Source organism: Tachypleus tridentatus, chromosome 12, assembly GCF_004210375.1.
Source record: "Tachypleus tridentatus isolate NWPU-2018 chromosome 12, ASM421037v1, whole genome shotgun sequence".
Taxonomy (NCBI): domain Eukaryota; kingdom Metazoa; phylum Arthropoda; class Merostomata; order Xiphosura; family Limulidae; genus Tachypleus; species Tachypleus tridentatus.
This window is the reverse complement of record NC_134836.1, coordinates 82,368,580-82,612,372: the sequence shown is the minus strand read 5'-3', so window position 1 is coordinate 82,612,372 and position 243,793 is coordinate 82,368,580. Positions and strand designations below refer to the sequence as shown.

Below are 243,793 nucleotides of genomic sequence, written 5' to 3'. Positions count from 1 at the left end.
AGTAGGGTTTCTGTAACGTATATCATCATGTCATTACTGGATTTTAAATGACAATAAAGTTAATAAGAAAGTCCAAGTTTCTGTTAATAGTGACAGCATGAACTCTAATTTTGGTATGTTGACTTTTAAGTTCAAAGGTCTTGGCTCGTCGAAAGTTCATCGTTTATTTTATGAAGCTTTACATTAAAAAATGATTACTTCTCGATGGCACGAACATTTTTCTCATTACTTGATTATTATTTATCATTAACTTTCCTTCTTTCCTCACCTTCTGCACTAGTGGGTTAGTGCTTACTCCATATAAGGTTGTTGGGTTTCAGTTGACAATTAAGCAAGTAATTAAAACCAACCATATTCTCGTGTGAATTTAAATATAGCTTTTTACACTATGTACAGAGTACAAAAGTCGTTTTTCTGTCAATCAGATTCCTGTAAAACTCATGAGTGACAGCATTTAATCCTAGTTACTCCTCCTTTACAGATCTCTTTAATACATTTGATTTTGGAATGAATGTAACCTTTCGCGTAGTCTCGGCTTTCTACGAAAACTTGCCAGTATATAACAAGAAAGCACTGATGTTTATCTCAGTCTTTTCGTCTCCTTGTATGTATTTATCTCATCCATCACAGCATTTCTTGCTCACACGTTTTTGTTTTCCAAGTGTGTATTAATACCTTTGAATTAATGAACCACCTAAAAAAGGTCTTTGATGATCATTACATTCTTCACTCTCAACATGTTTATTAAGAAAACTTGTTGAGTAACAATAGCTCTTTTCTTCATATTTTCAACACTTATTTCTTTATTAACTGAACAGTCTTTCTCCACAGAAGTCTGTCGATGTAATATTAAAACTTTCTTTACCACCTCCACAATCTTGTTCTTTGCCAGGCCCTTGTAAGGAAGTCGCAGCAGTCGCAGGAAATGCAAGTCTAAAAATCTTGAAGTCACCTGATTTTCTTTCAAAAAGCAAATGTGCAAATCCAGCTGTTTTAATTGCATATGATTATTTCAGTTTTCCTCTAACTACAGGACGTAGCTGTTTACAGTTACCAAAAGAAGAGGTGTAAAGTATGATGCGATTCCAAAAGTGGTAACATGTGCTGTCTTTCTTTGACCACAGTTTAATTTGGATATAGTGTCACTCTCAGGGATAACCTAGAGATACAAAAGGTAATTTATCCCTCAAAGCTCTTGAAAGGGTTATAGATTTCAACAGAGAGAACATTGTTAGCACTCACAAGACTTGTTGTAGAAGATGAAATTCTGAAAATCAGAAATCAGAATTTTAGATAATGAAGGATATTTGCATTATATTTGAAGGATAATTAGTTGTGTATGCATATTTTTGTTACAGTGTTTATATGGAAATTGTGTGAAAGACAATAAGCAACTTTAAACACAATCGTAAACTGTACTATACTGTGCAACTTCAGTGGAATAATTATAATAATCTAAATTTGGTTGCAATTACAAAAAGTGAATACAGTTTATTCTTTATTTTAAGTACGTTATACACAGGATGAGAAAAAGATGCACATGCTTTATACATGTTAAAGCACTTTATAAACATGGACGTAGAATTATTGCGTATTTATAACAGTCTTGTGCTGATTATAAATACGCAATAATTCTATGTCCATGTTTATAAAGTGCTTTATTGGTGTCATTGTTATTAAACAGAAATTAAACTGAAAACAAAGAGAAAGAAATACTTGTACGATTTCAACAGCGTTCAATCACGTTATGATCATATCCAATGTACTGCAATCTGCTAGATAAATATATAAACGTTTTCGCGTATATTTTTAGTATATACTACAGTAGGCAGCCCATTATTATTGCTACAGAACTTCAAATTTCAGTCCTGGATGTGCATAATTTAGAGATTTACTGATAATTTAACATCGATCGAGCTGTAGTGCAGAATTGCACTACATATTTTTTATCCCTTTAGTTTAAAATCAAAGTTCAAAACATTTTCCTTTTTCAATCAATATTTTAACTTTAACTTTTCCCAGGGTCAAATGTAAGATAAATATATTTTTTTTTACTAATTCTCTTGTAGAAATAATAACATTCTTTTTAGCTAGAATGCCGAGTTTTTCTTGTCAGCGAATCAGAACAGTAATTACTGGTAGACTTTTCTATGATCCTCATCACCTGTTTGCCAACTAATGTGACAGGTATGAATTTTATTTATGCATTAGAGACTCATGAGCTGGCCCGGCATGGCCAGGTGGGTTAAAGCATTCGACTCCTAATCTGAGGGTTGCGGGTTCGAATCCCCGTCGCATCAAACATGCTCGCCTTTTCAGCTGTGGGAGCGTTATAATGTTACGGTCAATCCCACTATTCGTCGGTGGTGGGTGGTGATAACTAGCTGCCTTCCCTCTATTATTACACTGCTAAATTAGGGATGGCTAGCGCAGATAGCCTTTAGGTAGCTTTACGCGAAATTCATAAGACAAACAAACAAAAACTAAAAAGTATTTTGAAGTAATATTTGGCAAACTGTTGGTTTTGCTCAATTTGAGAGTGATAAATTCAAATATTTTTATTACTTATCTAGCAAATGGCTCCTTTATCCTCAAAACTGAAAGAAAAAATACCGTCCATAAAACCACAAAATCAGTGGGAAATTTATGTCACAAGCATTTAATTACAATGTTTTGTCATTGTTACAGAGCTAAACATTTCTTTGAAGTAAAGAAGAGGAAATGCTCAAAAGTCACAGGACTCTAACTTCTTTTAGGCGGGATTAGAGTAATTAACTTTTCAGTAGCTAAACTGTTGTGTGCCACTAGTACTCAAGCGTTGGGTGCGCTTAAGCCCGATTCGAGTTTTCATTACTCATCATGCTGTGTGTCTGTCTGTCTCTGGTATTTGGGTATATATAATTATTATACCCAGGAGTGTCAGGTACACTGAGACCTCTTCCTCCTTCCATTACATTGTTGGAATTGACTGATTAATATGGAGTAATATCAACTTTAGACTGGTCCTTTTCAGGGCAATGCCCATTAATATTTTTCTTTTTTTGAGTCTATTTACGTAGGTAGCTGTTTTAATTCAGCACTGTTTTATTGATTATTATTATTTAAATTTGATTTTATCAGATGTACAAATTTAACGGGGAAAGGTGTTGTAAGCAATAGCACTCTGGATATTGATGTGTAATACTGTGAATTTATCCATGTTTAACAGAGTTCATGATGTATGTTAACATTTGTGGTAGGTATTTTTCGATGTTTTTTATTATTATTTTAATGATTATATTTGTTAGATTGTTTTCATTATTTGGATTAGTGTATTCTGTCAATATTTCAGAAAAGGTGGAAGCAATGGCATTGGTTAGTGTGTTTTCAATATTCGTAAGAGTGGTTTTGTGTATATCTTCATTTGTTTTACGTAAATCTAGATTACTTGTTGATGATTATTTCCTGTATGAATGATGTTTTCTTTACTACTGCAGCATGAGTTTGTTTGTGTTTTGTGGTGTTTAAGTAGTAGTTGGTTTTAATTGTTCTTGGATTTTGTTTGTTTGTGGCTTGTTCATGTTTGGATTTTTAAGTGTGCCTTAATAGATTTGCATTTTTGGCATCCTTTGTAATTTGCCGTGTGTTCTTCCCCACAATTACAGCATCTAGGTTTTGGGTTTAGTTTGGTACATTGAGATATGTGGTGATTTTCTCCACAGCCTACACAGCGCGCAGTCGCTTGGCATGCTGCTGCTACATATACAAACCTTTGGCATTGGTAACACTGTGTTACAACCACTGATGGTGTTTTGGTTTGTTCTACTGTGTATTTATGATACCACAATGTGATACCATTATTTATTAGCTGAGTTATTTCTTGAGTATTTTCCATAACTACTTTAATTAGATTAGTTGATTTGTTAGTTATATTAGAAATTATTCGTTCCACTGAAACGTGTTTTATGTTTAGTTCAGTTAATTCATCCTTAATATCTTCTATGTCAATAGAGTGATGCAACCCCCTGATTACAAAAGATTTGGGTGTTGGCCTAGCTCCAGGTAAGTGTATAATTATGTTTCCTGTTTTAAAAGCGTCTGAAGGCCATGCTTTCAGTAATCTATTAAAGTTAGCGGGTTCCTGTCCTTGAACGAGGACCCCGCCGCGAGATAGACGCTTAATGCTAGTAATGTTAATTTTAGGTTTACATCTGAATATTTCTCTTACTAGTTGTAGTTGGTTGTAGTTTCCTGGTATGCCTTGTATGATTATGGTGTTTTTTTAGTAATTTAGATACAATTTTTGTGTGTGTTTCTGTATTTGTTTTTGTTGTTTTTTTCTGACTTCTAGTCTTCACTAGTGTGAAGCCTTCGTCGTCAGAATTTGTTTCGTTTGGTTCCGAATTTGTGTTAGTTTCATTATCCAGAGTGGGTTTTTTAGCATTTACGTTACAAGTTGTTAGTTTTTCATTGTCTAACAATGCAACCTCAGCTTCATTGTCGACAGCAGTAGATTTTATATTTTCTTCAATTATTTTATATATTTTGTTCTTTTTTTTCCTATCTTTAATTTGAGTAACATCCACTGGGGAGACTATAGTTTTTTTTAGTTCTTTAGCCAGTTCTGTTAAATGTTTTAAATTAATAATTTCATTTACGGTGAGGCCACCTACATTAAATTTACTTTTTGTTGAACATTGACCTAAACCTTCAATTTCAGCTTTTCTTCTTCGGCATTTCGGCTGATATGGCTCGTAACTTCAAATGGTGAGTAGCTCAGATAGAATTACATGAAGTGATAGGTTCTCGACAAACTTGCTTTTAACTAATTTGCTAAGATCAAAAATACGTCTGCTTTCTTTCATTCGCGCCAACAAAATCCCCCTCATTATGCTCTCCACCAGTTTTTGGTGTTTTGAATTTCGCGCAAAATTACACTAGGGGAAGTTTAGTGTGACGGAGATTTCATCCCGCGACCGTCAGATCATGAGTTGAGTGACTTAACCACCTGGCCAAAATTCTATTAGACAAGATTAAAATGAATTAATCTACGAGACCGTGGGCGTGGTCAGGTGTGTCAAACAAAAGGATTTGACCTTTTGAATCCAAAATTGTAATTAAATATCAAATCAGTCGAGAGATGAAAGAGCTATGAAAGAAAAGTAGGAAAAAGACTTGGAAAAAAAAAAGATTGAGCCATTTTATGAGCTATAATGTCACAGCTAAAACAAGTATTAATGTTATGATGGCAACAAAAATTTAACTTTTTAACTGTGCTGCAACAATTAACTTGGCTATTGGCACAAGAAGATGAAAAAGTTTGAAAATGTATGTTACAATTTCAGATATATAATTTTAAAGACGTCAACAGTTAGACTTCACCAGTAAACAAACAGGAAGTCTTAACATGTATATTTTCCTTCCAATTTTTTAAAGCTTTGTTTGCAGTATAAACTTTTTGTTATAGCATTATGCTGCAATGGAGCCTGTAACATCTTTAAAATGATCTTGCAACAGAGTTGAAATTCACTGTAATTTTTGTGTAATTTATGATGGAGTCAGGAAAGATACACTATTTAGTAGCTTTTCACAAGACTTACAAAAGCTGAAAGAATGTGCCATGATGTGCTCCAAGTATAAAGACAACAAACACAGACGTGAGGCTGATATTTTCTTGCACACATTTACTGAGGATAGGCATTGTAGGCATAAAAGTTGCTATTCTCAGTTCATCCACAAAGAAAACATTACAAGCTTGGAAGACATCATAACACACAGAAGTACTTGTCTTGGAGAGGAATTCATACTTGTCAACAATCGGTATCAAGTGGAAGTCATGAAGTACTGCTCGACTTTGGAAAGTTCTCTGTAACTTCTTAACTAGTCTTTGTGTATATTTTATCAAATCGCTAAAACATAATCTGTGCACATGTTTGCAGGCTTTCCAATAAGCAAACAATCATGTCTGAATTAGAATATCACTATAAATTTTCTGTAGCTCTCTGACATTGTTTTGACTTTATAACTTCAAAAGTAAGGTATAATTTAACATGTTTGAATTTCAACTGGTTAGTTTCAAGAGTTCAAAGTAATGCTTCAGAAAATAACAAGGTTTAGTGTATGAAGAACTTAAAAAGCTTTGCTGAAAAAGGGAGCTGTGAAAAAGGTCACATTAGTGACCTCTAGGACAAGTATGTATATACTTCCAATGAAACACATTATCAGGTTTCTGTAGCATTTGAAAGCAGTTTTTTAACATTCATGGAGAGACTTAAAATGCATGTTGGTAAGCTGTATGAGTTTAATACATTCAAAGGAACAACAGAAGCAATGATATGCACCATAATGGTTCCAAAAAGACGGCTACCCTTTTGCACAAGAGTTCAAATGAAAACTATCTCGTCATATCTTCACACTAATGACTTCTTTCTTGCTGTGGTTGATACCTCCCTTAGACTAAGGGCTGACATATTGTACCATCCAGAAACAGAGTATCAAAATTTCTGACCTTGGAATACTGAGTGATGGAAAATGTGGATGGACTTGAAAAGCCAGCTAAAAAAACACCAAAACTCCTTTAACATTTTTGTTAAGTTTTGCGAAAGATATATGTAGTATATGGCATCAGAGGAGGAAGTAAATGAAAACCTAATCTTATTGGCCTTGGTTGTTCTGTTTATCATGTCACTAGATTCAAGAAAAATGTTCATCTATTTCATAAAGCAGGGCACATAATAAGCTATCGAAACATTTTGTAAGTAAATAAAGCTCTCTCAGAAAATGCTATGAACTCATTGGACATGAGAACTGGGTCAAGAATCGATTTTTACAATTTTTAAACTGATAACATCAACATCCTTGACTCAACTCACGTGGTCCTGAATCCCAGAAAACATTTAACCTTCTTCCTGACAAGTACTACAAAGAACCGAACAATTTTCTTCCAAAAACTAATTCTGCTCTCAAGTGTATACTAAATTTTGATGTTCTTGTTGATGTGGATAACTTTGGAGACTGTATTTAAAATTGCAACACAAGTGACGCACTGACAGATGTAAAAAGCTGATTTTTGTTTGCAATAGGAACAAAGCAGCAATAAAACTTAGCTTTACAAAATTTCATTAAACACCATGTTTGAACAATCTATCATTGGATATATGACCATAGTTCTTACTGCAACTCACGAACTGGAAACACTAAGTACTTTCATACAAAGATGTGACTTTTTAGCTGCAGAACTATGCAGTATTGATAACAGATAAGGCCCTCTATTTCACGTTGATGCATTTGAAATGGTTAAATATAGACTACCAAAGGTTCATGATTCTTTTTGTAGGTATGCATATAGCAATGAATGTCATCAAAGTCTTAAGGAAACGTATTCAGTCAATCGATATTCTGGAAGCATATGTTTAAAGCAGACTATTGACACAAAGAATAGCTAACTAGTAATTTGCAGAAAATATTATTCAAAAGTGACACACACACAAACTTAACTATGAAGGTATGTGAGAAATTATTTTCCACAAGTTCTTCAGTATCCAGTATTTAGAAGAAAAGATGTTAACCTGAAAGGCAGCATTGACTTGGTCATTGACAAGGATGCAGATGATGACCTGATATATATACATGACTGTTAAAATTTCTTGATCTTATGAAAAAGTTCAAATCTGGGAGACGATTGTTCGTTCAAACTTCTTGTTTTGGTGAAATACCTTGGAAATGGTCAAAGGTCTGCTGGATTTACCAGGGCCCAAAAGGATTGGAGGTTACATATGATTTCCCTTAAAAATATTGCCATTTTTTCTCAATACAACTATATATTTGTCAGAGATGTGCCAATTTCCGCTGAGGTCAAAGAAGAATTCCAACAAATTAGCTTTGTGATTGAAGATAGCCAAAAGCTATTCAATCAAGTAGATCCTGACCATGTTCATGAGTGGTTGGAAAAGTCAGAAGTGGTATTTTTTAAATTAACACATCTCATTCTGCTTTGTCAAGGTAGGCCCTCTCTTACAATCGTCAATCTAAACATGCAGAGGATACAGAGAACCTTTAAGGACTTATCCTAGATGATTTAATGCAAAGCAAAGAATCCAGTAAAAGTCGCATAAACTTAGACACATAATGTGAAGAAAAATTTTAAAAAGTGTTACAAAAGCTATTTTTTTTTCAGAGCTGATTCAAACTTTGCAGTTTTGTTCAACATTGCAAACAAAGAGTAAACATCTTCACATGTAACATCAGCAGAATGTGAAGAAAAGTAGACAAACTCAAGTTTTAACCTTTTTATAGCAAAGATTTAGCTCCACACTGTGTTCTGGTATAATCCTTTGTTCAACAGCAAATATCTTACATTTCTAGCATGTATGAACCTCAGATGTGGAAAAAACAAAACAAAGATAATTAAATCTGGTTGGACTCTTTTACAGTGACGTATTGTTGCATATGAAGCTAGGCAAACTGATGTCCTAAATGGAATCATGAAACGTGAATTGTCACCAGTCTCTGTTTCTTTAGCAGAATTAGATCCTCTTTCAGACCAGGATCAAAATAACAAAGATCAGTTATTCTAAGAGTTTCCCACATATGAAGGTGAGAAACTTATAATTTATGGTATATCTGTAGTCCATATCCTTGGAAAACCTCAAGGAGCAAAAACCTTTGGAAATATTTTCGTGCATTGGTATTTTAGGGAAAAAAAAGTCAAGTTGCATGACATTGTCTTGGACCATTATAAAAATTTCTCTACGAAATCTACTACTCAATGAAGGTAGAACAAAACCAAGACATTCACGTCAATCATTAGATCAGTTTAGTTTTCAGTGTTCCTATAACTCTTGACTGGGTTGTGTTTTAACTGTTATTGAAAACAAGATTGAATTGCTTGAGTTATTATCAGTGTAAATTTCAAAGCAAGCAACAAAAGCTAAAGTGCCTGCAACTGTATGTGCAATAGTATTTATTAAAAAAGTGAAGTCTTCTGCAGCCAGTCAGATTCTACCGTGACATTTATTCAAAGCTCCCAAGAAGAAGCAGATACACATATAATTTGGGATTCTATCAATTCAAGTACTTCTGTCATATTGTACACAAGTTCAAGACAAGCTATTTGTCCATTTTGAGAATTTTCAATGTGAGAGCTGCTGGTAAAAGCAGGTTCTCAGAATCTTCCCAAATTCATTCCAATTCATAAACTCGTCTCTGTTTTGTGACACTATGCACATTATACAGCCTTCTGCCATTTCGTGCTTTTAGTATGAATGTTTCCACATCTATTTTGGTAGGCCGTAGCAAGAAATAAATCAGCTTTGAGATGCTTTATTGGCCACACTGTACTCTTACATGGACATGACATGCGCCTTTTACATAAGAAAAGATAAAGAATGTTAAATTATGTTATTAAAAATTTGCAACCTGCTTTTGAAGCTGATGGCATTGACCAAATACAAATGGTCTAATTAACAAACGCTCGGTAATTAGACAAACTTTCTCTAACTTGTGATTTTCTCAAGTTTCATATCATGAGAGTACATCATGGTTGGGTAATTTAAAATGATAAATTACATCCGCTTTTGTTCTCTACACCTCAAAAAGTGCTAGGACTATTTTCAAAGAATGATAGAAGGTAAATCATAGGCGAAGCATCAAAATTTTATTAATCTTTATATTAATGCAACATAAACTCGGTGAAAGTGCTTGTGTTTAGCAAATAGTTGATAATTTGTGTGTACCTTTTTATTTTGATAACTGCAGACAGTCTTTCAGGTATTATGGCAACATATTTAATCAAAGTGTAATTTGGGATTTTACTTTCAATATCTCTGATACACTTACGTAATGTGTACTTGGAAGTAACTTTTGATTTATCAAGTTTTGATCTATAAAACCCTAGATCTGCTCAATTGGGTTAAGATTGGGAATATGTAAAGGCCATACATCATTTCAATTACTTCAATAGTTTCTTTCTTAGCTAAGTAATTTCAGCACAGGTTCAATGAATTACTTGGGGTAATTGTCTTTTTGTTAACAGAATCATATACAAGCCATCAGCTATACCATGACGAACCAGCATCTGATGGTACTCGTGCTAATCTATTATTCTATCTAATTTGCAAGTATTTCCTGTCGTCTCAGCAGAAAACAACACCCCGAAACCATCAAATCACCTCTATCATGGTAGATGTTATGTATTGAGACAAGTATCTTTCACCTTTCTTCCTCCGAATGTACAACCTACGTTTTGAACTAAATATTTCAGACTTGGACTCATTTGTCCATAATACGTTTTCTAATCATCAACAGTCCAGTTTTTGCACTTTTTAGTAGTTTTCAGTTCCTTGCCAGTATTTGGGGATCTAAGTAAAGATTTTCTAACTGCTAGACACGTTCCTATCATTTGGCACATGATCAGTAGCAGTGTTTCTTCTGTTTCAAAGACTGCATAAACGAAGATAATTAACATCCGTATCATTGGGCTTAGGTGTACTGCTTCTTCCTTTCTTATTTTCAAATTTACTTGTCACTTTCACGATTTAGGGTGTACTCGACAGTGTTTGAGGAGTATTTCAAGTCCGCAACAATTTGTCTGAAAGTCCAACCAACATCTTGTAAAGCTTTCACGCGAACCCTCTGCTCTACTGACAATTTGCTGTGCTTTTCGGGCCGTGACGTAACAGCAGAACTTAATATATAGTGTTAAATACTGATTTTAGAAAGGTTTATTTGTGGAGTGCTATTAAACTTATTTTTTCTAGCATATGCTAGTACTATATGCCAGCTTTTTGCTAGCTTCTTTCTATATAGTTAAGACACTGACAGTTATTTCAGACGCTAAATTTGATCATTATACTCGTTCAAGCTATTGGTACAAGTATATGGGAATTCTCATTCTGGTTCATTCAGTTGTCAACAGAGATTAGTGAAGCATTACCAAAATGTTGAAATTTACGTTCTGTAATGACATAGAAGAAGTTATCCCATAAAATTGAAAAAATGTCAGAATATTTTCAAAAACTTGAAAATACCCCAATGCATAAACGCTTGAAAGTAACTGCTCTAATACACCTACATTACGGAGATGCAACTTTTCATATACAATACAGTATTTGACGAACTAATCACATGCCAGTGCAAGACTAAATGTTCATCAATGCTATGGAAGAGTCGAAAGACAAATTTGGAGCGTTGTGGGGCATGCAAATGTGGAGGCAACTGCATGAACAAAAAATGATAGGGTATGTAATGGACGAGTGCGTGGAGGGGCGGCATTGTTGCTTCATCAGGATGTGCCCGCCCTGTCTTTCTACTCGATAAATCCTTGGAGGCCGTAGCCATCTGTGTTTCTTAGGTTGTACCATCACTGTTTCTTTGCTCTACCTGTCTCTTGGAGAGACATCTGATCAATCAGACCTCGATGCTCTCATTGAAAAACTATCATATCCCTATTAATCATAGGGAATTCTAAAGGACATAATCTTCTCTGAGGTGGCTCTGATATTGATGGGAGGAGTCGTTCTGAAGAGCATATGCTCTCGGATCACAATCTTTCTCTCTTCAATACTGGTTCATATACTTATTTTTATGCACCTACTCATTCTATTACTGTTACTGATCTCTCTATCTTCTCACTTCTCTCTATTCTGGCAGATGATTTGGATTAAGATTAATATTTCTGAGGAAATATTAACCCCCAGGGGCGTTCGAAGACTAAACAGTAAATCTTCACTTTTCTCTCACTTTTATTGAAGGGTTTCAGTAACCCAGGGGGGCTGTGATAATTTTCCTATCATTTTGAGGGAAACTGGCCGTGGTCGATACAACTCCACTGGCGTGCCTTGGATGCAGTGACTGACTGTATTGTCCAGGCAGCTGCTCAATCTATTACTAAAACCTCGAACGTTTTCCACAGAAAACTCGTCTGTGGTGGAGTCTTGCCTGCCAAAATAACAGAGAAAGCTCAAACATGGGCTTGGAACAACTTTTGTACGTGTCTCACACTTTAAAATTGCATCACCTTTCAGTGAGCCCGTGCACATGCTCAGAAGGTAAGACGTCAAAGCCACGAGAAATCTTGGATTAAGTTCACAATTAACATCTCTTCTATTACCACTTCCAAAATCATATGGGAAAAGATCTGGAAGACCAATGGGCAGTATACTTCCTTTCCCCTTTCAATCTTGCTCCCTGACGGCCAGGAAGTTGCTGATGCTCAGAGCATCTCTGATACTCTCGGCGAAAGCTTTTCTCGTGCATCTAGAACTTGTTTCTTCCCCCGCCTTCTTAGTCATCAAGACTTGGGCAGAGCAATTGCCTCTTTCTTTTCGAGCTGATCATCTCTATAACTGTAATCGCCCGTTTAGACTGGTAGAACTCAGCTTGTTCTTCATCAACTTGGCAGTTATCCACTACGAGATGCTGTGCCATCTCTATCCTGCCTCTTTTGCTATTATTCTTGTTGTTTTCAACCGGATCTGGTAGGAGAATGCTTTTCCTAATGCTTGGTGCCATTACTAAGCCTAAGAAAGATTCCAAGATTTCTTCAAACTATCGTCCAATTGCTTTGAGGAGTTCAGGAGCTGTCTTTGTAAGATCTTAGAGAGGAAGGCCAATGCTTGTCTTATTTGATTCCTCTAATCAAACAACCTCCTCTCACCCACCTAATGTGGGTTCTGATGACAATACCCCACTGTGGACATCCTCATTTGGCTTGAAACGTCGATCAGAGAAGTTCTCCTCAAACAACAAAGGCTCGTTTCTATGTTCTTGGACCTTGAGAAGGCTTGTGATACTACGTGGAAGAATGGAATTTTGCGAGATCTCCACTCATATGGGTTACGTGGTCACTTACCTACTTTTATACAGAAATTTCTAATGGACTGCCTATTCCAAATTTGACACTTTTCCGTTCTTTCCCGCTGGAGCTTGGAGTCTCACAGGGCTTTTTTGATTCTCACGTGTTTAAGTGTGAAGATTAACGTTTTCACTGCACAAATTTCTTATACTGTTGCAAATGGACTTTATGTCGACGACTTCCACACCTCGTGTCAGTCATCGAGCGTGAAGTTTACCGAGTAGTAGCTTGAGACTCCTTTCATTTGCTTAATGAAGTGGAACACAGTAAAAAGTTGTACATTTTTTTTCTCTAAAACCATATGCATGCAGTTTTACCGCCAAAGGTGTATTCACGTCAGCCCCGAGCTCTATCTCAGTGAGGTTATTCTTCTCGTGGTAAAGTTGTTCTTGGGAGTTATTTTTAACTGTAAGCTGACATTCATTCCATATATGAGGCAGCTAAGTGTTACGTGTACAAGGGCACTGAACACCCTCCGTGTCCGCTCTTCCATCTCTTCGGTTTGGTGTGTTTTGAATTTCGCGCAAAGCTAATCTTGGGAAATGGATCAATGCTCTATGTTAAAGATCTATTACGTCAGCATTTGATTTAAACTAGACTACGGGTCTCTGGCTTATAGTTCTGCCAGGAACTCAAACTTAAAAATGTTGGACACCGTTCACCATATGGGGCTTCGGCTTTGCATGTGGACCTTCCACACTTCCCCAGTTCAGAGTTTGTATGCTGAGTCTCACGAATATCCTCTAGACTTCCACCACTTGTAACTTTCTTTACTTTATGCTTCAAAACTGCGATACTTACCATATCATCCCACATGGAATTGTTTCTTCCTTCCTCAGTCCACTATGCATTTTCAGAATAAATGGTCTGCCATTGCTTCTCTTGGCCTTTGTATCCAGACCCATTTTGATGAAATGGGTCTGTCCTTGGATGGCACTGCTGTCTTCACTGGTTACCCCATTCCACCATGGCTTATTACCATCCCCAAATGTGACCTTTCTTTGAGACATCTGAGGAAAGCAGATACCCCCGATTGGAAGCATTATCTTCTATTTATCAAATATTTTTGAACCACATTTCTATCCCCATTTATATGGATGGCTCAAAATCAGGTGACTATGGGCTCTGCCATTGTTTGTTGTGGTTTTGTGGTTGCACATAAGGTTCCCTCTAGAGTTTCTATGTTTACTGCCTATTCACTTGGTTTCTTATACTATCACACGGACATACGCTGTCTAGACATATCTACTATTTCTTATCTCTAATTTCACGTGCCCAAATCCACATTAAAGTAGTTTGTGATTCTGGCTCACAGATTTTTTCAGGCCCCTTGAATAGTGTACAAGCACATTTTTAGTTATAATAAATTCTTATTAAGTTAATTACATAATATGATCTTATTATTCGAAGGAAATTAGAATACGATTTATCTGACTTTTAAGGGGAATATATTAAAATTAAAATATTATAATAATAATCATTTACTTCTACAACATAGCAAGTGAGAGTGAATTGGGTACATGAAATACAATGTGGTTATTGTACAATATTACTGAAACATTCCAAATCATTACCCAAAATCGTCTTTTCCTTGTTATGTGGGGAGCAAAATCTCTAATTACATCAGCACAGTCTATTAACCGAGAGCATTTAAGCGTTCATTTAAAATCGAAGTACGCAATTCACTTTTTACTCCAGCCATTTTATAATTTTTTTTTTCCCTGAACTGCAGTTCGTGACGGGTAAACACAAGTATATTCTTAATGACTCGTCAGAATTAGGGAAAATATATTCGAATTTGTTTTTTGTTTTTTCTGTTGCTTTGGCGTATTACTGGGCGAATGATGTTTCACTAAAAAAGTCGAAAACTGTGTCCTTTCATCGGGAAAAGAACTGTCTATATCTTGAGCCTATGTCTCCTAATTTATTCTAATTTATTAGCTGCAGATTAGGTAAGTCAATAAAACAGTTTATCAAGCAGTGCAAAGATATCTATGAAATATTTAATAAAATAAAGATATTTATACGTTACCTTTTAAAAACATAATGCTTACTTTTTATTGAAATTTTATAAACTTTTGTAATTTAAGGCTGTGTTATATACAAAGCATTTTTAGTAGTTTACATGAACAGATTGTAATCACAATCATGAGCTTGTTTCCTTCCCAGTAGCATAACCCTATGTCTACGGACTTACACCGCTAGAAACCGGGTTTCAATACCCGTGGTGAGCAGAGCCCAAATAGCCCATTATGTAGCTTTGGGCTTTAATACTAATCAAGCATTTAACCCTAGTTCGAGAACTAGGGTCAGGAGCAACCCAGTATTTGTATTCATTTTTAACCTACCAGTCGGAGAAATATTAGTTTCCCATTTTTACAAACTTATTCAGATATTGCAAGAGTTAACGAGACTTGCTACTTGAAAGATTTCTGTATGGTTACGATATTTCTCGAGTGGTTGTTGATTCTTTGTTATAGACAGTGCTTCAATGTTTCACTTCCGTCGATCCAATTTTGAGATACATTTTAATAACAAAACTTTCCTTACTCCTATGATGCTAGTAAAATTCCAATGTTTTCAAAGCTTTCATACCAGAGGCATGATTTTTCAAGCATTTTCAAGACCTGTAAATTTATTTGTCATATTTAAAAACTTTTTTCAAACATTCAGATTATCGTACAAATCCCTATCCAATTTTAATATTTTATAGATTTGTGAATATTTCATGGAAAATACGATAAAAAACGATATAACCTAATTTAACCTTACCTACTCATACTATGACAGGAATAGGAGACAGTTTGAATGTGGTGTTCGAAAACACAGTTAGACCTATAATTCCAATATAATTTATATGATATTTCTAGAGAGAACAGTATGATGATATTTTAACTTGATTAAGTTAAACTAACAATGCACTAGTAGAATTTCCTAGTACGTGAAATTAATAGATAATGATTTATATATTAACAAAAATATGCATATGGTGCAACTAGCGTTATACTTTGTTGTGATAGAAGAATTCTCATCAAGTAGATTGAGATATTTTAAATAAACAAAGTTACCTATTAATTTCTTAATGTTATTGTATAATAGAGGAAGGTAAAAGACATTACCCCAACAATAGAACCTCACTCCATAACTTACACAGTTGTAAATGGAAGAAAATCTTGGGAAAGGTGAGTCAGCTAGACATCATAGGATCAGAAAAGTCTTTACCTGCTTTCCTTCCTACTGAACCTAGGTGCTCTCTGGATGGCTTCTAGATGGTAGGTTAAGAAAATGACTGGGTCATAGTGTGGAATGCATGTTCCTGTTTACTGATAAAAACAGTAGTGGGCACCACAATCATAGGTAGCTGGCGAAGTGGAGAACCCGTGAAGTTAGGAGATTAGAAAATCCTCAAATAACTCGGACACCTATTTTGCGGGAGAAGATGAATGTGAGTATACATTAAGTCCGCAGACAAATAATTTGATTAGTATTTCATTTACAGTTGTAGTTAACAAGAAAATCCCCTTTTGACTCGCACTCTCAGCTGGACCTAGGCTTAATTAGAATTTGGTCAATCTCTATAGTTTAAAACACTTTCAGTATTAAAAGTTAAATTGCAGTCTTAGTTTCTCATTTCCAACTTTGACTTGTCCTTATCAGTTTTCCAGAGACTCGAAATTAGAATTATTGTTCCTGATTCTACTTTATAAGCTTGCTGGCTTTAAAATTTTTTGCATGCAGGCCAAATAGGATTTGGCCTTCTTTTTGCATTTTAAAGAGTAAAACCAAATAAATGAACAAATCAAAGAAAAAACAATGTTAACAGCAAAAGTTCGTTATGAACAAATAGCTTCTGCTTATTGTACTCCATCAGATTTTATTGTATTGCCTTTCAGTTTTCTTACCAACATGCCCAAGTGTCAAAGTTGTATTTTTTTTCAAAATAAGTCTTAAGCGTGCGCATGCCCCATGTGTTTGTTGAATAGTTGACTTCAATAATTAACAGCATGTTAGTAACTAGCTAGGAGCTTTCTAGTAGTGACTGAGTTTTAATCACCTTTCATATTTACATGTTCTATACTTTGTGAACTTACACTGGGATGCAGGTGCAGTTTTATGATAACGTAATATTTTTAGAATATCCAAGCGAGAGGTAAATATTATTCCGTTAAAAATTAGGAAATGGAAAACCTATGCATAGGGGAGAAATATATAACAAAGAATGAGAAAAAGAGTTTAAATGGTTATTAAAAAAGTAGTGAGGCAGGTTACTGTTATGTATGTAGTAACAGTTTAAAGACAATAAAAATAAATAATTTAGTTTTGGATTAAAAAGTACTTAAACGTGAAGAATTGGGATTCGATATTAAATCTGTAGACTCAATATTATTTTGAAGAATCAAATGTTAACTCATCGTTGTAAGAATTTGAAATACGGTGTATCTTTAGCATATCATTGTAACGTACGTTCAGCGGATTACCAGTTAGATATAACCAAAGAGTACAGCAAGAAAACTTTACTTGAAAACTTAACATTGGATCTACAAAATGCTGCACTTATACAAAATGTGATTTTTACAACATTATATGAATATTTAATTGACGAGTTAAGAAAAGATGAATTTTTGTTGTTGATAGATGAACCAACAGATGTATGTATCATCAATCTACTGTGTGTATGTGTTAATTTTTTTCCCTCCAAATATAGTATTATCAAAATAGAATTTTTGGAATTACTGCTAATTACATTAGCAACTGGTGAAAATCTTTTTCATGTAATATCAGGTTTTATGACACAAATCAACGTTGATTTGGTAAATTTCAAAGATTTCTCATCTGATGGGACAAACAATGTCTGAGATGCTCAAACTTACATTTCAATGGCAAGTGTTGCAAGGATTTCAAAACTACTCAGAAGATGAAGAGCTTGTTCAATAACAGTATGTATGAAGCAGGGACCACTGCAATAATGCAAATTCCAATGAACATAAAAGGTCATCAACTTCATATGTGCAACAAGATTACAACAATGACAGTTTTGATGACATGGTTGAATGCCTTTATAATAAATGGTGCTATAGTATTCAGTGATGACGATAAAACCTACTTGTAGAGAAAAATATATATGTAAAAACGGATGGTTTGGGTTGAGAAAATTTTTTATGTAGAGGAGCGAACAACGTTTCGACCTTCTTCGATCATTGTCAGGTTCACAAAGAAAGAAAGAGGTAACTGACTGATAGCTGACCACATGTTTGAAGGGGGTTGTGTAACTGAGTGTAGGAATGTAGGGGGCGTGCTTAGATGTTTGATTATATTTATTCATATAGGTATAAAGGTGTTCCTTCGTATTGGTTTATTTTGGTCTTGAGTTGTATAAGTAATGCTTCTTTCATTCTGCGTTTGTTTCATTATTTAGTATTTGGATGTTTTCTATGGTTATGTTGTGTTTATTTGATTTTAAGTGTTTGAAAACATGTGAAGGTGACTTTTTATGTTCTTTGAATCTGGTTTCCATTTTTATACTTGTTTCTCCAATATAGAAGTCGTGGCAGTTATCACATTGTATTTTATAAATAATGTTGGTGTGCTGTTTGTCAGTGTAGTTTTTACATAGTATAGACCTTAGTTTTGTGCCTGGTTTCGAAATAAATTTGGTATTAACTGGAATGTCATATTTTGTTACTAGTTTTTGCCAAATGTTGGTTATTTTTCTGCTGATGTAGAGAATATGTGGTATGCAGCAGTATATGGTTTCGTGATTTTTTAATTCGTGGAATATATTTACTTTTGTCAATTGATTTTGCTTATTGTCTTGGTGTGTACGTATAATGTTTTCTACTGTTTGTGGAGGAAACTTATTGATGTTGATGAAGTGTTGTTTTATTTTGTCTAATTCGTCGTTAATTTTATCTGGTGAGCAGAATTTTATGGCTGTGTTTATTTGATTTCTTAGTATGTTGAGTTTTTGTTTTGTTTCATGTGCTGAGTCCCAAGAAATGTATAGTTCAGTATGGGTCATTTTCCGGTGGATTTCTGTTTTAAATTGTGTACCAGTTCATGTAATTTTGAGGTGAAGAAATGATATTTGATTGTTTTCTTCCTGCTCACATGTGCAGTTTATGTTGGGATGTATGTTTGAAATAACAAATTCTGTTTTTCTCTCTTTTATGATTATGGTTGTGGTTATCATTCATTTATTATTTCCTTTTATTGTTTAGTTTATATATGAATTTTTAGTTGCATTAAAACACTAACTCACCTGTCACCTGTTTTTGCTGTTCAACTTTGCGAAACTGCCAGGAAATGGCTGCTCAATGGCCAAAGTCTGGGCTCTCTAAAGTTAAAAGAAAACGATTACAGTGAAGAAGATCCAGCACCTGTAGTATAGACTTATCAACACTGATTGAGACCTGGAAATAGTCCATGGTCACTTCTGAACTTTACAGCAACCAATCAAAAGATCATTGTGACAGTGGAAGCACTTCTGGTAAGGCTGTGAATTTTTTTAATGATTAGTTTCCTTTGTTGTAGTCTGTACACTCTTTAAGTAGTTTCACTACTCATTCTCCTCATTTAATTTTACTTTTTTGTTATTGTGAGTCTGTATCCTCATATTAAGTTATTTCACTGTTACAGGTTCTTTTATTAATATGATATATTCCTGAGTTATTGTTAAAGGATATTTTTGTGTAAAAAGAGTTATTTTAGTGTATCTTACTGTTAAAGGATGTTTATATAATTATGAGTTTTTGTTTTCTATGTTATGTTAAGGAAGGAAGCAAAACCAATATTCTTTTCGATCATGTTGAGAGTTAAATGCCACAAAAAAAACATGGCAGGTTTTTATTTTTCAAAGGAAAGATCTTGCACATTCCTAAACTGGAGTGCTTAGGAAAGCTATAATCCCCTTTTGCTCCATTTGCAAAATGGTAGAATGTTTGTAAGATCGTGGAATTAAAAGTAATTTCAGAGATAGTTTGTATTTACTGGTTTTCTGGTAGAGAGATCTGGCAGATGTAGTCTGTGAGGCAGAGGTAAGACCAAGGACGGTGACAATGGCATTGATGAGAAGCAGTAAGATGACAGTATTTCATAAAGCATATCTCAATGAATGACTTATAAGGAGGGTCACCTAGTAGCTGGGATCAGAAATTCCAAGAGTATTGGAAATTTGTTGTAGTAGGGAAATGTGAGAGTTAAAGAGAACTGGTTTTAGAATTATTTTAACTTTTAGTTTGAGAAAGAGAGGAAAAAAGTGTGATATGTAAGCATAACATGGGTTTTTATTTTATATAGAAAGAGAAATTTAGAAAAAAATTGTGACTGACTAATTTCAGTGCTATCCTGGCAACATGTGGTGCAGAAAGTCATTAACTTCATCTTATTTTGCTTGCTCTGTCTTTTGTTCTCTAGTAGATGACATTTCTTCTGTCTGCAGAGATGTTTCAGAATTATATATGGTATTTTGACTGAACAAGTTAGAAATAAGATATCACACACCATTGGGTGGCTAATTATGACATTAACTGATAGTAACAATTGACCAATGCCATCATGAAACAGAGGCCACAAGATCCTGCTGTTCACTGGAAAAAAAAAAAGACATTCTAGATTTTAGTGCACTTTCTTAGTTTAGAAATTTACTGGATGACTAATGAAAACATGCTACATTTAATGTCTGAGAAAGACAGCATGAAAATTAAGCACCTACCACTAATGGAAAAAATACTGTTCCCTTATTTGATTTGGTATTCAAAATATTTTAGTGATTTTCAATTTATAAGTACAATAAATTTTTTTATCATTTTATACACACTATTTTCTGTTCTCTCCATTCTGCTGTTAAAGAGAAACACTCAGTCATCCCCTTTCAAATGCTGTCAATAGTTATAGACAAATTTGTTGTTATTGTGAGTCTTTATTACCTTATACCTGTAGGAAATCAGTTACCTTAGAATATTATAGACAATACATTATCAAACTTGCAAGAGTAACAGCAGAAGATGTAAATAAAACAGTCTTGAAACAATCATCTTTAGAGTTAAATGTAGTAAAAATTATATATATTTTTATTTTAATTTTCATTTACAAGATGTAGGAACTAAAATAAAAGAAAATGCAGTTACAACACTTCTATGGCTAAGTGAAAATCAAAATATTAAAAACAAATCTGCTTGCAAAATAAACATGTTATCATGCTTGCTTCTCTTTCTGTTGAAGAAATTTCACTTCTTTTATAAAATACATGTTAGATCAATCCAGATAACTTAAATCTGTTCTGCATCATTTTTCAACAGATGTAAATATTTTTGTTGTTGTTTAAGTTGGCAAATTTCAGTCAGTGATAACTTATACTTAATTCACAACCTTGAAATGTTATATTCTAGTAGATAATTATTAAAAATATATAGCTTAAACAATTACTAGAATCACTCTTACATAAACTCTTGGTTATATTTTATTTACTAATTAAAGGATTTCACACTATAGATAAAGTTTATATTCATAACTTTCAACAAATGTTTCCTTGTAATAAAACATTATAAAGATGTACTTTTATGTACTTTAATGGAAACTCTAATACCAATTCAAGACCAACGTCTGACAAGAAGCAGACACATACATACCTTGCTTCTAGCACATTCACTTATGCATTTTAAACACATTAGATATTAGCAGTATCACATCAAACTTTTGGATCTAAATTAGATTAGCAAATAAAAAGACTTAAACTTTTACAAAGACAAAGCTGATGAAAGTAGAAACAGATTTCCAATTTTTCTTTTAGACAAACAGATATACTGTCTGCAGTCAAAGTAGATATCATATTGGTTGCAAAATATAAAACTTAAATAATATTAAGCAGTATGAATTTCACAGAAACTGACCAATAAAACAGTGAAATAAATATCTGTTAAAATTTGACTCTAGGAAATATCTCAAGTTATTTTTATCCATTCTCTAAAATACATTTTTTGAGCAATTTAAAAGACATGCATATCAGAAAACTCATCTATGGCCAAAGACTAATAAAATTGTTTGAAATGCTCCATAATTTGTATAAAAAGTTATCTAATATGTCTAAATATATTGAGATGTCACTGTAGCTGGAAAAGAAAAAAAAATTGTATAGCCATTATGCAAATAAGGCTAATCTATGTTTAGATAATGCACTGTACTGATAGTATACTCAGCGTACATAAATGCAAGTTAATCATTTAACAACAAAGTATATATGCTGTCTGCAGTCAAAGTAGATGATATCAGATAAAAGGTATAAAACTTACATAATAATGTAACAATTTTCAATAGTTAAATAGCTCATGCCAACAACTTAACTTTGATTACATGTACTTCAAGTAATACAACTCTGGCCTAATTCTAGTTCATCCCATTTTTTTAATAAGTAAAAACATCATACCATACCAATACATGTGACTGCAATATTTTCTACTAAACAGTATTAATAAATCATGATAAAAAGTTGATAAAACTGTCAAATATATTATTATTCACTAAATCATTATTTTCTTCACTAGTAACATGGTTTTAAGAAAAAACAGTACGTTTGATCTATACAGTTAACAAGCATCAGGAGTAATTCTTTGTTATATATTTTTCCTGTAAATAAATGAAAAGAATATGAACACTAATTTCTATATCATCACAGTGTCCAACAAAATTCATTATCTTTCATCCCTGTGAATGCTACTTTTCAAAGCAAAAAAATAATAATAACGTTACAGTATAAGATTCTTCACTGTATTTTGTAAGACATAACAAAATGTAATTATTATAAATATTTCTTCTTATGGTAAAACACTGTTTCAGCAATATAGCTAATCACTGTAAATGAAGTATTTTTTCTTCAACTGATATACATACAAATCTGTATAATGAAAAATAGTTTTCATAAACAAGAACAATGAATTAATTGTATAACTAATAAGAAAAAAATACTTCTATAAACTACCTGCAAAATACTGCAATTACCTGAGAAAACCTACTTCATCTGAGGCTCATAAATTAATTGCACTTTTTTAAAGTTTGCTGAAAAGTAATCACAAAAACAAATCTGAAGTCAACTAAAGTAAAATTAACATGGAATCAAAATATTTAGGATTAATATAAACTTGTAGCTTAATACAGAAAACAAGATGCATTGTCACTGCTATTAATTACTAGATATTTAAAAACAAATAGTTTCATCACTCAAATATTTGTTTTTCTAAAACATAGAAATGCATAAAACCCTCCATACAGAATTTTTTTTTTAAGTAATTAGCAAACATAAAATATTATTGGGAACAGAAATGAATGAAATGTTAAATACATTACACAGAGAAAAATAAACAGCTTAAAATAAACACTGATTTTATTAACATATTTCAAGCATTGTCTGTGTTTAATTTTATAAAAGAGTGAGTAATGGGTTGATATTAATACTATCATGAAACTTGTTAGAGGCATGAATGCAAGTGCAAAAGAGAATAAACTCATCTGTCACACCCAGGTTGTCTATGACAGATAAATGTTTATGATTTGCAATGATAATCAGTAGTCAATGAAAGTAATTCTAAATAAACACTTCAAATATGTCAAAAGCTGAACCAAACACAATTTTCAGAATTGGATTAGTGCCTTTCATGCATTGCACTTCAGCAAATTGTCTGTTTTCTCAACTTGAGCAGTGTATAACTTGTAGTAAATACCACGTTTGGTGAGAAGTTCATTATGTTTTCCTTTCTCAACTACTCTTCCATGGTGAATAACAAAGATTTGGTCAGCATTTTGAATTGTGGATAACCTGTGGGCAATAATGATACATGTTCTCCCTTCTCGAGCTTTGTCTAAAGCTTCTTGGACAATCTATAACATAGAAAAAAATAAGTGTTTATAATCTGAATTAAATAGGTTGAAGAGTAATTAAAGATCATATTACAAAGTATGTCACTAAAAGTATCTAAATCTATAATTGAGTTGTGTGTAATAATCATACATTATTTTCTAATGTATGTAATGGGAATTTAGTGATATTTTAAAAACCTGCTTGAATTTTCTAGAGCAAATTGTGGTTTAAGCTTTGAAGTAACATAGTCATGAACTCGCGAGGAAGCTAATTTAGGAAAATGTAGAGTGAATAGAAAAACTTTCTTACTTTAATATCACTTGCAACATTTCTATATAAGATAAACAAGATAATATAGTGAAAAGATTAACATGTTCAAAAATTTGTATACTGACATGAACACTCTATCATTATAAAAATCCTGTACATCACTTATATTTTAAACAATTCATTACCTGTTTTAAATACATGTGAAAATAAAAATCATAAATACTGACAATAACAAAAATCAGTCTCAAAAGAAAGATAGAACTTTCTTTTGTGATACACCTTAATTTAAAAAAATAAATTATACAAGAGTAAGAGAAGAAACAAAACATGTGTTACAAAGATATATTATTAGTATATTTACTGTTATTGTAAACAACAGTGCATATTGTCTACCTGTACTGTCTTTATTAAACATATTTAATGCTCACTTTTTCACTTTCAGTATCAAGAGCAGAAGTGGCTTCATCAAGCAACAACAGTTTTGGATTTCTTATAAGTGCTCTAGCAATTGCAATCCTCTGCTTTTGACCACCACTTAGCTGTGACCCTCTGTCCCCAATAGTTGTCTCATAACCCTGAAATGTAAGCAGTTTGATTTAGTATGCTAAATTTTATAAAAAGGTAAAACAAATTTTGTAATTGTTACAAAAATAATAAGTCACTATAAGTTAGAGAGAAAAATAACTTGTTTCAATTTTTACTGTAAACCTAAACAACAAAAAGCAGTGATGACTTCAAAACTTTTATGATTATGACTAAATTTTACTCTTCATATTTTCTAACAACAAAACTATTAAATAACCCAGTTATATAACATTTAATAAATATCATTACTACTGAAATACCAAAAATTTCCTTATGAAATTTCTACCTATTGAAGTTTCTTTTTATTTATAGTACAAATAAAACAGTTGAAAAATGTACGTGAGAAACAGACCCAGTGTACTTTTTAATCTGTCTTTAGTATATCAAAACAATACAAAAAGCAGAAGCAAAATCTTTGTTGTATGAAATTATTTTATCATATAAACAATAAAATGTTTTTTAAAACAACTTAGGTTTACATGGACGTTGAGGTTTAAGTGTATACAGAAGATGATGAGTAATGTCTGATTCTTATCAAATACAATACTTAGTATTTAATTATTAACTACTGTGAGAAAAATAATTTATATGTGATTTTAAGTGCTTAAAATTTGTTAACTTTCATTTTCAAAATTAAAAATGTACAAAATGTAGAATTAATTAAAATGTAAAATTATGTGTAAAATGAAGTCTTATGATAAACATTATAAACAATCTAATAACAAAAAATAATCTTTAATTACAGACATTTTGAAATTATTTAAAATTCCATCAACAGTGTTGAAACCTAATAGGTAACTCAACATTCTAACAACAAAAACAGAATACAACAAATATTAACTTGTTTTTGATACAACCACAAGTACAAAAAGAATACAGGTTTAAATGGTAGCAATGTAACAGAATGCAAGACAAAACAAGCAGCAAATACATGTTTAATAATGTGAAGAGAAAATATTATAAAGAAAGAAGAAAATGCAAGTGTAAACTGCTGTATCTTTAAATACAGGTCTAAGTCAAATGTCAAAGAAACAACACAAATAAACTGAAAGTGATGAGATGAATAACTTAATAACAAAAGGGAGGAGTTGATGTTATTTTGTGTTGAATGATCATTAAAAATTAAAAAGGCTTTCTTTAGTAAAGTGTTTGTAATCATTTGTTCCAGTTCTCACTCCATATATATGATGAGGCAATATGTGGCTTCTTGGTAAATTCTACTTTATTTTTTAAAAAACCGTTTGTGTGATAAAGAGTTAGAAATGAAGGAGACAAAAGAGATGTAGTCAAAAGAAATATTACATACTCTGTTCCAGAGCTAAGTTTGTTTTGAATTTTGCACAAAGCTACTCAAAGGCTATCTGCACTTAGAGCAAAGTTATCTTTGAAAGATCTAGTAAGAAGCTGTAGATGCTTGAGCCAGTAAGTGTTTTCTTATATTACACAGATGTGACATAGGATCCTTTATTAAGTCTTCTCATTTTCTCCCATCTAAAATATAAAGTTTAAACCCTAATACTGTGAGTTTAAGTATAAAATCTGAGTTCCCTTTGGCCTTCTAAGGAAGTGATCATGTTTGGTAATTTAATTTTTTAATTTGTTTTGTGACAAGTTTTGGAGTTGTTCTTTCACTCTAACAATTATATTACACCTTTTTAAGACTTTTCTTATTAATATCAACTTACCTGACCAGGGTATTTAGCTTCAAATGTTATCTAAGCAATACTATCATGACTATCAACTCAACTCCTTAGATTGTATTGTTTTGTATTAACTATTTTGCCAATCATCCATACAACTGATGCATGTTGAATTTTCATTTTCCTTTCTAAATATTTTGTTTAATTTCATCAGCTCATGTAACTTCACATTCATCCTTACCTTATCACTTCATAAGAAATTCTAGCTTTTGTGAAGACCTTGCCAACTGTTAGTCAGTAATCTAACACAAATTACTATAATATAAAATAAGCCCCCCCAAAAAGATAAACATCCTGTACAGTTCATTATACATAAATATAAGAACCACAGCTACAAAGGAATGAACAGTCTACAGGTAAATGTTGAAGATATAATATAAAAATACATTTTTTTATTGATATTGCCACATATTGTTGTTTCAAGAGGATAACAATTTTTTCTTGAATTTGTAATAAATTCCATTTTTGTTTCAATATACTTGATGATAAATTGCCTTCAGATATATCGCTGACTATACAGAATTTCTTTTTGGCATGCCATATACAGCTCTATGTACAAATCATTCAGAACAACCAATAATGTAACTACAAATGTACTTTCATTGAAGTTTTAGGTGAATCAAATAAATTAAAATTGTGCACTAAGTAACAATGAATCAAACTTAATGTTGTGTTGAACAGTAATTTCAAATTATGCACTAAATAATGCTGATTCAGACTTAATGCTATGTTGAACAGTCAAATCAAATAATATACTAAATACCAATGTAGCACATTAATTTTTTTACTTGTAATATTATTTCAGTATAATTATTAGCTTTCTCACTAACTTTCTTTAGAATTCAAAAGCAGAAGTACAGTTATGTTTTTACACCACAGTTTTATACAGCATTAAGTAATAAGTGCTACTCATGATATAATTCTTAGATAGATGATACCATGCCTTTTCACACAGTTATCTTCTCTGCATTTGCCTTAGAGATTTGGATGCTGCTCACCTTAAGGTACCCATGTAATCTCACATGATCTAATGTGAATTGAGCTTATGCATGATGACTTAATCATGCAACAAAGTTCACCACTAATAAGAAGGCAACACATCTTCATGTGCAACAGTTCCCCCAAGAATCTACACCTGAAGACATTATTTTTCTCTTCAGCAATGTATTGACCAGCCTTGTTTAAACATTTTAGCTTGTATTCAGTATAACAAGATTTGCATCATTAACAGCACTTTAATTTTCGTTTACTTTAGGTTTTGTTTCGAAAGCTTTAATTTTCATGGTGGTGAATTTTTATAGGGCAGTGATTTACATTTATTGCTATGTGTGTAACATTGTTCATTCTTAGGTCTTACTTCATCTTTGGCCCTTGGAGGCTTAAGGACTGTCAGGATCATGGTAGCCATTATTAAATGTGCCAAATCACAAAATGTTTAATAAACCTCCTATTTCCATCCTGTCAACCAAATTCCTTTTTTAAAATTTGGGAATGATCTATTGGATGATGTCCTCCACCTGGTTCACTTTAAATAATACTTTATCAATTATAAAATAATCTTTGAGTCTCTTTCTGGATTTTATTTTCTGGTTTGTTCCTTTTTCCATTCTTGATTGTGTTCTTTATTACTACTTTTGTTTCCCTTCTATTCATCAACTATTCTTATAGCTTGTCTTTTTTCCCTCTTTGTTATAAATCTTTACTGTTTTCTTTCTCTAGTAGTTCTTTTCTCATGTTTGTGCCTTTTCCTTTTGTTATTTTCCTGACCTTGGTATCTATCTGGATAGCTAAAGGTTTATGCTTCTTACCTTCTCTTTCACTTGTAGTTCCACATTTTTGCTCTTTCCATATTTTTCTTCCTACCCTTCTGTATTCCTTTTCCTAATTTTGCTTTTCTCTTATGCATTTCTTCTTGCATCTGGTGGATTCTATAGACATTTGTTCTATTCTCTATTTAGTCTGTTTCATTTCTTCTTTATCTCCCCATATTTTGTTAGGACTTGTTGAATCAGGTTGTTTTCATCTTTCCTGGCTCCTTTCTTCTCTTTGTCTACTTTTTTTTTTGTCTGGGATTTGTTGTGTTCCTTTTCTTTTGTGGGCTTGGACTGCTCTCATTAGGCTCCAGTCCTCAGTATTCCCTCAGGTTTTGTTTTCTTCCTTCTTGACCTTGCTCTTTGCTTCTATACTTTATCCAGAACACTTTCCTATTCTGGATTCCTAGCCTTCCTCTCTTTTTGTCTTCCATCTACTGGTAGTCTAGTTCATCACTCATCATTGATTATCACACTATAAAGGTTCTTTGGGTACCAATTTCTTCTCCTGTTGATCGTCTCACTCTCTGGTGACAGTTGATTACTTTCTTCACTCCTTTTCTTATTTCCTCATCAACTCCCTCTGACATCTTCTATGTTTGCAGCTGACCATTTTTGACATCTCTTAGACATTTTTCTTCTTCCTTGGATTCTTGTATGTGGTGAGGGGACTTCCTAGGGAAGGTTCTGTTCTTTCAGTTTACTTCCTCTGGGATCTAAACATCCACCCATGTGTTTGCCATACGGGGTGACCTGTGAAGGAGAGGACAGGATGCTAGTGGTTGAGGGGTCCAATCCTAACACACCACTTTGGCCTTAAATTCCTGTAGATGAGCACCCTTGTGGTGGCCCCTCTTGGGTCAATCGGCTAGTCCACTTGGGCTAGGGCCAACCAAGTACCAGTGTTGGATGTTCTAAACAAGCATTGTGGACATTGTATCTGATGCTGGTCTTTGGGTATAGGGTTGATAAAATCCTGGTGTTGCTGCAGTGTTCTTGTTTGGCATTCTAGTGCATCCCTTCATAGGGCTCCATGGTAGGTAAAGTCACTTAGCATCGAAATATTCTTTTTTTTTTTTATTATAGATCCTCTAAATAAAAGCTTAAATAAAATAGTGAAAAACAGTTCATAGGTTCTGAGCAGCAAACCTGTAACACGTGTACTTCATTTTCTTTCAGACAAACCTTTAGGGCAGATATTTCCCTTTTTTATTCAGAAGGGACTAGAGGGACTTGCTGGCTCTCCAAAGTCAGTAAAGAAGCTTTGCTCTGGTGACATATTGGTGGAAACATCCACATCTCAACATTGTAAACTCTTCTTGCATTCAAAAGCAATTGAGGATATACCTGTTGAGGTTATGCCTCAAGCTACTTTGAATTTGTCCCAAGGAGTAACTGCTGAGAGGGATTTGTAGAACATCCCTGAATCAGAGATTCTCACTGGTTTGTCCACCTGAGAAGTTTGTGTAGGGAGGGGTATCACCACTTGGAAAGATGGAATTATGATGCCGACCAAAGTCCTTATTCTGACATTTACATTGCCACGTCCAACTGCCACCATCAAGGCAGAGTATCTTAAGGTACAGCCACACATCCCAAACCCTCTCAGATGTTTCCAGTGTTAGCAGTTTGGTCACTCAAAGACATCATGTCCTGGTTTCTTGATGTGTGCTCGATGTGGTGGCAAGGACCATGATGCCTATGAGTGTGAGACAGACCCTCATTGTGTCAAATGCAATGGTTCTCACCCGTCCTACTTTCATTTTTGCCCTAAATAGTTGGAAGAAAAAAAAAGAGGTGCAGCATTTGAAAACAGTTCAAAACATTAATTACCCTGAGGCTTGAAAGTTGCTGTCCACCACTTCATCTCAGACTATGCTGCTGCACTTTGTTCCACTACTACAGTGGGAGTGCAGACAGATCTCTCTGTACTCCAAAAGAATCATTCTCAAACCAAATGAAAAGTATTTTTACCTCCATGGTTAAAAAAGTTGATGAATCAACTTTAACACCCATCTCTTTCCCTAACATACATTCCAGCAAATCCCAAGATCCACTTCCTTTGGTTCTGGGTATGGACCTTTCCTCAAATAGATCTTCTTCTCCCACTCCAAGATGCAAAACAATCATTCATTCACGTCCTCAGTCGATGGAATCCTCTTCTAACAGCAAAGACCTGCCCAATGACCCAGGGTAGGATCCATGGAGGTTGACAGACCTCCTTCAAATAAAGATAATAAAAAAAAAAGACATGGTCGTAAACAGAAGGGCACTCCACCCAATTTGCCTACACATAAATAAAAATGGCCACCTTGATACAATGGAACTGTCAAGGTTTATTTTCTAATCTGGATGACATCAAAGCACTGATTGTTTCCTACCTTCGTGTATGTCTTTCCTTACAGGAAACATTTCTGAAACCTGCTGATGCAGTCACCTTTCTGCAGTTTTCTTTGTGCAGAAATAATAGGCTGTGTGATGAACGAGTGCGTGGAGGGGTGACACTGTTGGTTGATTAGCATGTACTCACCCTGTCTTTGCCACTTTGCTATGTAAAATATTTTCTCAACCCAAACGAGACGTTTTTGCATATAAATTTCTCAACAAGTGGGTTTCTCGACATCACTGAATCTGTAGTCAGTTTATTACCTAGTTGTAAAACTCAGATTTAGGACAAGTTCAAAGTTCTATACTTTATAAGTGAAGAAAATACTGACAAAGCGATATAATTGTTAGATGTGTGTGGGCTCGTACAATTTTTCACTTATAAGTGTGCTGAAAAAATTTTAAAAGGTGAATTATTTAAATTAATCTTACATTTTTACTGGTTTCTACTTTATATGCCTATGTTCATAGAAATATCACATATAAGTAATATAAGTTAAATAATTCATTAGATATTAACAAACTATAAAAAAAAAGTTGTAATATTTGCAAAAAAAATCCACACTGTTGATAACTTACAGCTGGAAGAGACTTGATAAATTCATGAATGTTTGCTTTGCGAGCTGCACAGATTATTTCATCCATGGTGACTTCTCGGAAATTATCCCCATAACTAATGTTTTCTTTAATACTGTAACTAAAAAGGACAGGTTCTTGAGAAACGATACCAATGTGTGACCGCAATGATGCAACATTAAGTTCTTTGACATCTGTAGTATCCAACATCTGTGCATTGAGAATAAGAAATAGAATATCTTAGAAATTAATTAAACCTGCCTGAAACATTTAAAACAGTTAATTCTGTGACAGAAGTATTAAAAAACAATACATATTTACACTCAGAATCATATAATGAATATACTTTTAATAGTTTTACTTGAATGAAGGTAAGGAAATAAAGTCCTTATTGCACATGCTGTTACATACATACATACATATATAATTTTATTGTTAATGCTAATATTCCAAACATATTATTTTTAGAACAGCCTACCAAAGAACCTTGACAGCAATCATAGAATCTCTCTAACAGTTGTATACAAGTGCTTTTTCCACAACCACTCCTACCAACCAAGGCAACAGTTACTCCAGTTTCTACATGAAGGTTCAAGTTTTGGAGGACTTTGACCTCAGTTCGTGTTGGATAACTGAACTCTATGTTTCTGTACTCTACAGCTCCAGCAGCAGAAGGGGACTGTATAACAATAAGCATAATCAGATGTAAACTTTCAATATTAATATATCAGGCTGAACAAAACAAAGTATTTAATTTACATATAAAAGGAAGAAACTATTACACTCTAGAAAGACAACAAGAATTAAAAATTGAACTTGAAAATTACTGTTTTAAACTTAACTATAAAATTCAAGTAAGCCAGCCAAGAGTAGGTAAAACATCACAACCTAAGTTTTGTGTATCAGATGTAAACTTGTATGGAAATCAAAATTGGAGGATATATTATGAGTTTGTTATTTTGCTATAACTGCAAACCTAATTATATTGCATGTATAACAACTACTGAAGTAAAAACTAAGACACAGAATAAACATGAGGATGAATCAATATTTCACTTTCCTATTACAGAGAAGAAAGCTGTGATGCTTTACTCACATAAATGCAAGTAAAAGATAACTTTAATTTACAAAATACAGAATTAATTCACTAAACAGCTAAATCTTCATGATACATAAATTAATTTCTAGAAAAGTCTTAATTTGATTAACCCTACAATTCACTTTAGATGTTGAAGAAGAGGGTAATTTGACATTTCTGTATGTTTCTGTAAAAAGAGAATGTATCTTCTATTTTGATATACAGGAAGTCATTCACAGTTGCTGTTCCACCTCATGCACACTTGTGTAATTCATTATCATACTGGATTACCTCATTTTTGTCTTTTGTTCATAGAGCCATTAATGTCTCTTCATATAATGAGTTAATATTAGAACTGAATTTTTTAATGCATAGCAACTGACAGAGGTTATCAACTTAATATTACAGATAATGCCTATAAAAAACATAATACATTACAGATTTCTGAATGTATCAAGTTACATACAAAAAGTAGGACAAATAAGGAAAGAATATGTTTGCCGTGTGTTCCATCACTGTAAACAAAAATAGGTAATATTTTCATGAAAAATACAGGTTGTAAGTTAACCTTTACTCCTTAATTAAAATTAATTAACATTATTAACGGTGTAAAAGATAAAACTGAAGTAAAGGATAAATGTAGCATATATAAAATATCTTGTAGTTGTGGTTTCATTTATACTGGACAGAGAAGAATAAAGTTGAAATTTAAAATTAAAGAACATAAAAATGATACTGATAATTTAAAAACTAGTGACTTAAACTTGGCAGAACATGTGGTAAACACTTCACATATTATTATCTGGAACAATGCACAAATACTTCGCGAAGTAAAAATACAACATCAATTAAATATATTATAAGAATTAATTATAACATATAATTAAAAATAATATAATTAAAAATTGCTAAAAACAAAATGATTTTCAATAAAGGTTTAGGTCCTGATGCCACAGAAGTAACTTTATGGAAATAAATTTTATAAATGATGTCACTGTACAATATACAAATTCATTTAAATATATCGATTAAATTTTATGTCTTTCTCATCTCCTGATGACAGTGAGCATATTCTACCAAAACGTAGAATTTTTTTTATTTCCTTTACTTTTAAATAATAAATTATTATGCATATTAAAATGTTGGAATCATCAACTTATTATTTTATTATCTTTGTATTACTGTGCTTCTCCGTGTTGTCTGTGCATGCCAGTTCTAAGAGAAACAGTTCACTTCTCTGACAGAACCAAGGCTTGCTAAGTCTGACATTGTATTTCTCCCTGCTGTTTCATGCTGAATTATTCAACCCATTTAAACAGAGTTTAATTCTATTTATTTACTGACATTTATATTATTTCATTTACAACAGTCCTACTGCTACTCAATAGTCACTGATCACAAATTTTGCTTAAATAAGTTTTGTATTATTTTGACTTCAATACCATGTCTTGTCTTTCATTCCACCTGAAACAAATTGACATACTTATGATAGTGAATTCAAGAATCACTTATTTTTTTGGAAATCAAGTGATTATGAGCTACATTTATCCTTGAATTATCATATTATAAGAATTTAGAATGGTTAAAGGGATGCATAAGCCAGCTTAAACGCTGGAAGATAAAAATGTGCAAGTACATAAATGTGTCAAAAAATTGTGCATACCAAATAACTTAATTTCCTATAAATTGTCAATTATAATTTGAAAACTAACTTCATCAGGAAAATTATCAACCTTATTCATAAAGCACTGTATTTTTATTTGTATACAACCTCAACTAAGATAAATAATTAATAGCAATTTTAATGATTGTCATATGATAATAATATTTTTTAAAAAAAGGAAACATAAACATTCAGTCTCCTTTACTAAGTTATAGGAAATATCATTAAACAAAGAAAAAATATTAAAATAAATAGTTTATTTAAAATCTAATGAGGCCTGTATGAACAGAAAAAGTCACTTGTACTCTTCCTGTTTGATCAACTAGAAATATGTTTTGAGAGAGAAAGAGAATTTTTTTCTTTTCACTTTAGTTCTTTCTTTGTGATATAGAAGAAGGAAGTGCGTTCCTAGCTTTTACCTGGGAAAACAATTACAGCTGTTTACTTAAGATAATGTAGAATTATTCTTTATAGGGATCATGAACAAAAATCTCATTGAAGCTTGGGTTACTTTGATGCTAAGAGTTCATTTTTAGTATATGTGAAAAAACAACAACAATACACTGCCAATAAAGTCAACACAATTCAAAACAAGAATTTAAAAAAATGTATGGTATTTGCAGAAAGAAAAGGAGTCTTTATTACATACCAATTTTAAACCATTTTTGGAAAAAGAATCTATTTTAGTAGGAGTATCAAGTAGTCTAAAAATGCGGACAGCAGATAGTTTAGCTTTCTGATAGTCTGGTGCAAAGGCTACAGCTTGACCTACAATAGCTGTTCCAAGAATTACAGCTTCAAGCACCCTGTAAACACAACAACAGTATAAATATTTTCATTAGGATTAAAAGTGAGGATTTGAGGAAACAAACATACAGGGTGTGGATAAAAAAGTACCCCCTTGAGAGTATTAGTAATTTGATATGTATTTTATTAGATAACATTAAAATATGATACAGTTCTGTTGGCATATAGTGTGAAAAGAATTTAGTGTCTTGCTTGACCAGCATTGTAATTAACCCTCTCACTGTCACAACCTTCCAAACTTTAATTAAACTACCATCACTGCATATGAATAAACAAGAATTAAAACATAGTTACTAAATTAATATACAAGTTTCAGGTTTTTAATTCTATTACAAAATATTTAAAATATTCTCAATCCCCCATAGTATGAGAATTGTGACAGTTGCTCTCTAGGTTTTCTCTCTCACTTAATTCATTTAACAACCCTCCCTAAAGTAACAATTTTGAAGTAAATTACTAATTATAATGTAGATATTACTAAGAGAGTCAAAACAATTTTTATAGCTTACAATCTTATTCGTTTCTGGAGTCAGACTAGAAAACCACATCCATTTTCCACACCCACCTGTTACATGCTCTTGTTCACAAATTGACAATAGTTCTCTCTGACATAACCAATAGAAAGGTAACATTTTAATCAATTAAAAAACGTTACATTATGATTACATTATGTTGTTTTCAGTACATAATATTGTGTATTGCTTTTTCAGTTTGAAAGTTTCTCTTGCTGTGTTCAAATTGAGAAGCTTTGGATATTATTTTAAGGTTCTTCTTCCATTGTTAGAAAGCCACTTAAGTTGTGATAGTAATAGGGCACTGTTTGCTTTTTGTTTGTTTTCATTCTGTGCTCTTAGGTGTATTATTTAAGTAAATAAAGAATGATCAGTGCAGTAGTACCATCAGTATAAAAATAGGCTTAAATTTCATTGACAACTAACAGCAAAATAACAAGAGGTCAAAGCATTGTATTTCTTGTACATTCCCTTATTCATTAAGCATAAACATATGTGGCTTTAAATTTTTAGGATCAACAAATGTTACAATCTGCAGTCATTCTAGAAAGAAAAAGTGTAATTCAGATTTATTTCATATTTTATGGTAGTTAAAAGGTCAGTCAAATAGATCAAGTCTGTATAGAGTTAAAGAAGAAAAAATAACAGATAAAATATATAGTTTTACAGAAAAAAAAGTTTAATGTTTATCTAGAAGGTTTTATAGGTTATGCAAATGAAATTTGACAATTTTCAGATGAAAAGTATTTTTACTCTTAATATGAAAATAACTTTACACTCAGTCAAAATTCACAGACATGTCTTTATCAAAAATAATTTGAACATCTGATTTTTTGTGTACAAAAGAGTCCTAATGTTTACTGACAGCTTCCCTAATTTTGTGAAGATACATATACCATATTAACCATCAGATCAAGGTTCACATGTCACAACATTTTTAATTACCTTCAAAATTTAATAAAGCTACTTTATTATCATTGTATAGGAATAAACACGATTAACAGAACAAATCTTAATAAGTTTTAAGAATTGTGACATTCCTTCTCTAATTTATTTACCATCTGAATCAAAAGTAAAGTACAGAATTTGATGTAAATTAATTACTATAATATAGGCAAAGCATAATTTTTATAGCCTTCAATCTTATATAATTAAAGAAAGACAAACCAGAAAATCAGACCCACTTGCCATGCCCATCTGTCATATCCACTCTTTCACAAATTGACAACAGTTCTCACTGATGTTTTATAGCATATTATTTAAAACCCTTAGAAAGCCAATATTATAAACTATTGCATTATGTATTATATTATCTTTGTTTTTTGTACAGAGAATTGTCTATTTGTCTATCCAGTTTGAAATTTTTCTCAGTGTTCACATCAACATACTAAGCTGCATTTTTAAAGGTTCTTATTGCATTATTAGAAAGCCAGAAAAATTATGATAGTTATAAGATATTGTTTTCTTTGTGCTTTTTATTATTCATTGTTTTTAGGTGCATTGGTTAATTAAATAAAGATTGTTTGGTGTATTAGAACCATTAGTATACAAAAGAGGGCTTAAGTTTCTTTTCTAAGAGCAAAAAAAAACAAAACAAAAGGACTCAGGTAAGTACTATATTTCTTGTACATCTTTATTATTATAAAAGTAACTAAAATGTAAAAACTTTGTGAGACAGTAACTTCTATTTTTGTTGGTTGTTGTTGTGGTTATCTTTCAGTTGTTATTTCTTTCTATTGTTTAGTTTATCTAGGAATTTTTAGTTGCATTAAAAAGCTAACTCACCTTATAGTTAATCACTGTGACTCCATGTATTCATGACAAATGTTTAGTAAGCATACTTAATTAAAAAGACTTGTAACATTTACTGATAGCTCGTCAGACTTTGTGAAGGAACACAAAACATATCAAAGTTATAAAATGGAAATTCTGATGGTCACTTTGGCGCTACAAGATCAGTATAATCTTGTAGCAAGAGAGGCAGGCTCTCTCTGTAACTTCAATATAATCTGATACAAATGGAATTTGGGTGTCATAGTAACATGTAATGATAACTGGAAGTACAAATGGAGATTTGGTTTGTGTATTATTGTTCTGTAGTTGTGAGTACTTTTATATTTGTTTGTTTTAATGCTTCTACCCTTTTGAATAATTTACACAGTATCACATGAAACATAATTGTCAACTAAAGTTTTTCTTTTCATATGTTTTGAAACTATTGATGTGATATAAGTACAGTTACAGGTAGAGTATTTTAGAATATAATCATACCTATGCCAGAAAGCAAACATTTAAGTTTTACTTATGGTTTTAAAGTAGTATTTAGTTTTATATTTTCCACAAAAATAAGATGGAGAGCAATTCAATGAGTGACAATTAAATTCATAAACCTCTAGTATTTGACAACTTGAAGTTGTCCACGTAACAACTTTATCACTAGAAGGTTATTCACCAGTTAAAATCAAGTGGAATATTTTGCATACAAAAAATATCAGCCAGTCACAGAACTTCTCTCTCCAACATAGATAAGGCTTTCATTATGAATTTCACTATTAACACTCCTACAAAAAGACGTTTCTAGTCCTGATTTCTCCAAGCCCGTTCCCCTGGCTGTGGTTTCGCTAGATAGTAGATAGGGACAGTGGGAATCTCGTTAATCCATTCATTAATGGATTTAAATGGCAATTTCATTTAAATACAAAATTATTAGCCTAATATTAATAACCTTTCAAGTTGCTCTGGGGCCTATTAGGCCCCATATTTCGTAGGAGTGTTAAAGACAATACCCAACTAACATGTTCATTAAGCAGTTTATATTCAAAAACAAATGTATTCAGTTTGAGCTCAGTGTCTCATTTTTATTAGTATAGCTGATGACTTTTAAATGCACCTGGCCTTTAATTTAAGTTCAATGATCTTACTTTACAACATAATGAGTTATCAATTGGAGTAATTTAAATGTTTCAATCTTTTATAAAAAAAGACATTGCTAATTACAAGTTTGTAATTAGTAATCATATAAAAAATTACTAAAATATCTTACTTGAACAGATCCCCATACTCCAAACTTTGTTCGCTAATTAGAATACCTCCATAATACATGGCTGCTGCATATGCAAATGAAGGAAGACTCTGAGCGAATCCAAATGTCAATCCCCTCAGATGAGATCTTCTTCTGGATGACCTGTAAATTTTTTTTATACATTCAAATCCTTTTTGTGCATATACTTTTATAATTAATTAAAGATAACATTTTCTTCTAATACGTAATTCTCTTTTAAAGTCTAGAACACAGTCACACATCAATAAACACTAAAAACTTTTATTTGTCTTCAACAATTTTCTGTTGTATCTTTTTGTGGTTATGTTCAATGGGCATAGCTTAAACATGTCAATAATATGTAACAAAAAAAATATTATACATTACCTGTTAAAAATGAAACAGTGTAAAGTCACAACCAGTATAAAGACAAAAACGTTTTTTAAACAATGTTGAAACCAAAATGTACTACAAAATCAGATTTACAAATCACTTTATAAAAGTTTAAATATATTTTAATTAACTTCTCTAATAACTGGACCAGGGCAAAATAAATGATTAATCCTTATAACTGATTATCCATGAGCAGCAATTACAATGATTAATGTCTCATAAGCTAACTGATTAATCAAATATTGTCAAGAAAATAATCAGATAATCACAATTGATGTTTATGATTATTAACATTTTCAATTATTGAAACTAACCAATAACTGTAACATTGCCATTATATTTTTTTATTATTTTCAATTAAGATTTCTTCAGTTTAATCTATTAATGTCAAAACTCACAAAAATAATTAATCAAAATTAAGGTTTCAGATTATTACTATTTTTGATTACTCCAATTATCCAAATAATTGAAATATTGCCTTTATTGTAATTTGTTCTTAAGTACAAAACTACATTATGGGTTATATTTGTACTCTGTCCAATGTAATAGGCAACAAAACTAATTGTATAGCAAACTGTTTAGCCATTTCATGTGAGAAAAATGGTTTATATATCAGCCTTTTCATTAGAATAATCAATTAACTGACTTGAGTAATACTTTTATTGATTGTCAAGGCTAAAAACTTGTGGAGTTTTATTATAATTTTAGAAGCGAACATGAAAAGGTGGTTTACGAAAAATAAATGCTGTAATATAAAATGGTGAAGTAGAATCAAGCAAATTAATGAAGAAATGTCATACAAATACCCACTGAGTTAACCCTCTTTGCATTTAGAAGTGCACATGCCATGACCTTTTACAGCGTGCCATTAAACATGGTATTATGTATATATTTCAGACTTATCAAATATTCATTCTACCCCATACTGCTGATTTAGCAACAGTTCATTGTAGGAGAATAAATATCAGATACAGTATAATAGGGTATTGAAACATACTACTGATGTGCATTTTGGAGGTTAAAGAGATTACACAAGTGGAAAATTTAAAGCTTGCCATATTCTGTGTACATATACATAATAAACTCAGAATGATATTCAACATTCCTTCTCCAACAAAGGGTCAGTCTAATGGACTGAGTCTGTGAGCATTTGGTTAATGGCAAATACTGGAAACTTCAGACTCTACATACGAATCAAAGAATAATAACATTAAATCATATTCTGGAGTATTCGTTATTACTTCATATAATTTTGTCTATTTAAGTTAATAGTTTCTGCTTGGCACAGTAGTATAAGGGTCTCTGTCACTATGTCCACTTATAACTTGTTACAAAGTTATATAACACATGTAAGAGAACTAAACCCAGTTGAGTAGAGAATGTCATTCAGTAGTGATGTATATATGCATGCTGCTAATTCTGTCAATTTGCATACATACAGTACATTGAATATGCTTCACAAACTTCATATTACAAATGAAACAGAAGAAATATGTTAAAACACTTACTTACCAACCACATGTTAAAAGTACAAAAAGGAGAATCATGATAAATTGCTACAGAATTAACTTTTTGTTGTAAGCACAAACAAAAAAATGTCATACCAACAAAGACTACCATTTTGCTACTAATACAAAGAGAATAAACATGCTAAAGATGCCATAAACTACCCTCATATTAGAAGTACAAAGAAAAATATTTTAAACTGCCACAAACTAACAAACAGAAAAATATATATTAAACTACATAGACTAATAAACAAATAATTATGAAGAAATATAAACTCAATATGAAATATACAAATATGTGTATATTCTTTTCCTGTGTAAGCAATTGCTACTAAAATTATAACAGCAAATGCAAAGTAAGTCAAAACCAAAATGCAAATTGTAGTTTTATAAACTTCTTGACATTTTTTATATGCTCCAAATATTCCCTTCTGAAATTACAGAACCTGATATTAAATGAATATGTGCAATACAGCCTAATATACTATAACGTTGAAATTTTACTGTACTCAGTGACAATTACACCATGTATTAACTATGTGAACTTTGAGATACAATACATTTCTAGCTTGTGGAATCAATTACTTGGCTGGTGTTCATATCTAATAAACATGCATAATTTCTAGATTATGCAATATTAAGAAGTACAAATTTATTTAATGTATTAAGGAAGCGTGTGTAATGGAACTTTCACAAGGGACATCAATGTCTACAAACATTCTAATTGTTTGTTAACTCTTAAAATGCATATTTGTAATACTTAATTTCTATATGGATGAAAATCTTTGAATATTCCAAGATTTTCTTACTATTACAGTAAATACTTTAAATTCAAAAACTGACATAAAATACTGAATCATATTACAAAGTGTAAGAAAATACAGGTAAAGTTTAATAATGAAATGCACATAAAATAAAGGAAACTTACTTATGGGGACCAGTGAGCTCTTTTACATAATTAGAATAAAATGTATTTTCAGCATGGAGAGATGCCACTGTTCGAATATTTTCAATAGCTTCGATGGCAATCTGTACAAATACCAGAGACATTGTTATGTTCACATTTTTAACAAACTTCATGTTCAATATCTATAAAATACAAATAAACTGAGTGTAGATGTGACTTATTCTAATGAAGAAAAAATTACCAAAAATTATATTATGCTTCAAAATATACATTTAATGTCAATTCAAATATATGTAATAAATAATAGCAAGTGATGTGGTAAAACCAAAAATTCAGAATACAAGCAGCAAGCACTGCATGAAATTCATGTTTTAGTCATTATATTTACATAACTGTTTATAAATTCATAATTTTGGCCCAAAATATAGTTTGTCATTTTTATAAACCTATAACTACTTTTACAGTTTTACATCACCCTTAGTACAAACTTTTCTAAATTATTAACACTTTCCATACAGGAATACTTTTTCAACATGACTGACATTTTACCTGCAAAGTAACCAGCAGTTTTTATGCTGTAATTCTTAAAGTCTTGTGTACCTACACAAAACTTGATAAGCATTTAGTAAACATTACAAGTTTTTTTGAACACAAAAATAAGATTTATTAAGTAAATAATTTTTGCCAATGATTTGTCCATGAATATATGAAGTCAGAATGTTGACTACTCTGAGTGCAAGGTGATTTTCATATTAAGATTAAAAACACTTTTCTTCATCACAATATTTTTAAATTTTATTTTTGTAACCTCTGAAACTTTCTGTATAAATGTCAAATGTTTTTTTAAGTAAAACTTTATAGTTTTTCTGTTATTTTCTCTACCCTAGTTTATACAGACTTGGTTGACTTGACAGACCTTGTAACCATCATAAAAAGTATATCTAAATTACCAATTTTTCCTTTCTAGAATGACTGCAAATTGCAACACAAAACTACAATTGTTTATCCTCCATATTTTAAAGCTGATGACAGTATGCTTCTGCTGAACTGCTCTTTGACCTATGTATAACTAGTAATCATGCAATACAAACTGTAAATCACTTGGCAAACACTTGGGCCATATCACTGTACTGAATGACATAATTCACAATCTGCTCTCATGCATATCTTATCAAAATTTATTATTATTATTGTTTTTATCTTACATAAGCAAACCTTTTTAACTTAATAAGTGTCTATGTTTTTACATTTTATTATATAAATGATTTTTATTTACTTAAATAATGACCCTGAGACACAGAATAAAAGCATGTTCTATAATTATTGTAATTCATCTGGGCATAAGAGCCTTTAAAAATTTAGCTATATATGTCAATCAAAACACCATGAGAGAAACTGATTAAAAATGAAATTGACAATACATGGGAAATAGATCTGATTTTGTAGTCTATGATTCCATTAACAAATAATATTGTAAGCTAAAAAATATTATTCTTTGCTGTTGTAATATCTATATTATAGTGAGTAGTTTACATTGAATTTATTTATTTTAAGTAGCTTTAAGCCTGTAACAGTATACACCTGTTTATAATTACATTTTATTGTTTTATTGCCCTTTGAACCATGACTAATCACTCTTTGTACCATTATAGGTTGTAAATTATTCAAGGAATGTGGAGCTCATATTATACTATTAAAGTACATTACCCACTAGCTGCTCGTATGCATGTCTTATGAAAAAGTTTTATTATATTACCATTATTATTTATCTTATCTAATCTAATCTTAATTAACTGAAAGAGATCCCTGTTTTTACATTTTAGTTACTTTCATAATAATAAATAGATAAACATGAAGAACAAGAAATAAGGTACCTACCCAAGTTTTCTTTTTTTCTCAGTCTCAATTGTTATGACACTTAACAGTACTTTTTTTTATACTAATGGCAGTAATGCACTGAATAATTTTTACTTAACCCTTTCATTATGGGTTATGTGGAATGCACCTAGCTTGTAACCATGAAAGTATCCAATGAGAGCAATTATATTATGATTTTGATAATATATACATATGTTTACAAAATTTTGCAGGTATATTACAAGACTTTTACCCACAAACTATCAGGTTTTTGAATTAAGTATTAAGATATTTTAATACAAAATTTTATTGTAAAATGTTTTTTCAGAATGCTAATTCTCATTTTAAGATTAAAAAAAAATTATGCATCAGTAAATTTTCAAATTTTACATGTGAAATTTTTTATAACTCCAAGATAATTATCAAATGTTTTTTAAGAAAAAAAAATTATATTTTATCTGTTAGTTTCACTATCGAATCAGAATATTTGTACATGTTTGACAGCTTTGACAAATCTTGTAACCACAATAAAATATTAGAAGATAAATATAAATTATGCTTTTTTAATTTTTAGAATGACTACAGATTATAACTCAAAAATACAAATGTTTAATCTAAATAGCTTAAATGTCATGTTGATATGTGTTTATTCATTGAGTACACATGTACAAAAAAAAGTTCAAAGTGTGACATCACAATACTTCCTGTTCATGTCATGAATAATGTTCTCCTTGAGTTATTCCTAGCTACAGGTGGCAGCACGTATCTCAATATTCTTAACAATAACAGCACTTACAGTTGACTGGAACAGTTCTAGCAGGGCAGAAATTTGACGAACTGACTTATTCGAAACGTGGTATCCTCTGACAGTACCACGTTGAAAGTCACTGAGCTCTTCAGTACTACCCATTCTATTTCCAGTGCTTTTCTTTGAAGATTACATGGCTGTATGATTGATTTTATGCATCTGTTAGCAATGAGTGTGGCTGAAATAGCCAAACCCACTAATTAGAAGGGGTGTCCACATACTTTTGGCCATGTAGTATATCTTATCGTACTGAAAACATGGAAGGTTTTTTATTTTATATTCTAATTTCTACATATCAGTAATATGGGTTCTTAATTTGTTTGTTTGTTTTTTAATTTTGCGCAAAGCTACTCTAGGGCTATCTGCGCTAGCCATCCCTAATTTAGCAGTGTAAGACTAAAGGGAAGGCAGCTAGTCATCACCACCCACCGCCAACTCTTGGGCTACTCTTTTACCAACGAATAGTGGGATTGACCGTCACTTATAACACCACCACGGCTGAAAGGGCGAGCATGTTTGGTGCGACCGGGATTCAAACCTGCGACCCTCGGATTACGAGTTGAATGCCTTAACACGCTTGACCATGCCAGGCCAGGGTTCTTAATTTGTACTTTGACATCACAAACACCTAATTTGAACAGTACTGCATTCAACATTCCATATGACTCATAAAAATCGATGTTTAGGTGTGTTTCTTAAATATTTACTTTTAAATTAAGAAATTAAATGATATATATGATGAAAACTTAAAATATAGTCTACAGTTTCATACCAAACATAATGACATAAATTCATAAAATAGTAGTTCAATAAAATTTTGAATGCGAGTCAACAAATGTGATGACATGGTCTCGACCCATGACCCATCACCATAAGATTAATTAAATAATGCACAAAGAACATAGACTAATAGCATGCAAAAAAGCAGATAATTTCTCCTAACTCTCATAATTTTTCTGACTTTCTAACTGTTTAACAAGAGCTGTTACAAATTCATCTAAGCTAGTTGTGATATTTCCTGTGGGAACAAAGCTTGTACTAGTTGTGAGATGCACAATTCTCTGTTCAGAAAACAGTATTATATAATACGTTATTTGATATGTGAAGGAGAGATAATATAGAACTAAACATAAAAGAAAACTGCTAATAAATCTTCAAAGACAGGATATGACTTGTGGGTGTGATAGGAATGGTCTTATTTTCCATTTGATAGTTCTGTAACCAAACAAAATTGAAGGCTATAAAAGTTTGATTTGTCTGAACAATGACAATCTTATAGTGAGTGATTTACATTTAATTTCATACTTATTAGAGGGGTGACAGATAAAATAAAGAGGACATGCCTAAGGAAAATGTGTAACATATGTCACACTGGGAGAAATTCACAAATTTTTAAAATATTGTCTTATAAAATTAAGAACTTAAAACTTATAAACTATTAAAATATGAATTATTAGCTAAAATGTTATGCTATGCTAATTGGTATAAGATAAACAAAAAGGCAAATTAATAAAATTTTGAATGTAAATCACTAAAACCTTATATCATACACATTAAAAGATGCCTGTGACAATAAAGTTAAGCAACTGCTTGTGAATATAGAAACACTGCACTTTAATTGCATGGGCAACACTCTAGTGCATAACTAACCAAATGTTTATTGCAAGATGAGACCTTCTGTAAACAGTAAAAGAAAAAAATTGTCAAATCTCTGGGAGAGTTTACCACTGTATATCAATTTGTCAACAAAATTAGTGACAGGCGACTTATTCATAGTTAGTTATGAGTCCTATATAATGGGTTCAATGAGGAGTGTTGACAAAAGGTCAAAATAATAATGACATTAAAGAGTAACATTTAATTCAATACTTTTTTCAAAGTTATCCCTGATCTGCATGTTTCAGTAACCTCAAGAGAACAAAGAGTTCTTTTGCAGACCTTGTGACCTGGAATTTCTGATAAGTGTCAACCATGTGCTGCATACCAATGAGTGAAATAACAGCTAAAAACTGTAAAGAGAAGCTTTACTCATTTCAGTATTATAAACAATATTTATTCATAAAAGTAAAATATAGAGCTCAATTTGTCCCAAAATATTTTGTGAGTATATATTGCTGAATATATTGGAAGGTTATTTTAATTTTTTGTGCTACATTTTCATTTATAGTTTTCACTACTAAACAGGAAAGAGGATTTTATCCAGAAACCAATGTCCTGACCATAAATGAGAAGCAACAATTTTTAGTAAGAAGACTACATTGTTATATGTTACGAGAAAGTTAACTGTTACACCAAACTCTTAATAAAGTATACTGCACACATGTAAAAAAAGAATGATTCATAGAAAAAATTAAAAAATAAATATTAGATATTACAGGTCCATCTGTAACAAAAGGTATGTCCATAAAATATATTAAAAGACTGAACATTTACGCAGTATTATTACGAAAGATCATCAGTACATCCTTCAACACTACAATTTTGGAATTTACATCAACCCCAAAAACTTTTAATTGAAGAATTTTGTTCATAAATTTCCTAGCTAATTGTAAGTTGCTACATGCTAATGATATAGTAAGGAATATCTGTATAAAATAATGTATATAACAGCTATATCAGTATCTTAATTATAATCAAAAGAATCACAAGTAGGTATGTTAAGATCACTTTAGAAATAAAAAAAAGACCCCCTGTAAGTACACAGAAAACCATGATTATCACCATAACTTCAACCTACTCTACCAACATAAACTAAAATCAATATATTCACAAAACTGATGTTAATTTATAGAACAAACTAAAATAAATAAAGCTCTAATATACTTAAAAATAAAATAACTGACAAAAACTTGCTGAAAATAGGTTTTACTGAAAAGTACTTCATCAATGAGTGGAAAAAAATAATATTAGCTTACAGTACAATAAAAAAAAAACCAGTTTTTATTAACATTTTATAATTACATATAAGAGACAAATATTCTGACTTACAGAATAAACATTTTCTAGCTTCCAATCTGAATTAAGTCTATTCATAAATTGAAAGAAAACATCCTATAAACTTTACATAAATGTCGTAGTTGTACCTTGGTGGCTTCCTCTCCTGCAGACTTTTCACTCAGCAATTGGCCACTGATCATTCTGCTTTCAAAGTACGTAGCAAAGAGAACAAGAGGAACAAAACATAAGAGCACCAAGCCAAGTTTCCAATTATAATAGAAACTAATGGTTAAACCTGCTATTAGAGTAGATATAGCTTGTAAAATGTTAGACATGCGTGATCCTGTAGCCTTAAGGAGAAAGAAAGAAAAGAAAGAAATTTTTATAGCAATTAATAAAAAATTTTCATGCTGCTGTTTTAAGTCAAAACTGATATGACAAACATGTAATATTGTTCCACAAAAATTCTTTCCACAGTACATAATTTTTTTAATCAATTATAATGATAATTGTTTTAAATACTATAAATATAACTAATTTATTTCTCATAATTTCATGCCTTGTTACAGGCTCACAAAAAAATATTGGACTGGAAGGAACAACAAGACAAAAATAAAAAGAAAATCACTATTAATTCTTTAAAATCTCAACTGTCAGTCCAAAATGTATTATCACTGAACTTTTATATTAAAATTATAGAATGACAAATTACAAATGAATAGTACATTATGCAATGTACAATCTATTATGCATAACTAAGAGCAATTGATTAAACTTGTGTTAAAAGAAATACTTCATTTTTTTAAATTTCTAGTTGTGTTATTAAATCCTATATTTATAGAATGGATAAAAGTTATTTGGTAAAAACAAGATTTGGCAATGAAATAACAACTAAATCATTGATAAAATGGAATCTCCACACCTTAAAACTCTTCTATTTTTTTATATATAATAGAAAATTGACAAATACATGAACCATTATTTAAAAAGCCATCCTTTTAATATAACACAGGAAATGTTTAAAGGTGTTTTTATTCCGTAAATTTGTTTGCATGGCTGAAACCAAATTTATTAATTCTATTCTAGAAAACAAAATGGACTATAGATTGCTATAGAAACATTTCAAACAAAAAACAGGTGAGGAATCTCTTTTATACATAATGTACAAAAATATAATAATCTCTAGTAGGACTTTAAGATTTTGGTTCCTGTTACTTAAAAGTTTGGTCAAAAGAAATATAGATCATATAAACTTACTCCTTGCACACTGGCAGCATCTGATGACAACCTAGCACATAGTGCCCCTGTATTGTTCTTGGAGCTATCAAACCAACCAATATCCTGTGATGAAGTGTATCATTTCATTAAAATCAAAGAAAAAAGGGAATAAAAAGAATTGTTGTAAATAAATACACTGGATACTCCTGCCAATTTCCATCCAGACTTTTTCTTACTTAACAAATCAATTGCTATTAAAAATGGGAGCAAATATATTTTTATGCTACAATAAAGCCTTGAGCAGCTAACCTTTATTTGAACTTCTGGTTGCTAACTCATATAATATTTTCAAAAAAGACAAAAACATCCACAGTGTAGTAAAATTTTCAAAAATTTGAAAACACTCACTTGAACACCAGACTATGCAATAGCAAGAAATGATAATTTTGATTTAAAACTTGATACAAACATCAGTTTCCATTGGTCTTTTATTAAAGCTTTTGGATTCTTGGATGGTACTAGTTTGAAAAATTAATTATTATGTAAATTGGAATTTTCAACTTGCATGCCACCATATGTGCACATGTGGATTACATTATCAGATCACAGATCTCTAGTGTTTCACTACAATCATCTCTGAGTTTGAACTACTAACCAGAAAAAGAAGCCAGCTATCTCCACCTGCTTGCAACAAGACTTATGTCTGATTCTTTTAACTAAATAATAGGATTAAGGTCTACTTTCATAAAATGCCCAAAAGTAATAAAAGTGAGTTGTATGTTCAGCAGCATCATTTTTAAAGTAGATTCCTTTAATTCCTATTCTTACAAGTTAGTTACTAACATGCATTTATTTAAATAATTGTCCCCCGCTAGTACAGTGGTAAGTCTACGGATTTACAACGCTAAAATCAGGGGTTCGATTCCCCTCGGTGGACTCAGCAGATAGCCTGAGATGGCTTTGCTAAATGAAAACACACACACACACATTTAAATAATTTCATTTTTATTACAGTTAAATCCAGTATGTTTAATTAAATATTCATCTACATTTGAAAAAAATGCTGCCTAAAATAGGTAGATGAGTTGTGGTTAATAGATTAAAACATACATTAAAACCTTTATATTTCAGTTAGAAAATTTGTTTTTGATTTTAAACTGGCCATAAAGAAAGATGTATAATCTAATTATTATTATAAGGTTATTAGCTGATGGAAGTAAATAATTAGTATATATTAATTTTTTTTTTTAATTTGTATCTGATATTACAGTTACTTTATCTCTAACTTGGTTAAAAACAACTATATAACTTGTAATCTGTTTAACTCTAAGAGACCTAGGTGCATTTGTTTGATTTAAAAGAAAATGATACTGGATGAAATTGTTTGAAACTTCAAAAGAACTGTCTACAGGTTATGAAGCTTCCACAAGTAAAATTAAAATGCTTACCTTGTTGTAGATTTAATTACTGATTTTTATGTCTTCCTACAGAGTTTACATTCCATAAAACTGTAAAGTTTGTCTTTGTTTTGATTTGAAAACACCACACACAGTTTGTGTCTACAATCACTAGTATACAATAAAATAACTTTTCTACCATCTCAAAATTATAAGCAAGCCAAATTTTTGAATTGTTAACCAAAAGGTTCAATTTAATATATGTAATAAGTTTTAAACTTGTCTTTTATTCATTGAGATATATTTATTTTACATTCCTTTTCAGTGAGTTTCCTTGCCCATTCAAGCCATTACTTAGGCCAATAAAGCCTTACATACAGCAGCCTTTTCGGTGAAATAAAACTTGAAACATTAAAATGCAAGAGGAACTAACTAAGCCTACTTCATTTTGTTACTTGAAAAGCATCTATATTCCTATCATACATCAACACTGTTATTCAAAAGAAGTATAAAATGATAAAGCATGCTTTTTCAAGCTTTTAGAAAATAAATCAGGACTTGAATTGTGGAAAGTTGTCCACAGGCATTTATTTTTCTATCAACATATTACCAAGCTAAGCTTTTATCATTTTATTCCAAGCTCTACTGTAAGAGTTACATTGAGTTAAACAGAAAAGAACAGAAAAAGTGTTTGTTCTGTGATATGATCACTAGCCTATAACTTCTCAAAGCTGAGATATAGACAATTACATTGCACTATGACAAACAAGGTTGAGAAATAGTGAACAAAAAAAAGATGATAAAAATACTATTGTATTCTAGTTACAAGGTAAATAATAACACTATTATGTTCAAATCTGTTATGACTTACCTCCTAGTGGGCTACAAGTGTAGCATTATGTTTAGAAAAGAATTAGGAAACTCAGAAACACTAAGGATTTGTTTTCAAGCATGTTTAACTCACCCCAAGATCAAATATTCAATTTTTAAAAACCTTTATGGATAAAGTTAAATAAATGTGTTTTTCTACTTAAGTAATATTCAACTTAAATTTTTCTTTTAATGATTATTAGGTTATATTCTATAATGTTTTTTAATTCAGTGATGCAATTTTGCTCTAAAAGATGGTATGATTCCTTTCAGGTGAGATAGAATTAAATTTTTAAGGTTGTTCAATATTGAACTTGAATAATTCATCAACTACAAACACCAATTACCTGATATAATGTTCATTACTGTGCTTAGTTCCTCTACACATAAAAATCTATTGTTCACAACAGTTATGGTAATTTTATTTTAATTTATGAAAGCTCTAAAACCAAATTTAAAATAGTATAAAAATTATGAGTGAAATAGTTTCATCCATCAGTCTCAGTATAAGCTTGCTAACCTGATTAAAAAAAAGTAACAGCCATAAGTTATCTTAACAAAAATGAAAAATAGTTGTAATAGTACCTAATAAGGGAAACAGTACATTCATAGTAAATCAAATAAATTATGATGCTAAAACAGAAAATATCAATATTCTGAATAATACCACAACATTCAGTAAAATGGAAAGAAACCCAACAAGGACTTACTTCTTGAAACTTAAAGTTTAAAGAATAAGTTTATAATAAAGAAAGTTGTTCTGTTAGACCCATATCTCCTAATATATGCATATAATATAATTATGAAATAGCTGGTTTTTGGTCAGGTTACTTTAACAGCTTATGCATAATAAATATACCATTAGAGAAAATTCTATATTTTCTAATGAAGTGTACAATTTAAAACTTGATTAAGGCATTTACTCTGCAAGTTTTGCCACAGTGTCTCTGTACAATTCCTCTGGAAGAAACCCTGTAACTACTCATGATTATTTTATATCAATACGATAATATTTTCAAAGTATATTTTCTGTAAAATTTTGAAATCTTCCAAAGGTTATAATTTTTCTATACTGAAAATGTATTTCTAATAGGTACTTCTCAGCTCTCACATAAATAGCCATTCTCATTCAGAACTGTCCTCTACATGTAAAATATTTTTGCACATGCCCAAGTTTTGAAGCACCTACCCATCTGGAATTGACCGATTCCAATGCATCTTGCATGCAAATCACGATGTGACAACCCTCCACAAGTAAATTGCAACATACCCTCTTGATGCATATGACTCCATTTTTTCAATTCTATAAAAAATACTACTGCGAGTTTTGGCATGAAGTGGAAGCACAAATTTTCAATAGTGAGAAAGGATGGAAAGTTTTAGCAGAAATAAATACCTGTTGGAAACACATTTTCATTATAGGAAAATTATAACTTCTGATATTGTACACTACCTAAGCTCACACAGATGGAGAAAACAATGTAATGGAAAGAAATAATGAAGCATTCCTCAAAAGAAACTGAAGGACACTCACAAAGAGAAGATCTTTGGAGTCAAATATCATACATGGGAGACCATACCACTTCTGTACCAGGTATATCTTTTACAGATATGGGCAGAACTAGGAAACAGCATATCCAATAGGGAAAGAACTATGGTTTGTTTATAAATATAAATCCTGTACATGGTAAGTCAACTACATCCAGAACCCACACATTTGGGAATCAACATTCATGCAGGGGTAGTATGAGGATCATACTGTCAGTAAATCAGCTACAATCCAAAACTTGACAACTAAGAGTCAACATTCATGTGTGGGCAAGAAAAAGGATCATACCAAAGACAAGTAAGCTACAATCCAACACCCAGCCATCAGGTGGAGGTATGAAAAGGGATCATATCATCTTCACCTCAAATTGATGAGACTAGAGTACTGGCCATGGAATTATAATTGTTAAGTTATCACGGCCTTACAATATGGCTTTGACTAATTTAAATACACCTGAACAGGCACTACTCCCCATAGAGTGAGATCCATAAAGAAGAAGAGGGGAATGCTCCTGAAAAATAAAATGTATTGATACTAAATGGTAATTTACTCAGTCACAGTATTAGAAAAGAGTGAATAGTGGTGAATAAGGAAGAACACTGCTATCATTGGTGTAGAACATGAGACACAACTAAGCCTTATATTAACACTTTCAGCGAGATTGGCGACCGCAATCGACTTGAAGGCTTAGCGAGGCAGGTGATCTTCGTCAACAACATACCCTTGTGGCTAATTATCATAATCACACAGGCCTGTAGAACCACATGTATTCATTGTTTACTTGGGATTCCCAGCAGGTATATAAACTGAAGGTTCAGTGATTTCTTTGTTTTCTAGCCTGTGTAGATCATACTGTTCATTGTTTTAGAAGACACCTTCCTTGCATATTCTGTTGATACTTGCGACGTTGTTACAATGCCAAAAGGAAAAGCTTATACCACTAAAGAAGTAATCAATATTATTTTAACGATGAAGAGAGTGACAAAGAGTTTGAGCCAGATGATAATGAAAGCTTACTTCTAACGGCCGAGAGTGATAATGAAGACATTCATGGCCTGGAATCTGCCCCCACTTTAGATAAGCACATGGTGTAGTTAGGGTCATATAACGTATTGCATAAAATGACTGACCAAGGCTAGTTCTTGTTAATGGATGTATAATATATTGTGCAGACTGCAAGAGCAATGGTGAAAACCCGGCATCTCCAAGACTATTCAGAGAGAAGATTATTCAAAATTTGCTGGAGGGATATGTCAGCAAAGCCAAACAAAAAGGAAAATCCAGTACTGATAAAGGTCAGCACTTGGTGAAAAGACATAGTATTGGTCAATACGAGGACAAAAAACACGAACCTGATTGTACTGTTTGCAGCAATAGATACACAGCTGGATGAAAAAGAAAGCAGACTAATTATTTCTGCAAACAGTGCAATCTCCCCATGTGCTTTCTACCATGCCATGAGATATATCATAACCACAAAGACTATTGACGGGCTGCTGCACAAATTGTATACAATTTATAATAAATTATTGTGCTTTACATGGCACTTCTTCGTTGTGTATCAGGGTGTCTTCCTTTATTCCTGTTATTCTTATGTATTGAATTTAACATATTTTGTATTGGGTACAACCACTGAACATTTCAGGGACTTTTGTTGAGTTATTGCCGAGATATCATGCTTTTAGTACTGATACCGTAATTAGTTGAAGTATCAAAAATATATTCAGCACCATGCCACACATTAAAATTTTTTATTCAGCACCAAAAGAGTTAAACCTGAACAGGACTAGAAGTATCAACTAATCTAACAAAACTTATGTTATATTGGGTTGAGGAATAATTCGTGAGCATTTTTTCAAGTTAACAAAATATATTCATAAATGAAACGCTTTTGCAAAATATTTCATGTCATTTGGTAGATAATTTTTTGCTCTAATAGATGGTGTGTTTGATTTTCATATGTCTTTAATTTTTGCTTTCATTTTCAGCTCATTAAATGGAATGTCAAGTGGACAAAATCGAGCATTTTCGACACCATCTGCTTTTTGCATTTAATTTCTTGCAATTTTGTTTAAAACAATGCATACTATATACCTAGGTATTACATGAAATAAAGTATCATAATAAATGTTTTGGGTGTAATGTGTTCATGCATTGAAGTATTGTATAGTCTTGCATGTAATGCTTGAATGAAATTATTTAAAAATGCTCACGAATTATTCCTCAACCTAATAGAATTCAAATTACCATAGATAATAACATTAAAAATAAAATTATACAACAAACATAATAGTATAACGTTTTGTCTTTCAAAAGTCAGTGAAGCGTGTATGCCAAAATGTGAATCCCTAAACTTGAGGCAATGTCTGATTAAGGTCAGCTTACTGAACAATGAATCTCCCAATGAAGTAAAGCCTGAATATCTTCCAGTGAAGTACCACTACCTGAAGTCTGTGTAAATTTGTTGATAGAACATATAGCCTCTGAGGTGATAAAGTAGAATTTAAAATGTAAAATGAATAACCAAACACAACTGCATTGGCAAAAAGGAATAAGTTTTTGTAACGAAGTAATAAGTTTTGCAATTAGGTAAAAATATAAAATAATTCCACTTCAGAATAAATCAACAAGTTACAAACATCACTACTGTATAATAAAAAGGAAACTTGTGGATAGAAATTACTACAAAGATACAGAAAAAAATTAAAACACTTGAAAAAATCACAAATGAAATGTTACAATACAAGTTCTGCCAAATGAAAAGTAATAGTTTGGTAAAACTGAACACAGGAATTTGTAGGCACCAAGAGAGTATGTTGCACTCTATATGGTGGAGGGTTGTTACATAAAGATTTACTTGCAAGACACTCTGGAATCAATCAATTCCAGTTGCATGAGAGCTTAAAGGCTTGTGGTATGCACAAGAAACATTTGCAAACAGAGGGTAGCACTGAATGAAAATAGCTATTTACGTGATAGGACGTAATGCACCATATCGAGCTATTTACATGGTAGGAGGTAATGCACCATATAAAGCTATTTACGTGGTAGGAGGTAATGCACCATATGAAGCTATTTACGTGGTAGGAGGTAATGCACCATATCAGAAAAGAATCATATTTCCTATTTTATGAAAACTTCGTATGACCAAACTAAAAAAGTGGCAATGAGATCAAGGTTTCATCAACACTATACACATTTATTTTAGACTACTGGTGTTGAAAAGATTGTCCTTTGAATTTCAAGCCTATATGTTATTAAAGAAATTTTAGTGATATATTGCCATTTTCAATGATCCTCAAAATGTTAACTAGTTTTTGAAATGTACTAGTGCTAAACATATTAGTATAAAATTCATGGTAGAAACATCAATTTACTTTTCTTGATAATATACAATAATAATGACAAATTTGAGAGTGAGGTACATAATAAAAATACATTTACTTCTTTATACTAAGTTTTACAGTTTTATTCTAAATTTCTTTAAAATAAATTTGATTAAGATATTAATTTATCTTGATTATAACTTCAATAACATCCATGAACATCCACAGAGAGAATTTAAACACATTAAAGTATTTTTAAACAAAAATGGCTTTACTAATAACATTGTTAACAATATCATATGGAATTAGATGGATTAAGCCAATAAACCTCAAGAAAATGGAAAGTTCCTAAACAGTGTTTGTCAATAATATTGCTATTATATTTCAGCAAATATGTATTAAATGTGACAAATAAGGTTTTTTTTCTTATATGGCTTGTCCATGCCCATTTTAAAGATATCTTTAAACCTAAAGGTAGATTACAAATGTTTTTTCAGATTCAAAGGCAAATATTACCACTGAAAACATGTAATGTAGTATTTAAATGTTTTAAATGCAAAATGCTAGGAATACTAGATTTATCACGAGATGGCTTTCAATTTACATTCACAAAAGATATGTAAATTTAACAGATCAATATATGTAATAACACTTTCGGTGAATATGATATGGCAGTACACCACAACTAAATTAGGATTTCTGCAAAGGGAAGAAATGAGAACAGTTTTGAAATAACAACAGATTAAGCAAATTTTTCTAAAAGATCATTTATCTTTTTCTATTTTCAAATGACTATAGCTGTAATCTATAGATTGGTTCTGCTGACAAAAATGTAAATATTAAATACTTTCAAAGCCACCATATGTTACTAAAGTTCATGTCTTCAAGCACTTGAAAAATAAAATTACTGAAAAAGACAATTTCTTACCATTTTTAGCATAGCAGTAAAGCATAGCTTCCTGAGTCTGAGAGTCAGTGTTTCTCCAGCAATTCCAAACATAAAACACTATGTGAAGTATACTGTGTCAAAATACTTTTAACTGCATCATATAATACATAGGTTATTAAATATCAATAGTCCTCATATTATTCTTAAAAAAAGTCTTTTACTATATCTCTTTGAAGTACCATTCAAAACAGTAAAATGACTGACACTTTATTTCACTTTGAAGGTACATCATTCGAGTAAACTAATTATTCTGAATGTATGTGATACAGTTTAATCTACTTTTTTTATATTTCAAATTCTATTACATCAACAGAAAAACACTTAGAATATATGTGGTAAAGATAATCCATAGTATTAATATTTTAAAAATCTTCCGAAATTTCTTTTTCTAATCAATTTATTTTAAATACTGTTTGCAAATAAATATTTCTTTTAGATCCAATACTAAAAATTAATATTTTTTAATTTCCACACAAACAAACCTGGAGGAAAGAAGCTATTCCACTGGCTCCACCAATTACCAAGAAGAGAAGTGAATAAAAAGTAGATTCTTTTCTCACTTCATCCATGTTAGGATTCGAGAGTGTCTACAAACAGAGAACTATTAATTTTAAGGCTTTACTTAATAAATTCATATTCATGCATATTTATTCATTCTAAAGGAAGATCCAGTAGAAGAAAACATGCTCTTTACATTCAAATGTTATAACCCAAACATATTTATAAAGTGTAATTTAATCATTTATGTGTATATAAGTGTAATGACTGAAATAGTAATGAATTTCACCCTTTTATAACTAATGTAGGACCTCTCTTTATTCAGCTACATGCAAGTAACACTCTTCCAAACTTTCATGTATTTGTTGTAGATATTATATTCTCATTGACTGGACATTTAAAGGATGTAAACACACGGGTGAAGGTTACACACTGCAACTTTTGGTTTTCATCTTAAGCCTACCATTTATGCGTTTTTGTACAGGTTACTTGGAGAGAACCCTATTTAAAAGACAATACAGAAACTTACATATCTAACATGGCTTAAAAGCATGTACAAGTTGGTTCAAAATGTAACCTACAAATATTAAGAAGATAAGCAAACACTGCTGATTCAACCATTGCATATAATGTTAATTATGCAAAGATGCTAAACAAATTCTCTAAATATATAAATAAGTACTTAAAAACTTTTAAAATGTGTTTCACAATATTGCTAGTATTCTTCATACCTGAAGAATTTCTCCAAATATGATTGCAAAGATAGGAATTGACAACCCCATAAGAAGAGAAGAGATGCAGCCAGTGAGGATATATGGCCACTCTGGAGCTGTCATTTTCATTAATCTTATTTGTGAAGGATTAGTTTTTTCATTTTCCTCTATCTATTTGAAAAGTATCACATATTAATATCCTTGATGACGAGAAACCCACTTGAAATAAAAATGTATCTCAGAATAGCTGGTATGGGTATTAATACATTTACTAATAAGGCAGAGAACAAAGCTTCAACCTTCCTGGGCCATTTTTAGGTTAACAAAGATGACCCAGGATGGTCAAAATGCTGTTCTCTGTTTTATTTGTAAAAGTGTTAATACCCATACCAGCCATTCTGAGATACATATTACACACACACACACACACATATATATATATACACAACGTTTCACAATATAGTTGTAAAAAAAATATAGCACAAATTATAAATTAAACTTAAAAGTGCGTAATTACAAAATAGAGATGAAACACGTGAAACTATTAATTCATATTAAATTTAAAGTTTAGAAGTAGTCAAACAAAACTAGAAATATTTGTTTTAGTTTACTTATACAAGTTTAATTTATAATTTCATGTTATTTGGATTGGAAAAAGATAAAATATAAATAGGAAAACTTTTATAGACACTAAAATAGTAACAATGTTTAAATCTTTCCTGGTGTATGGTTACTATAACATTGAACTAATTTTCCCTGTTCAGTACTTTTTTTCCATGAATGCTAGTATGCTATATGAGCTGATAGACATTTTTTTTAAAAAAGGAATTTCATTAGTAAAAAAATATGAGGACTAATTATTATTAAAAGATACATATAACACATTGGTAACAATAATTTAACTTAAATTAATCCTATATACTTTTTGTACATGTAAGTTAATATTGAGCAAACACAAAGAGTGTGTGTTTTCTTATAGCAAAGCCACATTGGGCTCTCTGCTGAGCCCACTGAGAGGAATCGAACCCCTGATTTTAGCATTGTAAACCCGGAGACATACCACTGTACTAGCGGGGGCTACAAGTAAATTAATTTTGCACAAAAAAGATATATATTATTGATCAATTACACTCATTATGTTTTATGAATTACAAAGAGGTAATTACCTTAAATATTCAGTCATAGGTGTTCTTGTACTATGCTGCAAACCAACAAGTCTGTTGCATATGAGCCAGTTTAGTTGTCTTTAGTAATAAAATTAATTGTACGAATTTGGCCTTTGAAAAAATGTATAAACAAAGCATAGATGCAGTACTTCATGATATTGTTTTAGTATTAACAATAGCCTACTAAACACAGTCTAAAAGTCTGTGTTAAATTGACTTGAGCTGAAGGGTATTTATGTATGTGTTTGTATGCCTTTACATTTTGGTGATAAACATATAAGGAATAATATAATAGTTGAATAAAAGAGGTGGGACTTCTTTGAACTACACAGAAATGGAAGTTAATTTTTTTTTCTTTGCAAATCACACTAAATACAGATAAGATATGTTGAGCTAAAAATTATTGAAGCAGAATTAGAATTAATATTTTTACTTTGTTTTATATACAGGTACCCAATCAATACCTGAAAGGTGCTCAACATCTGTGACAGGGTTAAATACTATATCTTAGAAACATTAAATTTATTGTACTTTGCAAAACAGGTCTAGGTTGAAAATATATAAATTATGGAATTTACATCTGGAAGTTCTTGTATTTAACTTGGCAAAAAAGTATTGGTTGAATATAAACTATACAAAATATGTCAAATTTCAACAAATATACACTGTTCACAGAAAGCATATCTAAAATTCTGTTTTTATTGATTTTAGCTACCTGACATTGTTTCCTTTTATGTTTCACTGGATTCAGACTGTGATGTTTGGTGTTTTGCAGTTGTTTTCTCAAATGTGTTTTTTATTGGACCTCTGAGGATAGCTTTAAAATGAAAGCCCTCCTACTTGTATATTTTCAGTGCATTCCTTGTACAAAACAAAGGAACTGATGGCTGCCATGTTCAGAACATTGTGAAGTACAACTAACCACCTATGAGAATAATTTGGTTTGCAATATTCATCCCATACATTGTCTGGTTGTAGAAAAGCACAGTCTCTTGTTTTGTTTCTTAGTAGTATCAACACCAACTGACATCTGAAGAGAGCTGAGAATGAAAACAATCTTCCTTGGTTTGTACTTCTAAACAGTTAATGTAGCAATGAATATTTCCTGTAAAATTATTGTAAGTGTTATAAAAGTGTAGCACCAGTTTGTCCACCAGCTTTGATTTCATTCCTTCATATATGTCAATGAAATGCCTCTCCAAGATCAAAACCACACATTTAGCTCACAGTTTGAAGATGATGTTATAATCTGGATGAGCACCTCAAACCCAACAACAGCAACACATAATACACAACAACTACAAAATGAAATAGAAAGGTGTTGCAATAAATGGGAGATTAAAATTAATGTGCATAAAACACAAGTTATATTATTTACAAAAATCACATAAAATAAGGAAAATAATGCCACAGTTTTATCTTGAAAGGATTCTCTTACAGATAGTAGCATCAGAAAAATTCTTAGGGATCATATTGGACTCAAACTTAATTTGGATAAAAAATTAATAGCATAAAAGCAGAATTTGGAAAAAGCAAGTTACCTTTGGAGTCTGACTGGCAACAACAAAGCATAAAGTCAGAGAATGGTGATCACCACATGAAAAATGTCTGAACAAGGCTGACATAAGAGAGAAGGCAAGAGAGGAAGCAGAAGAGGTTGGCATTCATAAAGATACTAAAGAAGTAAAAAGGAAGGCTGATCCAACCAATGTGATACTAACAGAAGAACTTAACAGGACAAAGAGTGAATCAGTTCAAAAACCCAGATAGCAGAAGAATCAGAGGGAATGCATAAATATGAAGACCTGTAAATTCTGACTGAGAGCATCTTGTGCCTAAAGCCTGACGATGAGGTACAGGAGAACAGAAAAATGGGAGGTAGGCATTCCAGTGTATGGCAAAAGCATTGATCTGAACAGTCTCAATTGAGTTGAGCCCCCAAGGATGAGATTTGACACCATTTTCTGTACTTTATGTGAGTAGAGGATACCCCACTGATAAGGGTGGAATTTACTTTGTGTTCCAATAGAATGAGCTGGAGCCAGAGATCTGGAAACCCTAATGTAAAATACAGGAAACTGACTGGTAGAAGACCAAGAAAGGCAAGAGACCAGTCTTGAAAGAGTAAAGTGGAGACAGGCCACATTCATTCTAGATTCCATAGAACACCTGCAAAAATTGAATGTCTAAGAAAAGAAGCTTCACTGAGATCTCTAATGGCTGAAGAAGGAAGATGCACTCTCTAAAACAAGACATCTCTCTCCAAAACAACCCAGCAACAAATCAACCAAGACACTAAAGAGAGAGCAGAATCTGATAAATTTACCAAAGTAGAAGTCAATAAATGAATATGACCCTCTGAAAATGGAACAGAAAACCTGTGATAGACCTCAGACAACAGTTGCAAAAAGTATCAAAAAAGAAAAGAAAAGGAAAAACTGTTGTAATGTATAAAAAAATTCAGGAAAACTGAGTTAGGTTAAGACAAAAACTGGCATCAGGCCTAGCATTCCACACAAGCATAAGAGGATATAATTTATGAAAATCTAAATAAAGGTATTTTTCAAGCTAAGACATACTGATCTGATAAATGGAGAGGATAAAGCATGGCAGCATCTTCTCTCAATTGATCAGAAAATCTCTGAGCATGTACAACAATGTCTGGTGAAGGCAGAATAACCAAGTAATCAGCTGAATGACTTTCCCTCAATAAAAAAGGAGAAAAGTTGTAACCTACAAGAGAATATATTTAAGATATTAAAAGCTCAATATACTAATTGAAAAATGGTGAAGAAGGTGAGATGTCCATCTGATGCTTGTGATAGCTAACCTTCTGAGCAAAAGAAGGTGCTGGAAAAAATAGAGTACAAATTCTTACCAGACTGCTCTTGATCCCCACAAGCTCAGACTCTGAAAAAACAAGAAAGACACTTCAATCCTCACGTAAGACTCAACCTCTCTGCATATGGGGGATTTGAGGTACTTTACAGAGATGTGAATTTGTGATTTAACATCTGAAAACATATCAGAATTCTTTTTTATAATAAGGAAAATAGACAATAAACTAAAAACCCAAAGAGACAGATCTAAAAAATAGTTCAAAAAGTAGTTAACAGCTATACAACAATGAAGAGAAATCTGCAGCAAGCACATAAAACTGTCACTGTAATGTTCTGCTGTCTTGGAAAATGAATAGGAAGTAATAACAGGAAGCTTATGGAGACAAATGAAATTGGGAACATGAACGTAGGTGGAAAGAATTACAAGATTTAACTTACTTTGAGCAATATAGTTTAGTATAAAGGGTGGATAAAATGAGATAAGATTCATACCAATACTTAAATGGTCAGAGGTGAGAAACTTTCGTTGGGATTAAGCTATATGTGAAAGGAAGTAAGTGTATTTTAGAATTATATATATATTGTCATACATATACATAAATGTAAGATGAGATTCAATAAACACTCTTCATGTGGACGAGATAAAAAAAATTCTTGGTATCATGCAAGATCACAAAAGCTACCTGAAGAATTGAAAACTCATCCATTTAACAAGGAAAGTAAAAAATGTCTGCTTGCAATACATTTTTATGGAAAACTATATGATGGTGACACATCAGATTTAAGCTTATTCTGAAATTAAAAAAAAATTATATAGTGCAATCTCAACAGTACAGAATTCTATTCTATATACAATTACTAAACACACACATAAAACAACTTGCCTGCAGTGAAACATATAGAAATCATTCATAGCAAGAAATACTGTTTTCCTCATTATTATGAAATGATTGGACAAAATACATTAATCATTTTGTCTCATACCTTATGAACAGAGGCCAACAAACAAAGAAAAATGCAGAACTTGTAACTGCTTGAAAGGATACAGTTTCCAGCATGCTGGACTGCTACACACAACTTAAATGTAAATTTAATGCTTTAATACATTCATTGTACTGTGATGATAATAACTTGTCTAAGAACATTTTAGTTAGCTTAGAGCAGGCTGTATGTATAGATATCTAGGTTCCAGAAAAGCTAAACCTAATGTATCTTTTTGCAACACTTTTAACAATAGAAGACTTTCCATCTTTTAAAAGTAACTGCATATTCTAAAATACCACAACAGCAAATAATAAAAAGTATGCTATGTTTATTCTAAATCCTCTTAGAATTTTGTTTGCTTCGCTATATCATTTTTTGAAATAACAATAATATCAAAGATTTCCAGTTAGAGGCATGAAATTCAGAAAGAATTGTCAGACATAGAGCTGAGTTTAAAGTTTTTACAATTAGCAGCCATTGTGGTTCTGGTTTATTCAGTAGAGATTTACAACAATTTTGAAAGAATAAATAGAGTTAGAAGAATTATCATTAAAAAGTGATTAATGTCATCTAATCAGGCATATAAATAAAACAAAAGAAACCATAACTGATTAGTACTGTAACCATAGCTTAAATTAAACTAATGATATCATTCATGGAAAAAACACAATGATATATAAAAAATACCTTGACAAACATTATTTAAACTTTACTGCCTGCATGCACAAAACTATTAAATATAAGCAATACAACATAAAAAACGCAAATAAATGTATTAATTAAAAGCCACAAATACCTTACTGAAAATTAGCTCTCTATTCTTTCGTTTACTAAAAGTGTAAGCCATCACTCAATAAATGTTTGGTAAATAGTTCAACAAAAAATACAATATTCTATTTACATGTTATTTGTCATTTAAAAAAATTAAAATATGGATTTTTTTTCTTAGTTTGAATGTACTAAAGGATAAATCTAGAAATTTGTAATACATAATTCTTACACAATCAATCTGTGTACTGGCACTGTTAATACTCTGTTTAAAAGAAGCAGTGCGTGCAAAAGCTGTTGCTACTTCCTCTGAGGCAGCTGATGTAGAACTCAAGGCACTAAACTGTCTCTCTAGAAATTGTGGCTTTTCTAGTTTGCTGGTTTCATCAAAATCATCCATGTCCATTTGCTGAAAAACGTTATAATTTTCTTATTGAAATAATACTTACAAGCAGTAACCTGAAAGATTATATACTTCACAATTTATTCATACATTCCATATGAAATATCATAAGCTACCTTTAACTACTAACGACTAGTAACTTGACCTATACGATTCACTTTATATAATATACATGTTCTGGAGAGCAAAATTTGTGAAAAACACATTCTTTTAGTTAAGAAATATTTTAACATTTTTTTAAAAGATAATCTGGGTATTTTCTATTTGGTGAATGAATTGCTGACAAGGGCTACAGATTACTATACATTATCGTTTTGTTTATTTTAAAATGTGCAGCAATCCTCCACTGATCTTGTGTAAATCAAACAAATTGGTAATTAAATAATAAAAAATATGTTTTATTATCACAAATAAGAAAGAGAATAATTTTTCATATTTTAACTGTGGACTTGGTCCCAAAGATTGACCTCATAACCATTTTGTGCTTGTTATAGTTTTCATGCTATAACTTTTAATGCAGCTAGAGTATCTTCATGAAATTTTGCAGATTATTAGAAAATACTGCAAGGCTTTGTATGGAATAAATCAGGTTTTTATTAAGTTTTAAGATTTCTTTAAGTACTGATTTTCTTATATTCTTTTTTCTTTTTAAATGTTGACTATACAAAATGCAAAGTAATTTTCATTTTAAGATTAAAAATACTGTTATGGATAAGAAAATTATAATCTCAAGATAAATATCTAACATGTTTTAGGAAAAACTTTATATTTTATCTGTTATTTTCACTACTATATTTCTGCACAGATTTGTTTTTTTTGACCAAACTTGTAACCACCATAAAAAAATTAAGAAATAGATGTCAATTATGCTTCTTTCATTTCAGAATGGCTACACTCTGAGCATTCAACTGGTTACATAAACATAACTGGACAAAGTGCACAAGCAAGTATTTTAAAAAATAAAAAAGTGGGTGGGACCACCTTGGTTCATTTAATAAATATATTAATATCTAAGAAAACAGAAAAGATAGGAAGTTATTATCTTATATTCTAGCTTATAATTTTAGTAATTTGAATATCTAACTTGTAAGAAACTATACACTTTGCATTTGAACATCACAAACATTCAATCTGAAACAACATTACATTTAATATACCTCGCAATACATATAAATCGATACCTAAGATACTAAAATCTGAGTTACAATCTACAATTTGATAGTAAACTTACATACATTCATAAAATAGTAGTTAAAAAATTTTTGAATGCAAGACTTTGACCCATGACCACAAGTAGACCTGTATCAGTAAGATTAAAGCACATGATTGCAATTAGGAATAATTAAGTAGCCAGTAAGCCAATTTATTTATGTATGTTGTTAGAATAGATGAAATATATTTAGTAAAATGTTTAACTTGCACATTGTTATTGTATCCTACAATCTTTTTCTTCCTATTTAAGAATTTGGATAAGTAAAACTAATTACCAAGAATCTGAGGGGGGGGGCAGCAACTTCAAATAAATACACTGAAAATACCGGCATTTAAGTGCATGATGCTTACAGGAAATATCTCTATACAAATAGTTAATTTAGTTTTAAAGGCAAAACTTTTTTTTAAATATACTGCTGGCCAAAATCTTAAGGCCAATGAACATAAAGAAAAAATATGCATTTTGCATTGTTAGACTCAACCATTTATTTGAGTAGAGCTTCAGAAGATGAAAATAAGAAAAGGGAAAATAAAAATAAAAAACTTTTTTAGCATTTAATGGGGAAAATGTGAACATATTAAATGAAATTAGCCTAAATACTAGCTGGTCAAAAGTTTAAGACCATACTGAAACGAAGTATTAATCGGTAAACACATAACGAAATTTAGTCATTTGTGTTCAAGCATTAGTGTTGTTAACATCTCCCACTGACATTTCCTGTGTTACATTGGGTAAAAACATGGCAAAAGCTAAAAAGTTGACAGAGTTTTAACGTGGCAGAATTGTCGAGCTGCAAAAGCAAGGTCTCTCTCAATGTGCCATCACTGGTGAGATTAGGCATAGTAAAACAGCTGTTGCAAATGCATTAAAAGACCCTGAGAGATAAGGAACGAGAATTTCAAGTGGTCGGCTCAAGACAATTTCACCTGTGTTAAGCAGGAGGATTCGACGGGTTGTCCGGCAAGACACTAGCTGATCGTCAAACCAGATTAAGGCCCTTATGGACAAAAAATGCAGCTCAAAAACAATAAGACAGCATCTACGAGAGAAAAGCTTTAAACACCGTAAATGTCTTCAAAGGCCACGCCTCCTTCAACACCATGCAACAGCTCAGTTAAACTTTGCTGAGAAGCACCAAACATGGGACATAGAAAAATGGAAGATTTTGTTCTCTGATGAGAAAAAATTTAACCTGGATGGTCCAGATGGCTTCTAATGTTACTGGCACAATAAGGATATCCCACCAGAGACATTTTCTAGACACACAGTAGAGGACGTTCCATTGTGGTCTGGGGTGCTTTCTCCTTCCATGGAACAATGGAGCTTCAAGTTATACAGGGGCATCAAACAACAGCTGGCCACACTGGCATGTTGGAGAGAGCATCCTTATTGACTGAAGGCCCTCACTTGTGTGGAAATGACTGGATCTTTCAGCAGGACAACACTGCAATCCACAATGCCCACAAGACAAAGGACTTTTTCATGGCAAATAATGTGATTCTTTTGGACCATTCAGGGTGTTCGCCGAACTGAACCCCATTGAAAATGTCTGGGGGTGGATGGCAAGGGAAGTCTATAGAAGTGAACGTCAATTCCAAACAGTGCATGATCTTTGTGAAGCCATCTTCACCACTTGGAATAACATTCCAGCCAGCCTTCTGCAAACTCTCGACTACGCCAAAGCAAATGCTTGCAGTTATTCACAATGATGGCTGTGCAACTCACTACTGAGACCTCTTGTTGGCCATTTCCTACCCTGTATAGGACTTTTTTTTGTATGGTCTTAAACTTTTGATCAGCTAGTATTTAGGCTCATTTCATAGTGTTCACATTTTTGCTATTAATTGCTAAAAAAAAGTTTATTTTTATTTTCCCTTTTCTTATTTTCATCTTTCAAAGCTCTACTCAAATAAGTGGTTCAATGCAAAATGCATATTTTTTCTTTATGTTCATTGGCCTTAAGATTTTGGCCAGCAGTGTATATGTTGATCATATTATCCTACAATGTATTCCTCTGTACCACTTTAAGGATCCTGATTTTAATTAATTAGGCTATCAAAAATTATTTATTGAAAATCATGGACAATCATCACATATAATCATCAGGTGACAAGTTATGTTGAACAAATTGACTCAACCACACATTTTTATAAACCTTACCTGTGATATAACCAATTGATGATATAAACCTTTCTTTTGCATCAAATCATTGTGTGTTCCAACCTCATGTACAGTACCATTAGAGAGAACAATAATCTTATCTGCAGATCTAATTGTAGAAAGTCGATGAGCTACAATTACTGTGCTTCGTCCTTGTCTTGCCTTTAAAAAAAAATTATATTGTAAGTACTACATTCTACATAACTGGCTTGAATTGTGATTGAAAGACGAGGTAATCAGAATTGTATAAAAAATATATTTTTGAAAATAAAGGTATGAAATAAGACCAAAAAAAATATACTATTCATGCAGAATTAAAACATATTTTTCAATTATTAGATCACTCTAAAATAAGTTACTGATGTACAAGATTTATATCCAATGGTATACTTGTGAAAATTTATGATTCTAAAGTTTAAAAGAAACCAAATGACTAAATGATCAGAAAACATTATATTAGTTAATAAATTCAAGAAACATTTGATCACCTTTGTTTCATTTACTAATATAATTTATCTAGGCAAATACACCAAACTTAAATTTATCCAAAAGTAGCAACATAACAAAAGACAAGAGCTGTTAATTACTGAATATTAATGAGTTCTAAAATTGGAACTGATACTAACTACAAAACCTGACATTAGATTTTGAAGATCAGGTAATTAATAGATAATCATTTTTTATTGTAAATAAAATACTTGGTGACACAAAAGAACACTTACTATCATGATAACAATTATCACATATTTTTAATATCAAAATAAACAAGTGCAGTAATTCAAGGTTGATATCAGTAACTTATGGCAAAAACATGTCCAGAACTATAAAATATTTTAAGCCATAAAGCTTCAACACTGTAAGTCTAAGTCAGAATTATGGACAATTAACTGCATTGACAATTATGTTATTTATTTATCATTTACATATCATAATTTTATCAAGTACTGTCAAACTCAGACCTATATAAAGCTTTCCTTAAAACTTAATATAAATTAGCATACAGAAAACAAAATATATATTTATTAACTGCTTTAAGAATAGTGTGGGTGTTATTATACACAGAAATGTTATTGTAAGATAACAGTTAGTTGACTTGCTAGAGAAGTCAAATGTTTAAATGGGAGATTTCAAGTTTTTAAAATGATGGAAGAAGACAAAGTTCTTAAAAGATGTAAGAATATTAATTACTATATTTAATGATCAACCAGTTATAACAAGGAAAGCATCATATAATATTGGCTGTGGACCAACCAGAAAATGTAATTATGAAGTTATAAAATACAAAAAAGTTATAAAGTAATGATGTAAAAAAATATTGAAAGATTATAATCACATATAATAATATGAAGGAATCATAGAATATTAACTACCATGTCTAATGATGTGAGCAAATCTTTGAAGATCAGTAGTAGAAGTAATAGTAATAGTGCATGAAGGACATGCGTTGAATTGGTTGTTTTCATGCGGAGTTACAAATAATATTTATTTTAAATACTAAGAGTATGCAGTCATCAATTTTACTTAGGCTGCATTTCAAGAAAACTTGCATAAAAAAAAAAGGAAAAACAGATTTAGGATTCACATGAATAAAACATGTATTTTATTACTTTATTAAACTTTAAAAAGCATTCCTAATTACTCATTAATATGTAGCATTTATAATTTTGATATTTGAAAAGACTTATTTTCCATGATAACATTAATTTTATAATTAACTACTAAAAGCAAAGGACAACTTTAATTCATTACTATGTTGTTTTTTTTAAAACAGTGAACAGATTACTTACAACAGAACTGTAGGTGTTGCTACCTCTAGGTAATAACTATCTGGCTGGAGTTAACTAGTTGACTGACAAACTAGTTCTCTATAGCTAAGTTTGAGACAGCCTTTTTTTCAAGTTGAATTGCTCTACACATTACTCTTACTTATAGCTACTTCTTTCAAATTTTGGACAATTCACAATACAGCTAGAAAATTTCTAGAATGTATCCCACAAGATCCAATAATAGTTGCTGTGCATGGACAACAGCTCCATTGACTAGTTATTTATCTAACCAATTAACACCTTAACAAGTAATAACTAATGTTAGTTTACCTTTCATGCTGAATCTTACCACAACATCCATGTCTGTTTGGCTTTGCTGCATGATGTAAGGTAAGAATGATGATTATTTTTCAACTCAGCAGTATACTCTGATACACTATTTGCAATGTTAAGAAATCTGTCATAGTTGATTTAAAAGTAGTTTCCAGCTTACTGTTCATGAAAGTGTCTCTTTGTTTGTTTGTTTTCGAATTTTGCACAAAGCTATATGAGGGCTATCTGCACTAGCCATCTCTAATTTAGCAGTTTAAGACTAAAGGGAAGGCAGCTAACCTACCACCAACTCTTAGGTTACTCTTTTACCAATGAAAAGTGGGACTGACTGTAACATTATAAATCCCCCATGGCTGAAAGGGTAAGTATGTTTGGTGTGACAAGGATTCGAACCCATAACCCTCAGATTAAGAGTCAAGCACTATAACCACTTGAACATGCTTCAAATAATGACCAGAATAAACTATGCTAAATGTAAATGCTTCTTCAATTGTTCAATGTCCTCCTTAACCTTACTTCACTATGGTTAGGCATAAATGTACTCTCAATAAAATTAACAAGAAACAACCATGATATTGAAGAAAAATTGAAACTGTTTCATAAGTTAGTGACTATAACACTGTAATAAGATATATTGAAATACTTTGATCAAAAAATGCTACCTATTATCATTAACATACAAAATGAAGACATATTTATTACAGTTTCCTTTAGTGTTTTAAATCAAAGTATACATTGTTTGTACTTCAACACACAAAATTTCAGTAAATTCATGACAGTAGGAATTTGTACAGCTATTTATTTTTTAAGTTTATTATTAATCATTTAACTTTATACTTAAATATTCACATTAACCTTCCAGATATGGGTTTGGTAATTTTCACCATCCTGTAACTACCACGTCATTATGAAACTATACATATAACTCTGAATTTACTAAAACTACCTTCAAGAACTTTGGAAATTTTTAATAAGCATTTCAAAAATGATTATACAAAATTAGAATTTTATGTTAAAGATATGCTTGTAATTTTTTAAGTGTATATGAATACATGATAATATTCATGTTAAAAATAATAAAACTTCTTTAATCTTACACTTTTAGCATTTTGTATGTACAACCTCTAATCACATTACAGTGAGAACATAGTAGTAGATTTCTAAAGACTTGTGTGCATGCACACACACACACAAGCAACTCTGGAATCAGTCACTTCCACATACATAAACTTTTTTTTTTCTGAATTTTTGTTGTAACAAATATTAATATACTTTTCAAACATGCATTTTAAATCACATGTAATGTACATATTACTAAAACACAATGTTCAAATACAACTATAATTATTTTTCTAACTTAACAATGGAGGTGATTAAAAAATTTCAATAAGTGCTCCAAGCATTGATAGGCTTACTGGCATGCACCTGATCAAACCCTCTACTAGTCTAATGTTTCTTAGTGCTACATTCTTAGTGATCACTGCAAGGTTGAACTGAAATTAATCTACTTCTATAGGTTTTAAACAAGTATGTTTGTTTGTTTTGAATTTCGCACAAAGCTACTCAAGGGCTATCTGTGCTAGCCATCCCTAATTTAGCAGTGTAAGACTAGAGAAAAGGCAGCTAGTCATCACCACCCACTGCCACCTCTTGGAATACTTTTTTACCAACGAATAGTGGGATTGACTGTCACATGACTGAAAGGGCGAGCATGTTTGGCGCGACGGGGATGCAAATCCGGGACTCTCAGATATTACGAGTCGCACTCCTTAACACGCTTGGCCATGCCGGGCCTTTATACAAGTATGTCAAATAATTGTGAGTGATTTTGAAAATTGCCTTGAAAGTTAGACATAGATGGGTAAGATGGAAAAAAATTATTGATATTTCACTGACAATAGTAGTACATTTAGCCTTGGAAGTTAAACTTTTGCTACATTGAAAATGTATTTCTGATAGATTCTTAACTCTTGTCACACAATTCCTATAATCCCACACTGACCTGATACAGAAAACAGATAGTGCTCAAAGGTAGTCCATGAAATATGCAAGAAAATGGTATGCAAAACGTATCACGGAAGACTACACAAATTCCGACCCGATATCTATTTGCTCATGAAAATAAAGTATTATAATAAAGGTGAAATCACAGGAATGATCCCATATACTAAATGAAGAAACCCTAGGGTTTGGGTGCAGTGGACTATTAACAGAATTCCTACATATAAAAGTGGACCAGATCCCATGATTTTCTTTTACCATATTCAATGATTTTCATGATTTATCTATCCATTTATTAATGATTTTCCAGGATTTTTGTGTACCTAAAACATACATATACAGTAAAAACACCCAAAATAGACTCACTTTAACTAGTTTAGTAACACCAAACTGTGACTTTTCACAACAATTTTTAAAGGAGTTGTGAACAGTATTAAGTCCACAGCTTCCAATATTTGTTAGTCCACCCATGGAAAATTGGATAATTTTCGTCATTCTAATGATTAAAAAGGATTCCAATAACACAGGCAGCAGATCTTCAGCTCTACCATGATCATTGAAAGGAGAAGTAAAGTAACATGATACAACACAACATCAACAGAATCCCAGTATCTAACATGAATATCCATTTACTTCTTATTCAAGCTGCTGTTGTGAGATTCATCAAACATGAGTACAATTTTATTCACTTGTTTCAAGCATGTAGCTAAATAATTATAAAAATATGAACTAATCCAAAGCCTACAAGGTAAGCACACTTGTCTTCACCACATGTGTATTTTTGAGCTATATTGCTGTCAGGAAACATTTGTTTAAATGTTTCAGAAATGTTATTACAACTATTGTGGCTGAAGTTGAATGTCACACATTTTATAGACCAAATAATTATAATTCTAAGTACATCTGAAGATGAAATGTTCTCAGTTATGTTAGAATGTGCATGCTTTCTTGTATTGGTACTTGGTTTGTCTTGACTTAAGAATGAACTAATGTTTAGATTGCTGTTCATATGCATCATGTTGTTTTAATGTTTTTTCTCATCCATGTATGATTTAATGGCAGGTTCACCCATGTTCCCAAGGCTGAAAGTCTTTATACATATGGCATGCTGCAGCATATATATTTGTAAGCACTGGCTCAAGCTACATTCTACAGAGTTCATTCTCTTTCCAATTCTCCTGATATTTACACTTCCCTGGCATGATGTGAAAATAATTCAAAAACGGGATTAAAATGATTATCATATGATTCCAGGAGTTCCAGAACTGCAAAACATTCTTTCCATGTATTTTAGCTATTTTCATAGATTATGAATAGTGCATGTGGCAATACAAGTCTGACAAAATGGTGAATGCAACTATGAAACCAAACTGTCCTACATAAGCTATCACTGATTGGTCAGCATGAGGGAATCCCACACTTAGCAGATAATTGCCTCACTTTTATTCAGAAACTAGTTATATAAAAGTTTGATGAATTTTGATTGTGAAGGTGGGGAAAAAAGTAGATCTTCATCTTGGATGCAAAAACTGGAAGGAAATAACTTCTATTCCAAGGACCCACATCATCATGTGTACAACAACATAACCAACACTAATCCTCGCTTGTAACTGACATCAAGATGATAGTAGAAAGGCATATAACAACCCAGTAGTTCAATTCCAGTCCAGAACCAGGCAGCACTGTGAATGAATCATACAGTCCATGGTAAGAGGAATGTACATGGTCCATTCATAAGTGAGGACTTATGCAGCTGGTCCAGCTCCAACTAACACCAGTAACCCCCCAAAACCAACATTTATGAGACAGTAGGAAGGAGGGTGCCCAGATGGAGAATTGTATGAAATGCATTGCGGCAGAAATTATCCAATCCATCACCAAGCAGCATCTGAAATAGTATATCAGGTTACATTAAGCATATTCAAGAGGAAACCTTAATGATACATCACTCCAGCAGCTAGTAGCTGGTAAATGATAAGGACTCCTGTATTTTACTGGAAGAATTTTTTTTGGGGGGTAGGTGTGTTGGACAGTGCACATCACCTTCACCTCAAGTGGAGTAGAATGCAAGTATATAATTTTTCACACTGATCTTCAAAAGAAGCCTGCCAATACACCAAAGCACAAGGACCCACATTGAAGTGAAGATCATGAAGCAAGACTACTAAATTGAGTTAGAACAAGGAAGCACAACCAATAAATGCAATGATTTATGTTGATTGTTCTGGCTCTAATCCAAAACCACTCACTGGGAATCAACAACCAGATGATGGTAGGTTGAAGAATTTCAATTGGAGGGATAAATTACAATGTGACAGAATTACTTCAAAGCAGCAGCATCCTCCAGATAGAACCATACAAAAGATGGAATGCAATGTCAACCTCTAGATAGAACCACACAAAAACTATGGGTACAACATCAACCTTTGGGATCCACTACACATAAATGAAGTGGATATCTAGAGGATCAAATGCCAACTACACCAGCAGAACACTGCTGCCCTACTCTCCACTAAATGAAAGTTACTACATTCAGGTTAAGACAGGAATTTAAAAAAAAATATTGAGATGAACAAAGTACTGAGTAGGAAAGAGTCGAAGAAACTGAATCTGAAGGTAAGAGGTAGCTTGTGAAGAAGCTAGAAGCAGCCAGTCATTCATGTAATGGTGGAAACAATGACCCATGAAATGGAGAAGATCGCAAAAGCTCCGACCACCTGATAAAAATCATATAAAGCCAAATCTAGTCCAAATAGAAGAGCCCAGAACTGGTAGACATAGCTCTGATAGACAAAGCAAAGAAAATGCTGTGATGCTGAGGAAATACAAATGTAAAGATGAGCATCCAAGACATCTACCTTCATCATCCACAGAACAGGAGTGAAAACAAATCAAAGAGGTAGGTAAATTGAGGAAAATCTAGAAAATAGTTCAGAAAAGAAAGATCAATGATAGAGTGCCTCTCCCTGACCTTCTTGGGACAATGAACCAATGAAAATAGAACCCTGGCTGAAAAAGAACCACTCATTTCACAACACCCTTGTCAAAAAGGTTTAGAACTACCTTAGAAAGATGCTGTCTAAAAAGTATATCTCAAAAAGGGAGGGAGGATACAGGATAAGGAGAAAGGGGAGGAGGAGAAGAGTTACAAAGACCAAGCCATTCAGAGAGAATATACAGATCCTAAGAGTCTGCGGTGAAAGACTCCCATATGACAGCAAAACACAAAAGCCTAGCCCCTGCTGGATCTGTACAGACAACAAAATCAACAAAGCCAATGGGGGTGCTGAAGACATTGGTAAAGCAATCAATCTCAGAGATCCATGTAGCAGAATCCAGTAAAGGAGAGAAAGAAGGGAAACAAGACACAAGTAGAGGTTCAGTAAGAGGTTGAGGCAAACAGGAAGACAATGAGGAAAGAGAAGTGTGCAAACAAGCAATCTTGACTCTACAACAGAAAAGCCATGTTTGGAGAGAAGAGGTAGAAGAGAACAATCAAGCCAGAGTAGAAAAAGTCAGAGCATAAGTCTCCCTCAAAAACCCCTCAAAGGAATGATGAAGAGCCTGAGGCAAAAGGTGAAGTGAGGAAAATGAATGAAGGGGTGAGGATAAAGTGAGGAAGATACAGGATAATTGAGGCTAGGAAAATGTTACTGGAGGTATGGGGATCTTAACCCCACAAAGGCAGAGAGGCCTTAATCCAACTATTTTGAGTCCAAAAAGGAAATGCAGACTGAAAGTAAGGAAGGTAAAGCACGGGTTTCCATGTGACTAGAGTGTCAAGGCATACTGACCCCAGAATGTAATTAATCCACAAACCTATTGGCATGAGTCCCAATATCTGGTAAGGGAGGAAGAAGAAGTTATTGGCCTAAAGGTGTTTCATGCAGAAGGGGAGAAGCAGAAACAAAGGAAATGGGAGACAAAAATGAAACCTAAATAAACCTGGTTGATCAACTCTATTAAAGAAAAAGGAGGCTTGCATGCACCTGCAGAAGCTAAAAGTAATTGTGTGGAAGAGGACACAGAAGAAATGGGCTGTGAAACCATTGCCCTCTCATTCAAGTACACCCAAACAAAGTATGACAGGATAACCTTCAGGTGAATCAGAAGCCTGCATGAAGTTAGTCAACATTCATCAAACCAAAGTTGTAATGTCTGCTGCTAATAACTGCAGATCAGAACCCATTGAAAATGAAGTAAGTAGGAACAGCAGTAGTAATAGTTGCAATGTTAAACTCTAAATTCATGATAACTAAGAGTAGAAATTACAAAAAATGTACACCTTTTTAATTCTGAGAGACATGTAATATTAACATGTACACACAAAAATGTATAGAGCTATAGTGAACTAAACTTAAAAAAAGAATTTCAAAAAGTAATTGATCTAAATTTTGTAATATAAGGCTTGAACAGAAACATGTATTAACACTATGAGTGCCAATCGAGAAATGAAGTTGAGCTAAATTGCATAGAAGGAGTCATTTGTGCTGGGAGTTGTGTCACCCCACAATTGGTTAAGAGTTGTTGCATAGCTATTTGCATGCTATCATGCAGCTGTCTCACATGAAAACACATAAAGATAGGTAGGAGTTTCAAGGCTAAGGGCAAGCAAAAATATAGAGGGCACTACAAGTCAAGAAAAGCTATAATATGTCTAGATAAATCAAATAATGTAACTGATATAATACTGAAGTTACACAGACAAAAAAAAAGGTTATTTTAGAATGCAGATGCATCACATAACACAAAGAAATGAAGGTTGAGAATTTCTAATATTTTCTTTTCTAATTAAGAAGTCAAAGTTATAAAAATATTGTAAAAATATTAATTGTAATTTATACTCTGATGCTAACTTTATTGGTATATACTGAGAGCAAAATTTAATTAAATTTTGAATGCAACTCTGTGACACATCATTGCATGGCCAGACAAGCAAGTTTCAGATTTAGAGGGTCAAATACTAAAGACTGAAGCAAATACCTAATATAGCAATAAAACAGTAGTGCTTAGTTTTACATAGAAACTAATATGATGAATTTAAAAAAAGTTTAATATTATATTACCACAGTTCATGGGAATGTCACATTTTGGTTTTAGATTTTTAAATACTGTCATTATATTGTGTATAATACCAAAGGAAAAAAAGAAACAACAACACAAGAAACTTGAGATTTTAAATTCATTGTACTTTGAGGTGTTTAGTAATCTTACCCTGTCAAGAGCTGCTTGAACAATTGATTCACTTTCAGTATCTAAAGCTGAGGTAGCTTCATCCAACAGTAAAATTCTGGGGTTTCGAACCAGAGCTCTGGCTATAGCAATTCGTTGTTTCTGTCCTCCACTGATTTGGGTACCTCGTTCACCAACAAGGGTTTCATATTTCTGAAATAAACAGGTCCAAGTAGAGATGTTTAAAATTTGACTCTTGTAATACAAAATCACATTTTATCTTTGAAATTGATCATAACTGCTCTGAAAAAATAGATCTCATACATTCATTAAAATATAAAAATAAATTCTGCACAGTGCATGTAACCTTAAAGGTTTTGGGTCAAACAAAATTAATAAATAACTCACAATGAAAGAGCATGACTCCATTATTTTGTGTTTTAAGTATATTTACTCTAAATTATTTTGTAAAGTACATACTAATTGACCATCATAAACAACTACATTATAAATACTTGTATCAAACAACTTCAAAGGTGAGTTTTAAAATTTATTGCTCACATTAGGAATGCACATGCAAATACAATTATGAAAAGTACTAGCTCTAACTCTTCCACTAAGCAAAAGCAGAAGATCTTGTCATTATATGTTCATTGATGAAAATATAATAGGTTCAATCATGCAATAGACAGTTAATACTGATTTGCATGTTCATGATATTTACCACTACAGTGATTTTAACATATTCAAAAAACTGAGAATATTTTGGTAACTTTTTACGAATTATAACACCCCAGAATACTTCAAAGTTTTGACATATGAGTGAAAGATATACTAGTTTTAAAAATTCTGTAATTATGAATTATTTTCAGCAAACCCAAATTATTAGGAATTATGGGATATTCAACAAAACTATTCAATATACAAAATACAGACCTTCAAGCTAGATTTATGTTGTCAGATCATCTTCACAGCTTGATTCAGGATATATTGACACATGATAAATACTGATAAGTGACACATAAAAATAAAGTTTAGATAGAGTAAAAAATAAACTACAAAAAGAACAAAAGACATGAGCTAGCTGATGGCTCCATTAGTCATTAATATAGAAAACTTACAGTTAAAATTAACCTTTTTGTAATGGGTATTTTTTTAAATTACTTGAATTTCTGCATAACATTTATACATAAACATCCATGAGAAGCTAAACCACTATTACAACTATTACTTCTTTACAATTTCAGTCAAAAACATTTTTGTATCAAATTAAATTTATTTTGTGCAAATTTACTTTGATTGCAATATTTATACAAAAGCCTACTTTTTAAAAATATTTAACCACAATATCTTTAAAAAATTACAATAACTGCAAATTTTCTTTGTCTGCTTCTCTAAAATTACTGGTAGGAAAAAAATCTAAGAATATTAATCTATATTGAATTTCTGTCTATTTCAATACTTTTTGCAAAGAAGATCCTACTCACCTTACAGATAGCAATACTCTATACAGTACTCAGAAATTAGTAATACAGACTGTTCTTTGAATTCTTATAATATAATTTTAATATAATAAAATAAAAAAACAATAATATAATTTTATTTTGATTTCAATACTAAGACTGCATTTATCTCAACCAAGATTTTACGCAGAAATGTAATAGAAAAGTAAATAAACAAGTATCCTTGTAAAAATATACACAGACCTTTCTTTATATTAAAATATTTTTATTTGTGAGTTTTCAGCCCTCTTGCCAAAGCCTTCATTGGACACCAACATACTCATATTTATAGAGGTAATACAGATATCCAAGTGATGTACAATTCACAAACATGAGAAAATTAACATACTGTAGTCATATTAGAAAATCACAACCAACTTGACCAGCATCAAACAATATAAAAAATGTGGTAAAATTATGATGGTGTTGTCATGTTTACCAGAAATTTAAACACATTCAAACTGAAAGTGAGAAAAAATAAATAGTTATGCTTATTTTTACTTAAATAGCTGTTTTGTTTTACTCCTTATAATAATTAATAATCACATGGGATATAAGAAATCTACTGTTTACCTTGGGAAGTTTGTTTATAAAATCATAAGCATTTGCTGATTTTACAGCTCTTTCTATATCTTCTGTAGTTGACTGTGGAAAGCCATGACGAACATTTTCTGTTATTGTGTCAGCAAACAAGACAGGTTCCTGCCCAACAGCTCCAATGTGATTTCGTAGCCATCCAACATTTAAATCTCGCACATCTCTACCATCAACTTTAACCTATGGTATAAAAATATATGGTATGTTTTCAAATTTGGAACATGTTTAACAAACTTATAATCTATTTTGTATTTATTCTGAAAAATATAATGTGTTATAGGTGATGACAGCAGACTCAGAAAAGAGAACCATGATCAAAAACAGAGACCAGGAATTGGTGCCTCCAGACTAAGTGATATAAGTGACCGCAGTAGAGAGGTGGTAATGAGACAAGGCCTGAGAAACCAATGAAAGCTTGAAAAAGATGATATAGAGAAATACTCCTTAATTGACCAAAGCCAGATATCTTCCAGGAACTGAGGTAAGAACTTCAACCACCTAAATAGCAGTTTGGGAACAGATGTAAGCAGCATCACTGCCAGAGTCTGGACTCTGTTCAACCACCAAGCAAGGGATCTGAGAAAAAAGTTCTACTGATCAAAGAATGTTCGTCAAAGGGAATGCACAAGAATCCAACACATGGGAATAAGAGCTTCAAGGAAAGTCCACATTTTCAAAGAGAGAGAACAAATTGAGCCATAAGAAAGGTGAAAGATGTACAAACTGCTCACTCCAAACCTAAAGACAGAGGAGAAGACTGGGCCAAACTGAGGCTAGAGAGTAGAACTCCTCAAATGAATGATGTATTGATAAAGGGGTCAGAAAGAACTGCCACCCTGTCATAAGGAAAACAATCTGGTCTGCATCTTGTAAATGCAGAGGAGTGTGGACTCTGGACTGAGAATAGGAGAAAACAAGAAGGATCTAGTCAAATCAAAGAATAATGCAAGACCTACAGAGTGAAAACATTGGGTAAAAATTTGTATTCTTCAACAAAATATGTAAAGAGTTGCCTAGGCTCACAAATGTAGGAAAAGGGGTCAAAGTTAAAAAGAAAAAAGCTCAGCTCTATGAATGGAAAAAACAAACATGTCAATGAAATAACAAGACAAAGTTTTAAGTTCCACACTGAAAAAAATGAGAAAGGAACAGCACAGTTAAAAAAACGTGAAAAATTCAGATAGAGCAATAAAATAGATATTACTAGTGGTAATGATACGTAATGTACCAACTACCAAAACACATCCAAACAAACATCAAATGAGAAAAGTATCAAAATTTCTCTAGTCCACAAAGAAGTAAAAGTAAAAAATGTGTCAAAGGACAGAAACTACCATGAAAACACAAAAAAAGCAATATCTAAGGTATCAAACAGTGAAATTAACCTAGATAATAAGGACACAAAATTAAGTCCTACACAGACTAAAATCAGGAGAAGGTACATACTAAACACTGACAAAAATTTATACCAAGAGAACATAGAATTATTTATTGATATGGAAGGTACAAATTAACCAAACACCCTCAATTAACAAACTACTTATAAAAGAAGCAGACAAACATTTTCAGTTTACTCAGCCCACAAGGAATGTAATAAAAACAAACATGTAAACAAATAAAACTTGCTGAATAACACATAAATAATCAACATCTAACATATCATTTCAGAAAATAAATTGAGATGACAAACAACACATAAGGAAGTCTGACACTGATGCAATAGGGGATGAGAAGGCATGTAATTAATAACAATGTTAAAAAAACAAAAATAAATAGAACAATGAATGTTACGATACTTGTGGTAATGACAAGTAAGGTATAAACTATCAAAAATACCAAGTTAATAAATAGGGAGTGGACAAATCAATTAAATGTAACTAATTCACAAAATACATAATAATGACAAATGAGCAAACTTACAAATATACCTAGAAACCATCTTAATAAGTAAAAAATAATTCATCATACATAAAAAATAACATACTTAGGAAAATTTACCAAAATTACAAAGTAATAATCAGTATCTAATGTATAATTAATTTAAAGTAATGTTGATAAAAAGTACACCTAAATACCTAACTTAACAAAATCTGAGCATTGATAACATGAAATACATATGTCTCTCATGTGGAAAGTAGGGCAAATTCATGTAAGTGGTAGTAGAACCAGGCCTACAATGAGTACATCAATGTGGTGTGAAGTGTTCATGTTGAAAACTTACCACAGATCTCCTGGAAGAACTTGAAGCAAGATGAAGAAAGGAGGAGAAGAACAAGTCTTCCCCAACTAAAAAATGTGGTGCCTAGGTTCACAAATGTAAGAAAAGTAATCAAAGTTAAGTTCAGCCCTATGAATGGGAAAGAAACAAACATTAAAAATGTTTTCAGCCTGAAAAAGAAGAGACCAAAGTGGCAACACATGTGATCGTCTTCTGCCTCAGGAACAGTGTCATGTTGAAAAGAAGAAAATGCTGGCCAAATATAAGACTCTAACTCCCTATGAACGAAGGCACGTGCTTCCTCACAAAGTCCAACCTGTGTTGTGGAAAGTCACGCTACGTGTGTTGTTTCCTGTCACAATATTATCATTGTCTGACACAGGAAACCTTGAATTCATACTAAAACATGTATAATTTGGGAATGAGATAATTTTGAATGCACGTTCGTGGAAATAAATGAAACCAAACAAAAAAGAAGAAATTGTTAAATAAATGTTGTCAGAAATGGTAAGAAAGCCAAATCAAAAACTTTAGTCACACTTGGAAAAATTGAAACTAATCTAAACCATGTGATACCAATAAAAAAATAGGGAATTTAGCAGGAATAGCAGAGGGTGGTACAATAATAATGGTAAAGAGTAGTAACATAATATGTATATGATCAAAAATGGCACAAAACTGGTGGGCATGAAAACTAGTGTGCTATTTACCAAAAATTCTTTTAGCTATGCTTAGATAGCAGACAATAATCGAGATAGCTTTCGTGTGAAAAGAGGTAAATCTGTCTCAGAATAAATACAGAGCCAAACAGAAATTAACAAACAAAAATAGATTAATGTCACTTGACTAACATGTAGCTACTCAATGCTTTGTACACTATATAACTGGTGTGTTTAGTTAGCAACCCCTATATTACATATGATGTGAAGGAGTAAAAAATAATAATAAAAAATATATATATAATTAAATTTCATTACACATATTTGTAGATTAAATTCCTTAAAAGACATAAAGATTTATTTAAAGCAATATTTTGGACATATATGTTTTATTTAAAAGGGGTGCTTTGCCACTGATAAAATTTTATATGCTCTTAGTGGGTGTTATGTCTTTGTCTAGGTGTATATTTGTTCATTAATATGTATCATATATAATGAGATTTTAGTTACACAGGAACTATAAATGCTCACTATATTCTCAAAGAAATCTCCAGATGTAGCTTAACATTTCGTATTTTACAAACTAATGTGATCCATATGAGGTAGCTACTATACCAAGTAATCCTTTGCCCATCATTGAGCATAAAAACAAAAAAGACAGTAAACGAGATAAATAAAAAACCAAAAATTTAAAATCTGCAAATAGTGATCATACAAAAAAGTAAGAAAACAAGGCTGGGAATACTGTAGACATTATTTACTCAAACTACAAATCCCTAAATGTAATTCTAGACAACAGCATGGAGCCAAAATAGGGATTTGTATTTTTAGTAAACAGTCTACAGTACTTTACAATCCCTATTGGCAAGTTTTTATTCATCTTGTTTGTAGTAAAAATCACTACATGTTGTGATCATTTAACATTTTTTTCCAAATTTCTTGTAGGTATCATTGTTTAAATATAGAGCATTATATGGTTTGTTAACAACTAGCTAATTTAAAAAATTTGATTTGATCAAAGACAAAGTGCACAATCAACATGACCTATAATAAGTGGAAAATACATTATTGGAACACAGCAACTAAAGTATTAAGCATTATATTTCAAATCTCCCACATTAGTTACAGACAAATATTTAAAGGTAAGTTTCAAACAACATAGCATGACTGCTCAAGTTCAAATAGAGAAATGAATAATTTCACCAAATCTGTAAAATAAAATTCTATTTTATATTTACTGATTTTAATATGCGATTATTCATAAAGTGTCAAAAGTTTACATACCTGACCTTCTTTTGGATCATAAAATCGTTGTATAAGCTGAACAACGGTGCTTTTCCCACATCCACTGGCTCCAACTAGTGCAACAGTTTCACCTGATTTCACTTCAAAACTCAACCCTTGAAGAACCTTAAATAATGACAGTTAGCAACTGTTCAACAAGTACTATGCATTAAAGAAGGATATAGTTATTACAATGTAAAATTTCCACCTATATTTTACACTCCTTTAATATACAATGTAGAATTTGAATTTCAACAGATCCTAACTTCATACATTGGAGTCCAAAACTATATTTAGTGACTTTGTCTAAGTCATTTCTTTAGTATAAGTTTACATTGGTGTTTCATAAACAAATTTATTGACTTTTATTTGAGTAATATATGTATATATATATTCTTATAACATATTCAACTACATAAAAAAATGCTAAAAATCATCATCAACTGATTTACTTACAGGAACATCAGGTCTAGCTGGATATGAAAAATTAACATTACAAAATTCCACATTTCCCTCTAGAGTTGCAGGTTTTTCTCCAATGTCTGAACTACTATCGATAAGTGGAATCTATATAAACAGTTTCAATTAGAAAATTTACAAATAAAAATTTCTGTGAACTTTTACTTGCTTTATTTGCAAGGTTGCATCAGTATTCAGATAATGAACCAAATCCAATATATTAAGAATAAGCTTATTAATTAATGGTAGAACATATTAATGTTTTGAATGTTAATTAATGTACAATTTCTATATCTTTTGGATTTTCTAACATATTATTTAGCAATTGCCACACATTATCTTTCTTTCCACTTTTATTATAGTCAAGCAATTGCCATATAAAAGTAATGGTTTATTCTTATAGTACCTCCAAAATTGTCTTGAAAAAAATGTGAAAATCAGAAAAGAAATACTACTTACCATCTATATGCACAATACAAAATATAGCTAACTTATAACTCAAAGTTATTCAACAAAAATTCTAAGACACATGAATTTTGTTAAGCTCCAGTAGTAACCTAAGTATTCATAAAAGCAGAAAGTTTTTGTTCTTACTCTTTCTATGATCTCAAAGACCATACCAGCTGCTCCTCTGGCTATTGCAAAAGCTTCAAGGTATGGAGATGCCTGTCCCATGTTCATTGCTCCCATTAAAACATTAAAAAATACCTACAAGTAATTACACATATAGATCACTTTACACAGTCCAATTAATTTAATTGTTTCCAAATTATTAAATTTTTACCAGAGATTCTAAAATAGTCTCAACTTCAATATACATTATTTTTAAACATGATATCCAATTTACATGTGTTCATTAATAATTAATACAATCTATCTGATGTCACATTTCATTTATTTTGCATTCTTTTGAATATGTATATTTTATATCACATAGCTAGAGGAGGTGATTGACACAAGAAAGGTTAACTACCAATTACTATTTGCCCATCTTTTCAATACAACTGACAGCTAAGAATAAAACTCTCAAGACAGAAGGTGATGCACTCCATTGACTCTATGTGTAAAAAATCCTAGAAGGTTAGTGCTTAATGGTTGGAAGTAAGAGGGTTCTCAGGAAGTGAAAAGCCAACTGGTATGAGAGACAAAAGAACAAGGAATCATGAACTCAATGACTAGCTTGTTCCTGAAACTTGAATGGTCCACTGATCTATGGTTAATGTCTCCCATACTGACATGAAGCCCCTAAGATGATACCCCACAAGAATTGATCCCATAAAGTAGTCACTGATACTGAAATCCATGCACCACCCTGGAGAAGGATCCCTGCTGGTGAGGTAAAACTTTCATATGTGGAGGATGTGAAACAAAGTAATTTTTTTTAGGTTTTATATATACATTTGAATAATCAAAAGAATCATAAAATACTTCATCAAAACTTGCTCCAAATGTGACAGCAATATGTCTGTAGACTTTTACCATTCAAAACCGAGTTTCGATACACATGGTAAGCAGAGCACAGATAGCCCATTGTGTAGCTTTGTGCTTAATTCCAAACAAATTATTGATACCAAGAAGTTCATAATGATTTATCAAGTTTAATAATTAAACTTATATTTGTATTTAAAAAAGTACAAAATCTTGAGCAGGTAAAGAATTTAGCATGGACCCCAAAGCATTATTACCAACAAATACAAGCTAGGAAAAGTCCATAGAAAATTTCTCCATAGATAGTCCAAATTGTCCAAAACTACATCCTGTTATTGTATTTTTCAATTATAACATGCAGCAATATTCTGCATTTGTAACATACTTTTAATGTAAGAAGTTCTGTATTTCTAATGTAGTTTTAAACTATGCTACATAACAAATATTATGATTTTATAACATTGTATTTTTTAACTATATTATACAACTGCTTTATATTTCTTATGCTATTTTCAAATATGCCTTATAACAATTGTTATGATGTTATAATACCATATGTCTTAAGCCACCCTTTGTAAGAACTATTCTCCATTTTAATGTAATTTGCAAATATCTATAACAACTGTAACAAGTTAATAATACCATATGTTTAACCCTCTCAACAACCCTGTGCAAGTATCATGACTTTTTAAGAATTTTAATCAAAATTTAATTAAAACACTTCATTACCCTAGTATATTAACAAACATGACATAAAACATAGTTAATATATCAATTTTTTGCATTACACAAGTTCAAGTTCTTAATTTTGTAAGAGAATATTTAAAAACAATTTTCAATCTTACCCTTGTATGAGAACTGTGACATTTGCTCTCTAGTTATCATTTCTTCTCTAATTTATTTATAACCCCTCCAGAAAGTACAGAATTTAAGTTACTCATTATAATAGTTATTACTCAAGCAAAGTATAATTTTTATAGCCTTCAATCTTGTTTGTTTATGGAGTCATAAACCAGAAAAATCAGACCTGTCATCCCCTCTTTCACAAACTGACAACAGTTCTCTCTACCATTTAATACTATATTATTTATAACAAAATGTAATCCATTGTTTTAAAATATGAAATGACATATTTAATTAAGTGCAACATATAAAGAATTGTCTGTCTTGCTTTCAGTTCAGACTTTATTTTCATGGGAAACATGCCAATAAGCTTAGGTAAATTTTTAATGCTCTTTTCACATAATTATACAGCAAGCCAAATCATTATAATTATAGAATATTGTCTACTCTTTACATGTTACTATGCTGTGATCTAAAGTGCATTACTGAATTAAATAAAAAAGTATTTAATGTAATATTACTATTAGTATAAAAAGGTAAAATTAAGTCACATTGACAGCTAAGTATTATGTTTCTAGTTTTTCGTGTGTACAATTTATTTATAACTATAAAAAGTAACCAAATTTTAAAATTGAAAACTTGTTAGGTTATATTAGGTAAAATAAAGAAAATAATAATTTTTCACAAAGTTTACTCATGAATAACTCATATGTTATATTATTTGATAGAGTAACATGAGCTACACATTCACTAAGTGATCTACAGCCTGTGAGGCTCTGCTATTAGTTGAAACAGTTCAAAAGCCAATAAAACAATAAAATTTAACAGATTTACACTGTTACTAGCTTTAAGCTATTTAAAATGAACAATTGTAGTTTTCTGTTACAATCTGAAGTCATTGTAGGAAGAAAAAAGAGTAATTTACACTAATTTTGTACTTTTTTTTATGGTTGGTCAGTTTAATCAACCCTGTATAAATAACAGATAAAATACAGTTTTACTGAAGAAAAAAGTTTGAAATTTATTTAGGAGATTTTGGAGATTATCTAAATCTGACAATTTTCAGATGACGTAATTTTAATCTTAACATGAAAATATCTTTGCACTCAGAGCAGTCAACACTTTCCATATAATCATGGAGGAATTAGCAGTAAAAACAATTTGTAATAATCTCTGATGTTTTGTCTATAAAAAGCTTATAATACTTACTGAGAACTTGTAAAATTTCACAAAGATACACAAAACATATTAAGAGTTATAGTATGGAAAAATCCACAGGTCAGTATGAAGTCAAGATTTAGGTCAGTTAACACCGCCTGTAGTGAGAACTATACTACACAAAGTAACAACTCTTCTGTATTTCTAGTGTACATTTTAACTATGCTATAACTTTTCTGGGTTCCTAATGCTGTATTTATAAGATTGGTTACATTATATCATTTCTTTAAATCTCTAGCACCAGTACTTTTTCATATATTTCTACTACTTTTATATTCATAAAGTCATACATTTTCCTCTCACTTATGCCAAAAATGTAAGATTTACAATACTGTAAATGCATTTGTTTGGATTTTGTTTTAGTCCTCTGCTATTGTAACTTAAATCTTTCTTTGCTAAGCTATGCAAAATTCTTCTTAATCTTTTGAAATACTGTAAAGCTACATGTTCATGATTAATTTAATCACCTACTTTTGACCTGTTGTTAAAGTACATTGTGGTTTGAGGTTTCTTATGACTTAGAATAGTTTATGTATATGTTTTGTAAATCCATATATATAGTTAGTTAGTTCATTCTAACCTATTAATAAACATTCATGTTTAATATTGTATATTTCTAACAAATAAGACAGAGCTTAGACTGTTATTTCACGTTTTTATTTTATGTCCTTGGTTTTGAAACAGGAGTATTTTCTTTCTCTAATTTATTTTCTTCATCAGTGTAACATATACAATTTAATAAAACATGCTACTGAAAGTTTGTAAGATTTCTTACTTCTTGCATCTGTTGTATTTCAGTACATAAAGTTTATTATAAATAATGATGATACTCCCACTTAATAGCATACACATTAAATCATTTATAGTATCTACAAGTTGAACAGGTACATTGAGTTCTAGACCAAGATGAAAGAAGGTAAGACCTTGGAAATGTTTTATCTCTCTTTCTTTTATTCCTTCATCATTATGAGGCATGTTTTCAGTACAAACATACAATTTTGGATGAAAGTGCTCAGGCTTAAATTATTAAAGCATAAACTAGAATGTACTTACAATAATCAGAGTACTTGGGACATACTCATCGTTTCCAGCTTCATGAGACTCTATGATTAATCTGACACCATACCAGAATGCTAAAGCATAACTTGCATAGATACACAGCCACACCATAGAAGCTCCAATACTTGTTACCATGCATCTCTTTATTCCATTTTTTCGTGCTTGAACTAAATTTCTTTCATACCTATCAAATACAATTTCCTAAATGTAATACTGTTTCAGTACAGTTAGTATTCTATAAAATCTTTTATGATGTACAATCTAACAAAAATATGCATTTATGTTACATTAAATGGTGCAGTTCTGTTCCTTCCTTATCTATGTAAGTATAATTTGTTATATAGAGCTGTGTCAAGCTCTGCTGCTCAAATGCCCAAACCTTATAGCAAATTTCTTTAATACATATTTAGAAACATTTCCTCTTTAAAAAAATTTCAATTTTTTCTTTGTAATTTCACAAGTTTAAGCTACATTTCCCCCCCTCAAACTCAAAAGGGTTTTTAAACAGATAATTACTTAGTTTCACTGTTTGGATCTGATTTATTTACAAGATGGTTAAAGTCCAGTTTTCCTCTCAGTAGTGTATGTAGCCAAAACACATTATCTATTCAAACTTAAAGCAATTTTACAAATTCTTTTTCAGGTGGATGTATAATATCTTTTATAATGTAATGCATTTAAATCATTCAATTTCATCAGCTTGTCTAAGAAAACTAATATATAACTAGGTCAATCCTTTATGGACATCCAAAATATTACATAAAGCAGTACAAAATGCTTAGATTATGTTTAGAAAAATAAATAGAGTTCTTTTTCTTAAAATAATTTATTGATCTGAGATTATTGTGTTAGCCAGTTTTAGTTATGGATTTATTTTTTGTATGCTATATAAATATTTGTATTTTTATGCCTGATTATGAATTATGTAAAAGTACCATTTCTTTTTACATCTTAACCATTCCTAAATTTTTATGAATTTTGTTAGGTGTTTGATATTTTATTACTGTAAAAATGTTGATACTCTGTTTTTCCTGTAGTTATCTACTTTTGTCTCTTTCACTTTAGGTACATAATTTAGTGACACAAAATGTTATCTGACTTGAGAAACTCCTGAATGAAGTTTTAAATGTGTATGTGGAAGATAGCACAGTATATTGTGCTAAAGACCAAAGTTTATTTGATAAAACAATTACCCCCATCTTGAGTTACTGAAGAATACACATACCATTTTAATAGTTCAGTATCAATCAAAGACAAAACATTGATTACGTAGTTACAAAGTGTTAAACACATTTGTTAGATATTCAATCAAACACTGAAAAACATGCATGATATCTATAAAATATGTTTAGGAAATTTAGTAATATTTATTTAGCAATAAGTAGGATTCTAAGTTTATATTTCATACAGTTCTTTTATCATTAGTGCACTCTCTATTAAACCAACAATGAAAATGCTTTTTTCTTTATAACAATGCATTACAAGAACAGCTTCATTACTTAAGTTATTTAGACAAGTTACATTTATTTAAGCAGAAATTTCTTTTGGTATAAAATACTACATTAAAACACTTATCATACTTTCTTATTAATATATTCCAGAAAACAAGAAAGGATCCTTAGAAAAAGAAGCAAAAACAAGATACTGAAAACCCTTGAAATTCACTATTTTTCACCAAAAATTATAATTTTCTTTAAAACTGAGATAAAATATCACCATGATTTTAATCAATTTGTAGTGATAATATCTATTTATTTCTGTGCATTATAATTTTGTGAGAGGCCTTTCTGTCATTATAAATTAGTCCTAGATGAAACCCTGAAATATACAGGTGTTGTTTTTTTCATTTATTTATTTGTTAATTATTTCATTTGTAGCTTATTATTATTATATTCACATTTTTAAATGTTTTATAGCTGTAAATATATTATTATATTATAAACACAGCAGTATTTTCTATCTCTGGAGTAAATTTTAAATGCTAATTATGTTTCATTTTCAACTGATCATTCAGTAAACATTTTGTAATTTATATTATATGTAATTCTATAATGTGCCTTTCTCTGTTTCAGTTATTTGATATTCTTCAACATAACAACAGCCATTTTATTCATCCATTTTAAAACACAAAATTCCCAAATACATTTTAAATTATAACACCTAGCAATGCATCAAGTAATTGGATATGATATTGAATATTAACAAATTACTATTACTCACTAAAAAAAACGTTAAAACAGTTATATCATCACACCTGTCAATCTCTTTTTTTTCTCCTCCAAATGCAACTACAGTTCTTATTGATGATAATACTTCTTCAGCTACAGCACCGGCACTCCCATAAGCTGTTAACTCATTTGCTGATAGTGTGGCTTGGACCTGAGAGGGACAAAGTACAAAACATCAACAAATATTACTGTGAATATGTCACCTAAGATAAGCATATACACATATTTATAAGGTTACTGATAAAAACAGATAATTCAATATTGTGTGCAGCGGTGGAAGGACTTGTTTTTATATCAGGTTTGATGCACAGGTAGTCTACTGTAAAACTTGAAAAACTAAGAATCTATTAATACAAATAATTCATTTTCATCCTGTGCTTTTTTGAATTATTTTTCATCCTCAAAATTTTCTAGTATTCCCAGATTAATATTTTTCTTCCCTTTGTTTATTGCCATTTCCCAAATTTAATTCAAATAATTTTTTTAATTCTCAAATTTGTACTTCTCATATTTGTGTTTAAATATTTTCATGTTTCAATATTCGTTAACAGTTTTTTTTATGCAATTTCCAACACTTATAAATTATTAAAGCCTTATCTTTCACAAAAAATATTATAATTTTGATTTTTACATTTTTTTAAATTTATGTCTGAACTTATTGCAGAATCATCAAAATTTAACCAGTAGTTTGTTTGCAGACTCTTCCCAAATTTAATTAAATTCAAGATTTCCAAAGCAATAATATTGTTCATTTTTTAATACTGTGCATAGCTACACAAGGGCTAGCTGCACTCACCATCCCCAATTTAGCAGCCAACCCACTCCAAACTTTTCGGCTATTCTTTACCAATGGAGAGCAGGACTGACCATCACATTATAATGCCCCCATGGCTGAAAGGGTAGGCATGTTTGGTGGGGCAAGGATTCAAACATGCAAATCTCAGATTGCAAATCCAGTGCCCTAACCACCTGGCCATGCTGGGCCAGGGATAATATTAATTTTAACTTTTACATTCTTTTTTGTTTCTTACTTTTCCCCTCTAACTTTTCTTTTTTCAACAGAAAACAATTTGAGAGATTCTAACCTCTCCTCATACAATTACATAACATAATTAGTTACAGACAGTTATGTGTATCTCAAATATTTTAGTTGATTTGAACATCAGTTCATATCAGCCTGACATGTTGACTTTTAAACTGGTCACAATTGTTTTTTTATTTTAATGTTGAATAAATTTTAGTTGAATTCCAGATTAAATAAAGGTAGAGTTCACTTCATGCCATTAGACATTACTAATCAAGCCTATTGATATATTGTGAATAAGATTTTCAATGCTGTAAATATTTGAAGAATCACAGGGAAACGTCACAAGAGTTCACCCTACAAGGTGTTTCAAACACTTACACTGATCTTATAATCATCATATACTTTAAGTAGGTTCAGTTACATATAGTTACTAAACAAAGTTAAACATTTTATAAAATGGGCAGCTTTGTCAGCATGGTAGTGAAGTACAAGTGTAAAAGAATGAACTAAATTCTAAACACAATTTAATATTTATATAAATATACTTAGTTTACTCACTTTTGCCAGAACTCCACCAGATATTATGAGAATTGGCATTGCAGAAAGAATGACCAGTGTTAATTTCCAGCCATACACTAGTGCAACAACCAAACTGACTATAGTTGTTGACATGAAGAAGACACACATTCCTGTTTTTTCACCAATACCATCTTGAATTCTATTTAGATCTCTGGAAATACAATATTTAAAAGCTTATAAAACTATTAAACATACAAAAAACAAACTGTGGTTTCACTGCCTTTGGCTATTTAATTCTAGATACAGTTTGCAAAACTTTTTGTACAGAAGTGAAGTTATATGATAACTTGAAAGACATACATCTATTCTTATTTTACAAGACAGCATTTATAACTTTATACTTAAGTACCCGAGTCTAAACATTTTATCAATTTCATTTCTAATATGCACTGGTAAAATCAAAATCAACATATGATACAAGTCATTTTAAACAAAATTATGCAATCCTCTGCTATAATTAAAATATTAACTTGATACTACTGTTTTGTTGGTATATATACCAATACATGCTAATCAGCTTATCACATGTATGATTCAAAGCATTTTCTTTTTTAATTTAACTCCTGATCACTTCATACACATTAAAAATGAAGCACTGACAGAATTCAAAGCTATTAATCAAATCTATATTCGCAATAATTGTGCACCATGTCACTAAGAGCAGAGGATTGAAAATTTTTCTCAACAAATTTTTCCACTAAATAATCAATCTTCCAGCTGTTATGAAAAGAAAAAAAACTAAGGATATTCATTATCAAAAATCCAAATTTTGGAAGTGCTTTTAAAAGAACATACGTGTACAAATTATTCCTTTACATGTTTTTTATTGTGATGAAATCAATATTCAAAACTAAACCACAACTACTTGATAAACTCTTATAATGCTTAAAAATTCTGATGATCACAAAAATACACAAATTAATTCCTTTGTTCAAGGCCATTGTCTTTAAACACAGTGTATTTTATTTTGAAACCTGTGCTGAAAAAGAATGAAATATGAGCTCAAAATGACAACTTACAAACAATTCAAATAAGATATTTGGATTACAGTTAGCAGAGTTATAAAACTAAGTGTGATTGACAATTATAAAAAGTTATAGTTTTTATAAAAAAAAAAAAAGACCATCTCTTATATTGAATAATTTATATAAAGTGGTGTAGGATTGCTCATTTTTAAAACAAGAACATCTTTTGTGCATCAGCTAAATCAGGTTAGGCTTTTATGCTTAATTTCTGAAGGACATCGAAGACAAAAATGATCTTCTGAAATGGCACATTTCAGTGTTTTTTATATATATTGAACATGATTTTTGGTTAGCAGCAGCATACACCCTAATACTTTGATTAATTTCCCTGTTATTCTAAAATGTAGTTACACTCCCACACAAGTTACTTGTTCTTTTCATATCATTGAACCTAGATGTTTTAAAATCAAGAATTTTGTTAAAAACTTGTAAATGGAGCTCACAAAATATTAGTCATCAGAAAAGTCATGGCACTCTGTAGAGAAGTATAGTAATATGTTGGTGAAAAGTACAGATCATATTAAATCAACCTATACAAATGGCATTAAGATAAATATTAATACTTATGCCACAGTGCAACATATAAAAATATATGAAAATATAAAAGTATAAAACATATTTTTCTTATTAGTAAGATTACAAAGTTCACCATCTTCTATGATCACTATATGTTTTATTGGGTGTTATAATTACATGAAATATTTTTAACTGCTTGTTTCCTTGTCTTTGTGAGAAAAACTACTTTTGTGAGATGTTTGAGAAGTAATCATAACTGTCAATAAGTACAGTATGCTCATTAAATATTTATTACCCTTAATTTAAAGAGCTTTAACCATGGTTTCATTTTCCCTATAAAAATATTATACTTGAAAATTCTCCTATTTATTTTATTGTTTTACTAATTATATTAAAACCGAGAACACCTTTTACTTACGTAGTCACTCGACTGGCAAAATCACCAGTCTGATGAGTATCAAACCATGCTAAATCTTGATGAACAACAGCTTTCATGAAATAGTGACGGATGCGAAAAGCTTGGTTTTCAGCTGAAATAGCCAAACTAGTGACCATAACATAGTTTAGAAAAAGTACAATTACACCAATTAGAGCCATGCCTAGTCCAAACTTCCTGATATCAGAAAGAAACCCTTGCATAATAGCATCTTCCTCTGCCATATCACTATAAAATACAAAAAAATCTGATTACATATAAATAATATTGGAAAACCACATACAATGATCCAAATAAATAGTTACATTATTTTGAAGAATATATTACTCATTCTTATAATCAGTTTAATGCTTTGGTACTAATTAAGTACAAGTACTGCTCAATATTACATGGTTTATTATAATCTTTCTTTCATGGTTTTCTACAACAAAATAGGTAAAACTTTATTAAACCTGTTATTATTATTATTACACATATTTATACATAAGCACAGAAAGAAAATAATCCAAACATGTTAGATTTTGCAAAATGTAACAAACGTGAAAGAAAAGACACAATAGTTGTTCTTTTGTATTCTTTTAAAATATTTTATGTATATATGAGATAAAATAAAGTTACTAAAACAAATTTAAAGCCTTTTGAATGATTTAGAGCAGTGAACCATGAGAGACTCATTTATGGTCTGCTTTGGGTCTGGACAACTTTGATTGCTTAAGTTATAAATCAACTCCATATCTAGGCATTTATTATCGTGTTGTGTACAAAACACAAAGTGAGTCTTTATATGCAGAAGGTAAAAAAAAACCCTGATTTACAGAATGTTGCACCTTACTTATGAAAGTTCATCATTAAATAATGTCTCTCCTTTATGAAATTAATGAAAAACTTATGAGGCTAAACTCTTGTGCTAAACTTTAAAAGAATGTTATGTGTATAAAGCTTTTAGTTTTTGTCAAGCCAATAAAGAAGTGAATATTTAAAACTGTTAACTATTCCAGATTGAGATGCAAGTTAACAGGTGTAGTATTTGCAACTTCTTTGACTGAGTACTGAAGAAAAAATGCAAACACCTAATACTAGAAGCATTTCTTAAATTTTGTTGTAAGACAAGTCATGCTACAGTACACTGAAATGTGCCAAACTAAAAAGTATTATATTAGAAACAAAAAGACTTATATCACAAAAGATAAATATCTGTGCCCATGGACAGAAAAAAATATTTTAGAGGCTGTAGTATTTAAAAATACTTACAAAACTGATAAAAGTGTTGCATTTGATGAATTTTTGTTTATTTCATCACTTATTAGGTTTTGATTGTATAATACAAAAGTATCCAATAGGTCTCCTAAAAGCACAATAATAGCTGGCATTGAAGCACCTGATAGCAGTGGAGCCAAGCATCCAATAGCAATCAAAATTTTGTCTTTTCTTGAGGCATACTGAAACTAATAAAAAAGCAAATTAAAAATGTAGTAATGTTACAGTGGGATTAAAAAATTATTTTAAATTACCAATTGGGGTACTGTTATTTGATATTGGTTTCTATCATGATAATACTGATACTGCATATTTTTATATTTTCTTTCAGAATTTTTAAAAATATGATTTAATTCAAGTTTTGACTCACAAAATTACATAAAACCCATAATTCTAAATATAATTATCTATTGCTATTCCTTAATAACCATTTCAAAAAGCTCTTGAACAATGTTTGACATTTGTAATCTCAATGCTACATAACACTAACTCTGCTGTACAAGCAAAATGAACCCTTATGTTAAAAAGATATTTAATTTCTTTGCGTAGTGTTTTCACACATTAAACTTAGATACACCTTTACTACCAAATATAACACCAAAACCTGTTCTACAAGAATAAAATCCAGAAATTGCAGAAATCCTTCAAAGTTTATCAATAAACTTATTCCTTACATACAAATTAATTATTATCAACTCCACCATCAGGTGTCTTTACCAACATATTTGTGAATATTCAACAGACACATTTTCTAATACTTAATGTCATGACATTGTGTTAGCACACACACAAACATCATAATTCACCTATTTAAGAAGGAAAATTTTAAATTTTTACACATAACTGTCACTTGACTATTGCTAGGGGCAGATATTTTGTATATGACAATTTAAAATTTTCAAGGGTAATTTAATTACATTTTCTAACTAATATTCAAATAGAATGATTGAAATTATGAGTATATGCAAGTAACAATAAAATGCCATAAAGCATTCAAAAGGAAAAATGACACCACCTGTCACACCTTCAGGCTAAAACCTAATGAATGTTGCTCAAATTTTAAACAAGTATTAAATGATATATGAATGAGAATTCATTTTAAAAACAAAACACACATGAACTTATGAACTTAATACTTCCCTAAAAAAGTGTGTGTGTGTTTTCTTATAGCAAAGCCACATTGGGCAATTTGCTGAGCCCACTGAGGGATATTGAAATCTTGAATTCAGCATTGTAAATCCATAGACTTACTGCTGGACCAGCAGAGGCTCCCTTAAAGAAATGAGCCTGAACACTCATAACTAAGCCACCTGTCATTTTAATGCCTTTTTATACTTTTGTGATATTGAACATTATTTTTTCTCAATAGTCATTTACAATAACTTATTTGTTAAAAAAGCTAAACTTACAAGACTTAAGAATGAAACTGGTGGTGGTCCACTTTCTTTTTCTTTTGAGTCATTCCTTAAAAAAAAAAAAGGGTTTAAAAATTTCTTATTGTTTGTTTACTTTAATCAGAAAGATAAAATATTATGCATTCATTCTTAAACTTTCATTCATATATTTTATTGCATGAGGACTAAAACGAAATAATTACCTGTACAGCATACATATGTATGCAAAGTTTCTAAACTAACTAATATCCACAGTTTCAAAGCTAGACTTTGCAAAACACTATTTCATCACTACAATCATATCTCCAGGTATATTTAAAATGATAACTTTCTTCCTCCCTTCACGTTGAAACTACATTTAAATGTTTATGCCTACTTACACATCAGTTCAATCCAGAATATTAACAACAATATCAACTTTAGAAGCCTTAGAAACTATTCCATTATTCATATCATTGATTAACCATTTTATTAAATACCCATTTTAGATCAATTTAACAGGTTGGTAGATGATTACAGCAGTGAATGCAATAATTAAACTCATTCTAAAGATACCTGATCAAAGCTGAAATCCAGGAAGATGATTAAAGACACTGTAAAGTGCTATGAACTTTTTTTTCAATATTAGCAAACACTTATTTTCCCTTGATATATATGAAGAAACATGGTATAATGTTTTGTATTTTTAGGATATCCAACATATTTTCATTTTTTCCAGATTGTAGTAGTAATTGTGTAAGCACATATTTCACTTTAAGATAGCTGCAAACTTGTAGTTATAACATCATTTTTAGGCAGTTAGGATATTACTGCATCCAGAATCATCATCAGGTACTTAAAAGATTCAGGACTCAGTCCCATAGCCCCCCAGAACAATAATTAGGTATTTCAACATTTTTTTCAAACACAAAATACAATGATGTACAAATAATGTATTGAACTACTCTAGTAAGATTAAACAAGCTACAGAGTATTATTTAATTTCAGTCATATATAGCAATACATAGAAGACATTTTAGTACAATAAATAAATGATCTTATAGCACAAAAGTGGTTATTTGTGATATTAAAATATCTTATACACACCAATATGCACTACTGAAATTAAATAATAAGTTTTAAAACATTGACTGTGCCATCCATAGTGCAGCCTCATTAACCCTAACTCGCACTTTCAAACTAGTTTTATGATTGCCATTGCTATAAGACTGTTCCTAAAGGTATTTATAACCATATAAAATTACCAGACCTTTTAAAGGAGAATCAGAAATCATGAAAAAAGGTGGTTAGATTTCTCTCTTCCATTATTAATCACTTAATAAGGCTATTTGCAAAGAACAACAAACACCTAAAATAATTCAACAAAACCAAATGCCTTTAAATAAATCCCAAGAAACGTTAGTGTGTTTAAATATATTGCCTTCTCTTGAACAAACTTTTTATTCTATTCAGTGGAACTATTTCTATGAAAACAGAGAAACAACTAAAACACAGAAAAATATAACAAACTCAATCTCTACTACAACCAATACTAATCATTAATTCAATTTCTGAAATTTGTTCAACTACAGATGCAACAAATCATGCCACTTCCAAATGTCTCAAAATACACATTTTTGATATCAACAAATGACAACCTTCCCATGCTAACAAAGATATTGAAATGAAAATCTTAAAGGTGAAGAGAAAGATCAGAAACATTGTACAAAGAAATAGAAACCAATAAACCAAGCCCACCTTAAGTTCCAAAGAATAATTTAGCCATTAAAAATGTTAAAAAAGAGAATCAAAACATCATAAAAGAATCAGACAAATGTAACAATTTTGTAGTTATGAGCAAAAACATTTATAAACAAAAAATTTTTGATCACCTTAAAGGTAAAAATAATTTCAAAGAATTGAGATAAAAGCTATTGAGATTATATATGAGCTTACAAAAGCAAGTAACCTCCATAAGAAATTAATGAATGAAATGCATTCCAGAATTATATGGTTTACCAAAGGAAATTAATCTGGATATGCTACTAAGACCCATAGTCTCAGCATATGGCAGTGCTAATGAAGGCTGTCATGACTTATACATATAATTTTGGTGTCATTTCTAAATCATATTCTAGCTCACTTTAATACCACACAAGACTTGCTATCACAAATGAAAGATGTACCTCCCATACTGACCAACATTAGAATACTTTTGACTTTGGATGTCATAGCTCTGTGCATGGGTACAGAAACAGATTACGGCACCAATGCAGTTTGTGAATTCATGTGAAATCAATTAAACAATTTGGAGATGTATGGACTGAGAGTAAACATTGTTAGAGATATCTTGCACTTCATCCTTAACAATGGATATTTTCATTTTTACAATAAAATACAGGAAGAGAACAAAAAAAAACTGACCCCCTTGAAAATGTTGTTACTTTTTTATATATTTTGTTAGATAACAGAAAAATATGTAAAACTATATGCTTTTAGAACATATTTAGATGAGATATGTTCAAATATGACCTCAAATCTGAATTTTAACACTGGTTTCATAAATACCTGAAGTTTTAACGATTTTAGTTACATATTCTCATAAAAAGTTTACTTCACTTGCTGTAGTTTCTTAGATCATATTCCACTTAGCCTAGAAATGATCAAACAAGTTTCTCTTCAATAATCAAATGTAAAAATGAAACTCAAAATAACACAAACAAGTTTCAAAGTTAATATTTAGTTGGCATTCCCTTGACACTGACATTTACATGAAAACTTGTTTGATCATTTTGTAGGCTAATTGGAACAAGATCTAAGAAACTACAGAAGGTGTACAACACTTTAAAAAAAAAAAATGTAACTAAAATCATGAAAACTTCAGGTATTTGAAATTAGAATTTGAGATCATATTTGAATAATCTAACCAAGTGCATTCTGAAAACATATAATTTTACATATTTTTACTTTTATTTAATAAAAGATATAACAAATTAACAATATTTTAAGGAAGGGGGCACTTTTTTGGTCCATCCCTGTATATCTGCAACTAAGTGGTGTTTCAATGGGTAAGAGTAACTAGTATTTATACAGTAATATTTATGTACGTTTTTGAAACAATGGCACTTGACAAGATACCACCACCAGCCCTAATCTCTGGCTTAGATACATTGATGGGATCTCACCTCCATGATTACTGACTTTCACTTTAATACAAACAAACATTTGGTATTGCATTCCTATTCATAAATACATTTTTGCAAAAATGTGGTACTTTGTTTCAAAAATTTGGCCTTACTTTGATAAAGCATAAGATGCATACCTTGTGATAAATTATAACTATAAGACTTAAATGCAGTGATCAAAGCCACCAAAATTTCTCTAATTTTTATAAATATCCAAGAAGTTTTTTGTGGGACATTGCTATAAGTTTTTCTTTACATGAATTGAATTGTCATACTTTTTGTTGTGTTCAAACAATTTTTTTTTGTATGTATTTTATATTTTCCAATCATTTTTTGAAAATTTTTAGCCACTTGTTTTCAACTGAAAAATGTGTTTGACAATTATTTAATTGAAATAGAACCATTTCTTTTTAATGAGATGCTAATCTTATGCAACAAAGTGGCTAATTTTTTGCAACTATGTGTAATTTCTCCTCTTGAGAAATATAAGCTATAATTACCAAATTACCTATATAATTAGATTCTCACTTCGAAATAAACAAACCTAAAATTGCAAACAAACAAACTTTCAAGATGTCTTCAAAAAAAGCAATACAAAATAAATAAGATGGTACACTATATAAAACATAATTGGGTGAGACATTTTCTCGTGAGACTTTGTCCATATCCCACATAGATAATGTATCTGGATTATGCAACCACACAATCTTCCTTCTTTAATCCAATTTTTAGACTTTTTAAACTTGATAGGCCCAAACATCCAATTCACCTGGAATCATTTAAATGACATTAATTCAAAGATAAAAAATGACAATAAAATATAATCTACCTTGTTTAACAAACCAATTAGAAAACTTCTCTTTATTAACTTCAACTCCCATCATCCAAAATTTTCAAGAAAGGCACAATTATTGGAGAATTAAAACAGGATTGATTACAGCTATAGTGAAAAAACAATAATATCTTATGGGCAAGGAATATTCACATTCTTACACTGAATAGATTTTCAAGGACTATGATGCACAAAATCAGCATTGCACATCCAACATGAAAAACACAGGTAAGTATGAAGGTAAAAAAAAAATAATTCTAAAAACAATACAGAGAGATTATTTTTATAACATCTCTGATCAATGAAGCTATCTCCAAGAAAATAAAAACTACAATAACGAAACCTGAACTGCCAATTAAAGTTAAAGAATAGCCAGATCCAGTCCTAAAAAGCCAATCTCAGTATACTACCTGACAACACAATAAAGCTAACTTTCTTATAAAAATGTTTTTGCAATCTAAAGATAAGTTTCTTATCTACAATGTTGTTTACCAGCTTACAATTTAAACTCTGCTATCATATTTACTAAGGTGCAACCAGAAGAACCTTACATGAGGATAGGAGAATATACTGATGCTTTTTGTAAACAACAACATGAAAGAAGTGCAGTTGCAGATCATCTTTCAACTAAACTTTTACTAAACATTTTAATACCCATAACAGCTGTCTTGAGATACATTTTCACTTCAAGTGGGTTTTTTATCATCATGAAATTAGCTCTTTTAATTGCACAACTGGAGTCACAGATGAATATGGCCAAAAAATGGCACCTATAATTTTAATTATTTTAGTTTTTAATTCTATTATTTTGTTATTTATATCTGTAACAATAATATAGTTTTTGCTTATTATAGGTAACAGTTAGTTATTTTAACAATACGCTTTTCTACTTAATTCACCAAAAGCATGTTGTAGAAATACATGATATAGATCCCATTAGAAATTGTTAATTAAACCATTTGAAGCTTTGTACTGTCAGTTACAGTTTGTGTTTCAGTGGAATGATCCTGAAAAGAGCTGTCAAGTTAAACATTGGGTGTCTAGTTAAATAAAATAAACAAGTTGATGTTATAAGGTAATTTATATTTATGATAGCATTAAAGGTATACAGTATGTTAAGTAAATTTAGAAATGGAAAACAATCCTGTAAAAATACATAACTGGACATAATACTTTTAAATATTTTCATACATATAAATGATATAGCATAAAATGTTTGCTTATAAATCATTTGGAAAGTAGCCATTTATAATGTATATTTTGTGTTCTAACACTTGTGTTTGTTCCAGTGTCAACGTAGTGATAGTTAGTGCTGAAGTGTTCGTGTAGTTAAGGTGAGAAAAGTTGTGTTCTTCTTTGTTGCATCAATATTTTGTTACTAATGCTTGTTTTTATATATATTTGTCAAAGCCACAGTAATTTACTGTTTGTGTGTGTGAATTTATAGTTCCAGCAAATTGGATCATTGTTTGGTGTTTTTACATAGCTGTAATTTGTGATTTGGTTGTATTCAACACAATGAGGAAGCAATCTGTAGGCACCTGTTACATGTTCAAATCACTCACAGTGAAAACACTGCATAACTTGCAGAGCTGCTTTATTTGCTTCCTTAGTTTTGTAATATTTGGTAAGTTAAATAAAATATTCAAAATTTAAAAACCTGCAAATAGTTATCATTAAAAATACTGTAGACATTATTTACTCAAACTAAAAACTGCTATTTGGACTCCACTAAATGTAATTCTTGGTAAGAGTAAAGAGCTAAAATAGGGGTTTAAATGTTAAGTATATAATGTTTACAGTACCTCAAGCCTTGTTTCCTTACTTTTGTTTAAAATACCTATTTGCAGGTTTTTAAATTCCTAACTTTTAACTTACCTTGTTTGCTAATTTTTTTCTTATGCTGAGTGATGGGCAAAAGATTACATGATATGACAGCTAGCTTTCACACATTATAATGATAATGAATATAATCTGTAGCTAGTTTATATGGTTCATGATGATTTACCATAGCAATTGACTATTTGATTTCATTAATTTTTGAGATGTAAAATGTTAAGCTGCAGTTGGAGAGTGTCATTGAGATTTTTTCTAAGAATATAATAACATTTATAGTTTCCATATAAAATGCATAGTTACTGGAAAATATGTGCCTAGATTAGGACAACATTGACTAAGTGCATATAAAATTTTGCCCGTAAAAAGGCAATCTTTTCAAATAAAACATACATGTTAAAAACATTGGTTTGAATAAACTTTTGTTTCTTTTAAAGTAATTATTCTAGAAATGTGTGTAATATAATTTAATATTATGTGTAATAAATTTTGCTTTGCTTCTTCATTTCATACCTAATATAGGGGTTGGGTTCTTAAAATTACTGACTGTACAGTCTATAAAGCATTGAGAATCTACATGTTACAGATATGTAACATTAATCTATTACTGGCTGGTAATCAATATTTGTAAGGAAGCAGTATAATGTTAACTTCATTCACACTAGAATTATGATGTTTTTTTAGCTTATGTAAAATACAGAAGACACAAACTGATTTTTCAATACCATTACAATCTTCACAGTACCATATTTAGTACTCTACAGAAAGTTTGGGTGCAGTATACCTAATTGTTTTTGCTGTATGCTTTGATGCTTCAATGGCTTCAAAGAGGAACATTTGGTCAGTAGCAATGAAAAAATTAATAAAATTTCCTGTTCTTTACTTGATGACTAGAGAGGGAGGTATTCATACTGGGGAAACAAGCTTATACTTTAAAATAATTTGAATCCATGTAATAAGGTGAACTTCATATGATCATACATAAACATACTTGTTATAAAATTATATTATCGTACATTGTGAAACAGAAAGTACATGCTAACAGACAAAATTATAATACATAAAGCACACACAAAGTATGGTATTATACTAATTAAATATGAACAGCACTAATTAATAATTACATGATAACATTTTGATAAAGATGTTGATTTGTAGAAAAAAATAAAGACAGTATAGATGTAGTAGGATACACTATTTAATGCATTAAGGATATGCTTAATTTGGTGTTGAAAAATAGTTATTTTTGCTTTAATGAGATGTATTATCAACAGCTTTCTGGCATTGTTGTAGATAACCTTGTACATATTAGAAAAAAATGCCTTACAGTACTGGTATAAGGAAATACACAAGCCAGACTTATAACTAAAATATACTGATGACATCTTTGGAATTTAGAATGATTCTTTAAACAACTTACTATGTTTCTATGATTTTCTCAGTAACTTTAATCCTATTACAAAATTCACATTTAGGCATTCTAAAGAATCAAATATCTTGCTATTCCACAATATTCAGATTATCTTAAAAGATGACAAGCTTGTAAAAGAACTGTATAATAATCCTTGTGAGGAGCCGGTACTTTTACATTACTACCTGCAACACTCCCTACACGTTAAATGTGTTATGTGTGAGATTATTACCGGACAAATAAACCTTATCAATAAGATTTTTACAGCTAATCAAGGTTAGTCCAAAGCTATGTAAGAGTTTGTACACAAATTAATAATCAATTGATATTCAAAAACATTTATTAATAATACTTTACAAAGTTATGAATGCAAAATATACAATAAGAATATTTCCACATAAGAGACACACACACACACACAAATTTCAGGATGATTTTGTTGTATCATACATTGGTCCTAAGATTTCAGCTTGTATTGAATAGACATAAAGACAGGCAGGTGTTGACATCAAAGTTACAGAGATACCAGGTAGATCTTTCAACAATATGCTAGTAAGATCAGCCTTTAAATCTAAAACATGAAATAAACCTGCAGACAAATGTGCAGGTTGTAAATCAAGTTTAAAAGGAAACTGTAACCAGAAGAATGTAGTATGTTGTTTTACGTACATACTTTGTGATTCTGTATACACAGTTAAAACAGTGAGAATTATTAGAGATAAAATTAATAAACACCTTCAAGCTATACACACATTAGACAGTAAACCCAGTGCTATGGTTGATTATTCTGTTGAAAACACAGTATAAGTGATATTAATTGTTCCATAACAGCAAACATTCTTACTCACTGCCACATTTCTTTTTAAGATAGAAAATAGAAATAAGCACTGTTAATTTCTAAGAATAAGCCAAACCACAGTTAAACAACATTTACCATAGAATCTTTAACTATTGCTGTTCATATCTAATTAATATTGTAATATATTTTATGTGTACTTTAAATAACACAATTTTGTCTGTTTGCACACATAAAAATATGTTTATATATTCTCACATGAAGTCCACTTTATTACACAGATGTGAATTACTTTGAAATATTTCATATAAGCCTACATCAGTTAGTAAATATTCTGACTGTCCTAATTAAGACATAACAGCAAAATGTTGGCATAAATAAAACCAATTATTTTTTCTGAAGTAATAAGTCATTTCTTACTCATTTTTGTAACAATGAATATAACTCTTTAGTTTGCATTACAAACTTTAAGCTTTCTTGATAAAGTTTCATAGCATTTTGATCTAAACATGATCAATGATCTTTATTCCCCTTATGTTTCTTTACTTTTGCAACAATACTGTTATTAGTAGTTAACAATAAATCTTACAACCAAGTAGATGCTGTTGTGAATAGTGAAGGAGACTATTTCAATCCATAATATCCCAATCATTGTTTAAAATGAAAGTCTGTTAAAACTACTTATCAGTTTTTTATTAGGACCAACCATGGTCTCTTCCATTAAATCAGGTAGTCTTTTGTTATTTGAAAATTAAAATTACAGAACTGTTATTTACAATTTAAGGTACTTTAAAATCTTAATTTCCATATTTTTACTGCCTTTTAAAAATGTCTTCCTTTGAAACTCTTCACTGTAATTCATATACATTAAATTTCTTCACCTAGCTGCAACCTACAGTGTGGTCATCAGGATGCATGAAATTATTGTAAAGAGACTTTTAAAATAGATAACAGTTTATGCATTTTTTAATTTTATTTACTTAATTAGTCACTTTATTTTCGTACTAAATCTCTTTACTAAGTTGCATATGGCCAACAATGTTTACAAATAAGTTTTGAGCAAAAAGAAAAAAGAAGATTGAGAATCACTGCTCTTGTCTAGCATTTGTTTGTACTTTTAGCTCCAAAATACTGTTTCACTCATTACTTATATAGTGATCCACTCCATTCACTCTTTTAATTTAAAAAAGACCATTAATATTAACAATTTAAGAGAGGGTGAACAAGTTATTTTTAACTGTATCTGAATTTTATATTTCACAGAGGTCAGATAAAACATATGGCTGTTAAGTTTGGAAGGAAGATTGCTGGAACACAAAGTGCTCACTCCAGGCATGGAGAGGTAGTGATAAAAAAAAGTATCCTATGATTTGAGCCAATAAACAGCACATGGTTTCTACCTACAATTAATTCAAAGTTATGCATGTAATTTATTTTAATTTACATAATTTTGATGGGAATAAAAAGCCTGAATATTGTTGTTAAAAAAAAGATCTTGGTATTCTGGTTTATTGGTCTCATAAGCGATCCAAACAACAGTATAATATTGCTAAAGAAAAAGGAAACATCATTTTATGTTATATATAAACCAAAAAAAGGTTATAATATCACTGTATAGGTCACTTGTTATGTCTCATTTGAAGCACTTGTCTTGTTCAGTCTTGGGCTCCTAAACTAAAGAAAGGCATTTTGGAAATGGTTCAAAGGCACTAGAAAGAAAAGGTTGTCATATGAGAATACAATATGATTTCTATAACTGTTTTTTCTCACTGAAAAAAATAGTTAGAGGGGATTTAAATGTTAATAAAGGTGTTTATAGTATTGTTAGATAATTTTTTAGACTTAATGGTGAGAACAGTAAGACATGGGGATACAAACAAGTTTTGGCAGGGTAGATGTCATCTTAACAATTTTATTTTTGTAACACAGTGGTTGGCTTTTAGAATAGGTTGACTTCATGTGTGGTGAATACAGAAAATGTAAAGGAGTTTAAAGGAAACTCAATAAATGTTCAAATGATAAAGGCTAGCTTTGAGTTGATATATATAAATAGTTGAGTAGATGGACAGCCTTGATGGACCAACAAACTCCCTTTGTCCTTAAATTTTATGTTAAAACCTAAAATTTCAAGATATTTTCTACTTCAGAATTTCTCCAAAAATATGCGATATTCAATAATTTCTGGTATAAGCTACCATTCAAACTACCCGTGAACTCATATACTGTATTCCTGATCATGAAACATGATAGTGGTTCATAATAGGGATCACTAAGGAATTTCACAAAAATTATAATAAATATAGAGGCAAAAACCATTTTGAAAAGCAGACTTTTTCTTGAACAAACACTCAAGACCTTCTATCTCAATGCTTAAGAGTGCTAAAATATTGATAATAGAAAAATGTGATTTCCCAGTTGTTAAACATAATTCAAAATCCATCCATTTATTCTTATTCTTATTATTAATATTGTTATTGTTTCATACACCAACAGTAAAATGGCTATGAATATTTTATTCAAACCTAGGAAAACCTACTAAAAAAACTTGTACAAGTTATACAACTATTTTTATGTTGATTCTAGAAAGTCAAGATTACCACCCTCTAATATTTTCCAAGTTCTTTACTACCAAAATATGTTTTTTGAAACCATTTAAGTGCCATTATACTTGTTGGAAATACTCCATTCTATACTAATCAAAAAAGCTTCATTTTATTGGAGTAAACAACATGTATATTTATAATAATGTTTTCAGCCTTGTTATTATTGGTTATAGTTTTACAAGCCATTACAGAAAAAATGGTTATAACATTTTTTACTGAAACCTGAAAAACTGCAATAAATGCAGTATTTAAATGCAATGTAAGTAACCAATATTTAATGTTACATTATGCAATATTCAGCTATAAATTCATATATAACAATACACTGTGTGCTATAACTATGTAAAGAACTGTAGTGTTCAATGTTAATATAAGTATCAAGTAGCTACACATAAACCTACAAATTAACTTACGAGTTACAATTTATATATTGTATCTTATGCAATGCACTGTATAGGGAAATATAGCTATCTATATGAAACTACTAATACAGCTAGCTAACTTTGCAACTTAGCTATATAACAATGGAGCCAGAAACAAAAAAGATCCATAGCTGCACACATGCACTGTTTACAAACATGCACCCTAAATACACCAAATTATCTTATTTACCACTATCTTCTATAGCTTGTTCTGTCGATCTCCAGTAAAACATTTTCTGAAATAGTACTTGAAGGACTAACTACGACTGACTGTATGCATGTAAGTATGATAATTTGTTTTCAAAAAGTTGTATACATACAGAGTAAACTATACCACTGTCCAGAAAGTGGACATAAACAAATTACCAGACTACACTATTAAAAACCGAAAATTCAAAAACAAGTAATAGGAATCATAAGCCTAGGCATTGAGTGTGAAGTATTTGATGCAAGATGGTTCTTGATCAATATTCATATTGATATTGATAGTATATCCATGCAACTTCATACATATAACTAGGCATTCAGTGTGCAATGAAATAAAAATATGATTCATGACAGATTGACATATGCATACTGATAGTGTATTTGACACCTCTCGTATGTCCACTTTATCTATGATTACTATTACTTCTTTATAGAATTTAATCATGCTAATAACAAAGAAGCTATAAATGATACTACTGTTTGTGCTGGTTGTATCTGCTATTATGAATTGTTTCTCAAGGTTATGTATTACTGCTGTATAGAATATGAGCAGGTAATACATATAAGTGTTGCATTTTCTATGGTTAAGATCATAGTTTAGGTAGTTTGAATAATGCACAAAGATTTTAATTTAAGGAATAATATATACAAAAAAGCAGATGTCATTAATACTTGATGTAAATGTTAGAAATGTTTCAAACTTTTGTTCGGACATATTCAGAGTTTATTTTTTATTCATATATTTTATCATGTAATATTATTGATTAGAATTGATTTTTAACTGGTGTAGATGATAAAGCTGATATGTTTTTGATACACTATGTCAAGAAACTGCTGGCATTCTGCAAAATAAAAAAATTATAATCCATCTGTCCAAACACTTGTTAAAACTTACCAATGTTCTTATGTGGGGAGGTTATCATCATATTATACCAAACATTATTAAGCCCTTGGAATACTGCATTCAGTTTTCATATTCATAAAAGGCATTTTAAATAATATATTGGTTTACTTAAAAAATACAAAACTAACTATGAAAATAATTCCTGCTTTAAAACATTTAAACTATGAAAAGAAAAAGATTCAAAAACTTGAATTTATCTTTACTGTGGCTTAGAACAGATAGAAACAACTTGATTCAGACACTTAAAACCATTAGAGTCTTGTATAAACTATCCATAGCTAGATAGTTAAAAATGATAGAAGAATAAGATTAAAAAGAAAAATTCAGTATATTATAAGAAGTACTTAGAAGCTGAGTATACTGTAGTCAAGATAGGCAGGTTGTTAAGCAAAATATTTTCCTTGTTAAAATAGTTATTAACTCATGGAATAGTTTGTAAAAAGACATGGTATGTGGTAGTTTGAATTCTTTTTAAGCTTTAATCACCCACCAATGGAACCAAGTGCATTACGTCTCTTATACTCTTACACCTCCCTGTACATGCATTTTACAATCAAACTGTTATTATGATCCAAAAACTTCTAATCTGATGCTTTTATATTCATATTACATGTGTAACAAAATTCTGATAAAAAACATTCACTGATTTTTTTAAATGTAGCTTTAATAAAAAAGTGATTTTAAATGTGGAATATCAGATTTATATTTATGGAAAATATAAGGAGTATCAATAACAATATAAAGTAGAGTTTTTTATAATTAAATATTTAGTTATTTTGTTGCTGTGTTTCTAGTATAATTAGAACTTATATCCAAAATGGTCAAATAAACTTAAGACTAAGGAGCAGTTACTTTTTATACATACTTGTGGTTATTAAAGCCTATGTTTTACTTCATGAAGTTACAAGAAAATATATTGAAACATATTTGTAAACATTGAAATGAAAATTAGTCTTTAATAACCCTAGTATGTATAAAAAAGTCACTGCTTCAAATAAACACTGTTTATTTGAGTGTTTGAATATAATTTCTAATTATACTATAAACACAGCAACAAAATAATTAAGTATTTAATAATTCTTCAGTGATATGCCTTTGAAAGCAAGAATAATAGAGATATGATGTAGTATGTACAGACTGATAGATAGATAAATTTAAAACATTGGAAGGAGTTTAGAAATTTAAAATACTAGTTTACTAACTTGACGTTGCTTTTCTCTTCATTTTCACCAGACAAATCCACATCTTCAAACACATAGTTCGATACTTCTGGATGACCACTTGGGATATCACTTGAAACATCGAATTGTCTTTTTACCATGACTGATTACCTTGTTTAGCTTAAGGATAAATAAAAATTATTGTATACAAATCCTGCTATTAAATTCATACAATTTGACACTGAGAAACATAAACTGATATTTTCTACCACAGAACTACGAGTGTAAGAAAACTGAAAAGTACAAATAATTTAAAAAAGATCATGCAATTAACTGAGTTACTGCACTATAACTGTATATGTATTAATAGTCTTTTATTTTTAAATCCTTGAAATACGAATATTAGCTTGCAGGTGAAAAACGAAAAAGTTCTAACCAAAATCAATATAATATTAACAATTAATATTGAAAAACGACTCTTGGAATTTAAGTGATATATAAAACCAACATTAAAATATAATTGCACTCACAGTAAATTAACTTTTTTCCGTATGTATGCCAACTTTATTGTCATTATACAAGAGATTATATGTTCAGAATTATGAAAAAAGCTGCACAATGGGTTAGCTCTGCTCTGCCCACCACGGGTATCGAAACCCGGTTTCTAACTATGTGAGTTGGCAGACATGAAGCTGGGCCACGAGACAAGAAAGTTTAAACTAAAGTTGTCTTTTGGCTACTCCTTAAAGACTACTTTTTTATTTTTTTTTATGAAGTAACCTTGAACCATTCCTGAGTAATTTACTTTCCCTATATGAATGTTACCAAGAGTTCTGTTTGGTAGATTAAAAAACATAACGCTACAAGAATTAACAGGTTTATTTCCTGTTAGTAATTCCTCCGTATGTGCTGCACAAGCCTATTTCTATTTACTGGTGTTACATGCGCCCTCTGATTTCATAATGTATATATTCAACAACAATTTAAAAGAGTTTATTTATATTTCCTTCTTTCCATTCGATCACCGATATCATGTTTGTTTTGAATTTCGCGCAAAGCTACACGGGGGCTATCTGCGCTAGCCATCCCTAATTTAGTAAGACTAGAGTGAAGGCAGCTAGACATCACCACCCACTGCCAACTCTTGGGCTACTCTTTTACCAACGAATAATGGAATTGACCGTCACATTATAACGCACCCATGGCTGAAAGGCGACCATGTTTGGTGAGACGGGGATTCGAACCCGCGACCCTCAGATTACGGAGTCAAACGCCTTAACCCACCTGGCCATGCCGGGCCTCACTGAGGTTAATAAAATTCATTTGCACAGTTGTAAGAATTTAAACGAAAAACGTTTTCTCAAGTTTAAAGTTAAAGGATCGCTTATATGCCCAGATTACTAATCGAAATCAAACATCACAGCCACATTACTACATTATATTAGGAAATCACTTGCCAAAACAAAAACAAACCTCAATACAAGTTCTCTGTTATTGAGAAGACTGTTTGGTTTGTTCGTACTTGTGCTCTGGCCTCTTTGGGTATCGAAACCAGATTTTTAGCGTTATAACTCCTTACAATTGCCGCCCATATACTGGGGAAAGAGGCATTTTATTTTGCTTAAAATAAACATAAAAGTCGGAATACTTTACGTTATTAAAATACTTGTAACCTTCGCTATATTAATAAATAAAACTTTCAACTTTTAAAATCTTATACACAGCTACAAATTTCGTAATTATTAAAGTATCCAGTAGTACTCAATGCTAAATTGATGATATAATAACAATATAGCTGTGTCTATTTAAATCATACAGACGAGATTATGCAAAACCAAAATCAATAAAACGGTTTATAGTTCTTACCCAAAAAGACTACTAACTGAATGCCAGTGATAAAGTAACAGTTCAAACGGCTTTATATTATATTCTATAATGCAAGTCTTTACATGTTGAAAGGTATTGCATCAAAGAACCACAACTGATGTAACAAACACTTAGCACGCGCTTAGCTACACAAGGAGGCGCAATTCGCTTGAAATGAAGTAGGTTATGAGGGTTATATATTCTCTACATTGCAGCCTTATCAGAAATCAGGAAAAGTGCATATGTTTCTACCTTTACAGCCAGTAACGCCGCGGGCTTCGAACTGTTTGAGCTGTTTTGGTGAATGAACTATTATAATAACTAACAATGTGGAAATATTATTTTCCTGAACAATACATAAATATAACTGACAAACTAAAGTATTATGTCAGTAAATAGTGCCTAGAAAATAGAAAAAGCTGTGAGGTTAATACTTACCTTAATTATAAACAGTCTTATTCAATCATTTATAACTTACAAGAGTGTCTTATCAGCGATTTCAAGTATTTCACACATGAGATACGTCAAGGCCATTCTAATCACAAGTACAAGAAAGACAAAATTGTGAAATATACATATTCTGTGGTTTAAAATATAACACCAATAAAAGCATATCTTGTCTAAATGTCGTTACGAGGGTTTCTCTTTCTTACGTAAGTTACTAAATCATTAGAAACATTTTATGTTCCAACGCAGCGGAAGTCCTAACCTGTTGAATTAAGTAATAATAACAGAATTTAAAAAAAAAACCTATAATAGTTAAAAAAATTCTGAAATATATGGCTTGTGTAGTGGATTTACTGTTATACATTTATTTTAATATCAATGTTTATTTCAGTTTATTGCATGTGACGTATATTATTAAATGTATGTTGCAAAAGTCCCGACTGTTCCTAAAATTTGTACAAGATTATCGACCCTAAGAGTCAACAATGTACGATATGTGTTTGTTTTGTTTGTTTGTTTTTTGTTTTTGAATTTCGCACAAAGCTACTCGAGGGCTATCTGTGCTAGTCGTCCGTAAGACTAGAGCTAGTCATCACCACCCACCGTCAACTCTTGGGCTACTCTTTTACCAACGAATAGTGGGATTGACCGTAACATTTTAACGCCCTCACGGCTAAAAGGGCGAGCATGTTTGGCGCGACGGGGATGCGGACCCGCGATCGTCAGATTACGAGTCGCACGCCTTAACGCGCTTGGCCATGCCGGGCCATACGATGTATGTATGTAATAGTAGTGCAGGGTACCGAAAGTAGCTGATATCGATCTCCAGGGGTCGATAAGACATTTCCGGGGTCAAAAATCATTCGAGGGTCGGTTAATAATTGTTAATACAGAAGCATTATTGCACATTGCACGACTTATTAAATATCGTTGGTTAAATCGATTTAATATATTGTGCAGACGGAAAACAAGAGTCATACAATCAAGGATATAAAAATACCAGCTGTTAAGTAATTGTACAAAAATGCATGAGTTATTTACGAGTCAGGACAAGAGTGTCGTTCACTCTCAGTCCACCCAACTGACGGTTGTAATTGAACCAATCAGGAAGCTATGTGAGCTTGACGAATTCTTAAATATGTTTTAGATCCATTCTGGCTTACATTCCTGATGATTACCAATGATAGTTTTTCTTGTTTATTTTAATTATTTATTAGTGTTTACTGTATCCGGAAGTGGAGGTATGAGTTTGTTTTGTTTAAAAAAAGACATTAGGTATCGTAATTAATAAAACAGTACTTTTAAGGTTAAAAAAAAAATCAAAGTACTATACTTAAAATAAGTAAATGCAAATTTTGTGTTTCACATCTACGAAAATGTGTAACGTTGTGCCACAGGGTCACGTAATTTGATTGCAATAAAAAATAAATACAATCTCTATTACTTTATATATTTTATGCACTTTTGCTTATGCTTTAAATTAAAAAAAAAAATTGATCTGTGCTTCTTGTAGCCTGTTGATAAAGTTCATTTATTTAACTTTTGCCACGACCCCATTACGACCTCGGATTACGAGTCGAACGCCTTAACACGCTTGGCGATGCCGGGCCCAGCTGTTATGAAACAAAAAAGACTCTGGTCCTATTTTAAAATGCTTGCCTTTAAGTGCAAATACAGTTCAAAGATGTGCTGATGAAATGGCTGAGGATGTGGAAAAAACATTGGCATCTGAGCTTAAGCATTGGAAGTTTTCCATTCAACTCGATAATCAACTTTTGGTAGTTTAAACATTGTCATGGCTTATGTGAGGTATTTTAGTCAAATTCAAAAACAAATTATTGACGAGTTTTTGCTTGCAAGGTATCTTAAAGGTGATGCAAAAGGGGTGACGATTTTTTTAGTGTTTGAGGAATATTTAAACAAGCACAATATTCCAGTCAGCAATATAATTGCAGTTGCCACAAATGGCGCACCTTCAATGGTTGGTTGTTACAGATGATTTGCAACCTTTCTTAAGGAAAAGGTTCACGATTTGCATACTATTCCCTGTGTATTACATAGAACCACCTTGTGGCAAAAAATCTCAGTGATAAATTGCATGACATCGATAAATAAAATTAAAGCACATCCACTTAATTCGCGACTGTTTGCTAAGCTATGTGTGAAAAAGAAAAAAGATGAATTGGTAAACCAATTACTGTTGCATGCTGAAGTGAGGTGGCTGTTAAAAGGTGTTTGGTTGCAAAGGTTTGTAAAGTTGTGTAACTCAACTGTGGAGTTTCTTACAGATGTGGATTTCTTTCTATGTGATGAGTTGAAAAAGAATAAGAATCAGCTTTTCTATTTGGCAGACCTATATTCAAAATTTAATGATGTACAGATCCGTCTGCAAGGTAAAAATGTAACAATTATTCAAACCTCTTAGGCTTCCAAGTCAAAAAAGGCCTTTTTAAATCTTCATTGCTACGAAGAGATTTTCAGTACTTTTCAAACTTACGGCAACTGAAAGATGAAGGCTAAATTATTTCTGTTGATGACTTGGATATGTAGATAAAGCACCTTGAAAAACTGAGTGAAGACTTTAGAGTGCGCTTTGAGGACTTGGTAAAAATGCACGTACCTGACTGGTTTGTTAGGTCATTTAATTCGGAAATAGAAAAGGTAATTATTGAATCTAATTTACAAGATGATGAACTCATTAAATTTTCCGTGGATCTCGAAGATAAATCACTGATCAAAAATACAACCCTCAGCAACTTCTGGAATAATGTAAATATTGTCAATTAGTATCCAAAAATTTTCGCAACGATGAACCGTTTTTTACTTGCATTCCCAAGTTCCTATATGGTTGAAGCTTGTTTTAGCCATATAAATTCAGTTCTAACAACTGACATTAAAGATGTCAGACGATCGATAAAAAAGGTAAAGTTGGTTTATTAAAATGTATTATTTATATGTTTTTATTAAGTTACTTTTTCCTTTAACTAAGACTTTAATTACTTAAAAAAATAGAAGGGACGATAAAAGGTCAAGGATTCCAGTCAAAAACATTTGGGGACCCCTGTACTAGTACTTGCAAGTATTATTGCCAGTTGCATTTTCGAGAATCTCGTTTGTAACGTATTATAATTTATTTCCAATGCCTTTCCGAGTCATTATCTTACATATATTAACGCATTATTATTTCACATAACCGGAAATTTGAATTTAGAAGTTAGTTAAATATTAATGTGTATCAAGGTTATACTCTTTCCCAACAAAATGTATAGATACAATTTTTTTTTTAACACAAATATAATTTAATACACAAAAAATACAATTTATAAAACCGGTTATGACTAATAATTATCACAAATGATGGTTTATATATAACAGTTTTACAAACTTGCAAACTATACTGAGAGCAAATTAATTTTTTCTTGATACACTTGTACTCTTCTTTTGACGGTTGGCTAAGCTTGAAGCACCCGTAAGCTTCACCAGCGAAAAAGACCTGGCATGGCCAGGTGGTTTAGGCACTCGACTCGTAATCCGAGGGTCGCGGGTTCGAATCCCCCTCACACCAAACATGCTTGTCCTTTTAGCTGTGAGGGCGTTATAAAGTGGCGGTCAATCCCACTATTCATTGGTAAAAGAGTAGCCCAAGAGTTGACGGTGGGTGGTTATGACTAGTTGCCTTACCTGCAGTCTTACAATGCTAACTTAGGGACGGCTAGCACAAATAGCCCTTGTGTAGCTTTGTGAGAAAATTCAAAAACCAAACCATCGACAATATCAAATATTTGAAATCTGTCAAATTCTGTAGATTTCTGATTAATAGGCGTTAATAATAATTGTAGCTTTTGAGGCTTATAGCCCGACCCCGCTAGTACAGCGGTAAGTTTACCATAAAATCAGGGTTCGATTCCCCTCGGTGGGCTTAGCAGATAGCTTTGCTATAAGAAAACCCACACTCTCCGAAGCTGACTAATATTCTTTTTCTTCTTCTCTTGGCTAACTGCTTTTATATGAATCTCGCGAGTTTCTCAAAGTTTGAACAATGTTCGGAAATCTTCAAGAATCTTCTAAAAATTAGGAGAATAGGCAGGGCTTGCGCAATATATATCCAACAATATACTTCACATGCAAAGAAAGAAAACTACTCTGAAACAAATGTAGGCACTAAAAAATGTACAACAGTAAATCTGGTACAAGTAATATACAACTTGTAACCTTCAATGTAAATATATTTGTACAAAAATTTAACTTAAATGATTTTGGTGATAAAACCTTAATTAATTATTTTATAATAAATATACAAAGCATTTACCTAAACTTCAAAATAATGACATATACAAAATAATGAAACTTAACTTAAATGATTTTGGTGATAAAACCTTAATTAATTATTTTATAATAAATATACAAAGCATTTACCTAAACTTCAAAATAATGACATATACGAAATTATTACACATAACTTAAAATAATTTATCACATTTCTTAGTAAGAAACGTTTTAATATCTCATATAGGTAGGTTAATATAGTTTAAACACATTCCCTATGTCAGACCATACATTGTGTGGATTTTTTATTGCTGGGGTCTTAGTGGTATGGATGGGAGCTATACGAAAAGCAGAAGACTGGGTTTAGTGTAATAGTACCATAACATCTTGGTATTTATGCCCAAACATCATACATGGAGTTAGGATACCGATGCCAATGACAATTTTTGCTGGCTCCCGAATTGATATACAACACTCTTATTATTATCATTCTCACTCATTATCAGTTTGTTTGTTTTTTTCTAAAAATAACAAATAAGAAACCACCTTCCCATTTCTGGTTACAGAGAGAAAAAATGGTAAAGATGTGGGACATTGTTAGCTTAAGCAACCACATCTGCCACCTTTTTTTCTTCTTTTTTCTCATCTTTCTTTTCTCAAGCATACGAGGTCTGTGAACTTGAAATTAAAAGGAGTACTCTGAAGATAATTTGCATTTTATTTCTGTCAGTCCCTAAAAAAATCAGGGCAGATAATACGATGACTCACCCTATGGTTTGAGTCCCGGTACTGAATTTTGTTTTGTGGCTACGTTTATATTTATTTTTTAATATATCATTTATTCCCTTTTCTTTTTCTCCACAAAACTGAATCAAACTATATATGCATATAATATAATAAAAAAGATAAAGTCATAAGGAAAAATAATGTGAACTTTACAGAGCATATCGAAACCTTAGACGAAAAGCAGTTAACTGTCTTGCGTATTATACTTTATCTTGGAGAAGCCTTCAATTATTATGTTTGTGTTACGATTTAAAATAGCGTAAAATGTATTGTACAATGTTTGCCAATAACACTGACACACTGAATTTTCTTTTTCAATGAAGATATAAAAACAATAACACAATTTATAATAACAGTTATTACAAATAACGATTTCTATACAAAAGTTTTACAAACTTACGAACAATATTGAGTCTTTTATCCGATCCGCAACTTTCTTGATAGTTTATCGAGGGTTCACGGGGTGTTAGCAACTTCTTCACACTTGAGTTTTCCACAGATGAAGTTCTACAATATCTTTGTAAGAATACTAATGTCCGAGGTTAACCCGTTGTAGTTAATATTTGTAGTTTCTAGATTAGTAAGTGTTAATCACAGTTATAGTTTCCGAGGTTTAGAGCATACCAACTGTAACAAACCAACTATTATATACTGTCTCCCACTGGTTGGTTAGTGACCTTTTATAAGCTTGAAAGGAAAATTTCTAGAAGTTTCAGCTACAGCAGCAATACTGACAATCATTAGTTTATGCATACATCGCAGCACATTGTTGATTCTTATACTCCAGAATTTTCTACAACTTTAGTGAATAGGCAGGAATGTCCCATTACAGATTTAACAATATAAGTTATATCCATTTTTAAATACAAACTTAACTGAAACAAACATCAATATCAAAATACATATCCAATAGTAAATCCGTTACATCTCCCCTCTTACTTAATTAATAACTGGCTTTAGACATTTTTAATAAAGATATCATATATATTTGCACATTGACAACAATACATTAAGCATAATGCATTATGAAAGAATTATAAAACTTCAATAATAAAGACAGTATACAACACAATCAGTACAAATAATCTTATGATTATAAAATTACGTGAAAGTGCATTAGCACAGACGTTATCATGTTGACATGAATTATTTTTAAATCATACTTTTATGATGTTGAACTTCAATTTAATAGTCTTCTGTTTTTGCTCTTCATTTGTTTAAAAAAAATTCAACAGATTATGACCAGTGTAAAAAGGTTATTCTGATGAGATACATACACATAAGCGTTCTGAAGTTAACACTAAAGCCAATGTTTCTTTTTCTACAGTTAAATTATTATATTGGTGACAATTAAAAGCTTTAGAAAAATAACGAACATGGTATTCAATACCTTTCTTGTCTTATTATTATGAAATAACATCAGCACCACAATCGCTGATATTAAAAGCTAATGCGGAAGGCTTATCAAAGTCAGGTGCCATCAAGACACGGGAAGTACACGATAAAGAGTTGATCTTTTTGAAAGCAGATTGGCATGTTTCCGACCAATCAAACTTTTCATTTTTCTTTAATATGTTTGTTAATGGTACAGCGATGTAGCAAAATTTTTACAAAACTACCTGTAACAACCAACCATTCCTATAAATATCATCAAACTTTTCTTGTTTGAAGGAGTTGGATAATTTACAATGCAACGAACTTCGGTTTGAATTGGAGAAATTTGGCCTTGACCTAGAATATGAAGTAAGTTTTGTTTTACAAAAGTCGCTTTTTGCCAAACTTACAGTAAGACTGGCTTTCTTAAGACTCTCAAAACCACCGCGTGGTACACATAAATGTTCTTTCCAGGTGTAAATTATAATATCATCAACATGAATTCCAACATTTAACATATTGTTTAACATGTTTTCAGGTACATCTTGGATGTGATAGGACTTCAATATGACACGGCTGGGTATCATTTCGACAACTAGATGTTTTTACAACACATTAACTTTCCGAACAATCTAACAGCGACCATGGTACTACGCTTTGAGTGAAAATCTTATAGAGAGTAACAATGCTAAGATCTTGTCACCATGAAAAAGTTACTCTCTTCAGCCTTGTGGTCATAAACGTTTTTCATTCTACCTTGGGATGACTTCAAATTTGCTCCTAGCCAATTCATAAGTACTTAAGAGTCTGAACCAAGACATGGAAACGTAATCTGGTAAGTGTATTTCTTTCGGGTCATTTTTCAACCATTGCTCCTTCAGTAACTTCAAAGGACAACGCATTGGATGACTAAGCACCAATTCAAACAGGCTAAATCCTAATGACTCCTGAACCTATTCATAAACAGCAAATAATAATAAATTAACTCTTGCATCCAAATCCTTCTCATTACTGAAACAGTAAGTCCGCATCATATTTTTCAAGGTAGAATGGAATCTCACAAGAGCATCTTGCAATTCGGGGAGGTACGCAATAGATTTGATATATTTAGCACCGAGCTGGTAAACAAACTGTTGAAAAAATGTTTGTGGCTGAAATGTTTTTTAAGAGGATTGCTTCAGGAAATCGAGTGAATGTGTGCAAGATAGTCAACAAATACTGGTTCCTTGATCGAATTTTTGGTAAAGATCCATTACAGTCAATAATCACACAACTGTAAGGTTCTTCCAAAGCTTGGATATGTTTCAAAGAAAATAGGAATTTTTGTTAGGTTTTCTAATTAATTGACAGGAACGAAAAGTTTTAAAAACAACAACAACAACTAAGAAACATTGTGCCTAAGATTTTGCAAAGAAATATCTCATAATGTTTTCACACGTTTTGTTAACACCTAAATGAATTCTCATGGGGAGTTCATGGGCACATTTCAATATTTTTTAACAAAATGTTTTGGGAACAACGACCTAATAAACTACAATCCAGTCCTCTAAAATTGGCACATCAGGTGATCTCCATTTCCTCATAAGCACACCATTTCTAAAGACAATAACCATTTGGAACTTCCTCCAGTTCGTCCTTTTTGGGTGCATATTTAAATCTGAGGATCCTTATCTTGTTTGGCGATGAGTTCATTTCTTGCGAATAGAACCAGACTTCTAGCAAGTGAACCAGACCCGTCATTGTCACTCACCATTTTCAGTAGGACAATTATTAATAAGATACCTGTCGGATCCAAAAATTGCCTCAGACAAATTTATAATATTGTCCTCTGAACACTTGTCTATCATTTGTTTTTGACTTAATTTCCTAACGTGAGCTCGAGTTATAGCACACGAAGGAAGCACGTCTGGACTTTCTTCAACAACAACATTATGCTTAGATGAAACAGTGATGGACCCCTTAACCACATTTGGTTTGGCAACATTTTCTCCCCCAGTCAAATAGTTCCGAACAATAATGATACCCTGTTAATTAACAGAGTAGTTCTTACTCTGACCAAAACTGGTCCCAAAAACTAGGTTTGATGCAAAATAAAGGTTATTAACAGGAACATTAACAAAGCCATACTCAATACCCTGAGCAATAACAAACTCACCAGTGGCAAAACTCGAATCTGAAAGTAATATAACTTCTAATAACAATGACTGAGTCGCTACAACATCATGTAGGATACATATGGCTATGGGGTTAGTAATGGTATTTGTCAAAGTCAACAAACCAAAGGGTTTAAATTCCTCCATAATTATATCAGCCCTTTATCAGTTGCTAAATCAACAACATAGTGTAATCTGGTAAAACTACATCCATATGTGGAAACGAATGCGGCTGAACGTTAAGTTTTTAAGGACAGTTTTACTTGCTCCCTTATTGATATATTACTTTTAATAATTTCTTTCTCTTTACATTTTTTTACGAGCAGTCACCTTCCTACATCTGGCTGCAGACAGCAAAGATGGTAAATATGTAAGATGTTGCGGGCTAGAGCATCCACATCTGCTCTTTTTTTTTCTCTCTCTCTTTTTTAATAACGTGAGACCTACAAAACTGAGGTTAAACTGGATAAACGCTGTACCCTCAACGCAATGTGGGTTCTACTTCTATTAGTACATAAAAAAAACAAGGCACATTGCATGACTACACGCTTTAAAGTTTGTGCCCAGGTAAAGGATGTCTGTTTTGTAGCTGTGTTTCTTCTCTGTTTTTTCTTCTTCCTTTGGGCTTACCATGGTCAGATAGTTAGGACGCTCTAGTCATAATCTGAAGATCGCTGATTCGATTCCCCGTTACACCAAACATGCTCGACCTTTCAGCCTTAGGGACGTTATAATGTTACAGTCAATCCCACTATTCTTTGGTAAAAAAGTAACCCAAGAATTGGCGGTGGGTGGTGATGACTAGCTGCCTTTTCTCTAGTCTTGCACTGCTAAATTAGGGATGGCTAGTGCAGATAGCTCTCGTGTATCTTTGCGCGAAATTCAAAACAAACGAGCAGAATTTTTCTTTTTTGTGTTATACGTAATATTACGACTGTGACGGATTTACTATTATAGATATATTTTAATATCGATTACAAATCATTATTATTATAAATTGTATTATTGTTTATATATTAAAATATATTTGTATTGAGAAAAATTGTATGTATCAATCTTGTTGGCAAACATCATAAATTTGATACATCTCTACATTTAACTGACTTCTAAATTAGAATTAAAATTTAGCTTAGTTTCAAGCTACTTGAAATCGTAATACGCAACATAATAAATTGGAGACTCATCCAAAATAAATTATAATACACAACTTAATAAACTGCAGGCTCGTACCCGAGATCTGAATCATTGATAAAATTTGATCTAAATTAAAATTCAAAGCATAATTCAGTTTATATTTATCAGTGCCAACAATATTTGATTATGTCTCATTATCAAGATTTTGTAAATCACACTTCCTTGAACAAATAGAAAGGTATAACAAAAGGGAATTACTAGAAATTGCTAAAAGTTTAAAATTAGAGATTAAGAACCCAATGAGAAAAAATGAACTACAAATACGTATTGTTGAAATACAAGTTGATGATGAGTTGTTGTCTGAGGAAGCGTTAGGGAAATACTCTTGTGTCCCCACCAGCCAATCACGGTTGAGCAATAAAGATAACTAAAAACTCAAATAAATTGAGCTTGAACGAGTTCGTATCTAAGCAGGAAAAGAGAAGAAATTAACCTGTATTGAATCCTTGAAAAAAAAGTCCGTACTGAAACGTCCCCCGCTGGGACAGCGGGAAGTTTTCGGATTTACAATGCTAAAATCAGAGGTTCGATTCCCCTCTGTGGATTCAGCAGATAGTCTGATATGGCTTTGCTATAAGAAAAAAAAAAAAACACACACACACACCCGTATTGAAGCTGAAGAAGAAAGTATAAGAATCAAGACCCAGTCCGATAAAAACCCGTATCAAAGTCGAAAAAGAAATTAGGCTCAAAGAAATGGAAATTGGACTTAGCTCGAATCGACCGAAGCAAAATGACAACTTCGAACTTAATCGATTGTTAAAGAACCCTCTTTAATAAAAATATAATTGATAAATATTTCCAACATTTTGAGAAGGTTGTTCAAACCACATAATAGCCCACTGAAAATGCTCATTACAATGGTTATTACAAAGTATTTTAACTAGTAAAGCACAAGACGTTTATGCTACACTCTCTCCAGAAGATTGTACGAATTATGATAAAGTTAAAGCAACTATTCTTAAAGCTTACTAGTTAGTACCGCAGACATATCGCTAAAACTTTTAAGGTTATTGCAAGCATTTGTTTGTTTGTTTGTTTTTGAATTTCGCACAATGCTAGCCGTCCCTAATTTAGCAGTGTAAGACTAGAGGGAAGGCAGCTAGTCATCACCACCCACTCTTGGGCTCCTCTTTTACCAACGAAAAGTGGGATTGACCGTCAAATTATAACGCCCCCACGACTGGGAGGGCGAGCATGTTTGTCGCGACTCGGGCGCGAACCCGCGACCCTCAGATTATTGCAAGCAAGATTGTTAAACTTATATGGAATTTACCCACGAAAAAGAGGTTTATTTTGACAGATGGTGTAATTCTCTTTACATTGTTACGTATTATAACATATTCAGACGAATTTCCGATTTATTATGTTTATACATTGCGTGTTGCGATTTTGAATAACAGGATCTTTTCATTTGAATTTAGAAATTAATAAAATGTTGATATGTGTCAAATTTATGATATTTGCCAACAAGAATGATACTCACTATTTTCTTTATAACACAAATATCATTAAATATACAAATAATAATACAGTTTATAATAATGGTTATTACCAATAGTTTTTCCAAATAATGGTTTATATACAGGAGCTTCACAAACTTATAAACAACACTGAATCTTCTATCTGGTCTGGAACTGAATCTCTTGTCGACGGTTCACAGAAAGCGAATTAATTTTTTGTTGATACACGTGAACTTCTCTTGATGTCTTGTTTTATTCGTGTGTGTCCAGCCGGACACATGCGGTTTACAACTTTACTTTTCATCGAGAAAAATATCTAATGTCTTCGCAGAAATATTAATTTTCAAAGTTAATTCTTTGAAGTTGAACGGTTTGTAATGCTCGAAATCTATAAACATTCCTGATCAAATATTTGTAGTTTCCGATTAATGAGCGTTTATCACAATTATAGCTTCCGTGGTTTATAGTAAACTGGCTGTAGCAAACCAACAACAATATATATTACTGTTTTTCTCTTGTTGTGATTTATAAACTTTAAAGCGAGGTTCTAGAAAGTTCTATTAGAAATAATACTGACTGGTAATCTCTAGTAGTTAGATACACACATCGTACATTGTTAATTGCTATGCTCCAGAATCTTCCAGAAATTTAAAGAATAGGAGAGACTTTCACAATACATATTTAACGACACATGTTACGCGCATTTTTAAATATAAAGTAAAGTGAAATAAACATAGATAGTAAAATAAATACCTAATAGTAAATCCCATGTAATATTGGCTGCAGTTTCTACAAACTAAAACAATTATATCTAACTGAGTAATTGCGCAAGAGAGGACATCAAAACTTGCTTGAATGAAAGTAAAGTTGAAACATTACAAGAAGCAGCTATTCTTTCTTATGATAGACTTTATTAGATAAAACCACTTTTCACAAAAAGAAGTTCCTACCATCTCAACAAAAACCTGTATCTGTTCAGTTCACTAAAGTTGGGATTATTCTAAAAAATCCAGCTTCTTAGCTCGAAATCTTCAAACAATCAGGATAAAAATCATCAAAACCATCAAAGCATGTGTGTCATTTTTATAAAAAATATGGTCATGTTATGTCCAGTTCTTGTTGTTTTAAAAATAAAAGAGTCAACACCCAGTTCTTTCGTGTCCACGTATGGATGTAGTTTCATCAGATTACATCAGATGTTCTTGATTCAGCACAGTAAATTTACAAACTCGCAATGATAAAAAACGAGTTTTGATTTATGCGTTGCACAGAGCGCAGGTAGCCCATTGTGTAATTATTCGTCAAAACAACAATTAAATAATGTTGTTTTCCCGGAAAGCTTCACTTGTTTGTCTAACATATGCTATCATTTTTTATTTTTCACAATTTAATATACAAAAAAAGTTGTCTAGCAAATTTAATGTGAAAGAATGCATGCATTGCATTTTTTAAAACTGACTGATCAAATAATAGCCAATTGTATAGAGATACTGTAGTTAGGAAGAAATCTTTATAACATGTACAAGCACGATAAAATTGTTTGTTTGTATTTAAGCACAAAGCTACACAATAGGTTATCTGTGCTTTGCCCACCAAAGGGATCGAAACCCGGTTAAAAGCTGAAACATACACAAGTTTCTATTTTAATGTTATTTTAAATTTACGTCTTAAATCATATCAGCCCCCCAATGGCACAGCGGTATGTCCGCGGGATCACAGGCTAAAACCCAGCTTTCGATCCCCGTGGTAGGCAGAGCACATATAGCACATTGTGTAACTTGTGCTTAATTGTAAACAAACAAAAACTTAGTGCTTCATAAGACACGAAAGAGATTTCAAGATGAAAAATAATCAAACGAAAATATCTGACTATCTCATGATAGAATTGGCTTAAAATTTTCAAATGAACAAATTGTATTATAATTTACGGCGGCTCGTAAAGAAACTTCATAACAATGGCCAGTCTTGAGGATTTTCTTTATAGGATTCCACATATTAAAAAAAAATGCGATTGGATTTATACATACACCCTGTACGAAAAGTCAAGAAAGGAATGCTTTTATCTTACTCACAACGTCTGAACTCTCATGATAGTTGTGGATAATTAAAATAAGTTTTACGTATCTGGTAACAATAATTGTATTAGGTTAACAAAAATGGTACCTTTTCGAATTTTTTATACAATGTACTTACATACCTTACTACTCATAACTTGGACTCCTTGTTTGTGTGAATGATTTTTTGTTTTTGGTTTGTTAAAGCGCTGTGCAACGTTTTCATACAACTGTGAAAACTGAAAATAAAATATGGCATATCACATAGTTTTAGATTCTGACACATGATGGCACTACAAAACAGTATTTGGTTCAAATTACCAAAAATATCTGAATACCGTAGCCAGAATACTGTATGTATTTATATCATATTTTATTTTGTTCTTTTTTTTTTATAGATATCCTGTAGCTATAATTAACTGTGCAGTACAAAGTACAAGTATGGAATTTTAAAATTTATCATAATATTCTTCTGTTGTATATGTTATTGTTTAAGAATCTCCAGCTGTTATTCCTTCCCTAAAGGTATTGTTTCAGACAATGTAATACATTTGTTTAGCCTTATATGTACCGATACTGATATCACACACATATACATATATATAAATGTGGAATTTTAAAATTTATCATAATATTCTTCTGTTGTAGGTGTTATTTTTAATTTTTGAATATTTTTAAAAGTATCACTTTTACGATGGTTCCTTGTGTGATACTAAATTATTTAAATCTTGGCAAAATTCTTAAGAAATATTTATATTTGTAAATTCATGACGAATAATTGATACCGTAATTTAGTTTTTCTATGAAATATTGCAAACATTTGATTTGAAGTCTTAAACATGACATTAATTATTGTGTGTATCATGAGCGGTCTCATGAAAACACGATATTCTAAAAAGGTTAAGTATTAATTTATACCAAAACGGAGAAAGTTTGTTTGTTTGGAATTTCATTCAAAACTACTCTATATGTCCCTAATTTTAAAACGATTGACAGTAGCTAGTCAGCAGCACTCTCCGCCATCTTTTAACCGAAGAGTGGGATTTTACCGTAAATCCACTTAAAAAGCAAAAAGAGCAAAAACCAAAAAACATTTTTACGGAAACAGGATGCGAGTGTTGGACTCTTAAAATTGCAGTCCGACACCAAAGCCACTAGACCACGCGTAGACAAAAACAACACAAAACATTATTCTCAGTTATTTCTGGATAAAACAATTTATGCTATTTCATAATGAATATCGAGTTTACTAAAAACTATGGTAAAATCTAAAACAATATTTTTCTGTATCTATGTAGGGATACTTTGTTACATACCGCCAAAAGCTCACCTGGTCTTATAATTATTTTTTGTTTAAATTTCGTTGCAAGGCTACTCGAGGCGTATCTATGCTAGCCGTCCCTAATTTAATAGTGTAAGACTAGAGGGAAGGCAGCTAGTCATTACCACTCACCACTAACTCTTTAGTTACTATTTTACCAACGATTGACCACCACATTATAACGCCTCCACGGCTGGGAGGGAGAGCATATTTGGTACGACAAGGATTCGAACCCGCGACCCACGGATTAGGAGCCGAACTCCTTAACACGCTTGGTCATGCCGGGCCCGTCGGTTTATGGTTCTAGTTCTCTTGGTAGAAACACCACAATATAACACTTTTTTTTTTTTATGAATGAGTTTTCTATATGACTTGCTAATCAAGACTGCGTGTCATTTTTTAATAGTATTTGTTTGTGCACATACTTTGACACTATTTTTTCTTTCAATATTACTTATTCGTCGCTATTGCAACAATAGATTGTGCAAATGACCCAGACGTAGTCTGTTATGTTTGTAGTAAATTTGTTGTAAAGAAACAAAGGGAAAAATTACAGAATTCGTCCAAAAATGTATTACGCGTATTTTGGAATAAAGCTTGAGGACCAAAACAAATTATGGACTCTACACAAAGTTTGTACCGTTTGTTTCACAGTGTTGAGACAATGGACGGAAGGTAAAATAAAGTCTTTGCTTTTTTAGAATTCCAGTGGTTTGGCATGAGAATAGAAACCACGGAGATGACTATTATTTTTGCTCATGTAACCGTCAATGTGCCATAAGAGTTGTCGCTCATAGACCTGATGTACCTGTACATGCTCCATCGGAGACTCTTGAAACAGTTTCATCTTATTCTGAATCTGATGTCAATAGAAATGGTGATAGGGATTGTTTTCAACCTGAAACGTCTAATAAACCACAACTTTTCACACAAAGTAAACTTTATGAATTAGTGAGAGATTTGGGTCTCCCAAAGGATTCTTCAGAGATTTGGGGGCTCAGACTTCGGACTAAGAACTTATTTTTTCCAAGATCATCGCTTATTGGTACAAAAATCGTGATTAATAGTTTAAACAAAACTTTAGGAAGAAGGTTACCGATTTATTCCAACATTATTGCTGAATTAATACCAATGCTAGAAGCTGCAGTATACAAATCAAATGAATGGCAATTATTCATTCATTTAAAAACGTCTGAAAGGTGCTCTTCTTCACAATGGTAACATATATGCATCTTTTCATATTGCTCATTCGGTTTGCTTGAAGGAAATGTATATGAAAATCTTTAACTTCTTTTTAATAAGATTAAATACAAAGAACATGGTTGGCTACCATATGGAGACTTAGAAAGTCCTTTGTAAGTTGTTGGGTCAGCAATCTAGTTATACAAAGTTCCGTGCTTTTTGTGTGAACGGGACAGCGGAGCACGAAATCAGCACTGGATAAAATGTCCATGCAAAGTCAGCCTGATTCCAGAATCGAAAAACACTGAAAGTGAAAGTTTGGTTGATAAAAAGAAATTCCTATTACCTTTGCTTTACAAAGAACTGGGCTTGATGAAGCAGTTTGTAAAAGACTTAGCCAAGGATAGTGACCGTTTCAAATATATATGTGAGCAATTCCCAGTTTTTTTAGAAGCGAAACTCAAAGAAGGGAGTTTTGTAGTGCTCAAACTTTGAAATTTACTTCTGATGAATAATTCGAAAAGACAATGAGGAAAGTTGAAAAAGAAGCATGGACTGACAAATTCTTCTGAAACAACAAGAATTCAATTTGCCAAAATTTTATCAATAAAATGCTCGATAAATTCAAAGAGTTGGTTAGTAATATAAGTTTGAAAGTTCATTTCTTACATTTACATATTGCTATTTCCCCAAAATATCGGTCCCGTCAGCGAAGAGCAAGGGCAGAGGTTTCATCAAGACATCAAGGAAATGGAAAGGAGGTATAAAGAAAATGGGGGATATCAGCATGATGGCTGATTACTGCTCGTCATTTAAGCAAGATACTCCAGACGTAATACATAAATAAAAAAGACCACAACACTTAGTTTTGAGACTAAAAGACGTAGATTTCAAACACACACACAAATCAGGACGAATCACGATGCTTATTTGTTTGAATTACCGCTGTACCAGTGGGAGACGATATAATAATAATAATAATAATAATAATAATAATAATAATAATAATAATAATAATAATAATAATGATAATAATAAATGTTTGTTTTGGTAAACGAAATAATAATTTGAACTAAGTAAAAGTGTTTCTTCCCGAATAAATTATAAAATAATCCTTAAGTAATAGGAAAAAAATGATTATTATTTACGGAATCTGCGTAGCTGACTTATCAAAAATTTGTTATTAGAACCAAAACAACTTTTATGTTAAATTCACAGGCCTGTGTAATTGTTAGTTCAAGATGGAAATAAATCTGTTAATATTAAAAACACCTTTTTAAATGTCATTTAAAGACTTTTTTATATTGAATGTGTAAACCAATTGATATTTATAACATATAAGTTACCCCCCGCTAGACAGCGGTATGTCTACGAATTTACAACACTAAAATCAGGGGTTCGATTCCCCTCGGTGGGCTCAGCAGATAGCCCGATGTGGCTTTGCTATAAGAAAAACATACAAGTTTGAAGTTAAACACAAAATTACGGGTATCAGAACTAGGTTTCTAGCGTTCTAAGTCCGTAGACATATCGTGGGGTCCAACATATAAAGCGATGACATTATAATATTGTTAAGAGTTGTAACTTACAGTGGCAATTTTACTTGATATTTCTTGACATCATAAAAATTACGAGATTTTTTTTTTGTATATTGTAACGCCTTACTTTTACAGCATTGAAGTGATGAGACTTTTGAAGAAAATAGAAAACTTAAAGGTGCAAAAATTAAAAATATATATATATTTAATTATTATTAAGTGGTTAGTTGTTCTTACATAACTAAAAATAACATTTCTTAAATTTTCAGCCGTCAAAAATTATTTAAAAATGATAGCAAACCCAAGGATAGTTAAAAACTTCTACCATACATTGTATCAAACACAAACACAAATTGTTAATGTTAAGTAGGTAAAATCGCCCATTTTCTTTTAACATCAAGTAAAAGATATAAAAAATGTACAAATAAATTGTGAACACAGTATAATTAAGTTGATTAAATGTCAATTAATGTAAATCAATTGTCAGTGTTTTTACACAAAGATATAAATAGTACCAACATACCCGTAACAAATGTTTAAAACATTTTATAAAGTTTGTAAAACTTTACTGACAATATAAAGTACGTAAGAAAGTGTACCATTCTTAAATGCACATAAAATTATTGTAACAAAATAATTGACATCAACTTCATGATTCTGATATTACAGTAATTAGATTATAACAGAAAAAGTTATGAAAAATAATGAGCATTCATAAATACTCTTCTTGAACCGTAATATGGTGTGATTAAAAACGTTTCATTTCAAAAAACAGTTTTCACACAAGTATTGATTATTATATAACTAAAACACTTTTGTTAAATAAAATGTGCAACTGCTGAAATAGAATTCAAATGATAAAAAAATTCATTAAAATTTGAAAATAATCTATCTCTAGTTAACAAATATTGTTTTCAAATGACTTAAGCCTGACAGTTCGAATAAATCAGTCTAAAAATTTCTTACAACTCAGTGTTTATTCATATTTAAGTAATGTGCATATTTATTTCTACTTTATTAAAAGTACAAATAATTTCATATGAAACACCCCAATTAGGTATACGACAAGAAAAACAACATTGATAAATATTTTTAATTTATAATTATTAAAAAAATAATGTAAATAAAAAATCAACGGCATTTAACATTTACAAAAATTACTTGAATATAGCAGTTGATTAAAGCATTCTTCGAAATGTATGTTCATACAAAGTGATAAATATTCCTCCCTCCAGACTTGCATATTTTATTGCTAAAATAATATTTAAAAAATATTGTGGTCATTAGACAAAGAATACAACTAAGCAGTAACCCATCGTCACCTACCATGAAGCAGTTTGTTGATTTCTTCGTACTGTGATGAGACAGAAAATACTGAAAGCAGTCTAATATAAGCTTTAACAATATAATTTCTTTTAATAATACTTTAATACTACTTTGTTGTCAAAGAGCGTTCCAAGGACATGGGGTATTAATAAGTTTATGAAAGCATAAATCTTATTTTTTTTCTGAAAAAGATATTTAAAGCAGTTATGTGATATTACCAAGAATATGGAAAGTACCAAAATGAATGAAACGTGACTGTTTTTATCATTTGGAAAGTAGAACTAACCGAAGCAATTAGAATGTAGTAAATTATTTCGAAAAATTACGCAGGTCTATCAAGTAGTGTCATAAACCAATTGTTTGTTTCAGCAGTGGGGTCGTTATAATGTGACGGTCAATCCCACTATTCGTTGGTAAAAGAGTAGCCCAAGAGTTGGCGGTGGGTGGTGATGACTAGCTGCCTTCCCTCTAGTCTTACACTGCTAAATTAGGGACGGCTAGCATAGATAGCCCTCGAGTAGTTTTGTGCGAAATTCAAAACAAACAATTTTTTTCACTATTACGTTATTACCAGTAAGATAACTATTTCCGTACTGAGGCTGTGTTTATATCAGTTTCTTACTTTGCTTTGAATATTTTTCTGTAATGAAAGTTATAATTCTTTATGAAAATAATAAAGTGAAATAGTTTAGTTTTAAACAATGTACTTTGTAGCGATTTAAAATATATTTATTGGTTGATATTTATCAACAAAGATCTTATTACTTTTTTCAACATAATTTTGTTTTCTATTTAGAAAAGTTCATTGAAATTATGATGCCTTCATCATCTCCATTTCCTTATCAATTAAATGAAGTAATTTTGTTTACATGGATTTTGATGTAATCTAGTTATCCATTCATTTACTCATTATGTAAAATAGCAAAGTTAATTATTAAATATACGATTTTTCCAGGTATTTATATACATTTTAATTTCAAAGCAAAAATTATCAATTCAGTTACTCAATAGTAACTGTTTTACATCAGTGGTTATAATATTACAACCATATAACGATTATAACCGTGTTTCTTTGAAACATCTCCTGAATGTAACTGTTAAATAACACACAATAAACATAATGGAAAACAATTATTTTAATAAAGGCTAAAGGACAGTGTTTTTGTCAAATAATAAATAAATACATTTTAGGAAAGTTGTAATTAAGCCAAACACATAAAGACTTGAAACATTTTTTTTCGATTTATAATTTTTGAAAGAAATATTTTGGCCTTTTTCAGAATTTGTAGGGCACACTAATGAGGTATAAGCAATTTGACAATAACATTAATAAAAATTACCTTTATTTTGCGATAATAATAATAAAAACTTTATTTTTGCCAAAGTTTTGCCACTGTGGCTTTATTAGGGCTAGCAGTACAGGAGCTGTTGGCTGAAATAAAACCTTTTTTATTATTATCTGGAAAGAAAAGATCGCTTTATTTATAACTTTACTGGCAGAATATTTTGACCAACTCAATATAATAGATATGCCAGTTTGTTACAAACTAGAGTCTAGTTTGTTATGTTTTTTTTCCAGGCCCATCATCTGTTACTGTGACTGAACATAAGATACATGAGTCGACATCGATAATTTAGACTTCTTCAGAGGAACAGCCATACGACCAGAAGTTTGTTGGCGCCTTTTATACCGTATGTAGGATTTTTTGAGTACATCCAAAACCTGCAAAATATACATGTCACGTAACTTTGCTATGTGTAAGAACATCATAACAGTAAACTGATTGTATCTTCTTTATATATATATATATATATATATATATTAACATGTTATTATTATTGTGTATGCTTCTTTATAGTTAATAAAAAGCCTATAAATAGTACACGAAAAACATATTGCGTCTCAAAGTTAATCAATATTTTATTTTGTTCGAGTAACGCATTTTTGATGCAAGAGCATATTCTCGAGAGTTTTGACTTATTACCTTTCTATTTAATCTCATGTCAAAATTAAAGAAAGAGACTGGTTTTGTCTTTTTTTTTTCACGAGGACGGGTTAAAATAGTTTCCTATAAAACGTTGGTGCGAAGCTTAAAAGATTGTCTTTGAAAAACATATGAAATGTTTCAACTTCAGTAAATTACAAAACTTTATCTGGAAATCTCTGAATCTTTCGCCATTGGTTAATCTAAGGTGCAAAATAAAATTTACTGAAATCTCTGTTTCATCCACTTATATCAAACAGATACAAATGTGCTATTTTTATTAAATTTTATTAAATACCTTTACCATAAAACAAGAAAAATTGAAATTGAAAATAGAAACTTCATACTACACTTATTAAAACTTATATCAAACAGATACAAATGTACTATTTTTATTAAATTTTATTAAATAACTACCATAAAACAACAAAATTGAAAACTTATATACACATTAATATCAAACAGATACAAATGTACTATTTTTATTAAATTTTAAAATAACTACCATAAAACAACAAAATTGAAATTGAAATAACTACCATTAAAACTTATATCAAACAATACAAATGTAATTTTTATTGAAATTGAATAACTATAGAAAACAAAATTAAAATACACTTATTAAAACTTATATCAAACAGATACAAATGTACTATTTTTATTAAATTTTATTAAATAACTACTATAAAACAACAAAAATTGAAATTGAAAATGGAAACTTCATACTACATTTACTGAAAACATTTAAATTTACTATCCTTATTATTTATTTAACTCTCACGACTACAAATTGGAACTCTCGAAATATGTCTGTTCGATAAAATTTTATGTTTTTAATCATGTTGTATCATGTAGCCCTTCATTAGTAACTTTATATACTAGGCACATTTTAGTATAAAGTACGGTGTTAGTAACGAAGTTTTATTGAGTATTTATTTACAGAAACGAAAGAAGATCATTTTTTTTTCACATTAAATATATTTATTCTGAAGATGCTCTATTTTCACAAGTACTAGGGGACTAGCAAAAATGCTGTATAAATCACAATATCAACCTCTTAAAGAAAAAATTATCTACGCATGAAATCAGCAATGAAATTTTTTAAAGTTTTTTTATTAATAAGGCTAGCAACAACAAACTTATATTTCTATGTTCTCCTTATGGCTTTTAAAATAGAACAAAAGTAACACAAATTTAATAAGTTGTAAGATATTACCTCTCTGTTTAGGTAGCAAAATATTAAAGCCACTAGAAATCCCTAGAAAAAAAAAGTCATTTAATTTAAACAAGAGTAATCATTTTAAAAACACTCAGAATTTTTAAAGAGTACTGTAGATAAAAGTATCAGCAGGTATGAATATTGTTATTTTTGCTGAATACTGATTTTTAGAACTTTTCTTTAGAAAATTGCTTAGTCATTAGTATTGTTTTCTAGCAACGTTTCTAAGTTACACATTATTATCGGTAACATCTTAAAATACCTCACATGATGTTGTTTTGAATTAAGCACAAAGCTACGCAATAGGCTATCTGTGCTCTGCCCACCACGGGTATTGAAACCTGGTTTTTAGCGTTGTAAGTCCGTAGACATATCGCTGAGCCACTGGGGTCACCTCAGATGATAAACTTAAGAATAATGTTTGTGTTGAACTTATAACTTGTGTTTTAAGAAGGAGTGAAATTTAAAAGTTTATTTTTTTGAGGAATACAAAGTTGTACAATGAATTATTGGTGGTGATTCACTATAGATGTCGAAACCCAATTTTTAGCATTATAAGTCTTCAGACTTACCGCTGCACCGCAGAGTGGGCTATGGCTAAAATAATTAAAAGATATAAAGAATAAGTTTGTGCCATCTTCTTGATCTGACAATGCTGTTCATGATAATAAAAATGTTTTAATTATACAAATAACAAATGCTGATAATATGATGCTTGAACATTTATAACTCTTAACTTGACAATGCTGCACTTTTCACTAATTTATTTATATACTCTGCTAAAGACACATTATATTTTCACCCACGTTTCTGTGTCATGTTTTGAAATGTGAAAAATGGGTAACGCTTAAGAAATAAGAAACGACATTAATAGTAAATATACTCTTTCAAATTAAAATACCAAAATATTATGTGCAAAAATATCTCTACAGGGAAAACTAAACTAGAGTATGTTTCAAAATGTATCTCAGAACACTTTTACTGATGAGGAGAGAACAACGTTTCGACGTTCCTAGGTCATCTTCAGGTTAACAAAAAGAGTGTTTGAATGTGACTGTTGACGGACACATGTCTTAGGAATGAGAGTGTAAACTGGTGCCGGATTTTAGGACGCGTTGCAGTTGGATGTTAGGTTATTAATTAGTACAGGTATGAAGATGTCCCTTTATACTGGTCTAATTTTGGTTATAGTTGCTGTATAAGTAGGGCTTCTTTGATTTTGCGTTTGTTTATATTTGTTTTTCTACTTTGCATCTGGGAGTTTTCTATGGTTATTTTGTGTTTATTTGATTTGTAGTGTTCAAAAACGTGTGAAGGTGTTTTTTTTTTAATCTGGTTTCCATTTTTCTGCTTGTTTCTCCAAATAGAAGTCGTGGCAGTTGTTGCAATGAATTTTATAAATTATGTTGGTGTTATGTTTGTCAGTATAGTTTTTCATAGTATGGACTTTAGTTTTGTACCTAGTTTTTAAATAAATTTAGTGTTTACTGGAATGTTGTGTTTTGTTATAAGTTTTTTTCCAAATGTTGGTTATTTTTTCGCTGATACCGGGAACATGTGGTGTGCAGCAGTATAAGGTCTTGTAGTTCGTTGTATCATGGGATTTATTGTTGTTTGTTTGTTGTTAGTCTAGGTGTGTGTGTATAATTTTTCCACAGATTTTTGAGGAAATTTGTTGCTGTTGGCGAAGTGTTATTTTATTTTGTTGATTTCATCGTTAATATTATGAGGTGAGCATAGCTTTGTGGCTGTGTTTATTTGATTTCTTAACATCTTGAGTTTTTGTTTTGTTTTATGTGCTGAGGCCCAGGGAATGTATGATCTGATATGGGTGATTCTTCTGTAGATTTCTGTTTTAAATTGTGTATCAGTTCTAGTGATTTTGAGTTAATAAGTGCCATTTGGTTAGTTTTGACCCTGTTCATAGGTGAACTTGATGTTGGGATGTATCAAGTTAACGTGATTAAAAAAACTAAGTGTGTGTTCTGTAGATGTGAATCCAGCAATTGTATCATCAACATACATGTACCAATATAGTGGTGAGTGTAAGGCTGAATTGATCGTTTGTGATTCAATCTGTGTCATAAAAATGTTGGCGAGAACTGGTGACACGGGATTCGCCATACTTAGGCCATTTATTTGTAGGTAGTTTTGGTTACTGAACATAAAATTAGTTTTGGTGGTAGTGAATTTTATAAAGGTTGCAAATTGGTTGCTAGGGATGTGTATCAATGGGTTGGGATCTTTGATATAAAGTTCTAAAGCTATCTTACAGGCTTCAGTCGTTGGGACTTCTGTGAAGAGGGAAATGACATCAAAACTGGCCATTAAGACTTTATGATTTAATTGATTAAGAATATATTTATAGTTGAAAAAATCTTTGAAAAAGGAGCCGGTTGACGTTACATATTTAAAAATGCCCACGCTGTGTATTTACCGAAGCTGTAGTTAAATTATTTGCAGGTCGACATTATGGGTCGTAGTGGAGAATCAGGTTTGTGAGGTTTGGGGGTGCCGTATAGTTGTGGTGTGCGAGAGTAGGTTTTTGTAGATAAGAATAAATGTTTTCTGATATTGTGTTTGTTTTTCATTTGTACTAATATTTTGTTTAACTGGTTTTCATGTGTTTTTGTTAGATTTGTGTTTAGTAGTTTAAATTTGTTTGTATCTGACAAGATGTTGTTCATTTTTGAATGTATTCATTTTTGTTCGTTAGAATTATAGCATTGCCTTTATCTGGTTTTAGAATTTTGATGTTGTTGTCTTGTTTTAAGTTGTTTATAAAATTAATATATTTTTTGCGTGAGGTTGTTTTTTTAGATTTCTTTTCTGTGAAATTATGTTGATAGTTTTGTGTGAAAATTCTTTGAAAAAGTTGTTTAAGATCCTGTTTTAGGTGTTTCAGGGAAATGGGATGTTTTCAGTACTACCTGAAAAGATAGGTTGTTGGCTGTTGGTGGAATTGTTGTGGAAGTTATCTTCTTCCTGGTCGTTGTTTTGTTGGTGTTTCAGTTGGTCTAGGGTGGATCACCAGTCCTCTAGCGAGGTCTTTCAGCAGACTTTCATTTCGATGGATAGAATATTTCTAGGTGTTACTGCAAAGTTAAGTTCTTTGTTGAGTAGATATATTTCTTCGTTGCTTAATTTTTGGTCATATCTGTTAATTACAAGGTTTGTTGGGGGTCATCATGTTGGCGTCTTTTTGTTGTTGACGCCTTAATTTATCTAGTTTCTTGTTGTGGAGGGCCTTCTTTTCCTTGTCGTTCTTACTATTGAGTTGATTGATGTTGCATTGTATGAGTCCATAAATGTCTGGTTGAATGCAGCAGGCCATTTGATAGCCTAGATTAATGTTTTTTTTTTTCCTGTAGATCCTTTATATATCCAAAAACGGCTCGTTTGGGTTGAGAAAATATTTTACACAGAAGAGCTGTGTTCACAAAGAAAGAGGTAACTGACCGTTGTTCACTCTTCTATGTAAAATATTTTTTCAACCCAAACGAGCCGTTTTTGCATATATATTTCTCTACAAGAGGGTTTTCTCGACATCACTGATTGTAGATCATTTAGTTTATATTTCGAGCTTAACATGGCTTTTAGTAGTTTTTTCTTTAAATTATGGATAATATTTGTACAATGGGTAAAATTCTGCGATAGTTTTATCTCCACAAAATTAGGAATTAGTTTTTCCTTTCCTCACTGTTGGATGAAATAAATGTAATTTCTTCTATTGATGATTTTTCGCTTTAAGTTTTTTAGTTTCGTTAGGATTGCACAAGCGTGTACGGTTAACAATGGCGTACTATAGGTAAGTTCAAGCATAATGGAGTTTAAACAGATAACACAAAAGACTTGCACTTCTCGTGTAATCGCCGTGGTGAAGTAATTCTTGATGACGAGAAACCCACTTGAAATAAAAATGTATCTCAGAACGGCTGGTATGGGTATTAACACTTTTACTGAAAAGGAGAGAACAACGTTTCGACCTTCCTAAATCATCTTCAGATTAACAAATTTCCTCAAAAACCCGTGGAAAAAATTATACGCACACACCTAGACCAACAACAAAGAAACAACAAGTGCCAAGATACAACAAACTACAAGACCTTATACTGCTGCACACCATATGTTCCCGATATCAGCGAAAAAATAACTAACACTTGGAAAAAAACTTATAATAAAATACAACATTCCAGTAAACACCAAATTTATTCAAAAAAGTTACAAAACTAAAGTCCATACTATGTAAAAACTACACTGACAACATAACATCAACATAATTTATAAAATACAATGCAACAACTGCCACGACTATATATTGAAGAAACAAGAAACACCTTCACACGTTTTTGAACACTACAAATCAAATAAACACAAAATAACTATAGAAAACTCTCAGATGCAAAGTAGGAAAACAAATATAAACAAACGCAAAATCAAAGAAGCCCTACTTATACAGCAACTAAAACCAAAATTAGACCAGTATAAAGGGACACCTTTATACCTATACTAATTAATAACCTAACATCCAACTGCAACGCCTCCTACAATCCCGTATCCATTTATACTATCGTCCCTGAGACAAGTGTCCGTCAACGGTCACATTCAAAGTCTCTCTTTGTTAATCTGAAGATGGCGTAGGAAGGTCGAAACGTTGTTCTTTCCTTGTCAGTAAAAGTGTTAATAATGTAGGTTAATAATGTAATATAAAACGACTTTATAATGTACACTGAAAACACAAGCCGAACTATTGTTGTTGAATTGCAATTTAAATTTTTTTTCCAATTTTCTTACTTCTTTAGTTTCAATCAGAAACGTCATTAAACTTACGAAACCTGAACATGTTAACCTGAAGATGACCTAAGAAGGTCGAAACGCTGTTCTCTACCTTATTCTAATTACATTTTTAATACCCATACCAGCCGTCTTGAGAATACATTTTTACTTCAAGTGGGTTTCTTGTCATTACGAAGTGCGAAAGAATATTATCGAAGATTTTTTTTGTAAATAATTGATATGATAATTGGAATTACATTTAATTCCACACTTGCCTGTAAGCCGTCGATACTGTGCTGGAAATAGTAGTAAATATTTAGAGCTTCGCATTCCATCGACTGAGGAGTAAAACTCACCAAGAAGAGATGAACGCCAAATAGTGGAAATAGAGCCATCGTTGCTTTCACAGCTGTCCTGAAACGTTTTAGATTGAACTAAACAAATTTGTAAAACCAACTTAATCTTTCAGAGCTGCCCTTGGAGCAATTATGTAAAATATACTAACATATGTGATAAACTTAGAAAATTATTAAGAGCTAAATAATTTTACTTAATCCATTGTGCAATGTTCGTCATTTTAGGTTAGATAAAATTGAGCAAGAAAATATTAAAAACCAAAAGCAACTATAGTTCAATGGTATGTTAGATAACATTTATATTACTCCTAATATTGTAAAAATATTGCCTACTTATGTTTTTCTCTGTCTGTTTATTTAATCGTGTAAAGAATGGTTTACCTGTACTGGTTAAGCTCATTGGTCTGAACTGCTCTCATTTTCATAACCAACACTCTGATGATGTTACACAAGAACAACAGGTTAAGCTGTAATTGAGTGTAGTATTATTAAACTTCAACATGCTTCTGACTTTGATACATTAGTTTTTTTTACATGTGATAAAAAACAAACTTCTTTATTTTGCTGAAGACTTGAAAACTAACTTAGATAATAGATATGTAAATTGAAGCTCTAACTTAACATTTTGAAATTCTATTTTATATTTTATTAGAACATTATCATGGTCGTTTGGTGAGGGCTATACATAAATTGCAAATCATACCGATAAGAGAATTAATTGATTTCATTTTACATTTAATAAAGAAATTACAAGTCTGCATCATGGTTTTACTTTGATCAAAACGCACTAAAATAATTAATCATATAAATATATTTATACAAAAGTGATTAAGCTATGATCATTCCTTTATTTATACTGAAAGTCAAACTTATTAGTAGTTCAAACATTTAAGATCAAAATTATATTCCTTTCAGAGCAGGTCCAGCATGGCAAGATGGTTAAGGCGCTTGATTCACAATCCGAGGGTTACGAATTCGAATCCACGTTCCACCAAACGCACTTGGCATTTAAGCGGTGAGGATGTTATAATGTAATGGTTAATCCCACTATTCCTTGGTAAAAGAGTAGCCCAAGATTTGGCGGTGGGTGATGAAGACTAGCTGCCTCTCGTTTTTCACTGCTAAATTAGTGACGGTTAATGCAGATAACCTTCGTGTACTTTTGTGCGACATTCACAACAAACAAAAAACGCTTTGAGCTATTACATTTCAAAACAACTTAAATATGTGACTTTGATTATTTGTTTGTGAAAGTTGATCAGAATATAACTGTTTAAACGTTACGTTCAGGCTTTGAGCGAGAAGATAAATAACGTTTGGTTAATGTCTTTTGTTTTAACATAGAAGTTAATAAGATCTACATGTATTTATACATGTAGATCTTAATGTAATGTATTTATTGAAACGTATTAGTAACTGAGAAAGTTGAAGTTAACAATCTGGAGACATGTTACAATTACTTTAAAACGCGGGTTGTGTTTTATCTTCTAAACAACGAGTTTAATACTTTTTGATGATCACAAACAACGCTGCTTGGTTGTCCTAAAATCAACTTTATCTTTAAGTAAGCCGTTTGTATAAAGTATTCAATGTTCTTTTATTTCTTTGTTCACTAACAACGTTTTCCAACTTACTGTTTTGTTGTTAAGTGCAGGGCAACACGGGACTATAGAAACTTAATGTTTAGTGTTATAAGCTCTCAAACGTACCCATGAGCCACCGAGAAACTTTTTCAACTATGTTATTAGCGATTATGTTCCATTTTTGAATGACGATAAGTATTGATACAAACATGAAAATAATACTTGAGTTAGTAAAATGTCGCAATATGAAATTTACTGATCTTTTTCAAAGTATTCTATATTACCCTAGATTTCTTATTTATGAGCCAATTACACACACACACACGAACACAAAACTACAAGAGTTTTTTAAGATGGATATAAGTTTATCATCTACTTACGAACTAGTTAAACACGTGTTAAAAGGGACACGAACTTTTTCAAGGTAAATATAAGTTTGTCCCTTACATGCGCTTAAAAGATATATGAACTTTTCAAGGTGAATATAACTTTTCAGAAAAGAAAAGCGTATTTGCTCTATAAAAGTCTTCAAAATTCTACACCAACCCCAGAATAGGTAACCAGTCAATGACAAACAACGAAAATCACGAATAATTCAGCAAAACATTAACTGCAGAATAATGCATAGTAAGTTCTTACCACTAAACTCAACAAATTTGGTGCAGTAAGTATCCATTCATATGGCTCTAGAGACTGGGACCAGCACCTTGAAGATAAACCAGCGAGTTTACAAAAACAAAGAAATAGAAACAACGATAGGAATGCACTATCTTGTTTAACTCTGTTTTACTTTTTAAATATTTTAATTAACATTTAAAACATATTTAAAAATAACTAAATTATTAGCAAATGCAGCTGAAACATAATATTATCTCAAATATAAAAATATATAATATACCTGTAAGAGACTAAAACTGACTCAATTTCCTCTTTCTATTATCATTTTTGCTACATTTTCTCTTTCACAGTACAAGTTTTAAGAGCTTTGTCACGATCTCTTTTCTTTGGAATTATTTATATCAGTTGTGCCACCTAACTTTTCTTTAGTTAATGTAACTAGTTTCATATTTTAGCAATAAACAAAATGTTTGCTTGATGTACTTTTACTTTCACAAAATTACAACTTTACTACGGTTATTAGATTTATTATTGCACGATCACCATGTTTACACATGTAAAATGAAACGATGGCATGTGTTACAACAAAATATTTAGCATGACGAATATAATAAAGAATTATAAGGTAGGAATTTTCATTTTGCTTAGACTTAGATGCATAGTGAATTAAAGAAAACTAATTTCCGACTATATTTTAAATATTTTAATAAAGCATTGGGAGGAGAACACATACACTAGATGATGTTTTAAAATATTTTGTTTAGACTAATAAATGCAAGGATTTAATATATAGTTTTCATATTCTTGATTGTATTAACTATTTAATAATTTACAAGCATGTCCAGATAAATGTTTATTTTCTTACCTTTCGTCCTTTAATGTTTTCCGTAAAATACCGTAAATCCCCACTATAAGTGCTGGCAAAACTGCAGACAAAATAAATAACTATATGAATGTAAGTTAAACGTATGTTTGCTGTGGACACTTGGAATACAAATAGCAGCATGAAGACGGCAAGCATAAATAAGACGTTTTTTTAAAACATGCGTATTTCTTATGGACGAACAGAAAGATATATAGACTTGTAAGTAGCCAGACTTTCATGCAATTTACAACAACATCCGAGCTCCTGAAATCTAGTGCATTGCGTTTTTCCGGTGAACTGTGTGTCAGACATTCTACATTCTTTTACCGTGATTTTTTTCATTACATGAATTCCAATGTCCAAGGTGTTTCTGAACTAAGATAAAAACTAAGAAGTATGCACTTCACCACTCAGAATATCGGCCAAACCTTATCTTGTCTAAACATTTGTAACTGTTACAGATCAGGCGAGTTACATTAGTTTATACTTAGTCAGAAGATCGATGGAGAGGTTTAAAAAATTATATGTCAGGAATTTCGTCTATAAAACTATAAAACAGGACATACTTAATCCATATTATTTAGCCCTTGCTAAAAGAGAATTAGTTATATACACATGATTAGGGTCCAAATAACGTAAAAATTATATTTTGATCTACACAGTAATTTACAGCTTTTTTTCGTTCACGTAATGATATACAATTTGGTCTCACGAGAGTATAGAGAAATGACACAATTGACTATTGACACAAAACATTTTGGTGAAATAGTCATAAGAACGACACTTTTTGCAAATATTTCATATATTTAAGAAATTCATAAAATGTGCATGTATGCATATTGCTTTAACTTTTTATTAGTTATTATTAAAACATGTTTTAAATAACTTACCCCATCCAGTGACATAGAATACAATCATATTCGTCTTTTTAGCAAAGGCAGCTACAATTAGCTTATGAAGATAAAAACCTTCACAGAACATCCACATGTATGTCGTCATTCTGAAGTACTTAGTTAAGATCAGAAGTATTTTACAGCCACTCTAGAATGACAAAGTTGTTTTTAATTGCATTATTTGATTATTTTCTATTATCGTGCATTTCACATCAGTTGAACGTTAAATCTACAGTTAGGATTTTATAAATCTACTTATTCTATTTTACAAATTAGATATTTAAAATGAATTACTAGAAAACTATTCAATTTCCTTTAAATGTGTTGTTTTTAAATTAAGACCAGAGAATTTTATGTTTACTCATAAATGCTCTTTGATATTAGTTAATGTATTTATATATTTGGTTTAATCTGTTGACTATCTGGTTAGCGATCGAGAAAAATCAATTTCTTCCTTTGTAAAACAAAATGAAACATAATTTATATAAAACAAAAAATACAACCTACTTATAAAACAAAGTAAAGTAAAAGTTTAACATAAAAGTACAATTTCGGATAAATCGAAAAAAAATGATTAGAGACAAAAAACATTAAATAGTGAATAATTTATTCACTAAATCCGTGAATAAACGTTATTCTTATCATGATGCCTGCATGTATATTTTGTTATAGCAAAGCCACATAAAGCTATTTGCTAAGCCCACCGCAGGGAACCGAATCGCTGATTAAAGCATTGCAAATCAGTAGATTTACCGCTGTACTCGCGTGGTGGCCTCATAATACATTAAAGATACTTTGGCTTTTCATGCTTTTCCGAACACACAGTTTCATACAAAATATGGACAACAATTCAAACCAAAAATAAATTTAATAACACAAGCTTTAAAGAAAAGAAAAACATTATTACACTCCAAACTAACATCATCTAGTGGATCTTTCACTGACTACTTACTGATGTATTAACTGACTGAAGAAGCTCAGATAATATTATGACATGATCAGCGAGAAAAAGTTAAATTTACAATAGCTACTTAATATTAGAATTTCATCTCTATCAGATCTCATTAGCATAACATTATTTCTGATGACAGTAGTACTCTGCATACAATTAACTAAGTTGATTAAATACAGTATTGTTTAATACAGTTTAAAAAATGCAACGCAGTCAAATGAATGAAAAACACTAATTATAATTAATAAAGTTTATTGTATAATTAAGAAACTGATCTGTATTCCCTGAGCTAATAACGTCGCACTCTCTGTTAATTAGCTAAGAAAAGTAGATTTTCATTTCAAAAGTATATTATATTGCTATTTATGTGTTCATTTAAACTTCTGCTATGTGTTATTGGTATCAACGCCACATCGGGCTACCTGCTTTGTCTACCGAAGGGAATCAAACCCTTAATTTTATCGTTATAAATCCATATACTTACTGCTGTTCCAACAGAAGACCACATTGGTGGTGCTAAACTGTTCATTTTTCAGTATTTTAGTTTTTAATATTATATCTCCAGCTGTGTGTATGTGTGTTTTTGTATAGCAAAGCCACATTGGGCTACCTGCTGAGTCCATCGAGGGGAATCGAACCCCTGGTTTTAGAGTTGTTAATCTGTAAACTTACTGCTGTATCAGTGGGGGACATTTCTTCAGCTAGCTTTAGTGGAAGTTTTTCTACTATATAATCTAAACATATCAGTCAGGTAAAATCAAATTCATCTTAATGTTGTACTTATAAGTCATCTTGTAGGTTTTGGCTATTATATTGTAGAAATAATAATAAATTTTAATTTTATAAATTTAGTGTTTAAATTATTGCAATATTTAACTGGGGAAGATGACAAAAATCATCATTATATTCAAATGTTGAATATTCGTTGTCTGGTGACAATATTGTTCACCTCGTCGTATTTAATCCTTGAGGAATCAGTGACGTCGAGAAAACCCACTAGAGAAATATATATGCAAAAACGGCTCGTTTGGGTTGAGAAAATATTTTACTTAGAAAAGCGAACAACGTTTAGACCTTCTTCGGACATCGTCAGGTTCACAAATAAAAAAAGAGGTAACTGACCGGAAGCTGACCACATGTTAGAACACCGCCCTCTACATTCCGACACTCAGTTACACAACCCCTTCCAAACATGTGGTCAGCTTCAGGTCAGTTACCTCTTTTTTTATTTGTGAACCTGACGATGTCCGAAGAAGGTCTAAACGTTGTTCGCTTTTCTAAGTAAAATATTTTCTCAACCCAAACGAGCCGTTTTTGCATATATATTTGAGGAACACAATTTCGTTTAAGAATGGGCCCTCAAGGCAGTTAAACAGCTCAGTTGATGAGCATTCTTTAACTCGCATTATTGTAAATCACACGTATGTAGATTATTAAAAATAAGCAAAAACGCATTATTTCATTACTTTATATATGCACCAGAAAATATTTAAAAAACTTCATTATATAACTATACATCCACGGTCTGTATTTACATATTTAAGATAATCAGCTATATCATCTGCAAAAATGAAGAAAAAAACCAGCCATAACATTAAAATACGTGTAAACAGTTAATCTTTAGCACTTTGTTATTACTCAGATATAACATAATGAAACAAGTAAAAATAAGGAACTCGAGTAACCTTTTATTACCTTTAGATAATATATGCAAAATAAAATATTTTTAAATAGTAGTTTTTGGAATAATTAAAATCACATTTTGTTTGAAAAGGATATGTATATTTTACTTAGTGATTGAGTAAATTAATATAATAAATTATATTTCCTTCTGGAAAACAAAACTGATTAAGATACTAGTTAGATTACTTGATCTAAGCTGGAAGAATAGTTTTCGAGAGAAAACAAACTGCTCTTACGCCATTATTATTTAGCAGGGAGTCGTTGGCTTCGCTGTTTAAATGTAGTTCTTGCAGTTTAAAAACAGAGTTGAAAACAATGACGACCACAGCATTCAATAATAGCGAGGTAAACAAGTTCTTGTGCATAATATACTTTGGTAGGTGAAACTGTCTGTAATTAAAAACATGTCAACAAACAGACAACTGATAGGAATTACAAACATTCAGTACCAGCATACTTACCCACAACTTAGATCAGTTAATAGGTTGTGTTAAATAATACTCAATTTTGAATGAAATATTTCTCTGGAACTTAAAATACAAACACAACTGAAGCTATAATAACAAAGCACAATATATATGTCTATTAATGTATTTGTTTTTATCTTATCACAGAATGAACACATTATATATGTATAATAATATACGAACACGTAAAGAGAAATTTAAAAATTTTATAGCATAATGCTGCCTGGAAAATGCCATGCGCTCTAATTTAACTGGCTAATAAGCATGGGTCTATTTAATAATTTAAAGATACGTGAAGATACTCGCTACGCTTTTCAAAATCACGTAAAACAAAGATTAGACAGAAATACAGATTTTCAACCACTTTCAGAATTTCCACTAAAAGCTAACAAGGAAATATATTTTCATATCTTTGAAGTTATAAACTAGAGGGAAAGAAATTGGCCAACAGTACCACCAGCAAATTTTGGGAGATTTTTATATGTCTGACTAATATTCTTATAACTCATCCATGGTACCAAACTATGTAACGCATATGTAAAGTAACAGACCGCGACCTGTCAGTTATCTAAGTTACAATTTTGGCATGGTAACCAATAGGCATATGCACTTCTTATTTAAGGATACCAATATTTAAAGTTTTACCTACCTGTAGGCGAAAAAGATGACAAGAGTTGGAATCAAAGTTATCACAGAAACGACAAAAGAACCGATGAGGACATATGTCCGTTCTTTAACCATCTATTGAACGAAAACAATTAATAAAATTGTTACTACAGAATATTTTAATTTTAATATCCTTACCTGATAGCCAAACACTGTTTACACGAATGAGAAACTTATGAATGAAATTAAAAAAATGGAGTATTTTAGCTCCAGACAAAAGAGCTGTGACTTTCTGTTTAAGTTAGTCAAATGATAGGTGTTGATATGTTTTGTTTTGATTACACATCCCAAAAATACGATGTTGTGCATATAACATTTCAAAATCTCCAAACATCCTTCAGATTTAAATCCAATATTTTATGTGGCTATTAAACAACCTACACACCTATAACAATTTTTACAGGCCCGGCATGGCCTAGCGCGTAAGGCGTGCGATTCGTAATTCGCGGGTTCGCGCCCGCGTCGCGCTAAACATGCTCGCCCTCCCAGCCGTGGGGGTGTATAATGTGACGGTCAATCCCACTATTCGTTGGTAAAGAGTAGCCCAAGAGTTGGCGATGGGTGGTGATGACTAGCTGCCTTCCCTCTAGTCTTACACTGCTAAATTAGGGACGGCTAGCACAGTTGCCCTCGAGTAGCTTTGTGCGAAATTCCCAAACAAACAAACGATTTTTACTATTTTTTTTCTCATTATATTATTTTATGACTACGAAAATAGTTTGTACATAGAACATAAGAAAGTAATTAGATATGACTAAATCCATAAAGGTACCAAACAAATTAAGAGAATCAACAGTACGATGCTAAGATTTCAACGTTAAAGTAAATGTTATTTTTGAGTAGTTACACCAAAGTGCACATTAATTTTATTTTTGAGTAGTTATACCAAAGTGCACATTAATTTTAATTATGTTAAGTTAAAGACCATTCATGCATAACAAAGTTAATATATAAAGCAAGTATCATAAGGCAATTCTACTGCCCTAAAATTTTATACCTTTGTAATAACTAGATCAGTTTATAACATCATCTAAAGAAATATTAACTAAGAAACATTATAAGTAGGAATTTTTTTCCATTTTCTTTGCGTACTAACAAAGAGCTGTAAAGCAATCTCCTACTTTTTTATTTATTTCGTAAATAACATTAGAAGTTTTCATTAATATATCAAGTGTTCTTTTGTTAAGAATTACGTTATGATAATCAATTGACAAGCAAGATTTATAAGCATAATAAAACGTATTTCGACAAAAAATAAACCTCTTCATTATGTTTGTTTCCTACTGCGACAGGTGTAAGTCTACGGATTTATAACGCTAAAATCAGCGATTCGTTTCCCCTCGGTGGACTCAGCAGATAGCCCGGCTTTGCTATAAAAACATACACACACTCTCATTATGCTTATAAGTCATTGTTTGCCAATTTATATTTGTAATTAAGTAATTTGCTTTTATACTCAATTATAATATTCTGAGGCTAATACTAAAATTAACGTTTAACTTTTAAGGTCACAGACTTTATGGTGATTAAGTGTGTTTTGAAAATTAATTTTATTGGTTTTGATAGAAAGAAGCTTGAAGAATGATTACCTCAGCTATTTTTTATATTCAATGTGCAGTGCTCAAACATACTGTTGGTGTGAATATGTTTTTCTACTCATTATGAGAAAAACCTAAACAGTGGATAGATGAAATAACGAAAAAGTGTTATTGATCACTGTTCAGTTCTTCTCATTATAAAGCTGCACAATAGTAGATATAAGAGGTAAACTTAATGCTCCGAAAATGGTTCAATTTCAAAAGCTAAGTTCAATGAAGGTTCAGTTCAATCTAAACTTTGATTAACGGGTGTTACTGGGTTATACTAGCTTATACCGGAGAATTGTGTTTGTTTGTTTTTGAGTTTCGCACAAAGCTACTCGAGAGCTATCTGTGCTAGTCGTCCCTAATTTAGCAGTGTAAGACCAGAGGGAAGGCAGCTAGTCATCACCACCCACCGCCAACTCTTGGGCTACCCATTTACCAACGAATAGTGGGATTGACCGTCACATTATAACGCCCCCACGGCTGGGAGGGCGAACATGTTTGGCGCGACGCGGGCGCGAACCCTCGGATTACGAGTCGCACGCCTTACGCGCTAGCCCATGCCAGGCCAATATACCGAAGAACTGAAGAGTGGCCAATGACACTTTTTCATCGCTTCACCTATCTGGTGTATAAGTTTTTCTCATAATGACTACGAAATATATTCACACTAACATATGTTTGATACTTTTTCAATGTTATACAGGTCCAGTTTATCCCTTGATTAACTTTAGTTCAGGGTTACTGATGAGGAGTAAAATTATCCGAAACTAATATAGCCCAATAAAACACGTTGGTCAAACTGGACCTTTTTTGAACTTAGACTTCGAAATTAAACAGTTTCCGGAACGCTAAGTTTGTTCATTCATGTACAATATTTCTGTCAAGTTTAAAGAAAGTATTAGAGCTGGTGATGATTTATAGCAATCTAACATTTGTTATAGCTAAGAGTTATGTTGCTCTGAGTTTACCTTCAATATACCACATTTTCTATAGTCACTCCATTCTTTTCCTGGAAACTTTTGAAACCACGTGCTGTTTAGCAAACACTTTTTTTCTGCGTATCCTGTAATATGAAAAGGTGTTTAAAGATTATTTAAACTGCAAACTCATAAGAGATGAAACTAGCAAACGAGTAATAAACCAATATTAATTCTAATTAAAGTGAAAATAAATAAACATTTCTTGAACTTCACTTTTATTTTTAGGTGCTCTTCAATCCTTCCAATTGTTCAGTATTTAACTATTTCAAACAATTAAGAAGATTAATTATTTTACTTCTCTATTTATCTTTAAATTAAATGTTTTTATATTCCTTTAATCAGTACCAGAAAGAACTTATTTTTGTGACTTACTTGGACAGCTCGGAGGATTACCACTCCAATAAATATGACTAGGACAGGGCTGTTTCGCAAGAACGCCTGTCTGTGTATCCGGCCAACAAAGCCAACCATCCCACGTTCTTGGACAAAAGGAAAAATCTAGAATAACAATTGCATCTTTTAACACAAGTACAAATAAGGTAAAACATAAAACGAACTTAGGCTACAATTATTAGAAGGAGCAGAATCAATTGAAATTGTAAATCTCAACTAAGTATGTATATGTTCTAATATACGGTAGAATCGTTTAATGAAACCAGTTTCAAATTTCTCGTCAAAGATACTGCAGTCGATAAGCTCTCTTAATTCTAAGATAGTATATTTTTAAAGTTATCAGCGATAAGCAACTAAATAAGCTGGTTAAGGCTAAACTCTTGTAAGTATCTAACCTATATAAAAGTCAGTGGAGGAGTCATGAAAGCCCAAATGCATTTATACAGACGGAAAAGTTCGATTATGAGCCATTCATCATTATTTTAGTGACAGGGGTGCAAGGGGTCTGTGAGGGATGATGTATGTCGTGAAACCTTATAAGTTTAGTGAGTGTTGGTATAATCAGCTTGAAATACAGGGTGTTCGGAAAGTCACTGTGTAGTTTTGAAATCATGTACATATACAGTGACTTTCCGAACATCCTGTATAAACGTAGTGAGGATCAACAAGTGTATACAATTTATCACGAGGGTAAAAAATATCGATTTAATTATAAAGTTATAGAGTTTCTTAACTAAGCTCTTACACCAACAACAAATCACCAACATTTTAAGTAAAAACAAACCTCTCTAATCAACAGACTTAAAATTAAAAAATGAAGAGCTATATTTCCAGTTTTGTTGTCTATATTTTTTTATGCTTTTAGAAAATAGACTAACAACAATGGTGGGCTATACTTGTGTTGCTAAGCGAAGACACATAAAAACCATTGTTGCATCGCGGTATTACGAAAATACACAGACTTTTCTATATCTTAGAAATTTAAGTGATTTCTACCAATAATTCTTTTGTGAATTTGCCACGAACTCATTTTTAGAATAATCGTAATTCATATCGGCTCGCACAGGAATTTACCAAGGCCTGACTTTATTGATTGCACTTTTCTGTCTTTTTGTAGGTGAAGTTTGATTTCACAAAATTTATTTATTTCAGTTAGCTATGAAATGTGGAGCTATAGCTGGCGGAGGTATTATTTGCTCCATCATTTTCGATGGGCTATACGCTAGTTAACATATATTTCGTAACGGACTTATATGCAAATACATTATTTGTGGTTGAGTATATTATTTCATTTTTAGTAAATATGCCACAACCGGCGTGTAAAATGTAGTAAAGAAGGCCCGACATTAATTTCTGTAGATTGACCTTAGATGTAATTGTTATAGAATAATACTAGGTTGAAAGTAAATTTATTCATTCTTGTGTTACCAAGATTCTTCAACTTATATGTAGCGGATTGCGGATGGCAGGCATTTACTTCTTCATCAGAGTTGGTTCTATAATAGTAGAACATTATGTCATTAGAGTTGGTTCCTTTGTTGGTTTTTCAACAGCTTTCAAAAATACACAAAGGTTTTCTCATCTAAGTTACTAACGTTTCTCATTATATATTTCAGAGACATTTCACAGAGTTTTTACTTAAGAAATCTGAAACAAAATGATTACGCTATGCATATTATTTTAATTTCTTTAACATCTTAAATTACTTTTCACTTAACGCTTTGTCTTCATATAGAATTGTTTTTCAAAAGCTTTAACAAATTTGATACATCTGTTATATTCTTCAAGAAATCCTAAACGAAGAGCTGTATATTAAGTATATTTAGTTCATTTATTGCTAATTGACAGATATACGTCTTTTGCTTTCATTGACCCTCTAGCAGAGTAGTATATTTTATTGCAAGACATGCTACTTGTGCATTTAGGTAAAAATATTTAAAAAGGAGTGAGTAATCAAGTAGTTTCAGTTTTTTGGTTAGTTAAAATTATGTTTTTGTTAGATACATGATGTTATATATAGATCACTTTTATTGGATTCCGACATTCATGCTGTTTCACTGTTCTCACATAAAATACAAGGAACATTTACTAAAAACGATAAAAACAGTTAATTTCACAAACACCAAAATAATACTTTTCAAAATCAGTCTTTACTCTAGATAGATGCTCTTATCTGAACAGAGGTATAATAAGTTACGAATCTTCTTATTTTTTATTTTATTCTAGGTTGGAAGATATTAAAATAATATTTCAAAATGATTCTGCACTTACTACATAACTTTCAATATCACAAGTATGAAATTATCATGTTTTTTTCTTTAATAGTCATATTTTATACTAAAGTTTTGAGATGGCTTGACTGGGTATTGAAAAACTTTATTGTAAGCATCGTACATTTACAATAAAGTATTTTCATTACCCAATCAAGCCGTGTCATAACTTTTATTTTATTAAAAGTGGATTCCTCGTTATAAAGTTTTATATATTTATATTATGTTAGCTTACTTAAACTCCAAGGGGGTGATGACGTCATTTTCTTACAGCATTCAACAGCTGCAAAACAACATTCTTTCCACTTGTTGGCGTAACGCTCAGACATAAAACTAGCAACAATAGCCTGGCTAAAGTTAGCAGGATTTGCTATAAATGTTTCATTTTGAGAATTCATCAGCATATATCCTCTGTACCTTAAAGAAGATAGACATTCAGTATTTATAATATATAGTATATTTTCAATATTAATATTGTATCTGATTTTCTTTGATTTCTAGTGGTATTAAAACGTAAAACTAGTGTTTTTAGTTTCATTTATTTGTAAATGAATCGTATTAATACTTCTTGTAATGTTTTGTTTTCGTATTGTCTAGCATGTTTTTTTTATAAAAATGTTTCGATATTATTAGTGCGCAAATTTATATCGTAACTTAAAAGTTAGAATTTTTATAGCAGTAATCTAAGATCATAAGCTCATAAGGTGATGAAAGAGGGACAAAAAACACAGCTCAGACAGGATGTGCGGGCAGCTGTTCTTATAAACTAAATAACTGAAAAAAAACCGCTGGCAAAAAAGTCAGTAAAGAACTGGAAAATGTGTAGACATGCATAGGATAATGGCTTTCAAAGCTTGATTTGAAAATTTTCCCGAAAAACATCTTTTTTGAATGTAATAGAAAGTAGATATAGGTATCAGATAAGAGAAGGAGGCACTATAGTCTGCTGAAAGAAGGTAAGCCACTAAAAATTAATTCATGTTAAATAAGTGCGAAACGTTAAACTATTTGTTTAGGAAAGTGACCTATGATGTTTTGAAGAGATTTGATAGCAGGTGCAGAATAGCAAAACTATATAATAGATTATCTGTAAACACAAATTTGTTACAATATTAAGAAGTCTACTTTGTGAAAATGATGGTCTTAAATAAACATTTAAAATAGGTTTATGTAAAGCAAGAATACTGTTAATGTAAGAGGCATTACAGTACTTAATTTAGCCTAAAAATGATACGTGTTTTCTTATAGCAACATCACATAAGGTTATCTGACGATGCATGAACTTGTGTAGTGACTCAGTAGAACAAAAACGATATAGGAAATTTTATAAACAAAATGAAAAACAGCCTTTGTTACAACACAAGTAAGAATTGAGAACTTCATGAGATGGTGGATGGTATTATTGTCAAACTGTTGAAAGTTTTATGTCAGAAGAAGATATGATAAAATCTGATCTATTTCTGGTTTAGGCTGAGAGAGTTTACTATACAGAGAAAACAATAAGGTTATCTTTCACAGAGTTTACTGGGTCACCACTTCACTTACTCATCCCACATCTACAAAGAGAGATGACGTATCCTCCAGTATTTATAAACAAGTTGTTTATATAAAGATCATAAACGATGATAAAGAAACAGTTCTCCAGTTATGGTTTCCGTGGGAAAGTACAGAAAAAGTATATAAAAAATTACCTATACCTGGTTTTTTATATACACTGAGTATGCCTATGTACTTGAAAGTGCATAAATGTGAAAAAGTTGAAAACTTGGAGTTGAATATTTTCACCTGTTTAACCTAAAAAAAGAAAACATATTTCTTTCCTGCTTTACCACAGTCTTGTTTTCAAATTGACTTCGATTTGAATTTTAAATCCAATAATATTAAAATATATAAACCTGCATATCACTTATGCTTTTGTAGCGTCTTGTTCTTGCACCTGATGAAAATACATACGGACAAGACAGAAAAACACAGCTCTTTAACTATCAAGAGTTAAAAATACAATGGTATAATAATACAATGACATTTGTGAAATATTTCCTTTAACTATCAAGAGTTAAAAATACAATGGTATAATAATAGAATGACATTTGTAAAATATTTCCTTTAACAACGATTAAAATAATAATTTATATTTCAGTATCTGTAAGAAAAATACTCTTAAGCACGTAATGAATTTTGAACTAAATTTGTAAAAGTAAACCATCATATAAATTAATAATAAAACAAAACATGAACGTGATAACAGGAAGTATGTATTAAACGTTTCGAAATTATCAAAATTCCATCGTCAGCACAAAACAAACAAACAATATTTGTAGTTACAACAGAAACAATGTGAATTTACAAATTATAACAAGATGAAATGAAAAAAATGTAGCACGAATAGCTGTAAATCAAGTGAAGAAATGGATTATTTAGGGATAGAGGAATAGATTGTATATATAATGTTTCTATTATTAGAAGTTCAGTATCATGTTTGGTTGTTGAAAGAATTTTATGGTTGGAGGGAAAACTGGATGTCCTGTTTTTGTATTGTGTTAATAGATAGCAGAATTGGGAGAGTTTGTAAACTTTATTCCATTTTTTTATAGATATGACCTCGTGTTCACGTGCTCGTGCTTTAAGGTGACTTTTAGTTTTACCAATATAGAAGGCCTTACCGCCGTCGCACGTGCTTAAGTAAATGAGATTTGATCATTGATCTTTGTAGTGGGAAAAAATATTTTGGACTGAAATTGGATTTCATAATAACTTTCAGGTCAATTTGAGCATAGTAAGAGTTACATAATCGTTTTAACTGTTTTGTGATAAGGGAGTTCTGTCTCCTAAAATATGGTAAGCAGGTTTATAAGGGAAGTTTAGGTACAGTAATTTCTTTATTAAGGGTTAGATAGGGAGATGTAAGTTTGTAGGCTTTATTTATAAAGAAAATATTAATATAGCGTTCGAAAGAGAAGTTTATAAATAGTAAAAGTTGAATGAAAAGGCCAATAGGTGTGTTTCTACGACAGATAGAAATTGAAAAGCCGTTAGCACCAAGAAAGTGTTAAATATGATCAGTATAACGTAAAACAATGAAAGTATTGTTAACATACTTTCTGTAGAGAACAGGTTTGAAGCTTAAAGGGCAGTTGTCAATTCACTTATGATAACAGAAAAATGTTGGCAAGTGTAGGAGGATGCAGGGAAGATTTCACAGCAACACCACCTATCTGCTCATATAAAGTGTTATTAAAGAGGAGTAAAGAATCTTTAATTGACTGTTCTGTAATAGTTTGGGTAATATTAATAAAAAGAGAAGTAATATCGAAATTATCCATCACATGAATTTTAAAGGGTGGAAATTGACTTATTTCTTGGGAAAATTGGAAATAGACAGGTGTTGTATATTCGTTCCCAGTAAAAGTTTTTGAAATGGGAACAAGGAATTTAGCTAAGTTATACTGTGAGTGCCTAAAGAGAAAAATACAGGAGGTTTCTGGTTTCTGAGCTTTTGGAAGATCGTATAATTCTTCAGGTCGGGTTGTTTTCAGAGTAAGAACAAAGCTACACAATGGGCTATCTGTGATAAGCCCACTACGGGTATCAAAATCCAAATTATAGCGTTGTAAGTTTGTATATATACCACTGAAAGACTTCCGGAGCCTGTAAGATATAAATTGCTGTAAATTCAATCACAAATAATATTTCTGTTTTTTTAAGTTTCTAAGAAATTTGTGAATTTTCCCTTCAAATTGTAAAGTATGTGTATATGGTTCTCTGTTTATAAGTTTGTACTTATTACGGTCGTTAAAAATGTCAAGCATTTTTTAACATTGTAAGTTTTATTGAGGATAAGAACTCGTTTCCTTTGTCCAGTCGGGTGCTGGTGATATTTTTGTTTTTGGAGTTCTTTGATAGCTGACAGTTCAGCAGATTTGAAGATATCCTACATGTATTATAGTTATAAAAGTTGGAAAGTGCAAAGTTATTTAACTTAGTCAAAAATAGTTCTACTGCTAGTTTAGAAGTATTCTTGGATAAAGATAAAAATTTTATCTGCAGGTACAAGGATTTCCATAAATATGGGTTATTGGCGTAATTGCATTTTGAGGAGGGTATAGAGAAGTTAAATCCTTTGTCTAGCGCAGTTTTCTGATAATCACTTAAATGATGTTACTGTTGTTGGAGATGACCTGGTCAGGGGAGATCTTGCTGTGAGTTATGCAGTTAGAAATTTTCTTTAGTTTAACATCCTCTGCATGTTTGTGCCCAGTTTTCTTTTCATTACTTCGGTTGATAAGATTCAAAAGATGGCTGTAGTCCAGCCAGGACCTGAAGTTGGAGAGTGAAGTTAGAGATGAATTCAGCTGAGATTAGAGATGACACTTGCGTCAATGTTTCCATCTAAATTCTATATCAAGTAAGTGCTTTTGACAAATACAGTATGGTACAATATGCTATTGGGTTTTGAAGATTTCTATTAGCGGATTTGAACTGAAGAAACTTTGGAGTTAATGACTTGGTTTTGTCAAGACTTATCTTTTTGTTTTGTAGTACAATTGTTCAATAGTTCTGTAGGTTTTAAGACAAATGTAAGTATATTAATAATCGATTCATTTTTAGGAAAACGCAACTTAATGATAAAGCAAAACACGAATGTGATAATAGTAAGTATTTATTAAACGTTTCAGAATCATCCTAATTCAATCATTAGTAATCTAGACATACAAAACAAACAAACAATATTTGTAATTACAACATAAACAATTTTAATATACAAATTATAACAAGAGAAAATGAAAAAAAAACGATACAAATGAAATGGTAAAATGAAAATATATTAAATTAAGTGAAGAAATTAATTATTTAGGGACAGAAGGAGAGATTTATGCATAATTTTTCTTTTATAACAGGTTCAGCAGAAGACCGCATTCTCACAATATCACAGTAACATGTGAAAAAAAAGAACTGCTTCTTTTCATTGGCAGATGTGAGTAACGTCCTTCAAGTATGTAAATTCTGATATATTTAAAAGGACCACTAGTTGCAACATAGTTCAAGAAACTCAACTCGGAGATTCATTTAAAATAATATATCACTCCTTCCTTTACACATAGCTGTAAGTACCACAAAATAAGCATATATTTGCAACATTTATAATTCACCCCAGTGAATGATAAGTCGCATCAAAGCTAGGTCCAAATCTTTCATTTACTTTTACTGAGTTTCATTAAGTCCGATGGAAACATTGCATGTGGTATCGTATCGTTGTTGATGCAACTGTTTTCACTCCTACATGTTGTCCAGGATCAGAACTTTCAATAACTAACCAATATTTCATCACATGGTCTACATAAGTCATACACTTTCTATCATGCAAACATTCAGTAGTATTTGTCAAATACTACAGATGCAAATAGTTATTTCGTTCTTCTACAATAAATGTGGAGAGCATATGTGTACAACAATTAGATGTAATAACATGACTCACTCTGTCCTGTAAAAAAAAATTATTTATATTTTCTGTAATTTATTTCAATATCCAGAAGGAAGGGACAATCATGTCTAAGGTATTCTAAGGCATATCTTAGTGACTGAACTGCATCGTCATGATACTCAGTTCACCTAAAATGTGTTTTAGCATTAGTCAGTGCAAACAACAGTGAAGCAGTTTTAAAGAGATTTGACACAAACTGTTGATGATATAACAAAAAAAAATCCAAATCATAGATCACTTATTTAATTACGGGTTTGGTCAAACTCTTAACCCCTACGATCTTGATAAGATCCATTTAGATTTAGTGTTTCCTACAATGTTACTGAGTAATTCCACTTATGTACACATGCATGAACACTTTCGTGACTTCCATTTACAACCTACTTCGACGAAACATATGCTTTTTAGAATGAAAACATCCCAGGAGAACGGTCTTAGAGATAACCACTGAAACTACCAATATTAGCTTTGTTATTTTCAAGTAACCAAATATTCTGCCTTCATTAATGTTTAGAAGTCTCTTACACCCACTTGATGTCTTATTGACATATTTTTTCTTGGTATTCGTTCAGTGAACTTATCAGTAAGGATACTTGAAAATTTTGCAAATGCAATGATAGGATATATTTTCCCATGTAAGTGACATACGTCATTCATATACATAATTTTCTCAGAACGAATTATCTTTTCAATCTGTAACTTGGTTGTATGGTTAACTCAGTTTTAAAGTTGTTAAAATGTTTGTGCAACTCAAAGGTAACTGGATCCCATTCATTGAGCTGCTAAGAGTTTGATCTGTCAAAACGCAGCATCAAAATTTGCAACACCTGTAATTCAAAGCAGTAAACTTCCTGTAATATTTAAGTAATCAGCCAAGACTTTTATGGCTATTTTCTTGAATAGTAAACGAGGATCTGATTTACCTCATTCACATAGATTTGTAACACCTACAATAATGTATCAGCAATAATAGGTGAAGACAAGAGTAGTGGCATGAGTTTAGGATATTGTTAATGTCCATGAACCTCTGGATTTAAAAGAACGGTTGTATTCTCAAGTATGATATGGGTATTAGAAATTTAATGAAAATAAAGTATAAAAAAATGTTTCGACCTTCTTAGGTCATCTTCAAATTGACAAAGAAAGTTTGCAACGGTTATTCATAAAAGAATGGTTATTCCCTACTACTGATCGGCAGAAGAATTAGTTACCACATGACACTTATCTTTCCATTGTGCTTTTAGCAGCTACCCATATCTCAGTGAGATATCTCCAGTCTCTAGGCGGCCACAAGTGATACGTACCAGGTTTGAAGTTTGGCTGCTTTATTTAGTATCCGAACCAAAAAACCTACACGTAACCAAGTATAGTCTTAGTCATCAGGTGAGTCAAGATTAAAATTAAGGATACAGACTGTTCATCATTTCTAGTGCTAGGTCCCTTCTGCAGACCCAGAAGAAAGTTTATTATATACCTAGTTACCCTCCTAAACGACGGTTTATTTTCATCATCGAATTTCTTTTTTGACCCTGAGTTATTTTACTGTTGGAAAATTCTACACCAAACCCTTCAAAATTCAGATATTATGTCACATAAGAAGAGCACAAAAAAATGCACATCAAGAAAAAAACAAGACCCTGCAAAAGCAAATCTTGTGGTTGTACAACCAAAATATAACATTAATACCATATGTTATGGTATTTTCAGGTGCAGTAATTATCTCATAGATAAGAATATTAACTTTAATAATAAGAAGAATGAAAGAAAATTTTATGTAGAATTAAATTTGAATTTCCAAATTGACAAAGTTGATGTACAATTAAACTGAACGTAATGTAAACAAAATGTAACAACTATTTATGTATAACACATGGTAAAACTAACAAATGTAAAAAATTCTGTACAACCCAAAATTCACACTATCAAAGGCTATGAGTCGGAAGAAAATCTGGTAACATGTGAAGACATTCTGATCTTGACTAACCTAACTGCTATATATAAAATACAATGCCACCATGCCTCTCTCCCAGAATGTACCGGCTAACTACTTCTTTTCACCAATCTCATAAATCTAAAAGATGGATGTAGTCTCCTGGTATTTTAACACCTCTACAGAGTTGATTACAATATAAAACATGCATGGCACAAAAACGTACATGATCCTCTACTAACAATTTTCATAGGAACATTTAGAAACACTAAAACGAAGTAACTATTTTAATGTGTAACTATGGTATTAGCCACTTAGTTACATTAAAGGCCTGGTCTTTCTATACACTAAATCTATGTCCATGCTCAAACTACGTGGAAAGGAAACACCTAGTATGTTTCGCATATTACGTACCAAGTTATTGAGAACGTTAGGATAACAAAGATGAACATTGTCTGGAATAAAGGTCTGTATTAAGAACTAAAGTGTAAAGGGAGCTAAATAAAAAGAAGTATATGGAAGAGGTTTGAAAAGAAAGCATAATTAATGTTTACTGAAAGCATAACTTAGTGATACAACACTAAAAGTTATACAAGAATAACACTATATTTGGGAAGTTTATGGTACTATCTGAACTAGAATAAATTAAATAAATGTTTTATTCCACAAAATTAAAAGTAATATTGAGATAACAGAGCAGACAAGACTATGACCAAGCAGAAGAGCAGTTTTAATGAAGGTAAAATGAAACTTGCTACCAACTATTTAAAACACAGTGTAGGTGAAGAGCACTGATTTAGATTGAAGTTGTTATTCGAAACTTGTTACATTATATAGAGTTCCACATTTTAGCGGAATGCAGTAAGAGATTCAATCAGCGTAGCCAATTTATCATAAATAATGCTTTCTGACGACAAGTGAGATTATAAGTACAAAATTAATAAATTAGAGCAAAATACATGAAGCATTTAAAAATAAGAGCATATGAACATGAAAATAATGATTTAAAAACAGTAGATAATCCATTCACTTATTGTTTTATTGAAAATGTGTATTTATAACAAAAACACTATGATTCTATCTCGAGGGCTTTCATGTTAGTAAAAAAGCTATACAAATGAAGTAATAGTAAAATATTGCTTTTAGGAAATACAATCATAAGAATACCATTAATCAGTTATAAAAGAAAAAAAGAATAAACTTAATTTGACGGTAAGATATTCTGAAGATGAAATTAATTGTTTGTACTTAACTGATTTGTCAGAGATACAAGTAATTAATTTCGAAAATAACTCAGGAAGTTAAAACTTACTTAAATTTTGTGGCAAATACGTAATCAGGCATATAGTTGTAGCAGCGGGCACAAGTGTCATAATTGTAATAGGGTTGGGAGATTTTTCCCATCCTTTCTGTTCGACATCCAGTATTTTTAGCTGCAAAACTGATGAGACTAGACTCTTTGACAGCGTAGTTTTGTATTATATTTGGCTCAAGTAAGATCTTGTCATTTGAAATGTTATCGATAGAAGTCATGTAAAGACTTTCGGCGATAGATAGCTAGAAGTTGAAAGATATTACAATAACTTATAATAGTGGCATTCAAGCAAAAACTTCCTATTTTTGTAGACTTGCTTATATAATTATTTATCAAATACATAAGATTATTTTATAATTTTGAATACACAGAGCCTGTAAGGAATTATATATGTGGTGAATAATTTTACTGTAAACACAGAGGTATCATTAGTTAAAAACAACAGATATTAAATATCATAGTAGAGTAAGATAGATAGTCGTCGGTAGGCTACTTACTTTTACCATTGAAGTGAACATAAAAACCAAACTACTGTTACAATTCTTCATGTTAAAGACATAGGTTTAATTTATAAACTGAATTTCCGCCTGAAATAATTCTGTGTTTTTCTCTTCTTTGTTGTAATATCGTTGACACTAGAAGAGTCAGAATCTAGAAAATAAAAAAAAAACGGTTCATTACATTAACTTATACAGTTGCATCGCTGGAAGTGAAAGAAAAAGTCCACGAAGATTAAATCGGTTGTGTATTCCGAAGTTACCGAGAATGCACCTACTTAGTTTTAGCTCTAGCATGACCTATTAGTTAGTTCACTATATCCACAATGATGACTTATCAACTTAACAACTGTAACAAATACAGGATAAAAGACAACCTAGTGTATGCATTATGTCGTTGCTGTTAAATTTATATCAATACTTGAGCGTTTTTGTATGTCAGAAAAAGTCTCACAAATTATAATTGTAGCACACGTAACTTTAGTAATTCATTTTTATTATTGTCTTACTATGTTCATTAATTGTTTAAAGAAACGGTTAGCACTTGTGAAGCAAAAGTCGGGCATCCATATGCCATTACAACTGTTTTTAAACCTGTTCCTTTGGTATCACGACAGAATGTCCCAAAATGGTAATTTCCACGTTTCTGCAAGGTTTATGACATTTTAACCAGTTACTGTAACAAAAGAAATTAGTATTGTCGGTGAAACACAAGTATGACGTAGAAAAATAGTAGTCTACAGTTGTTACATATCATCCTGTATTGACAGTAGCGTATTCTTTACTAATATCTTAAAGCTTGTTTATCTAGTTTCAGTCTAAATTCTTGAAGTCATGACTTTTGCTACAATGGACAAAATAAATCATTTAGTATCTAGAAATCAAAATATTCGAAACCGTCTGTCTTCTGGCAGATTTTTGATAAAGTTACAACTTGTTATACAAGTCCATTTATCAAGTCCTGTATACCTTTCTGAATTCAATTGTTTTTATATCTGATAGATCAATGATAGTGCTGAACTTATAGGATGAAAAAAATATTTTGCTTATTTTTTCTATCCTTTTGGTGAAGCTTCAAAAAATGTGAAATGCTTTAGTACAGTACAGAATTTCAATAGTAACAGGTTAAAACACATTTTAATTTTTAGTACATGTTCTAATTTATTTTATTTTCTTATTGGTAATTTCGATCACTTAGTCCATCTTCCAGGTAACTCAGCTGTAACTATGAAGGTTTATATAATGCCTGAAATTTCTCTCTCTATATATATAATACGCGATAGAAAGTTCTAGAGCTTAAAGTAATTTCATATGATGTAAAAGGAACTGAAATTATTAATCCTTTGAACATACAAACTGAATAAGAAAAAATTTAAATTCAATGACGTTGCATATAAAATGAGCCTGAAGTCACAAAAGAGAACATTATTTAACCTTCTGATGTGAGAAATGCTGTTCAGCTGCATTACACCATGAAAAAACGTTGTTAATATTCCCTCACAGTTTACACTAATATGAATATATATATGTAAGTTTGCCACTGTATTTAGTTTAGGTCTTCTGAAATGCAGGGTGAAATTACAACCAGACAATATATTTACACCAAACACATATTTACAGAAAAACAGTAAGGCGTATACTTTTTTTTTTTTCTGCCGTTTGCAGAGATTTTACATGTTACCTTTGTAAACAAATCTAAAAACGTTTTCACAGCCTTACCGTTTAGGTCAGATCCAGGATGGTTGAAATCTACGCACCAAATCACCTAGAATGTCTTGGAAGTTTATACAAGCTGAAAGTACTAAAATAAGCAAATAGTGTAGAAGTTATAAAGTGTCTGACACGAACATCAATACATAAGACTTTCAAAATGTTTTCTTAAACAACACCAGAAAACGAAGTTTCCTACTTTCTTATCAGGATATGTCGGTTCTTATCTTTATCAAAAACCGTAGATATTAAAGATATACTTTGATCTTTAATCTCAGATCTAGCCCTATGTATATAACTGAGTCATTCTGATAAATTATAATTCCATAACAGTTTAGATATACAGAGGTTTTTATATCTTTTCAAATGTTTATTTCATTTAACTTTTGGTGTTAAGCAGTATTCATAAAGTTAGCATCAAATACTTCTATAACTACTTTATACATAAAAGTATTTTTCTTCTGTGTTATACTACAATCGTGAAAGTAGTACTTTACAAGCATTATATTAAACAGCACTTTACAGAAGTTTGTAAATGGTTTTACAAATATTTATATTTAATCCAACAATGAGATTCAACTCTTGAGTTTAAAAACATTTGCGTGAGGAAGACAATTGGTATTTATCTCTGAAGGTTAACCTGTCAAAAGCGACCTTTTCTGGACTTCACACGTATATGTATATATACCATACAAATACAGTCTGTGCGTTAAGAATACGTGTACATTGATAACTGTTTGTGTATTATGTGCCATAAGTAAATATGGTTTTTTAGACTGTACAGAACGGTTTGAACAGAAGTAACAGGCCGTAAACCCAAATGCTACGTGGTTTCATGCTAACTTTTAGGACTGTATATTTCAAACACGCCATTGTAATGCTGTTGACCATTTAAACAGTGTATGATACACTAATGGTAAGCTATGTTTCAAAAAGTTTTAAAAATGGTTTGATAAATGTTTCACTGTTCATTTTGTTAATATCTTTTGTTCAAAGGATTTTGTTCCGTAGTGTATTCTAATTGAACCAGTTCAGGAAACCAGAATGCTGATTATTTGCTTGATTATTAAAAAAAAGTTTAAAAACACCTATTGTCACCAAGATAAAGACAAAATTTATTGTCTTTAAAACAAATTATAATTCAAACTTGCATGTATGCTTGTATGGAATGTGTTATTTCTAGTGGTTACTGATAACTAATATGAAGTTAGACCTAGCTAAAAAGTACCATCAAACTCACAACCAACTAAAGTTTGGTTTTATGGTACTATGACAATGACAAAGATTTTTGAGATGTGCTTTCTGTTTGTCTTAATCGAAATAGCTTATCATTATCATCAGTTTTGACGTTTTGGGCTAAATTATTGTACCACACATATTGTATAGAAATAAAATAAGAAAAAAATAGTGTTTAACGAAGAGAAAAAAATGTTTTAAATTATTATGATAGTTTTAAAATACAGAACAGAAGCAAATATAAGTTTAATCTAAATAGACTAATTTATCTATTTAAACAATTTACAATATTCGAAACTATTTTAATAACCAACCGTTACTTTGTAATCTCCTTTAACCCAAGTAAAGTGTTTGTGGGGAAACTTACGGTGTTTTAGGATTAATATTCAGTGTTTGCTTTTCCACCGTATATATATACAAACAGCCTATTTATAGCTTTGCGCTAAAACAAACAAACCGAACCAAATAAAATTGTTTATGAGTTATTCAGTCTGCGAACAGTAATCACAGCTCCGACACAATTTTCTTTATAAACAGTTTTAAAGTATTTTTGGCAACTTGAAGTGTTTTTATTGAAAGTTTTCTCATCTGATGACACTCTATAGTCACTCAATATTGTTAGAGTCAACAATGAGTTGTTTTTAATCTCATCAGATTCAGAAGGATAAAAAAACTGATGATGTTCACCGGAAAGAACATGAACGCATGTATGTGAACTGTGGAGACTCTTTTAGTAGATTCGAAAACGACTTATCCTTTCTCAAATAAAAAATAATAAACTAACAGCATATAGAAATAATAGGAGTGTGAAAAAACCACACAAGATTTCGTTTGACAGTTTGAGAATAGTCAAGTGATTTAACACAAAACTCTTCAGATCACATATATATTCAGACCGTACCAAAAATACCGTCTCATTCGTTGTAAATTCTCTTCGAATAAAGTTTTTGGTTTCACATAATTATCAAAACAGCAAAGAATGTTACTCACTTTTGTTTACATTAAATACCACTTTTTTCAAACTTATATCAGGTTGAAACTTTAATTTATTATATTTTAAATGTAAGCTTGCGTGACAAATGATAACAGAAGTTGTTAATCAACCTGGCTCTATTTTATCGTATCGTAACCGACTTTTGTAGAAGGAAAGATAGTGTTAAAAATGTCACTTTAATAACGAATGTGTCAGAAGTAATTTTGAGGGCTTATAACGCTTAAAATCCGGTTTCTATGCCTGCGTTGGCCATATCTTTTTCTGCTTAACAACAAAAGAACGAATTATTTTAAAAGCTGTTTTACAACAGTAAAATATAAAAGATTCGATGGCTTTCATATGCCTTTAACCCTTTCAAATTGTCCTTCGGTTGGCCAGCAGGATATTTTATTTAGTTCACATCTTTATTGGAATTCACTGGTAAGAAAATACAATTCGATACGAAACTTTTGAAAACCGACCAAACTTGTTTTAATATAAGAAGTTTGATTTAACTCTTTTGATGTTCCTTTCGGTGAAAGTAAAATCGTTTGACAACTACCATCTAAAATGTACTATATTAACAACTGTTTTTTAGAAGCTTGTTCGACTTTTATTAGTTTAAACTTGAAATATACAGTTGTTTCTAATACAATGTTCCCCTGTCCATTGTTTATTTTTACAAAAATCAGCTCTTATAATAATAATTAGCGTTATTTACGCTATTTTGTCATGAAAAATGTTCAGCGATTTAGTGAGAGTTAAAAATTGTTTTCCTTAATAACACGTTCAAGTTAGCCAAAATTTGGTATAGAAGATAGAAAATGATACAGAATATCAAGTTTGGTTAAAGATGACTTTCCTTAAACTTCTATATATATATAGACAAATTCCCGGCTAATCTCCCGATACTTTTATTTTTGTTGCTTCAAATTATGCAGAATCGCTAGATATCTATGAAAAATATAGGTTAAATAGAAATGCATACAATTGCCAGTTTTCTGCATTAAACAACTGAATACCAAAATAAGCGATATTACAAGCGACAGTTGGACATCAAGAACAAACGTCTAAGATTAAATAACACATGCATCCACATTAATATAAAGTTTGGGCACGTTCGATTAATCTGTGATGTGAGAGATTTTCTATTATATATTTATTTTCATATAGATGTTTGTTTCAGTTGAATATATATTTAAAAATGTGCATAATTTATACGGTTAAATCCACAGTGCGAAATTCCTACCTGTTCACTAAAGTTGTAGAAGTAATTCGAGTATAAGAATCATTAATGTACCACGTGTGTATGTAAATATTAATGATTGTCAATATTCTTGTGCCAGCTGAAATTTCAAGAAATTCGCCTCATGGCTATAAAATTAACCAACATAATGCGTCGTGAGACAGTATATATTTTTGTTTTGCTACAGGTGGCATACTATAAATCTCGGAAGCTATAACTGTGATTAACGCTTATTAATCGGGAACTTCACATATTTAACTAGAAATGTTTATAGATTTTAAACATTACAAATCGTTTAACTTCACTATTAACTTTGGATGTTAGTACTTTTACGAAAAGCATTATATAGCTCCCAGTTAAATGAAATTAACTCATTCACCGTAAACCTTTGATAAGATGTCAAGGGAATTTCAGACCAAAAATAAGACTCAATACTGTTTTTAAAACTTTTGTATAAAAACTCTTTGTAATAAACGTTATTGCAAATTGTATTGTTGTTTGTATATTAAAATATATTAGTATTAAGAAACTGTGTGTATCAATCTTGTTAACAAATATCATAAACTCTGTATATATTGACATTTAATTAAATTTTAAATTTATATTATCATTTAACTAAGTTTCAATCTACTTTAAATCGTAATAATACGTAACAGTGATGTATCTAGTCCTGCCAAACCTGTTTCAATCAAACTAATTATGGTCTTGAGCGACTAACAATGGGTAGCTTAAAACTGAAATACTAATATCTATAAGTCATTTCTCATTGTTAGGAAGCATATCTGGAAACTGGTTGAATTTTGCTTGCTAATGTAAAATTACATCTAATTATTTTAAGTATCAATCAGATCCGTTAGTGGATTTTCGAACTTCTATATTTCTAAAATATAAATCAAATGGCTCGGCATGGCCAGGTGTTTAAGGCACTCGATTTGTAATCTGAGAGTCGCGGGTTCGAATCCCCATCACACCAAACATGTTCGCCTTTTCAGTCGTGGGGGCGTTATAAAGTGACAGTCAATCCCGCTATTCATTGGTAAGAGAGTAGCCCAAGAATTGGCGGTGGGTGGTGATGACTAGCTGCCTTCCCTCTAGTCTTACACTGCTAAATTAGGGACGGCTAGCAAACTAGCTTTGCGCGAAATTCGAAAACCAAACCAAACTCATCAGGTAGAGAGAACTTAGTTGAAGAAAATAACGAACTAGGACTACTTCAATATACGTAATTGTTGGTATTGCTGAGGGAAGAAGATTTCAGAAAAAGACAAGAAAAAATTTGTCTGACTATTGCAACAATATGAATTAAATTATATAAAAAAAACGTCATGTTGTTTTAAAACAGTTAAAATACTTGGAAGCCAAGATTAAACGTTCAGAATTAGTTTTAGGTACAAATAATTATTTTTATCTTGGTTACTCATATCGAGATATTAAAACTACACAACTATATGTTAGTTACTTTCTAACATAGTGACAGTGGAACCATTATTATGGGTACATAATAATAATTCGTGACCAAAACTGTTAATACTTAACACGTAATTGCTGAGTTCAATGGTGTACGCATTATATTCATGTGCGACTTTCTTCTTTGTTTATCATACTTCTGGTGGCTTTTTTTAAAAGCATTTTATAATACGAATTATAATAATTCCAGCGATGCCTCTACGCACACATTACTGTAAGCACATCTCTCCCATTGTACTAGTCTCTAGCCGTGAAAAAGACCACATCACTTCTTGTTATTAAAGAGATAAGATGTTTTCATACCTGATAGAGTACAGTCATTGACTGTTACGCGTGTAAATCCTCTAATAAATTATTTTACTCTGTTAGTGTGAATTGTGGATGTTTAAATGTTTACCAGCTATTTCGTATTAGCAGATACACATGTACAAAATCGATATATAAAGAAAACATTTAAATCAAATTAGTGCGTACACTCTTTGTTTATTATATTTTCTGTGCTTCATGATTCTGTTTTCATAATGAGTCTCTGTTTATTTTTCAAAATTTTTCTTTTGCAGTGTCTTGGACTTCTTAGAAGCTAAAAGACCTTCAACAACGAGACTAGCTGAATCTGGTTTTACCTCCTCCTGCACCTCTCCTGCAATCAAGAAACTAGATTTATCATATTAGAAACAATTATCTAAAACACAATAGAAATAGATTTTATAGAAGAGATTTGTTCCGGACAAATTTTGACCACCTTATTTCACCAAATAGGTAAGTCCAAGTGTTTGTTTTCACAAGATTTCTTCAACTGTAAAACATTCCTGATATTGCAATATAATTGTCACGTAAATAATGTTTTTTGTTCTCCTGTGTTCTTTTCAGAAAACCTGATAATGACTTGTACCTCATCCAATGTCACATAGCACCCTGGGACCATTGGGAAGAGCAGTACAGCATGCTACCTGCTTCTTGGATGTCTCTCGAAACAAAGAGAAGGACATCATGGTGTCATTGTGCAAGACGTACAGAGAGAATGTTCAATGAAAGTATAGCATTTTATTTGCCATTAACAAAGTCATTGTTCTTTGCGGTAAGCAAAACATTATTATTTCTGACTATGATGATGACTGTAGCAACTTTATGGCTTTTTAAACTATTGAGCTGAGATAGACTTTGCACTTCAGCAATGTTCAGAAGCAGCACAGATTAATGCATCCTACCTTACTCCCCCTTTGCAGAATGATTTTTGTGGCCGACATATTCAAAATGTAATATCTTGTCGTCAAGCTGGCTTTTTCACAGTGAATGGTGATGAAAATCTGATATCAGCGACCTATATAAAATGGTTATATATTTGTGCTTTGCATCTTCATCACCTGTGCTGTCACCACAGATACCCCATTGTTGAATAAATTTTGGGAGATAACATAGGCCCATCGAAGCGAGAGCATCAACCAGATCACCACGTATTTTTCTGCCATCATGGACATTCTACATCATCTCAGTAAAGAGAAATTCAGCCACGACACTTCACCATTTCTCCATTCCATCCTTGCATTTGACTTCATCATCTGCTTTCACATCAACAGCAGTTTTATAAAGTTCTTCATGTCATTGTGTAATGTGTTCCAGGCTAAAAACTGCTGCCTCGTCTTTGCAGCTACACAAACACAGACACTCGTCAGTTTCATTGAAAAGAAACGAGAAGATGACAACTTCTACGACTGCATTTCAATCCTGCAATAGTGTCGCTGTGTCTCTCCATATTGCATGACAACAGACTCGGCATTCGAACATACTTGCGTCCAACTACTGACGACTCGATGTCTATTTGTCTTTCATCACTCAACTGAGCCACTATTCCGACTGTGTGCTCAGTACATTCTCAAAGACTTCACCGACAAATTGACGATGTTGACGATGCCTGGTCCGGCATGGCCAAGTGGTTAAGGCGCTCGACTCGTAATCCGAGGGTCGCGGGTTCGAATCCTCGTTACACCAAACATGCTCGCCCTTTCAATCGTGAATAATGTTGGTGTCAATCTTACTATTCGTTGATAAAAGAATAGCCCAAGAGTTGGCGGTGGGTGGTGATGACTAGCTGCCTTCCCTTACACTGATAAATTAGGGACGGCTAGCGCAGATAACCTTCGTGTAGCTTTGCGCGAAATTCCAAATATTTTGAACCCAATCATTGTGTTTGTTGATACTATTCACCAATCTCGCGCGTATAGTTTTAAAAGTCTGGCTACGTCCTTGATTAAGAGATTATTATAGTCACCGTAGGTCATATTTTGAAATTTGTTAAAAAACTATTTTAAGACATAAAAGTGGGTTTATACTGTAATGAAACGTCCACTTCGAAGTGAAAGTGACAACTTAGGAGTTCACTAATCGTTAGGTTCTTCATAGTGTGGATCAGAGTGGTCTATAATTTGTGAACATTAGCTACCTACTGTAGGATCATGAGTGTGTTGTGAAAGTGACGGTTAAAATTCACTATTCACCTATACAATAACGGCCCAACGGTCTATCACTATTAAATTAGAGCTGGCTAACGCAGATAGCTGTGGTATAGCTTTGAGTGTAATGAAAAACAAACAAACAAATTAATTAGATCCTTCCCTCTAGTCTGTCAGTACAAAGTGTGTTAAATACAAGATACTTCACTAACTCAGAAGGGACGAAGACTAACTGAAACTAATGGTAATAAGTAAAATAGAATTGCAATTATTTAACAAATGGAACTTCAGTTTTTTAACTATCAAAGTTCGAAATTCTATGAATAGCATTATGCATAGAGATTGATTAAATACTTTTGTTTTCAGTGAGAATATGTCAAAACAATGAATTATTTCACATCAGAAATAGCGAATGTTGAAAAGACTTCTACAATGCGTTACTCCTGAACAAATAGATATATTTATTGTGGTTTGTACTGGAATTATAAGTTTTATCAGTATATGGCATTTAAAACTGTTAGTTACATTTTTTCACGCTGAGTTACTTTTGTAATATATATAGAATAATTTGTTGTTTCTAGGATATCAATTCATAGTACATTAATCTATTTATTTCTTAAATTAGGAGCAAGTGAAACATACGTTGTCATATGGGCATCTGTTTGTTCTAGTAAAAACTAATCGTACTATTCATATCTCGTAGTAAAAGATTGTACAAAAAATGAATATTTTCCAAAAAAGGATTTGTTTCTGTGAAATACTGTACAGAAAAACAGTTCAAATTGTTCTGTTTAGACATACCTAACATTTATAATATGCTCAAAGGCTGTACGTGTTGCCGTTTTAGAATTATTTATATTTATTATTTTAGTCACATAGATAGATAGATGAGAGGCCATGCCATTGCTTTAGTAAAATAGGCTATAGAATTAAATTTCGTTTTAGTCTTTGAATATATAGCGACCTGTTAACAATAAGAAACTAAAATAAATAAATATCATAGAATACATAGCAGAGACACTGACCATTTGCCGATATATGTATGTGGCTTGTTGGCAATAAATTCGAACAGTAATTGGCAGCACACAATACACTTATTTTATATGTTAAAAAAAGTTAAATGTATGTACAAAAATTCTTTACACTATAGGATATCACAGTTGTATCTAAATTATTGTTTTTTTCTTGTCAGAAACCCATTCAGGCTGATTCATTTACTTTAGAATCCAACTTACAGTATGAATTATTTTTGAATACTCTTATTAGTGAATAATTCACTTACATTGGATCTCAAACTTTAAATAATTGTTCCCTTTCCATCAAAGTCTACACAAACGAGTTCAGTTACTTCTTATGTATTAGATTGTGAAATTGACTTTAATATAATATCTATTACGGCTGATCACTCACACGCTAACTATACGTTTTTTTTCGCTAAATTACTTATCGAACTGCACTCGACTTTGTATCTAGTTAATTTACACTCACGAGCTACTTACACATATATATTTTTGTCACTGAGGCCTCGAATATTCGGAAAATTACACGATTGGCGATATAATGAAAAAATACTCAGTTTAGGTAACGAGAAAAATACCGAAGATTCGAGTAACTTGACGTCAACAAAATGACAATTGAACCACACCGTACGACTCTTATAGACTTTGTACCCAGTGTGATAGCGGAAAATCTTTAAATTTACAACCCTAAAATCAGCGGTTCGATTTTCCTCGGTGGACACAGCAGATATCTCGATGTGGCTTTCTTATAACAAAAACAAAATTTCCGAGTTACGCAACTAAAATCGTCATAACTATAGTCTTTAAAATAATTATGTTTAACCCTCTTGTTATGATTATAAATAATCATTAAGTATTAAATTACTAAATAATAACGCATACGCTAAACAGTCTTGTATATTCATTTATTTTCAACTTCATACTACAATAATCAAGCGCAAACGTTAAGAACAGAAGTCACATATGAATCGCTAAGAAAAAACATAAAAAAATACACAGTTCCTAAAGTGACACGCTACATTCATCACAAGTAACTATTTGTGAAATTACAAATCACTTAGGTACGGAAACCTTATTTTCGATATTTGATTAGTTTTTATACTTCCTTAGCTAATTTAACAATGTGGCCATTTACAAATGAATTGAATATGAACACCAATTTTTTGCTGTTATTTGAAAGAAAGAAATAAGTTTTGTTTGTTTTTTACTAAGCATAAAGGTATACAACTGAATAGTGGTGCTGTGACCATCACGAGATCAAAGACCTTTTTTTTTTAACATTATAAGCACTCAGGCTTAATGCTGAGCCACCAGGGAGCAGTATAGAACTGTTCTAAACAGTGAGTAAACTAGAATGCAATAACAATAAACATTCTGGTGAGCGAAACTTAATATTCAAAGCTTAATTAAAGTCAATTGTAGTTTTATGTGAAATTTTGACTTCTGACAAGTAGTTGTTTTATCCAAAGCTTAAAGTCAATTGTAGTTTTATGTGGAAGTTTCACTTCTAACAAGTAGTTGTTTTATCCATAAGAGTTTCTAAAAAAAAACTAATTTAGTGTTATTTTCATTACATTTCCACTATAAAGCAGTGTTGCACAGAACAATTTGTTAATGTAATAACGAAACGCATGGACTACAAATCTAGAGTAACTAACAGATTTGCGTCGTCATCTAAATTTTGCAAAATTCGTTCATTTTACACTTGGATAATACTGAAGATGATTTTACTGCTGTGAGCAATGCCGAATCAGTTTTAAAGATTCTGTTAAGTAACGGTCGGTTTTATTTTAGCCCAGTCGTTCTTCCTTCTTCTCTCAGGTTATTTTTGTCTCTTGTGAAATGTCTCAATGGATATCTGCTTCCCAGAGACGCCGAGTCGTTAAGGGACGATGTATGTGTGGACGTTGACAGTCGTCCTCCCATAAGGCTGCTGGAAAAACTAGCTTGTATGTTGTGACGTAGTTTGTACCTTTGATAAGACCTCTTGAGAAGCGAGATGACCTGATTTAAAAGCATAAAATGAAACAAACAGTTTGTTTTAAATAAAGAAATAAAGAGTCCTTAGTTAAATGGTAAAAATTATATTACATGACCAAAGGAGAAGAAAGTGGGTTTATGAAGTACAATACAAACATGTTTATTATTAGTTAATAAAGCAATAATATTATCGAAGATATTTACAATCGTTTTGAAGAAAAAATAGCGAAAAATACCATTTTTATACTCTATGTATATGTAAATAAATATACGCTACAGAGTAAAAATATTTCATATCATTCATCTTACCTCTCCGTTAAGGTAACAGAAAATCAAAGCTACAACAAATCCCTGTAAAAGAGGAAGCAAACTCTTAAAAAATAAGAAAACAACAACAAATATACAATGCTGAGAATAATGAACATTGTTTTCATTACGTAAACTGTCGTCTCTCATTTTTAAGGAGTGTAGAAATACTTCACGGAATAAGGACATTTTTTTTTAAAATTTCGCACAAAGCTACACAATTTAGCAGTGTAAGAGTAGGGGGAAAGCAGCTAGACACTCTTGGGCCACTCTTTTGCCAACGAATAGCGGGATTGACCGTCACATTATAATGCCTCCACGGCTGAAAGGATGAGCATGTTTGGTGTGACAGGAATTTGAACCTGCGATCTTCAGATTACAAGGCGAGCGCTGTAACCATCTGGCCATGGCGGGACCAACGTTATTGTTACTATATAAACATCTTGTAAGTAAACCTCTTGTCAGTTTTGGTTTTAATTTGGGAGAAGCAAATTTATGGAGGAATTTAGATAAATAAATTTTATCAAAATAAGAATAGATTATATATTTAGAGCATAATACATATATTGTTTTGAGCTGTCATATTGCGCTAGGGCCAACGTAACAACGTCGCTATCAATGTATTATTTCATTGTCAGAATGCACGTACATCAGTCAGTTCGGTACAACGTGTATCGAACTGATAACGCGAAATCCGCATTTCACAAGTGGTTTGACTCACATTCACAGGTATTAGTAATATTTCGTTTTGAAACTTTCACAAACATACACTAGTTTAGGCAGAAAAGTTTTACATAAAGTCTCATTAAATTCGAATAGCGAATTTAAGGTTTAATAGAAATCATAGCAGAAAATGGTTTTGAAATCAGTAGAGATTATATAATATAATTGTTATTCCATAAACTTTTTTATTGTGAAAAAAAACAACTCCTGGCAAGGCGTTAGTGATCACCAAAACTGTTAAAATGTTATACTTGGATCATGTCCATGTTGTTGTGCGAAATGTTTGTCAAAAATAATTGAATATTTTCGCTCTAAAGGACTAGTCATTTTATTTAAATGTGGACTATTAATTAATACATTGCAAATCAAAAATTAAAATAAGAAATACGTTACTTTATATGTGATTTTAGAAATGACCTACAGAATACATAAATATAGAAGTAGAAGCAACGCATATGAAGACATAACCAAAAGTCAAAAATAGAAAGGAAATGCATAAAATAAAATAGAAGTTTTCTAAACAATGCATTAAATTAATTATTATTACAATACTTGTTTCTAAGTAAACCACTTGCGGTGAAAGCAAATTACATAAATGTTACTAACTCATAAAGATACTGTCATAAGTACTTTATGTAAGACTCCAGATGTGCTCGTGTTCACATTTTAAAATTAATATCGTAAATAATAGGCCATTAGCAACCAGTTGATAGTTGGGTACTTTAGTTCTTTTATTGTTTTCAAATACAAACTCATAATGTTTGAAAATCATACGGCATCATGCTAATTAATTAATTAATAGCAAATAGTCATCACAATCAAATACCTGTAAACCATCAATAGCAAAGTTGAAATAAATATAGACGTCCATCCAGCCGCAACCTCCAGGTGACGGTCTGTACTTATCCAAGAAAAAGTGGACTCCGAACAAAGGAACTAGAACAAGCGTAGCACGGACTGCTTTTCTGTAAAACATCCAACATGTACTAAACCGATTTTATTTTACTTTATTGTCATATCTTGGACTATTACCAAACTCCCGTGATTTAAAATTTGGAGTTCTCTTTTCTGAGTTGTAATAAAATATGAAAAGTTTTAAATAAACCATCTTCAAATCTATGTTCCTTGGTAGCTCAGCGCTAAACTCAGGTTTATCGATATCGATTAATGAACTTGACCTAACGTATTTGAAATAAAAATATTATAATCATGTATTTTAAACCTACTAAAGCGTTTCTAAAGAAATAGACTAATATTACAAGAAATTATGTGATATAAAATTTAGTAATCTATCAATTAAACTGGAATTTTTGTTGTTAATGTTATTAGTATTAGTTACTAGAAAAATGTGCTGTCATATGAAGTTTTATGAAAACCAGGTTTAAGATTAATTTTCCAGTTAAATGTTTAAATCTGATATATTAAATAATTAAATATTTTAGACTAAGATTAATGCTGTTAAGCTGAAGACTTGGGAATTTATATCTTGATTAGTTTAATTGGGGCTCTGCTATGTGTAAAACAGGGAGAATACTGTGGGTACTTAAAATAACTAAGTACATGTCTGATAATATTTACTTAGGGTTAAAAGATAACTGATTAAACATGTAAAGAGCTTTATGTCGCTGTAAAAGATATTATCAGTAAATATGAGAGAATGGAACGTAGCGACATGAGTGGAAATAAGGTAATTCCAGGTTTTCTATGTGTAAATCACTTTTGGAAAAAAGGTATTTCTTCCTTTATTATATAAAAACATGAATAGACTAAAACTGTGTTATCCGTATGAAGTTTGAGATTTTCATAGTATACAAGTCATTAAAAATCTTACTTTTTATCTTCGTGGTTTTCACCAAATTTGCTTTTTGATGGATAAGATGTGACGACAAACATCAAGTGGCTATTTCATGATTAATGGTAAGAGAAGCTTATCCATTTGCAGGACATTGTAATGTAGTAAAATTCATTTAGTAAATAAAAGCCTAAAAAAAATCAAATTTGTAAGAAATAGTTAAAAAACAAATACAATTGTTAATGCTTATACGTTATTTACCTTTAATTGCCTGGAGGAGCGAAACGTAAGACGCTGAGCTAGAAAACGATACTCACCTGTATTGGTTGGGTTCGTTTGGATGGGTCGCTCTAATCTTCGTGACCAGTCCTCGTATTATATTACACAGGAATGCTAAATTCAGCTGAAATAATCGTTGTCATTAAATAAAGTTAAAAAATTTAAAGGAATTGACAGACTCTCCTGGTATATTCTATGTAAAATTTCATATTTTATGTAGAATCGTCTGAATCAGTTCACTGGAGAGCGAAATAAACTTTTTTTTTTTTTTTAAGAAATAAAAGTATTACGCATGTGTAAACTTCGATATTGTTCATTTTATGTTATACTTGTACTGAAAGTGTGTACAAGGGTCGTATTGAAGCAGCCCATTACTTACAAATTACGTGAAGTATTTCTGCGTTCGACTCTTAAATTTCGAGGTATAAAATAAATCTTACAGATATATATGTATTGGTCGAAGATGAAAAACTAGTGTTAAACAACGTTATTAGCTGTGGACGAGGGATATATTATCTTATAGGAAAAAAAAAGTGCTTTGTATGTATATATATATATATATAGATATATAGATATACGCACACTTACCGCCAAGCTGACTAGGTAAGGACCGTGCATAACCCATTCATAAGTTTCCATCGGAATAACCCAACATCTGTAAACATAAATGTCTTTGACTCTACATTTAATTTTTGTCAGTTAAATCAAATGTCAAAGAGTACTTTATTCTGTTTTATTTAAAAACATCATTATATACCAATATGACTATTTTGATTTGCATTTGATTCTTTAACTAATACATTTTTGTACTAAGATACGATATTGATAGCAATATATATAAATGACTTTACTTTTATTTTTCGTTAATGCATAATTACCCTACTATGATCTTCTGTAGTTGGTGGATAATGAACATATCTACTATGATCTCCTGTAGTTGGTGGATAATGAACTTATCTTAAGTGTTTCAATTGTCAAATTTCATACAATTGTTTCAAGAAATCGAATAATCAATAGAACTTACTCTCTCAGTCAAATTGTTATGATTTTTATATCACATAAAGTATTTGAATACCGAGTTACATACTCGATATTAGTGAAACACTGAAGTTTTTAAGAAAATTTAACAGTGTTGTTTATACAATACCATTATAATAAGTGCAGTAGGTTTGAAAATTTTAAAGGACTGAATCTACCAGTTGAATGGAAAGGGAATAACGTTTCGCCTCCTATACTGAGACTTGTAGCACAAACGCTGGAAATTTATCCACTTTTTAATCAACAGGCAGTTGCAGTCTGTTAATGTTCTCAAACATACAATATTCATAAATATTCATCCAGTGAGGAACGTTATGCTGTTGCATTACTCACAGTATGTTAAAGTTTGTCCATTCTCCGCAATTTTAATTAATATACCCATTTCGTGTCATGTCCAATTCATAGTGTAGTATTAATTCGTATATTTTCACTAGCTTTACTATTGACTGATCTTATTGTTAGCCTTTCTTCACAATACGGTACCACTTAGCAGTCATACAGACGCAAACGTACATACATAATTATATTATTACATACAAAACCCTTTTAAAATAGTGTGACGGGTTTAACATTGTATATCTATTTTAATATCGATACATGTTTCAGTTAAGTACATATTTAGAAATGCACGTAATATATACTCTTAAGTCTTATTGCGTAATTCCTGCCTGTTTATTAAAGTTGTAGAAGGTTATCGAGTATAAAAATCAACAATATATGTGTGTACATAAATAGTAGCAATCGCCACTAATGTTGGGCCTGCTGAAATTTCTCGAAGTTTATCTCTCAACATTATAAAACTGACCAACAGAACGCGCCAAAAGACAGTATATATTGTTGGTTTGCTATAGATTGTATTGGTTTGTTTTGAATTTCGCACAATGCTACAAGAGGGCTATCTGCGCTAGCCGTCCCTAATTTAGCAGTGTAAGACTAGAGGGAGGGCACTTAGTCATCACCACCCATTACCAACTTTTGGATTACTCTTTTACTAACGAATAGTGAGATTCACTGTCACGTTATAACGCCCCCACGGCTCGTTTCATGCATTTTACAGTAAGCAACCATCGCACCTTTCAGAGATACTGCTTTTGTTGTTCCTTTGAACATGGGCAACTGAAACTCGAGCCGTTGTGCAGAGATTTCTGGATAGAAGTTTATAACCGAGTTGTCAATCTTGTCAGATGTGATCATGTTCTCAAGTGCCAGATATTGCCTCATTGTTGTCTGCATTAAATCTAGTGGTCAGATGTTCTATGACTGTGTCCACAAATTCAAAATATTGGCTTCTGTAGTAATCTTTAGCTGTTGCAGAATGGTGTGCTGAGCCATCTCACTTGTGATCCTTCTGGGGGATCTGCGAATGCGTGGTAGTTCAATAGGCACCAGATCTAGGGATGTTACCTTTTTCTTAGCTTCATCAAATATCTTGTTGTAATTTTCCTCTGTTCGCAATACCCGCAGTTGCTTAACTGTCATTGCAGGTGCTTCAATCATGCCAGATACTGTCGCTGATTTTGCTTGGAATGCACGGTTTAGTTCCTCTAATGCAGCTAATGGATGCTGAGTCATCAACAATCCTAAAACAGTCTTTTCTTTGTCAAATATGTCCAGCAGACCTCGTGCTTTCACTGCTACACCGGATTTTTTATTTGCTAATTCAGACAAAGAATCAACAATGTCACTGTAGTGATCATTAGCACATGTAATTGCAGATAGGCGGCACAACCAGCGTGTTGGACACAGTGGGCGGATGTATTTAACTGGACCATTGTGACTGTCTGACGATACAATATTTTCAAATATTGTCTTGTATTTGCCTGACCTCTGAAGCAAGACACAAAATTCATATACCCACTGGATAGAATCTCGAACACATTCACAAGCTTCAACTGCAAGTTGCATTATTAAATTAGCCTTGTGTGCTCCGCAATGAAAAATAAAGCTGACGGTTGCTTCTCTTTTATTTTTGCCTGCCATCCACTGTACGCACCACTCATGTTAGCGGCTCCATCATAAGTTTGTGCTCTTAATCCTGACAGTGGTAAATTGAATCTAGTCAGTACATCAAGTATAGTCGAGGATATTGTTTAATCACTTGTATTGGAAACACTGTATAAACCAAGAAATATCTCATGGACGTCAAGGTCCTCATCTACGTATCGTACACATATTGCTTCCTGTTCGGCACCTGTAACATCTTGAGTGCCATCAACCATCAATGTAAAGATTTTACTTTGCTGCACATCGTGTGCTGTGTTCCTCAGTATTGCATGGCTGAACATCTCCATTATTTCATTCTGAGCCTGGGGTGATGTGAATGTGGTTTTCTCTGACAAGTAGGCCGTCAACTCAGAATCTTCCTCTTCCAGGAGCTTCATTAACTGCAGGAAGTTCCCCTCCATATCAGTATGTCCACGTAATGCTAAACCTTGACGCAGTAAGAAACGTAAACTTCTGAATATTTTGGCTAGACTTCTTTTGCATTCTTCCTGCTGCTTCTTTTTTCCATCATGTAGCTGGACAGTCACTGGAGTTACATCAAGTGAACATTCTGGAGATATAGCAAATCTGTGCTGAGAGGAGGATTGGTGTTCGTTGAATTTCTATTTTGCCGTTTTCCAGTTGCAGAAACCGGTGAATATGAAGGTATACTCCACTGGCCTCTCCAATTTCCCAGTAAAAAGGCCTCTATTTTCCGCCTTGGCACAATGAAAGCATATGACTTTTTGAGTCTGATTGTCAAAGTGCAGCCATGGGAACTCATCAAACCGCTTGCTCTGGAAGTTGATATTTTGAGATTTTGCTTTCTCTTATGGTATTAGTTGTGTGTCTGGATGATATGGCTTTCCACACTGTATCTGTGGAGTGTCAGATTTTTTATTACTGCATAAACTTGTTTCAGAACTATCTGGTGGTTCATAATGTGCAATAGTTGCACAAGCATTTTCAGACTCGTCCTCTGATGAACATGGTATTTCCTCTGTATGGCAAGTTTTTATTCCTTTGCTATTCCGGCTAGACATGCATAAGAACAAATGGCGGAGGAAAACCGCACAATATACACATAAGATTGATGCAGCTACAAGCTACAAATGGCCTTCCAGATCTAGATCACAGGAGTTTACGCTTGGGTGTAATATTTTCGAATTTCATGTTCTGTTCAATCTATTGTGATGAAAATTTTACTTAATCTTACACTACGTACAAAACGTAGGTATATTCTGTGATAATGTTTGCAAGCCTTGCATGTATACTTAGGCCTACTGACTGATACTTACGAACTATCGCTTAGATCAAAAAGTTTAGAAGCACGCCTATATTAAAGATGTACATTTCGGCTACTGAAAAAGCCTACATCTAGGCCTAATTATGTAATTCGATTGGTAAGAACACAAGAATCACAAGAACAAACACACAATTTGTAGGCCTGTGATGCAATAAAACAATTCAACAGACCAAATTGTAGGGGGGGATGATTGTATGCACCATCCCCCACCTAAAATGAAGGGGGATGTATACTCCATCCCCACCAGGATCTACGCCCCTGATGCTGCTTGTTTATAGTATTCGTTATTCTGAAGCATTACAAATGTCTTGTTTTCTGATATTTTTATTTTTACTTTGTCCTTTACTTGTCTCAGTATAATGACAGAAAATATCATACTGTGACGTTATTCTGCTGTACACACTGTAATTATCCCAAGACCCTACCACGGAACTACCTGGTTCAATGTAACATTTCTCTTTTACCTGATACATTATCCTGCTCTCCTACCACAATACACCTGGTACTACTTTCTCAAGTTAACGAATTGCTCTTTCTTTCATAGTATTTTCAGGTACAGTGTAGCATTTATCTGCTTCATAACCACAGTTATTTCTAGCGAACTGTAACGTTTGCTATCGTTCTACCATAGTGTTTTTTTATAGCACCGAAAAACACTATGAAATGTTCTACTTTAATAATACTTTTTCTCACATTAAAACATTACAGTTCTATTAAGGTATTCAATGGCACGCTAGAACACTATATTGCTATCGTATCATAATGCTTTCTGTCGTGATTTAATATTATCGTTCTGACCTTTATCAAAGTAAATCCTATCCTGTTTCCAGTTATATATATATATGTACTAATTCTTATAACATTCATGGTAACAATAATATTTCAATATAAACGTTCCTGTTCCTCAAACACTTTAATGGTATTTTGATGTGCTATCATAACGCTTTCTAGTGCACTGTAACAATATTCTGCTGTACATAAATGCTACCTTTAATTACTTTGTTGCTATATATTATATTTTTTAATCTATTGTGATTTTTTTAAGAAAGGCACTTCACAGCTTTAATTCCCATTGTAACAACACGACTTTTTCGTTTAAATTTAATACAAGAGCTGTATAGTTTAAATTGTAGGAATGTTAAAATAAGTAATTTTTAGAAGAGATAGTTATGACGAGTTTACTTATGTAACTGTTTATGGATCATTTATTGTGTATTTCAACTATTGTAAACTGACCTTATGTTACTCGAACCTTCTGAATTTTGTTCCTCACTTTAATAAACTGAGTAATGTTACATCATAACAGCTCGTACTTTGTAGAATTTTTCAGGACCCAGTCGAGCAATATATATTTTTATTGTGAAACATTTTTTGACTTTATAATCGCATATTGCATTGGCATAACACAGTAGAGAAAATTATTTGTCTCGTCAATTAGGTTCTAAAGTAATTGAACCAGCCTGTGAGGACTATTGACGAAAAAGAGAATTAAAACTCTGAATACAACTATGATAACCAGTGGGGTAATGTAAGTGAATTTTGACTTGTAAAAGGGTGTTTTACGGTAATTGAACCCAACTATGTGGACTTTGATGACAAAGGGTCAATATTTAAAGCTCTGGATGTAACTCTGATTATACATAGTGTAAAGAATCTATTGGACATACGTTTGACTTGTTTCTAATATATCATTTCAAAACAAGTGGATTGTGTTCTGTCCATTTATTGTTGAAATTTATCACCAACAAGTCTAAGACGCCTACAATTAAAATATATTAAGCCAAAACATCTTTTTCCTGTTGTTAACAGCAAAATCTATATTATTTTCGTTAATTAAACGATTTCTTTGTTTTTTATGTATCCACATATTCGAAAAAATTATTGGATATCTGCCACTGTTTATTACAGAAGGTTAGTCGTTCAGATGCGTTATGAAGTAGGATATTTGTATAACGATTCAGTTAATATAAAGCCATAAATATTCTGCATTGAAGTGATAAGTTTGGTGTAGCAATGTATTTAACACTGCAACAAGCTCTGAAAACACACTTCACGTAAGAAACGTAAAGTGAAGGCCATGGTTACAAACTGTAATCTTCTGAGTCAAATAGAAGGAAGTACAGTGAATGTGTTTTCTAATAACAAAGCCAAAGAAATTGAATTCCTCATTTTAGCATCTAAAATCCAAAACTTTCCACTGTCACAGTGGAGGACGAAACATTCACATGAACCTGAAAATAAATAACGATGTGAAATTGCTGATGGCTTACAAGCTTCCATCTAAACTCAGAATATGGTAAAGTATTGCCAAATAAAGTGGATCAAAACAACCTCATTTGACCGTTTAACTATCACGTCCACTGATGTAGCTTGAATGGACATTTGTACTCTCTCTTTCTCTCTTATTTATTTTGGTATTTGTGATTATATATCCAGGAGGGTCATGTTTCGATGATCTCTTCCTCCTTTCTTTTTATTTGTTTCAGCATCTGTCAAGTATATTTATAAATTTTACACGAGGGCCAGAGTAACCCGCACTTACTCAGGCCCCTGTCAGGACAATGTCCATGCACTATCTACATATACACCTGACGCAAATATATCATTTCTCTTAATAGTTACATAACTATTTGCACTATCATTCGATATGTATTAACCATAAAACATTCATATAAACCCCTTTCAATATTTATTAGTTAATCCCTAATCTAGTGGAGTTTAGTTTATAAGTGGCCTTTTGTTTTACTTGGAAATATATATTTTTTGGGGAAGATGTTTAGGTGTAAACAGTATCTGTCTAGCTCGTTTACTAGTTCGTTTTTTCTCCAATTTTTGTCAAAATGATTTATTATATTATGTAGGAGTCTATCTGCTATTGCTGATATGTGTGCTTATTCATGCATAAATTCTGATGAGGTAGCTCTGGGTACTTTATAAGCTGTTGTAAGTAGCGTATTTTGTATTGTTTGTAGTTTGGCTTGTAACAGTTTTTACTTGCATTTATCCATGCGTGGGCTGCATATTCAATTACGGGTCTAATGTATGTTTTATATATTTTTAAAATATTGTCTGCTGTTGCTCCATTATTTTTACCAGTTAGACTCTTCGCCAGATTTTTGTTTTAATATTATTTGCGTGTTTTACTCATGTTAGCTTAGAGTCAAATGTTAGTCCTAACAATTTTGTAGATGTAGCAGTCTAAAGATCTGTGGTTGTGTTTTTTGTGTTTAATTAACTTTGTAAATTCTACTAGTTGTGTTTATTTTGATTCTATATTTTTGACAATATTCGCTTATTCTATTTAATTGTGTTTGTATGTTTGTGGCTGCTATTGCTGGTGCTGGTGCACTTTTCCAGACTGCCACATCGTCAGTGAAATGTGAAGAGTATCCATTATTTGGGTCTTGAAGTTGCATATTATTCACGAACATGATGAAAAGGATAGGGCTAACCACCACCCCTTGAGTAAAATACTCTGAGAAGGTTCCTTCAACATTAACTCTACATATTCTGTTTTACAGAAGGTTTGATAGCTAGCGAATAATTCCCCGCGGATAGTCCATTTCGTGCATTCGGAACCGAAGACCGTTATGCCATACAGCAGTGGTTCCTAACGTTTTTTATGTCCAACACCCTTAAAAAATTCTAATATGTTTCCGCACCCCTTACAGTAATTTATTTAAGAATAAAGGTGAAGGTGGCTAAAATAAATTTTTATAATTATTTTTTAATGATATATAAACAAAAACGAAACATTTGGAAAAGAAAAAAATATTACAACAAATTAAAAGTTGCATAAACCCTACATGGCCTACAAAAAATAAATTTTCATCCATGCATGAAATGAAATTTCTTTGAATTTGAAATGTTCAAATGTTCATAAGCCAATTTAAATTTAATGAATCTTTTGTTCCTGTTTATTTCTTACGAGTTTTTCAAAGCGTGACACTTTGTTGCTGATAGCAATCTGCAAGTCTGCCTGTGCACCCAAGCGATTTCTAGATTTTGTCTTGATTGACAAAAGGCCACTAAATCCAAACTCGCATAAGTATGTCGTTGCAAATGGGATGAGCACATGTAGTGCTTTTTCACAAAGTCTTGGAAACATGTCCATTGCCGAACATAATCCATTCTTCAGAAGTTTCCAGTTCTTTTCCAAAATATCCAACAAATGACTTTGATAGTATTTCAAAATGATCCACAATTTCTTCACACACATATGGAATTAAGAAATCATCCTCACCTACCATTTCTACTAGTGATGGAAAATTTGAAAGATTCCCTCTTTTAACTCGTCCACACCAAAGATGCAACTTTTCTTTGAAAGCATTTAACTTTTCGCAGCATTTCAATATGTTTATGTTTTCCCTTGAAGAGATACACTCAGGTCATTCATACGAGTGAAAATATCATTCAAATTGGCTAGCATTTGGTTGAATACTTGTGATTATATTTCTTCGGGCAGATTATAGTCACGTTCCTTCAGAAAAGTTTTGACTTATTCTCGTAGTTCAAAGAAGCGCGTTAAAGCTCTTCCGCGTGACAGCCAGCGGACTTCTGTGTGGAAAAGCGAAACTGAATGCTCACTTCCAAAATGTTCACATACGACTTGAAAAGGCAGTGGTTCAGAACGCGACCCCTAATCCAGTTGATGGTCTTTACAAAAGTGTCAAAGAACTTTTTCAACTTTGGAAGCAATTTTTTTGATGCCAAAGCATGTCGATGAAGAAAACAGTGAGTACCTTGCAAGTGCGGAATCTCTTGTTTCATCAGTGCAAAAAATCTTGATTTATTTTCTAGCATAGCAAGGGCACCATCGTTACAAACAGAACCAATAATTTTGATATCTAAATCATATTTCGCAAAGAAGTCCTTCACACACTGGAAGACATCTTTCCCTTTTCTGGTTGTTTTCAAATCTTCACAGAACAGGAAATATTCCATTATAGCACCATCATGAACATACCTCACTATGGTCTTCACAGAAGTGTCAAGGACCTTTTTCAACTTTGGTGGCAATTTTTTTTTATGCCAAAGCATGTCGATGAAGAAAACAGTGAGTACCTTGCAAGTGCGGAATCTCTTGTTTCATGAACGCAAAAAATCCTGATTTATTTCCTAGCATAGCAGGGGCACCGTTGGTACACACAAATCATGGCCTGTAACACTTTAAGACGGCGTTCACGAACGTAATCTAATTAGTTGTGCCGAGTATTTAGGTTACGTTTACGTTTCGTGTGTTGTTGGCCTGGCATGGCCAAGCGCGTAAGGCGTGCGACTCGTAATCCGAGGGTCGCGGGTTCGTGCCCGCGTTGCGCTAAACATGCTCGCCCTCCCAGCCGTGGGGGTGTATAATGTGACAGTCAATCCCACTATTCGTTGGTAAAAGAGTAGCCCAAGAGTTGGCGGTGGGTGGTGATGACTAGCTGCCTTCCCTCTAGTCTTACACTGCTAAATTAGGGACGGCTAGCACAGATAGCCCTCGAGTAGCTTTGTGCGAAATACCAAAAAAACAAAACACAAAACAAACGTGTGTTGTTTGTTTACAGTTGTACATTAAGATTTCGGTTTGCGCCGGTGAGTGTAAAAACGATAGTTTATCGTTACAAGGTAAAAAGCTACGTCTGTAACAAGAAAAATAAGAAATAAAAATCAAACGTAATTTTTGAATATATAGGACAGTACCTTTAATATAAACAAAAAAAACTGAAATGTTATCTCGCACCCCTGGTTGGGAACCACTGCCATACAGTGTCAAAAGCCTTCTCAATATCGAGAAAGCAAACGACAGTGCATTCTCGTTTATTAAAACTATCAATAATCTAACTAAATGGTCCGTAGTTTGTCTAAATTTTCTGAATCCATTTTGTACTTCTGGTAATTTTGATGTTGTCTCCAGGAATGTTGAGTCTGTTGCTGATTATTCTGTCAAGAATTTTGCCTACACAACTGATTGGTCGGTAGGTATTTGGGTTATTGCCTGGCTTTCCTTCTTTATGGAACATTAATACATTTGCATGGTTTTAAAAAACCGAGAAATATCCAGAGTATAATAATAAATTATGATAAATTAAAAATTGCTGTGAGATGTTCAAATAATTTCGGAGTGTTTTTTTAAGAAGAATGGCTTGTATACCATTTTCTCTTGGAGATTTATTTTTGGTGTTGTTGGTTCTATGAGTTCTTGTACGGAAATTGTGTTTGTTAGCATTGTGTTTATGTATTCATTTTTGTTGTTGATTTGAGAGTTATTTAAGTTGACTGGGAAGAGTGGTTTCAATAGTTCACTGTTATTCATTATTAAGTTTACTTTGTTATAAAAGTATGCGTTCATGTTTGGGTCGTTGTGTGTTTTAAACGTGTTTTGAAGTTGCTTCGGTTTTTTCTTTATTTGTATATGCTGTGGTATTATTGTGGTCTAGTGGTGGGTATTTTCTTGTTGCTGTGTTACCATTTGTGAGTCTTTTTAGGTGTGTACAAAATTGTTTCGGATCTGTTATTTTTAATTTAGTTGGCAGCAGAAAATGTCCCATTTTTCTTGTTTTAATGATTTCACTTGGGCTCTAATTTGGTTTTTTATTTTATTTATTTGTGTTTATAATTATCTATCTCTTGTCTCCACGAATTGTCTCCTTAATTGACGTATGAATTTGATTAGTGTTATTAGTTGTTTATGCGGTTTCCGTGCATTGTTTATAGTTTTATATTGTTGTTTTGGTATTGTTTTATTTGCTGCTGTTTGAAGGCACTCTGTGAATAATTGACAGTAATTATCGAAATCTATTATATTTTTAGTTGTTTTCATAATTTTGTTTGGTAGCCGATGGTCTACTTCATTTTGGTATTCTTTTCAATTTGCCTTTTTGTAGTAAAATTTTCCTTTTCTATAAATTGTATTTTTATAGGGGGTGAGATCGAAGACACACCATATAGGTAAATGATCAGTGTCTACATCTTTTCCCACATGAAATTTTACTAGTTTTTGGCTCATATTTTACGAGCTTAGACTAGTATGTCACTGATATTATTGGTATCAGGTAAGTGTTGCTAATATTTGTGGTGTGTACGACATGATGTTTTTTTTTTTTTTTGCTGTGTTTATTAAGAGGTCAAGGCAACTTGTTCTTTGTGTGAGCTATAACGTCTGTAATGAAATTTGTAATTATATTTACATATAGGTTTGTCATGTCATTTCTGTTTGTTTCCTTGGTGGAGTTGTCATTATCTTGTGGTTTTGGTGTATTTGTATTGTGTTTTACTTGCGTCTTATTGTTTATCGCTACTATTCATTTTTGCTGTTCGTTTTGTTTTGATAATTGTTATGTAATTGCTTTTTTAAGTGTTTGTGCATATGTTATTTTGTATTGTGTCAGTGTTGGTTTTGTTTGTTGTTTCGTTGTCATTTGATGGCATGTTTTTATTTCGTAGATCTGTTGTTTAATTTGTTTATATTTTTCACAGCCTTTATAATTTACTGTTTGTTCTTCGACTCAATTATAACATTTTGGTTTATCTTTCTTTTGCATTGTGATTTGTGATGTTCCCCACCACATTCACAACACCTCGATGTTGCTTGACACACTGATGAAACATGTCCATATCTCTAGTAATTGTGGCACTGTGTTGCCACAATTGCTGGAGTTTTCATTTGTTCTATTTGGTATCTCTGATACCAGAGTACAGCTCCATTATTTATTAGATTTAGTGTATTGTATATTCTTTGTCGACTCCTACAAGGTTTGTTGGTTTTCTGTCACTTTTCAGGTGATTCGATCTACGTTAGTGTGTGGGATATTTTGTTCATCATGTACTTTTTCGATGTCGTCACTGGTTATTGAGAAGTGAACCCCACGAATAACAACAGATTTCGGCTGCGGTTTGTTTCCTGGTGGGTGTATGATTTTTTTGCCTGATTTGAACGCATCCTCAGGCCATTCCTTAAGTAATTTACTGAGATCAGCAGTCTCTTGTTCTCGAACAAGGACAACGCCCCGGGGATAGACGCATAATGGTAGCTATAGAGGCGTTCGATCTACAGCGCTTGAACTCTGCCACCAGTTGGGGTTGATTATACGTGCCTGATAAAGTGTTGAGTATTGGTTTGGTTTCTTTATCTATTCTAATATTCTGTGTTTTATCCATTTGTGTTGAGATTTGTCTTTCGCATTTTTATGTGACCAGTTGAAATCCATCGTGATTCTCCTGACGATGACCGAAGGAGGTCGAAACGTTGTTCGCTCTTCTATGTAAAATATTTTCTCAACCCAAACGAGCCGTTTTTGCATATAAATTTCTCAACAAGTGGGTTTCTCGACATCACTGAGTGTTCTGTTCAGTACTTTCTGTTGTAGTTATGCCTGCTTCATTACTTGTTGTTTTTGTGTTAGTTTGTACTTTGGTAGATACGTGCTGTACCGCAGTATTAGAAGTATTTTCCAAATCGTCTTCCTTTTGTGAGTTTTCAGTAGAATTTGATAACTTTATAATTTTTAAAGTTTTGCTTCCTGAAATGTTTTTACTGATTGTGACTGGTAACTGGTTTTGGTTTTGCTTCTGAGAAATAGACAGTTAACTGTTTAACGTATTTAATTGCGTTTATGTTTTTTAATATGCTATTAAGTTCAACATAATTAAAAGTGTTTTGCTCCTGATTTTCGTTTGTATTCAGTGTCCGGTGCATCACGTTGCAGTGTCCAACAGTAGTCAGCAAACATTGACGGATTCCAGTTGCCCTGATATCGTTTTTCCATTGTACCAATGTCCTGGTGAAACTAATATTTCGATTAAACGGTACGTTTTATTAAATTTGGATGTAATTTTCGTGATCAGCAGCCAAAAATCTATAAGGAACACCCAACAGTGTTCAAGAAGCAAAACTTGGTTGTGTAGTGTAACCAAAAAAATTACATTTGTGCTTTGGGTTTCATTATTTTGTTTTCGAATTTCGCGCAAAACTATACGAGGGCTATCTGTGCTATCCGTCCCTAATTTAGCATTGTAAGACTAATTGGAAGGCAACTAGTCATTACCACCCATCGCCAACTTTTGGGCTTTTCTTTTACCAATGAATAATGAGATTGACCATTACATTATAACGCTCTCAAAGCGTAAAGAGCGAGCATGTTTTATGTGACGAGGATTCAAACCCACGACTCTCTGATTATGAATTGATCGCCCTAACCATCTGGCCATGCCGGGTCTAAGAAGCAGAAAGTGGTAAAATTGTTGTTCTTTTTCTCGGTGTTGAAAATTCTAAACATAGAGTAAACAAAGGAATAGGTTTGTTTGTTTGTTTGTTTTGGAATTTCGCACAAAGCTACTCGAGGGCTATCTTTGCTAGCCGTCCCTAATTTAGCAGTGTAAGACTAGAGAGAAGGCAGCTAGTCATCACCACCCACCGCCAACTCTTGGGCTACTCTTTTACCAACGAATAGTGGGATTGACCGTCACATTATACACCCCCACGGCTGGGAGGGCAAGCATGTTTAGCGCGACGAGGGCGCGAACCCGCGACCCTCGGATTACGAGTCGCACGCCTTACGCGCTTGGCCATGCCAGGCCCAAAGGCATAGGACACTGGTAGGTATTAATCTCGGCTGAGATGTTACAGCTTTAGTACATACATTAATGTTTTGTGAAGTTATCAACAACTATGTCAAAAGTGAATTTCTCTCCACAGTCACTATGCTAAAACTGGCGAATTGAAAGCATGCAGCAAACCTAAAATGAAGGAACATCATAGTGTGCTAAGACGCTATATCCGCGACAGTTGGATTTTGATATCCACTTCAAATGGAATCTTATTATTAATTAATTCTAAATAGTACAAAATGTCTCCGGTATGTTAAATGTGGTAAAAATTTTAATGATTTTATCACTGTTCTTCCCCACTGTTTTTGTCAGAATACTTAAGTGGATTTAAGCTGTGTTCAGGTTTTGAAATAAAACTAATTTATTTTAGAAAGTGGTTTTGTTTAATAAAAACATATGTAGTAATAAATATCTGATCATTTTGTTTGAAACGCATTTAATAATTTTAAGCCTAGAGAAAATGATTGCACTTTGTATAACATGACTCATAACGGTCAAAATATTTTAGTTTCTATCTACAAATTATGTAGAAGAGCAGAAGTGAGTTCAGTCAAGTTACTAAGAGACTGGTTAAAGGAAGATCACTGTTACTGTACATACAGAATCAGACTTTTCGACAAATCTGGGGGTTACAGTCTCCCCCTGCTGTTAGAGTATCAAGATTATTTTATTTCCAAGTTTATCTAGAAACTTTTACGTCATAAAAGTCCAGCTTTTGTGTTACACACACACACATATATTTAATTATATTATTTAATTTAATTCTTATTTAATTATATTACGACATTTCGGCCACTCGGTCATCTTGACTATGCCAATTCTTTGTATCAACAAAACAGAAGGACGGAAAATTAAAACAGCTCTATATCCTCCCCCACACACACTGGTTTAGATACATCGATAATAATGAATTTGCAGACAACAACCATAAACTGTCATTTCCACATTTATAAACAAGATCTGCTCTAATACAAAATTCACTTTTGAGAAGAGAATGTGAAAAAAAAAACATGTTTTAAATTAGATGAACATAACAGTAGAAAGGAACCCCAACGGTTTCAACATGAAAATATTTCGCAAATCTAATTATGATGACAACCGTATAAAGTGAGACTCAGCTTGCTCAACTCAACAAAACATTGACACGTTATTATGTATTTACAGCATTTAAAATATGTAGAAGTAATTTACAACATAAACTGCAATCAATATCTAATAATTATAACAAATGCCACTTTCCTAATCACATTTTTACTAGAACCTTAACCAAATGAATTCAATAACAGAAAAAAATAAAAGGAAAAACAACACAAACTCAACGAAAGAAACAAGATTCAAAAACTCAAACTCATGTGACTGTGTAACCAAAAACATTTTAAACATTAAACAATTGGAAACATGTACAAAAAGTACAATATAAACAGCAAAGTTATTTTTATTTAACCCCCTAGCACTTAAATCAAAGGACGTCTACTGAGGATTTACTCTGATGTATAAATTTATCGAGGAGAGGTGTTTAGGACTCTCTTTATCATATATGTCTAGTTCGCATAACAGCTCATTTTTTTTTCAATTTTTATCGAAATATTTTATTTTACTATGTAGAAGTCTATCTGGTATTGTTTGTGTATTAGAGTATTTGTTCATGAACTTTGAAAAAGTGGTTTTGGGTACTCTATATGCTGTTGTAATTAATGTATTTTGTAATGATTGTAGTTTGGTTTGCAGCTGTTTTTTTACTTACGATAATCCATGCAAGAACTGCATAGTCTACTACTGGTCTTATACAGGGTATTCGGAAAGTCACTGTGCACTTATATATTTATTAGCAGACAAAACTGCACAGTGATTTTCCAAACACCCTGTATATGTTTTGTATATTTTAAGGATGTTTTCAGGTGTTGTTCCATAATTTTTACCAGTTTTACCTAGCATAGTTTATTCTTCGCTAAATTTTAGTTTTTATGTTATTTACATGTTTTGTCCAGGTACGTTTAGAATCATATGTTAGTCCTAAACATTTTGCAGATGTAGCAGTCTAGAGAAGCGCTTCGTTCATGTAAATCTTGGGCTGTACTTTTTGATGTTTCGTTGATTTTGAAAATATCACTAGTTGTGTCTTTGCTGTGTTTATTTCGATTCTATCTTTTTGGCAGTATTCACTTAATCTATTTAGTTGTGGTTGTATGTTAGTGACTGCAATTTCTATTCCAAATTGCTACATCATCAGCGAACTGTGACTCAACTGTGATTTGGTTCTTTAAGTGGCGTATTATTCACATACATGATGAAGAATATAGGACTACCCACTCCTCCTTCAGGGACACCAGTGAAAATACCGAGAAACTTCCCTCTACGTTTACTCTGCATTTTCTATTTTCCAAAAGTTAAATAACCAGCGAATAATTCCGCGCGGTAGTCACATTTCATTCATACAGAACCGAAGACCATTGTACCGTACAGTGTAGAATTATTTTTCGATATCGAGGAAGCAAGCGACAGTGCATTCTTTTTTATGGAAGCTATTTATTATCGTTTCAGTTAACCTAATTAAATTATCTGTCGTTTGTCTAAATTTTTTAAATCCATTTTGTTCCTCAGGAAATTTCGAAGTAATCTCCGAAAAGGTGGAGAGTCTATTACTTATTATTCGTTCAGGCTGATTGGTCGATACCTATTTGGCTTATTAGCTGGTTTTCCTTCTTTGTGGAACATTAATATATTAGCTTGCTTCCAATAAACTGGGATGTATCCAGAGTAGAAAGATAAACTAAAGATAGCTAATAGGTGGTCAAATAATTTTGGAGTGCCTTTTTTGAGGAAATTTGTTTGTATGCCATCATTTCCTGGTGATTTATTTTTGGAATTCTTGACTGTTTGTTTGAGTTCAGTTAGTGTTATTTTTTTGATGAGCAATAGAGTATTATAGTCATAACTATTATCAGTGTTATTGTTAATAATATTGATTTGAAAGTATGGTTTGTATAATTTTATGTTATTTGTTACATTGCTGTTTACTTTGTTGTAGAAATAGTTGTTCATGTCTGGGTCATTGTGTGTTTTGTAGTTGATGTCTAAAGGCTTCTGCTTTTTCTTTATTGCTGCTTGCTAAGGTGTCGTTATGTTCCAGTGTTGGGTATTTTTTCAACACCATGTGGTGCGTGTAACTTATGAAAAGTTACAGTTTAATACAGAAAACATCGCACTGTATTAGGTGCAACTGACTAGGGTCAGTTTGTTCATGTAGTTGGTAGCACAAGTTGTCCCAGTTTTAATTTAATTCTGATACTATTTCTGATACTATTTATTTGTGTTTCTATTTCTTGATCTCTTGTTGCCATGAAACGTCTTCTTAGTTGTCTTCGTTGTTTTATCAGTGTTAATAGTTGTTTGGTTGGTTTCCATGCGTTGTTTATGGTTGTGTGTTGTTGTTTTGGTACAGTGTCCGTAGCTGCTTTTAGTAGGCACTCCATGATTATTTGACTATAATTATCATTTTCTGATTCTTTGCTAACCATGTGGTTAATTTTATCACTTAACTCAAGCCTTAATTATTTGTGCACTGAAACCTAATTTAAATCAAAACATAGGTGCCATCCTGTATACTTTATAAATTGAAACAAAATACTCTTCCATTATTTCATACAATCGACGACATTTATCTCACAATGACCGCAGGAGTGGTTGAAAATTTGTAACAAAGTTAAACAAATATCCTCTCAAAAGCTGCAGCTCTGTTAATTATTTTAATAATACAGAAGATTTCCTCTCCTTACAATAACTCTTACATCACATTAAAATCACCAACTTCACATCTATTTCAAATTAAAAGAAACTTACTGCAAAGAAAAGTTACAGTTTTTGTTCCTCTGTTAGTTGTTGCCCAAACAAAACACGATGTAACCAGAATGTAGATGTTACAAATAACATATCTGACAGTGAGATATTTAACTGAAGTAGAAAACGCAAGCGGTTTTCCATCTATAGCATTTATAGTAGTTTTGAAAAAATATATTTCATGCTTCTTAATATTCATACTACAGCTACTAGAGACACGATCGTCACTAAATTTTACTGTTTCGGTGTTGATGTAAATCTAAGAATGGAGGATTAAACATCGCTGTTGTCATTTGATATTTTAAAACTATGCAACATATGAAACAGATCAACATGAAAAGTAAACATGTTGGTGCGTGTGTGTGTATAAACATAATAACTTTTCATTACATTCAAGTTTGTTGGTTTTGAAAATTCTAAGCAAAACACAAAGTTGTGATACAATTCCAAAAAAGTTTACATTTACACGTGCATAATTAAAATACATGAGTTAGCTTATAATGAACACACGAGTCAGCTATATGATGAAGTAATAATAGAAAAAAAAGAGCCAAGTTTCATAAGAAGATAAGTCATGTAAATATGTTGTGTAAAAGTAAGTTAAACAAGGAAACATTGGGAGAACATAGCCTTCTTTTTATAATAATATTGCTGCTTGTTCCAGTAATTAGTCTGTTTTGTTATGCAAACAGAGTTAGAATACATAATTTTAAAGACAGTCCCTTCTGTATAAAAAAAAAAATCAAGTTTCAGAGCTTACCTTTCATCCTTCAGAGTCTTTCGAAGGATAGCGTATATGCCTACTGGTATTATGGGAAACCCTGTATCAGATAAAAACAAACGAGGTTTAGCTGTCATTCATATTGTATACATGATAATACTACTACATAGCTTGAATAAATTATAGTAAACAATAAATTGACAAGTTTCAATTAAAACTTTTTCTGGTTTATCTTGTGCTACGTTTCGAGCATACGCCTTTCGTCGGACAGTAAAGATCGTGTTACAATGGAAAGTGGAATAGTATGTGGAATAATTAAAATTATCCACCTCAAATAGTGATGCACCATTATAGAGTGATATAAAATATTGTAAAGATGAGGATACCATTGTTACGAACTGCTTTAAAGTTAGTCAGTGGAAAAATATATACTCTTTAAAACAAGAAACGCAAAAGGGATATTTTTTTATTTTAAAGAGAAAACATTGGATTTTTCGCCAAAACGCATGCTTGTCCAATAAATTTGTTTGAGAGATCTGCATGTTCTGCAAGTGCAACATATGCAAAATCCCTATAAAAGTGACGGGTTCTCGGTTTCCATAGCTCAGTGTTAAGCCACCGACACGCAATACAGTTACGCAAAGACTGACTGAAGCACAACGCAACAAAGCCAATGGTCGCTTGGAAGCAGGCGAACCTCGATCAGATGTTGCCAGAGCTGTGAATGTCACCCAAGCACCATCACAAGGCTATGGAATCGTCACCAACAACATGGATCAACTCATGACCGTCCACGATCTGGTAGACCTCGTGTGATCACGCCCGCACAAGATCGCTACATCCGGTTACGTCACCTTCGGGATAGGACCACCACTGCGACGTCTACTGCCTCAACCATACCAAGGCTACGTAGGATTTCCGATCAGACCGTACGCAACCGTCTACGAGATGCAGGAATCCGACCTCGACGTCCAGTCAGAGGCGTCATCCTCACCCAGCAACATCGTCAAGCACGGCTGCAGTGAACTCGAGCACATCGGGTATGGCCTCATCGACGATGGAGGCATGTTTGTTTCAACGATGAATCACGTTTTATGCTTCGTAGGCAGGATGGAAAGACCCGTGTTTACCTTCGCCGAGGTGAACGTTTTGCAGCAAACTGTGTGCAGGAAGTTGACAGATTTGGTGGTGGCAGCGTCATGATGTGGACTACCATCGCCTACAATGCCAGAACAGACCTTTTCCACATCTGAGGGAATCTTACGGCTCAACGATACGTCGACGAGATTCTTAGGCCCCATGTGCAACCCATCATGGTGAACGTCAACGACGTTTTTCAACATGACAACGCCCGTCCTTACACAGCCCGACTCACCACTGTCTTCTTGAGACACCACAACATCAACGTTTTTCCCTGGCCCTCCAAATCACCAGATTTAAACCCCATCGAACATCTTTGGGACGAGTTGGACCGACGTCTGCGACGGCGACAACCTCAACCGCAGACTCTGCCTCAGCTTGCAGCAGCTTTGCAGGCTGAGTGGACAGCCATTCCACAGGATGTGATTCGTCATCTCATCGCTTCCATGGGCAGGAGATGCCAAGCAGTTATTGATGTTTACGGGGGGCATACTCGTTATTGACGTTGAGTGACGTTAAACTTCAACTAGTGAGCGTGGACTTCGCCTTTGCAGACTTTGGATGTTCAGCAGTGAATGTGCAAAGTTTCACACATGTCATACAGAACTACCCGGAATAAACTTGTTAACAATTTGTCTCAAATTTTGCCTTTTGCGTTTCTTTTTTTGAAGAGTATATTATTACAAGCTAATTTAAAGTATCGATCTGAAAATAAACATAATATATCACCAACTGACTGAAAAATATGAACTATAAACCGATATAAATATGTTGAAACAAAAATAATATTGTTCAAACAAAGACGATCATGCAAGAAACTTACTTAAAGTTGATCGGATATAAAAATTTATGCTTATGCAGAAAAATATAAATTATAAAAATATATGATTCAGTTATTAGCCATTACTAAAGTTTTTCCTTTAGTGATGTTTACTTTCGAAAACAAGTTGCTCCAGTTTTCAATAATTGTTATTAGCGGGAAAAAGATAAAAAAATAACTATTTTATTAGTTCTAAAATACGGTGATTAATAGACATTATGATACAGTTGTTGTTCCTTAATTACCACAAAGCTATACAATGATATGTCTGAATGAAAACCAAACTTGGATTTTAGCATTGTAAAGCTGTAAACTTACCGTTTACTCACAAGGACGATTCTGTTGTAGGCATTATGTATTCTGTATATTAAAAACAGCCATAACTAACCGCTGACAATAAATGATACATTGACTTAAAATGAAAAGATATGTTTTCTCTAATTAGGATAGCTCTAACTAATCGCTGTTTATAAAGTTCTTGATGTATATTATGATTAGAATACAAACAATAGCTCTAACTAATCGCTGATCATTAACTTCCTGATGTATATTATGATTAGAATACAAACAATAGGAAAGTTTTATTTAATCCCTTACAAAAACTAGTGTACGTTATACAATAGATGTTGCCAGTCAAAATTACAGCTAGTAATCGACTCATTTTTCGGAAAACTTAAGTTAATAATAAAGTAAAGCACGAATGTGATAATAGTAAGTATTTATTAAAAGTTCCAGAATTATTAAAATTCCATCATTAGTAATCTAGACGTACAAAACAAACAAATTATATTTGTAATTACAACATAAACAGTTTAAATATACAAATTATAACAAAACAAAATGAAAAGTATGGCACGAATGAAACAGTTAAATTAAATTTTAAATCAAGGGGAGACTGTGTATTATTTCGTATTATAAATTATCTCGGACGAGTTTCTCGTCTGGAACTGAATATTTGATCGACAGTTCATGTTGACAGACAGGTACACTTCTCTTGACGGGAAAGAAACTAGCTTCTTAACACTTGAAGTTTTCCCGACGAAAATATCTAATGTCCTCATAGAAATACTAACGTCCGACGTTAATCCACTATAATTTGTACTGTTCGAAATCTAAAAACGTTCCTGATCAAATATCTGTTTATTCTCGATTAATAAGCGTTTGTCACAATTATAGCTTCCGAGGTTTGTAGTATATGTGTGGGTTTTCTTATACGAAAGCCACATCGTGCTATCTGCTGAGTCCACCTAGTTTATAGTATACCGACCCCAGCAAACCCAGAAAAGTATTATACCATGTCCCGCGTATTGAAAGGGTTATCTTTATATTCATTAGGCGAGATTCTCGAAAATTAAGCTGGCATAAATACTGGCAGTCACTAGTATTTCACATTCACACATTGTAAATTGTTGATTCTTACGCCCAGACATCATGTACAAAGTTAAGAAAAAAGGGACTTTCGTAATACACATTTAACAATATACGTTACATGCGTTTCTAAATATATATTAAACTGAAACATATGTAGATATTAACATGAATATAAAATATTAAATCCGTTACACCTCTCTTCCTATGGAATTACAAACTGGAAGTTAGACAATTTTTAACTAAGATATGCATCGGTAACAATATGTGTACATTATATTGTCAAAGAATTACACAATTTCAGAAATCACGACAGTACATAATGCAATCAACACAAATAACTTAATGATGATAAAATTACAAATCACGTGAATTTTCTTACACACAAATATTATTTTTTGGCTTAACACAATCAATAATAATACAATTGAGATGTTCTTCAAAAGAAGGAATAGGTTCGAAAAAGGCAACGGGAATTTTCTGGTTAGGTTTTTCAACATATTGACATGTATAACAAGTTTTACACAAATGAGAAACATCTTGCCTAATTTTTGGCCAAAAGAAAAGTCCCATAACTTTGTAACACATTTCATTGACACCAGGTAATCTCCTATGAGAAGTTCATGTGCAAATTTCAATATTTCCGAATAACATGCTTTTGTAACAACAATTTGATAAACAATAAATCAGTTTTGTGCAGCTGGTATATTTGGTATTCTCCATTTTCGCGAAAACACACCATTTTTGAAATGTAACCTTTCGGAACTTTCTCCAATTCATCTTTTGGATCCTTTTATTGCTCAGCAACCAGTTTACTTCTAACAAATGGAACTGCAATAGATGAATTAGGTTCTTCATGTTCATCATTGTCGCTCATTGATGAATTCTCAATAAGACGATTATTTACAAGATTCCTGACGAATTAAAAAATCCCGAGACAAATTTCTAATGTCGTCCTCTTAATACATGTTTGTTGTTTGACTTTGGAGACTGTGTATTGCTTCGTATTATAATTTATCTCGGATGAGTTTCTGATCTGGAATTAAATATTTTACCGACAGTTCACGAGGAGGAAATTAATTTATGTTGATAGACAGGTGTACTTCTCTTGATACTCAAGTTTACTTCAACAAGTGAAAGGTTTATCTATCAAATCTCAAATAATACAGTGAAAGCTCGTTACATAACTATACCTCGTATAAACTACTCCTATAATTTAAATGAACAGAATTTTATAGTTAAGTTTTTCTTAAACCAATCTAATAACAAGACGATTAAGAAAGTACCATTTATTCACTGAAGACATTTGAAGAACGAGCTTCATTGATAAATTAACCCTAGTTACTGCTAATGAAACATACTCAAATTAAAGCTGGTCACAGTTTCAGGAGGTCTAATTAAATCAACTTATCGAATGAGTCTTATTTTGTGAAATTGGATTCACGAATGTATACGCGTATCTCTATTATTGATAGATCTGATTATACGTTGAGAATTTATATTGGAATTAAACCAATATTTCTTATTTGACGGATCATGATTTTTGTAATTTCTTGTTCAAGATGTTGTTACATCTTATAATTATTCTTGGACGAGTCTCTGATTTATTATGTTACGTATGTTGTTACGATTTCAAATAAATGGAAACTGAAATTTGAATTTAGAAGTTAACTGAATGTTATACTAAATTTATGATGTATACTAACATAAATATATTTTAATATGCAAACAACAATAAAATTTATAATAATGATTATTACAAATAATAGTTTATATGCAAATATTTTACAAACTTATAAGAACCGAGTCTTCCATCTGACTGGAACGAATATTTTATCGACTGTTCACAAGGAGCGAATAATTCTATGTTGGTAGACAGATACACTTCTCTTGACGGGAAATGAAGCTAGTTTCTTCACACCTGCGTTTTTCCCCAAGAAAATATCTAATGTTCTCGTAGAAATACTAACGTCCGACGTTAATTCACTGAAGTTTATAATGTTTAAAATCTAAAAGCGTTCCTTGTGAAATATTCAATATCCATTGTTTCCTGATTAATAAGCGTTTGTCACAATTATAGCTTCAAAGGTTTGTAGTATACTGACCACAGCAAACCGACAACAATATTATACTGCCTCCCGCGTGTTACAATGGTTACCTTAAGCTCATAAGCAAAAGCTTATCAGAAAAGATTCTCGAAAATTCAGCTGGCAATAACACTAGCAGTCACTAGTATTTCACACTCACACATCGTAACTTGCTGATTCTTACGCTCGAAAATCGTCTACAAACTTAGAGAACAGGCGGGACTTTCGTAATACACATTCAACAATATATGTTACATGCATTTTTAAATATACATTTAACTGAAACAAATATAGAATAAAAATAAATATATTACATTAAAACCGTTACATTAATACTTAGAGACGGAAGAAGAGTATATGTATTATATTTTTATTATTAAAAGTTCAATGTCATGTTTGGCTGTTGAAAGAGTTTTAAAGTTTTGTAGCGAGAAATCTGTATTGCCAGTTTTTATTGATATGCCCATGTGTTAAAATGTTTGTAGTTCAAGGTGACGTGTGGTTTTAAGAATAGAAGAGTTATGTGCAAGTAGATGTGAACAATGGACAGTCGGCAAATGATCTTTCTTAGTGGATAAAATTGTTTTAGTCGGATTTCATAAAAATTTTCAGGTCACTGTGGGTATAGTAAGAGTTATATAATTTTCTCAACTGTTTCGTGATAAGGAATTTTTATCCCCCAAGATATGATAAACAGGCTGTGTTTGTTTGTTATGTACGTCTGATGTATCAGATTACTGACGATGAAATTATGATGGCTTTGAAGCGTTTAATAAATGCTTCCTATACCAGTTGATTTATCAACAAAAACAGTTGTAACTAATAACACGTGATGATCTCTTTTATGTCCGTCGTAGTGAATGCTTCGTTTGTACTAAAGACAGCTGTACTTGTCATTCATGATGGACGACATTTATCATAATGGTAAAATGAGGCAGCACTTTATTAATTTTGTTTCATTGTAACGTCTATGGCTAGTATGTATGTATGTTTGGATTGTAGAAACAGTATAAATTTACGAATGACTTGGGCATCATTCATGGTTAAATATTATACAGTTTAATATTTATAGAGATTTCTTTAAAACCCACCATTGTCCTTTAATGCAGAACAGAAATAACAATGCATTAAATAAAGCATTATTGAAGCAGAAAATTAAACAGCAGTTAAAACAGAGTCAATATAAAAAAAAATTGCATAAGCTGAAGGTGAGCCAGCATCAGCATAATACTAAAACTATTTAAGCAATGCCAGCTTCTTGCAAAAGCAAATTTTGAATATCGATGTCTTTGATCAAATGCCCTAATTTGTAAAATCTTCATATATATTGGGTGTTTTTTATTGAATTTTATCTTTTAATATTCCTAATAAAGTTGTCAAACATTAATTTAAAGATGTGTTAATTATACGTTAAAAAGAATTTTTGAGTCTTTACAAAATAAATCAAGCCTTTACAGAGGTATATTTTATAAGAGAGTTGTTTGGTTGTTTGGTTATTTTTGAATTTCGCGCAAAGCTACACGAGGGTTATCTGCGCTTTATAAGGCAGTAAACTAAAATTAAAACAAACCAGACAGAAGGGGTGAATAAGAAACTAAATGCTGCACAATACAAGTATTTTAATGTTTTTAGCGCTGAAGGTCACCTTGTGAGCGTCAAAATGAACATTAGTTATAACATGAGTTGTTTGTCAAAGAGCTACTGGTTCGAATCCCCGTCGCACCAAACATGTTTGCCCTTTCAGCCGTGACGGCGTTATAATGTGACGGTCAATCCCACTATTTGTTGGTAAAAGAATAGCCCAAGAGTTGGCGGTGGGTGATGATGACTAGCTGCCTTTTCTTACACTGTTAAATTAGGGACGGCTAGGGCAGATAGCCCTTGTGAAGTTTTGCACGAAATAAAAAAACAAACAAACGTCAAAGAACTCCTATATTTTCTTTTGACTGTACTTTTATAAAACATATTACATAAAATTACTTTATGAAAATATAAAACTTTAATACATGCTGATGCTATTTGTTACAGTTTCCATAGTTAATAAAGTTTTGCGTTGATGGAGTTATGTGTACTAGAATATAATCATGCTTTCTTAGCGTCTTCATCAGGAAATGAAGATTAGAGTCCCGCGAGAATCTCCTAAAGTAGGAATACAAATCGATAGTTTAACCATCTGAGTAAATGTTTTGTACAAATTATTTTACGTTTGGTTCTTATATTGTCCAAAAGTATGACATTTAATACTATTACTGTATTTTGTTCTTATCCCACCTTTGCCAATACTTTATAATGTGTGTTTTTTCTACTTTATTTTGTTTTTCTTATATTTATTAAGAGAACAAAATCTTTAGTCACCCTTCCCCTATTTTTATAATTATACCATCTTATACCTAACATCATGCTATACTTATTTTCTCTAAATTTGTTGATTGTTTGATTAAAGCTAATTTACGTTAATGCTATTCATTAGTGTAAAACATACACTATTTCTTCTTACTTTGGGCAACTTAGAGAGTATTGGCATCATAAGTACGCTTACTATGATACTAATTCAAGCCATTAGCATATAATGTAAATTCTATTTGTGACCGTGTATATTCATTTCTCAAAAAAAAAACCCACAAAAAACAAGCATACACGCTTTTACAACTGTTACCTTCATCCAGGACAACAGTAATGAAACGGATAAAATGTTTCATATAACTCTAATACTCATGCGAACCACTAAAGTGAAATTGACACTCCATGGTACTTACCCCACCCAATAACGTAGAAGGAAACCAAGCTTTTCTGTTCAGCAAATGCAGCCACAATAAGCTTGTGTAGATAGAACCCCTCACAGAACATCCACATGTATGAGGTCATACGAAGGTACTTTGTTATCACAAACAGGACTTTGCAACCAGACTAGAAAGCGAAAAACAAACGCTACTGTTTACACAAAACTCAACGGTTGTATCTTTCATTAAATTAAAATTTGATATAGTACCCATTTTTTTTATAAACTGTTTATAACTGTATAAATTTAAATCGTTAAAATAATTTAAATACCGAAAAATTACAGTACTATCTGGATTTAAGTCTATGTAAAACAAAATCGCATAAATCAATTAAGCACTCTTAGTTAAACGTAAACACCGATAATATTAGAAGTATTGAATTTTACAAAACTTACCAACGAGTTATATTAATGTGAAATACGGTTTGTTTCATTTATTTTTAAATTTATAAGTTTATAAGCCTCTTTTTATATTGTTTACTATATTATATAACTAATATTATAGTTTAAAAATACATAAAATGTTATTCCGCTTACTGGCAAAACATAAATAAGATGCACTATGTCAGTGTTAGGTTTCTTTTTTTTTTTATCAAAGTAATGCATAACTGTTATACTTTAACTTTCTTATTTTATTTATGACTGTAAACATTTATTCTTTACATTTTAGAATTTAAAAAATAATAATCACAAGTTTTGGGAAATTGTGATTGCTTGTTAATATTGTTATAATTTTCTACTGCATTGGTCCATCGCAAATTAACGACACAGGAATAGTATAGTTCTTGTTAACATATGGCAAGTGGGGTTCACTTATTTATTTATTTGCTATTATTCGTCTGATTTTATCTGCATATTTATTGCCAAGAGTTAAACAAAAATAACCAAAGAATGAAACACTTAACGCATAAAAACTTTTGTTTGAGGTTTGTTTGTTTGAAGTTAAACACAAAACTACACAATGGAATGTCTGTGCTCTGCCCACCACGGTTATCAAAACCCGGTTTCTTACATTGTATGTCTGTCTCACTGGGGGCAAGCATAAAAAAACAAACTCAATGTTTGTTGCTAGTACTACTTTGCCAGAATTTTGACAATTCACCGACACACAGATTTAGCTTGTATTTGTAGTATGTGCCCTAATATCGACCATAATTAAAAAGTGTTAGTAAGCTTAGTTTATCTGTTAGTTTATGAAACAGCTAACACTTTAGAGTTACTTTGAATGTGAAACGTACCCCATTTTGTTGAAAGAAGTTCTGCCCATCACCTCTTTCATCAGATTCTTCTGTCATTACCATAGTTCTGAAGATGATAACAAACATACCATTCAACAAGAGTGACAGGAAGAGGTTCTTGTGCATGGTGATACGGTGAACTTGAAGTTGCCTGGTAAAAAGCTCAGAACTGTCAGAATGCAATATAAACCTACTGGATATTCTGCAGAATCTTATTGAGTATGTCATTTTTTATTATTTAAAGAATTCTTCAGCTGAAAGTATTTTATTTAAGGCGACATACTATTACTTATTACTATTACTTATAATAGTACTTGAATTTTTAGATATTCAAAAAATATTATCTGAAATGACTTATTTTTATACATATATGGAAAGTCTTTGTGACACAGCTTAGGACTAGAACACTCAGTTTATCTGGAATTGATTTTCAAAGTATTAATAAAATATGAATGCTAATTGAATATTGATTTTCTTTAGAGCAATTAAATTTTGATAAAAAACCAGATATAATAAAATATTAAAAATTAAATCAGTTGCATTAGGCTGAAGAGAGCTTTTTGTATTTTTTTGTACTTACCTCATAGAGTATCAATCGTGATATAATTTTAAATCAAACTAATTTGGTTTGAACCAACTTTTCGAAGAAGGGTCAGAACTGTTTACATCAACAAAACAGGAAACGAGAAGTGCATGGAATCATTATATTTTATCAATTTTTATATCTTTTGTTTAAATTTTTAACTTAACAGTTCCTTTTTGTCATGTGAATTCTAAATCAATATTTTATGTTACGTTTCCTTCACTACTCTCTTTAAAGAAAAGTATACAAATCTCACTTTTATATATTTCTATCTAGGAGTTATTTTCATTATCAAACTCTTTCATATGTTAAACATATATAATGGAAAAAAAACTGTTTTAAGTTAAACGTTTTTCAATTAAATGTAATTAAAGGAAACACAGTAATGCAAAAACATTTTTTATTTTAAAAACTTTATAATCAGACTGGCTTAATTAGACTTTCTCACAACAATGTTTTTAAAAACTTTATAATCAGACTGTGGCTTAATTAGACTTTCTCACAACAATGTTTTTAAAAACTTTATAATCAGACTGTGGCTTAATTAGACTTTCTCACAACAATGTTTTTAAAAACTTTATAATCAGACTGTGGCTTAATTAGACTTTCTCACAACAATGTTTTTAAAAACTTTATAATCAGACTGTGGCTTAATTAGACTTTCTCACAACAATGTTTTTGGTTCAGTGATGTTTTTGAAATACCTTCTCTGTATGTTGAGGCCCAACATGGTGGTTGAGGCATTCAACTCGTAATCCAGTGGTCGCGGGTTCGAATCACCTTCACACCAAACATGCTTGTCCTTTCATCGAGTGATCTAACTAGTATGCAGTCGAACGAAAGTTACGTGATTATTCTGATATTTCTAGCTTGTGAGCTTTCATCCATTTCAATCCCTTGTTCATATCTTCTTAATTGTTCCAAGAGATATGCACAGCTTTATCAGAATGAGGTTTTTAGATCCGATTATTCTTCTTCGTAACGATTGTCTTTCTTTGAAAATAAGAGTGTTTCAGTTCGACTTGGATGTAGTTTCGAGACTCGACTATTCTAGTCACTTTCCCTGTTATTTGGGCCTGGCATGGCCAAGCGCGTAAGGCGTGCGACTCGTAATCCGAGGGTCGCGGGTTTTTGCCCGCGTCGCGCTAAACATGCTTGCCCTCCCAGCCGTGAGGGTGTATAATATGACGGTCAATCCCACTATTCGTTGGTAAAAGAGTAGCCCAAGAGTTGGCGGTGGGTGGTGATGACTAGCTGCCTTCCCTCTAGTCTTACACTGCTAAATTAGGGACGGCTAGCACAGATAGCCCTCGAGTAGCTTTGTGCGAAATTCCAAAAAAACAAACAAAACAAAAAAACAAATCCGTGTGATTTTTTCAGCTTCGATAGAGAAATACCGAATGATCCATTCTTTTAAAAAGAATTGCTTTGGTTATACGTCAGCTGATAATTTTTTATTTACGAATATCCTTCTTCAGAGATCTCATTGACATCGAAATGAGCCACAAATCTACTGTTATATAGATTTGAATATATGGCTTGTGGCACTACAACTAGTAGCATCTATAAATCATTCTTGAAAATGCTCTTAACAACATGTAAAAAGCTTTGAATAACTAAACATTAATAACAAAGATAATTTATCTTCTAATTGTATTAAAAAGGTTTTTCAGATTCTATTAAAGACTTATTATATTCTTTAACTGAGTAATTTTACGATATCATGACCTCTTGAACATTCTTGATAAAGAATATAAATATAGGCAGTTACAGTGACTTAATTGAGAAATGTAGTTTTAAAGTTAATATAAAATCATTAAGTGAATAAATAATTAAATTTAACTGATTTTTTCAGCTTCGATAGAGAAATACCGAAGGATCCATTCTTTTAAAAATAATTGCTTTGGTTATACGTCAGCTGATAATTTTTTATTTACGAATATCCTTCTTCAGAGATCTCATTGACATCGAAATGAGCCACAAATCTACTGTTATATAGATTTGAATATATGGCTTGTGGCACTACAACTAGTAGCATATATAAATCATTCTTGAAAATGCTCTTAACAACATGTAAAAAGCTTTGAATAACTAAACATTAATAACAAAGATAATTTATCTTCTAATTGTATTAAAAAGGTTTTTCAGATTCTATTAAAGACTTATTATATTCTTTAACTGAGTAATTTTACGATATCATGACCTCTTAAACATTCTTGATAAAGAATATAAATATAGGCAGTTACAGTGACTTAATTGAGAAATGTAGTTTTAAAGTTAATATAAAATCATTAAGTGAATAAATAATTAAATTTAACTTACAAGTAATTTATCTATAATGTTTAGAATGGAAAGAGTTAATTTTTAATACATAATGACAAGAGTTAATTACATTGTAAAGTTATCTTTAAGATTTACTGTTAGGTTAAAAATAAACTTAATTTCAAAGCAGTTGTATTATGGAAGAAATATATTAAGCAAGATCTACATTTTTATTTTAAAAAAGGCTTACGAAACAAGTAGTTAAATAAGATGTATTTAATAGTAATAAACATTTGACATACAAAATATTAATTTCTAAACTTGTCTTATTATCAGAATTGTCATATTTATATGTAATTATCTAACTAAATAAAATCCATTTAAATCCAAGCTTAACATCAGATCGGTAAAAACTGGTTTATTTATTTATATAGCAAATCAATTTCAAAACTTTAAAATTATTAATACTAAATTATAATAAAAACATTATTTTTTAATTATAATAAAATTATTATAAATGTAGATTCAGAACTAACAACTCAATAAATACCATTGTTACTTTTGAACATGACGATACAAAACATATTATGATAATCCTATTAGAGTTAATTATTCAATTAATGAATATATTTTGTAAAGTAGTTCACAACAGAAGCCTCGTTTCTCGATTAATCTACTTTATGTTAACACGCAAACAGACTTATGATTTAATGTCTAAATAATTAGGTTTTAATGACTTTTCACTACAATACACTGGTTAGTTGAAAGAAAAAATGCAATAATAATTTATACAGTTTTATAATACTACTTTTACAGGTATATGACTAATATAAATCGTTTGTCTAGCGTGTTATGTATTCTTACTTCTGTGTGGGCCCACTTTGGCAGATACTTATCATAAAAGGTACTCTTCTCAAAATGTAGTTAGTACCCTACTTTTACATTTTCAAACTCGTACAAAACAATACTACTGCCCCCCAAAAAAAACTTCCTTTTATTTGTCTATCTATCAAAAATAATCAAATTAATATTAATTACTTTTCAAAATTCTTTCCTGTTTTAGAACCACTTACTTGTAACTGAAGAAAATAACAAGAGCTGGAACAAGTGCGGTTATGGACACAGCAAATGTAACGATGTGGAAGTACAAGCGTTTACGTAGTGACTGGAAAATAACACAAACTAATATAAAACATTTAAATCAAATAATAAAAAGGTACAACTGGTCTAAATGTTAAGGCAAAGGTCAATTTCTGTACATTGTTAAACAAGGTTAAGTATGACATAAGAAATCTGGTCTTTTCGATATAGAATGTCTGTTTTCATTTAAAAAATTCCACCAACAGCCAGAGAATATGAAACACTTCATTTCCGCCAATTATATACAACTCTGTGTAATGTTTATTTTGTTAAAAACATTGAGGGCTACGTTCATTTCTAATAAAATCTTTCAGTTTAGCTATTTCAGCTTTAATGTGCTATTGAACTATAGCGATAATCTCGCTTGACAAAGTCCTTGAACTGATATAATTCACCAGAATCCTTATCTTTATTAGAGACAGTTTTCAGCATTACAACGTTATTGTACTGAAATAATTATTTTTAACACGTAAGAGCTGTTCTGTTGTGCGTTGGAAACACATGTGTTACATTGTTACGTAATATAATTTCACTTGGATGAATCTCCAATTTATTGTGGCGTATGTTACGTCTTAGGATAACTGGATATTTTTTTATTTTAATTTAGAAGTTAATTGAATGTTGATATAAATCAAATTTATTATATCTGTCACACTGTTTTCTTTTTTCACACAGATATATTTTAATATATAAATAACAATACAATTTAGTGTGTGTTTTCTAATAGCAAAGTCACATCGGGCTACCTGCTGTGTTCACTGAGGGAAATCGAACCTCTAATAGCGTTGTAAATCCGCAGACTTACCGCTATATCAACAGGGGACTACACATAGTAATTTATATACAAGAGTTTTATGAAATTACAAACTATACAGAGGCGTCTATACAGAGCATATTTTATCGACGGTTTAGGTCCAATACAAGCGAATTAATTCTGAGTTTCTATTGTTACATTTTGCTTAAGCTAGCTAGCTGTCTATTCTTGGCTTGTCTAACACCACTTACAAGTTGACTTTTTAATCGACGAAAATATTTAACGACTATTATCTTTATTCAGGGCCCGGCATGGGCAAGTGTGTTAAGGCGTTCGACTCCTAATCCGAGGGTCGCGTGTTCAAATCCTGGTCGCACCAAACGTGCTCGCCCTTTCAGCCGTGGGGTCGTTATAATGTTACTGTCAATCGTTGGTAAAAGAGTAGCCCAAGAGTTGCCGGTGGGTGGTGATGACTAGCTGCCTTCCCTCTAGTCTTACACTGCTAAATTAGGGACGGCTAGCGCAGATAGCCCTCGAGTAGCTTTGTGCAAAGTCCTAAAGAAACAAACAAAACAATCTTTATTCAGTGGAGAAGACATTGATTTAGTATATTAAATCTAATTTCTGGCTACTGAAAGTTCAAACTAAATAATAATAGTACTGTATGATGCACATTAGAATAAATACATGAATTTTGCATCATGCATTTAACCTGTGTAATGAACTCTTCTGCTACTTTCTAACCATTCATTAAGCTTAAGCCGAAGAAGTTCCAATAAGAAAGATATCTCATGACATCTTGAAATGCTTTAGGCAGCAACTCATCCTAAGAATGTATATCGGCTTTTATCAATGCACTCTTAAAACTGAAATCAGGAAATTACTTGTTGATGTAGAAAAACATAAGAAATCTCTTTCATGTATTAGGAAGGATCGGTATACACTGATCCTTTTAAACATTACACTAGTTCAAGACTGGACCTTCTTAAGACCCATCAAGAAGCTTGCATATATCTAGGTTTCACATTGTTCTATCACTAATTATAAGTCAACTTTGTTAAAGATACTCACACCACTGTTTTCGTTGACACACTATGGATGAATAAACGAATGTTATCACTCATCAAAAATTCTAAAGTAGAATCTGGATAGTATCGGTTACCTTCGTCATTTTTCAGTAACATTGGATAGTGATGCCAGTAACAGTAGAACTGACATGTGTGATCAAATAAGTAACTGGTAAGCTAACAGTTTACATTTGCAGTGGAAGTAAAACATTACAATCCTTAGTGGTACTGTAGATAGGTCACTATATGAGTGCAAAATATATCAGTAAAATGTGCATTTGCTTGCATGTTGAATTATGATGTTTTGAGAATACACCTTGTTCTATGATACCAACTGAATACAAGGCACAAAAGTGTTTGATAAATATATGGTAGTCTTCCTGAAATAAAGTAAAGGAATTGCAACCTTAAACACCGTGGCAAGTTGTATGAATTATTTCCTAATATTTCTGTTACATTAAATTGTGTTTTTATACGAATTTTTTTGGTTGATGCCATGAAAGTTAATCAAAATGACGAATGATGCTACAAATGCAAATTTCTGCCGATTTTACTCTATGGTTACTTTAATATTCTTCATATTTATGTTGCTATTACAGAGTAGGTGGTATTGGAAGCAATAGAGTGTTCAATGAATGTAATAAGTGCCAGTGTTAATTATAACATCTTTGGGCTACTACTGCTCTAATTATACAATGTATATAAGTCTAATAGATACGAATGTGTATTTTAGTATCTCTGTGGTTAAAAATATATGATTCTATGCGTACATATTTATGTTCAGAAATTTAAAGTATATATAAGAGTTCAATTTTCCAGACAAAAATAATTGGGTTTAATCTAAAATTATCGAACTAAACAAAGGAAAATAATTACGAAATATACCACTTAATGAATTGATTATATTCTTTTCATGCTAATCTTTAAAATGAAAGTGTAAGAACTTGCTGAAATGAGGAAGGAGAAATACACCTTTGCATGACACAGCAGCAAATACGCACTTGTTTTGATATTAAAAATAATTTTGGAGTTAAATTCGAGGTGTTCAAAACACATTTTTTATTTTTTTAAATCTTATATTGCTAAATGAGTTACTTTTAGCAACTGCTGATTTCGATAGCAGTTATGCAACTTATCAAAAAAGAAATAAAAAGTGGTAAGGTTCCAAATAGATTAGTTAATCACTAAAAAAAATAAATCCATTGACTATAGTGTTGTTACCTAAGGAAATCAAACTTGTAAAGGTTTAATATATTTTGGCCCTGCATGGCCAGGTGCGTTAAGGCACTCAACTCGTAATTCGAGGGTCGCGGGTTCGAATCCCCATCGCACCAAACATGCTTGCCCTTCAGCCGTGGGGGCGTTATAATGTTACAGTCAATCTCACTATTTGTTGGTAAAATAGTAGCTCAATAGTTGGTGGTAGGTGGTGATGACTAGCTATCTTCTCTCTAGTCTTACTTTGCAAAATTATGGGGACGGCTAACGCAGAAAAATCTCGTGTAGCTTTGGGCGAAATTCGAAAACAAACATTCGCTTATATATTAAAATTAAACTGTTTGTTTGTTTGTTTAGAATTAAGCACAAAGCTACACAATATGCTATCTGTACTCTGCCTACCACGGGTATCGAAACCCGGTTTTTAGTGAGGCATGAAACTATTTATTGGTAATATGACAATAATTAAGCTGAAACAGTTCACTTGATGCAAGTTTCATCATTAAAGGGGGAAAACAATAACTGAAGTTCAAATTCTCCAAATCAAAATAAATAATATATTTTAAACTTGATTTTACTTGTTTCAGATATTCGTGACAAGCTACACAAGGGTTACTTGTGTTAGTCGTCTCTAATTTTAAACTGAGAGACAGGATAGAAGGTAGACAATCAACACCATCCATCGCCATCTCTTTGGCTACTCTAATTAAATAGTTGGTAATATTTTAGCGCACCTACGGCCGCAAAGTGTGGGGCTCGATTTTGCGACAATGGGACGTAAGCCATAAAACCTTAGAATAAACAGTCTGTCGTATAACCATTAAGCCGCGCCCAGAACTATACATCAAACTTGACTTGTAGTGCACTCCACATCATCTCTTTCTAGATTCATAATTAGTGGGACCTGCATGACCAGGTGGTTAGGGCAATTGATTCGCAGTCTGAGGATCACAAAGCTACACAATGGGCTATATGTTTTGTGCCCACCACGGGTATCGAAATCTGACAGCTTGTGTCATAAACCTACAGATGTGCCACTGAGCTGCTGGGAGAAGGGGAGAGTACGTTCAAGAACAGTGTTTTTAGATAAAGGGTATTTTTATTAGAGTTAACAACTGCGAAGCCTTTGCTGTTGCGTAAGGCCCGGCATGGCTAGGTGGCTGAGGCATTCCACTCGTAATCTGAGGGTTGCGGGTTTTAATCCCCATCTCTCCAAACATGCTCGCCCTTTCAGCCGTGTGGACGTTATATTGTGCGGTCAATCCCACTATTCGTTGATAAAAGAGTTTTGTTTGTTTGTTTGTTTGTTTTTTGGATTTTCGCACAAAGCTACTCGAGGGCTATCTGTGCTAGCCGTCCCTAATTTAGCAGTGTAAGACTAGAGGGAAGGCAGCTAGTCATCACCACCCACCGCCAACTCTTTTACCAACGAATAGTGGGATTGACCGTCACATTATAACGTCCTCACGGCTGGGAGGGCGAGAATGTTTTGGCGCGACTCGGGCGCGAACCCGCGACCCTCAGATTACGAAGCGCACGCCTTAACGCGCTAGACCATGTCAGGCCTGATAAAAGAGTAACCCAAGAATTGGCGATGGGTGGTGATGATTAGCTGCCGTCTCTCTAATCTTACAACGCTAAAATCAGGGGTTCGATTCCACTCGGTGGGCTCAGCAGATAGCCCAAGGTGGTTTTGCTATAAGAAAACACAAACACTCTCTGGTCTTACACTACAAAATTAAGGACGGCTATCGCAGATAGCCCTCGTGTAGCTTTGTGCGAAATTCAAAAACAAACAAATAAAAAACAATTTAATACATTTTAAATTCTGTAGGAGAAAAAGATCATATACTTGCAATAAATATCTAGAACCTCAGTCTTTACATATAAGCATAAACACGTTAAAAAAGAGCGTTTGAATGTTCAATATGCTGCATTTTTAGTTAATAAAATTAATTCAATATCTGAGGTTACAGAACTTTTACTCGAATCGTTGAACTCATATGTTCTAGCTTTAAGCTACGCGTATAATACTCTTATTTAATATATATACTCATATTTATCTTTCACTATGTTGTTGTAAAATGCCTTTGATAACGACATAAATGAAAAAGTATATGTTTCAATATTTATGGCTTCCATACTTTAAAGACGAAATGTCTAATCGTTGACTTGACATGTGACATATACCAATCAAAGCCATAGTGTATTTTTTCTCCAACTTATACAACTCTTTACACATGTAAAAATGTAAGTAATTACATCAACAATTCCACAGTGACTGTAGTCAGTCCATTCCTTTGATTGCTTGGAAACGAACCAAGTACCGTTTGGCCAACACATTTTCATGGCGTAACCTAGAAAAAATTATGTTAGACTTTGTACTTAAATCATTTCATTTATAAATAAAAATGTCTTAGGTGAAAGATTTACATTTCGTTAATGATTTACTCATAATTACATGCTTTGTTTTCTTGCTTTTTACATATAAAATGTAGAAAGAATAGCAGTGAGGAAACAAATCAACGTTATCTAAGATAAATAATTTTAAACAACATTTCTACAAAACATCTGTATATACAATGAAAAGGAATACAATGTTAAAATCACTACATAATAAAAAGCTATTAATCGAAACAGCGACTAAAAATATTCTACATACGTAGACCATATGTTGTATGACGTATTATTGGGATTTATATGTCCACATAATTATTTACATTCCTTTAAAGTCATTTAGATTTAAAACTATCCAGGGTTACCAAACGTCTGTCCAGCATTATGCTATTTGTAGTTTTAGGTGTTTAAGATGATATATATATATATAAAGAAAACTTTTTAAAAGTCCGATAAAACTACGTTATATTACAGTAAATACTAAACATGTTATCACAACTATCAAGACATGTTAGATTTATTGAGTTATTCCAGTGAAGTAAAATTTTGATGATGGCAAATCTAAACCTGTTTTAATAAAATTAATGCAAGTTACAAGGCCTCAAAGATATATAAGGAATAAAAAACTAGCGACTGCTTATAATTCACATTCAAATTATATAAAATAGTACGTAACCAAACTCTACCTAAAAACGTGATCTCCTGACTGCTTAACGGTATTTTAAGGTTCATAACATTAAAAATTGGGGTTAGTTAATCGAGGTCGCTACGGCACAGCAAGCCCATTGTGTAGTCCTATGCTTACAAACAAAACACACACTCAAGAAGCAGTAGAAATACATAAAAGGTAAAATAAAGAAATAAGAGGAAATCATAAATTAGACATTAATTTAAGAATGTGTTACCAGAGTATGAAACCTCTTAAATGGAAACATATTTTAAGGATTTTAACGATAATTATGAGCTGGAAACGGAAAAAACTAATATATAAACAGGAACATAACTAATGTATGAACCATTAAACATAGTTTCTGTGCATTAGCTAGATATTTGGTAAATTAGAATAAAGGTGTGAAAACTCGAAAGTTTGTGTTATTGGTGTTTACTTCTTTTGTAGTGTAGTCCAGAAATGTTTCTCGTTTAAATGCACTGATGGATGAGTTGAGAGTTTTCCACAGATATTTGGATTTAGACTTTTCTGACCTTATTATTCTTTTATTCACACATTGTCAAGCGTCATTTCTCTCTGATAATTCTGGACATTCTCACGAACTTTGGTTGCTGTATTAATGGGTTCTCTAATTGATTCATACGCGTTAAGGTTTAGAAATATCTTCACCCCTGCTTCCTACTACCAGGATATTGTTTTAATAATGTCATCTCATACCGTCCCCAGTGCTAAAAATAACTAATATATTTTGTTATGGGATCTGATCTTGCGATCCGTACATTGAGAATCATTGTACTAGCCACCAAAAATTCTGGTTTTATAAATATTTTCCTAGATTCACTGTTGTATTTTGCAAGAAGTTTCTGTGATAAGATTTAGTGTCATAAAGGTCCTATAAAGAATTTTACATGTCAGTAACTATGTATAGATCTTAAAAACTGTAACACTTTTTGTGGAAGTTTTGTGCTAGTCGTCCCTAATTTTGCAGTGCAAGACTAGAGGAAAGGCAGCTAGTCATCATCACCCAGCGCCAACTCTTGGGCTACTCTTTTACCAACGATTGACAGTAACATTATAACGACCCCACGGCTGAAAGGACAAGCATGTTTGGTGCGCTAGGGATTCAAACTCGTGACCCTCAGATTACGAGTCGAACGTCTTAACCCACCTGACTGTGCCTAGCGAACAATATTTGTAGGGGACTTGATCATCCAATATCCTTTTATAAACATTAACAACTCCATTAGAGATAATTTTTTTTTCTTGTACACTTCTGAAAAATTTTGCATTTTTCTTTTAATTTCCTGAAGTCTCCAGCTTTTTTAAATTTTAACAAAATGCGTTGTTTTGTTGTACACCTTCACGAAGTATCCATGATTGCTATTAAAACTATAAAAACACAGAATTCAGCTATACTTCTTCTGAACAAATATATATGTAATTATTTAAAATACTTTGGACAAATTAATAATGCTGTCTTCCATTAAATCATTATTTATTTGACATATTGTGACAACTCATTAAATTTAACTTCAACGTCAACTACTTCTTCAAAAACAAAATTACTTGTTTAGAAGTAAATATATTTACGTGGGCACTGTGGCGGTTCGTTTTTAAAATAAATGTGGTCAGGACATCGGATATAGGTAATTTTACCAGCAGGAGTATCTGGCCAACACTGCCAACCATCCCAAGTTCGTGGACAGTAGGGAGCATCTAGAACAGGGGCATAAAAAAATATGTAAGAGAAAAGGATATAATAATAATGCAGAATTTTAAGTACAAGTCATAATATATTATTGCTAACAAATGTATTAACACTTTCCTGTCATATTGTTTAGTGTTTGCAATTGGATAATATATCGAGAAGACAACTTCCACACATGTAATATTAAAATTCGCTTAAGAAGAAATATAATTAATTTATTGAGACTTTCTAGTATGGATGAAGCAGAGATTTTAAAATTGTAATATAATACGTTAATGGAAGTTTTAACCTTAACCTAATAAAGTTAATATCAAAGAAACCAGATAACCGGAGTGCTTTGAAGGTTGGCATTTTCTTCATCATATAGAACTACAAAATAAATCAGTTGTAAAGACGTTAATCATATTTATATATGTTTCCTAACATTGTGCTGTTTTCTCTAGATTATTTCATCCTGCCAACAAAGATCATGTTAATGTTGTGAAGTAATGGGGCTTAATGTGTAAAAATTCTTTAGTATTTGAATGAAAAGAGAGACAGAACACTAACAAAGTATTTGTGTGGAAGAGAGAAGGTTTCAAAAATAAAACATTTCAAATAATATAATGAAACTTGAGCCATTCCAAAAACAATTATAAGTTGTAATAATAAAAGGTTTTATGTGTGATCGCCATAATGCCAAGGAGAAAGAACCTATAAACCTGAAATTTTGCACTCATACTAAGTAAACGCTGAGAGTGTGCACATGGCTATTATTGTTTATTTAGGTGTACACCTACTAGCAGTTTTTAAAATTATTATAGGTTCTTATACGGTAATTTTCACCTTTCATAGGATGTTATAGAGCGTTTTAACTATTATGTGATATTATAAGGTAGTTTTAACTATTATGAGACAACCTATTATGGGTTGTTATGCAGTAGTTAGTAACATTTATGGGATGTTATAGAATGTTGTATAGTAGTTGTTAGGTGTTATGGGGCGTTATAAAGTAGTTTTAACTTTTATGGTATGCTGTAGATTGGTTTTAACTATTATAGGACGTTATAAAGTCTCATTGTTTTCATTAAGCGTTTTCTATTATATTATAGTGATTTTCTTTAATTATTATTGATATTACTAAATGGTTTTGACCTATTATAAAATATTAAAGAGTGTTGTTTGAACTATTATGGGATATTACGATGGTTTTCTAGTTATTGTGAAATGTTATTGTGGTTTTAAAACTATTCTGGGTTGTTATATTCATTTTAAACTATTATTAGCATATAGCCCATGAAAAATGGCGTGGCAAGTATTATAACCTCACTCTATAGTATACCTTAACCTCACATTTTATAGCTGTCTAAAATAAATTAATTTAGTTAAATCAATATTGTCCAATAAAGAGGCAAAAAAGTGCTGTTGAAGCAGTAAAACGTCAGTAAGTTATTTTTAATAAGAGAAGCAAGTAGAAAACCACGTAGGAAAAAGTGGCTCCTTATATAACAACTTCTAATATATAGAAAGCCATTGAATTTCAACAACTGCTTTTATGTCATGTCGCCTAGCAATAAAAGTATAGTTTTATGCTAAAATGTGTCCAACCTAATAACCTGAACGAAGCTTGGTACTTTCGCTAGTGTCAGGATAAATAAAGAAGAAAAATCAATAGCTATTTAAAATACAGCTAATTTCAGTAAATAAATAAATCTAACAGGAAAAATCTAAAAAAAAACAATAGAAAATCTTTCAAAACCCTCTCTTTCAACTGGTTTTTCATTTTATACCTTGTGAAGTTGAAGAAATCTCAGTTTGAAAATAAATGCCATCATTTCATTTTTTAAATTATGAATAAACAAGAAATAAAAATAAATGATAAAGAATGCAGATGTTAATATACACCCCTGTTTCATAATGATAAAGAACGCAGATATTTATATACACCCCTGTTTCACTCCATTAATGATGCCAGAAGCATTAGATTCTTTACTTTCTACACCACAATTTCTTTCATACCTCGTGGTAATGAGCAAGTGGTTTTCTATTGAGTACAACGAGTAACCCAGTGTTGTCAGAACAGTAAAAATAACATTCTGTTGACTGTACATTGGATCAATGAAGGTATATTAATACATTGGTATTCATTTTTTCTATACTTTTCTTTAGTTGGTTGACAGAAAATATCATATGAGTGATGGAGTATCATGAGAGAAAATCGCATTAACTTTCAGGATAGATTCTCGCATCCAAAAATTACAGCCCCTAATACAAGTGACAATTTTATCGACGATGTTCAACAAAGAAACACCGCTATAGTTCTCATGGTTACTTCTTGTTTTTGAATAACTGTAGAAATCTGGAATATTTAAAATCTTGAGATACTACTTCCTTCCTGTTTTCTTCCTTAAATTACAATGTAATTTAAATGGCGATTTTAAAGCAATCTGTCATTGACAAATTTATACGTTTCAGTAAGCAAGCAATCGTTGTCAGATACATTAATACTCAGAATAAATTTAATGGCTTTCTTTAAATCTTTTAAAATGGCCTCATCGTAACATTAAATTATGGTAATTTATCATACTCTTCGTGTTTGATTTCAATTTTACTAAATATAAAGTTCTGTAATTTTCAATCCAGTACTCAAGTTGTTTTTCTTTATTATTAATGATACTTAAGTTTAAATCTTCCAGTGGTGCTGTTTTTTTCTTGTATAGCCCAACCGCTCTTTTAATGCCTCCATACATTTCAGAGATCAGTTTCTGAACATTTCAGCCTGCAAGTTACTTTATTTCATTTTGACCAGAACAACTAGGACTGGGTCTGCGTGAGCTGCTTCCTAAATATCAACATAGAGCTTCAGCCAAATTTCTTAGATACAAGTCCAAATCCTTTTTACCATTTTTCTTTAAACCTTTCATTGTACTTTCCAAAATTCTAATGTTAAGAGATTTCTTATAAATGACTAGCATTTTCCTTTTAGTTCATAACCAATAGTAGAAGGGTTTCTTAATGCTGTTCAAAGTAGTTGATATTTTTTGCAAACACTTTTACGGCAGAATGGTATATATTAAAGTTTAATTATCCCAAGCCTTAGTTAATGAGTTATGTAGACATGCTGTTACAGCTTCTTCATTGAATATTCTATATTTCCTGTCTTTAATTTGGCTTATTTCAATCTGAAGACAATTGGATGTTTGTCGTTTTTAATCATTTTGGCATTAAAATGATTGGTTTTAATATCAATCATACCTTCATACCTTAAAGGTATGAATAACCTTTAGAGTGTTAATATAAAATGCATTTTAAAATGCATCTCATTTTAGGTCCAAAATGCTTAAATGAAACCATTCATTTCTATGGGTTTGTTTTCTCTATCCATTCTTCAAATTTTTGATAGTACAAAAGGTAAAATCATTATATTGAATATAATGGTAACAGTAGAAGGTTACCATTCTACCTTCGTAGCAGGCAAAAGACATTGTTACTATCTTAGCCGTTCTGAGATAAGACTGTCTGCACAAAATTTCATTCAGATGGTTAATATAAGATATTGTTGCTAATGCCCTGATTTTGGCTATTTCCACAATTTCTTTCATGTTTTTTTTCAGCAAAGTAGATGTTATTATCACAAATAATTCGACTTGTACGAACTCTTAACACTCACTAGCTATTTTTATTCATATTACTAATTCGTGTTTGTCCAAAATACCTGGCCAATTCTCAAAACTACAATCAAATCTTGCATTAAAGTCGCTGAGTATTATGAGAGTCTCATTTCTATGGGTTTGTTTTCTCTATCCATTCTTCAAATTTTTGATAGTACAAAAGGTAAAACCATTATATTGAATATAAGAGCCGAGTTTTTTATTCTTAATGCAGCAATATAAATTATATTTCTAACCAATTCCTAGTGTAGTAGTGGCATTTTCTGTAAATCAAGGTTCAGAGCGAGCCCAGTAACCAGGGTTCGAATATTTAAATATGAAAGTCACTTTATTTCATTTTAACTCACACAAATACGCTTGAATATGACATTATTGGCCCATCTTTCCTATGGCGTTCTTCAAAGGAGAGAAGCAACCCACTTCTAAATAAGGTTTCTTGACCGACTTAGCAGCTTCTTCAGACTCTTTATGCTTTTTGCAGAATTCGGTTACCATCACATCAAAACTTTTGATTGTTTATTTAAGCAAAAACTGTATTGATTATTTTTATGTTTTAGCCTATTACAGCAGTCACTGTAAAATTCATTCGTTTCTCCGCTACAATACTTAATGCAGTATTGATGGCTGTTTTGTTTACATTTTTGCGTAAATCACATGTGTTGTACAGACCCTGTAACCAATAAAGTCACAGACCAATAAGTAATTTTATAAATATGTAGTTTTAGAAGCCTACAGGATCCACATCAACCCAGCTCATAAATATACGGTTAAAGATAAACCATCATGGATACAATATAAACATAGAAAAAATTCGAAAATGAACAAAGATCGGTAGTTTCATTCTAAAAGACGTACATCATATGAACCAAATGGGCAGATCAGAAACCTAAAAATCAAGCACAAATGTTCATAATTCTGAGCTTCTGGCCGAAGGAGAGGGCGGGAGCTAGAGGCAGTAAGCAACACTACCTGCTTGTGTGGTTATTGATAATTAACTGCAATTATTATCATACCGTTATGTCTAAGCAAAAATGTAAAAGAGTACAGCGACACCATACCTTTACGAGGTATAAACGTATATTACGTTTATTTTACAAGGTGACAACCAAATTATGTTTTGCATCTCAATATATGAGATCATTATCACTTTTATTATGATATTATCTTTTATAGTAGAGAAGATTTCAGTCGTATTTCCCTAATATTTGATATTACCCATTTCAAATATATGTTTCTTACAATATATTCCACATTTTTGTTTATTCTAATCTAAAGAAAATACCAAGTGTCATTATCTTTCTGAAATGTTGAAGATTTTTATATTATGACTGCATAGCATGGGGATATGCTGTTTCATTTCCATTTTGTTTATCTCTCTACTGTTCAAATATAGAATTCTATGTATACGAAATTATCAGCTGTTTTTCCTTAAGAAAATGATTCATCTTAAAAGACCACATATTAACAGTGAATTTTAACAACTCTAGAATATACTCTTAATTGGTATATGTGTTCTCGTCTCCCAAATTTGGAAGTTACGCAGGTAAAATTCAAACAGATTAAATATGTATATTTTTATCTACCAATATTCGAGAATTAAAATTTTGAATATTCAAACAGATAGAATTAAGTGTAGATCTTTCTTCCAAAAATTCAATAGTTTTGTTTTAGATTGTTTACAAAGATGGAATGAAGCGTTAGCTCTCATCTCTCTATATTCGACAGACACATTTTTGACCGTTCATATAACATTAATCTATAAGTTTGGTTTGTTTTGTTTTGAATTTAGCGCAAAGCTATCTGCGCTAGAGGGAAGGCAGCTATTCATCAACACCCATCGCCAACTCTTGGGCTACTCTTTTAAGAACGAATTGTGAGATTCACCGTCATATTGTAACGCCCCCACGGCTGAAAGGGTGAGAATGTTTAAGTGACGGGGATTCAAACTCGCGACTCTCGGATTAAGAATCAAGTGCCTTAACCACCAAGCCTAATCTGTCCTGATGCATAACGTTTAGGTACATTTTAAAATTTTAAGCACTGTCATTTTGATATGTCAACCTCAACAGTTGTTGAAAGCCTCACTACATGAGGTAACTGTGTATTTATTGAATTCATTCTGCTACAACTCCTCTTAACTACGATACATAGATCCTGAGTTTATGGCACCATTAAAGTAAACTGCGCCATAGTGCTCGTGCATGAGAAATTTGGTGTCTCATATATAAACAATAAGCTTAAATTCCGTACGCCATAGAACGGTCTGTGATTATTATTATTATCCGAATAGTTACTATTTTTGGACTACGATTTGTGACAAAATATTGATATTTGTTTTCGGGTAAAACCGAAGCCACGCAATAAAACGTGTAACTTTGTAAATCAATACTTTCTTTTCTTTTCTAAAATGTACGAATAAACAGCTTAAATAACTTTAAAAGTTACTGAGCGTAGTTCTGAGGACTCGCTCGATATGATCTGTATGTCGAGTGTTTGATTTCTTGAATAAGTAATAAGATTTTTATTTAAAAGCGTTACGCAAGAATACTTTTTAAGTATATTTGCAAAGAGAAAGAAAAATGTTTACTAAGGTGAGTTTCTCACAACATGCAAATTAAGACACCCAGACATATTCACGTAGTGCACTGAACATGAAATTTAAGTAACTATACGATTACGGAGAATATTCAGCCTAATTTACCTATTTTTAGATGTAATCATTATAATGATTACTCCTATATTACTCCGTACTCCTATATCTGTGGTTCTAAGTGTGTGCCATTTTAAAATAGAGTTTAGAATGAGAATTAACCTTTAAAACAAAAAAATATTACTTGTAATTGGAGGCGTATTTACTTAATGACATCCATGGTGGAATTCGGTTTCTGCTTTAAGAATTAGAAAATAGAATAAAATATAAGTTCTGTTCGTCAGGAACCTATTTTAATTATTAAGTACAACCTGCTAAAAGTAAATAAACCAAATTGTCATCACCAGGTGGATTCTTGTATATTATATTTATTAGCTGCAAAAGTAATATTGCTAGACAAGTGTGACATTGGTGAATAAAACAATGAAGTTGAAACTTATAAAAGAAATCTGTATAAACGATACAGTGCTGTAAAGATTAATAATATCAAACTCTTAATTTAGCTCTATCATAAAGTAGTTTACATTGAAAATATGCGCTAATTTTATAGATACATATGTCGTTATCAAATCAGGTACTTAGTTTAGAATATGAATTACATTTCTAGGTTATTTTCTTGTTCAAAAACTTCAAAAGCGATACGATGCTAGTGCCAACTGTATTCCAGTGGAGGCTAGATCCCCACCTAATCTATATGAATGGATGTCAATATGTATGTGTGTGTATCTGTTCCACGTACGTTTCCACATTTCTTCATCAATCAGCACTAAACCTGACACAGTAACACAGGGTTACGTGAGGTGGAGACACCATTTATTTCATATCTACCAAATCAACAGAACTTGACATAGAGACAGGCATAAGGGGGTTGAATCCCCATTTAATCTCTTCCTCGTTATACACATATATATGTGTAAGCAAAATTGTGTGGTCGTCATTTGACCAATCTTCACTAAACTTCACATGGTGACTTTCACAGTTCTCAGAAGAAACATGAAGGTACATTGCAGGACTACACAAAAAAACTCACATATTTAATGTTGCCAACAATTCGCAAAATGTAACATATTTATCTATAATATTGTAACACCGTCCTTTTTTTCTCTTTAAACGGCGAGAAATTATACTGTAAAAAGAAAAAAATCTTTAAAGCTTATGAAACTTTATTGTGACAGAAACACTTTTTAAGGTCAATTTTGCTGATAATCAAATACGTTTCTCTTATTTAATGTAAAGTTGAATGTGTGGCTCACTTTACTGTAGTGTTTTCGGGTTTATATATATATGTTTAAAATACAATCATGGTAAAGATGCGCATTGTTACAGACTTGCTGTTATGTATTTATTGTAATATCTGCGTTTGTTTCAGTTTGATGTACGTGTCGCATATTGTTAAATGTGTATTATGCAAGATTGGCCTGTTCTCTAAATTTGTAGATGATTTTCGAGCGAAAGAATCAACAATATATGTTTTGCATAAAACATTCGAGAACCTTGCCTAATTGGTATAAAAGCTAGCCGAGAGAGAGTAATGAAATATATTGTTGGTAAGACTACAGTCAGTATACTCGTGGTGGGCACAGCAGAGATACATATGTAATGACAAACGAGTTGGTGTTTTTCTTATAGCGAAGCCACATCAGAGTATCTGCTGACTGAGGGGAATAGAACGCCTAATTTTAGTGTTGTAAATCCGTAGACATACCGCTGTACTAGCGGGGAGCAACGACAAATGAACAAAATAAACACTAATAAATATATATTGTATCAGGTACAGAATAAAGTGTCGATTCATTTGTTGTAGAGTTACGTTGTTAGGTTTTGTTTTCAGATTTATTTTAATGCATCAGTCTTGAAGTTGTGACTAACCAATCTGTTAATATAACACAATTGGTTGCAGTGAAAATATTCATCGACTCGTTTCTAACATTTTTTACTATGAAGGTACTCACACATTCTATAACATGACACATATTATGTTCTTGTTTTTATTTTCTTTACTCTTAAATATTTTGTAACGTAATTAGTTGAACTTGTACACGAATCGGATTATTTACCTCGCCGTTAAATGTTAGATTTGTTTGAAAGTTAATACGATGGTACTGAAATCACTTTACTTTCAGACGTGATCGCGTCGATTATCTACTCTGTTCAAAGAGAACAAACCGTCTTATCAGTAATTCGTATGTTTCTAGCCTGTTAACGCATAAATTGATTTTCAGATTGGCAATACCATCCAGTGACTACTTTTACAAAAATCGATATTACGAAATAGTGTGTTTACTTTATTTTATCTCATTGTTTGTTTGTTTGTTTTTGAACTTCTCACAAAGCTACTCGAGGGCTATATGTGCTAGCCGTCCCTAATTGAGCAGTGTAATACTAGAGGGAAGGCAGCTAGTCATCACCACCCACCGCCAACTCTTGGGCTACTCTTTTCCCAACGAATAGATTGACCGTTATAATGTTTTACTATATGCTAGTAAAACGTGTCGAAATTCAACAAAATATATCGAATTGTTGCATTTCGCTTAATTGGTACTTTTATCTAGCCACACACTAAAATATCCTCTTTCTAGAAAATCTTTTAAAACTACAAATCATTTCCAGCAATGTTGATGCTTTCAGTAGTTCTTTTCAAAAGATAAAATTAAACATTCCTGTTTATACACTTGTTACCAGAATTATTAGAACTCAATGAAACACTGATATTGAGAAAAAAAATAGATAATTGAACAGCAAACTTACTCAAAATTCAATGAAAACATACTCAAACATTCTTATTGCACGTGCAATTTCTGTGAAATATACGTATTTAAGATATTTTATCAGCAGAAATCGACACAAACGATACACTGAAAATTGGCATTTCAAACATCATTTTGATGCAACGACATGACATGAAGTGTGGTTTAAAATTTTTTGCTGCTGTTTATTAAATGTTAATAAGTTAACACGCATCCACGAGTGAGCTGTTAGAGTTTAGTGCTCTAAAGAGCAACTAATCTTAAAATGCGTGTCGAGCTCTAGCACTAGAAGACAACATCCGATTTAGTGGTATATATAAAACATGCAGAATTAAACAGCAGCTACATATGGGATTTTTTATGCAGGTAAATTTGAACTATTTACAATATAATATTACAATACTAAAATCGAAATCTACTCTTAAGCCAGTAAATATCGTATATAGAGATTTCATTGTAAACCTACCTGACTGCCACTCAGGAGTAGATAACATTGTGTGACAACATTCAACTGCAGCTTTACAACAAGATAGCCACAAGTTCGCATACCGACTGGATTTGAAAGTAGCAAAGATTGGATTAGAACGATTCCATAGTTGTGGATGGAATAGAACTTTAGCAACAGGGTCGTGGAGTTGACCAATTATCCCTAGGTAACTATTTCACAAGATTCCAGTTTTTAAGACATAATAAAATCAACTTTTATAAATAGAATAATGGAAACTGAATAAAATAAGTAAACCAACGAATAGTTATATAAAAGCAGGCACAGATACAACAACACAGATGCGTGAAAGGTAAAGTGATGTTTCATAACAATCAATTTAAATTTGGTCAAACCATCAAATCATATACGATACATTTTCTGAAATACTAAATTGTTATGCGGTAAAACTACATTACGGACACACATGTATTCGCATACATTTTGTCTTCGTGGTCATAAAATTTCATTGAAACAGCACTTTTGCATGAACAGTATTTCGTTTAGAATTTCACATCTACCCTATAACTATCACTGATTGTTTGGGATAAATCTTATTCTGTCTAATATGACAAATATAATGAGGGAGGACTACCCATTAATTTTCACTATTATATTACTTTCTGAAAGAAAAAGATTATTTGACAACGTTTCAAACAAGCGAGTTTCCAACTATTTACAGGACTTTATATTTAAAAAATCATTATTGATAATGTTTATTACATTAAAAAACAAATAAACAGAGAAAACGTTAAACTACTCTTAAAGCTAAGAAGATAAATAATAAAAGAAACAGATTAGTCTCACCGAAAATGTTTTGTGTTGTTCACGAAGGCCCACCTTGGCATGTAGTGGTAACAACGAGAACATGTATCATCGTGATAACGCGCAAAAGATAAATACGCACCAAGGGATCTCTCAGTACGACAATAAAGTGGGTAAGGATGAATTGTGATGTTGTGGTTATATTGCTTTAAACCTCCAACAGCAAGGATTAGCTAGTAAAGAAGATGAATGTTTATCAATTATTAAAAACAAAACATTTTATGCATTAACACTAACCAGTCAAGAAGTCAAACTACATATGTTTGTTTGTTTTTGTTTTTTGAAGCCGTCCCTAATTTAGCAGTGTAAGACTAGAGGAAAGGCAGTTAGGCATCACCACTCTCCGTCAACGTTTCGGCTACTCTTTTACCAAGGAATAATGGGATTAATCGTCCCATTATAACGCCTCCACGGCTGAAAGGGACAGCATATTTGTTGGGACGGAGATTATAACCCGTGACCCTCAGATTACGAGTCGAGCACCCTAACCACTTGGCCATACCAGGCCAACTATATATGTATATTTGTCATCGAAAAGTCTTATTCATATCATATAAAGTAGTAAGTATATAAGTCAAAGGCTCTAGAATAAAAAATCTAGTTACAGTTTTTATTACTATCTTCGTCAATTCAATCATATCTTCTACTTGTATCCACGTGTAAAAATGACCAATAATTGTTATTTAATCATCAATTAATATGCACCTCAAAGATAAATGTTAAACACAGTTTATGCTGTATCATATTCAAAAATTGATATCAAATACAGATTGTTTATTTAGTAGTTGATTTTATACCTGTCGTACAATCATTAAGAAAAAGGTAAGTTTGAAACTAAACCATTCAAAATGTTCGTTTTTTTGTGAACTTGTGACTTTCTGATTTGCCACCCAGTGGCATAGTGGCATGTCTGCGGACTTAAAACGCTAGAATACGGGTTTCGATACACTTCGTGGGCAAATCAGATATTCCGTTATATTGATTTGTGCTTTTCACTTCAAACAAACAGACGTTCTCGTTTCTGAATGATATAAATAAATCCACATAATTTTTGTACTGAACTAAGTAAAAACAATGATTTGAAATGAAAAAATAATATGTTGATTTTATTCAATGATAAGAATACTGGGTAGACAAAATGTAAGTGGATCAGTGGAAAGTTCACATGCTTACAATGCTAGAATACGTAGTATGATTCCTTGTGGTGGACAGTGTATGTAACTAGTCTATTACGTATATTTGCGCTGAAACAAACAAACGAACTTTTTGCTTCTCAGTGTATTTTAATGTTGCATTAGAAGCGGGAATTTGGTGTTCGTGTTGGAAATTTGAACAAACAAAAATTTATGTACACTTATTTTAATCTGTATTTAAAAGTTAGTTTTGTTTTAAACTTTTAACTAATAAAGGTACTGATAGTTCTAAAGAGTAATCATGTTTTAGAACTATCTGCTGCTGCTACTACAAAATTATTTTATTACTGTGCCAAGCAGCATCATCCATAAATAGTATATTTCTGGATAGGTAGTTATCAAGATAACACAGTATTGTCAGTCAAATGGTCTTGTAAAGATTACAAAAGACAAAATGATGGAAATACACAGGACTGTTGTGAGAGAAGAAAATACCCGAATCAATATATTCATCATTGGATAGGATCTTGAAAATAAGTTTGATTTGCTGACGATAAATAGTTAAGTTTTATTTTGTGTGTTTTTATATAAGTGAAACTAAAAATAATGTCAAATAAACAGTTTTATTTTAATATTTGATAATTAAAGTTTACAGAATAACAATATGTAATAAAATTTTTACTTTTTCTTGTTCCTGGGCAGAAAGTATTATTTCCCAATTGCTTATACCTAAAGTGAATGAAAAAGACCTATTTTTCTCTTCAAACTTTGCTTTTTGACGTGGGTAATGAAATTTTCAAATTTACCCAGTTTCCAGAACATTCCAGGTGGATTCAATGCTGAGTAACTGATAGGGAATTTTTTCGAGCTTACAAGAATTTTCTAGAACTTTCCCTAGTAATATATATACAGAAGCTCACCACTTTATTTTATTTCTAGCTGCCTAACTGAATATATAGATATATCTGATTTTATCAGAGATGAGATCAAGAAGCTACAAGCATTCACCAGACGTATTCTATGTGTGTGGCCAATTTATCAAGACAAAAGCGAAAATGTACTCTGTGACAGCATCTGCTAAAATGTGTGAAGCCTACAAAGAATATTTCGTCATATCTGTCGGGGATCAAGACAAACTCTTGGCAACTCATTTTACCTGTGAGCACTGCAAAAAAACTCTAGAAGGTAAGACAGACAATTTCTGCTTGCTTGAATAGTAATATTTTATATTATACAAATTCTAGACCTTTTAAAATTCAAATATCTTTCGGTGCACTTCAAAGACGAATACAACAGCATCAAGACCTTGCTAGAAGCCTTGAAGTATGATGAATATGGCTGGGAGGTTATTGAAGACTTCAAAATGGTGGCATTCGTGATGGGTCTCCAAGGAGGCTTTACCAAGTTTCCCTGTTATCTTTCCCTTTGGGACAGCATGGACACCGCAGTGCACTACAACAGGAAGCACTGGCTACAATGGACCGAGTTCTCTGTGGGGAGGAACAATGTCAGGTGTAAGCCACTAGTGGATCTCCAGAAGGTGTTGTTCCCACCATTGTACATAAAACTAGGTCTTATGAAACAATTTGTCACAGCTCTTGATAAGGAGTCTGCAGCCTTCAAGTATCTTCGAGATTTCTTCCCTGAGCTGTCTGAGGCAAAGGTCAAAGCTGATGTCTTCATTGGACCACAAATAAAGAAGATCCTGGAGTGCACAGAATCCCCCAAGAAGCTCAGTAGGAAGGAAAACAGCTTGGGTCAGCTTTGTTGCAGTGGTTCGGGACTTCTTGGGCAATTACAAGGTCGAAAATTTGGTGAAATACTATGGCAAAATGGGCTGTAGGATGTCCCTGAAAGTCCATATCCTCATCTTGATAAATTCAAAGAGAACACGAAAGCATACTCAGAGAAGCAAAGCGAACGCTTCTACCAAGATATTCTGGACTTTGTCGTTACCAAGGAGTATATAATAAAAATATGATGGAAAACTATATTTGGGGGCTGATACATGAAAGTGATTTACATTACAGTCGCAAATCTCGAGAAACTACTCACTTCTAAACATTTTATTCATTTTTGTATAACTTTGGTATAAATACATGTAAATCTTGATTCATATGTTGTTTTATTCACGCTTTATGTAAATAAAAATTTGCTCGTTTTTACATAGAAAATAGGTTAATCTCCAAGTCACAAAAGCAAAATTTAAAGGGAATAATGACCATTTTCTGTACTTTTACAACAAAAGCAATTAAGAAATAACACATAATGTAATTTGCACTACTATAGTTGCATTTGGACATTTAATAGTTACTGCATAAGCAGCTAAATAGGTAAGTGATGAAGTGAAAATACGTACAAACAAATTCGTGCTGAAATCTATATAAAAAGGCTTTATATACCGTGTACTATACAAAACGCAATTATGGAAAACCTTGCTTACCTGTACCATAAGAGCTGTCAGTAGAGTCATTTGATCATGTATGAAAGAATAGTATTCAATGAAGAAAAAAGATTTAATAATGATTTTATTTAATCAGTTCCATGACATCTGAAAAAAGAATACAGAACGCTAAAAGTTTCAACAGGTTCGTGTTCAACGATCACAGTATAACACCAGAATTAGGTTAAAAACTACAATATTTTAACCAAGTTTTAGCCGTGATCAAAACGTAGTTCACTTTCTCCGCACTTCTTTGCATTCTATTGTCATCGATTAAGTAGCATATTTTTTAAAATAATGCTTCATGAACTAGAACAAGTATTATAATGAGTAATAAAACTGTAAACGTTTGCGAACACATAGAATTAAGAAATTATTCATAAAACATTTCTGTTTTAAGATAAATTCGTTTCTTTGAAATCACTACAGAATATACTTAGTTATTAATAAACGAGATGATAAGTTGATTGAAAAATTCAAGGAAATTAAGTAACCATATTTAATATTCAAAATCCTGAAAAGAAACATATAAATACCATTAGTGATTAAAACTCTAAAGTGTTCGGTGCAACATAGAGAGAAAAATTTCAACAAACAACTTGTTTTATGACAAATTTTAAAATTACATTAAACTACAACAATGTAGGGGTATGAAAATTAAAAATAAGAAAGATAATTTTGTTGTTCTTAATATGATAAATATACAGAATGAACTTACACATTTCATATATATATATTTAAATATACGCACCTCCTAAACACATAAGATGGATTTTCAAGGTCTTGCAAATTATTAACGCAAATATTTCGGCATGGAAAGGGTAAAAACAACAGGCATTTGAAAAGTTTAAAATAATGGTCAGTTGATCAGAGACAAAGGACCAGCTACTGACTACCTGCCTTAACCTGACAGACTGCTGTACTCGTTAGAGAAAAGAAATTTGTCAGTTCCACTTCTTACCAACAGATGGCCAGCAGCAAAATTATTAAAGGGCAATCAACTGGATGTTTTTCATAACCGTAAAAGCTTTGGCAAAAAAAAAAAAGGACAAAAACATATTACCTTTCGTAACAGGAAGATTTATAAACTCATACTTCTATAAAAGTGGATTTTGTTAATACGAATATTGGAGGAAGTCTAGCAGCTGTGTTTATTCTAGAATGAAATTTCAGGCGTTTGTTCGATCCCCACATTCACAAGAGTGTGAATGTAAGTAAATAACACAAGCACTTATACTGACATTCTATCTTACGTTTCTGGTTGTTTAACCATGCTTGCTTCCTTTATAGCACTTAGAAGAGCTTAAAAGATGGAACAAAAGCTCAGCATTTATTGAGAATGAAGACGAACGGAGAAATAAAGGGAACAAGATTTCTCTCTCTCCAACTTTATTACAGAGTAGAATTGACTAGATAGTCAAAATACATTAAATTTAGTTTGCTTAAAGTTCAACTGGCTTCGGGGTACTTTTGCATTTCACTTATCTGGTTATGGTATAAGTGTTTAAACTCAGGTTGCACTTACAAATATACAATTATAGGAGTAAACCTTCCGCTCTAAGAATTTTGTTTTGAATGCTATCAGGAAGAAGTTTGTTATACTGGAGGGATGTAGAGACAGGAATATTTTATAGAAATAATAAAACAAAACGTATGACGTAGGAACAGAAGTATGTAATAGTGATAATAGTCAAGTAATTTGTGAATGAGACGTAGAAACAAAAGGACTTCATGGCAAAGTGTTTGAATATCAGTGGGTGAAACTTAAGGACTGGAGTGTGTTGTAATTAAAGTGCGATAATAAAGTCACATGGAGCACGACATGTAAGGACAGAAGTGTGTGCGATATGGTAATAAAGCGTCGAGGAACTCAGAATGGCTAAATCAAGATCCTTTATGACTCTGAAAAATTCCAAACACTTAATGACGAGGAATCTTCAACCAAATATCAAATCAGGCCGAAAGTGATTAGCTGAGGTAGCAACGTAAAATTCTGAGTCAAGTCTGAGTGTCATGGTTTATATTGTACAAACAACAGTAATGGTTTTCATCCAGTGATAAGGAGCGGCAAGTGTTGGTTGTACAGGAAATTGGAGAGGCGGAAGTAAAAAAAAAGGTGAATGGCAATTGTGTTGCAAGCTAAACATGTTACTTGGACACAGAGTGAGAATGTTGGACATAGAAATATCTTGTAGTGTTCTGAATACAACTTGTATTTTCAATAATCTCATTCTTGTGGAGATCAACTAATGACCTGCTTTATAACATCAGCTAATCTCAGTAGCTAATATGAAGATAAGATATTGTTTTCGTATATGTGGAAGTATGTTTACCCTTGAAACATATTCTCAGTGCAATGTTGTTCTTTTTTATGATATGGGCGGACACGGAGAGGATGGTCAGAGCGACTGGATGATTTGGCTGTTGGACCAGCCTTAATCTCTTTAAAAGAGGTTTCAAAACTTAGCTAAAATCAAGTAACAATTCTATGTAGCGCTTAAAAATAAAAAAAATATACTAAAAATTAACAATTTTATTTTCATTTTATATTAAGAGTTCGGCAAGCCAGCTCTTACTTAAAATTGTCAGACAGGCCTAGTGATATACACTGATCACTGTTATGCCGTCTTTCCCTGTTGAATGGCATATAGCTTTGGAAACATAGTATTGTATTGAGTGATTTCAGAACAAGTTCCTAGTAGTTCTTGATAATGAGAAACAGACTTGAAATAAAAATGTATCTCAGACTGGCTTGTATGAGTAGACACTTATTGATAAGGAGAGAACAACGTTTCGACCTTTTTAGGTCATATTCAGGTTAACAAAGAGAGAGTTTGAAAGTGACCGTTGACGGACACATGTCTTTGGGTATGTATAAACGGGTACCGAATTGTATGGGGCGTTGAAGTTAGATTTTAGGTTATTAATTTGTATAGGTATAAAGGCGTTCCTTTATATTGGTTTAATTTTGGTTTTAGTTGCTGTATAATTAGGGCTTCTTTGATTTTGCATTTATTTATATTTGTTTCCCTATTTTGTATCTGAGAATTTTCTATGATTATATTGTGTTTTTATTTGTTTTTTAGTGTTCGAAAACGTGTGAAGATGTTTTTTTTGTGTTCTTTGAATCTGGTTTCTATTTTTCTACTTGTTTCTCCAGTATGGAAGTCGTGGCAGTTATCACATTGTATTTTATAAATAATGTTGGTGTCGTGTTTGTCAGTGTAGTTTTTACATAGTATGGACTTTATTGTTTTACCTGGTTTTTGAATACATTTAGTATATACTGGAATGTTGTGTTTTGTTACAAGTTTGTTTGTTGTTGGTCTAGGTGTGTGCGTATAATTTTTCACGGTTTATGAAGGAAATTTGTTGATGTTGATGAAGTGTGTTTTTTTGTTGATTTCATCGTTAATTTTATCTGGTGAGCATAATTTTATGTTTGTGTTTATTTGGTTTCTTAATATGTTGAGATTTTGTTTTGTTTCATGTGCTGAGTCCCAGGGAATCTATAATCCAGTATGGGTGATTTTTCTGCTCCTAGTAGCATCAAACACTTCGTCTCGTTTGTGAAGCTTCCAACCAAAGTTACTGATACGTTTAGTGAATGAACTTGTATGTTTCATACATACATGTCAATGCACGCACATCCTAAACACGTAAGATAAAATTTGAAGATTTTCAAACATTGTTAAGGAAAACACTTCGACATGGAAAGGGTAAAAACAATAGACATTTGAAAAGCTTAAAATAATGATCATTTGATCAGAGACAAAGGAAAAGCTTCCGACTACCTACATTAACTTAATAAATAGAAGGATAATATCGTTGGAGAGTTAAGCTAAAAAATTCAGTTGTTCATGATATTGAACTTTTTACAGATTACAAAACAATTGAAATGTCATCATAAATATTACTAACTGATGAAACTGTTTTCAAACGAGGCCTAAAACTCAAACGCTTTCGAATATTCTTTACTATCATTCTTTAGAAGACTAAAGAAAGGTAGTTTCGGGTCTCGTTTAAAAACCAATGTAACTTTCGTATATGAACCTGTGTGATAACTTCTTATATTCCACTATCGGGTGAAGATTTTCTTGTTCCATATTTGTGTAACTTATATTGTTTTAACGCTGAAAAAATATTTTAAATAATCGAGTTAAATATAATAGTGTTGAACGTATGAAAGAGTTGTATAAGGCGTAGAACAGTCTTGGCTAAAAGTTTGGATATTTTCTAACAAATAAAATCATTATTATTACGATGGAATACAAATGCCCTTAGCACTGTCAAACTGAGAATATAAACACCACATAAGTAATGTACTGTATAATGAGACAAGTTCTATAGACATTATAAAAGTTTTTTTAGAACAATGAACAATTTTATCAGACACTATAGGTGTAACACAGTATTTCATCTATCACAACAAAGCTTCACCAAAACATATATAATGACAAAATATAACATCAAATTATCATAAATATCGGCTGTAATCTTAATTAATTCATATTAATCATTGAATACTTGGTTGGTCCTTCTAGTACTATAATAATCTCCGCAAAGTGTTATGGTATGCTTTCGATGAATTTATTGGTATAATCTACTGTTATTTCATCCAAACTCCTCACTAAAAGACATTTAAACTCATCTTCAGTAACAGTTGTAAAAGGATTACAGTTTGGAGACATTGCTGGTTATGGCAATCTTGTAACGTCCTCCTGATATGGATAATCTTATACATTACACACTAACCGCACTGTGAGCAGTGACATTGTCATCTTGGAACATATAGTTATTGCCAAACCTTGTGTTTTCCAGACATATCTTCTCCGTGTGGGAGACACCACTGACGTTTCCCTGGAGGATATGAAGAGCAATACAAGGATGAATAGCTGTTAAGTTGGCATGTTGTGTTGCTAAAGTACAGAATGACAGCAGTAAATTTTGTTTAATATCGGTTTATAGGTGACGTTTCTTACAAAATAATCTTGTTTGGCCAGTCTCCTATTAACTGTTCTTTTAGGATTAATTTGTTCGAACAGCTTCTTTTGATTTTGACGCATTAACCTGATTAGAAGTGTTTTTAATAGATGCTACCGTTATGCTTTCCTGTAACAATTTTTCCTGTAGTTTGATGACATTTCAAGACTTCAATTACAGTGCATGAGGTACCCTACTATTCTGGTAATGTCCGGTTGCTTTATACCATTTCTGGACAGTCGAACAGTTTGACGCACTGTGAAGCGTGGGTCTACATCAAGTACAGGGATCTTTTCAGAACAAAGCGTTTATCTGTTTCGGAAAATATACCAGAAAAACACACTCTTTTATATAAAAGAAGTTTGTATGTGATTTTTCACAATAAATATTCTGAAAATTACTTATACAGACCAGAATAACAACGAGCACATATTTGTCCGATCATTCGCTGCTTTATCTGTTACTCAGACATTTACTCAAAAACTTCTCCGGGCATGTAGACAATAACATCAGTATAGAACAGTATGCAAACATTGTAGCCAAGACTGTGAGAGTTGAAGAATAGGTGCTTGGCATGGCCACGTGGTCAGGGCGCTCGATTAGTAATCTGAGGGTCGTGAGTTCGAATCTCTGTCGCTACAAACATGTTCGTCCTTTAAGCCGTGAGAGCGTTATAATGATACGGTCAATTCCACTATTTCTTGGTAAAAGAGTTACCCAAGAGCTGGCAGTGGGTGGTGCTGCACTGTTAAATTGGGCGAAATTCAAAAACAAAGAAACAATGAAGAATATAATAAACTACAGTACACTTTTATCGAATTATCAGCTTTCATTTTCTTCATGCTTGAAACATTTGCGACAAAATACTATTATTATTACATACAAGGAAAGCATTTTTTTCCTAAACAAAGTGAAATGATCTTTAAGTTTCAAATGCAATGTCTAATTTAAACAGTGTGCATCATTGAAGTGTGATTTGGATATATCAACTTATTACGATACTTTGCTTTACACATAGCAACAAAAAGCACAATGATAGGATTACATAATCAATTATGTATGCTGTATCCCAGACATTTCAGCTCGTATGTTTTAACTCGAATGCGCTTTCTTGATGTTTCCTGATTTTCTTCAAATACAAATGTATATGTATAAGCGACTGTTTTCTAAAACACGTTCAAAGAACGAAGTTAAAGAATCACTGTTGCTTTCTAAGGGTGAGGGCCTGGCATGGCCAAGCGCGTAAGGCGTGCGACTCGTAATCCGAGGGTCGCGGGTTCGCGCCCGCGTCGCGCTAAACATGCTCGCCCTCCCAGCCGTGGGGGCGTATAATGTGACGGTCAATCCCACTATTCGTTGGTAAAAGAGTAGCCCAAGAGTTGGCGGTGGGTGGTGATGACTAGCTGCCTTCCCTCTAGTCTTACACTGCTAAATTAGGGACGGCTAGCACAGATAGCCCTCGAGTAGCTTTGTGCGAAATTCCAAAAACAAACAAACAAAACAATTCTAAGGGTGAACATAGTCTGCTGGTGGTAATATGTCACTGAACTCGAGGTTTATGGATGCTGTACTTCATAACAAATCAGTTATCCATGTTACCTTTAATTCGGTGCACACAAAATCCAAAATATAATAATTCATCAGAATCTACTTGTGTTTACAATAAACAGTTAATCTATAATATAAAAAAAAATCAATAATGGACTGTGTTATAGTGCACTAAATAAGTTCCATATTATATTACCTATGCTTAGACACTGCACTGTAAAATGTATTAAACCAACCAGAAAAGAAAGCAAAATTCTTTTTGACATGCTCGTAACAAATCTATACTATGTTTTATTGCTTGTTTGTGATTCAACACAAAGCTACACAAAGGGTGATCTGTGATCTGCCCACCACGGGTATCGAAACTCGGTGTTTAGTTTTATAAGCCCATAAACATACAATTTTGTTACTGCGGGGCATGTTTTATTACAAAAAAATTTTTTATATACAGCTCATTTATATTAGCTTTTACACTACATCACTTATCTGATGTCTCTCAGGAAATAGCATCCTACGATAATGTGACAAAAATCTCACTTCATATATGTGGAGCGTAACATTGTTACACACACAATTCCTTAAATGCTGCTTTAAAATGCTTTTTCAATCTCTAAAACAAAGCTCATTGCTATGTAATTTCTCTGTAAAATATGGCTATGAAAACGGCAAATGCAATACTTTTAAAACTTTAGTGTATTAAAAGTTAAAATATATCATGTGTCACCTTAAGTGAATGAAAATTTTAAAACTTTTAGTTCTCAAAACTTAAATAAATATCTATCTACATTTCAATCTTTCAGCCATGATTTATTAATGAGTTAGAAAAATATATTCCTGTTACACTGGTTATCTCCGCTTTTTCAATTATCAGTGAGTGAATTAAATTTCTATTTCCAATTTTCAAAATACCGTTGCTTCAAAAATGATGTTTCATAAAAATATTCAGTAATATTTCTTAGTATATTTAATTACATTTACTATTTCGATTTTTCTTTAAGCCTATTTTAATCACCATTATTCCGTAAGAAAATTTTTTCTATGAAAATCTTTGATTTAGAGCATTTTTGTTTATTTATTGTAAAAATTAATGACTCTTCAATAATGACATGAAAACTAATTCTGATTTTCAAAAGAAATTGCACTGCTCTAATATAATAACGTTATTTAAAGTCATGAAGTTTTAAAGTAAAGAAAGTTTCAAAGTTCAACACGTCATATATCACAAATAGTATTTCATAGAAGTTGAAATTACAAAGCTGTGATGCGGATGCAAAACTATATTTTTCACCTGTTGCCACCCAGGACGTCACTGAAGTCTGGAACTGCGCAAAGAATATAGTGGTGGACGCGTGAGAGCTGCCTCTGGCATTTTTTGGTCACCTCTCTTTACATTTCCCAATCAGCTCCATGTTCGCAAATGAGCTGCACTGCCATCGATATGTCTTTTGAAAATGCACTATAAAAACTACAGTGGTAACCCTGTGTAATTTCACATTTCTATTCCATATAATTTTTGAGATTGTACTCGCAAAACTTAACAGCTTTATAATCACTATAAGATAGCAATGTTTACGTACCGCACTTATTTACTTGTTTTAAATATTGATAATTAGTAATGAAAATAACAAACAACTTCAGCTTTACATTATGATGAGTTACCAAACTTTTCGCCCCCCCCCCACCGCTAGTAAAGCGTTAAGTCTACGGATTTACAAAGCTAAAATCAGAGGGTTCGATTCCTCTCGGTGGGCTCAGCAGATAGCTTGATATGGCTTTGCTAGAAGAAAAACACACATACACACACGAAACTTTACATTTGGTCCACGAGTTGTCACATTGAGTATCAGCTTTCACTATATCAGTATGAAAAACATACTAATACTTAATTCAAGTGATATATACTAAAGGCAGTTTCAAATGTATTTGTGCTTTCGATTGATGAAATAAATGACAAAACTGTACTTAAGAGTATGGATTATTTGTAAGAGCTTCAAAATATAACACACTTGATATTAAATTTACGTTTTTCAAGCTTTTATCACTTTTCAGAAGTATTTATAGTTGTGAATGTTAATGAATTATAATTCAGTAAAAATAATCTCGATAAATTCATAGAAAAGTTCAAACAGTGTTGTGTCTATAATATCCACTTACTCAGTCTTGTGTAAGTAATATCCACTTACTCAGTCTTGTGTAAGTAATATCCACTTACTCAGTCTTGTGTAAGTAACATCCACTTACCCAGTCTTGTGTAAGTAATATCCACTTACTCAGTCTTGTGTAAGTAATATCCACTTACCCAGTCTTGTGTAAGTAATATTTACTTACCCAGTCTTGTGTAAGTAATATCCATTACCCAGTCTTGTGTAACTAATATCCATTACCCAGTCTTGTGTAAGTAATATCCATTACCCAGTCTTGTGTAACTAATATCCATTACCCAGTCTTGTGTAAGTAATATCCACTTACCCAGTCTTGTGTAAGTAATATCCATTACCCAGTCTTGTGTAAGTAATATCCACTTACTCAGTCTTGTGTAAGTAATATCCACTTACCCAGTCTTGTGTAAGTAATATCCATTACCCAGTCTTGTGTAAGTAATATCCATTACCCAGTCTTGTGTAAGTAATATCCACTTACTCAGTCTTGTGTAAGTAATATCCACTTACCCAGTCTTGTGTAAGTAATATCCACTTACTCAGTCTTGTGTAAGTAATATCCACTTACCCAGTCTTGTGTAAGTAATATCCACTTACCCAGTCTTGTGTAAGTAATATCCATTACCCAGTCTTGTGTAAGTAATATCCACTTACCCAGTCTTGTGTAAGTAATATCCATTACCCAGTCTTGTGTAAGTAATATCCACTTACCTAGTCTTGTGTAAGTAATATCCATTACCCAGTCGTGTGTAAGTAATATCCATTACCCAGTATTGTGTAAGTAATTGTAAGTCTTTACTTACAAGCTTGTGTTTGAACACAAAATATTTAATTAGATCTTCTTTGTCTTGAGCTTTTTTACACTTGAAAACCGATCGTTTCGTCTTATGCTCAATAAACCACTTTGGGAACCACGTTTAGCATCATTCACGCCAAATATATTCTTATAACACGTCGTGTTCAGGTAATCCGTTATTATACGAGAGCTGTTCAAAAAATACGCGGACTGTTTGAATTGCGCGGCTCCAGTTGGTTCCAGGGGAATCCGCTTGGTTCGCACAGATCAGCTGATTACAACGCCATTTCCCGATTGCAGATATCTTCATTTGTGTATTAGCTACGCGGTTTTAAGTGAAGTGCAATTTTTTCGTTTGGCGGATTTGAGAATGAATGACCTGAAGGAGCAACGACTTGCTGTGAAATTTTGTGTTAAACTTGGAAAATCTGCAACTGAAACTTTTGCTATGCTTAACACGGCTTACGGTGATGTTGCTATGAAGCGTACGGCATGTTTCAAGTGGCATGAACGTTTTAAGGATGGTTGACAGCCTATTGAAGATGATGAGCGTCCTGGACGTCCTTCCACGTCAACTGACGACCCACACGTCGACAAAATCAACACCCTGGTGCAGGCAAATCGACGTCTGACTGTCAGGGAGCTTGCTGAAGAGTGTGGGATATCAGTTGGATCTTGTTACGAGATTTTGACCGAAAAATTGAAGATGCACCGCGTTGCTGCGAAATTCAGCCCTCAGAACTCGTGAGTTTTTGGCCAAACACTCGATCACTGTTCTTCTCCACCCCCCCCTACTCACCTGACCTTGCTCCTTGCGATTTTTCTTGTTCCTCAAACTCAAAAGACCCTTGAAAGGAAGAAGATTTGAGACGATTCCCGAGATTAAGGCAAATGCGAGGAAGGAGATGGAGGACATTACAAAAGAAGCGTACCAGGACTGTTTCAACAAGTAAAAACACCGTTGGGATACGTGTGTGCGTTGGGGAGGAGAGTACTTTGAAGGGGTCCCAGACCTGTAACTTCTAAATAAAGTACATTTTGTTTTATGACGTCAGTCCGCGTATTTTTTGAACAGACCTCGTATAGTTCACCTGTGATGAAACTAAAGAAACTTTGTGTGATACAACCAAATAATGGTATGTGTTTAACTGTGTATTTACCCTCTCACTTCCATAATTTGATAAAGATCATTTTTCTTGCTTTAAACTTTTTTCTCGAATTATAAATATAGCAGTCAGTCTTCCCTGGTAACGACACTTCTGAGCAATACTGAGACACAATTTGTTAACAAGTATCAAAACCTTGCTTTGAATGATGCCATACAACTATAGATTCCCATTGAAACATGTTGCTTGTTAACAATAATAGTATCTTCTGTGCAAAAAAGTTGAAGAGCCATGACAAATATATTTGAGCTATTGACAATTTTGTAATCAGCTAATAAGAAGCATCCACCGCCATAAAGGCATTTTTTTTTTCTGCTTTAGACCGACTGAAAGGAATAACACTCACTCTTGTACAGCACGCACGGCTAAAGTACGAAATATGTTTAACGGCAGCGCAGTTCGAGTATTGGACCTTTAGTTTTACTGCTCATTGCTTTAACCATTAGGCTATGCCTGATTCAGTTTGCAGATGAAATAGAGAGACATGTTTGTTTGTTTTGAATTTCGGGCAAAGCTATTCAAGGGCTATCTGCACTAGCCGTCTCTAATTTAGCAGTGTAAGTCTAGAGGGAAGGCAGCTAGTCATCACCACCCACCGCCAACTCTTGGGCTACTCTTTAACAACGAATAGTGGGATTGACCGTCACATTATGCGCCCCCACGGCTGGGAGGGTAAGCATGTTTGGTGCGACGGGAATTCGAACCCACGAACCTCGGATTACGAGTCGAACGCCTTACCCCACGTGGCCTAGTACCGATTAATAAGTGTTGTTGTTTTTTGGAATTTCGCACAAAGCTACTCGAGGGCTATCTGCACTAGCCGTCTCTAATTTAGCAGTGTAAGTCTAGAGGGAAGGCAGCTAGTCATCACAGGCCTCATTAATAAGTGTTAATCACAGTTATAGCTTCCGAGAATTATAATATACTAATCTTAGCAAACCAATAATGTGTATCTTCTCTTGGTGTGTCGCACTTTTTACATTCATAGACGTGAGGAGGGCTTCTAGAAATTTCTGTCTGCAAAACAATACTGACGATACACTGGTGTTTACATATATATACATATATAGTTGATTATAACAAAGGGGAATCTTTCTAGAAGTTGCGGTAATTTCGCAATACAGTTTTAACTGTATAAGTTATGTTTATTTCTAATTATAAATTTAACTTGAACAAACATCTACATTAAAACAGGTATATAATAGTCAATTCTTCACAAGACCTTTTAAAAGTTCTATTTACAATTTCTTAGATTCAAACAATGTAGAAAAAACAAACCGGATGAAAATAGCTTAAAACAGTTTTGTTGTTATGGAAATATCTTTGGTCATTTATTATTTTCTTATTGTAATGAGCAAAACGTCTCAACTAACAAGCAGAGTTTGAATATTTTTAAAGCTACTTTTTAATGACACAAAATTTACGTTTTAAAACATTTTTTAAATAATTAAAGAAAGATAGTTGAGTTTTAAATATAAATTACCTTATGTTAGCAATTTTTATTGGGACCTGATAATATTTCTTGTAAAATCTGTTTTTATCAAACACTAACGTTTTTTTCTAAGTGATATTTATACGTACTTTTGTTAACGTTATTAATAAATTAATAAACTCATTGTAAAGTTAAATATTCATTTTTATAACATTTCGCAACTTTCACAGATTTCCTTGCATAACAGAAATTGCCAAGTTAAATACTGAATATGTCTGTATTTCAGCATAAATACTTTCGCACTTCATAAATAAATGCCTTTAGGTAGGTGTATCGGCGGACAAATACTGGGTTAAATTTTCCACGGTTAATAGGTTGAAGGTATCCATTGTGGAACTTTGCTCTCAATACAAAAACAAACATATAAACGACAAAAAAGATGTCTAAAATATTATCTCAATAATTATACGTATTTACCGTAGAGAAATAATTTTGAAAATTGTATTTAAAAACAAAGAACATTTATATTCGGTTAATGCTGAAAGTTGTTCTGCTTGCAGTGGAACTCATAATTAGTTAAACCTATTCTAATACAGATTGTGTATAGTGTACGTTTACATCGGTTATTTAATGTGAACGATGAACGTCTCCCGGGTATCAAGTTCTTTAGTTTTTACGTAACAATCGTTCAAGCAGAGACATGCAAAAAGTTTTGATGGCAGAAAGTAATTTTCTATTAGAAATACAATAGCCCACGAAATAATTTGTTTGATAAATGGATGACTTACATAAACTGATTTTCATGTGACTAAAAACTGACAATTTTTAATGGATTTTATGAAAAAAAAACAGCATATTAATGTATAGTAGAAAGTTAATTTGCTGGTGTTTTCTTCAGAAACATAATTTAAAAAACTCACTAAATGATGCTTTTTAACTTTTGTTTTAACTAAAAATCATGAATCGCGAGCCAAATTAAAAACAACATTTCCCACATCTTTTCTTTCGTGCAAAACCAGAAGTACCATTGAACGTACCAGTAACCAGAAGTACCGTTGAACGTACCAGTAACCAGAAGTACCGTTGAACGTACCAGTAACCAGAAGTACCATCGAACGTACCGGTAACCAGAAGTACCATTGAACGTACCAGTAACTCTTTCATAACATATTGTCCATGTTAGAGTGTTCAGGTTACAGCTGCCGTTCTTCTCTGTCTCAATAAGAATTTCCGTACGTTTTTCTTACACTTCTGCCAGATGTAAGATCTATTAATCCTAGTTTGTTTGTTTTATTGTCTACTTAAATAGATGACATTTCTTACTGCACTAAAATTTGGAGTTCAATCATCTGCAGTTAGAAAAGCGCGACAGCCCGTCTGTTAACTTAGTGGGAAAAGGAATTATTTTAGCCCAACATTTTGTTATTATAAGTTGTTATACAGTGTAAATAATTTAATATCAAATGGAATTGAATATTTTCTGTAAATTTCTTTCTGGCCCGACGTTAAGGGTTAAGGTGTTCGACTTGTAATCCGATGATCACGGGTTGGAATCTCCGTCACACCAAACATGTTCGACCTTTCAGCCGTGGGGGCGTTGAGTATTAGTGTGTAAGACGCAGAATAACACCGAATAGTTATGTGATTCTTTACGTCGGTTTAAGTTAATGCTAGGTTTTGTATTTTTTTATTGATGTTATTATCAATACTATTATTCTATACACTTTTAACCTAATAGTCATAAACCTTTAGTTTATAACTACTTTGAACCTAAATTGTTTACTGATAAGGAAAGCAAAAGTGTCTACTATTACATCACCCTTTCCTAATTCTTCCGAGGACGGTCAGAAATGCACGTCCTTATCGATCTTATCTTAGGCTATTCTTGTCTTACTAAATATTGACTGCCACTCTTACAGCGCATCCATGGCTTGTATGAAGCCAGTTTTTGTAACTCTGAGCCACAGATTTTCGTAGAATAATCTAGTAAGCTTTGTGTTTTATATTAATTTTGTGAAAGTTTTTCCATAATCATTTCTAGTGCTCACATCATACATAAGGTATATATGTAAGTAAAATAGTTTTCTGCACTATTTTAAGGTGCTAATTAACACTCTTATCGGTTTCAGTTGTGAGGTGTTATAAGTAAGATAACGAATTCTGCTATATGGATAAGAATAGTAGTAGAGACAGAGGATAATATAAAGTGTTGTTTTTCATTTGTTCAAGAGTTTTATGCTACGATACATAAGCTTGAACATTAGAAGCATTTGACGTTCAGTTCTGTGTCACATGAGTTACGGTTCAGGCTACTGAAGAAAAATACAAAACAGGAGAAATAGCTTTTAATCAATTATCGTCTTGTTGTGTAAACTGTAATCAGCAACATTGATTTGGTCTTATAACTTAAAATTGAGCTTTTCTTATGTGCGTCTTTTTAAGAAAAGACTGCATTTTGACTGCCTTGTACAACCCAGTTGACATCCTGAAATTAA

At 31.9% G+C, this 243,793-nt stretch overlaps 4 protein-coding genes and 2 long non-coding RNA genes across 23 annotated transcripts; 3 read left to right on the top strand and 3 right to left on the bottom strand.

The window, feature by feature from the left end:
* The first annotated feature begins 3,692 nt into the window (after positions 1-3,692).
* On the top strand, positions 3,693-59,348 carry LOC143233819 (uncharacterized). Of its 9 annotated transcripts, none has more exons than XR_013018339.1 (5): positions 14,356-14,784; positions 15,932-16,277; positions 19,133-19,319; positions 24,394-24,533; positions 45,749-45,878. It is a non-coding gene; the product is annotated as an uncharacterized LOC143233819 (long non-coding RNA). The 9 variants fall into 9 exon arrangements; XR_013018335.1 differs by lacking the exon at positions 45,749-45,878 and adding an exon at positions 31,477-32,740 and having other exon boundaries at positions 19,051-19,319; XR_013018334.1 differs by lacking the exon at positions 45,749-45,878 and adding an exon at positions 31,477-32,740 and having other exon boundaries at positions 14,358-14,784; positions 19,070-19,319.
* Positions 20,865-111,316, bottom strand: LOC143233818 (ATP-dependent translocase ABCB1-like). 3 transcript variants are annotated; one of them, XM_076470535.1, is made up of 27 exons: positions 111,213-111,316; positions 108,951-109,088; positions 95,589-95,643; positions 94,174-94,367; positions 92,905-93,150; positions 90,925-91,096; positions 89,366-89,490; positions 87,106-87,295; positions 83,158-83,271; positions 82,561-82,671; positions 82,105-82,230; positions 77,920-78,123; positions 75,887-76,057; positions 66,573-66,734; positions 63,029-63,205; positions 57,057-57,209; positions 56,310-56,414; positions 55,807-55,884; positions 47,776-47,859; positions 46,665-46,868; positions 40,938-41,038; positions 38,112-38,252; positions 34,399-34,555; positions 31,487-31,687; positions 31,012-31,218; positions 24,380-24,526; positions 20,865-23,701 (listed from the first exon to the last, which is right to left on the bottom strand). In XM_076470535.1, the coding sequence occupies exons 2-27, from the start codon at positions 109,067-109,069 to the stop codon at positions 23,477-23,479; spliced, it is 3,969 nt and encodes a 1,322-aa protein (XP_076326650.1). In that variant the 5' UTR covers positions 109,070-109,088; positions 111,213-111,316; the 3' UTR covers positions 20,865-23,476. The 3 variants fall into 3 exon arrangements, with proteins under 3 accessions (XP_076326650.1, XP_076326648.1, XP_076326649.1); XM_076470533.1 differs by lacking the exon at positions 111,213-111,316 and adding an exon at positions 110,775-110,941; XM_076470534.1 differs by lacking the exon at positions 111,213-111,316 and adding an exon at positions 109,439-109,811.
* A 19,586-nt stretch (positions 111,317-130,902) lies between these two features.
* Positions 130,903-162,295, bottom strand: LOC143233817 (calcitonin gene-related peptide type 1 receptor-like). The gene is made up of 15 exons (XM_076470532.1): positions 162,114-162,295; positions 160,395-160,548; positions 159,895-160,139; positions 151,406-151,587; positions 148,880-149,005; positions 148,496-148,590; positions 145,925-146,016; positions 145,045-145,198; positions 142,171-142,321; positions 141,281-141,341; positions 140,437-140,503; positions 138,596-138,681; positions 138,134-138,272; positions 133,080-133,121; positions 130,903-131,601 (listed from the first exon to the last, which is right to left on the bottom strand). Exons 2-15 carry the CDS (start codon positions 160,443-160,445, stop codon positions 131,470-131,472), a joined length of 1,623 nt encoding a protein of 540 aa, XP_076326647.1. The 5' UTR covers positions 160,446-160,548; positions 162,114-162,295; the 3' UTR covers positions 130,903-131,469.
* Positions 162,296-162,894: 599 nt separating this feature from the next.
* LOC143235439 (uncharacterized) lies at positions 162,895-170,421 on the top strand. The gene is made up of 3 exons (XR_013019188.1): positions 162,895-163,020; positions 167,587-167,785; positions 167,897-170,421. It is a non-coding gene; the product is annotated as an uncharacterized LOC143235439 (long non-coding RNA).
* A 946-nt stretch (positions 170,422-171,367) lies between these two features.
* Positions 171,368-229,324, bottom strand: LOC143233814 (calcitonin gene-related peptide type 1 receptor-like). 3 transcript variants are annotated; one of them, XM_076470525.1, is made up of 14 exons: positions 229,215-229,324; positions 225,621-225,811; positions 224,796-224,986; positions 215,165-215,290; positions 212,770-212,864; positions 207,402-207,493; positions 203,484-203,634; positions 202,223-202,373; positions 194,091-194,151; positions 176,158-176,230; positions 175,614-175,699; positions 174,331-174,469; positions 172,785-172,826; positions 171,368-172,499 (listed from the first exon to the last, which is right to left on the bottom strand). In XM_076470525.1, exons 1-14 carry the CDS (start codon positions 229,242-229,244, stop codon positions 172,281-172,283), a joined length of 1,647 nt encoding a protein of 548 aa, XP_076326640.1. In that variant the 5' UTR covers positions 229,245-229,324; the 3' UTR covers positions 171,368-172,280. The 3 variants fall into 3 exon arrangements, with proteins under 3 accessions (XP_076326640.1, XP_076326641.1, XP_076326642.1); XM_076470526.1 differs by having other exon boundaries at positions 176,164-176,230; XM_076470527.1 differs by lacking the exon at positions 172,785-172,826.
* LOC143233815 (uncharacterized) lies at positions 173,069-228,897 on the top strand. 6 transcript variants are annotated; one of them, XM_076470528.1, is made up of 5 exons: positions 173,069-173,226; positions 188,571-188,692; positions 203,549-203,702; positions 225,925-226,199; positions 227,711-228,897. In XM_076470528.1, the coding sequence occupies exon 5, from the start codon at positions 228,135-228,137 to the stop codon at positions 228,612-228,614; it is 480 nt and encodes a 159-aa protein (XP_076326643.1). In that variant the 5' UTR covers positions 173,069-173,226; positions 188,571-188,692; positions 203,549-203,702; positions 225,925-226,199; positions 227,711-228,134; the 3' UTR covers positions 228,615-228,897. The 6 variants fall into 6 exon arrangements, 4 of the variants coding, with proteins under 4 accessions (XP_076326643.1, XP_076326644.1, XP_076326646.1 ...); XR_013018329.1 differs by lacking the exons at positions 225,925-226,199; positions 227,711-228,897 and adding an exon at positions 214,563-214,840; XM_076470529.1 differs by lacking the exon at positions 188,571-188,692.
* Positions 229,325-243,793: the final 14,469 nt, after the last annotated feature.

Excerpts from the sequence above, each read along its gene's own strand:
- LOC143233818 (XM_076470535.1), bottom strand. The coding sequence starts at position 109,069 with ATGGTAAAAAGACAATTCGATGTTTCAAGTGATATCCCAAGTGGTCAT. Across the intron at positions 87,296-89,365 it reads GAAAAAAAAGAGATTGACAG|GTATGAAAGAAATTTAGTTC; the intron begins GTGTGATGATAT and ends TGTATTTGATAG. Across the intron at positions 41,039-46,664 it reads CAGGAGAGGAAGCCACCAAG|ATTGCCATCGAAGCTATTGA; the intron begins GTACAACTACGA and ends GTATTTGTACAG.
- LOC143233817 (XM_076470532.1), bottom strand. The coding sequence starts at position 160,445 with ATGAAGAATTGTAACAGTAGTTTGGTTTTTATGTTCACTTCAATGGTA. Across the intron at positions 149,006-151,405 it reads ATCACCCCCTTGGAGTTTAA|ATTTTTCCTTTTGTCCAAGA; the intron begins GTAAGCTAACAT and ends TTGTTATTCTAG. Across the intron at positions 142,322-145,044 it reads CCCTGCTAAATAATAATGGC|AGTGGCTGTAAAATACTTCT; the intron begins GTAAGAGCAGTT and ends TTGTCATTCTAG.
- LOC143233815 (XM_076470529.1), top strand. The coding sequence starts at position 228,135 with ATGGTGGCATTCGTGATGGGTCTCCAAGGAGGCTTTACCAAGTTTCCC.
- LOC143233814 (XM_076470525.1), bottom strand. The coding sequence starts at position 229,244 with ATGACTCTACTGACAGCTCTTATGGTACAG. Across the intron at positions 176,231-194,090 it reads AAGACTCTGAAGGATGAAAG|ATGTTGGGTTATTCCGATGG; the intron begins GTAAGCTCTGAA and ends TTATGTTTACAG. Across the intron at positions 174,470-175,613 it reads AACGAACCCAACCAATACAG|AAAAGCAGTCCGTGCTACGC; the intron begins GTGAGTATCGTT and ends GATGTTTTACAG.